At 39.2% G+C, this 288358-nt stretch overlaps 16 protein-coding genes and 2 long non-coding RNA genes across 22 annotated transcripts; 16 read left to right on the top strand and 2 right to left on the bottom strand.

The window, feature by feature from the left end:
• The first annotated feature begins 6909 nt into the window (after window positions 1-6909).
• LOC140607518 (keratin-associated protein 2-3-like) lies at window positions 6910-7612 on the top strand. The gene has a single exon (XM_072782209.1). It carries the CDS (start codon window positions 6959-6961, stop codon window positions 7361-7363), a length of 405 nt encoding a protein of 134 aa, XP_072638310.1. The 5' UTR covers window positions 6910-6958; the 3' UTR covers window positions 7364-7612.
• Window positions 7613-13186: 5574 nt separating this feature from the next.
• On the top strand, window positions 13187-13883 carry LOC140607517 (keratin-associated protein 2-3-like). Its single transcript, XM_072782208.1, has one exon. The coding sequence runs from the start codon at window positions 13234-13236 to the stop codon at window positions 13621-13623; it is 390 nt and encodes a 129-aa protein (XP_072638309.1). The 5' UTR covers window positions 13187-13233; the 3' UTR covers window positions 13624-13883.
• Window positions 13884-17018: 3135 nt separating this feature from the next.
• On the top strand, window positions 17019-17842 carry LOC140606719 (keratin, high-sulfur matrix protein, B2C-like). Its single transcript, XM_072780500.1, has one exon. It carries the CDS (start codon window positions 17091-17093, stop codon window positions 17544-17546), a length of 456 nt encoding a protein of 151 aa, XP_072636601.1. The 5' UTR covers window positions 17019-17090; the 3' UTR covers window positions 17547-17842.
• A 5099-nt stretch (window positions 17843-22941) lies between these two features.
• On the top strand, window positions 22942-23860 carry LOC140606720 (keratin, high-sulfur matrix protein, B2C-like). The gene has a single exon (XM_072780501.1). The coding sequence runs from the start codon at window positions 22975-22977 to the stop codon at window positions 23428-23430; it is 456 nt and encodes a 151-aa protein (XP_072636602.1). The 5' UTR covers window positions 22942-22974; the 3' UTR covers window positions 23431-23860.
• A 6672-nt stretch (window positions 23861-30532) lies between these two features.
• Window positions 30533-31413, top strand: LOC140606718 (keratin, high-sulfur matrix protein, B2A-like). Its single transcript, XM_072780499.1, has one exon. The coding sequence runs from the start codon at window positions 30567-30569 to the stop codon at window positions 31065-31067; it is 501 nt and encodes a 166-aa protein (XP_072636600.1). The 5' UTR covers window positions 30533-30566; the 3' UTR covers window positions 31068-31413.
• A 1987-nt stretch (window positions 31414-33400) lies between these two features.
• Window positions 33401-34550, top strand: LOC140606717 (keratin, high-sulfur matrix protein, B2A-like). Its single transcript, XM_072780498.1, has one exon. The coding sequence runs from the start codon at window positions 33432-33434 to the stop codon at window positions 33930-33932; it is 501 nt and encodes a 166-aa protein (XP_072636599.1). The 5' UTR covers window positions 33401-33431; the 3' UTR covers window positions 33933-34550.
• Window positions 34551-58331: 23781 nt separating this feature from the next.
• On the top strand, window positions 58332-58912 carry KRTAP3-1 (keratin associated protein 3-1). The gene has a single exon (XM_072782207.1). It carries the CDS (start codon window positions 58379-58381, stop codon window positions 58670-58672), a length of 294 nt encoding a protein of 97 aa, XP_072638308.1. The 5' UTR covers window positions 58332-58378; the 3' UTR covers window positions 58673-58912.
• Window positions 58913-75207: 16295 nt separating this feature from the next.
• Window positions 75208-75925, top strand: LOC140607515 (keratin-associated protein 3-3). Its single transcript, XM_072782206.1, has one exon. It carries the CDS (start codon window positions 75259-75261, stop codon window positions 75553-75555), a length of 297 nt encoding a protein of 98 aa, XP_072638307.1. The 5' UTR covers window positions 75208-75258; the 3' UTR covers window positions 75556-75925.
• A 13752-nt stretch (window positions 75926-89677) lies between these two features.
• On the bottom strand, window positions 89678-170349 carry LOC140606716 (uncharacterized). Of its 2 annotated transcripts, XR_012009010.1 has the most exons (11): window positions 170267-170348; window positions 128156-128244; window positions 107320-107535; window positions 95070-95258; window positions 94535-94681; window positions 93163-93275; window positions 92875-93008; window positions 92555-92728; window positions 91572-91818; window positions 91342-91415; window positions 89678-90727 (listed from the first exon to the last, which is right to left on the bottom strand). It is a non-coding gene; the product is annotated as an uncharacterized lncRNA (long non-coding RNA). The 2 variants fall into 2 exon arrangements; XR_012009011.1 differs by having other exon boundaries at window positions 91342-91818; window positions 95094-95258; window positions 170267-170349.
• On the top strand, window positions 90368-95402 carry KRT40 (keratin 40). Its single transcript, XM_072780497.1, has 7 exons — window positions 90368-90847; window positions 91345-91427; window positions 91683-91839; window positions 92645-92806; window positions 92886-93011; window positions 94343-94563; window positions 95110-95402. The coding sequence occupies exons 1-7, from the start codon at window positions 90401-90403 to the stop codon at window positions 95207-95209; spliced, it is 1296 nt and encodes a 431-aa protein (XP_072636598.1). The 5' UTR covers window positions 90368-90400; the 3' UTR covers window positions 95210-95402.
• KRT39 (keratin 39) lies at window positions 102469-117264 on the top strand. Its single transcript, XM_072780494.1, has 8 exons — window positions 102469-102984; window positions 103844-103926; window positions 104698-104854; window positions 105490-105651; window positions 105763-105888; window positions 107419-107639; window positions 109017-109278; window positions 110017-117264. Exons 1-7 carry the CDS (start codon window positions 102535-102537, stop codon window positions 109267-109269), a joined length of 1452 nt encoding a protein of 483 aa, XP_072636595.1. The 5' UTR covers window positions 102469-102534; the 3' UTR covers window positions 109270-109278; window positions 110017-117264.
• On the top strand, window positions 131239-147367 carry KRT23 (keratin 23). Its single transcript, XM_072780490.1, has 8 exons — window positions 131239-131710; window positions 138251-138333; window positions 139673-139829; window positions 141141-141302; window positions 141389-141511; window positions 144314-144534; window positions 145546-145577; window positions 146986-147367. The coding sequence occupies exons 1-8, from the start codon at window positions 131315-131317 to the stop codon at window positions 147069-147071; spliced, it is 1260 nt and encodes a 419-aa protein (XP_072636591.1). The 5' UTR covers window positions 131239-131314; the 3' UTR covers window positions 147072-147367.
• A 17605-nt stretch (window positions 170350-187954) lies between the features above and the next one.
• KRT20 (keratin 20) lies at window positions 187955-197600 on the top strand. Its single transcript, XM_072780495.1, has 8 exons — window positions 187955-188426; window positions 190982-191064; window positions 192364-192520; window positions 192807-192968; window positions 193083-193208; window positions 195052-195275; window positions 196185-196234; window positions 196754-197600. The coding sequence occupies exons 1-8, from the start codon at window positions 188022-188024 to the stop codon at window positions 196849-196851; spliced, it is 1305 nt and encodes a 434-aa protein (XP_072636596.1). The 5' UTR covers window positions 187955-188021; the 3' UTR covers window positions 196852-197600.
• LOC140606715 (uncharacterized) lies at window positions 196081-247386 on the bottom strand. Of its 2 annotated transcripts, none has more exons than XR_012009008.1 (2): window positions 246012-247386; window positions 196081-196480 (listed from the first exon to the last, which is right to left on the bottom strand). It is a non-coding gene; the product is annotated as an uncharacterized lncRNA (long non-coding RNA). The 2 variants fall into 2 exon arrangements; XR_012009009.1 differs by having other exon boundaries at window positions 246034-247386.
• KRT12 (keratin 12) lies at window positions 203457-209041 on the top strand. Its single transcript, XM_072780489.1, has 8 exons — window positions 203457-204101; window positions 204484-204566; window positions 205541-205697; window positions 206589-206750; window positions 206849-206974; window positions 207152-207372; window positions 208059-208129; window positions 208625-209041. The coding sequence occupies exons 1-8, from the start codon at window positions 203490-203492 to the stop codon at window positions 208714-208716; spliced, it is 1524 nt and encodes a 507-aa protein (XP_072636590.1). The 5' UTR covers window positions 203457-203489; the 3' UTR covers window positions 208717-209041.
• KRT10 (keratin 10) lies at window positions 243312-248180 on the top strand. Of its 3 annotated transcripts, none has more exons than XM_072780492.1 (8): window positions 243312-243955; window positions 244750-244832; window positions 245199-245355; window positions 245453-245614; window positions 245703-245828; window positions 246320-246537; window positions 246968-247254; window positions 247808-248180. In XM_072780492.1, exons 1-8 carry the CDS (start codon window positions 243359-243361, stop codon window positions 247912-247914), a joined length of 1737 nt encoding a protein of 578 aa, XP_072636593.1. In that variant the 5' UTR covers window positions 243312-243358; the 3' UTR covers window positions 247915-248180. The 3 variants fall into 3 exon arrangements, with proteins under 3 accessions (XP_072636593.1, XP_072636594.1, XP_072636592.1); XM_072780493.1 differs by having other exon boundaries at window positions 246878-247234; XM_072780491.1 differs by having other exon boundaries at window positions 246878-247254.
• A 7890-nt stretch (window positions 248181-256070) lies between these two features.
• Window positions 256071-266259, top strand: KRT28 (keratin 28). Its single transcript, XM_072782205.1, has 8 exons — window positions 256071-256520; window positions 257165-257247; window positions 257796-257952; window positions 259058-259219; window positions 259298-259423; window positions 262457-262674; window positions 264506-264561; window positions 264838-266259. Exons 1-8 carry the CDS (start codon window positions 256071-256073, stop codon window positions 264978-264980), a joined length of 1395 nt encoding a protein of 464 aa, XP_072638306.1. The 3' UTR covers window positions 264981-266259.
• A 12883-nt stretch (window positions 266260-279142) lies between these two features.
• Window positions 279143-284472, top strand: LOC140606708 (keratin, type I cytoskeletal 27). The gene is made up of 8 exons (XM_072780487.1): window positions 279143-279619; window positions 280095-280177; window positions 280494-280650; window positions 281564-281725; window positions 281820-281945; window positions 283542-283759; window positions 283975-284024; window positions 284150-284472. Exons 1-8 carry the CDS (start codon window positions 279218-279220, stop codon window positions 284290-284292), a joined length of 1341 nt encoding a protein of 446 aa, XP_072636588.1. The 5' UTR covers window positions 279143-279217; the 3' UTR covers window positions 284293-284472.
• The last annotated feature ends 3886 nt before the right edge of the window (window positions 284473-288358 follow it).

Here is a 288358-nt window from a genome sequence, read left to right as displayed (position 1 = left end):
GAAAGAGCAAAGTTTCTGACAGTCTATGATTTCAGGACCCAGAATTTCTTAGTATTCAGTCTTTTCTGTTAGTTAACAAATGCAGTTAGTTTATAGACATCTATCTATTCCTAATATTTGAATTGCTGTATATATTCTAATAAAAAAAACAGTACACTAAACTGTAAATCAAGCAAGTTTCCATTTTATTTCAATAGATGAGAAACTTGATTTGATAACTATGATTACCTGTTCACTAGTCTGAAGTAACTGAGAGTTGGAAAAGTCTAGAGGTCATTCATCGGTGTTTATAGTCAAGAGAAGACCACACTGTCGTCAACTATTTACCATGCTTTTATCTGCATGACTTTAGAGAAATCATTTCACAAATCAAGCCCCTCAGAACCTGTGAAGGACTATTATGGGTCACAAACTCAAAGACCTTCAAGGACCTGGCCTGTGGCAGACGAATGAATGTATATATATGTGGTCATATCAAATAAAACATTTTGTGGAGGCAAATTTGGTCTGAGAGTCAATCAGCAAGACTTGGACAATGTCATCCTTAATCTACCTTCTAACTCTACATTTATTATTTATACTCCCACTTTCTTTAGCTGTGTTTGAGACAGACAAAAGCTATTTTATCAGTCATCAGTACACCTGGTTACCCTTGTTTTCTCTGAAGCCAATTTCGCACTTCATAAGCAACCAAACCCTTAGCCAACAGACTGAAGCATCTACTAGAGAAAGATAATTGATTTCTTTATAAATATTTTCAATATGTTTTGAAGAACTCAGTACAAGTGTTTATGGTCACACCTGTAAAGAAAGAGCAACCTCAATTTCAATTATATTTCTAAGACCATACTCAGGGAGGGGCATTCAAAATGCATAATATGAATAAAGTTTTCACTTAGTTTGACTTTATTGTTCCATGAAAAGCCTTCTCCTTCAATCACTTAATTTACCATTGTCTTGCCATCCTAACATTTGTAATTACCGTGTGATAAGAAACTTCTTAGAACTTAATTTTCTTCCTTTCCCTCTTCACTCCCAAATAATGTGGTGCTGTTTATACAGTAAGAGTCTCAGAAGTGACTGTGATTTATAGGCCAACTATGGTTACTAAAAAATATCACTCCAGCGGCTCTGGTAATTATTTCCTTATAAACAAGGTGAAGCACTATGTTGTTTTCCAGAAGCACTGGGCAATTCTTCCCTTAGCAGTATCAGTACACGTCTCCTTCTATGAGTAATTTTGGCTTTTTTTTTTTTTTTTTTAGAAATTCTTGCTTCATTTCAATGTCATTCAGAAACCAGGCCTGTGACCTCATGAACTTACAATCTCACACTTAGTCATGGATGGTGAACAAGACGAACAAGAGGAAAGTATGATGGTAGCAACACTGGGATCGTCAAACTTTCAACTTGTCATGTGACATGGTCTGGAAGGGCTGGTTATTCCACGAGTAATTTTTTGGATGATATAAATCATCAAGTATTCATTTCAAGGAGGAAGAAAGCAGACAGGCAGAAAGGAAAGCATCCTTCCATGATGTTGGAGTTGCTGCTTCAGCAATTGAATCCACCAATCTAGAGGTCAATGGGCAACCACAACTCCAGGAAATGATCATGTGTCCTGGGGGGGTCATCAGCACCTGGGCAGGATATATAAAGGGCCCAAAGCAGGACAAAGACATTCACACCTGACAACACCCAAATCCTCTCACCAGTCCAAACCTAAACAGCCCCACATATCACCATGTCCGGCTCCTGCTGTGGTTCCATCTGTTCCTCCCAGGGCTGTGGCACAGAATGCTGCCAGCCCTCCTGCTGCCAGCCCTGCTGCTGCCGCGACCCCTGCTGCTGCCGCCCCGTGAGCTGCCAGACCACTGTGTGCCGCCCCGTGACCTGCACCTGCCGCTGCACGCGCCCCATCTGTGAGCCCTGTCGCCGCCCTGTGTGCTGTGACCCCTGCTCCCTGCAGGAGGGCTGCTGCCGCCCCATCAGCTGCTGCCCCACGTCCTGCACTGCAGTGGTCTGCCGCCCCTGCTGCTGGGCCTCCACCTGCTGCCAGCCCATCTCTGTGCAGGCGCCCTGCTGCCGCCCCTCCTGCTGCCAGCCTGCCCCCTGCCGCACCACCTGCAGGACCTCCCCCTGCTGCTGAACCGCCCATTGAGAAATATTCCCAGTGTTCAGAAACATGCAAAAACACTTCCCACCCCAGAGGATCCTATGAGAGATACCTCCTTTGCAACTTACCTGCTCTTCAGTAACTAACTCAACAGTATCTGTCTATCCACTTTCCCACATAATTACCCAGTTAATATCGGCCTCTTCTATAACCTTTAGAAACATCCCAACTTTCATCATTTGAATTCCTGGCTTGAAAAAATGAGTGAACAAAGATCAAAATTCCTCTTGAATGGAGCTCTATCCTGCTGACTCATCATCACATCTCTGCTGTTACATGACGGGACATATTTTGAGGATATCATTATATTTATGCTAGGTTTTTACATGGCAAAATAATAAAAATTTTATTTCTGGTTATCAAAAATGTTTCTCTTTATTGTTTATTAATCTTCAAAAGCTTATTTTTAGTTTATGGTATGATAGGCAGAATCAGAAAAACCAGAGAAAAAAGGATTTTTCAAGGGCCATTTTTTTTTCAAGGGCCATTTTTAAGCTTTAGGAACAAATCAGGTTCAAGGTCTATAATTTTAATGGCAGTCAAATAATGCAAAACATCTCATGTGAGGCACCTCATAGTTCAAGCCATAGGTTTTATGGTAAAGCTGAGGAAATGGAGAGACTACAGCAGGTTTCTCTGAGCATGCACCTGACCCATGAACCATCCCCACACATGTGAAAAGAGGAAAAGCCTAAGTTAGACCCGCGTTTATATCCTGATTTAGAAAACTGTGCTGCGATTAATATAATTGGTACCTGGGAATCCCGAACCACTGAAGGCGTAGGCTGGAAGAACCACTATCATATCTTTTCCATGACTCTCCTCCCCCACCACTGTGGCTGATTCTAATGGAGTCACTGCTGCTGGGAAAAGGAGATTTGTAGTTTGGCTGGAACCATTCTAATTTAGAACCCCAAATGATTATTTTACCATTAAAACAATGCCAATATGTTGAAATAGTAAAACACTAATCCACACTGGATATGATTTTGTGGTTGTTAAACATTTTTAAGCTGACTAGGAAACTAACTACTATTGTTTTCCTGAGAAATATGCATTGAGTTCCCAACATATGCTCTAAAAGAGTTTTTTGGAATGTGCTGCTTGTCTGCTTGGGCATCTACCTACCCAGAGAGAGGAGGCAGGCCAGGTAAGCTTTGTGAAGGGTTGGAACTTGATTGACTTTGTTCACTGCTGGACTCCTACTGATCTGCACCATATTTGGCACATAGGATATAATCAGAATTTGGTGAATGAGGGAATGAATAAGTTCTACAGCATTGGAGGAGAGAGAAACATCTTTATCCCTCACTGATTCTCTCCTCATGCTGGATATGTGCATTCTTACAATAAAATAAATTAGCCACCTCACGATGGAAAGCATTTTTCTTGAAATATGGTAAAAACTTCTCAACAGGAAGTCCATTAGAATCAAAACATTTACATACACAATGGAGTTTTCTCTTTAGTAAGAGTTTAATGGTTTACTGTAGACAGGATGACAAGTCCAGTTTCTTTCTACATATTTTGAACACCATTTTAAAAGTTCTCTAACTACAGTTTTCTCCTCTCAGGATTTTTCCTTGTTAGCCTTCTAGGGAATTCCTTGTCTTAATATTTTCTCAGATGTAGAATTCTTTGTGTACTCCCAAGCTCATTGTTATTTTTGGATTGTGTTTGTTTCCACAGTAAATCCATGCCATGGTGAGCAACAGTGGTTGGTGTGATTCTGAGTAAACCTGCCAGAGGCTATGCAAGCAGAATGATCAGAAAGGAGGCTGACACCACAGTCCTCAGCCACAGATCTAGAACAGACTTAGTTATAAAGCAAAAGGTCAGAACCAGCAAATCCAGAGTCTACAAAATGGCTGTGTGAAATGATTTTCCTACAGTCCCAAACAATTGAGAATCACAATTGGCTCTGTAAGCAGGAATATGCTCAAGCATAGTGCATGGGGAGACACTGGAGCAAGACAGAGGTATGGGCAAAGCAGGCCTGGAGACCACCTTTGGTGGGGATCACTACCTGGGAGCTCTGTTGTGCTGGCAGACTGCAGCCTTCATCTAGATGGCAGTGTAGGGGCGAAGGGCAGGCTGCCCCCAAATGGGCCACCTAGGCATGAACATTTTTTTGAATTAAAAGCATTCAAACCCAGCAGATTCAGGAAATGCTCTTTACCTCTCCCTCAACTACCTGCTTTTACCAGGAAGAAAGCTATTAATAAGATTCCTTTTTATCTAAGACACTTATCTGCATAATAGGGCAACTTGTTTTCCAAACATCTCTTCTTATCTTTCTGCTGATGGTCTCTCTCCCCTCTGTATCCTCAGAAGCCTACCCCTCTCCTTAGCTCATATAAATATCAAGTTGCTTTCACTGTCTTCGGAATTTCCATGGCTTTGTGGATTCCCCATAAGTATGCTATTAAATTTTATTTTCTCCTATTGATCTGTCTCATATCAATTTGCATCTTAGTCCAGCTAGAAGGACCTTGGAGGTAGAGGAAATTCTTTCTTCTCATCAATGGCTTTGTTCATAGTGCCCTGTAACCCTTTAGTGATGTCCAACTTTGATGCTATCTCCTTAGGATATGTTTGGAATTTTAGAAAGCTTTGTGGGAGATAATTATTTGAATTGTTGAGAATATTGGGAAGACAGAGTCCTTTCAGATAGCTCTAAAAATTAGACATTTTATGAATACCAACTATTTTAAAAATATATTCACTGTTAAAATTCCTACATAAAAGACATTCCTTAATGCCAGGGAATACAGTAACCACATTCCATTCTTCAGCAACTTGGCCTTATGAATTATGTTCCCACAGATGTTTTTGCAATAAGTCCTGGCTCCAACACTAGTAGGCATATGACCTTAGACAAAGTCATACATGTGTAAAATGAGGAATCCAATACTTACCTCATAGGATTATTATGAAGAATAAATTAATACATTTATTTCTTTTAGCACAATATTTAGAATACAGTTATTAGAAGTCAATGATACTAGCTATCATGAAGATTAAAAAATGAAATTCACCATGGTTTGGAAAACCACAACTATGGAAAATAATGAGCACATATTTAAGACCAAAAAAAAAAAAACCAAACAAACAAAAAAAACAGCCAAACTCACAGTAACAGAGAGTAGAACAGTGGTTACCAGAGGCTGGGTTTATATTCTACATTCTGAACATAAAGAACCAGATATGACTTGCCTAAAGTCTTACACCGAGTAGTGTTGGAGGCAATATTTATGGGGTATGGGGGGAAAGGAGATAAATAAGAAAAAAAAAACTGCAGTGGTCGTTGCCAGGGGCTGGGGAGAGGGGTTCAATTGGGAGTTAGTGTTTAATGGGCACAGAATTTCAGTGTTGCAAGATGAAGAGTTCTAGGGTTATCTGGGTGGCTAAGTTGGTTGAGCATCTGACTCTTGATTTCATCTCTGATCATGATCTCAGGGTCCTGTATGATCCAGTCAGTCCATACTGACTCATGCTCAGTATGAGTTCACTTGGGTTTCTCTCCCTCAGCCCTCCCCCTGCCACTCTAAATAAACAAACAAATAAAATCTTTTCATTTTAAATTTTTTGTCACCCAAGTCACCCAAGATGAAGAGTTCTAGGGGTATCTGGGTGGCTAAGTTGGTTGAGCATCTGACTCTTGATTTCATCTCTGATCATGATCTCAGGGTCCTGTATGGTCCAGTCAGTCCATACTGACTCATGTTCAGTATGAGTTCACTTGGGTTTCTCTCCCTCAGCCCTCCCCCTGCCACTCTAAATAAACAAACAAATAAAATATTTTCATTTTAAATTTTTTGTATATTTTTTAATTGGAGTTCGATTTGCCAATATATAACACCCAGTGCTCATCCTGTCAAATGCTCCCCTCAGTGCCCGTCACCCAGTCACCCTGTCTCCCCATCCACCTCCCCTTCCACTACCCATTGTTTGTTTCCCAGAGTTAGGAGTCTCTCATGTACTGTCACCATCTCTGATTTTTCCCCCAAAGAGTTCTAGTGATGGATGGTGCTGATGGTTCACAATAATACAAATGTACTTCATACCACTAAACTGTACACTTAAAAATGGCTCAGATAGTAAGTTTTATGTTATGTGTATTTTGCCAAAATAATAATAAAAAAAAAACTGGGGAAAAAATCCCACTGCTGAGAAGATGATAAGGTGCATTCCTGTAGCTCCAAAAAGTACACAGCAAAACTTATTTTCCTGAGAGACCATGACTTTTAAAATAGTCCCTTATTTTTTTTTTTCCTAAACTTAAGCTTAGGGAAAGCTTAAGCTTCCTTCCCTAAGGAGGGAACCTTAGCAGTGGAAACAGATACTCACAACTTGGGGAATTTACTTCCACTATTAGTAAGTAACCCTAAGAGCATGACAGCTACTTTGTGCTATCAAAACATCAATTGGCAAAAACATCACTGAATTATGAAGATAATTGGAAACTTTGAAGTTAGGGTCATTAAATTCATATTTGAACCATAAATAGCAAAATATAATGGGTCTCTATTAAATAAGGAAAGCAAATGGTGTTTCATGAGTAGGTGAGCACCTAAAAAAATGTCGAGGAAATTGGTAGCCTATCTAGTGCCATTTCAGAAAGAATAAACAATAAACAAGGAAGTGATCATGTGTCCATGGGAGACATCATCAGCACCTGGGCAGGGTATATAAAGGGCCCAAAGCAGGACAAAGACATTCACACCTGACAACACCCAAATCCTCTCACCAGTCCAAACCTAAACAGCCCCACATATCACCATGTCAGGCTCCTGCTGTGGTTCCATCTGCTCCTCCCAGGGCTGTGGCACAGAATGCTGCCAGCCCTCCTGCTGCCAGCCCTGCTGCTGCCGCGACCCCTGCTGCTGTCGCCCCGTGAGCTGCCAGACCACCGTGTGCCGCCCCGTGACCTGCACCTGCCGCTGCACGCGCCCCATCTGTGAGCCCTGTCGCCGCCCTGTGTGCTGTGACCCCTGCTCCCTGCAGGAGGGCTGCTGCCGCCCCATCAGCTGCTGCCCCACGTCCTGCACTGCAGTGGTCTGCCGCCCCTGCTGCTGGGCCTCCACCTGCTGCCAGCCCATCTCTGTGCAGGCGCCCTGCTGCCGCCCCTCCTGCTGCCAGCCTGCCCCCTGCCGCACCACCTGTAGGACCTCCCCCTGCTGCTGAGAAGTATATCATCATTGAGGGTCGCTAGTAGATGGTGAAGTCCATCCATCCTGCCCTTCAGGACAGAAAAGCATGACTTTTCCTGAGAAGCCCATTTCCCGTTTCTTCAAACTAACTCAGAGTACGCATTGGGGCCCCCTTTTCAGACCGACTACTGATGGGAGAGTACTCTGTCCTCTCAGGACCCCTGTCTAACTCCTCAATCATGTCTTCTGTTTTCTAATAAACTTAGTATTTCCAGCATAGAAATCGTGGTCTTTGTGATACTTCCTTTAAGTAGGTTTTGTCTCTCTCTTTTTTTGTTCAGACATATTCAAAGCAGGATGCAGAATAATTCTCTCAAATTGTTCACTGAAATAACTTAGGTCTGGGTAATCTCATTGTTCTTGTAAGGAGCATTTATAAGGCACAATATCCAAGTGAGAAAGGTAGGCATAGCTGTATCTTCACCACATATATAGAGTCACATGTGCTCACAATCCAGACATGCCAAACATCTGAGAGATGTCCTTTAACAACACTCGGTAAGGAGGCTGCATCTATTACATCCCTGGGCTCAAGTTTCATTCACTGAATGATACCTGTTAGTACAGCTTAGAAAACCTAGTATGTTAGAGGTGGTAAGACCCTTAGGCAACATCTGGCAAAACAAGTTTATGAAGTTGCAGAGCAATGAGTAATGAAAGATTAAGTAAGTTTCCTATAATATGATTATAATCACTGATGTTCAGAAAAGACCCAGGAGAACGTTAGCCCCCTGACATTAAGCCTTTAAGTCAAACACTTCCTCTTAGTATGGTAGGAGACACGTTTTTCTGCCCAGAGAAATTCTTGGATCTTTTGTGGCCAAGGATAACTGTGGCTTCACATAATTCTCTTCTATATGTTATAGATCTGGTGGTTATTTTGAATGTTATTTTGAGTGTTAACTCTTGAGGGTACTGAGTCCATACTGGCTCTCAAGGGTGCTTACTTTTGTGCCCAGGAACTGGGCAATGATGGCATTTTCCAAGCAAATTAATCAATTACAGGGCACCTGGGTGGCTCAGTCAGTTAGGCATCTGCCTTGGGTTCAAGGTCCTGGGATGGAGGCCCGCATCAGGGTCCATGCTTAGCCAGAGCCTGCTTCTTCCTCTCCCTCTGCCCCTCCCCTCCTTGCGCTCTCTCTCTCAAATAAAATGTTTTTTTTTTAAAAAATGAATTAATCACTGTCAACATACACATGTTTGTTGAGCATCTGCTATGATTAAGACACTGAGTTGACCATCCTGAGGGAATATGAAAGAGCAAAGAGGGCTTCTTCTTCAAAAAGGTTATAATGTATTTAGGGAGATGAGGTATAAATAAGAAAAAAGTTTAAAAAAAAAGTCAAATAGTACATAATGTAAGCAATATAAATATAGAAGATATGCCACAAATACTTTAAAATAGTTGAAGATTGTAAACCTACTAGGAAACATGATGCACTTATATTTATTGCCATATATTTAAATTGCAAATAAACTGTAAAATATTCAACTATTTTGTGAGGAAAAATGTATTGTGCATGTCTTTTTTTTTTAAAGATTTTATTCATTTATTCATGAGAGACCCAGAGAGAGAGGCAGAGACACAGGCAGAGGGAGAAGCAGGCTCCATGCAAGGAACCCTACATGAGACTCAATCCACGGACCCCAGGATCTCACTCTAGGCAAAAGGCAGGTGCCAAATTGCTGAGCCACCAGGGATCTCCGTAGTGTGCATGTCTATATATGTTTATGCCTAAAAATTACCTAAAATATTATGTAACAAAATCTAAGAGTAATTGGAGATAATATTCAGTATCTTCTTTATATTTTTCTTAATTACATAATTTCAATGAACATATATTTTCTTTTTAATTGAATGTACTGTCTAAAACCTCTATCTATTTGGGGAGAAATATTTAAAGTTTTCTCATGATTATGCTCTGCTTTTATTTATTTTAAAGATTTTACTTATTTATTTGACACAAAGAGAGAGAGAGCACAAGGAGAGGGAGAGGCAGAGGAACAGGGAGAAGCAGAGGAGCCTGCCCTCTCAGCACAGATCCTGAGGCGGGGCTCCATCCCAGGACACTGAGCAGAATCATGACCTGAGCCTAAGGCAGATACTTAACTGAAAGAGCCACCCAGGTGCCCCTATGCTATGCTTTTAGAAACCTACCTATCAGAGTCTAAATGGATTTAAAGCAGATAATTAGATAGTAGCTATCTGTACTTTTAAGAAGTACTTTATTATTTTTATTCCCCAAATGAATGAGAACATATAATGTTTGTCCTTCTCCGATTGACTTACTTCACTCAGCATAATACCCTCCAGTTCCATCCACATTGAAGCAAATGGTGGGTATATATTGAAAAGAATACCATTATGTTATGTAGGGTGGACTTTTCTGATATCTTTAAACTGATCAAATTATTAAACAGTCATTCGTATTTTAACTTTTCAAGATCATCTCAGTTGCATAAAATAAGAAGTGCAATTTGATATGTTCCAATTAAGAACTTTTTAAAATTGTTAGCAGTTTCAAATTACAGGTATAATTATTTTTGTCCATTTGTATAGACGACTGAGAATTAAGAACACAAGACAATATTTTCCATGTTAAAATTTGTTCATAATGCTATTGTTGAATGGTAGTGTTAAATAAAGCTCTACCATTAGTAATACAAAATATGTTGCCCATCACCCTCAGGAATCTGCCTGTATTACTTTTAAGTCTTTTTTTAAACGATGTTTTTCTAAGAGTTCACTCTGTGTTTGCATGGACTGTGGGGTTCTCAGTCGGGTTCAAGACACTATCCACAATTCCGACATATATGCTTCTTGTAAATTCTGCAACAATAACCTAACTCCCCTTTCCAGAAACTAGTGTTAAAAAGAGGGAGCTTCATATCTTCCTTCTAGGCATTTTTATTTTATGTCATGCTATTAATGAAACTCTCCAATAGATAATATTATTTAGAATATTTTCTGTGGTGACTGGGCAAACAGCTGGCCATTTGCCATATCAGATATGTTCATCTAATTCTAAACTCAAAATTTAGAGTTTATAAGGCACCCACATAACATGGCTTTTTAAAATATATTAATTTACCTAAGAAACATAAGACAGTTGATAAGCCAGGCACTGTTCTTCATGCTTGACAAATAGCAAAAAAAAAAAAAACAAACAAAAGCAAAAAGCAAAACAAACAAAAAAAAACCAATTTGATTGAAAAATGGGCAAAGGATCTGAATAGACATTTTCCCAAAAAAGACATACAAATGCCAACAAGGTGCTCAATATCAGTAATCATCAAGGAACTGCAAATCAAAACCACAATGAGATATCACCTCACACCTGTTAGAAAGACTAGTATAACAAGATAAGATACAACAAATGCTAGTGAAGATGTAGAGAAAAGGGAACCTTGGTAAGAATGTAGACTGGTATAATCACTGTGGAAAATGGCATGGACACTCCTCAAAAAATTAAAAATAGAACTACCATATGAGCTAGGCAATCCCACTTCTGGGTATATATCTGAAGGAGACAAAATTACGGTGTCAAAGAAGTATCTGCCTTCCCATGTTCATTACAGCATTGTTCACAAAAGCCAAGGCATGAAAGCAATGATAGATGAATAAAGAAAATGGGAAAACATGAGACATATGTATACACACACAGATACATGGCATAAATATATGAATAATATATATGTGGTGTGTGTGTATATTCCAAGAGAAGCCTTGGGATAACTGTGTTTTGTACATGCGTAATGAAGTATTATTCAGCCATAAAAAAAGAATGAAACCTTACCATTTGTAACAACATGGATGGACTTTGAGGGCACTATGCTAAGTGAAGTAAGTCAGAGAAAGACAAATATAATCTCACAGGTAGAATAAAAAACATCAAATTCATAGAAACAGAGCATAAAGGTGGTTGTCAGAGGCTGAGAGGTAGAAGAAATGGGAAGATTTTGGTCAAATGATACAAATTTTCAGTTACGAGTATCAGGGATCTTATGTACAGCATGGTGACTAGTTAACAATACTATATTGTACATTTGAAAGTTGCTATGAGAGTAAAGCTTTAATCTTCTCACCATAAAAACAATAATAACAAAAGATAATTACGTGGGGTACGGTGAAGAATGTGTTGACTAACCTTATTGCAGTAAGCATCTTGCAATATATACATGCACCAAATCATCACAATGTACACTTCAAGCTTACACAATGTTGTATGTCACTTATATCTCAATAAAGCTGGGACAAAGAAAAAGAAGAACAACAAAAAAAGAGCAGAATATACAAGTTTTTATCTTGGTTCTGGTTACTGCTTTTAAAAAAAAGTCATGTGGGTCCCTGGATAAGAGATAGAACATGAAATATGAGAGAGTTGAAGGTCTTCATTGATGAGACCATGCTTCATTTCTCCCTCTTCTGTCTCCTCAGTTATGACTATACACTCAGTCAGTTTACATTCCTTTTAAACTTTTAAAATTATGTTTAAAATTCCATTTGGGGAGCTTTAGTTCCTGGGGCTTGAGGTACATTCTTTTGAATGATGGGAATGATCCTAAAGTGACTCAAAACCCTGCCTGGTGAATAATAAGAGGGAAAAGCTGAAAAGTAACGAGACTTCTTCCCCACCATGCAATTCTCCAAGAGCCTCTGATGACCCTTCCCTAAGAAGCATGTCTACCACACTTCTAGCAGTACTGTCACAGAACAGCTATGCAGTCCCCTACATAAGTTTTCTGATCAATGTATTGTCTACGTCAGCAATGCTGGTTGGAAACCCTCCATCTTGTCAGTCATAGTGCCCATGTCAAATATATTAAGAAAAAATTTCCCATTACATGATTCTTTTTTTTTTTAAAAAAATTTTTTTTTTTATTTATTTATGATAGTCACAGAGAGAGAGAGAGAGAGAGAGAGAGAGGCAGAGACACAGGCAGAGGGAGAAGCAGGCTCCATGCACCGGGAGCCCGACGTGGGACTCGATCCCGGGTCTCCAGGATCGCGCCCTGGGCCAAAGGCAGGTGCCAAACCGTTGCGCCACCCAGGGATCCCCATTACATGATTCTTTATCATATACACAAGAAAGGCAAATATAAAAAAAAATGTCATGTCTCAGAGATAAAAATCAACATTCTGTAGCCAGAAGGACCACAGTTGCTCAAGCCTGAACAGAAGAAAAGAAAAGAAAAACAATGGAGGGCAGCTGTGGATATTTTATTCCAATTCTTAGCTGTTTTACAAAAATAACCTTTTATCTTTCCCAACAAGTTATCTGAGCTGCAGTCTTATTCAAGGTACATGCATTCCATTATCAAGTGATAGGTCAATAAAGTCCTAAGGAATCTACACCCAAGGACATGTCTAATACCTGTCTGATTCACATACAGGTTTCTCAGGGCATCTCCTAAGAGTCAAATACAAGATCCAGTCAGTACTCTAGAAACCCCTATATATTTGATTTATTTTAAAACTTGCAGTTCTTTTAGGATCATTTTCTCCAAGATTCATCAGGTGCTTATCTACCCAAAATATGCATCAAGAGCTGCTCTCACCTAAAATGACTGTGAGTGCTTAGATTTTGATGATGAACAGCATGTATATATCCATATTTAGGAATGCAACAAGAGTTCTTTAATGAGATCATGAGTATGTCACAAGCAATGCAATCATTTAGTCAAAACAAAATCCTACTTAATTGGCCAAAAGATAAATGGGGGGGGGTGTCATCAGCACCTGGGCAGGATATATAAAGGGCCCAAAGCAGGACAAAGACATTCTCACCTGACAACATCCAAATCCTCTCACCAGTCCAAACCTAAACAGCCCCACATATCACCATGTCCGGCTCCTGCTGTGGTTCCATCTGCTCCTCCCAGGGCTGTGGCACAGAATGCTGCCAGCCCTGCTGCTGCCGCGACCCCTGCTGCTGTCGCCCCGTGAGCTGCCAGACCACCGTGTGCCGCCCCGTGACCTGCACCTGCCGCTGCACGCGCCCCATCTGTGAGCCCTGCCGCCGCCCTGTGTGCTGTGACCCCTGCTCCCTGCAGGAGGGCTGCTGCCGCCCCATCAGCTGCTGCCCCACGTCCTGCACTGCCGTGGTCTGCCGCCCCTGCTGCTGGGCCTCCACCTGCTGCCAGCCCATCTCTGTGCAGGCGCCCTGCTGCCGCCCCTCCTGCTGCCAGCCTGCCCCCTGCCGCACCACCTGCAGGACCTCCCCCTGCTGCTAAGAAGTGTACCGACTGTCTAGAACAAGCTATCAACTTTCTGAAAACGTAGTACTCCCATCTCTACCTAACAAACCTCCTGCCCTGAACTATCAAGACCCCAAGTCAACCAGAGGTTGAATGGAAATACAGGCTCACTTATTAAGACTTGGGCTGTTCTCAAGTCTTTGTAACACTATCAACTCCCTTCTTCCCACTGTAGATCTTAGATCTTGTGGCATGCTTCTTTTCTAATAAACTTCTCATCTTTGGCCTAGAAAATACATTTTTGGTTTTACTTGTTCATTCTAATTTTTTTCATTAAGTTTATTTTTTATTTTACTTAAATCAATTTGCCAACATATAAAATATACTGATTGCCTACATCTGCAAGTCACAGGCTAGATGGTATATGATAAAATTAAAATTGAGTTGAAAATGCTCCCCTCTTCAAGAAACTTCTAGGGAGATAAATGAAATTCACAATGATGCAACTAAAAATTATAAAATGAAAAAAAAAAGTACGACATACATTGATGTCAACAGAGAAATCGGTATTGACTAGGGAGGGAGAACAAGGAAAACTGAGAAGGGAGCTAGCATTTTGTATAGGTTAACATTTTGACATGCAGGTATAAAAGATGATAGCATTCTCAACACTGGTAATAATACACATGAAGGTATGGAGAGAGGGACTGTTCAGAGGATAGTTTGGCTGGGAACACTGGATATATGTAGAATGATAGTGGAAAATAAATTTGGAAAATGTGTATGCTTTGAATACTAACCAAAGGAGTATGCCCTTAGTGCAGTAAGTACTAGGGAGCTGTTGAAAGTCTTGGGGCAAGTGAATGGCACAAAGGGTATTCTTATGGTAGCTGCTTATCAAAAATAAGGCCAAAGGCTAGACATATAATAGCTATACAGAAACAATTCAAGAGGCCATTGTACTGGTCCAAGTGATATACAGTAAGAACTGACCTACAATGATAGCCATGGAATAAAGAAGACACAAAGAGTAGGGCAGACATAGAAACTCAGAAGATATATTACCTAATTGTGGGAAACAAATAGTTAAGAATGAAATGTGTTGGAATGCCTAGGTGGCTCAGCAGTTGAGCATCTGCCTTCAGCTGAGGGTGTGATCCTGAGGTCCTGGGATCAAGTCCCTTAACAGTCTCCCTGCAGGGAGCCTGCTTCTCCCTCTGCCTATGTCTCTGTCTCTCTCTCTGTCTCTCATTAATAAATAAATAAAATCTTTTAAAAAATCAAATGTGTTATTGCAGCTTTAGGTAAAACTCTTTTGTGAGAAGACACCTAAAAGAATCTTAACATATTCATGCTTATTTACTGTATGTTTACTACTCCATAGCATTTCTGCCCACTACTAGTATTTCTCTTCTTGAGCTATTCTAAAGTATTTTTTAAAAATAAGGAGACAAAGAGTTTTAATACTTAATTGATCCTGGAAAACAGCATGGTATAAAATAAAATGAATTGATGTAGGAGGGAGAGATAGAAGTTTTATACCCAGCTCTTCTGGCTGTCTATTGTGTGAATTAACCAAGTCACTAATCTCTCCAAAATGCAGCCACTCCTAGACTCAGTAGTATTCTAACATCATCTGATGCCAAGAGGAAATTAAAAGCAGTCTATACCAAAAAATCAGTGTTCCAACTTAAAACTATAAGGATGGATGTTAGTATATTTGAATCTTTTCCTCGATTCATCCCTCCTATCAGTACTACAATGATTTGTACACTAGAGCAAGATATGAGGCAGACAGATTGAACCTCCCTTCTGCACAACCCTTTAGTGCTCTGTGCATAATATGATGATTTAATAAACATTTGATACTTATAAAAACAATGATGTCAGTTTCTTTTAAAAAATGTCAGTTTCTATAACTATACAATCAAATGTTTGGACAAAACAATTTATTGTTTTTGATCTCTGATACTTGATGATTCCTTCAACCACTTTTCAACTTCATACATGTGGTCATGGTTATCATATGACATGAATATCTTTCTTGATACTGGCATGAATCACATTCTAATGTAATTCTATCACTGTTCAAACCAATACTTCCACCTCATAAAAAGCTAACTATGTGCTTCTATTCAAGATTGGAAGGAAAGAATAAACCTACCACAAATAGCAATAATATGCTCTTTTGGCCACCACTTCTTTTTTCATTTCCCCCCATGTAAACACTACACATTCTTCTTTTGACAACATGTTCTTTCTTTTGGTAACCACCAAAACTGTTTCAAATTTATTTTCCTGAATGTATATCCAGCTTTCTGGCTATGTACTGTGTAAATGGAGCAGCTAGTCACTTACCTCTCCAAATTATAGTCATTCCTAGATTCAACAGTATTCTAACATTGGCTGGTGGTGAGGGGAAATTAAAAGTGGTCTATATCAAAAGATCAATCCTTTTCCACTTATACCTATTGAATGATATTTGATCATTCATTTCCTACCCTGCCTTATATGCACTGTAATCCAGAAAGGTTATTTCCTAACTTCTGCTTTTCCTTTTAGTGGTTCCCCTTCATAAATTCAATTGTTGTGCTCTTTGGTCTAATATCCTTTCACAGGACACATGGTGATTACATAAATTGAAAATAAATCCCACTTATGAGAAATAAATACTATCTAGATAATCTATATAGCAGTGATTTTTATCATTCATAGAAAAATATAAATTACACTTACATTTCTGTGTAGTATTTTCCTCATTAATGGCTATGAATTTTAGGCTTTCTTTTAAATTTTGGCTAATAAAATATCCATAGTAAATTGGAATGGAACAGTTTTTGTTCTCTACATCTTCCTGAGTGATGTTTTCTCAAGTCTGAAGTGTGAGATTCAGGAGAGATCATGGAAATTGGGAGAGATTCAATTTCTGGAAAAATCTATGGATTTCTATCAATGTGAAGTTTATCAGAGTTTCTATCTGACTAACTGTAAAGACTATAATCTTAATTATAGTCAATTTCCATGATCTCTCCTGAATCTCACACTTCAGACTTGAGAAAACATCACTCAAAATGTCTTACATAAGAAAGTCAATTGTTACTAATTTTTTCTGGAGACTTGAGTTTGGTGAATATGACCCTAAAATCACATCATCTTATGAGTGAGAGTCACTTTGTCAGGTGATGCAGAATGGAAGCTGAGACTTAAGGAGAAATTACAGCATTGTTTGGAAATGAAACAATAACATTTCTATTAAGGATGAAACATTTAGTGAATATTAGCTGAGCAATAAGGAAAAACCAATCTGAGGATGCATTTAAAATAACTCAATATTTGAACAATCAAAGGACTCTGGAAAAGCTTGTTTAAAGAGTAACAAGATAAAAATGCTGTCCACCACAAACAAAGGAACTGGCCAAGACCTATAAAAGGCCCAAGTGGAATAAGCAGCTCTCACTCAGAAACTCCACTAAGCAACCCAACTCTCAACCCAGCTCCTGACCATGGCCTGCTGCTCCACTAGCTTCTGTGGATTTCCCACCTGCTCCACCAGTGGGAACTGTGGCTCCAGCTGCTGCCAGCCTAGCTGCTGTCAGACCAGTTGCTGCCAGCCAACCAGCTGCCAGACCAGCTGCTGCCAGCCAACTTGCTGTCAGACCAGCTGCTGCCAGCCCAGCTGTGGGACTGGCTGTGGCATTGGTGGTGGCCAGGAGGGTGGCAGTGGAGCTATGAGCTGCCGAGTCAGGTGGTGCCGCCCTGACTGCCGCGTGGAGGACACCTGCCTGCCCCCCTGCTGCGTGGTGAGCTGCACACCCCCAACCTGCTGCCAGCTGCACCATGCCCAGGCCTCCTGCTGCCGCCCATCCTACTGTGGACAGTCCTGCTGCCGCCCAGCCTGCTGCTCCTACTGCTGCCAGCCCACCTGCTGCCAGCCCACCTGCTGCCAGTCTACTTGTTGAAAACCTCATTCTAAAGGAATCCTGAGAAACCGGTACTTCAAAATGAGCCAATGTAGAGTCCCAACAACATCTGAGCTCTAATACTCAAAATCCAGCTTGCAAACTCTTATCACATGGCTACATAATTTTCCTAAGATGTGAATTAATTTATAATCGAAGACCAAAAATATTTCATAAACGTCGATATGAACAGAAGTCCTACAAGTTTAAGAGAAATATGTAAAATTTTACTATAAATGTCTGAAGCAGCTCAACAGCTCTTTGGAGTTGGGATTTAATAAAATTTTTATTCTTCAGTGATGTAGTCATTGTTGGAGCTTTCTTTTCTTTGGAATTTTTTATTGCTATTGGGGTACTTGGATTTTTCAAAATCTCAATAACTATGCTATGACAGTATGGTTTTTCTTAATTTTTGTCCTGTTATAAAGGTCTTTGAAAGATGGTTTTTCTTTGTTTTACCATTAAATAGTCTAATATCTGCAGCCAAAATCTATGATTAAAAGAATCTATCAGAAAAAAAAAAGAATCTATCAGTATTTAAGAATTATTCCCCAAGGTCCTCACATATGCAAACTGATGGGCTAGGTGTTCCAGAAGATCAATTTTACAAAAAGGAATTTTTATGTCATTTAGCTTCTTGAGGTGTTACTAAATCTTTTTATTTCAGTCACATGACTCAGTGTACAATTCTTTCAATTATCAAGGGTATAAAAGGGTAATACATAATTGGAAAGACAGTAAACATAAGATTTCAAATTACTAGCATAAGATGTAAAGGCATCCTGAGTTCTTGTCACTACTTGGTAACTAAGAATCTATGGATTCTTGAGCAAGGCCTTTTGCCTGCCTGGGCACCAGTTGAAAGCCTGGAAAATAAGAGAATTGACTTTCATTGCTTACAACATCCCTCTCAGGCAGAGGATAGATTATTTCCTAAACAGGTAATAATGCACTGACAATTAGTCTCTTCAGATACCCAATAGGGAAAAAGTATTCAGTGGTCAAATAATGTTGCATGCATTTTCACCATTTTAAGGTTTATATAAAGCACAATAGAATATTAAAGAAAGCTCTAAAACTATTATTCCCAAGTTGATTTAATCAGGGAATCTTCCATTTATTTATTATTAACTAACATCCTGTAACACTAGTATTCTTCAAAATATACTTTGGAAAATGATGAAAGGGAATTTCAACTAATGTTTCTCTAACATCTATACAGTTCTTTCATGTATTGTTAAGTAGAAAACAAATATTCATTACAGGAAGGGTTTAAGCAAGCATGATACTGGCATTCACTATGTCCAGTCTTATTCTAATCTCCAGAGAGAGAGGTCTAGAATGAAGCATGGATGAAATAAAAAAACACATAGTAAGACCTTCCATTTTAATGGATAAAATCAAAGTGGTAAATGAGTGGCAGGAGATAAAGGGAAATGGGGAATGATTACTAAAGATTATTAGCTGATGAAAAAGTTTTTAAGCTAGAGAAAGGAATGGCGGTTGCAAAACATTATGGATGCACTAAAAGTCATTCAATTGTACATTTTAAAATGGTTTAGTATACATTATGTGAATTTCACTTCAACTTAAAAAACTAAGTCAAAGGCATGGGGTTTCCACTAACACGACTTACCAGCATTAGAAAAAAAGCACCACCTTTAGGTAGACACAGTCTATAGAATATACAGCTTACTGAGCCTATAGGATCTTTGTGTGAAAAAGGCTCTCCCTCCTCTGAGAGGACAGAGCCTCCCATCAGGGCACAACCTACACATTCATACACAATGTGTCTAAAACATGTTCAACACTCTACGTCCCTCATATACCACTCTCTTAGCTTCCAACAGATTAGGAAGACTTAGGTTGGATGCACCTTTTACTTAGAAGGGCTTCAGCTTGAAGCACCAAAAGAGCCAAGTGGACATGCAGAAGAGAAGAAGATCTTATTACTTGATATAGAATAAAAAATGGGGGATGTTCAACTGGTTGGCATATCAACCATATCTTATCACTCAGGAAAGTAAGGCAGAGGCAACTGAATTAGAGAACTAGTAAAATGGACTTTAAGGAATTGAGAGAAGCCCCAAAATTTACAATAAGAAACTCAGAACCTTGATCTCTTAAAGAAAAATAACTCAATATATAAGTATCTATAAACAGAAGGTAAACATTCAATAATAAAAACATAAGGGAAGGGAGAAGAAATGTGTGGGAAATATCAGAAAGGGAGACAGAACGTAAAGACTGCTAACTCTGGGAAACGAACTAGGGGTGGTAGAAGGGGAGGAGGGCGGGGGGTGGGAGTGAATGGGTGACGGGCACTGGGGGTTATTCTGTATGTTAGTAAATTGAACACCAATAAAAAATAAATTAAAAAAGAAAAAAAAACAGAAAAAAACAAACAAACACATCCTTTCTTCTTTTGGTACTACTGTGTCTGGGCCCCATCACTTAAATGAAGTAATGAAAACCAAAGAGAATAAGCAAAGTAATAAAATAGTTTTAAATGTAAAATGACTGGCATTCTTTTCTCAAAGAAGACCACAGATAGAGATATCCAGCATTTAAACAGGACATAAAATCTACACAGAAACATCATGAATGATTATAACTTCTTACTCTATTTGTATGAGAACCAATCAAGAAGAAATGGATTTAAGCGGTAGGAGAAAATAATTTTATTTTCTTAATTTATTTGGGAAGGTAAGGGAATGTTCAGATTTGTCTGTGGCAGAGGAGTAGAATTCTCAAATTTTAAGTGTCATACCTTATGTGATGGTTAATCTTATGTATCAACTTGACTGGTTTAAAGGAGATATGGTTTAAAAGAGAGCTGGTAAAACATGATTCCTGGGTATGTCTGTGAAGGTGTTCACAGAAGGAATTCACATATGAGTCTGCAGAATGAGTAAAGAAGATTGTCTTCACCAATGTGGGTGGGTATCATCTACTCCATTGAGACCCGGAATAGAACAAAAAGGCAGAGAAAGGGTGAACTGTTCTATAGCTCAAGCTGGGACATCCATTTTCTGCCTTTAGACTTCACTGCTCCTGGTGGGACTTCTCAGGCTCCATATCTGTGTGAGCCAATCCCTCACAATAAATACACACACACACACACACACACACACACACACACACACATCCTATTAGTTCTGTTTCTCTGGAGAACACTTACTAGAACATCTTATTCTTAATAATTCTCTGAAGGCAATTAAAGCCCAGAAACATGAAAACTGAGTTAAGTTTTGCACCAATGTTAGATGCTAAAAACAGTGCCACACCAGAAAAGTACAGAAATAGAGATTTAACCAACAACATTACTATCTCCAGTGCCTTTATCAGGAGGTATTTCAACTCCTCAAACATCTGAATTGTTTGCAAGGGGAGATAAATGTTTTTAGTATCAGAGATTCTACTGAATTTAAATATGAATTAAATAGCTCCTGAGATTGTAATGGTGACAAACCTACATATTCCAAACATCCAAGGTGGAAAAATTAGCTAATCAAAGAATCTGTGATGTAGATTTGCTTAAGGAGAGGAGGCAAAAAATTCACATACCTTTTAACTCAAAATTTGATGTGGGATTTGAAAGTGTCTTAATTTTGACTTGGGAAGAATTATGATCTTAACTCAAAACTGTCATTTCTGGAGAAGCAGGACTGAACACCTGGTATTCTGATTCAACCTGTATAAGTAGCATTTTAAAATTCATTTCCCTATAATAGAATCCATACTCAACAGAGACCAGGTCACCTTTCATTGCACCTGCACAAATTCAATTATATTAGCTTTCAGTGAGTTGGACTAGTTTCTAATATGTACAGTAAACTGCATATTGCAGATCTAACACACATGCTCCAGTGTTAATACACTGAGTGTGATTTTTATGCAGTTAAGGACATTTAAACTATAGGACATTCTAATATCAAAATTTAGATAAAGTCACAAGTCAAATAGGTTAATAACCTTTTTAGCACTTGAGATTTTCTTGAAATGTGCTTATTATATAGTTAAAAAAATAAAATTTTCAGAGAAGCCTCTAATTGTGTTGTTACTTACCCTAAATGCTGCCTTTCTTCCTTTGACTCTAAAAAAAGTTTGAAAGTGGGCCACATTTTTACATCTTTTCTTACCCTTTGATTTTCTCTACAACAATTGCTTACATTTGGAAAACAGAGCATTTTTTAAGATTTTATTTATTTAAGAGAGAGAGTGTGTGCATGTGTGTGAGAGAGAGAGAAAGAGAGAGAGAGAGAGGGAGAGATCACAAGCAGGGAGGAGGGCAGAGACAGAGGGAGAAGCAGACTCTCCACTGAGCAGGGAGTTCAGTGTCCATCCTAGGACACTGGGATCATGACCTGAGCAGAAGGCAGAAACTTAACCGACTGAGCCACCCAGGCACCCTGGAAAAAAGTATTGACTATAGTGGTTGAAAGAGTTTAGTCTGGAGTCAGATGATGTGGGTTCAAATCTCAGATTCAGGGCAGCCCAGGTGGCTCAACGGTTTAGCGCTGCCTTCGGCCCAGGGCATGATCCTGGACACCCGGGATCAAGTCCCACATCGGGCTCCCTGCATGGAGCCTGCTTCTCCTTCTGCCTGTGTCTCTGCCTCTTTCTCTCTCTCTCTGTCTCTCATGAATGAATAAATAAAATCTTTAAAAAAATTCAGATTCACCACTTCTTGCTGTGAAACTAGGCAAGAGATGTAAATCTGTTTGAGGCTCAGTTTCATTACATGGATGATGGGAGTAGCTATAGGCGTGGCTCATGGGATCGCAGTAAAAATTAAATGAACTGATACAGGCAAAGTAGTCAGAACCATTTGGGCACCCAAGTGCTCCAGAAACTGTGATCAGTAACAATTCATCCACATTTCTCAGTCACCCAAAAAGCATCCCTTTCTGGCCAGCTGGATCACTTTGTTTCATGGTCAAATTGAAGATAAGAAAGATAAATGGGCAGTAGTTGACATCAGGGCCATGTTGCTGGGAATTAAACTGTCATGTGAGGCCCAAGAGCTCGATTATTAGGATCAACATTGAGTAATACTGACACTCCTTAAAGATGAGGCATTATTGGTCATTGCCCATTATTCTTAGGGCAATGACCAAATTTTAACAAATATGAGGGACTGTGGGATGTGTAGCCAATGAATGCCAATGATTACTTGACTGTGGTAAAGAATACTAATTGTAGACCAAATAAAATGAACTTTAAAAGCCTTTTAGAGGTTGAAAAATAACTCAGGAACAGGGAAATTATTATTCAGAGACAGATTATTTATACACAGACAAGAAAGAGATTTTGAGAATTATGTAAATCATAGCTAGCCAAGCCTTATAAAAGGCCCAGCATGGAAGTCACTACCAAATCTCAAAAACTTCTCTTAGCAACCCAGCTCTCAACCTAAGTTCTGACCATGGCCTGCTGCTCCACTAGCTTCTGTGGATTTCCCACCTGCTCCACCAGTGGGAACTGTGGCTCCAGCTGCTGCCAGCCTAGCTGCTGTCAGACCAGCTGCTGCCAGCCAACCAGCTGCCAGACCAGCTGCTGCCAGCCAACTTGCTGTCAGACCAGCTGCTGCCAGCCCAGCTGTGGGACTGGCTGTGGCATTGGTGGTGGCCAGGAGGGTGGCAGTGGAGCTATGAGCTGCCGAGTCAGGTGGTGCCGCCCTGACTGCCGCGTGGAGGACACCTGCCTGCCCCCCTGCTGCGTGGTGAGCTGCACACCCCCAACCTGCTGCCAGCTGCACCATGCCCAGGCCTCCTGCTGCCGCCCATCCTACTGTGGACAGTCCTGCTGCCGCCCAGCCTGCTGCTCCTACTGCTGCCAGCCCACCTGCTGCCAGCCCACCTGTTGTGAGCCCACCTGCTAAAAGCCAGGTTGTTGATTTTTGATTTGAAGTTTCAACTTCCAAATCAATTCATGAACTAATTTTCTCTTCCACTAATCATGGACCACTAACAAATTCTTGAACTTTTATTTGGATTTTGTTGTGGGGGATACCACACATTTGGGCCTCACAGATCTATCTGATTCCATTCAATTCTGGAAAGACCTCATTCTCCCCACTGAGGTTGCCAAAATATAAATTTAACTCAAGAAATTGCCTTCAGGACGCATGTGAATTTACTCTCTATGACTCAGTGCCACCGATGCCACAGAAGAACCATCTGTCCTTCTCAGATATGTACACCTCCTCTATGCCACCATTCTGCAAGCTGCAGTTTTTATGAAAGGGAATTAATATACCAAGGTCTATTAAATTTTATTTGGTGCAACAAACATACCTATTCTTCTTCATTGAGTGTGTTCTTTATATGTATTTCATAAAAAGTCACTAAAGATTTTAGTCTGTTTTGGATATCCCACATTGCTGTCTAGGAAATTTAATCAGATCCAATGGATGTTAATCCCCATAGAAAGATAAAGCAAAGGCAGTTATATAGGGCCTCAGAAGTGGCACAGGCTCTATTTCCAAATCTTGACCTCACAAAATGTTTCCATAGAGTTACAGAAATCGGGAACTCTGAATCCAGAGCCAGAATATGATGTATTTTTTTCAAGTCTATTAGAGGAATGCTCTTTCAGGCTATCTTCAAACTGTGGTAACATAAACTAGTATATTACACTCTTCCATTTATATGTAGCCTTGAAGAGTAAAGCAAGAGAGCTATAAGTTAGGGAAGACTCTCTGAGGAAATATACTTTTGGTTAGATAGAAAATTTTACTTTTCTTTTTCCAGTTTCTAAACTGAAAGTGAAGATAATAACGTAACGAATTTGGTTTAAAATTTTCAAAAAATAAAAAATAAAATAAAATTTTCACTTAGAAATACATACATTTATTATACATACACATGCATTTATACATACTACACAACAAATGTAAGTTTAACATACAATGAATGTACACATATTTAAATACAGCATCAGGAAATGCTTAATAAATCTGGGCAGATTTTAGACAATGATTAGGATTAATTTGTGGTTTCTTGAAATTAGAACTGGAGGAAGCCAGGGGCTCCTGGGTGGCTCAGTCAGTTAGGCGACTGACTCTTGGTTTCAGCTCATGTTGTGATCTCTGGGTCAGGGGATCAAGCCCTGCACTGGGCTCTGGGCTTAACTCAGAGTCTGACTGGGACTCTCTCCTTCTCTTTCTGCTCCTCCCTCCTGCTCTGTGTCTGTCTGTCTGTCTGTCTCTCTCCCCCTCTAAAATAAATAAATAAATCCTTTTTTAAAAAGAACTGGAGGGAACTGAAGTTAATTCTTTTCTATTAAAAATACTTTAGTTAAGATTTTTTTAAAATATTTTTTATTGGAATTTGATTTGCCAACATATAGTATAACACCCAGTGCTCATCCTGTCAAGTGCATCCCTCAGTGCCCGTCACCCAGTCATCCTATCCCCCTGCCCACCTCCCCCTCCACTACCCCTTGTTCGTTTCCCAGAGTCAGGAGTCTCTCATGTTCAGTGAAAATTAATAAGACAGGAAACAACAAATGTTGGAGAAGACGTGGAGAAAGAGGAATCCTCTTGCACTGTTGATGGGAATGTGAACTGGTACAAGCCACTCTGGTAATCTGTGTGGAGGTTCCTCAAAGAGTTAAAAATAGCACTGCCCTATGACCCAGCAATTGCACTACTGGGGATTTACCCCAAAGATACAGATGCAGTGAAAAGCTGAGACACCTGCACCCCAATGTTTATAGCAGCAATGTCCACAATAGCCAAACTGTGGAAGGAGCCTCAGTGTCCCTCAAAAGATGAATGGATACTTTGGTTAAGATTACAATGCTTTATTCTTTCAAGGGTTAATGGAAATCAAGTTTGGAAAGCATGAAAAAGGATAACGTGTAATCAGAGAATCAGTTTTCCCAACATTTCCTCTAGAGATCTGATCCAACCCAGAAGACACCCTTTAACAACAGAACAAAAATGGAAATGTTTTGTCTTCTTGTTCCTTTGATTTTAGCTACTGACCATTTTCAGGTAGCACTACCTAAGAGCTCCTTTTGAGAAAAAAGTATAAAGTAAAATGACAAGTGAGTTGGGTAGAATGCAAATTTGGCTGTTTATCACTACAATACACTGCCCATCATTCATTCCTTCCTTGATTCAACAAGCATTTACTGAGTGCTCACATTCAGGATGGTGCAGAAGGCACTACCTAGAATACTAAAATGGATCAGACATGGCAGATCATGCCCTTAAGGAATGAAGGATATGGTAGAGCAATTACACAATTTTAGCCCAGGGGTGTCTGAGAGATCATCTCATTTTGCAGATGAATAAACCAATGTTCAGAGGGATTAAGTGACTTTTCTGAGGTCACAGAATCACTTAATGGTAGAACTAGTTTGAGAAGCCTGCTTAGTTTAATTAGTTCAATTTAGTTCTCATAATCACCTAAAGCTGGACTCCTTTAAAGTCCCCTATTAGCTTAAAATTCTATGATTTTTTTTTATTCAAAAGCACCAACTAAAAACAATTGAGGATTTATCAACAGGGGGATGATTGAATAAAGTGTGGTATGATCATAGTCTGGAATATTGCATAGCTGTTTAAAAGAATGACTAATACATATGAGATATGCAAAAAAAATTAGATAACCTAGATAAAATGGATAAATTCCTAGAATCACATAATCCATCATGAATCATAAAGAAACAGAAAAATCTTAAATCTATCTATGAATCATGAAAAATCTAGAAAAATCTGTACAGATCCGTAACTAACAAGGAGATTAAATTAGTAATAAAAAACCTCCCAACAAATAAAATCCAAGTACCAGAAGCTTCACTGGCAAATACTACCAAATACTTAAAGAAGAGTTACAACCAATCATCCTCCAACTCTCCCAACAAAATAAATAGGAGGGAACACTTCCAGACTCACTCTATGAGGTTAGCATTACCCTGATACCAAAGCCAAAAACACTATGAGAAAACTAGAAACCAGTATCCCTGATGAATATTGATGCAATATTCCTCAACAAAATACTATCAAACAGAATTCAACAGTACAGTAAAAGGATTATATACACCATGACCTAGTGGGATTTTATCTTAGAATGTAAGGATGGTTCAACAGACAAAAATCAATGAATGTAATACATCACATAACAGAACAAAGAGGAGAAAACACATGGTTATCTCAATAGATGGAAAAAAAGGATTTGATGGAATATAACACTTTCATAATAATAATAAAAAAAAAACAGAAAACAAAACCACTCAACAAACTAGGAGTGGAAGGGAACTACATCAGCCTAATAAAAGCCATATATGAAAGCCCACACTAACATCATACTCAGTGGTAAAAGACTAGAAAGCTTTTCCTCTATATCAGGAAAAAGAGGGACACCTGGGTGGCTTAGTGGTCAAGCATCTACCCTCAGTTCAGGGCTTGATCCCAGGGTCTTGGGATCAAATCCCACATCAGGCTCCCCACAGAGAGCCTGCTTCTCCCTCCGCATATGTCTCTGCCTCTCTCTGTGTGTCTCTTATGAATGAATGAATAAAATCTTTTAAAAAAAGATTAGTAAAAAAGAGAAGGGTGCCCACTTTTATTTATTCTATTTATCATAGTACTAGAAGTTCCAGCTAGAGCAATTAGACAAGAAAAAGAGGCAAAAAGCTTCCAAATAAGAAAGAAAAAAGTAAAACTGTCTCTACTTGCAGATGACATGATATGATATATAGAACACCCTAAAGATTCCACCAAAAGAAAAAAATTAGAAGAAAATGATTAGAACTCATCAACAAATTTAGTAGAGTTGCAGGATAAAAAATCAATATACAAAATCAGCTACATTTTTATATACTAACAACAATCTATCAGAAAGAGAAATTAATTAAAAAAATTAAAAAAGAAAAAAAGAAAAAAAGAAAGAGAAATTAAGGGGCCTGGGTGGTTCTGTCAGTTAAGCATCAGACTCCTGATTTCAGCTTAGGTCATGATCTCAGGGTGGTGAGATGGAGCCCCACATTGGGCTCTGCACTAGGCATGGAGCCTGTTAAGATTATCTCTCTCTCCTTCTCCCTCTGCCCCTCCTCCCTGCTCTCTCTCTTGCTCTCTCTCTAAAATAAAAACGTAAAAGTAAATAAAGATAAATTTTTTAAAAAAGAAAGAAATTAAGAAAGCAATTCCATTTATAATAGCATCAAGAAGAATAAAATACTTAGGAATAAATTTAAACAAAGAGATGAAAGATCTGTGTACTGAAGACTAGAAGGCATTGATGAAAGAAATTAAAGAAGGCACAAATATATGGAAAAGTATTCCATATGTATAAGTTAGGAGAATCAGTACTATTAAAATGCCCATACTACTCAAAGCAATTTACAGATTCAATGTGATCTCTATCAAAATTCTAATGGTATTTTTCACAGAAATAGAAAAAAAACATCCTAAAATTTGTATGAAACCATAAAAGGTTCTGAATAGTAAATCAATCTTGAAAAAAAGGAACAGAGCTGGAGGCATAATACTTCCTGATTTCAAATTACATTATACAGCTACATTAATCAAAATAGTATGATACTCACATAAGGCAGTAATATAGACTAGTGAAATAGAAGAAAAGTCCAGAAAGAAACCTCTATATAAGGTCAAATAATTTTTAATGAGAGTATCAAGACCATTCAATAGGGAAGGAGACTCTTTTCAACAAATGATGCTGGGAAAAGCAGATATCCACATGCAAAAGAATGAATGTGGATCCTTACATCATACACAAAAATTAAGTGAAGATGGATAAAAAACCTAGAGTTAGGAGCTAAAACTGTAAAACTCTTAGAAGAAAAAATAAGGGGAAAGCCTCATGACATTAGATTTGGCAGTGATTTCTTGGATATGACACCAAAAGCATATACAACAAAAGTAAAAAACACATAAATTAAACTATATCAAAATTTAAAACTTCTGTGCATCAAAGGATCAATGAACAAAATGAAAATTCAATCTACAGATTAGGAGAAAGATTTGTGAATCATATATATGATAAGAAACCAATATTTAGACTATATAAAAAACTCCTACAACTCAACAGCAATTGAAAATTGGGCAAAGGACATGAATGAATGGACACTTCTCCAAAGAAGATATACAAATAGCCAACAAACATTTGAAAAGACATTTCACGTCACTAGTCATTACAGAAATGCAAATCAAAACCACAACTGATAAACAACCTCATACCCACAAGACTGTATAGTCTCAAAAAAAAAAAGTGCTAGCAAGGATGTGGAGAAATTGGAACCCTTGTGTACTGTTGGTAGAAATGTAAAATAGTGCAGCTACTATGGGAAACAGTATGGCAGTTACCAAAAAAACTAAAAATAAAATTACCATGTAACCCAGCAATTCCACTTCTAAGTATATACCCAAAGAATTTAGAGTATGATCTTGAAGAGTATATTTGTACACCCAAGTTCATGGTTATATTAATCATAACAGCCAAAAGGTTGGAAGCAGCCCAAATGTCCATCAATGGATAAATAGATAAACAAACTGTAGTATATACATCCAATGGAACATTATTCAGACTTAAAAAGGAAGGAAATCCTGATATATTCTATAACATGGGTGAATCTTGAGGACATTATGCTAAGTGAAATAAGCCATTCATAAAAAAGACATATTGTGTATGATTCCACTTATATGAGGCACCTATGTTGGTCAAATTCATCAATACGGAAAGTGAAAAAGTGGTTACCAGAGGCCTAGGGAGAAAAGAATGGAAAAGTTGTTCTTTAATGGACAGTTTCAGTTTTGGAGGTTAAAAAGACTTCTAGAGATTGCACACCAAAGTGAATGTGCTTCAGCCTAGTGAACAGTGCACTTAAATGGTTACTATGTTAAATTTCATATTATATGTATTTTATTATAAGTACAATTTTTTAAAAGATTTTATTTATTTATTCATGAGAAACACAGAGAGGAGAGAGAGAGAGGCAGAGACACAGGCAGAGGGAGAAGCAGGCTCCATGCAGGGAGCCTGAAGTGGGACTCGATCTCGGATCTCCAGGATCACGCCCTGGGCTGAAGGCGGCACTAAACCGCTGAGCCACCCGGGCTGCCCCACTATAAGTACAATTTTTAAAAAATAAGTACATATAGACCCCATTATTTACTTAACTAAATATATTTATGGTTTATGTCTGCAAAAGCAGGGAGAAGTGTCAAAGAATATGCACCAAACTGAATATTTATTATTTCTGAAGTACTAGTTTTGGATCAGATGGATGTTTTGGGAAAGAGAGGAAAAATAATAATTTTTTTATGCACCTGTGTACTGTTTGACTTGTTAAAACACGTATTCATCACTGAATTTTATTTTTAATTTAGTAGAGTCAGAAAACAATCTACTAGCAAAAGTCATTAAAGGTTTCAACTGGGAATATGTACACTGATGGTTGAAGGCAAAAATACTGGTTAGAGCTCTTAGTGTCCTATAACTTGCACAAACAGATCCTAGGAAGGCATAGTTCTTTTGGATGTTGATTAATTTGGATAGTTCATGTTTTGATGACCCTAATATCAGCCATTCCAAATCTGAACAAATTCTTTTTATGAAGTCCTGATCCCTAATTTAATGATCACTTAGGAAGAAAATGTTCAGTTTAGATAAACTCGGTCTCAAGGTTAACAAAGGATAGGTATGATAAAGCAAACCAGGGTTAGCCCAACTCTAGTCTGTCATGTGATTTGCATAAAGAGGTGTTGCTCTGATTGGCTTCCATAATGATCCAGAGAGCAAAGACAAAACATAATGAGATCTAATTGAATAATGACCAAGCAGTCTATTGAAATGCTATTTATAACTTTCTAAACAACTCAAGTATCAGCCAATCAGAGACTTACTTTGCAAATGGTATCAAGGAACAATGCTGAATGTTAGGGAAATAGGCAGCTCTAGGAAATATATAAAAGGCCAGATGTAGAAGGCGCAGCCAAAACTCAAAAACTTCTCTTTAACAACCCAGCTCTTAACCTAAGTTCTGACCATGGCCTGCTGCTCCACTAGCTTCTGTGGATTTCCCACCTGCTCCACCAGTGGGAACTGTGGCTCCAGCTGCTGCCAGCCTAGCTGCTGTCAGACCAGCTGCTGCCAGCCAACCAGCTGCCAGACCAGCTGCTGCCAGCCGAGCTGCTGCCAGCCAACCAGCTGCCAGACCAGCTGCTGCCAGCCAACTTGCTGTCAGACCAGCTGCTGCCAGCCCAGCTGTGGGACTGGCTGTGGCATTGGTGGTGGCCAGGAGGGTGGCAGTGGAGCTATGAGCTGCCGAGTCAGGTGGTGCCGCCCTGACTGCCGCGTGGAGGACACCTGCCTGCCCCCCTGCTGCGTGGTGAGCTGCACACCCCCAACCTGCTGCCAGCTGCACCATGCCCAGGCCTCCTGCTGCCGCCCATCCTACTGTGGACAGTCCTGCTGCCGCCCAGCCTGCTGCTCCTACTGCTGCCAGCCCACCTGCTGCCAGCCCACCTGTTGTGGGCCCACCTGCTAAAAGCAAGGCTGCTGATTAATCAAGAATGAAATGGGAAGCTAAATCAGCTGCTCTGATCTCTGAAGAAGTGTTCAATTTTATTCCCATCATGATGTTTCTAAGCCAATCAGAAATAATGAATCTTAATCAGGCCCCTCTTGGATGTGCTGAATTAGCACAGGGAATACATGTATCAATCAGAGTATCTAGATATCCTGCCTTGTTAGAGAAGGCATCAGGGTAGGGTATTTCTTTATTTCAGTGACATCTCCCGTCTCCTCCCTATCTTTTGATCCCTGCATATTTTTAGATTTGCTTTCTCCTTGAATATACCATTAATTTCAAATAAAATGTTTAAATGTGTAAAGCAAACTGAGTTATTTTCTTTTTTCTACCTCTAAGCTTATCCATCTTTAGTTGGAATTCAAGTTAGTTTAGTTGGATTTGCATTTTGATAATAATCTTAAAGCATAAACAAAATCTAAACTGGAAAGATTAAATATTAATTACATTATGCATGAATCCATCAGTAAGTAAAATGTTCCATGCGTTAAATAATCTTTATAGTTATTCAAATACTTAAAATGCCTGGGTGGCTCAGTGGTTTAGCGCCTGCCTTCAGCCCAGGGAGTCTTGCATCGAGCTCCTGCATGGAGTCTGCTTCCCCCTCTGCCTATGTCTCTGCCTCTCTCTGTGTCTCTCATGAATAAATAAATAAAATCTTTAAAAAAATACTTAAAATGCTCTAACCTATTATGATTAGGTCTAGACAATAGACCTAAAGCCACTTTTGGCTAAAAATTTTAGGTTGCTCAAATCTATGGGATTTCCACCTAGATATACCTCTACCATTTTAATCTCCTTGCAGTTAGTTTATACACCAGATGGTTCTCCTTTATGCATGCCTAATATCTAAAGATTATATTACTTACTAAATAGATTTTAAAATATCTACCAGATACTATCTATTAGATGGCATTTTCCAAGAGCATTTAGGTTTAATTCCTATGTCTTAGCCTATTATATTCTTCCCACTGATCCCCAAATTACTCTTCAAATTTCAACTCCCAACACTCACCTCCATTTACTGTAAGTGTGTATAAAGTGTATCTGATCTAAATGAGGGTAGAACAAAAAGCCAGGGAGATTCTCTGTGAGTTCTACCAACACCAATGGTCAGACACATGCATTAGATATCTCAAACTATATATGTTGCACTTTGTAATCCAATTTGAAAGATGTTCTCTTAGGAAGTTAACACAAATCTAGAACAAAAAATACATTTTACCATTTAATTTTTAATTCCTCATTAAGTATTTTAATGCAACATCCAAAATAAAATAGGACAAAATATAGGACACTTTATGTAAAATATTTTCCAAGTTATTTACAAGATCCCAGCACTTACCTCTATCATTTAATTGGCAGCAATGATAGATCAAATGAATTTCAAAGAATATAATAAATGGCGATGCATTCTTCAAAACATCATAAATCCCAGATGGTTTTCCCTGAGACTTGGTTCAACTATTCAATGTAGAAAAATATTTCAGCACTTCCTAGTCTCTTTTGACAATGACAGGGACTCCTCCATGGACGGCGCTACAGCTTGAAAGTTCTATTAAATCATTTGTAAGTGGTCCATGTGTCCATGAATCATGCCTTTTACTCCACCTATTCAAAATCAGATTCAGTGAGCATTTACTGAAGTTCTACCTGAGGCTTAGCACTCTGCTAGATACCTTTATATAAACTATGTCACTTGGTTCACAAGAAAAGATTTCTCATCTAGAACATGAACAATATTTACATATTTCAAACTGATTGAAATCAAAGAAATTATAACAGTAATTTGATGTGATGTTGGAGTAAACTAGAAGCTTTTAGTTACGTATAACCAAAGGTACTCTTCTATTCAGAGGAAGTCCCAATGTCCTAAACTCAACAGAATTCAGTCTATACAGCCAGAAGGAAAAAAATAATAGTTGAAAATAAAAGCACAATTATCCTTAGCCTTAGAGATATGAATAGAGTGTCACGTGGAATAACCACCTCTACAAAATGAGGGTGTTGACATGGAGTAAAATGGACAGACTCTTTGAACATGGAAAACCACAAATGTATTCCAAAGGGCAAAGGACCAATATGAGGAGTTCAAATGAAACTATAAAACGAAGTAATTTCTAAACTGCTGCTCATAATGGGTCATAAGTATTTCAATGTAAGCCAATCAGAGGACCAATGAGGAACAAATTTAAACAAAAACAAGGAAGATATGTTAAGAATTTTATAAATAGAAGCTGGCTCAGATATATAAAAGGCCTGACATAGACCTTACCACCAAAACACCTCCAAGCAACCCAACTCTCAACCCAGCTCCTGACCATGGCCTGCTGCTCCACTAGCTTCTGTGGATTTCCCACCTGCTCCACCAGTGGGAACTGTGGCTCCAGCTGCTGCCAGCCTAGCTGCTGTCAGACCAGCTGCTGCCAGCCAACCAGCTGCCAGACCAGCTGCTGCCAGCCGAGCTGCTGCCAGCCAACCAGCTGCCAGACCAGCTGCTGCCAGCCAACTTGCTGTCAGACCAGCTGCTGCCAGCCCAGCTGTGGGACTGGCTGTGGCATTGGTGGTGGCCAGGAGGGTGGCAGTGGAGCTATGAGCTGCCGAGTCAGGTGGTGCCGCCCTGACTGCCGCGTGGAGGACACCTGCCTGCCCCCCTGCTGTGTGGTGAGCTGCACACCCCCAACCTGCTGCCAGCTGCACCATGCCCAGGCCTCCTGCTGCCGCCCATCCTACTGTGGACAGTCCTGCTGCCGCCCAGCCTGCTGCTCCTACTGCTGCCAGCCCACCTGCTGCCAGCCCACCTGTTGTGAGCCCACCTGCTAAAAGCCAGGTTGTCATTTCCAATTGCCCAGGACACAATATCTCTGGATAGCAGATCTCCTCAATCACCCTTGGGCCATCAGAAGTTCTTAGACTTCCATTTAGGTTTAAGTTATGGAGTTCTAAGTATATGAGTTTTATCTGATTTCATCCTGCACTGAATACCTTGGCTATCCACTGTGGTCACAGAAAAGCTGCAAACCTACCAGTTGGTTATCAAAATGCTTTGGATATACTATTTCTGATTTTTCTGTAGGGTTGAAAACTATTAATATTCTGTGGAATTAATCTTTGAGAACTATCCACAAGTCTAATTCTTTTCCCTGCTTTATAATCTTTTTTTTTTAGTTCTATTTACCTAACATTTTTTCTAACATCAAAGGCACCAGAGTAGAGTCAAGTGACTTTCCTCAGGTGTCATCAGAAAAAATGGAAGCTCTTCACCCAAAATTCACCTTCTAAGAAGTAGGCTAAACTTTTTCATAATTCAACATCTGATTCCAACCCTTTTTTTGCAGGGGGTGGGGATCATAATGATCTTGCCTGTTGGCTGTTTCAATTACACCTGTGATACAGTGTTTTCTGTCATTTCTTAATAAATATTATAACTGGGCAAATAAACCTTAGTCTGTGTTTCTACTTGTACATAGAATGGGTTAACTGTGATAATTTGTGAGTGCCTACTTGGAATAAATACATTTGTTTCTTTTTAAAAGAAACTGAAATCATATATAGTGCATTCATTTATTCATTCTATAAATATTTATTGACCATCACTTCTAAAGCAAGGACTATGGAGATCAGGAAGATGAAGAATTAATTCTTATCCTTGAGGACTTTGCTATGCATTAAGAAAAAGTATATGTGGGAAAATAGCCACAAAAATGTAACAAGATAAACTATATTCTCCTTAGTTGGTAGAAAAAAATCTCCCTGTCTTAGGGAGATGCTTTTGTGGCCACCAAGCTCTGATGATCCAACTTATAACAGGTACATCACATGTGACATACACATTGGCAAACCCAAAACCCCATGAGAAGGATGTAAATAAGTAGACATAAGACAGAAGGATTTTTTTTTTTACTTCAGAAAGGGAGTGAGGATAATAAAGAAGAGAGGAGAGACCCAGTCAGGAGGTCATGAATATTACCCTATGACTTATCCCCATTAAGTTACCAAACTCACACAATACTTAGAATAGGTCAGCTTCCCTATGAATATCAGTGGAAGAGCTGGATTTCATGTGTGGGTTGCTGCAAAAGGCGTTGGAAACAACCCAGGATGCAGACAGAGCAGGGGGGGATCTATAAGAAAGTAATGCCTCGGGAATGCTCAGAAATTGGAAAGGCTCTGGATGGCCATTGCTGTGGAAAGTAATATCTTGGTTATGTAGACCACAAAGAAGACAGAAGGGCCAGAAACAGGATTTCAAAAAGGAAAAAATCACTTTGGGACTAGCAGGAGCTATGTTGGGAGCAACATCTGGAAAGGCTTCACAAGGGAGGTAATCTTTTGGGGCCCTGATGATTGTTCTAAATGGAAGGAAAAGAGTTTAACCTCCCCACCTATAAGAGTGGCAAAAATCCAAAGCACAGACAACACACAATGGTGGTGAAATGCTGCTGGAGCAAAAAGAATTCTCTCTCAGTGCTGGTGGGAATGCACAATGGTACAACTTTGGAAGACACTTGGGCTGTTTCTTACCAAGCTAAACACAGGCTCATCATACAACCTAGCAATTGGGTGCCCATGTATTTATCCAAATAAGCTGAAAAGTTAAGTCCAGAAGATAGGGGGCAAGATGGCAACTCAACTCCCCTGGTCCCACCAACTCACCTAGATAACTTTCAAATCATCCTGAACACCTACGAATTTGAAGTGAGATTAAAGAGAGGACAGCTGGAACGCTACAGAGAGAAGGATTTTTGCTTCTAGCAAGGTAGGAAGGTGGAAAAAAATAAAATAAAAAAAGAATCAAGTGGGGAAGGGGCACCGCAAGGCACCAGGCTAAACCTGGCATCGAAAACCTTGGGGACAGGAAAGCCCAGCACGGGAGAAGCAGGAACTTTAAAAATCCACACCGGATTCTCCCTGGATGGAAAGTGCTCACCAGGGAAATCGGGCAGAATTGCAGGAGGGGCAATGAGGCCTCCAATTTCTCAGAGTCGCTAAAAGAGGAAGTGCGTGGGGGGAGAGCGCAGCACAAACTGTGAGCGCATCTCGGTAAAGGGCTGGAGCGCGCAGTCTTTGGGGCATCTAGGAGAAGCTGGTGGGTCAGGCGGGGGCTGTGGACAGAGGTGTCTGTGCCCTGCTGCCTTTGGGAGCCGCTACCCACCCCCTCCAGCGTGATTCTAGCACCACAGGGCTCCCGGATCCCAGGGCGCCAGGCAGACACAGCCCATGATCCTGTGCTCCCCCTGAGACAGGCAGAAGCGGGGACGGCACAAGACAGCGAAGACTCTCCTGCCACTGGGAGCCCCAAGATGTGCAGATCAATGCACCTGTGCTGTCCGGAAGCATCTATGCCAGTGCAAACTAGGAGACTGCATTAGTTACTGGTGGAGAGCTGACTCCAGAGCTGGACTTCTGGCCGCCGCCAGTGTTGTTGTTCCTTCTTGTGTCACCTTGTGCCTGGAAAGGTGGGGCTGCCAGGGAACAGAGGACTCACGGGGTAAGCAGCTCCCACTGAGCCCGCAGGGGATGGGGCATCTCCACGCAGGGGATGGGGCATCTCCACTCAGGCACACACACCTGAGAATCAGCACAGCAGCCCCTCCCCCAGAAGACCAGCTGGAAGGACAGGGGAAGAGCAAGTTCTGGACCAAACAGCACTGGAGAGCTCCAGGGGAAGTCGAGGGATTTATAGTATTAGAACTAGAGGGTAACCCCCATCCCCTTTTTCCAGTACAACTCATTTTTATATCAAACTAAAAATTTCCAATATTTTTTCTCTTTTCCCGCCTTAAATTATAATATTTTACCACCTCTTCATTTTTAAGTTTCTTCCTTTTTGACTTTCATATTTCTACAATTACATGTCTTAGATATATTTTCCACTTCTAGATTCCCTTCAACGTACTCAATTTAATTTTGGGAGATATATGAGATATGTTTTTTTGTTTTGTGTTTTTTGTTTTCTCTGCCTCATTTTGTTCTACTATGGCGGAAGTTAATACCTTCTAAAACATGACCAGCATGCAGCCAGAACCAAGTGGTATACCATGCTCATTCATTCTGTAAGATTATATTCTCTCTTCATTCCCATTCTGCCCCCTCTTTTATATCATTTATGTTTTGGTGGTCAGTGGTGGGGCTTTCTATAAGTATTGCTGGTTTATATGAATTTGGGACTAAGCATCTTCTAACATACAGAACTTAATACACTAAGAACCAAGAGGATCACCATCTAGGACTCCTCAGGTAGACTACATTCTCCCTCCACTACAATTTCGTCAACACCACCATCTTCCAGTCCTCCCCTTTGTTTTATCTTTTTTTACTTTTTTCTTTTTTTCCTCTTTACTTTTGTTTTTTTCTATTTTCTTGACTCTGGGATTCTTGGCCTTTTATTTTTTACTACTTTGTTTTAAAATTTGTTTTTCACATTGTTGGTCCTTTTGTTTTATTTTTTTCTGATCTTTGTTTTCATTTTCTTGTCTCTGACCTCGGCAGATTCATCTAGGGTGAAATTTACTTAGGTCGTGGTTGCTATTCTTGACTCAGCCTGCTCATACAGCCACTCTGCACTGAGCAAGATGACTAGAAGGAAGAACTTACCACAAAAGAAAGAATCAGAAACAGTACTCTCTGCCACAGAGTTACAGAATTTGGATTACAATTCGATGTCAGAAAGCCAACTCAGAAGCACAATTATAAAGCTACTGGTCACTCTGGAAAAAAGCATAAAGGATTCAAGAGACTTCATGACTGCAGAATTTAGATCTAATCAGGCCAAAGTTAAAAATCAATTAAATGAGATGCAATCCAAACTGGATGTCCTAACGATGAGCGTTAATGAGGTGGAAGAAAGAGTGAGTGACATAGAAGACAAGTTGATGGCAAGGAAGGAAGCTGAGGAAAAAAGAGAAAAATAATTAAAGATCATGAGGAAAAGTTAAGAGAAATAAATGATAGCCTCAGAAGGAAGAATCTGCACATAATAGGGGTTCCAGAAAAGGCTGAGAGGGACAGAAAGCATATTTGAACAAATCAGAGCTGAGAACTTCCTTAATTTGGGGAGGGAAACAGGCATTCAGATCCAGGAGATAGAGAGGTTCCCGCCCCCAAATCAATAAAGACCATTCAACACCTTGATATTTAATAGTGAAACTTGCAAATTTCAAAGATAAAGAGAAAATCCTTAAAGCAGCAAGAGATAAGAGATCCCTAACTTATATGGGAAGAAATATTAGATTATCACCAGACCTCTGCACAAAGACCTGCCAGGCCAGAAAGGGTTAGTAGGATGTATTCAGGGTACTAAATGAGAAGAACATGCAGCCAAGAATACTTTATCCAGTAAGGCTCTCATTCAGAATTGAAGGAGAGATAAAGAGCTCCCAAGATAGGCAGAAACTGAAAGAATATGTGACCACCAAACCAGCTCTGCAAAAAATATTAAGAGGGGCCAGGTAAAAGAAAAAGAGGAAGCGCAAAGAAATAATCCACAAAAACAGGGATTGAATAGGTATTACAATGACACTAAATTCATATATTTCAATAGTTACTCTGAATGTGAATGGGCTAAATAATCCCATAGAAAGACGCACGGTTTCCGACTGGATAAAAAAGCAAGACCCTTCCATTTGCTGTTTACAAGAGACTCATTTTAGATCTAATGACACTGCCAGCCTGAAAATGAAAGGCTGGAGAACCATTTATCATTCAAATGGTCCTCAAAATAAAACTGGGGTAGCAATCCTCATATCACATAAATTAAAGTTTATCCCAAAAACTGTAGTAAGAGATGAAGAGAGACACTATATCATACTTAAAGGATTTATCTAACAAGAGGACCTAACAGTCATGAATATTTATGCCCCTAATGTGGGAGCTGTCAAGTATATCAATTAATAACCAAAGTAAAGACATACTTATACATGGCACTTTCTGCAAATGACAGATTTTCTAAGCACAACATCACCAAAGAAACAAGGGCTTTAAATGATACACTGGACCAGATGGATTTCACAGATATATACAGAACTTTGCATCCAAACGCAACTGAATACACATTCTTCTCAAGTGCACATGGAACTTTCTCCAGAACAGACCACATACTGGGTCACAAATCAGGTCTCAATACATACCAAAAGATTGGGTTGTCCCCTGCATATTTTCAGACCACAATGCTTTGAAACTAGAACTCAATCACAAGACGAAATTTTTAAGAAACTCAAACACATGGAGGTTAAAGAGTATCCTGCTAAAAGATGAATGGGTCAACCAGGAAATTAGAAAATTAAAAAGATTTATGGAAACTAATGAAAATGAAGATAAAACCATTCAAAATCTTTAGGATACAGCAAAAACAATCCTAAGAGGGAAATAAATCACAATACAAGCATCCCTCAAAAAATTGGAGAAAACTCAAATACACAAGCTAACCTCACACCTAAAGGAATTGGAGAAAGAACAGAAATAAGAAATAAAAACTACACCAAGCAGAAGAAGAGAGATAATAAAGATCTGAGCAGAACTAAATAAAATAAAACCAGAAGAACTGTTATCTATCTATTAAAAATTAATAAGCTAGATAAACCATTAGCCAGCCTTATTAAAAAGAGAAAAGACTCAAATTAATAAAACCATGAATGAAAGAGAAGAGATCACAACCAATACCAAGAAAATACAAACGATTTCAAAAATGTATTATGAGGGCAGCCCCGGTGGCCCAGCGGTTTACACCACCTTCAGCCCAGGTTGTGATCCTGGAGACCCGGGATTGAGTCCCACGTCAGGCTCCCTGCATGGAGCCTGCTTCTCCCTCTGCCTGTGTCTCTACCTCTTTCTCTGTGTCTGTCATGAATAAACAAATAAATAAAAAATAAAAAAATATATTATGAGCAGCTATATGCCAATAAATAAGGCAATCTAGAAGAAATGGATGTATTTCTGGAAAACCACAAATTACCAAAACTGGAACAAGAAGAAATAGAAAACCCAAACAGGCCAATAACCAGGGAGGAAATTGAAGCAGTCATCAAAAACCACCCAAGACACCAAAGTCCAGGGCCAGATGGCTTCCCTGGGGAATTCTATCAAATGTTTAAGAAAGGACCAATTCCTATTATACTAAAGCTGTTCTGAAGGATATAAAAGGATGGAATACTTCCAAACTCGTTTTATAAGGCCAGCATCACCTTAATTCCAAAACCAAAGACCCCACCAAAAAGAAGAATTATAGGCCAATATCCCTGATGAACACAGATGCAAAAATTCTCAATAAGATACAGCCAATGGGGCTCAACAGTACATTAAGAATATTATTCACCATGACCAAGTGGGATGTATCCCCAGGATGCAAGGTTGGTTTACCATTTATTAAACAATCAACGTGATCACATCAACTAGAGAAAGAAACAAGAATCATATGATCTTCTCAATAGATGCAGAGAAAGCATTTGACAAAATACAGCATCCATTCCTGATCAAAACTCTTCAGAAGGTAAGGATAGAGGGAACATTCCTCAGCATCTTAAAAGCCATTTACAAAAAGCCCACAGCAAATATCATTCTCAATGGGGAAACACTGAGAGCCTTTCCCCTAAGATCAGGAATATGACAGGGATATCCACTCTCACCACTGCTATTCAATATAGTACTAGAAGTCCTAGCTCAGCAATCAGGCAACAAAAAGAAATAAAAGGCATTCAAATTGGCAAAGAAGAAGTCAAACTCTCCCTCTTTGCAGATGACATGATACTGTACATAGAAACCCCAAGAGACTCCACCCCAAGATTGCTAGAACTCATACAGCAATTCAGCAATGCGGCAGGATACAAAATCAATGCCCAGAAATCAGTGGCATTTCTATACACTAACAATGAGACTGAAGAAAGAGAAATTAAGGAGTCAATCCCACTTACAATTGTACCCAAAAGCATAAGATACCTAGGAATAAACCTAACCAAAGAGGTAAAGGATCTATACTCTAAAAACTACAGAACACTTCTGAAAGAAATTGAGGAAGACACAAAGAGATGGAAAAATATTCCATGCTCATGGATTGGAAGAATTAATATTATGAAAATGTCCATGCTACCCATGGCAATTCACACATTTAATGCAATCCCTGTTAAAATACCATGGACTTTCTTCAGAGAATTGTAACAAATCATTTCAAGATTTGTGTGGAATCAGAAAAGACCCCCCCAATATTTAGAGGAATATTGAAAAAGAAAACCAGAGCTGGGGGCATCACAATGCCAGATTTCAGGTTGTACTACAAAGCTGTGATCATCATGACAGCATGGTACTGGCACAAAAACAGATACACAGATCAATGGAACAGAATAGAGAATCCAGAAATGGGCCCTCAACTCTATGGTCAACTAATATTTGACAGATCAGGAAAGATTATCCACTGGAAAAAGGATAGTCTCTTCAATAAATGGTTTTGGGAAAATTGGACAGCCACATGCAGCAGAAGAAAACTAGACCACTCTCTTGCACCATACACAAAGATAAACTCAAAATGGATGAAAGATCTAAATGTGAGACAAGAATCCATCAAAATCCTAGAGGAGAACACAGGCAACACCCTTTTTGAACTTGGCCACACCAAGATGCAAGATACATCTATCAAGGCAAGGGAAACAAAAGCAAAAATGAACTATTGGGATTTATTAGGATAAAAAGCTTCTGTACAGCAAAAGAAAGAGTCGACAACACTGAAAAACAACTTACAGAATGGGAGAAGATATTTGCAAATGACATATCAGATAAAGGGCTAGTATCCAAGATCTATAAAGAACTTATTAAACCCAACACCAAAGAAACAAACAATCCAATCATGAAATGGGCAAAAGACATGAACAAAAATCTCACAGAGGAAGACATAGACATGGTCAACAAGCACATGAGAAAATGTTCCGCATCACTTGCCCTCAGGGAAATACCAATCAAAACCACAATGAGATACCACCTCACACCAGTGAGAATGGTGAAAATTAACAAGACAGGAAACAACAAATGTTGGAGGGGATGTGTCGAAAGAGGAACCCTCCTGCCCTGTTGGTGGGAATGTAAACTGGTACAGCCACTCTGGAAATCTGTGTGGAGGTTCCTCAAAGAGTTAAAAATAGAACTACCCTATGACCCAGCAATTGCACTACTGGGGATTTACTCCAAAGATACATATGCAGTGAAAAGCTGAGATACCTGCACCCCGATGTTTCTAGCAGCAATGTCCACAATAGCCAAACTGTGGAAGGAGCCTCGGTGTCCATCAAAAGATGAATGGATAAGGAAGACGTGGTGTATACATATATACAATTGAATATTACTCAGCCATTAGATTCACAGCAAATTTATTTTTTTAAGATTTTATTTATTTATTCATGAGAGACAGAGAGAGAGAGAGAGAGAGGCAGAGACAGAGGGAGAAGCGGGCTCCCCACTAGGAGCCTAATGTAGGACTCAATCCTGATCCTGGGATCAGGACCTGAGCCAAAAGCAGACGCTTAACTGCTGAGCCATCCAGGCGTCCCTACTCAGCCATTAGAAACAACAAATACCCACCGTTTGCTTCAACATGGATAGAACTGGAGGGTATTATGCTGAGTGAAGTAAGTCAATTGGAGAAGGACAAACATTATATGGTTTCACTCATATGGGGAATATAAAAAGTAGTGAAAGGGATTATAGGGGAAAGGAGAGAAAATGAGTGAGAAAAATCAGAGACGGTGACAGAACGTGAGAGTCTCCTAACTCTGGAAAACAAACAAGGGGTAGTGAAAGGGGAGGTGGAAGGGGATATGGGGTGACTTGGTGACGGGCACTGAGGGGGGCACTTTACGGGATGAACACTGGGTGTTTTACCATATGTTGGCAAATCGAACTCCAATGAAATACTATACATATAAAAATAAATAAATAAAATAAACTCTGAAAAAAAACTTACATCCACACAAAAACCTGCGCATGAATGTTTATAGCAGCTTTATTCATAATTACCAAGAATTGGCAGCAACAAAGATGTCCCTCAATAGGTGAATGGAAAAACAAATTGAATTACATTTATGGAATGGAATACTATTCTGTGATAAAAAGAAATGATTTATCAAGGTGTGAAAAGATTAAATGCATATTACTAAATGAAAGAAGCTAATGTGAAAAGGCTACATGCTATATGATTCCAACTGTATAACATGCTGAAAAAGGCAAAAACACAGAAACATTAAAATGTTGCCCAAACGTTCTGCCTACTATGCCGCAGAGATGCCTGTAGTCCAACACTAAAATAACAGGCTTATAAACTAAAAAAATAAAGTTATAGAAATAGACACAGGACTAGCCTGTAAAATCTAAACAGAAGCCAATTATGGGCTTTTAAGAGAGCTTTCTTTTATTGATTAAAGGACCACACACTGTTGGTGCTTCTATTTCCTCTTTGTCCAGACTATTCTTTTCACTTTAAACACAGATACGACTCCTGGAGCTACAGAATACCAAGATAATGGAAGGGACACTGGTCCTGACATAGCTGAGCCTCTGCACCATTGCTAGCAGCTGCCTACCTGTGGGAAGAAGAAGTCCTTTGATCAAGCCAATATCTATTGGCTTTTCCAAAATTAGAAACCTAGAGTGTTCCTAACCACTACACTATGCAGTAGACTGCAGTAAGCTCTCAAAATGGAAACTTCCTATATATGATACCTAAGAGCATTTGAGATGCATAAACAGTTCAGTGATAGGAAAAGCACATTAACTGCAAATTCTAAAGCAAGAATGGGGAGTACTTTTAATTGAGGTTCATTGATCATAATGTGAGTAGATGGATAATAAGAGGGATAGAAGAAAATCAGGGGGGCAGATTAAGGTAAGAAATGGAGAAAAGAATGAAAAGGAAAAGCACAAAACAGAGGAGAAAAGACAGAAGACAGATTGAAGATGACGAGGGGGACACCTGGGTGGCTCAGTGGTTGAGTGTCTACCTTTAGGCTCAGGTCGTGATCCGGGGGTCCTGGGATGGAGTCCCACATCAGATTCCCCTCGGGGAATTTACTTCTCCCTCTGTTTATGTATCTGCCTCTCTCTCTGCATCTCTCATGAATAAGTAAATAAAATCTTTAAAAAAAAAGAGAGAGAGAGACGACTAGGGACTAGAGGCAAAAAAGAAAAGGGGAAAATGACGGGGGAGAGGGGCATGAAGGAGAGAGATGAAAACCAACATGACCTTGTTTAGTGCCAGACACTGTGCCATACGCTAATTATACTTTGCGCGCTTTATCATTTAACACTTACATCAATCCTTGAGATAAATATTATTATCCTGGCTTGTAGATAAGGAAAATAAATCTAAATGAAACTAAATAGCTTGCTTAAGTCACATATTCTTTTAAGTAAACAAAAAACTAAAATCTGAACCCAAAACTAAAATCTGACTCCAAAACTCAGAGAATGAAATTAAGGAATTATATTTGAAGGAGGTATGGGGAGGTTCAGGAGATTTAAGAATGGCTGTTTAGAAGCTGTGGAATAAGTTCCTCTTTTCTCAGTTGTTATTATCTTTCAGCCTACCTGCATAGTCCAGGATAATCTCTGCATTTTAGAGTCACCTGAGTAGTAACTTTAACTACATCTGCAAAGTTCCTTTTGTCCTGTAACATAACATATTCATGGGCATGACACTAGGGCTCAGAGGTCACAGGGCCTCAAATTCTGCCTACCCCAGGGATTATCAGACACTGTGTTGACACTAATTCCTAAAGACCCAAAATATCACTCAGTCCACCGATGAAAGTGGTGGCTTATGGTGGATCATGGTGGCCAGTCTTACCACCCATTTTAATCACAGCAGACCCAGTAGATCTAGAGATCAATTCCTCAATTTGTGAGTCTATAACTGGGATGATCTGACTGACAATTAGCAAAATCCTCACGTTAAGCACTCTGGCTTGAGAAATGAAGCTCATGTGGTAGCAAGAACCAAGTAGAAGCCACTGGAAGTTCCCCTCATTACAAGGGTAGTAAATACAAAATGATACCATATCCCTGGAGGAATTGTGAAGATGAGTGCCATTTTTAGAGACTTGAAAAAAGCCTGAGGGTGATACCTAGCATCTCCCCACTGACTCTCTTGTTTGTCCTATGGAAAAAGCAGGCAAACCTTAGAGTATGAGAAAGTAATTATCTACTATTATGTTTTAAAATTTTATTTATTTATTCATGAGAGACACACACACACACAGAGAGAGAGAGAGAGAGAGGCAGAGACACAGGCAGAGGGAGAAGCAGGCTCCATGCAGGGAGCCCGATGTGGGACTCCATCCCGGGTCTCCAGGATCACGCCCTGGGCTGAAGGCGGCGCTAAACCACTGAGCCACCTGGGCTGCCCTCTACTATTATTTTAAACCAATTTAAGAAATGGCCCCAATTGGAGCTGATGTTCCAGATGGAGTGTCTTTCATAGAACAAATCAACATAGTCCCTGGCAACTGGAAGTATGCAGCTTTTGACATGAAAATACCTTTTCCTCTATTATCAGTTTGCAAGAACAATCAGAAATAGTTTGCTTTTAACTGGTATGACTAACAGTAAATTTACAAGTATTGTCTCAGGGCTGTGTCAACTCTCCTGCTTTCTGTCATAATATACTCAGCAGCGACCTTAATCATCTTGACATTCCACACATCGTATCAGTCCACTACACATTGATGACATCATGCTAATTGTTTCTGATGAGCAGGAAGTAGCGAGTACTTTAGATGTCTTTGTAAACATATGAGAACATCCAGGTTGGAGATAAACCCCACAAAAATTAAGGAGGTCACCACCTCAGTGAAATTTCTTGGAGTCAAATTGTCTAGAACATGTTGAGATCTCTCCAAGGTAAAAGAAAAATTGTTGTCCTTTGAACTATCTTCAGCTAGGAAAAGCACAACCCTTAGTGGACTTTTTTGGATTCTGAATTCAATATACGTTTGAATGTGCTAGTATAATCCACCTACTGACAACGTGAAAGAGACAGGACAACTATGCATTCAAGGTGTTTCAGAAATGAAGATTTAAATCACCCCCTATCAGGTAAAGAACCTCAACCAGCTGAAGTCCTTATTGAGCATAAAAAAAAAAAAAAAAAAAAAAAAAAAAAAAAAAACCCTACCATGAAATGAGTAGTGAAGGAAGAGTTATAAATATCAATTACAGTCTTGTGACCAATTAGAAGGATTATAGAAACCATGTGTATTTCTTCCTTTTTATTTTTCTTCTCCTTTCTCCTTCCCTTGTTTAGTGCCATTTGCTATACCCAGACTGACTAAACTTCAAATGAACCCAATTTCATTTAATATTCCATCAGTTCTGTAAAATCGATACTGTTATCTTGGTTTTGTAAGAAGAGTATCTTAAATTTAAAAGAGCTTAAACAAACTGAAATCAAGATTTCAAAGAGATATGTGTACTCCTATGTTCACTGCAACATTATTCACAATATCCAAGACCTGAAAGCAAAGCAAGTATTCAACAATGAACTATGGATGAAGAAAATGTGGTATTTATATACAATGGAATATTATCCAGCTTTAAAAAAGAAGGAAATAGTGCTACTTGAAACAACATGGATGTACCTGTAGGACATTATGATAACATCAATAAGCCAGACACAGAACAAATCCTATATGACACCACTTATATAAGGATCTAAAATAGTCAAATTCATAGAAGCAGAGAGTAGAATGGTGGTTACTGATGTGGAGAAAAAGGCAAAAAACAAAAAATTTAATTTCCTTATAACTTACATCCCATTGATAAGTACTTGAGACGGGCAGAGTGACCCTCCTCCTGGAACTCAACTGCCTTGATGTTAATACTGTTAATACTAGAAACAAAAGGCAACCTTTGCTTGACATTAGCCAGACCTCCAGGATCCTGTAAAATTCCCTTTGGAAACTTCCTTTATCCTAGATATATGTTAGCAATCATCCTCCAAGCATATGGCCACTGATAATACAACTGAAGGATATCATAATTAAGGTTTTACTAGACAGTAGTAAATGGCCTTTTCCTAACAACTGCTAGTCCCTTGAGGTCCTGGAAATCTTGCTTTCAAATTCCTTAAGTAATGGAATCCCTAACCCCCTCCAATTTGAAAGTATATAGTCAGCCACTCTTCACAACCCCAGTACAGCTCTTTCTGCCCATGGGTCCTGTCCCTGTGCTTTAATAAAGCCACTGTTTTTTGCACCAAAGATGTCTCAAGAATTCTTTCTTGACTGTTTGCTCCCAAACCCCAACATTTCACATCAGTTATAGTTCAGAGTGGGGAGGATTGAGGAGGTAATGGTCAAAGGGTATAAAGCTTCAGTTATATAAGACAAATAAGTCTTAGAGATCTACTATGTACCATAGGGTCTATGGTTAACAATAGTGTATTATATACTTAAAGATTTGTTTAAAAGATATATATTAAGCATTCTTATCACACACAAAAAAAGGAGAGGAAACTTTGGGATTTCATGGCATTGATTGTGCTATTTCACAGGTTTATACTTATCTCCAAATTCACTGAGTTATTATAGCCACATAGCTTATACGTAAAAACCAAAATATGAACCCAACTCAGGCTCCAAAACTCAGAACAAAACAATGAAATTAAGGAACTGGAAATAAAGAATGGTGATTTATTTTTATTTTATTTAAAATAAATTATTAACATAGAGTGTATTAATTTCAGAGGTAGAGGTCAGTGATTCATCAGTTGCATATAACACCCAGTGCTGATCACATCACATACCTTCCTTAATGCCCATGACCCAGTTACCCCATCCCTTTACCCCCTCCCCTCCAGCAACCCTCAGTTTGTTTCCTATAGCTAAAAGTCTTTTATGGTTTGCCTCCCTTTCTGATTTCATGGGTTCAACTGATTTAAAGATGTCTATTTGGGAAGCTGTGGGCTTTCAGAGTAAGCTCCTCTGTGCCAGGTGTTGTTCCTGTCTCCCTTCATACCCTCCCTGCTGTTCAGTTGGGTTAGTGATGCTCTGCAAACCACTCTGTCGGGATTCACCACTAGGGAGTGACAGAGGAAAACTGCAAAGCTGAAGAGGAAGAAGGCTCCTGCTCCTTCCTTTTTGCTTCCTTCTGCTTCATTGGGACTTTTTGTATGCTGGCAATTCCCAGGATTACCTCCTAGTAACACTGTTTGCTCCAGCAGCTGCAGAGCCCATCCAGAGAAGCATCTAAACCCAGCCTGCAGTTTTCTCAACACGTGTAGAACCTGCTTCATTGCACACCCCACTCAGAGTCACCAGCCAACCAGTTTTCCTGAAACATCTGAGTTCAGCTCTACAGGATAACCCCCTCCCTAAATTTCTAAGTGTTAATTCCCTCCCACTTCCCTCAGAAAAAAAAAGTATCATTTCCAAGGGTTTGCTACAGCTCCTACATCTGTAACATCTCAGTATCCCCTTCTAACCCTTTTAGTTATCTAACAACTTAGTTTAAAATTCTCCATATAAAATTCACTTGATTCAAATAATGGGTGTGATTCTTGTTTCCTGAAGGAACCCTTACTGTTATACTCTTGTTGCCTTTAAAAATTCAGATTATTTACTGAACCATTTGTTCAGACTTCCCACTTACTTTGATTAATCTTGGAAACTGACTGAAAAAAAAATTAGTCTCTGAGCTTTGGAAGTGGCAACCAGAGAATTACATTATAGGTCTGACAAGAATCTGATTGAAGAACTGGAAAGATTACTTGGCACCACTTAGCTCTGCAGTTAAGAAAGCTCTACCATTTCTGGGCAGCCCGGTGGCTAGGTGGTTTGGCGCCACCTTCAGCCCAGGGCGTGATCCTGGAGACCCAGAATCGAGTCCCACCTCCGGCTCCCTACATGGAGCCTTTTTCTTCCTCTGCCTGTGTCTCTGCCTCTCTCTCTCTCTCTCTCTCTCTCTCATTCATGAATGAATGAATAAACAAACAAACAAACAAATCTCTATCATTTCTATTAAAAACCTTCTCTGTAAAGTGGGCTGTGCCATGGAGACCTGACAGCAGGTAGCCCTTTGTTAATTACTGACTGACTTATCCCCAAAACCATAACTCTGACTTGAGAAACCTGCTTTCCAACATGATTATTCTATAAATGCTAATAGGCAAACTTAGTTTTAAAAGCCCAAGAATACAAAGGGATTTTGAGAAACTTCAAGGGAGAAAATGTTGAGTCATCACATCAACTGAAGCATGAAAGCCTTAAGTGAGCCTGGGGATTGAGAATTAAGTAATTTTGTTCTAATAAGGTTCGGAGAGACTAATCCAAGCACTAACTATTTGTTCATATTGGGGATTTTCATTTCTTTCTCTTTTTTAAAGATTTATTTATTTATTTTGGGGGGTAGATTTTGTATGAGCAGGGGGAGGGGCACAGGGAGAGGGAGACAGAGAATGCCAAGCAGACTCCATGATGAGCTCAGAGCCTGACACAGGGCTCCATCTCAGGACCCCGAGATTATGACTTGAGCCAAAACCAAGAGCTGGACACTTAACTGACAGAGCCCCCCAGGCACCCTGGGGCTATTCATTTCTAAAAACATTCTTTTTTTCTCTTCTTGATTCCTACATCACAAATACAATACAGAGTAAAAGAATTGATATACTATGTGGGGATCCCTGAGTGGCTCAGCAGTTGAGCATCTGCCTTCAGCGCAGAGCGTGATCCTGGAGTCCCGGGATCAAGTCCACATCGGGTTCCCTGCATGGAGCCTGCTTCTCCCTCTGCCTGTGTCTCTGCCTCTCTCTCTCAGTCTGTGTCTCTCATGAATAAATAAATAAAATCTTAAAAAAAATATATACTACATGACCTCAAAATCAAAAATGCTGGCTTTTACTAGAATAACATTGAAAACACAAAATTTCAAGACTTTTGTCTCTTAGTTTTTCAATATAGTATTGATCTTCAGTGGAAGAGACAAACTAAATCTTTTCCCAAAAGGATGAGAGGAATCTTGGTCTGAAGGGAGCCAGAATAAAGTAAAGATAGTATTGTTTTGTTCAAAAGATAAGATCTGTAAACCTGCAGAAAAGATGCCAGTAGGCTTATAACACTGTGGGATGGAGAAGTGAAGGAACTCAGGATTTTCAGAACCACTGAAGTTGTCAACCATGAGAAAGTTCAAGAAGAGTCAAGATGACAGATGTTTATCTAGAATAACAGCCAGGAAGATCTTGATGCAGGAGAAATTCATGGTTCTCCCCTTAGGGGGCATCCCTGGGGAAACAGGAAACAATACAATGAATCCTGAAGATAGAATTCAGGAAACTCTGAAGTTAGTATTTTGAACCTTCATTCCAATATTTACAGTTTAATTGAACAGAAGAGACAAAAATGAGAGAGAAGTACACAAAGGTTAGGAATAGAAATTAGTATGGACCAGGGGCTGAGACTGGAAGTAAGCCAAACAAATATATTGTTATATTGTATTTGAGTACAGATTGTACACTCTGATCACTTGAAAGACATTTTTTAACTGTAGGAAGGGACAAAAAAAGGAATCAGAAGACCTAAGTGAAAATCCCAAATTTACCCAATTTTATCTTGGGTAAGCACAAAACCCTGTTGACTGTTAGGGGACTAACAATGCCCAGATACACAAGAGTCAGGAATAAAGCTGAGAAAACTAGGAAGAAGGCTGCCCAGGATGATGTTTTACTCCATTTGGGTGGTTGCTCCTTCTTTATCTAACACATCTGCACTCTCAAAAATCAAAACACTCTTAATATTTGTAGGAATTTTTTTCCACATGTGATGTTCCTCACCATTCTGTTCTTTTTCTTTCTTCACATACTTCTTCCCAACCCATCAAGAGCCAAACTCCTGGGGTGCCTTGGTGGCTCAGAGGTTGAGTGTCTGCCTTCAGCTCAGGTCGTGATCCCAGAGTCCTGGGATCAAGTCCCGCATTGGAGCCTGCTTCTCCCTCTGCCTGTGTCTCTGCCTCTCTCTCTGCGTCCCTCATTAATAAATAAATAAAATCTTAAAAAACAAAAACAAGAGACTAAACTACTTGAAAGTACAATTGCTGGGTCGTAGGGCAGGTATATTTTTAACTGTTTGAGGAACCTCCACACAGTTTTCCAGAGTGGCTGCACCAGTTCACATTCCCACCAACAGTGTAAGAGGGTTCCCTTTTCTCCGCATCCTCTCCAACATTTGTTGTTTCCTGCCTTGTGAATTTGCCCCATTCTCACTGGTGTGAGGTGGTATCTCATTGTGGTTTTGATTTGTATTTCCCTGATGGCAAGTGATGCAGAGCATTTTCTCATATGCATGTTGGCCATGTCTATGTCTTCCTCTGTGAGATTTCTGTTCATGTCTTTTGCCCATTTCATGATTGGATTGTTTGTTTCTTTGGTGTTGAGTTTAATAAGTTCTTTATAGATCTTGGAAACTAGCCCTTTATCTGATATGTCATTTGCAAATATGTTCTCATTCATTTGGGGAATATAAATAATAGTGAAAGGGAATATAAGGGAAGGGAGAAGAAATGTGTGGGAAATATCAGAAAGGGAGACAGAACGTAAAGACTGCTAACTCTGGGAAACGAACTAGGGGTGGTAGAAGGGGAGGAGGGCGGGGGGTGGGAGTGAATGGGTGACGGGCACTGGGGGTTATTCTGTATGTTAGTAAATTGAACACCAATAAAAAATAAATTAAAAAAAAAAGACACACACACACACACACACACACACAAAGTACACCTGTGTCCTGCCCATCCCTAAGTCCCCTAAATCCCCTAGTACAGTGCAAAGCAAATAGCAGGGGCTCAACAAAGATTGGCTGAAATAAGCCAAATAATTCAATTATTTGAAATTTGAAAATTTCTAATTTTCTCTTGAAAAATATAATAATCAATAATGGAGTGATTATGGATTAGTATACACTGATTAAGAACACAGACCTTGGAGCCAGAGAGCTGGGGTTCAAATCCCAACTCCACTATTTACCAGTGGCTGGGGTTCAAATCCCACTCCACTATTTACCAGTGGCTGACCCTGAACAACTTATTCTCTCTGTGTCTCAGTTTCCCTCATCTGTAAAACAGAGGATACCTTCAATACCAAGCTTTGGACTGTTGTAAGAATTAAATGACATAATACATGTAAAGCACAGAACCTTATCAATTAAATACTAGTAAGCCTTTGCTGTTATCATAAAATCAGCTGTATGTTATAGTAAACTAACAACTGAAGATATGTTTTAAAGTTATCATGTCAGCTAATATTTAAATACATAAACATTTAATTATCTTAATTTTTAAAAATTTCAACTACTTACAGGAGCTGTTTGGAAATCCAGTAGCTATTTGATTCAATCCAGTAATCAGATTTGTCTAACCAATGGACAAAAATATCTAATTCAAAATAAAATTATAACTATTTGGTAACAATAGTTATTTGGTAACTAATTATTTGGTAACAATGGCTATAATTTTATTTTGAATTAGATGTTTTTGATTTGATAACAAATAATTATTTGTTATCAAATAATTCCAAGGATAAAAAGCCCGACTTTTACTCTAGAATAATTGTATTTAACTATCTCAATCTTCAATTTCACACAATGAAGAGCTGGAAATTTTATTTTCCCAGTGCCTGCATATATTCAAATATATTCAAATTTTACTGGAAATCTATTTCCCAATCAGGTTAATTTTACTTAGCACATATACTTTATACTTTCCTTAACTGTGTATAATATCCTATGACTATCTGCACATTCCATAGCCCACAATAATGAATGAGAATTAACCCCCCGAGAAAAATAGGCAACACTGCCAGCCAGCATAAGCTGGGCTAAGCTTGTGTGTGCCGTGTGCCAGAGTACTGTGAGGGGGCTAGCTGCCCTGGCATGTTGCATTGAGATCATACATGTCCACATGAGATAGAGTGGAAGGGCTCATCCCTTTTAAGTCAGTATCAGCTGTCTTCAAGTCGCAAAACATTACTTCCATTTAAAAGAAACCCAATCAGCACAGGCTAATAAGCTGGCAAGCACTTATCTGTCTTGGCTATAACGACACACTAGAAAATATCTGGAAAAGGCCCCAAAAGTACACCATTTAACCCAAACCCAGAATCCTCTCCCTGCCTGCTCAGCAAAGAATAAAGCGGACATTATACAATGAAAGGACTGATGCCAATAGCAGTCCTGAAGCCAGATACTTTTTTCTTCCAACTGCTATTATTAAGGAGTTCACCAGAAATAGAAAAGATCATGCAATTCAGAAAACAAAGACTGAATGTTTTTACTTACAGGCATTTTTATTAGGATGACAAACTGAAAAGGCTCCTAATACCTGCTTGTGTGAAGGAATGAAGTGCTCCATCAGGCTTAAAGAAAATTGAGTTGCCTCGAAGTGTGAAATCTCCCCACACTGACATTCTTGCTGACTCGGGAGGTGCCGTCATGGGAGGGTTTTCCCAACAGCACCCTAGAAATCCAGGATGTTGGTAAGGCACACAACAAACTGTGACTAACACACATAAAAGTGACCTTTCATCCTAGGCCAGGAACTTAGTAGTAAGCACATTCTGTGTCTGGGTGTTGGAGCCTCCTGTGTCTTCAGCCCTGCTACCTCTCATGGGCTTCAGGCTGCTCATCCTGCAGGTCCTACAATGACCTCACCATCCCCCGCTTCCCACCACTCCAGATGGCAGCTCTGTGGCTCAAGCCCCCTCTTACCTACGAGTAAATCTGAGACCTAAATATGATCCTTTGTTTCTCTCTCCACATGTCTTCTTAATCAGCACAACCTATCATCTCTACTTTCAAAAACATATCCCCAACTCTTCCAACTCTTACTGGTTTATCAATCACTGGCATCACTGTTCATCCTCTCACCTGGACCACTGATTGTTCTGTCTGTTTCCACTTTGACCCTGCTGCATCTCACTTTCTGCAGAACATAACATGTTATCGCCCCCTGCTCCAAAGCATCCAGTGCATTCTCAGTGCCTTTAGAATAAAACCTAAACTCTATTGAGCCTACAAAATCCTACATGGCCCGGCACCTACCTACCTCCATGAACTTCATCTACTTTCACACTCCTCATTTGCCACACTCCAGCCACCTGGCAAGAGAAGTTGCCAACTGCCCTGGCCAATGGAGTGCACTCCCTGCATCACCTCCCACCACTCTGTCACTTCACCATTTTATTTTCTTCTGGCACCTGTTACTTCTCATTGTCATTTCTTTATTTTTTTTTATTGCCTATCTTCCCCTACTAGAATGAATACCCTGACCACAAGGCTCTTATCCGACCTGTTAACTTCTATATGCATAGCACCTACCATGGTGCTGGGTATTTTGCTGAATGAATTAACTAATTTTAAAAAATGAATGAATACAGTTTACAGTTGTGTAAAATTTAATCCCAGAAAAATGCTAATTTTTACTATAAATATGAAGAATTGCTGTTAGACAAGCTGTCATTCACTAGGTGTATGACTTTAAATCATTATTTATTATCCTTACTCTCAGTTTTGTCTTCTGAGAATTAGGTGTATTAATAGTCCTGATCTTATAGGGTTATAAGAAATAAAGAAGAAAATGTGCACAAAACCCCGATGTTTATAGCAGCAATGTCCACAATAGCCAAACTGTGGAAGGAGCCTCAGTGTCCATCGAAAGATGAATGGATAAAGAAGATGTGGTTTATGTATACAATGGAATATTACTCAGCCATTAGAAACAACAAATACCCACCATTTGCTTCGACGTGGATGGAACTGAGGGTATTACACTGAGTGAAATAAGTCAATCGGAAAAGGACAAACATTATATGGTCTTATTCATTTGAGGAATATAAAAAATAGTGAAAGGGAATGAAGGGGAAGGGAGAAAAAATGAGTGGGAAATATCAGAGAGGGAGACAGAACATGAGAGACTCCTAATGCTGGGAAACAAACTAGGGGTGGTGGAAGGGGAGGTGGGCGGGGGGTGGGGGTGACTGGGTGATGGGCACTGAGGGGGCACTTGATGGGATGAGCACTGGGTGTTATTCTATATGTTGGCAAATTGAACACCAATAAAAAATAAATTTATTAAAAAATAATAATAATTTGTAATTGATTATGGAGGATTTAAAATAATAACCAGTAATATATATATTCAATAATAAATTTGGCATTTGCTGGCAAAAAAAAGAAAATGTTCACAAAATACTCAGCACTATGCTTAGCACTTGGTATATGTATTCAATAAATGCTACCTATTAGCAGAGGATAAGATGACCATATTCTAGTCATCTTAAAAACACAAATGAGTTTTATTGTGGAAACTGATGTGCCACCAGTGGTCCCCAAGAAATTGCATAGCGTGATGAGAAATCCCAGATATATCCCTTCTTCTCTAAGACAGAAATCATACCCTCCTCAACACCCCCCATAGAACCACTGTCCCTGCCTTCAAATTATTTCCTTTCTACTGCTAGCATTTTAGTTAAGAAAACAGGCTCTAAAATCAGCTCCCCTTTTATGGTCTCAAGACTTTCAATAACCTGATCCTACCCTTCTACCAACTCATCTTGAGGGTTGTTTTCACTCTAGTCAGAACAGTCCCTCCACCACCATCCCCACCACCACCCTGATACCAAGTAAAAGGGCATAGTATGGCATAAAAGGGCATAGTATGGCATAGTGGTTGAGAGTGCAGAATCTGGAGCCAGACTGCTTGGCTTCAAATGCTAGCTCCATAACTTACTCATTTACTAGTTAGTTTGTCTATGCCCCAGGTTCCTCATCTGTAAAATGGCAAGGATAGCAACATTGCGTACATCATAAGCTTGTGGTAAGAACTATGTAACACACATAAAGCACTCAGCACAAGGCCTAATATTTAGTAAGTAATGATGCAGCTGAGCCTTTACTCAAAAACTAGTTGTCTTTCTAAAAACAAATCCAATCATGTCCCATATCTGTTCAAAACCTTTCATTAATGTTCCTTGCCAAGAGGATGAAGTTCAAAGTCCTGAGTGTAGCATACTAGGCACAGTGCAAATTCTTCCTACTGTGTCACTCACCCACTTTCCAACTCCATCTCCCACTGTTCTCCACAGCCTCCCCAAGTAAGGGAAATCCAGAATCCATGTTTTGTGCTTCTCCCAAGCAATGCTTTTGTCATCCCATGAACGTACTGTGGCATTTTGTTTCCCTGCTTCACCTGTTGAAATTCTCTGACTATTCCTTTCTACCTGCTAAGCTCCTAATCATGGTTCTCTACCTACACAACTGCTACCTTCTCATGAAGTACTTCCCGAACCTTCCAGGTAAAGTCTGTGGTACCTACTTCTAAGCTCCCAATCATCTAGAAAACCTGAATGTACAACCCTGTGTTGTCATTTGCCAGTTCACGTCTCTGTGTCTCTTCTCTACAACCTCCTCAAGGTCAGGCACCTCTTTGCTTCTTTTTTTTGTGTAATGTCTGACTTATAGCAGGTGTTCCATGAATGAGGTTTTGACTGGACTAAGAGATATCTATGGAAGGAATGTGGACAACAAGCAAAATTTTAGCAGAGGAACCAAAACCACAAAATCATTCTAGTAGTGGCTAAAATGGCTAAAATGAAAGCAATTTCATGTTAAGCATGCTTTCTTTTTTTTTCTTTTTCTTTTATTATTTTTTTATTGGAGTTCAATTTGCCAACATATAGCATAACAGTCAATGCTCATCCTGTCAAGTGCCCCACTCAGTTAAGCACCCTTTCGATCCATCTTCTTGTGATTTTGGCTTCTGATTCCTTTTTGTTGCATAATTTTCTACTTATTTTTTAAAGCCTAAGCCATTTTACATGAAAATGGGTCAAGGAAACATATTCTTTAAGATGTTCAAAGTAAAATATTTCTAAAGTTCTACTAGTTTAATGTTTTTCCTACTCTAAAGCAATTCTAAAACATCATAGTAAGTTTTACATCTTTATGTATTTAAATAATTCTATCATTAGGGTTTTAGTAGGGTTTTTTTTTTTTTTGAAGATTTTATTTATTTATTCATGAGAGACACAGAGAGAGAGGCAAAGACATAGGCAGAGAGAGAAGGAGGCGCCCTGCAGGGACCTAATGTGGGACTTGATCCCAGGACCCCGGGATCACACCCTGAGCCAAAGGCAGATGCTCAGCCATTGAGCCACCCAGGTACCCCAGATTTTAGTAGTTTAGATATTAACTTAGTAATCTCCCCACCTGTGCTCTATAGAACACTAATCTATGAAGCTAACCTATGGAAACTAACAAACAAAATGATTCCATGGCCAAGTAATTTTGGAGAAAAATACCTGTTATATCTCTTAATTGGAAAGTCAGAGAGCATTTTAGCATATTAAAGGCTCTGAAAGGTCCACCAATGAAGAACTCTATTTCTCAAATGTATTTACCAGATAACCTTTTAATGTTCCATCAAACAGGTGTTCATGGAACTCATTTTAGGAAATATTGCAGAGTTTAGTCTCTAAATGGCCCCACAAAACTGTTTTCTGGGGTCATCAACAATCTTAATCTATAACATCGTTGGTCTGAGTTTTGAATGGCATCTGCCACTGTCACTGTACAATTCCTGACTCCCATCTACCTGTCCCTGACAAGTTATTGTTTACTGTATGCATGGAGGGAACGGAAAGTAAATGATTTTTACATCTAAGAAAGTGTTTCTTTACACTGGATCAGAATCTCCTTCTCTATAGATCCCATCCATTCATCTTAATTCAGCTTCTTAGGGCCATGAAAAATAAATCTAAGACTTTTAGCACTTTTTCAGCCAGAAGACCTAAATTATCACATAGAATCTTTGGTTGCTGTTAGAATAGCAATCAAAAAGCCTACTTATCTCTTCATCTGAAAAGCAGGCAAAGAAATGTGGAGATGATTTGCAGATACCTGGCATACCAGGCCATCACTAACGATGTATAATGATTAGAGAATAATGACTCGGTGCCTTTGAAGACTGAAATGAAATGTCCTTGAGGTGACAAAGAGCCAACATGAAGAGTCCTAATTTGACAACAAAACAACCTAAACCCCTTTTATGAGGTAAAGAGTGTGTCCCAGGTAATAAACACTTAAGTAATTAGCTGGTTTTAATGGAGATAGCTATAAACTGAAACACAAGGAAAAAAGTCTTGGTAATAGGCTGACACCCAGGGAGGTGGGTATATAAGAGCCAGGGCAGAAGAGAGAAGCATTGAGACACCAACAGACTCCTCTTCTCAACCCAACGAAAACCCAACTCCTGACATCATGGCTTTCTGTGTTCCCTGCTGCTGCAGCGTCCCCACCGGCCCTGCCACCACCATCTGTTCCTCTGACAAATGCTGTCGGTGCGGAGTCTGCCTGCCCAGCACCTGCCCCCATGACATCAGCCTCCTTCAGCCCACCTGCTGCGACACCTGCCCTCCACCCTGCTGTGAGCCTGACACCTATGTGCCAACTTGCTGGCTGCTCAATTCTTCCCACCCAACTCCTGGACTGAGTGGGATCAACCTGACCACCTATGTTCAGTCTGGCTGTCAGAATCCCTGTGAGCCCTGCTAAGCAGCCATGCACAGGTGTGGGATGCTGCTCACCATCTGGCCTTCAACACCCACTACTACCTGTCTCAGGCTCAATCAATCCCAAGCCCCTGGGCCATGTTTTCATGAATTCACCCAACTTCTCCTCTCCTCTTTTGAGTGGAGTTGGAGACCTTCTTTCTGTCTTTTAGGCCATTTTACTGCTCTTTGAGATATAACCATTTTGACTATTCCTTAATAAACTTTATTCTGGCTTAGCAAATTTGGCCTTGTGATGATTTGTTCTCATGTTTCTTCTTGGCGAAAGTGGAATGCCTATCTAAACCTGAATAGCAGGTCATCATATCTAAGATTTATCCCCAGCAGAAGGAGCACATTTGTGGTGGAATCACTGAAAAATTACATACTAGCTCTTTGTGATGGGTTGAAAACTAAAAAATTCACTATGCCATTTTGTAGAATCTTTTTACTCAATAGGTATTTTTTGAAGACAACTACTATGCCAAGCCCTTTGCTGGAACCTGGAGATTAATATAATGTTTTTTAAATGTTTTACTTAATTTAATTTCCATTGTCCCTGAAATTGATTTTTCTTTCTTCCTTACCTGGCTAAACAAATTGATCACTTTGCTGTCATGTAGAAACAATTTTGATTGCTTTAGTTATAATCATTGGTGAAATTCCAAGCTCAAAATGCAAACGTAATTTGGGGAAGAACATATACCCATTACTTGATATATGCTGTCTAGAAAAGTCAATTCCGAAAAAATATTCATATTTATTGGCTATTCCTTGCACCCTCAAATGAGGCTTGTTTTACTTGTAAGAATTATCTTTAGAAGTTTACTAGTCCAGGGACACCTGGGTGACTCAGTGGTTGAGTGTCTGCCTTTGGCTCAGGGCATGATCCTGGGGTCCTAGGATCAAGTACCACATCAGGTTCCCCACAGGGAGCCTGCTTCTCCCTCTGTCTATGTCTCTCTCTGTGTGTCGCTCATTAATAAATAAATAAAATCTTTAAAAGAACAAAGAAGTTTAGTAGTCCAAGTAACATATAGTATCATGGTGTTGAAATAAGCTGAAAATGCCAGGCTATAGCACAGTATTATCCATCCACCAGAAATGGCACACAATTCTGGAAGCAAAAACACAGTTCCTGTTAGAATAGAACTTTTATGATGACCATTAATTCATCTCCTCAGTTGTCCTGGAAAATTCCAAATGTATAAGGTTTTTACAGGAAGTATCCAAAGAACAATCTCATCTATTTTCTTGGACTTGTCTTGGGACTTTGGGCCATTCACTTTTCTCTCAACCTTAGTTTTCTCGTCATCACAGCAGAAATAATACTCCCACCCCTGCCTGTATCCTGGCCTCAGGATTATTGTGAGACTCAGATGACCCAACATGTCAACAGCCCCATTCTAAATGGTGACAGACACTCGCCATTACTGCCACATAATGGTTCCCAGCTTTCGCACCAAAAGGCATCCTCTTATTCTTTGAAAAATATTATTTTTTCCACATACCTTTGTAAAATAACCCATTTCTTCCTTCATGTTTGTTCATAAATACATTCATAAGCATTGGTGAGAATTTTAGGATTAATATGCCCAAGTTTCCTTTTTTTAGTCATAAGCAAAGAATTTTGACATTTTCATATATGTTTGTAAGGGTTAAATATTTAGATTTTATTTTTAATACTGAAAGTAAATCTGAGTGTCCTAGAAATACCACTGTGGACCTTTAGGCACTCAAAGACCCTTGGCACTAATTTAAATGACCCAGATGGAACACAGATGTGTGGCTCTGCTCCTAAGCTGCCTTGTGGCCCTGAGCCAGTCACTTGAGTTCTGTGGGTCTCAGGTCTTAAATCAGTCAAACAGGCTTGTTGACCAGAATTTCTCTAGAGAGACTTTCAGCTTTAACATTCTACGGTCCTAGGTTATCCAGAAGCATTTTAAGTAACAAGTATACTCCATGCCACTAACCAACTGCATCCCACCTGATCACTTTTAGTGCTACTTTCATTCATAATAGCTAACATTTGGTGAATATCTATTGGGTATTCTAATATGTGTTTCATGGGCATTATTTCATTTATTTCTAAAAAAAAAAAAACCACGGACAGATAGCTACCATCAATCTCTCCACCTTACAAGAGAGAAAACTGAGACTTGAAAAAGTTACACAAATAGTAAGTGATTGAGTGGGGATTAAACCTAAAACTGCCTGAATCCAAAAGCTGCTTCTCTTTCCTCTACACCAAAGCACACACTTCCTTTGCAGACAGCAATATGCCCGAGATAAATGGATTACATGTGGCTCTCTTTATCCAGGAGAAAAGTATATGCCACTTAACAGTACATTTTCTTCTGGCCCCCTAAATTGTATATTTGGTTGTATATAGTAACTCACTTTCTCTGGGGTGATTACAGTCTAAGGCAAAATGAGTACATACAAAGAGTCTAGGAAAAGCTCTTTGTGTTTCTAAGGTGAAAACAAATCATCTTTTTTTTTTCAGCCAGACTTTAAAATACTGATTAGCAACCTTCACACAGGTTAATGGGTCATTAACCTTGCGCTGAAATACAAAATGTTTGGCAACTCAAACACATTTTTTAATTTTCTGAGGAGTTTCAATAACCCAGTTCAAAGTGAAAACAAGCTACCTGTAAAGTTAATAATTGTTTTCATTTTTCTTTCAAATATATCCTGGCCTCCAGGCCTTTATTTCCATCTTCACTAACTCTAGCCTAATTTAGCCACTGATCACAGCCTCCTAGGTAACCTTGGTTCAATGATCCCATGCCTCTCCCTTCATCCAAACTATACCTCTGTCAGGCCAAGCTTTTATCCTTCTATAAGCATTGGTTAAATTGAATTGCTCAAAACTCTAGGATAACTTAAGTTTTGTGCTTTTTTGTTTTGTTTTGTTTTGTTTACTGAATAACCTGGTATAGTCATTTCTACCAAATCTTATCTACTACTAACCTTGGGGCAATGTATAGCCTACACTCTTGTCAGAGCAATGCCCCCTATTTGACAGGCAAGAGAGAAGTATCTTGTTTTAAATCATATCTCTGGCACATATTAGCTATGTGTCCTTGGTCATGTCGTTAACTTCTCCTGGCCTCAGGTTCCTCAACTGTCAAATAAGATTAAAAACAGTTTGTACCCTACCCAACCAGTGCACCACAGGACTGTTAGGTCATGAAAAACTAGGAAAGCCTAAGAAAAAAATTGTCACTGACCAGAGGAGACTAAGGCATTGCTATGACTAAATGTAATGTGGGATCTCAGACTGGATCCTGGAACAGAAAGAGGACAGTAGTGGAAAAACTAGTAATATCTGGATAACCCCTGAAATTTAATTAACAGCGATGTACCAATGTTGGTTTCTTAGTTTTGATAGATGTGCAATGGTGTTGTAAGATATTATCATTAAGAGAAATCAAGTGAGGGATAGATAGGAATGCTGTACTATCTTTGCAAGCTTTCTGTAAATCTAAATCTATTCAAAAACAAAAAGCGAATTTTTGAAAAGTATGTATAAATACAGAGAACTGGTGGTTTCCAGAGTGGAGGGAGTAGGGGGATGGGAAAAAGGGGTGAAGGAGAGGGCAACGTAAAGGCTTATAGTTTTGGAATGAACAAATTATGGGGATGAAAGGTACAGCAAAGGGAATACAGTCAGTGGTATTGTAACAGTGCTGTATGGTGACAGACTGTAGCTATACTGTGGTGAGCACAGCTTAATGGACAGATTTGTCTAATCCCTATGCTGTACATCTGAAACTACTGTAACATTGTGCCAGCTACATTTCAATTAAAAAAAAGTATATACCCCCTAAAACTGTAGTGAAGATTAAATTAATTAAAACACGCACAGCCCTTCAAACACTGTGTACTGGCTGTCAACATCTAGGTCCACCTTTTAATATTGTGATGCTGGGGTGAGTTTCTAGTAGATTCCATCAATAGAGGGCGCTAGAAGGAGCCTGCAAGGCCTGAGGAAGAGAAGGTCTTGTTGCCCCAGCGACAGTCCTTTATCCCATAGCCACAGTAGATTCTAGTCTCCAGCTTCCTTCCACACTCCAAAAACAGCATCACTGCACCTCCTTAGAAACACCTGCACCAGCAAGGTGGTGAACCCCTCCCCCCAAGAAGGACACACCTGGCCCCACGGGCCCTCTCCCCTGAGCTTTTGAGGCCAGAGCACCAGCTGGGCAGCCCCTGGGGTCTGTACGCAGCTCAGTAGGGCCCCTCTTCCCAGCATCTGGGTTCAGTTACCCCCAAACTTTACTCTCTCATCCCCATCCTAAAGCTGGTAACCAGCTTTTTGTGTTTGTTACCTCAGTTTTCTTTTTGGCTTTTTCAGTCCCCTGAGCCTATTTAGCCAATACTTGATCTTAAAATTCTCTGTTGAAATACTTTTTGTGAGGGTTTTCTTCTTTGCTTGTTTTCCTGACTAAACTTGGTGCAGAAGCATCTGCAAATGCTAGTTGTCATTATTTTCCAACCTTCTTCCCTCAACCATTCATTCCATGTGTTCCAGCCCTGAGACTCCACCCCATGATCCAGGCCCTATGGCTAGGTACTGCAGAAACCAAGAAAAATAAGACATGGTCTCTGCTTAGAAGGAGATTACATTCTAGTTGAGAACCAACAAGTGTACCAGAACTGCAGCCATTATTTATGGGTAGATAAGGAGTACAATCAAGGCAAAAGAGGGTGTGGCCAACTCTATCAGGGGCAGGGGCAGAGCATAAGAGCGGAATGTAGAAAAAGTCATTGTTTTCTTGACCCAAAGGCACTTACCTCTTTTCTAAACATTGGCTGATCAAAACCCTGCAGGTGTCTCTGATGACAGAGACTTTCCATCATATTTCCTCTTGTAGATATTCTCACAGTGTCCATGGGAGAAACCGGACTGTGCCACACACAAGGCTGATAGATTTGGGGTTTTTTGTTTGTTTTGTTTTAAAGATTTTATTTATTTATTCATGAGAGACACAAAGAGAGAGGCAGAGACATAAGCAGAGGGAGAAGCAGGCTCCCTGTAGGGAGCCTGATGTGGGACTCCACCCAGGGACCCTGGGATCATGCCCTGAGCCAAAGGCAGACATTTAACCACTGGGCCACCCAGGTGCCCCAAGACCAAAGGATTTGTATAAGCAATCCTCATTTAATCTTATTTAACTCTTGCAATAAGACTACGGTTAGTGGTTATTATTTTTCCCAAATTTGTAGAAGCCTAAATAACTCGATCTAGGTCTCACAACACGTAATTTATAATCTGGATTCAAACTTAGTTCCAGAACTCCTCCTTATTACCTTGTCTTGTACTTAATTATACATTGTTTGGATCATATGCAAAGGGATTCCTAGCCTTTTCCATTAGACCTTGTACCCTTGAAGGATAGGCACCATGCCTTCTATTTTTCTATCTCTCCCATACTTTTCAGAATATATGCGAGACTGAATAAATATTTGACTTAAAATTAATGGATTTGCTGACCAGTATCCTTTACTGTATTTATGTATGAGCTTTGACCATGACATATTAACACTATCGCTGAATTAAAGTGGAAGGAATTTTTTAGATGTTTGATAGGAAGTGACTACCAGCTTTGGCAGTCAGCAATTTGGTTATTCTGAAAAGAAAGAACTTTTCATGTTGTTTTGCAAGGAGATGCAAGCCCATTTTTCAGACCATAGACAGTCTTATGAATCTATGTTTTAATATGTTCAGGCTTCTGGTTAAAAAACCAATATCCTTTGAGAGATTATTTAAATATTTATACATAATTGCATACATATATAATGTAGTGGATTGGGACAGAAAATCATCTAACATGTTCTGAGCTTCCCAATAAAGATCATGGTATTGATTTCTGATATTCATTTATTCCCTCAAATCCATAAAAAGGTAGCAAGGTAAATCTGGTAGGAAAAAGTCCCAGAGGTTTTGACTTCCCAAATATATCCAGAGCACACATTTTGAGAAGGACTATTTCTTACTTCTCAGGGAAATCACTTTTGATTCTTTACACTTAGTAGTGATCACTTGTAAGAACAAATTCTGGTTGGTAAAAAAGAGGGAAGCCAGAAAAGACAGTGAAGTATTTACCTGTGATTGAGTAAGTGAAGAACTACACTGATACCATTTTGAAATGGCAGCAGGAAGCACGTTTGAATGTAGCAACACAACCAAATAAAACTGAAGGAGAGCTTATTGCTGATAAATAAGAAGTTAGTGAGTTATTTGTATGGGATTATACAAACAACAACAGGGAAACATTCTGATGGGCAGAAGCCATGGTCCCTGAGACAGCTGGATATAAAAGACTCACAGAGAACAACTTTGTAGACAGCAACAAAATGTCTTACTGTGAGTCTTGTCTCCAAGGCTGCTGCAGGATCCCCACCACCGGCCCCACCACCACCATCTGCTCCTCTGACCTGTGCTGTCAATGTGGAATTGGCCTGCCCAGCACCTGCCCACACCAGCTCAGCCTCCTTCAGCCCACCTGCTGCGACCCCTGCCCCCCACCCTGCTGTGTGCCTGACTCCTATGTGCCATCATGTTGGCTTCTCAACAGCTGCCACCCTATTCCAAACCTGAGTGGGATCTCTATCACCACCTGTGTCCAACCCTGTGCATGTGAAGCACCAGGTGCTAGCCAAAGATATGGCTATGGGAGCTTGCCCACATTGCCCCAAGAGACAACAATAGTCATTAAGGGCTGCTCAGCAAATGGTTTTTAATTAAAAGCTCTGGAAGAAAACGTTCTGACACTGTGCTTTCAGTTTTGCAGAACTGTTCTTTCTGTGTTTTGAATGATGACTTACAGTGAGAAGTCGAATAAACACTGTCATGAGCCTCCTCACCTTAAAACTAAATAAGCACCACTGTGCCCCAAACCATGTACTGTCTCGTGTTTAATGCTATAATTACTGCACAACTCTTAACGCATGTGCACATCATAAACCTATAAATACGTCCAGCAGAATGACATTAACTGATGACATCAACATAAACCACATAAGCAAAAAGAGGCCTCACAAGGTTATGTAAATACTTGAAGAAAATTGCCTGAATGGTCAGATATATTAAGATGTAAGCTTAAAATCATTTTAAATTCCAAGGTCAGCCCCTGCTTTTAATTTTAATGTTTTCCTGTCTCTCTAAGTAAATAACTCACATATGTCTGTTTAAAGATTCTGAGAAACTGACAATCAAATATCAACATACAGAAGAGACCCCGAAGACTGAGCTGACCCATATTTTTTCATTGACTCGTTTAGGTGAAGCTTTGAATGTAAAACTGTTTTGACAAGTGTAAAGCACTTCACAACTGAATTGTTCTGCTTATGTAAATTATTATTATTATTATTATTATTATAAGGGTATATTCTAAAAATAAATACATACCTTTTTTCATTCTAATCTGTAATTTGATCCAATTCAATATACATTTATCAAATGCCTACTATGTTCCAGGCACTGAATGAAGTACTTGAATAGAGACAAAGAAGATGAAGACATAATTCCCATTTTCAGAGAGTTTGCACTGGAGTGAGGAAGACAGATATAAATGATGAACCATAATATATAACAGACTAACACAAGGTCTAAATATAAAGACAGGCAGCACACTTTGTGAAAGCAAAGAATCTAGAAGAACCACCTAAAAGCTACCGTGAAGGAGATATTTGAATTGATGCTTGAGTAATGAGTAGCATTTGAAAAGTAGAGAATCAGGGAAGGACTGCAAGAAACAGTATGATCTTGGGATCCCTGGGTGGCTCAGCGGTTTAGCGCCTGCCTTTGGCCCAGGGCGTGATCCTGGAGTCTCAGGACTGAGTCCCACATCATGCTCCCTGCATGGAGCCTGCTTCTGCCTCTGCCTGTGTCTCTGCTTTTCTGTCTCTCTCTGTATCTCTCATGAATAAATAAATAAAATTCAAAAAAAAAGAAACAGTATGATCACAGTCACAGAGATGTTAAGTACCTAGAAGGCTTTAACCACTTTTATTTGATATGCTTTGTGATACGTATCAATATTTAAGCAAAAATCAAGCCAACTTCATTAACGAGTTCTTCCTCTCGTAAAATGCATGAGGTTTATTTACCAAGGACATTTAATATTTTCCACTGATTTGTTCCAGCTGGGCTTCTTCCCTTTTAATCAGGCCAAGTTGGTTTTCAGTAATGTCTCCTCAGAAACACCCATCCAAAGAATCTGTACTTCATGTTTACTCAACAGCAACTTGCTATCCAACAAATTATGTAATTTAAATTCTACTAACTGAATAGTTTTGTGCTGATCAAGAGGAAGTATGTGAAAATGCTGGAATCTGGATGTTACATATTAGAGATTATTCAGTCCAAGTTCCTCATCTGTCAACCTACAGAATGGCAAATCAAGGCCAACTAAGGTGAAGAATGTTGTATAAGGCATTCCTCAAAAGAATTTACAACCCAATTGAAGATCCAAGGTGTGAAAACATTCACAGTAGGAAGTCAGTGAAAAAAAGGATTTCTATAGCTCTAAATCACATTGGATTGGATCCCCTTCCAGAAGCCACTGTTGTTTTATGAACCTATGACTTCTCTTTTTAGTTCTTGTTTCAATTTATTTTAAATTAAGTATAGCATTCATTTGAAAATGAATAAAGATGAAGTGATTTTCTTTTACTGGTACATTTAACAAAGGTCAGCAACCGGGTGCATCTTTCTTCCCAAAGAATTTACATTTTGACTCACTATGAGATTGGCATAACTTTGAGAATAAAATTCTTAAAAAAAAGTATAAGGGTAATACAACCTTTGGAAACTTGCAATAGATTAAAAATAATGAAAGGGGTTTCATCTTATTCCATTCTGGTTATCACCCCACTTGCTCAATAGAACCTGAATTATATCCTCAATAAATAAGGTAAATATGTCTGAGGTGCATATAGCCATATGTAACATTCATCTGTAAGTAGCCATGTCCTTACTGACTTTATTTAGAGAATGGTCCATTTAACCGCTTGAGTTACATGTACCAAAATTAGTAATTAAAGATGATATCATGTTATGCATACTATTTTAAATTAAGGGGGAGGAAAACAGGGAGAAGAATATAGCCTCTGAAACTATAGCTAAATTTTCTCTCAGACTGATTATCCATAATCAAGTTTGGCATTCCAGACCCTGTGAAGATAAAATGCAACCATCTTATGACAAAAATGACAAGTCAATGAGTCAAAAACATGATTTACCTTAATAAGGGCAGGACTCTCAATGGACAAGTAAATACCAAACTGATTAGAGAATCTTAGTGAAGACAGGTGGGATAAACAAAAATGGGAGGAAGCTTTCTGGTTGGACCAACACCCACCAGGGAGCATATATAAGAGCCTCAAAGCAAGAGGAGACATTTGTATCCCAGAAACCTCATCTTTGCAAGAAACCAGAAGCAAACCAGATTCTCAACACCATGGCTTGCTGTGTTCCCTGCTGCTGCAGCGTACCCACTGGCCCCGCCACCACCATCTGCTCCTCTGACAAATGCTGCCGGTGTGGAGTCTGCCTGCCTAGCACCTGCCCACACACGACTTGGTTACTGGAACCAACCTGCTGTGACAACTGCCCCCCACCCTGCCATATTCCTCAGCCCTGTGTGCCCACCTGCTTCCTGCTCAACTCCAGCCACCCTACCCCAGGCCTGGAGACCCTCAACCTCACAACCTACACTCAGCCCTCCTGTGAGCCCTGCATCTCAAGCTGCTGCTGAATGATGATTGCTTTGCTCCATGGCTGACAATGAAGAACCCAGAAGCTGTCTATTCAGTATTCACTTGCCTGGGCAGTTTATCATTTGTTGAGGTAGACCAGATGGCCCAGATATGGAAAGCCTACCTTTCATTTTAATGGGAAAAAAATTGAGACATTTTTTATGGTTATTCGGCTGAATAATCATTTGGATCATTTGGGCAGGTGAACATCATCTATTATCAAAATACTACTAAAATCTGTCAGAGCTCTGACTATATTTTCTTGGTCATGTTGCTTCTTGGATCCTATTTCTTATACTGGATATTTTCATAGAGAAAAAAATTCTTGATGGGTTTTCCAATAAACTATTTCTCTGGCAAGATATGTTGTTTGTGTACATTCATTTTTTGGTATATTTCTTTAATTTAAAAAAAAGGTAAAGATAAGATGATTATTTTATTTTTTTTAACTGATTAGAAGAATGATTGGAACTAGCTAGCTTCCTAGGCTTCCTAACTTCAAATTGGTTATCTTTTATGTTCTCCCCTTTTCCTCACCCAAATACAATTTGGAGGTGAGACAGTATTTATTTACCTATATTTTGCTGCGTAAATCACATTATTAATTCACATAATCCTTAAAACATCACTCATAGATGAGAAAAATGAAGCTGTAAGAATTGCTCAACATTCTCAAAGTTACTTAGTAAGAAATCCAGAATTCAGGTCTTCATATGTTTGACTTTAAAGCCCAATTCTTTCTACCAAATGACAGAGCCTCCAATACTAAGAGCCAGAAGTTGAGTGAACAGGTAGGACATCAACTTAAGACATGCAAGAAAAAATTTTAAATGTAAGAATCTTTAGCAAAATCATCATATCTGATTGTAATAAAAAAAGGATCTATTGGCTCACAGATTAAAAGTAGCAGATATTGGGCAGCCCAGGTGGCTCAGTGGTTTACCGCCACCTTCAGTCCAGGGCATGACCCTGGAGACCCAGGATCAAGTCCCGCATCAGGCTCCTGGCATGGAGCCTGCTTCTCCCTCTGCCTGTGCCTGTGCCTCTCTCTCTCTCTCTCTCTGTGTGTGTGTGTCTCATGAATAAACAAATAAAATCTTAAAAAAAAAAGTAGCAGATATTCAGTTCTAAGATCTGGGTCATTTAGTGGGCCTACCAATTTTGACTTCACTTTTTGACTTCACTTTCCCTTAAGGAGAATTTAAGTGGAAACTCTAGAATCAGGGCACTAGGAATATATCTCTACTTGCCACCATCCTCTGCACAGAAGTTCAACCTCAGTGATCAACAAAATGCCAAAACTCTTCAGGTCATGAGCTAAGAAGTAGAGCTAGAGTCTTGATTAAACATGATTTAATCTATGCCTTAATTTTACTTATTTTTACCAACCTACTTAATTTTATCTTGAGCAAATTATCCTTTTTCCAACCTTACTTAGAGAATACCTATATAATATATATTTAACACATATCATGATGTATACATGTATAATACATGTATAATGTATATATGTGTCATTCATATACAAAAGCACAAGTCAAAATCTGAAAAACATTGAGCTAAAACTGAAAGAATATATGCAAAAAAAAAAAAAAGTCAGGGCAAGGAAGCAAGGAAGGGACGAAGTAAATGCCTTTCAATAAACATGTTTCTAAATGCCCTTAGTGTGCCTGCCAGTCTCTCCAGAGAGGGATTTCTCAGAGGATCTCACAGGCTTGTTAGTGGTCTGAATGAAGAGAACTTAGCAGCCACAGGGCACATGGAACACAACCTACAATACTGCCAATAAGGGATTTAGTATATCCACTCATTTGTTTGGCCAATATTTCACGAGTGCTTCCCCTATGCCAGGCACCATATCTGTGCTAGAAGTATAAAGATAAAAGAAATGTTATTACCTAGAGTGCTCTCAAGTTTCTTTCATATCTGGTGAGAGACAAGTAAGTTATTTTTTTTAAGATTTATATATTTATTTGGGTGGGGGGCAGAGGGAAAGAACCTTCAAGCACACTCCCTGCTGAGCACAGAGCCCAAAATGGAGCTCAATTTCATGACCCATGAGATCATGGCTTGAGCCAAAACCAAGAGGCTTAACTGACTGACCCAACCAGGAGCCCCAAAACAGATAAGTTGTTATAATCACAACACATGTGTTCTACATACAGTGTATGAATATATTTATAATGCCATGTGGTTCCTGCCGTGACAAGGTGTGAGCAGCAAGGCATGCAAGCACACAGAGGAACTAATCCCAGATTTGGTGATTCAGTGTCAGGGGGAGGGAGAGTTATGGAAAGCCTCTGAGCTCTCCAGGCTAAGCATTGAAAGATGACAAGGCAGGAGAGGTGGTGTGTGTGTGTGGGAGGGTGCTGTTCCAGACACAACAGCAGCTTACTAACTCATGGATTGAGCGCACTGAAAATGGAGAGAAGAGGGTAAGGGGAGGAGGAAAGAAGAAATGCAGAGACCCTAAGGTTGGGGCTCCCTAAGCCAAGGGCTTTAAGACTAAAACCTATAAGCAAAGAGAGATTTGAAGCAAGAAACTAACAATCATATTTTGTTTCTTCTTATTATCAACTTTCAATTTATGTCTTCACTATCACCGATACCCCTGTAGGGCTAAGGGCAAGCCACCCCGAAATGTGTCACATTGGCATACTGATTTTTTATACTGATTATTTTAAATAAAAATTACTTAAGAGACGGCCTATGCAAGGACATCCAACCCCTCTTCTGTCTCAGTGAAAGCAGGAAATAAATCTCCCCATGTGAAAGGTACCCTCCCTGTACGAGGAGGTAAAGACAATCTTCATTATCACCAGTTAGGCAATGTAGAGCTGAGAAGGATGTATAAACAAACCTTGCTACCTTTTACTAATTTACTGCCATAGCCCAGTTTCTGTTTACCATTCCTTACTATTTGAAGCTCCCAAAGTTAAGTTTTCTTTGACCTGTCAATTTCTCACATCTTGTCTCTTTGCTCTCAAAGTATAAAAATTGCCTGCTTTGGGGGGATCCCTGGGTGGTGCAGCGGTTTGGCGCCTGCCTTTGGCCCAGGGCGCGATCCTGGAGACCCGGGATCGAATCCCACGTCGGGCTCCCGGTGCATGGAGCCTGCTTCTCCCTCTGCCTGTGTCTCTGCCTCTCTCTCTCTGTGTGTGTGACTATCATAAGTAAATTTAAAAAAAAATTAAAAAAAATTGCCTGCTTTGGTAATTCTTTTAGGTCTCAATTTCATTATTTGCCTTCCATATGCACACAATAAAACTTTGGTGTTTTCTCCTCCTAATCTGTCTCATGTAAATTTAATTCTTGGGCCAGCTGGAAAACCTTTAATGGTAGAGAAAGAATTTCTCCTTCCCCACACTCCCATTGACTATAGACAGTATAATTAAAACTGGGCAAGTTCTTGTGTGTGTATGTGTATGTAGATTTTCAGCAACTTGAAAATCTACCATCTAATCAAGAATCACCATGCTTTTCCTGCATTCACTTAAAGGAAAAAGGGGCTCTTTGTTTCTAAAAATAAAATGTTTAGTATCTCTGACACATACTTTAAACTTACATGTTAAACCACAAAAAAAGGGTAGCTCAATTTCAATAGGTTCTATATTTATTATATAACAAGTTAGTCACCAGGCCATCTAAGGCAAATTAGCTCACCTCTCTAGGATTCACTGTCTTAATTTACAAACAAAGGAGAGTTATTCCCAGGTCTCTTAGACCATGGCAAAGAGAAGAAATTTTAATAAAGTGTTGCAAATCTTTTCAATAAGAGAGATGTTTATTATCATAAGCTTATTATTTTACAACTGTTTCTAATCTATAACTTTACATATTATTTGTAATTATGGAAACATAACATTCTACACAGAACAGTAACAATTTCTCTAGCCTTATAAGCCTGACTCAAAGTAACACTGCATTCTAAATAAGAGAGCGATTTCTTTCTGCCATGGAATTATGTGAGAATCTGCAAACTCCTCTGTAATGTTTTTCTTAAAATGTCAAAATAATTTCCTTCTGCTTATAATTTTTATACTCTTGAAACTCTTCTACCATAATGTATAACAACAGTAACTTATAATAATATGTGCATAATAAACCTTCCATCAGACTCCAAGTTCCATGACAGCAAGAATGATGTCTATTTTGTTCACTGCTGTGTATCCAACATTTATCACAGTGCTTGGCACGTGGGAACTGCCCAATAAACGTCCATTAAATTATTTTTAAAATACTGAAAATGTTAATCAGTCCTAAGCAAAAGAGTGAGCAATTTGGCAGGTATTCACTCAAAGATAAATCTGGTTGAAATCAAGCAGAGATTACAAATCCTTTCTTCCAAGCAGAGTCATAGAGAACTTTTTTAAAATTTGAAGTTTATTAATTTCTGTGCCACTATTTTATTTAATTGTGGGTATGAACCTTCAGATAAATGTTTCCTATTTTCTATAAGGTTGCTATTTTACTATCTACAGATATATTTTTTCTTCTTTAAACTATTTCTTTCTCCTTTCTCTCACTTTGAATTTGATCTGCAACTTACTTGGATAATGATTATCTTTGTGTAACACTTTATGGTTGTCTATGGACAACAATCTCCTGAGTAGAAGAATGTAGATATTATGATCCTTATTTTGCAGAGGCGAAAGATGAAAATCTAAAATGTGAATGACTTGCCATAACAAGAAAGGCTATCAGCTGGACAGGGACCAGTAAAGAGCTCTTCTGAGGCCTAATATGATCATAATGAATCTATACCCCTTCCAGAAAAACACACAGACATGCTCCTCCATCATGCACAGAGACACAGGTATACTTAAAGTAGGAAGTGGGAAGCAAGTGAGAAGAATCATGACTTGAAGAATGAGTGAATCAATGTTAAGTGTAAATAATGTGAGGGTCAGGATGATCCTGCACAGAAGCCCACTCCATGTTCCCTCTTAAATATTGAACCATGCCTGAAGCCTAAATGATGTATTGGAATGAAAGAGTCCAGGTGTTTCCTACCACAGATACATTTGATTTAGGGAGAAAATGCACTACTTGAAAAAAAACTGAATAAAATCAAATGTAGACAGATTAACTTAGGCCCTTAACTTCGATTTCTATTGGTAGTAATTTCATGTGAATACTAGTAGCATGGTTTTGAATTTTTCTTTTACTTAGGATGCAGATATAAGCTACAAATTCGACTTTCCCACACTTAGCAGTAAGAGAAGGAAACAAAGCAAGCCAGTTCTCAATAGAGAAATAAATGGCTAATGCACATATGAAATAATGTCTCAACCTAACTCATTATAAAAAGAAATACAAATACAACAATAACAAAATTTCATTTTTCACCCAACAAATTGGCAAATAAAATATCCATCAAAAGTACAGGGAAATGGTAATTCTCAAATATAGCTTGTGGGGATACATAAATAGAAAGAGGCAAAGAGAACCATTCTGGAGGGCAGTATGACAATGAATATCAAAGGTCTTAAAATATTGTTAACTAGCATTTGCTCCAATAATTCTATCCAATAATTATTTCTGTTCCTAAGATGATCAGAAATGTGCATAAAGATTTCTATCCATAGTTGTTACTACTGCCACAATTACCACCTTGCAAATAACCTAAATAATTAATCATATAAAATTCTTAAGTAACTTAGAAGTATAACTATATGATGAATGCTAGGAGACATTAAAAATAACATTATCAAATATACTTAAGAATTCAAGATAATGAAAATATATTATGTTTAAGCAAAAAGGCAAGATACAGAATAGTAGGTATAATGATTCCAGCAACATAAAAAAATAATAAAAAAATGTATAGAAAAAAATACTAGAAATATCAGAAAGGGAGACAGAACATGAAAGACTCCTAACTCTGGGAAATGAACTAGGGGTGGTGGAAGGGGAGGTGGGCGGGGGATGGGGGTGACTGGGTGACGGACACTGAGGGGGGCACTTGACAGGATGAGCACTGGGTGTTATTCTATATGTTGGCAAATTGAACACCAATAAAAAATAAATTTATAAAAAAAAGAAAGAAAAATGACTAGAAGAATACATGCAAATATTCATAGAGAATTTCTCTTGATGATAAGATTATGAGTTTTCTTTATACTCTTCTATTTTATTCAAATTTTTAAATAAATACATAATATGTATGGTCAAAAATGGAAAAATAGCTGTCTTTTACAAGTCTGCACATGTTTCTCAAAAGCATGTTAAGATATGATCTTCAAAAGTCCCAACACTTAATACGTTACACGTTGATTATAGCTTAACAAAAAATTAAGTAATATTTTAAAGTCCCAAAGCTAAAAGAAAGTTACTAAACTTAAGTTCAACTTTTTCAAACAAGAATACATCATCAGGCCCACTGATACAGATAAAGGCAAAGAGAATAAACATTAGACCTGCACTAGAGATAAGGCTTACATAGTGCAGGTATACTATTGTGCAATATTCCCCAGAAAGTCTGGTGTTGGAATTATAATAGCAGAAGCTTTTGGTGATATGTCATAAAACTTGTGTTCCAGTCACAAACAACAAGAGTAATCAGTTCAGATTTAGCAAGGAACTCAAATAAATGTTAATTAGGAGAATAGAGACTCTTTACAAGCATCTAAATGTCAAACCAATCAAAGGATAATGGGTACACTAATATAAACAAGAACCAGGAAAGAAGCCTTCTGGTTGGACCAACACCCACTGGGGAGGGTATATAAGAGCCTCAAAGCAAGAGGAAACATGCACATCTTAGAAGCCTCATCTATCGTTACAACCAAATCAATTTAAAACACAGATTCCCACGCCATGGCTTGCTGCGTTCCCTGCTGCTGCAGCGTACCCACTGGCCCCGCCACCACCATCTGCTCCTCTGACAAATGCTGCCGGTGTGGAGTCTGCCTGCCTAGCACCTGCCCACACACGACTTGGTTACTGGAACCAACCTGCTGTGACAACTGCCCCCCACCCTGCCATATTCCTCAGCCCTGTGTGCCCACCTGCTTCCTGCTCAACTCCAGCCACCCTACCCCAGGCCTGGAGACCCTCAACCTCACAACCTACACTCAGCCCTCCTGTGAGCCCTGCATCTCAAGCTGCTGCTGAATGATGGGCTGTTTTGTTCCATGCCTGACAATGAAGAACTCAGAAGCTTTAGTGTCCACCTGTCTCAGTACCTACAACTAATTGACTCTGCTTTCCAAGTTGGAACAAGGATGACATTATCCCTGAAAACCCTCACTCAAAAAGAAACCAAGAGACTTTCAGTGGCCACGTGGTAGATATTAGTGACCAAAGGCAATTTGAATATGTGGATGCTATTGGCTTCCCAAAGTTTTTCATTTCCTTCGTATTAAAGTTTATCTTTCTTTGGTGCTTTGGGGATTGTTTCCAGTGTTGGGTGGTATCTTTCTGGGAACTAAAGATCTTTTTCATGATCATACTAATAAATTTTCCATCTCTGGCATAGCACAAATGTCTATAATTATTTTTGTTTATTCCTATTAATTCATTAAATGTATTCATCAAATGTACTTCTGAACTCTAAAAGTCAACATTTTAAGAAAAACAGAGTATCTGCAAAACCAAAAAAAAAAAAAAAAAGACTGTACAGGCAAATATTTCTTGCTTTTATTGTTCTTATTGTTTTAAGAAAACTAAATGGCCTTGCATATCAGATGGTCCATTATATCAGCACGGTCACAAGTATACTTTCCCTAACTTGTCCTACCAAAAAGTGGTTTAAGGTAAATTGGGAAGCACTGAACATGATATGAAGATATAACATATCAACTTCCAGTGACCTGATGTGTTGTTTATGTAAAAAAAAAATAGTAACTTCATAATGTTATAATTCATTCAGTAAACTTTTATTAAATATCTAATTATGTGCCCTATATTTTATTATCACTGCTCAAAATGAGCAGACTGTCTAGCAGGTCACGTAGATAGAAACATAATACTCATTCATTCCTATGTACAATTAACAATTATTTTTGAATGCTGAGTACTGTATTATAACAAAAAATATAAATGTTCTACTAGTAGTATTAGTAAAGTGCTGTGATACCATAAAATTGAGAACAATTAAGATTGTTGCCACGGTGATAAGCAGGAGAAAGAGCAAAAAAGAGAGTCAAAGACCACTAGAGCTGGTGGCCAAAAAGATTTAAAAGAGAAGAAGGTGTCAAAGAGAGATTAGACAGTGGGGTTATGTCACTAAGTAAGCATAGGAGCAGAGAAGGAAGAGAGAATTTTAAAAAGACATAATGTATTCTGCTCTGAATATGGAGGCACAACTCCGTATCTAAATGGGAATTTAGAGAGCTGGAATTTGCACAAGTGTTCTAGAGAGGAAGAAGACGTATGAAGGAAGGTGTGCAAGTCTGTGTAAAAGTTCTATCAAATACTTGCAAAGGGCTGGGTTGTATGCAGGATAAAATTCCATGAGGCTAACAGACTGGCTGCTGGGGGATAAAGAGCTGAATGGAGATACCAGAAGTCAACCAATATGAACAGATACTGAAGTTCCCAGCACATTCAGAGATGACAAAGCTCTCAGTACCTCTGGCATTCAACTGATGTTCCAGAAGGAAACACCAAAATAATAAAAATCACAACCTAGAGTAAAGAACACAACAAATTATACTTACTCTAGAAAAGTCTAACGACAGGCCTGTGAGGATCAAGAGAATCTTCCAATGATTTAACTTCTTGTGAGAACAAAACTCAACACTCAGCACTCTATCTACAACATATCAAGACTTCCTAAAATATATATGATAAAATATATCATCCAGAATGAACAATATATAATTTAAAACTGCCAGATAGGGTGTGCCTGAATGGTTAAGAGTCAGTTAAGCAACTGACTCTTGGTTTTGGCATGGGTCATGATGTTGGGTTGTAGAATTGAGTCCCATGTGGAGCCCTGCTTGGAGCCCCATTTTTGCGGCTCTGCACTTAGTGGAGAGTCAGCTTCCTCTCCTTATGCCCCTCCTCCCATACACATGTTCTCTCTCTAATAAATAACTAACTCTAAAACAAAACAAAACAAAATTTGCCAGACATATGAAGAAGCAGGAAAATGTCATCCATAATAAATAGAAAAATCAGCCAATAAAAACAGGTCCATAGATACATAGATGTCAGAATTAATAGACAAGAATTTTATAATAGTTATTATTATAAAATTTATTGTAAGTATTTTCATGAGAATAGGGAAAGATGAATATAATGTGAAAGGAAAAGAGAGTACGAGATGAAGAAACTCACCAGAAAAGTGAAATTTTAGATTTTTATTTAATAAATTAATAACAAAATTAAATTTGAATTATTTGAATTAAATAAGAGAGAAGCAAATAAAAACTAGTTTTGGTTTTGGAAACTAAAGAGTGCAATCTGAAATAAAGAATTCAACAGATGGCCTTAATAGCAGATTGTAAATTGCCGAATTGGAGTGAGGTCGGTGAATTAAGCTAACTCAAAGTAATCGTAAGACAGATCAAAATTATAAATACTAAAAGAAAGAAAAATGGAATTGAAAAAAACTGAACAGGGATCCCTGGGTGGCGCAGCGGTTTGGCGCCTGCCTTTGGCCCAGGGCGCGATCATGGAGACCCGGGTTGGAGTCCCACGTCGGGCTCCCGGTGCATGGAGCCTGCTTCTCCCTCTGCCTGTGTCTCTGCCTCTCTCTCTGTGTGTGTGTGACTATCATACAAAACAAAACAAAACAAAACAAAAAACAAAAAACAACAAAAAAAGAAAGAACAGAACCTGAGCAGCCTCCTGTGGAACAGGACCAAGTGACCCAGCAATTACTGGCTAAAACCAATTAAGCACACTTTTAAAAAAATTAAAGGAGTAAATACACATTAAATAGAGGGCAGCAAAGAGAAAAGAACACCAGACTTCTAGTCAGAAAAAATGGAGGTCAGAGGACAATCAAATCTCATTTTAAAGGTCCTGGAGGAAAAAAAAAAAAAAAAAAGGCGAGGGTGGGGTGGAAGCCTGGGTGGTTCAGCGGTTCAGTCTGCTTTCGACTCAGGGTGTGATCCTGGTCTGGGGATGGAGTCCCATATCCCACTCCCAGTGAGGAGCCTGCTTCTCCCTCTGCCCCTGTGTCTACCTCTCTCTGTGTGTCTCTCATGAATAAATAAATAAAATCGAAAGAAGAAAGAAGAAAAGAAAGAAAGAAAGAAAGAAGAAAGAAAGAAAGAAAGAAAGAAAGAAAGAAAGAAAGAAAGAAAGAAAGAAAGAAAGAAAGAAAGAAAGAAAGAAAGAAAGAAAAGAAAGAAAGAAAAGAAAGAAAGAAAGTCCTGGAAACTTTTTTAAAAAGTATTAACCCAGAGTTTTATAGTTGTAAAAACCACTTTCAATGGAAGAAGGGGGATCCCTGGATGGCTCAGCAGTTTAGCACCTGCCTTCGGCCCAGGACATGATCCTGGAGACCTGGGATCAAGTCCCACATCAGGCTCCCTGCATGGAACCTGATTCTTCCTCTGCCTGTGTCTCTGCCTCTCTCTCTCTCTCTCTCTCTCTCTCTGTCTCTCATGAATAAACAAATAGAATTAAAAAACAAAAACAAAAAACAAAATGAAAGGAAAATGAAAATACTTTTAGATAAAGCTGATTTTAAAAAAGTGTCATCTGAAAGATCACTTTTTTTGTATATTTTTATTGGAGTTCGATTTGCCAACATATATAACACCCAGTGTTGATCCCGTCAAGTGCCCCCTTCAGTGCCTGTTACCCAGTCACCCCGTCCCCCCATCCACCTCCCCTTCCACTACCCCATGTTCTGTCACCCTCTCTGATATTTCTCACTCATTTTCTCTCCTTTCCCCTTTAATCCCTTTCACTATTTTTTATATTCCTTGTATGAGTGAAACCATATAATGTTTGTCCTTCTCCGACTGACTTACTTCATTCAACATAATACCCTCCAATTCTATCCACGTAGAAGCAAATGGTGGGTATTTGTCATTTCTAATGGCTGAGTAATATTCCATTGTATACATAGACCACATCTTCTTTATCCATTCATCTTTCGATGGACACCGAGGCTCCTTCCACAGTTTGGCTATTATGGACATTGCTGCTATAAACATTGGAGTGTAGGGGTCTCAGCTTTTCACTGCATCTGTATCTTTGAGGTAGATCCCCAGCAGTGCAATTGCTGGGTCGTAGGGTAGCTCTATTTTTAACTCTTTTTTTTTTATTTATTTTTTATTGGTGTTCAATTTACTAACATACAGAATAACCCCCAGTGCCCGTCACCCATTCACTCCCATCCCCCGCCCTCCTCCCCTTCTACCACCCCTAGTTCGTTTCCCAGAGTTAGCAGTCTTTACGTTCTGTCTCCCTTTCTGATATTTCCCACACATTTCTTCTCCCTTCCCTTATATTCCCTTTCACTATTATTTATATTCCCCAAATGAATGAGAACATAACCACAATGAGATACCACCTCACACCAGTAAGAATGAGAAAAATTAACAAGGCAGGAAACAACAAATGTTGGAGAGGATGCGGAGAAATGGGAACCCTCATACACTGTTGGTGGGAATGTGAACTGGTGCAGCCACTCTGGAAAACTGTGTGGAGGTTCCTCAAACAGTTAAAAATAGACCTGCCCTACGACCCAGCAATTGCACTGTTGGGGATTTACAACAAATGCAATGAAACGCCGGGACACCTGCACCCCGATATTTTTAACTCTTTGAGGAACCTCCACAGTTTTCCAGAGTGGCTGCACCAGTTCACATTCCCACCAAACAGTGCAAGAGGGTTCCCCTTTCTCCACATCCTCTCCAACATTTGTTGTTTCCTGTCTTGTTAATTTTCACCATTCTCACTGGTGTGAGGTGGTATCTCATTGTAGTTTTGATTTATATCTCCCTGATGGCAAGTGATGCGGAGCATTTTCTCATGTGCTTGTTGGCCACATGTATGTCTTCTTTGATGAAATTTCTGTTCATGTCTTTTGCCCATTTCATGATTGGATTGTTTCTTTGCTGTTGAATTTAATAAGTTCTTTATAGATTTTGGATACTAGCCCTTTATCTGATAAGTCATTTGTAAATACCTTCTCCTATTCTGTAAGTTGTCTTTTAGTTTTGTTGACTGTTTCTTTAGCTGTGCAGAAGCTTTTTATCCTGATTAAGTCCCAATAGTTCATTTTTGCTTTTGTTTCCCTTGCCTTGATAGATGTATCTTGCAAGAAGTTGGTGTGGCCAAGTTCAAAAAGGGTGTTGCCTGTGTTCTCCTCTAGGATTTTGATGGATTCTTGTCTCACATTTAGATGAAAGATCACTTTTGAGTTCTTGTTCAAGATGAAGACTGAGAAGCTCCTGAATGCCTTTCCTCCCACAGATACACTGGTCTACAGCTACCTAGGCAGCAACTTCCTCTTACAAAAACTTAATGGCTGGCTGAGTGACACACCAGGCCACGGAAGCAGGCAGGAGAGGCTGGGGCATAGCATCGCCACCCACCCCCACCCTCACCCCTCCACCCCCGCCTGCCCACAGCCTGGGGGTGGGTGTGATCCACAACCAGGAAGGAACAAAAAATCCAGAGCCTCTCTCTGAGTAGTTAAGCATTCAAATTCCACCTCAGGGATCCCAATTTTCAGACACCCACTTGAAAGACAAGCCCCCAAAACATCCAATCACGAAAACCAATGGAAGGGCTTGCATCCCAAGCCCGACATGAGAGCAATCTGAGAAATGGCTCTTAAGGGGCTTGGGCTTGGACTCACCAGTGCAAGGACCAGCTAGAGGCGTCCGATTGTGCCCAGACTTCAAGTGAAGGAGGTGCACCTGCTCATACTAAAGCGTGGGTGGCTGAGGGGCAAGCACTACTTCACACACACCTAGGAGCCTGCAGGGACAGCACTGGCCTGAGACTGGTGAGCACCATCTTGGTGTTCTCCTGCGCATGCTCCACAGCTGGAGTATCTCTCAGGAGGGAGCGTTTATTAGACTTAGCTGGTGCCCGGGTTTTTGCAGCCACTGCTGTCTCTCGGTTGCATCTTGTTCGCCTGGTTCTGGTTCCTGGTCCCTGGTCCCGTGGGACTGTAATAATCTGTGTCACCCAGGAAGGAGCTCAGACCCCTGTCTGGCACCCCAATTTTTGGAACTGCTACCAAGAGACACCTGTTGTGGACAGTGGAGCTTATACTCATGTGTCCCACAGGACTGTAACAAAAGGAAAAAGAATTCTTACTCAGGAGCTTGGTCTTTCCAAGAGGCCTATAGCTAATCATCATGATTGTGCCTGAGAGGCAAGCTTCTAATTAAACAAACACAGAGACCTCAGAGGGTGGGTTCTATTTTTCACCCTCACCCTCTGCAGCACTTCAGAGCATTAGTGTCTCCTGAAAGGGAACTTTACACACGTTTAATGCCCTGGTTTTTGTTTGGTGTGTCTGAATTTGCAGCTGCTGCCCAAGGAACACCCCTTGATTGCAAGGCTATTGGGGAGAGACTGAACTGTTGGGTTCCACAAAACAACGGCAACTGGGGAGACAGTTCTTGGCAGGCTGCCACCCCAAGAAAACTAAATAGACAATGTATACCCCCCAGCCTTTCTGTGAAGAAGAGGCCTCTTGCTTGTCCTGGAGCTTCAGCTGGAGAGGAGGGCTCCAGATTGGGCACACATTTAGTGTTGATCTACTCTCAAGGAACATAGACAATAGATACCATCTTGGTGCTTTCCTTCTACCTTTGCTCCAGCTTAGTGGTATGACCCAGAAAGGGTTTATAAACTCATCTGGAGCCCCTATTTTTGTGACTGCTGATCAGAGGGTACCCCTCCCCCCCAGATCACCTGGCTTTGCTGGCCAGTGCAGCTTATTCTTATGGTCCCATAGGACTATATAGTTTGCATACTTTAAAAAGCTAATGCCTAAGGGTCTGGCTCCCAGTCAGAATAAATCTAGATGCTGGCTAAGATCTTCCCCTTTGGGGCATTGACAAGTCTTGGCACATCCTCAACTGGGATGCTGATAGCTATTAAAAATATAATAGGGTCCTTGGACAAGCACAGAGGTTTGAGACGTGATCAAGAGCCAGGGCAGGGCTGAAAAACAAGGCTCATCTCCTACATAAGGCCATTTCTTCAAGACAGGGAGAGGTGGTTCTTTCATCTACTATACAGAAATCAACATAGAGAGTCAAGCAAGATGAAGAAAAAGAGGAATATCTTCCAAATGAAATAAGATATAACAAAATGGATTAAAGACTGGAATGTAAGACCTGAAACAATAGAACTCCTAGAAGAAAACATAGGCAGTAAGCTCCTGGATATAGATCTTAGCTATGGTTTTTTAAATTTGATCCCCAAAGCAGAAGCAACAAAAGCAAACAAGGGGTACTATATCAAACTAAAAAGCTTCTGGACTGCAAGGAAAATCATCAACAAAATGAAAAGGCAATCTACTGAATGGAAGAAAATATTTACAAATTATGTATCTGATTAGGGCCAAATGTCCAAAATATATAAAGAACACTTACAGCTCCACAGCAAAAACATTATCCAATTTAAAAATGAGAGAAGTTCTGGATAGACATTTTTCCAAAGAAGTCATACAAATGGCCAACAGGTACATGAAAATGTTACATCATTAATCATCAGGGAAATGCAAATAAATACCACAATGAGATACCTTCTCACATTAGTCAGAATGGCTAGTATCAAAAAGATAATAAATAACAAGTGGTGGCAAGATGTGAAGAGGAGCGAACACTTGTGGACTGCTGGTGGGAATGTAAATTGGTGCAGACACCATGGAAAACAGTATGGAGGTTCCTCAAAAAATTAAAAATAGAATTATGACATGATCTAGAAATTCTTCTTCTATGTATTTGAAGAAAATGAAGACACTAATCCAAAAACATATATACATTCCCAGGGGTGCCTGTGTGGCTCAGTCAGTTAAGCGTCTGCTTGCTGCTCAGGTCATGATCTCAGGGTCCTGGGATCAAGCCTCAGGTGGGGCTTTCTGCTCAGTGGGGAGTCTGCTTGTCCCATTCCCTCCACCCCTTCCCCTCCCACTCATGCTCTTACTCTCTCTCTTAAATTAAAATCTTTTTTTAAAAAAGATATATGCACTCCTATTCCTATGTTAATTGCAGCATTATTTACAATAGCCAAGATAAAGAAACAACCTATATACATGTACAGAATATTATTCAGCCATAAAAAAGAATGAAATCTTCCCATTGCAATAACATGGAAGGACCTTGAGGGCATTATGCTAAGTAAAATAAGTCAGACAGAGAAAGATAAATACCATATGATCTCTCATATGTGGAATCAAAAACAAACAAATAAATGAAACCAAGTTGATGGTTGTGGAGAAAAGATTGGTTATCAGAGGCAGGGAAGTAGGGAGTAGGAGAAATGAGCAGACTGTTTTGTTTCTTTACTTTAAGTAAATTGAATTTCAATAATAAATAAATCACTTTATAATATAAACAAAAATAACTATGTGAATACATTTTGAAGCTTATAATCCAGAGCAAAAATTATATTCAACAAAGACAATAAAAAAGCACATATTTTTGTCATGATCTGTCATTAGAAAAACTATCAATAAAAAAAAAACTATCAATAAATTTTACCAATACCATTTTTTCAACTATCTTAGCCTATAATTAGCATGATGCTAACACTGTTAAATGTTTTCTTTTAAAGATTATTTATTTATTTATTCATGAGAGACAGAGAGAGAGAGAGAGAGAGAGGCAGAGACATAGGCAGAAGCAGGCTCCATGCAGGGAGCTCAATGTGGGACTCGATCCCAGGTCTCCAGGATCACGCCCCGGGCCGAAGTTGGCACTAAACCGCTGAGCCACCCAGGCTGCCCTGTTAAATGTTTTCTATAGTAATTCTTAAATACTTTAAATTTCATTTTAATTCAGAAGAATAATATTATTTTATAAAGAGAGAGAAATTGAAGAAAAACAAAGTATTTCCAAAAAAATAAAAACCTTTCATTTATGCAATAGCATGTAATAACCACTTTAGAAAGTTTTCTTTTAATTTTACTTTTTGATAATCTTAAGCAAAACAATGATTTTTATCACCACTTTATTTTGTAGCTCCTGTGCATTTACCCTAATGGTACTTTTATCCACTGAAATAGATTGGCTCGGATTACAAAATGTTATCCCTATGATGTGGGAAACACTAAAGGAAGTCCTTTTGGCTTAAAACAGCAATTTTACCAGATGGAATCTCAGACCACAAGAAGCATGAAAGAACATTAGAAATGGTAAATTTATAGGGACAGTAGAGAATGTGTTGCCAAGGGGCATATACTTTCTCTTGGATAAAAAGACCAAGAAAAATAGGCAAAAGACTTGAATAGTTGCTTCACAAAAGAAGATATTGAAATGGCCAATAAATGCATGAAAAGTTGCTCAACATCAGTCACCAGAGAGATGTAAAAAACTATGAGAGAACACTTTACACTGACTAAACTGTTTATATTAAAATATCTGACAACACCAAATGTTGGTGAGTTAAATCTCAAATGTAGGAGTTAAATCTCTCCTACATTATTGGTAAGATATAAGGTATAATCACTTCAGGAAAAGGTCTGGTGATTTCTTATAAAAGGAAACATATACCTACTCTATGACACAACCATTCTACTCCTAAATATATACCTAAAAGAAATCAAATACATATCCACAAATATATTTGTACAAGAATATCTATGGGAATTTTATTCATAACAGCCTCAAATAAGAAATACTCCAAATGTTCATTCAAAGGAGAATGGACACATTGTAGTATATTCATACAATGAAATACTCCTCAGCAACAGAAAGAAAGAAAGAAAGAAAGAAAGAAAGAAAGAAAGAAAGAAAGAAAAAAGAGAGGGAGGAAAGAAAGAGAGGGAGGAAAGAAAAAGAGGGATGAAAGGAAAAAAGGAAGGGAGAAGGGAGGGAAGGAAGGAAGGAAAGAGTGGGAGGGAGAGAAGGAAAGAAGGAGAAAAGAAAAAGAAAAAGAAAAAAGAAAAAGAAAGAAAGAAAGAAAGAAAGAAGAAAGAAAGAAAGAAAGAAAGAAAGAAGAGAAAGAAGAAAGAAAGAAGAAGAAAGAAAGAAAGAAAGAAAGAAAGAAAGAAAGAAAGAAAGAAAGAAAGAAAGAAAGAAAAAGATAGAAAAAGGAAGGAGGGAAAAAATAGAGGGAGAGAAGGAAGGAAGAAAGAAAGGAGGGGGGAAGGAAGGAAAGAGAGGGAGGGCGAGAAGGAGGAAGGAAGGAGAAAGAAAGAAAAAAGGAAGAAAGAAAGAAAATGCTACTGGTACAATTGACAACATGGATGAAATAAAAACTATGATGTTGAGCCAAATCAGATACAAAAGTATGTATACTGTGTGATTTTACTTATGATACTCACAGATAGGGAATATCAATCTCTGGTAACCAGAATCAGAGTAGTGCTTACCTTTGGGAGGTGGGGGCTGAGTGAAAAAGGGTACACAGGAACATTCTAGTATCGTGGAAATGTTAGATATCTTGACTGGGGTAAGGGTTACATAGGTAATGCAGTCAAAACTGCATTTCAATATATAAGGGTTACATAGGTAATGCAGTCAAAACTGCATTTCAAAACTTCCCTTTTTAAGTTTGGAAGAAAAAAAAGAATATGTACCTGGCAATAAGGGAGTTATTGGGAAGCAAGATGAGAGCTATCCATATGGTTTATGCCTTGACAACTTGATGTAGAAGTGACAGGTTATTATTTTTCCTTACAGCAAGGACTATTTAAGTTCCAAAGGAGTTGCATGACTAGATGAAGACAATATAGCTAGCGAGTTAGTAACAGCACTGGAATGAAAACGTAAACATTATGACCATGAGGACATTGCTCTTTGTCCTCTGCCAATCTTCCTTGTCCCGGCAATGTTCAATTTCTTTCATTGGCAATTATATGTCATATGTCGACTAAGCCAAGCAGTTATATTTTTAGCAAGCATTTATTAAGGGCCTATGTCCCAAGTGCTAAGGATAAGAAAAATATGTCCATCTTAAAAGAGACATTTTCCAAACAAGAAAAAGACCAATAAAGATAAAAATACTAAAAGTTTAAAGAGCTGTGACAACCGCTGTAGTGGAGGTGTATGCAGAGTGCAAGAGGAAAAGCCTCCATCTCAGCATGAGGTTGCTGAATGCCATTCTAGCTGTCTTAACAAGTAGGATCATGCCGGGTGGCAGAAGAGCAATGAATCAAGGCAACGCCATCTACAAAGCTTGAAGGATGACTACAGTCAAGGCTGTACAGTCAAAGATGACTACAGGGTTTGTGAGACAAAGTATCAGGAAATTAGCCTAGAAAAGTAAACTGGCACCAGATTGGAAAAGGTTGTTTTTGTCAAGCCAGAAAGTCTGGATTTCATAGGTGGAAAGTGACCAAAAAATAGATTTGTATTTTGCTAAAGTGAGTCTAGCAGCGGTAAGTGGATTTTCTGAGGTAAGGGCATATTACAAGAAGAAACAATAATGGCATCTTCTCATGACCTTTAATGGCATCTATTCATTTTCTTTATTCCCAGTGTTCCCTCCTTTTGAGGATAATATGCGATAAAAAGGAATCTGGACAATTTCAATATTCTTTTCTTTGTTGTTTTTGTAAAGTAGGCTCCACACCCAGCATGGAGCCCAACATGGACCTGAACTCACAACCCTGAGATCAAGACCTGAGTTGAGATTAAGAGTCAGAACACTTAACCAGTTGAGCTACTCAGGTGCCCCAGTAATTTCAATATTCTAAGATGAGAACTAAAGCTATAGATCGTCATACAATACTATCTAATTAATCAAGCCCAAAATAAATAGTCCTGTGTGTTTGTTCTCTCACTACTTTTCTCTCTCTTTCTCTCTCTCTCTCCATATGTCAACATTTTACAAATAGAAATTAGCTCAAGATAAAAGAAAATATTTCTTATTTTTACCTGCAGTTACTTTAAAATAATGACACAATGCTGCATTTTAATTAGCTGAAACCTATGACAGACAACCAAGACACGGATTCTCATTCAGTTACTGTGGAAATTAGATTTTTTTTTTCAGAGATTTGTAACTTTCAATTTTCAAATATGTTTTTGATTCCTTGAACTCCCATCTATTGCAGAACAGCATTAATATACCATCAGTACTCCAAGAATGTGAAATGGGCAGAAGACATGAACAGGCATTTCTCTAAAGAAGACATACAAATGGCTAACAGACACATTAAAAAATCTTCAACATCCGGCAGCCGGATGGCTCAGCGGTTTAGCGCCACCTTCAGCCCAGGGCATGATCCTGGAGACCTGGGATCGAGTCCCACGTTGGGCTCCCTGCATGGAGCCTGCTTCTCCCTCTGCCTGTGTCTCTGACTCTCTCTCTCTCTCTCTCTCTCCTCTGTGTGTGTGTGTGTGTCTCATGAATAAATAAATAAAATCTTTAAAAAAATCTTCAACATCATGCATCATCAGGGAACTACAAATCAAAACCACAATGAGAAAATAAATTTATAAAAAAAAAACACAATGACATACCAACTCACACTGGTCAGAATGGCTAAAATTAACAACTTGGAAACAACAGATGTTGGTGAGGATGCAGAGAAAGGGAAACCCTCACACACTGTTGGTGGATATGCAAGCTGGTGCAGCCACTCTGGGAAACAGTATAGAAGTTCCTCAAAAAGTTAAAAATAGAACTGCCTTACCACCCAACAGTTGCATTACTAGATATTTACCCAGAGGATACAAAAATAGTGATTCGAAGGGGCACATGCACCCCAATGTTTATAGCAGCACAATCCACAATAGCTAAAACATAGAAAGAGCCCCAATGTCCAACAACTGATGAATGGATAAAGATGTGATATATATATATATATATATATATATATATATATATATATAATATTCCATTACATATAATGAAATATTAATCAGCCATCAGAAAGAATGAAATCTTGCCATTTGCAACAATGGCATGGGTGGTGTTATGCTAAGCAAAATAAGTCAGTCAGAGAAAGACAAATACCATATGATTTCACTCATATGGAATTTAAGAGACAAAACAGATGAACATGGGGAAGGGAGAGGGAAAATAAAATAAGACAAAGACAGAGAGGGAGGCAAACCATAAGAGACTCTTAAACATAGGTAACAAACTGGGGGTTGCTGGAGGGGAAGTGGGTGGGGGGATGAGGTAACTGGGTGATGGGTATTAAGGAGGGCAAGTGATGGTATGAGCACTGGTTGTTGTATGCAACTGATGAATCACTAAATTCTAAATTCTACCCCTGAAACTAATACTACACTATATGTAAACTAACTTGAATTTAAATAAAATCTTGAAAGATAAAAAAAGAACATTTAGCATTAAGTGTTGAAATGTGAAGAGAATCACTAAAATCAAACCCAAGAGTCTACAACCATACCACCCTGAAAGTGTTCCAATCCTATCTGATCTTGGAAGCTAAGCAGGGTCAGGCCCGGTTAGTATTTAGATGGGAGAGTAATACATACTAAGGGACTATTTAAGTCCATCTATTTAAGACCTCTTGGTTTGTTTTTGGTTTTGGTTTTTCCATCATCAGCTACCTAGGAAGTAGTGTTCAGAGTTAGAAAAAAATTTTTAGTTTTTTCTGGATCATGAAAATTTTAACTTTGTCAGAATAGTGGGCCTTTTCCAGTAAAAATCTTAAAGATTCTAGAGGCAATCTGTTCTGCCCACCTTTGAAAATGAAATACATACCACAATTATGCCAAGGAAAGTGAAAGAGATTATGCTACATACATAATAGAGATGAAATTCAAAACAAAATCCAAAAAAGTTATGTCTCAAATCGCTATCCATTTGGTACTGCACCAGGGATTTCATCCAATGGAACTCCTGGTCTGGAACTCAAATTATAAAATTTTATTCCCCAACGCCAGTATTTCACATTTTTATGAAATTGTGACCTTAAAAAAATAAGTAAATAAGAGAAAACAGATTCTATCTCAGAAGAAAAGTCTTTTATAGCTTCCTTGCCCCTATTCTGAACTGTATCCAATGAGGGTTTAGTTTCCCAAGAAACTAAAAGATTGTAACTTAGAAATTGTATTTCACTCTTATTATTAATACAGGTGAAAATAGTATACATAATCTAAAAATGAGGCATAGGTAACATAGAGAAAGCAAGTTTCAGGAAATCAAAGATCACAACTCCAGATCTTGATAACCAGTTTGTATTTTGGCCTGCAGGCCACAGATTATGCCCATCAGTTATTTATAAAGTGACTTTTCAATTTGCACACAGGTAGATGTAGTTCATACACACACACACACACACACACATATGCATGTGCACACACACTTTAAACCCAGTACACACCTCACTCCTCTACCATGTGAGCACAACAAGACCATAAAAAGCATTGCAAAGATGGTTAACTACATGGAACATTTTATGATGGTACACAAACAAATAAATGGCATTTAATGAGATGTAATATGAATTTTAAAAGGATAGATAAACAATTTACAATACAGGAGCAAAATCTGTGATAATATCATTTTTGTTATTTGTAATCAGTTGTATCTGCAATTACTGAGTGCCAAATGTCCTCTGCCTTTCTGTATTCTACCAAAAAGATAATGCATCTCATGAAGATTCTCTGAACCAAGCGTCTTATCCTACTGGCAGATGGAAATATTGCCCTTACTTAGTAACCTGAAGCTATGCCTCTTTTATGAGGCATAAAACTTCCTCAGAAAACAAACAACACTAATGAATGTTCATATGAAAACTGGCACCAACAGTGATAAACAGAACATCCGGTATGTTCTGTAAATACCCATTTGCAGGCTGTATAAAAGTCTCAGGAGGGATGGAGACTCTGGGAACCAGTCAATTGGAGTTTTGCAACTAGTCTTGTTCTTCACTTCTAATAGGATGACTTCTGACTGTTTCCCCACGTGCTGCTCTTCTGAATCCTGTGCCCAGGCTTCCGACTGTGCACTTGCTTCAACCTGTTCCATGGAGGCCACCTGCCTCCCCAGTGCCCCTGCTACATCCAGATGCCAGACCCCTAGCTTCCTATCCAGGTCTCGCTTGCCAACTAGTTGCCTCACACCATGCTACTTTGCTGGGAATTATAATATTCCTTGCTTGGTGGGGAACTGTGCTTGGTGTGAGGATGGGGTGTTCAACAGCAATGAGAAGGAGACGATGCAGTTCCTGAATGACAGACTTGCCAACTATCTAGAGAAGGTCCGTGGCCTGGAAGAGATGAACGCAGAGCTCGAATGCAGGATTCGAGAACAATGTGAAGAGGATATCCCACTGGTGTGCCCTGATTATCAGTGTTACTTTGACACTATTGAAGAGCTTCAGCAAAAGGTCTGGTGTTTCATTGCCCTAATGCTTCACCCTCCCAATCTGTGATTTGCTTTATCTTTATACTAAAAAAAAGGCTGTTCTATGGAAGTTCCCCCCATCCCCAGGGAAAGGGGTTCTCCAGGAGGAAAAGGTGGTGGGCTGAAATTCAGCAAAAATTAGCATGAGCCGTGGGGCTGCCAGTAATCATTGAATGGCCAAAATAAACTCACTCACAACTACCTATGGAGAAAAATCCAAGTTCAACTGCCAAGGAATATTGCAAAATGTTTTAGGCCACTGAAAAACGGACCCTTTTTATTTCTATATTTATTTTATGAATGGTCCTGCTTTTTTCTTCATTGAAGTGACATGCTTAATAAGAAAAATAGGCTTCAAGCTATTTTATACTGTCTTATAAAGACTTTTAAAAGATAAATAATGGTATAGTTGTTAAATGAATAAATATTTAAGTTTCTTTCAAAGAGCCCTCTAGTATATATAACTAACTTACTTACCAGATCTTATGCACGAAGGCAGAAAATTCCAGACTTGCTGTGCAACTTGACAACTGCAAACTGGCTGCTGATGACTTTAGGTCAAAGTAAGTTAAATTTGAATTTGAAAATAATTCATGGCTGTCTCTCTCTCTCTCTCTCTCACACACACACACACACACACACACGTGCACACTACAAATATTCTCTACATAAGCTTTTTTTAAGCTAAGAATGCTCACAAAGCTCACATTAATTGGGATATAGCTTCCTTGAGTCGTTGTGTCATTCATCAGCATGCCCAGCATCTTGCACAGTGTCTAGCAAAATAAGCACCATCTGTATCTCTTTTGCTGTGAAAGGTATGAGTCTGAACTGTCTCTTCGCCAGCTGATAGAGACGGACATTGGTGGCCTGCGTGGGATCCTGGATGAGCTGACTCTGTGCAAAGCTGATCTGGAGGCCCATGTGGAGTCTCTGAAGGAAGATCTCCTTTGCCTTAAGAAAAACCACAAAGAGGTAAGGAAAGTGTAAAATTGCTGAATGAATGTGGAGGTGACAAAGTCAAACTGATAGATTTCGTTTTGTGTATATAAATCAAACTCGGGCAGATATTGCTAAAGCTGGAACAAAATTACTCGAGGCACTAATGTCCAGCCTGATGACTCTGGCATATCTCTGGGTGTATATGTGAAATGGGCCCTGGCTAGTACCACTTGAAAGACCAAATTGTTCACCTGCTATTGCTTTCGTGAAGGAGGTAACTTTACAAATGGCTTTCCTTGGAGGCTTTATGTCACATAACTCTAATCCATAAGCTACAAAAATCAGGCTGATAAACACAGGGCATGAAGGCCATTTCAGAAAGGGGATAACATCTTATGCAATATTTGGACCAATATTTTAAAATATTCTACATCTATAAACTTTCTAAATCATAAAATACGAAGTATATGACTATCTCATGTTGATAAAGCTAAAAAGTGAAAAACTTAATGATGTAAAATGGTATATTTTCCCTTTGAGCATGTGTTGATGATAATAGCATTTATTGAGACCTTCCTATGTGCCAAGGACTTTCATAAGTGCTTTATATGAACATCAACTCATATCTCTCACAATAACTCTCTAGGAAAGGTAAAATTATTATACACCTTTTGTGGATGCAGAGACTGAATGATGAAAAGAGAGTCAACCTAAGCAATCTGAATCTAAATCCCACACTTTTACTCACTTCTCCAGAAATTGGATGCTCTTGGGATGTCAAGGTGAATTCTTCTTCCCCACCACTCTGTGACTTTCTTTACTCCATTTCCTCTTTCAGGAGGTTGACTTGCTTCGTGGACAGTTGGGTGACCGACTCAGTGTAGAGCTGGACACTGCCCCCACCATCGACCTCAACAGGGTCCTGGAAGAGATGCGTTGTCAGTATGAAACCGTGCTGGCCAACAACCGTAGAGACGTGGAAGAATGGTTTGCTGTTCAGGTCAGTACCCAGAGCAAGAAAATGACAAGCTTCCAGACTTCTGCCTTATTTGCATCCTCTAATCATACCTGGTTTACAGACAGAGGAGCTGAATCAGCAGCAGCTGTGCAGCGCAGAGCAGCTGCAAGACTGCCAGACAGAGATCCTGGAACTGAAACGCACAGCCAATGCTCTGGAAATTGAGCTCCAAGCACAGCAAAGCCTGGTATGTAAGGGAAAGACAGCTCTGTTTTTGTCACTGAAGAATTAAGCCCTGAGATGCTAGTCCCTCTTCCATGAACCCAAGGAGAGATCCACAGTTCATGTGGCAGAAAGTCTGAATTTCCAATATGCAAGGATTGTATTCTTTGACTTACCCAAATACTGCTGTTTACTGAGCTAGAAGCAGAAGTGATAGGTCAACAGTCTGTACTGTCCCAACAGGATTCCCTGACCTTCCCTCCTGGGCTTGAGCATGATCCTGCAGCACCTTCCAGAGACAGAAAAAGAACAGGAGGGCAGGAGCAGAATGAGAGTGGAACCTCTGAGCTGAAGGCACTGAAGCATTCCAGTGGGTTTTAATTGTGCTTTGATTTGGGCCAACTTCTCAAACTCAGCATCATATAAAAGAATAATATTCAAACTTTGCATTCTTCCACTACCCTAAGCTTTTCCAGGATCCACACCTCAACTGGACCCTTCACTCCACCCCATTTCACCCAGCAATGAAAATACTATGCACTGGGGAGCCTGGCTGGCTCAGTCAGAGGAGCATGTGACTCTTGATCTCAGGATCATGAGTTCAAGCCCCATGCTGGGCATAGAGGTTATTTTAAAAAAAATTTTTTTTAAAAAGGATACCATGCATTGAAGATCACATTAGCCAGTTCCAGTCAGACACCACTGTCTGTGCCACATTGGGGCCTATAGAGACTATCTGGGTGAATAATAGCTACATATTTATCTTGTGAGAGGCTTAAACGCCTCATAATAACTTGATGGGATAAATCCTTTTACTAAACCCATTATCAGATGAGGAAGACTGAGACTCAGATTAAGTAGCAGGGGTCATGCAGTTGTTTTTTTTTTTTTTTTTTTTTTTTTCATGCAGTTGTTAAGAGGCAAAAGTGGAAGCTGGATCCAGCTGGTTCAATCCCAGAGCCTCTTCTCTGAACCATTCTATATGGCTCTTTCCTGCCCCAAGTCCATACTCAACTTCTCCCCTCAAATGCTGTTGATCTTCCTTAATATATATTACAGGTTGTGATGGGCAAGTGGTGATAGTAATAACTAACCCTTGCACAGTTTTGAAATTTTTTCCAGGCACTGTTCACAGTGTTTTACACATATTAATTCATTCAATCCGCACAACCATCCTATGAAATAAGTACTTTGCATTGGTCATTTTTTATAAAATAAAACAGCCTCAGAGAAGCTAAGTAATTTTCCCAAAGTCACATAGATGCACTAGGGTAGATCAAGGATTTGAAAACCAGCACTCTGGCCCCAAGGACTATGCTACACAGCCCTTCTGAATATACTCTTTTTCTTCTGCAGACAGAGTCTCTGGAATGCACTGTGGCAGAGACGGAGGCCCAGTATAGCACCCAGCTGGCCCAGATGCAGTGCCTGATTGATAACGTGGAGAACCAGCTGGCTGAGATCCGCTGTGACCTGGAGCGGCAGAACCAGGAGTATGAGGTGCTGCTGGACACAAAGGCTCTGCTGGAGGGTGAGATCAACACATACCGAGGTCTCCTTGAGAGTGAAGACAGCAGGCAAGTTCCACACGATTATTCTCAAAATCCCCCAAGTCACAAAGAAGCTCATGCAAGAGAATCTTGCCTCCTCAAGGTCTGCCCAAGGTGAAACCTCCCTCATGTGTTAAATGATCTCCTTACAAGAGTAAAAAGACAAACAAAACAAAACAACAACAACAAAAAAAACAGCTGAGGCTAATCACATGACAGTAGAAGTATTCAAAAGTATTCCAAAGTTCTAAAGCAGAATAAGTATCACATACAAAATTTCATGCTGGGCGTCCCCCTTTGTTCCTGACTTCCACCAAAGAGAAATCAGGAACATGCATAAGATAACATTTGCAAAGTGAAATAAATACACAAAACTGTGTATTCAACTGGCACAGGGGCAGTGAGCATTCCTAGTGGCAATGCTGAATCTAGGCCTGAAATAGGCTTAGGTCAAATGCTACTCTGCAAAGAGTGTTCAGAACATCATTTGCAGGGCAAATTTTGGCACGATCTTTTCTGAGTTGAAATTTTACCTGGATTTCCCTTGTTAAGCTTACTTCAAAATTTCCACAGGCTTCCTTGTAACCCGTGTTCTACAATAAGCACATCAAGCAACACTTGTGAGGCATGCTCAGCGTATCTGATTTGCACGGTCGAAAACTACTGTGCATGAATGTTCAACCCTCGGCGCAGTGGATAGAGGAGTCAAAGCCAGCAGTGTCCTGGAAAGGAGATGGGACTTCAATCAGATGCATCCAAATCTAAAAGTCAAGAAGGGGTTTCTACCCTAAATTTGTCCTCTAAACATCCCCATTATATTTCTGCTTTGTCATTTCCTCTCCTGCCTGCTTATTAGTGATATTCTAGGAGTCTATAAAGCTTTCTTGCTAATCTCCAAATAAAATATGTTTCATTCCTTTAGCATGGTAAATATAGCTTTGTGGCTTATAACTGTGGATATAAGAACCATGTGATGCCTAAACCCATGTCGATAGTTTGATTTTGCACAAACCGAGGCTGAAAATAGTTTTTAACTCCTCAAATACAAAAGTTTAACTAATCCATGCAAAATGTCATACATCTTGGAAGACAGTTGTATGTATCTTTCTAAGAGGAAATTTAAGAATAAATGTCTTATTTGTAATTATAAAAGTACAGGATTCCATTTTTTTCTCAATTTGGCACATGAAAGGGGAAAAAATTAGTTACAATTCCACCCCCAAACACCCGTTATCAGTATTTTGGGAGCTTCCAGCTTTCTTTCATATAATAGGTTTTTCCACATAATGGAAATCATATTTACATATGCACATAGTTGAGTAAACTACTTTTTTCACTATGTCATGTAAGCATTTTCAATCCAAATAAACCTATAAGATTGTCCTGTGACTGTTATTTTAGTGGCTACATAAAATACCATAAGGTTATTGGCCTGTTATTGGACATTTGGGGTATAAGAATAATTATTCATACACATTTAAAAAGCAAAGTGGAGAACTCCACCTCCAAAAAAATGAAATGGATGTACATTTCCTCATTCCTCTTCCTAAGTCTGGCTGAAAACCAGGGAAATTACATATAAAAGAAATATAAGCAGATTCTGAAAGGTGGAAGAAGCCAAACCAACTAGAATCATATTCAAGGAACAGCAAGCAAGTGAGTTCCTTGGGTTTTCTTTTGGCCTCATATATCCCATGTTGGGAGCTGAAGAAACCAACAACCCATAAATACCAGCAGGGGCAGACAGAAAAACAAAATCTCCAAGAGGAGAGTCAAGGGACATGAAGAGAGGTAAGGTTTCTATACTTCATCTGCAGTGATAAGATGTCAACACAAATAAGCATGATAAGGTTTATGTATATATACAAAATATAATATATATAATGTAATATATAATATATATAATGTAATACCTTGAGCATACTTAAGAAACTATGCAAAGAAATACACTTAAAACTTTGATTTATCTATAACTCATAGAATGAGTTTGGAAGTTTTCTTTCCCTTTTCATTTTTTAAAAGAGCTTCAGAAGAACAGGTATTAGATCTTATTTAAATGTTTTGTACAATTCTCTTGGGAAGCCATCTGACCCTGGACTCTTGTTTGTTGGGAAATTTTTGATCACTGCTTTAATTTCATTGCTGGTTATGGGTCTGTTTAGATTTTCTATTTCTTTCCGTTTCAGTTTTGGTAGTTTATAAGTTTCCAGGAATGCAACCACTTCTTCCAGATTGCCTCATTTGTTGGCATAATGTTGCTCATAATATGTTCCTCTTTAAAAAGAAAAAATATTTTATTTATTTGATGAGAGAGAGAGCACAAGCAGGCAGAGCTGCAGGCAGAGTGAGAGGGAGAAGCAGGGTCCCCGCTGAGCAAAGAACCCGATGCAGGGCTCTATCCCAGGACCCTGGGATCATGACCTGAGCCGAACGCAGGCACTCAACAATTTGTCCTTTCTCTTTTCTTTTTGATAAGACTGGCTAGGGGTTTATCAATCTTATTAAGTCTTTCAAAGAACCAGTTCTAGAATCATTGACCTGTTCTCCTGTTCTTTTGGTTTCTATTTTACTGATTTATGCTCTAATCTTTATTATTTCTCTTCTCCTGCTTGTTTTAGGCTCTATTCACTGTTCTTTCTCCAGCTCCTTTAGGTATAAGGTTAGCTTATATATTTGAGACTATGCTACCCAGAGCAGTCTACACTTTCAATTCAATCCCTATCAAAATACCATTGACATTTTTCACAGAGCTGGAACAAACAATCCTAAAATTTGTGTGGAACCAAAAGACTCTGAATAGCCAGAGGAATGTTGAAAAAGAAAACCAAAGCTGGGGGCATCACAATGCCAGACTTCAAGCTATATTACAAAGCTGTAATCATCAAGGCAGTATGGTACTGGCACAAAAACAGACGCACAGATCAGTGGAACAGAACAGAGAACCCAGAAATGGACCCTCAACTCTGAGGTCAACTAATCTTCAACAAAGCAGGGAAGAATATCCAACGGAAAAAGGACAGTCTCTTCAATAAATGGTGCTGAGAAAATTGGACAGCCACATGCAGAAGAATGAAACTGGACCACTTTCTTACACCATTCTCAAAATGGATGAAAGACCTAAACATGAGATAGAAATGTACCAAAATCCTAGAGGAGAAAACAGGCAGCAACCTGTTTGACCTTGGCCACAGCAACTAGATAGATCTCCAAAAGCCAGGGAAACAAAAGCGAACTTGGGACTTATCACGATTAAAAGCTTTTGCATAGTGGAGGAAACAGTCAACTAAACTAAAAGGCAACCTACAGAATGGGAGAAGATATTTGCAAATGAAGTATCAGATAAAGGGCTAGTATCCAAAATCTATAAAGAGCTTATCAAACTCAACACCAATAAAACAAATAAGCCAGTCAAGAAATGGGAAGATGACATGAGCAGGTATTTCTCCAGAGAAGACATACAAATGAGCAATAGACAAAAAAAAATGCTCACATCACTTGGCATCAGGGAAATACAAATCAAAACCACAATGAGATACCACCTCACACCAGTCAGAATAGCTAAAATTAACAACTCAGGAAACAATAAATGTTGGCGAGGATCCAAAGAAAGGCGAACCCTCATACACTGTTGATGGAAATGCAAGCTGGTGCAGCCACTATGGAAAACAGTTGGGAGGTTTTTCAAGAAGTTAAAAATATATAGAATATCATGTCATCAGTGAAGAGGGAGAATTTGACTTCTTCTTTGCCAATTTGAATTCCTTTTATTTCTTTTTGTTTTCTGATTGCTGAGGCTAGAACTTCTAGTTTATGTTGAACAGCAGTGGTGAGAGTGGACATCCCTGTCTTGTTCCTGATCTTAGGGGAAAGGCTCCCAGTGCTTCCCCATTGAGAATGAGATTTGCTGTGGGCTTTTTGTAGATGGCTTTTAAGATGTTGAGGAATGTTCCCTCTATCCCTACACTCTGAAGAGTTTTGATCAGGAATGGATGCTGTATTTTGTCAAATGCTTTCTCTGCATCTATTGAGAGGATCATATGGTTCTTGTTTTTTCTCTTGCTGATATGATGAATCACATTGATTGTTTTACAAGTGTTGAACCAGCCTTGCATCCTGGGGATAAATCCTACTTGGTCATGGTGAATAATCTTCTTAATGTATTGTTGTATCCTATTGGCTAGTATCTTGTTGAGAATTTTTGCATCCATGTTCATCAGAGATATTGGTCTATAATTCTCCTTTTTGGTGGGATCTTTGTCTGGTTTTGGAATTAAGGTGATGCTGGCCTCCTAGAATGAGTTTGGAAATATTCCATCTCTTTTTATCTTTTGGAACAGCTTTAGTAGAATAGGTATGGTTTCTTCTTTAAACATTTGATAGAATTCCCCAGGGAAGCCATCTGGCCCTGGACTTTTACCCCAAAGGTACAGATGCAATGAAACGCCAGAACACCTGCACCCCGATGTTTATAGCAGCAATGTCCACAATAGCCAAACTGTGGAAGGAGCCTCGGTGTCCATTGAAAGATGGATGGATAAAGAAAATGTGGTTTATGTATACAATGGAATATTACTCAGCCATTAGAAATGACAAATACCCACCATTTGCTTCGACATGGGTGGAATTGGAGGGTATTATGCTGAGTGAAATAAGTCAATCGGAGAAGGACAAACATTATATGGTCTCATTCATTTGGAGAATATAAAAAATAGTGAAAGGGAATAAAGGGGAAAGGAGAAAAAATGAGTGGGAAATATCAGAAAGGGAGACAGAACATGAGAGACTCCTAACTCTGGCATGAGGGTTGGCAAATAGATCAGTGAAAAAGAATATGAAAAAAAGAATATGGATTCTAGAAATAGACTCATGTACATGTGGTCAGTTGATTTTTTAAAATTTAGATTCAATTAGCCAACGCATAGGTCATTATTAGTTTTAGATGTAGTGTTCAATAATTCACCAGTTGCATATAACACCCAGTGCTTATCACATCATGTGGCTTCCTTAATGCCCATCTCCAGATTGCCCCATCCCACCACCCCTCCTCTCCAGCAACCCTGTTTGTTTCCTATAGTTAAGAGTGTCTCATGGTTTTTCTCCCTCTCTGATGACTCCCCATTCAGTTTTCCCTCCCTCCCTCTATGATCCTCTGAGCTGTTTCTTATATTCCAGATATGAGTGAAACCATATGATAATTGCCTCTCTGATTGACTTATTTTGCTTAGCATAATACCCTCCAGTTCCATCCATGTTGATGTAAATGGTAAGTATTCATCCTTTCTAGTGTCTGGTTATTTATATATAAATATATATATATATATCTTTTTTAGCCTTTCATGTGTTAGCAGACATCTGGGATCTTTCCATAGTTTGGCTATTGTGGTCATTGCTGCTATGAACATTGGGGTACAGGTGCCCCTTCGAATCACTACATTTGTATCTTTATCTTTAGGGTAAATACTTAGTAATGCAATTGCTGGGTCATAAAGTAGCTCTATTTTTAACTTCTTTTTTTATTCACATTCTATCTTCATTATTTTTTTTATAAATTTATTTTTTATTGGTGTTCAATTTGCCAACATATAGAATAACACCCAGTGCTCATCCCATCAAGTGCCCCCCTCAGTGCCCATCACCCAGTCACCCCACCCCCACCCACCTCCCCTTCCCCCACCCCTAGTTCGTTTCCCAGAGTTAGGAGTCTCTCATGTTCTTTCTCCCTTTCTGATATTTCCCACTCATTTTTCTCCTTTCCCCTTTGTTCCCTTTCACTATTTTTTATATTCCCCAAATAAATGAGACCATATAATGTTTGGTTTCTTTATTTTGGTCCTTTTTAGAAAGGCTTTCTGACTTCAAATTTATAAAAGAACTCTCATATTTATTAGTACAATTATGATTTCCTTTTTTCATATTTGAATCTTTGATCAATTTGTAATTTGTCCTACTGTAAGGCATGAAGTATGATTCCAATATTCCCTGCCCCACCTTCGACCTCAAGTGAAATAGAATTGTCCTCAAATTATATATGATAGCCTATCTTTTCCCCACTGATTTTAAATGTCACACTTATCATATAATAAATCCCAATCTGTTTGGAGGTCTATTTTAGATTTCTTATTCTTTTTTTTAAGATTTTATTTATTTATTCATGAGAGACACAGAGAGAGAGAGGCAGAGATTTAGGCAGAGGGAGAAGCAGGCTCCCTGCAGGGAACCCAATGCAGAACTCGATCCCAGGATCCCAGAATCATGCCCTAAGCCAAGGGCAGACGCTCAACTGCTGAGCCACCCAGGAACCCCTAGACTTCTTATTCTATTCTATTCTATTCTATTCTATTCTATTCTATTCATCTGTCTGGTTATTCAGGCATGAATAGTACAGTATTTTAATTATTGAGGCTTTAAAGTAGGAAGGACTAATATCTCTGGTTTTTATTTTTTAGAATTTTCCTGGCTATTCAAATTTGATTATTTTTTTCTCATAAAACTTCAGAATTATCTTGTCTGGTTGAAAAAAATCACATTTTCGAAGGGTCTCAATAAATTTATTGGAACCTCAGTTAAATTAATGTCAAGATAATTGATATTTTTATAGTGATGAATACAGTATTTCAGCCCAAGACCATGATATATCTTTCTATTTATCCTAGTTTTCTGTTCTTCAGTGTATTTTAATATTTTATTCATGTAGTCCACCTTCCTAAATTTATTCCTGTGTATTTTATGTTTTTTGGTGCTATTATAAATTATTATGTTTTTCCTTATATTATGTGATGTACAGAATAATGGGGCCAAAAGATGTTCATGTCCTAATCCTACAGCCTTTGAATACAGTAGGCTACTTGACAAAGGTGAAATAAGACACTAATCAGCTAACCTTAAAATAGGAAGGTTATCCTACATGATATGCGTGAACCCAGTATAATCATAAGGTCCTTTAGTGTGGAAAAGGGAAGCAGAAGACTCAGTGTCAGAGTGATGCCATGTGAAAAAGATTTGCCACTGCTGGTTTTGAAGATGGAAGAGGCCACAGGCTAAGTAGCATAAACAGCCTCTAGAAGCTGCAAAAGGCAAGGAAATTATTCTCTCCTAGAACCTCCATAAAGGATCAGAAACAAATAACTTTCTTAAGAAAATGATGAGAAAGTATTCCTGAGAAAGTAAACACATGCCTTTCAATAGATCATGTTTAAACAATAAATATAAGCCAACACCATAACACATTTTTAGCTAATGTAATTCCACAAGCAAACACTGAGTGCTAAAAATGTCATAAAATGTGGGCTTTAGAAAACCAAAAGGTAACCAGCCTCTTTCCCAGGAAATTTCGTGTTAGTAACCAGACCCTACCTGGCAAACTGAAACAGGAAACTAGCAACTATATTTAAAAAGATTCTTACTTAAAACTAACATTTTAACCCATACAATGTCTGAACAATGAAAATGGGAAAATCGGTTGGGCGGAACAAAATAAAACACTGGTTTCTAAGTTCACCAATAATTATTAGATATTAATAGTTTCCCTTTTCTAGAGAAGAAAGGAAAAGAAGGATGAACTCATTCCTGATCAAGCTTAATGCCAGTTGGAGAGGTCAACAAGGATTTAATGAACTTAATATACTCACACCTGCTTAATAATGGATGCTGTTAGAAATGTGACGACAGTTCCTTTTGAAGACTTCATGTGAAGCTCTGGGTCCAATGACAAGCAGTAGTGGTGATGGGTAATAACTTAGTAACAGTTTAAATGCACATTTTTATGAGACAAGTAACTCTTCTCAGGCAAGTAAAAAGCAGACTAATGAGATGTTCCTATGGGATTTGATATAAACATTAGAAAGGAAAACATCCTGCCAGCTGTGACTCCACCTAGAGCAAAGGCTATATAAGCACTTCAAAGAGGAAATAACCAAGAAGCTTGGAATTCAAACACAGTCACAGCTGCTTGAGCTTTCCATCAGGACCACAGACTGAAACGAAAACTGGGTGCTCACTATGGATACTAAAGGCTGTACAACGATTTCTTGTTCAACGCCACAGCAACGCTGCTCTCGGATTACAAATTTTCAGACCATTTCTTCTAACGCTAACTGCCAACACAGTGGTCTTGAAGCCAACAGCCGCCAACCAACTGGCCACGTTCTGTGGGCTGCCAGACCCACTCCTTGTTTTTATTTCACACCCATCTGCTTAATAAACAACGTCAATGCCTGTCTACCTCTGGATGACTGCGGCTGGTGTGGTGAAGGCATCAACAGTAATGAGAAAGAGACCATGCAAATCTTGAATGAGCGCCTTGCTAACTACCTGGAGAAGGTACGGACCTTGGAAAAAGAGAATGCTGAACTGGAATGCAAAATCCTGGAGGAGTGTAACAAAGAATTCTGTGTTGTATGTCCTGACTACATGTCCTACTACGCTACCATTGAGGAGCTCCAGCAGAAGGTAAGATTCTTAAGAATGTGTATATCAGGTTGTGTCATGATATTCTCCAAGCAATAGACATTTGCTAAGCCTTAATATACTTAGTTCATTTTATTTTGGAAAAGATATTTTGTAGAATAAGAAAATATCTTGAATGAAATTATCATCTTGAGGCAATATTCAGAGTTTTATACTTATTTGTCTTCCAGGGATACATTCTGCTATGTCAGAAGTGTGTCAACATGTGTCAAAATGTGTCACCTATTGCTGCCATTTCTTTAACAAAAATAAGAAAACAAGGATCTGAGAAAGAGCATTTTGCTCTAATAAGTCCCTTAACAGTTTAGGTTTTATCCATTTTTCAATCATCACCACTCTTTCCCCCTTTTATGCTCATTTCATCATCTCCAAATTGTTTCAATGGTTTTTTTCCAACACCAAGCCTATCTCCTTCCTAATCATAGTGATGTGCTGTTGCTACTGCACATGCCAGATTTATCCCATTTTACTTGTTCAACGACTATTTACTGAACACCACCGACAACACACTAGACATTACTCTAGGCTCTGGGAAAATATTAATGAACTAAAAAGCCCCTGCCCTCATGACGATTACATTCCAGAGGATGCAAATCAAATGCAGATTTTATATTTTAACAGTAATACACATACAGAAGTTTTTATTGGAGTGGCTTTTGCTGATTTTTTTAGGAAAATAACAAAAACTCTGACTTTCCAAAGCTTCCCAAGCTTCCTAAGCATAGCTATGAAAAGCCTAACTGGCCCTTCCCTGTAAACTGCAACACACACAAGCCCTTGGTTTTTAAAGAAGGATATCCTGGTGTTTGTCTCATTTGTGTGTACAATTTCTTAATTCTAGATCTTGTGTACCAAGGCTGAGAATTCCAGACTGGTCTCACAAATTGACAACACCAAACTGGCTGCTGATGACTTGAGAGCCAAGTAAGCCCACCCAGCACTGGCATTCACAACAGATTTCACCCTGCCTCTGACTCTGCACACTGCCATGAAGATTATTCCTAAATCTGCTAAACCTCCTGCTCCATACCATATTAGCACTAGTCCAGAAAAAAACTTTCATATTTGATAAATGATAAAGCTTATAACCACTCACATGTAAATAATCCTTGTAGTTTCTAACATACGAACCCATCTGATTACCTGCACAGTAATTCAGGAAAATAGGTAGGGCCAATCTGTAGTTACCTTGTTTAAGGTGAGAAAACTCTGGTTTAATGGGATTCAGCTATATCCGAAGACATACAACTAGGACAAGACACAGCTAAAACTTGGATGCAAATTTTCTAACTCCTAATCCACTGCTCTTTCCACTTCCACTGCATTGCTTTTGAGGGCAGGAGAAAGAGCATAAATTCCCTTATCTCAAAGACCAGCAATGTGGCCTCATGCTGGCAAACTGATTAAGGAATAAAAATTAAGTGGTTATTTTTATCAAATAATCTCACATCTAAAGAGAATAAAACCCACAACAGAAATATAATAAATGAGAAAATAAAAGAAAATGTGGAAAGGAGTTCTGCTTGGCTTGATTTACACCATCTATATTTTTGTTTTGTTTAATTTAAATTCAATTAGCCAACATATAGTACATCGTTAGTTTCAGATGGAGTGTTCAACAATTCATCAGTTGCATATAACACCCAGTGCACCATTTACATTTTAATGCCTTCTTTTTATGTCTCATTTTTAAAGGTATGAAGCTGAGGTGTCTGTACGCCAGCTGGTGGAGGCTGATGCCAAAGGCCTACAGCAGATTCTGAATGCACTGACCCTGGCCAAGGCTGACCTGGAGGCACAAGTCCAGTCTCTGAGGGAGGAGCTCCTCTTCCTCAAAAACAAGCATGAAGAGGTTAGAGAACCAAGAGAGTCATTACAAGCCTCTAAAAAATAGCAACAATTCCTTTGGGCTGAATTTGGCAAAAGGTGTCTCCAAAAAGTTTTTCAGCCCTGACAATACCTACTGCTACCATCACTGGTTCAATGTGTTTCAAATCCATCACCAAAACACAATATCTGAAGCCTCCTTTGCCCTCTCCAGCTTTTACAAAAGGAAACAACCCAATTTTCCTGTCCTCACAAATGTCCCATCTTTTTGTAGGCATCCCTACACAGACTTCTACCACTATTGTTCGAAGTCCATATTGGCAAAAGCCCATATTTTTGTCTTAGAGACTATGGTCTCTTACTATAAATTCCACCTCTCTGCTGCTTCACCATTACCCATTCCTGGAAATGGTCTAAATTCCTTACGACTCTGATCTTGCTAATTAATTCCTTTTAATGTTTCACGTATTTGAATAGAGTCATATCTGAAATAGCTTTAAGTCATTTTATAGCATCTCAATGGCACCTATAAATCATCTATTCCTTTATTGTGAGCTATATTTCAGATACGATTAAGCTAAATTATTGCTATTAGACAAACAAGAATACAAGAGTGTCATCTGTCCAATAAGTGACTTCACATTCTTTTTCTTTCAATAGGAAATCAACTCCTTACAGAGCCAGCTTGGGGACAGACTCAACATTGAAGTGACTGCTGCCCCTTCTGTTGACCTAAACAGGGTTCTACAAGAAATGAGATGTCAGTATGAGTCCATCATGGAGACAAATCGCAGAGAAGTGGAACAGTGGTTCAACACACAGGTGGGGAGGGTAAAAAGGCCAAAACAAAAAGTTGACATTGCATTTCCAGGTGACCTTTAATCAAAGTCATGTTTTCTTTCATAATATTCATGGTCTTTAACCATGTTTCAGATGGAGGCACTGAACCAGCAGGTGGTGACCAGCTCTCAACAGCAGCAGTGCTGCCTGAAGGAGATCACTGAACTGAGACGTACCATGAATGCTCTGGAGATTGAACTGCAGGCCCAGCACCGAATGGTACCCAGAATGCAATGCCTAACACAGCTGTGATGGCAATAGCCCTTGACAACTGCATGTTGCAATGTTTCCCAAATTGTGTGCCTCCGAAGTTCCTCTGTTTGCTGAAAGGTCAATGCCCAAAAAAGGCCCGTGGTCAAATAAGCCTGGGAAATGCTGGAATAAACATAGGTTAAATGGGGTACCTTCCTATAGGCCTTTAATAAGCTAATATACACTATGGATCTCCAAGAAGGAGATATATGGTATTCAGCATTCCAAACTTATTTGACTGTGGATCCCTTCCTTTAAAAGCATCTCATGGCAATAATGATCCATGGAGTACACTTTGGGAAACAGTAAGAGAGCTTTTTATTACATGCATAATAGTTTTACAAACTATCAAATTTATAAAAATAATCTTATAAAGGAGGTGGCATAATTATTAAGCAAATTTTACAGATGAGGCTCAGGGAGCAAATGTGATTTTCCCACACTAAATCCCAGGTGAGTTCCATCTTGCCTATTTTATAGCAATGGAGACACTGAGGTCCTGAGGCATTAAGTAACTTGTTAAAAGTCACAAAAGAAATGAATCTGAGCCAGAATTCAGGTTCCAAAGTTGGAACCACTTCTGCTTCATTGTACTGTCTCTATAAAGTAGGGAATTATTTAAATGCTCTGATATGAAGAGTATTTGGAAGACCCTGCCCCAAAGCTAGCTTTGTCACCAATTAGTCATATGACCATGGGCAACTCATTTAACCCCTTGAACCTCAGTTTTCTCCTCTCTAAATGTTGGGAAAACCATGCAAATAATAGATTATTCAAGCCAAAGATTCCATTATCCCTAGGCTTATAGAATGATGGAGCAGGAAAGAACTCTAACCATCAAAATTTCAACACTTGTGTCTTAGTTTATTTATTTATTTTTTTTAATATTTTTTTCTTTATTTATGATAGTCACACAGAGAGAGAGAGAGAGAGGCAGAGACATAGGCAGAGGGAGAAGCAGGCTCCATGCACCGGGAGCCCGACGTGGGATTCGATCCCGGGTCTCCAGGATCGCGCCCTGGGCAGGCAGGCGCCAAACCGCTGCGCCACCCAGGGATCCCTTGTGTCTTAGATATAAAGGAATGGATTGAGTAAGAGAATTCTTTATGGCTAAATGCTGCTAACTTCTTCGCTAAGGTACAAATATTCATAGAATGAGATGCCATACTAACAGGTTCTTAAAGCCCAGGTGTGAAATAAGTTGGAATATTTTTTTGTCTCACAGATAGAAGTGTGGTAGCATATTATCAAGTGAATAATAAAGAGAAGTAAATACTTAAAGGGAGGCAAAAATAAATAAAGAGGATAAAAGGAAGTGAGCTTTAGCATAGTAGATAATTTTTGTTTTGGATTTATTTGGTTAGGAAGTAATAAGAGGGTTTGGAGACTCATTAGTACCTGTCACAAAGAAACCATTGTTTAAAATGATTCATTTCACACATGACCTAGGCTCCAAGAGGTCATCATTGTAAGTCATACTTTCCTCCTCCATGGTAGAGAGATTCCCAAGAATGCATCTTGGTGGAGACAGAGGCCCGCTACACAGCTTTACTGGCCCAGATCCAGTGTCTGGTCGATAACATAGAGGCTCAGCTGGCAGAGATACGGTGTGCCCTGGAAAGACAGAACCAAGAATATGAGATTCTGCTGGACGTCAAGTCCCGGCTGGAGTGTGAGATTGCCATATACCGCAGCCTTCTGGAGAGTTCAGAAGTCAAGTAAGTAAAATAAAAACAGCTTCTATGAGAAAATATGTTCACATACATTTATTACTACTGTCACTGGCAACAAGGGGCGTGCACTTTGCTCTTCTTGCCAGTGATGGGAACTTGTGATATATAGTCTCAAGCTGTGCTGTTTGGAGATCAGTTGTAACCTACTCCAAATTTGAGGTCTTAGCTGAGTCATTCTGAAAAGCCAGTGTACCAGGCTAACTCCTTATATGTTGAGTTTTTTTAAGTAGAAGAGGAAAAATGGTTTCCCCAAATATTCAAATATTCCTGGCAACTTATAGATTCTCCCCCACTGAGATGCACTTTTATGAGATCCAATAGACTGACCCTGTTCCCTTTGGAGGAACATTCTGCTCAGGCTGAAATGCCCACACCTATCCAGCCACTTGTTCTTGATGCCAATAGCAGCATGTAGATATGTGTGTTTTAACACCATTTTTTAGAAAAAGAAATTATAGTGTTTTTTCAATGATAAGAAGCCAACCAAATCATAAGGAACTGACCTAGAGAGACCACAAGTTGTTTAGAGGAAAGCAACTCAGTCCAAACTAACACCCTAGGTGCAGACTTAGTTACAGTTGTTACAGAGACCTTCTTCTCCAAAATAAGCAGTGAACTCTGTTCATAGGATTCTTTTAACTGGCACATTTTAACTGCCACATTATACCAGCACAAGATTCACCCCTGCTAGTCACTTTGAGGAGCTACAATATACCAAAGTTGCTTGAATCATCAAAGAAAGATGATGCTTTCTAAAAAGAGTTCTGTTAACTGCTTCCAACTCCAATTCTGTAAAGTTTCATTTAAATACGCCCAGAAGGCACTTTGAAGCTTCCTGAAAAAACCTCGAGGACTCTTCCATAGATGAGGTTCAAGCCATCAGTAGTATTGTGGCTCTCTGATAAGAAAAATATCTGATTAACTTGCTTTCCTCAGATAATAAGCCCCTTAACTTGTCCCTTATCACTGTTGACCATGTACGTTTAGTTCTCACTATACTTATTGTGCAGGTGAAGAACTAAAGCTCAGGAGGACTCACTGATTTATCTTAGGTCACCAGCTGGTGAAGGACAAAGCTACTACACCCTGGTCTTTAACTCCTGGCAGGACGTCCTTCCACCGTGTGTGGTAGCATTCTCCATAATAGCAGCTTACATAACCTAACGCTTCTAAACCTAACTTGCTGCTTTCCCATGGATCTGGTCTCATTCTTTTTCTTCCACTAATGATAGAATAAAATTAATGAATAAGCATTTGGGAGTACTTGTTTCAAGTGATGCATGAAAAACTGCCCACCGCTATTGTTTTCTATCACCACATTACCTTCCCTCAGTCACAGGTAAAATTCTGGTTTTTTTCTAGGCTTCTCTGTAACCCGTGTGCCACCAAATGTGAGCCTTCAAGTAAGGCCAGCGCCATGGAATGCACAGCTCTGGTTTACAATACACCATCCTCAGATTCCCGCAGGACACAGGAGCCTTGCTGTGCCTACAGAGTCCTTCCCCGAATACTGGTTAAAATCTGCACCATCACTCAGGAGATTCAGGATGGCAAAATCATTTCTTCCCATGAGCATGTGCAGCCTTGCTTCCTTATCAGAATTGCCAGAGTTTGACATCCCAAGGTGAAGAAAATATCCCTCGTTCATGAAAGAGAGGTCAATACTTGTTCCTACCAGAAAGGCTTAAAAGTCCCCAGCCCCTTTAAGGTACTTAGTTTCTTATACCACAGTGGGTGTGCACTGCTAAACAGAATACCTTGTATTCTGATCCCTCCCTAAGTTGCAGCTGTCAACGTGATAATAAGATGGATGAAATTTCTCTAGGAGCACATTACCCATTTCTCTGAGAGACAGGCAGTGATTTGTAGGTGCCCAGGAAGGTTCCCTACATTACTTGACTTCACAAGTGATATGCGGTTTCTCTTTTGTTTACTCAGGTCTTGTGTACTTATATTCCTCACTAGAGCCAGTCAGACAAGTTCTAGGATTGCTTTTCGCCATGGTACATGATGTCAAAAGCTGCAACCTTCCCCCTTCTAAAATCCTTCCTTGGCCATGGAAAGAAGCCTCTATTCGAATAGCATGAATAGGGGAAAAGATCATTAATGTTCAGTTTCCTTGAAAAGTCATGAGTCTGTCTCCTGTTGAACTCCGCTGTCTGTTATCCATACTGACATACTTCATGTTCCCCAAGATATTTCTGAAGATGTCTGTGTTCTCCAAAACTTTGAAATGATTGGGCTCTCCAAATATTTTCATCATCAAGAGTCAGGAAGAGTTGTGGAGTGAATCTAGAGCATTTTGAAGGAATAACATGGATCCTTTCACTAAATGTTTGCTATTTCTCTTTCCACTCTTTAGGGAATGGGAGTTGTTTCTGACTATTTAACAAAGAACATGGAGCTGGAACTCTCACACGCTGTTCCTCCATCTCCCTGGGACTGATGACCATGAAAACATAGCTTAGCTTCCTCCTTCAATCTATCCATCAGAGAGAAATGGATTTGATATCACAAACTTTGCAGAAAAGTAATCATTGAGTAATTGCTGCTTGCAAGCACAAGACAGTCCCAAGTGAGAATGGTATGTACATGGTACTGGCCATCATCAGAGCTTCTCACAGCAAGGTCACAAAGAGATTCAGTCAATCCCTACAAAAATTATTCAGTATTTCCAGAAGTTTTAGTAAATAATTACAAATTAAATATAGAATGTGGAGTCAAAGACCTGAAGTCCTAAACTAGTTTCTTGAGACCTTAGACAAAACATCTAGCCTTCATCAAATTTAATTTCCTTATTTGTTAAATGAGAACCTTGGCTACTTGACAGGTTTGTTGTGCAGATCAAATGAAATTGTTCATATCATGCTACTTAGTACACTGAAGAACATGGTGCAAATGTTATTTTTACATAAGCTTTACTTTTAACTACAGCCCTAGACCTGTGTTATTATCTCATGTCAAAATTCTTTCCCCATAAATTTAGTTATCCACTCATGATTTGGGGAGTTTTAATAGTGCTTGGCTTTGAGGGGTGAAAAAAGAACAGAACAAGATCTTCTTGTCATCAAGCCTGCAATTTTACTCAGTAAAGTGTTTCTGAAGTTAGGGTCTATATCAGATATCAGTTGATGGCTGGTGCCCACAGCAAAGACAAAAGTGTCGTTTAACTCATGCTCAGCAGCCACTTCCTCCAGACTAGTAGCAACTTGCACTGAGGGAGTGGAATGCAGAACTCCCAGAGAGATCTCTTTCTTGTCAATAACTTCCTTCCCATCCAAATTCCCAGATTACCCCTGGTAGCACATCACTGCATACCATCTCAGACTGAATGATAGAAATGTGGGAAGAGCAGGGGGCTTGCACTCAGAAGCCATAGGAGAGAGTCTCACCCCATTCTATGTGTATGACCTTGAGTAAAAGGGACATAAAGATGTAGGCCCTAACACACTAGAGGGATTAAATGGAATAATAATAGTGAAAGGGTCCTTTAAGTTATACAAGGCCAGGCAGAAGGGAGGTTTTGTCCCCTGATTGGAAACCAGGCATTTGTCATTTCCTTACATACTTCTTCCTGTGTGTCTGGTTAAGTGATGGTCCCCAGTGGATCACATATGTACTATCAACACTAACTGGAAAACCAGTTAAGGAGAGGCTGGAGTTCTCAGTCTGCCCTAAGTTTTGATTTCAACAGGATTCAGAGTTTAGGAACCTTTCTGGACTCAGGCTAAGCTTGGGCTGCTATGGCATTCTCAGTTTATCCACAAAACAAGATCTCTTCTTCCCACTCCAGGCATGTGCCACACTCGGCCAAATTATAGGTATTTGAAACCAAAAAGACAGGATCCTAGTCCTGTAGGGCAGTTATAACACCAGGTTCCTTTCTCTGAAAGTCTATATAAAGTCCCAGTAAGACAGAATCATAAAAAAGGATTGACTCCATGGAGCAAGATGGCTTTTTGTTTGCTAGAGCCTGTCTCAGAGAGGGAAAGAATATCAAAACCCATTTGGTGGTCCATAATTTTATTTCTAAACAAAGGAGGTTTAGGGATATATTTTCTCTAGATTTCGTCTTTTTTCATGTTGACTCCACCTTAATATGACAGCTGGTTTAAACACTTCCAAATGCTTCTCTCTTCCCCTTCATCTCTCAATCATTAATTGCCTTCCCAACCCCTATACATGACTCACAATCTCTCCATCTTCAGCCTCTAGGATCAATTCCAGCAATTTCTGCTTAGAAGAAGTGGCCTGAAAATTTTCCCTCAAGAGTTCAGTTAGTGGTAACCCCTTACATTACTTGCCACGAGGATTTCTCTAGTTAACCTAGAAACCACTTCTATCCAAGTCCCCTGAGGAACCTATAAAATTCAGATTCTTGGGCCCTACCCTAGACCTCCTACATTAGCATCTCCAGGTGTGGGACCTGGGCATCCAAATTTTACAAAATTTTCAGCCAAAGCATGTACGCCAAATTATAAAAGCCACTGCTTGCTAACTGACAAATGCTTTTTGGTTTAAAGATCTGGATGACTTGCTGCCTTCGGGGATTATCTTTTAAGCTCTGACACTAGCTTGATAGATGACCACGCTCACAGACAATTCCTCCTCTACATATCTATCCATGTGTTTATGAAGGAGGATTAATAAAAAAGCTAAGAAGTAACTCATTTAATAACTAATTCATTTAATCCTTACTACCACGGAAGAGCTACCACTAATATTCCCATTTAACAGATAAAGCAACTAATGGGTAAAGCAATTCAATGTTTTCCCCAGTGTCACACAATAATAAGATTGAATTTTAAGTACTCTGATTTCCTTAAGAAAGTTAAAATAGCACGGGATACATTTCACAGTCTCCAAGAATAGAAGCAATTCACAGTAGCAACAGATTATTTTTCCAACTCTTCAAGGAACTATTCTATAGCCTGCTTGTCAATGATTCCAGTGAGAGACCATCCAAGGAATCTATGATATTAGACTTTGTCATTCTTTTTGTCCAGAAATTCATAGACTGAGTTTTATATTTAACTTCATGTTATTATGGTAAGAATGCTTAACATGAGATGTACTCTTTTAACAGATTTTTAAGTAAACAAGACAGAATTGTTAGCTATAGGCACAATGTTGTCCAGCAGATCTTTAGAACTTATTTTATACCTTTTGATTAGCAACTCTCCCTTTCCCCTTCTCCCCAGGCAATCCCCTTCCCTGGCAACCACCTTTCTATCCTTTGCTTCTATAAGTTTGACTATTTTAGATATATCTCATGTCTCATATAAGTGGAATCATATATCTCATATAAATGGAATCATGCATTATTTATCTTTCTGTGACTGACTTATTTCACTAGTGTAATGTCCTCAAGGTTCATTCATGTTGTCACATATTGCAAGATTTCCTTATTTTTAAAGGCTGAATAATATTCCATTGCATTTGTATGTATGTGTGTTGCATAACATACATACGTATATACCTCACGTTCTTTTTTATCCATTCATCATCAAACAATTCATTTAGATTGTTTCTATCTCTTGGCTATTGTGAATAATGACTCAATGAGCACAGGAATGCTAATATCTCTTTGAAAATTAGAAAGATTTCTGATGACATCTAATAGCTTTTTTTTGTATCAGAGGTGAAGAAATGGGGTCCACAGACAAAGGAGATTGGTCCATGACTCATAGTCAGTAAGAGAATCCAGTGCTCTTTCTTCTACTTCTCATTCCCCACCACATCTGGAGTAGACAGCACTGGAACTGGGTTTGATGGAAAACAAAATTGAACCATCAGGCAGTGACCTTCCATTCTAGTTCTTTTTTTTAAATTTTTTTTTAATTTATTTTTTATTGGTGTTCAATTTACTAACATACAGAATAACCCCCAGTGCCGTCACCCATTCACTCCCACACCCCGCCCTCCTCCCCTTCTACCACCCCTAGTTCGTTTCCCAGAGTTAGCATTCTAGTTCTTAGAAGCATCATTGACTTCTCTGCGCTTAGACCTGGAGATTTTTCTGATCTATTATCTAAATCCCTGATGTTCCTCACCTTATTGTGTCTTGCCTTCTGCAACTGTAAATAGAAAATAGCATCAAAGATAACATCCTCCAATTCCTTCTCTCTCTGAAGTCTTTTTTAAAAAGGCAATCAGATGCTATTGATAAGATCTTTAAGTTTTTTAGAAGCTAATTATTGTATGTTCTTCTTATTGATTTTCATGTATCAAACAATGGATAAAAGTGTATTGCTCATTGCATGAGTAGGTCTACCCTAATTCTGTCCATTTTGATTTAAAATGCAAGTTCTGATGATAAAGAGCATTTTATTTATTTATTTATTTATTTTTGCCTTTTAGGCTTTTTTAATAATAAATTTATTTTTTATTGGTGCTCAATTTGCCAACATACAGAATAATACCCAGTGCTCATTCCATCAAGTGCCCACCTCAGTGCCCACCACCCAGTCACTCTCACCCCCCGCCCTCCTCCCCTTCTACCACCCCTAGTTCGTTTCCCAGAGTTAGGAGTCTTCCATGTTCTGTCTCCCTTTCTGATATTTCCCACTTATTTTTTCTCCTTTCCCCTTTATTCTCTTTCACTATTTTTTATATTCCCCAAATGAATGAGACCATATAATGTTTGTCCTTCTCCAATTGACTTATTTCATTCAGCATAATACCCTCCAGTTCCATCCACGTCGAAGCAAATGGTGGGTATTTGTCGTTTCTGATGGCTGAGTAATATTCCATTGCATACATAGACCACATCTTCTTTATTCATTCATCTTTCGATGGACACTGAGGCTCCTTCCACAGTTTGGCTATTGTGGACATTGCTGCTAGAAATATTGGGGTGCAGGTGTCCCGGCGTTGCATTGCATCTGTATCTTTGGGGTAAATCCCCAGAAGTGCAATTGCTGGGTCGTAGGGAAGATCTATTTTTAACTCTTTGAGGAACCTCCACACAGTTTTCCAGAGTGGCTGCACCAGTTCACATTCCCACCAACAGTGCAAGAGGGTTCCTCTTTCTCCACATCCTCTCCAACATTTGTGGTTTCCTGCCTTGTTAATTTTCCCCATTTTCACTGGTGTGAGGTGGTTTTGATTTGTATTTCCCTGATGGCAAGTGATGCAGAGCATTTTCTCATGTGCTTGTTGGCCATGTCTATGTCTTCCTCTGTGAGATTTCTGTTCATGTCTTTTGCCCATTTCATGATTGGATTGTTTGTTTCTTTGGTGTTGAGTTTAATAAGTTCTTTATAGATCTTGTAAACTAGCCCTTTATCTGATACGTCATTTGAAAATATCTTCTCCCATTCTGTAAGTTGTCTTTTAGTTTTGTTGACGGTATCTGTGCAAAAGCTTCTTATCTTGATGAAGTCCCAATAGTTCATTTTTGCTTTTGTTTCTTTTGCCTTCCTGGATGTATCTTGCAAGAAGTTACTGTGGCCGAGTTCAAAAAGGGTGTTGCCTGTGTTCTCCTCTAGGATTTTGATGGAATCTTGTCCAACATTTAGATCTTTCATCCATTTTGAGTTTATCTTTGTGTATAGTGCAAGAGAGTGGCCTAGTTTCATTCTTCTGCATGTGGATGTCCAATTTTCCCAGCACCATTTGTTGAAGAGACTGTCTTTCTTCCAGTGGATAGTCTTTCCTCCTTTATCATATATTAGTTGACCATAGAGTTGAGGATCCACTTCTGGATCCTCTATTCTGTTCCATTGATCTATGTGTCTGTTTTTGTGCCAGTACCACACTGTCTTGATGACCACAGCTTTGTAGTACAACCTGAAATCTGGCATTGTGATGCCCCCAGCTATGGTTTTCTTTTTTAAAATTCCCCTGGCTATTCAGGGTCTTTTCTGATTCCACACAAATCTTGAAATAATTTGTTCTAACTCTCTGAAGAAAGTCCATGGTATTTTGATAGGGATTGCATTAAACGTGTAAATTGGATAAAGAGCATTTTAAAAGCAAATTTCCTCTCCCAATGAGAAAGAAGGAGAAAGAGATTAAAATTCAAGAGAAACAGAAAGTGTCCCAGATGAGAAAGAAAGAGCACCATCCATGTTAGAAAGAATTTGTAGGCTGAGGCAACCAGCGTCCATGACACAACGCCATGCCTAGTATCAGTGCAAGCAAGCCTGGAATGCACTGTTTCAACACTGTAATCAAATGTCTTTATAGAAAATGAATCTTTTGGCTGGTTGGCTAGCTGGAAATATCTGGCGTGTTTCTGAATGATTCACAAGCTTCATGGGAACAACCCACGCACCTAGTTCAAATGCGAACAACCAATCCTATTTGGCAACATTGGAAAGGTTTATGTAGTCAAATGATCATTTCAGGTTGAGCATTATATTTGGAGGGTTTTCTTATATGATGCTTTTAAGCCACAGGCCACCACTTATATGAACATAAGAAAATATATAATATGCCAATGTTTCTAAATATTCCAGTTCAGGTGTCACCAGTAGCAAAGTTTCTAAGCACACTTTCTTGCTGTTCCCACCACCTCCCTCCCCTCTCCTCTCCCTTCTTCTCTCCTTCCTCTCTGTCTGGGACAACATAAGTGGTGGATATCAAGGTGAACATATTGGTGGTACCTGAAGTAAATATCTGAGATTAAAGTTTATCTTACTATTTCCTAGAAATAAAGCAGGTTTGTGGCTCTCTTCTTTGTGTCTTTCTATAAAGAAAAAAATCAAAAATCCTTCTTCTAAGCCAGGGGTGAACCCTCTGCTTTATAGCTCATTGTGGTAGCCCATTGGGCCCAGCAAGTGCTTGAGAGTTACCCTGCAGAGGACAGTACTTACCTACTTAATACCAACTCTACTAAACCAGAAGAGCTAGGGAGACCACATTTGGGACTGAATTTCTCCAAATCCATATAGTTGATTATAGAGAACTGCCTATCCCCAACTTGTTTGTCAGGATAGAAAGGTCTTCTCTTTGCCCCATAAATGTTTTTCAGCTCATTTGTCACTGACCCATCAGAAAAAAAAAAAAAAACATAAGTGTGCCCTCCTCCATCACTGCCACTCTCTGAGAGACCACCTTCCCCAACACTCAGTATAGCTTTTGTGGGTGCAGAGAGAAGTCTCACAAGGAAAGGCAAATAAAAATCATAGCCCATTTAAGAGAACTCTGTAACTTGAGGGAGAAAAGGAGACTAGCGTGAAAATTCAAGACAAGTGGTGCCTACTAAGGCATTAGAAAAAGCCACAAGAGAACACTGGCCACTTGGGGTCAAGAAGTACAACCACATGCTGATTTGGAACAGATTCATGAAGCCAGACCAGCTGGGTCTGATTCTCAGCCCTGCCACCTACTGTGAGATCTTGGGAAAGTTACTAAACCTCTGTATCTCCACTTCCTCATCTTTAGAATGAGGCTATTGATAATATCTACTTCATAGGGTTGGCATGATTACATTAATGAATGTATGCAGAGCTCTTAGGCATGCCTGGCACCTAGTAACATTGTGAGTATGATTTCATTGTGCTGCTCTAAAACACTTACCTCCAAACAGTCACACTCAAGCTAGTGAAGTATTTCATTGGAACTGATAATGACATTGTCAAGCAAAAGCCATCCCAATAATTTAATAAAAGCACCAGATTAAGGATGGGACCTTTCTTTTTTTATTTTACTATTTATTTTTTAAGGAAAAATTGTATCTATTTAAGATGTTTTGACGTGTGTGTGTGTGTGTGTGTGTGTGTGTGTGTGTGTATGCGCATAGGGAAATGATTATCACATGTAGGCCCAACTTTTCTATTTTCTGGAATGTGATGGAACTCAGTTGAAAAGGACCTCCCCATAATATATCAACCTCATACTCTTTGTCAGCCAATAGTAAGAAGACGGCCCAGGAAGAGGAGGGAAAACAGTGTGAAGTCAGCCCTATGAACAGGATCACTTTTGTGGAGATTGAACATGACAGAGCAGCCCAGATAGGACTGGGGGCCCTTCTCCAAGAACAGATTCTGCTGCCCTTATCTCTCCCAGCCCCAATGTTCCCTGGAGTCAGGTTATGGGCTCAACAGAGAAAGTAGCAGGAAAGTAGCAGTAGTAGGAGGAAGTCTCAAAAAAAAACCTGTCCCAATTAACACAGAACAATCAACACATAATCAAAGCCATGAGACAGAAGCCACAGATCCTCCTATGGTCAACAAGTAGAAAGAGTAATGCTTCTTCTAGCCAACTGAAAATCAGTTGACTATTATGCCTCAGACACTGTGCTCAGTGCTGTACCTGAGTTAGCTTGCTCAATCATCACAACAACCTTACAATGATATTATTATCCCCACTTCACCAATAAGTGAACTAAGGCTTACAGAAGTTAACTACCTTGCTCAGCATCACACAGTAAACAGTCAAGTAAAAATTTGAACAAATTCGTGTCTTCCATTTTCCAAATGCCCTGGTTCTAATCACTCAAATTTGGCAGTATTATATATTTGTAGCCCAATCAAAGGCACAAATAGTTAAAGAAATGTGTTTGTCATGGAGTTCTGAAGAAGGTGAGCTCTAAAAGCAACTCAACAGTGTTTATATCCAGCCCAATCTGGAAAGATGGGACATTGTATCCAAACACATTAGCACATGGAGTCAGGGCAGTTCCTCCTGCCACACTCCTTAAGACCCCACATCTCTCTTCTGGTTCCATTTTTTACCAACCAACTTCCATATCACAGTCTGGTTTCCCTGATACTCAGACACAACACAGGTGGGAATATTGTGGTTGCAGAATGGATCATCTCTCTATGTTAAATTAATAAGTTTGCATTCTGGCTAGTTCATCCGGCACCTAAGAATTAGGTTACTGTGAGTCGGCTCCTGAGAATCCCTTTGTTTCTGGTGCACTAATAAAATGGTACCTTTGAACTCACCAGCCTAAGAAGACACTCAGACCACAGTGACTGCATAAGGGAGTGTCACCATGTGAAGCTCTTTCTCAGAGATCAGACAGTCCAACTAGATAGCACCTCCATCTCATTTCATTCTAAATACAGGAGTTAGGTGGTTCAGTTCATGTGAAGTTTACTATTTCAGGGCTGGCATGGAATGGCACAGTTCTATACTAGACCAAGAGGCCTTATTTGGAGACGCATTAGGAAAGCATAGATCTCATTTTAACCCTGTTCATAGTCATAATGAGCACAAGGTCAAAACAATGGCTGCCAACCATCCATGTTTCCAACAGATAATCTGTAGCTTCAATATCAGTCATGGGCTGCTACTCTGGAAAAATGTGTGGAGGTTCCTCAAAGAGTTAAAAATAGATCTGCCCTATGACCCAGCAATTGCACTGCTGGGGATTTACCTCAAAGATACAGGTGCAGTGAAACGTCGGGACACCTGCACCCGGATGTTTATAGCAGCAATGTCCACAATAGCCAAACTGTGGAAGGAGCCTCGGTGTCCATCGAAAGATGAATGGATAAAGAAGATGTGATCTATGTATACAATGGAATATTACTCAGCCATTAGAAACGACAAATACCCACCATTTGCTTCGACATGGGTGAAACTGGAGGGTATTATGCTGAGTGAAATAAGTCAGTCGGAGAAGGACAAACATTATATGGTCTCATTCATTTGGGGAATATAAAAAGTAGTGAAAGGGAATAAAGGGGAAAGGAGAAAAAAATGAGTGGGAAATATCAGAAAGGGAGACAGAACATGAGAGACTCCTAACTCTGGGAAACGAACAAGGGGTGGTGGAAGGGGAGGTGGGTGGGGGGTGGGGGTGACTGGGTGACGGGCACTGAGGGGGGCACTTGTGGGATGAGCACTGGGTGTTATGCTATATGTTGCCAAATTGAACTTAAATAAATAAATAAATAAATAAATAAATAAATAAATAAATAAATAAATATCATGGGCTGCTGAAGCTGCAGGGGACTTTCTGGTTGTGACCTTAAGATTAACAGGATATAGGAAGAGGGTGATAGGATAGGAAGTCAAATGCCCACTATCATCCCACACACACACACACCAGAATCCCTTTTACTATAGGCTACAAATTATTGGAGGGCAGCAATCAGAAGTGGAATGAAATGTACTAGGTTTAGATGATAAAAGTGGAAGGTATTATGTTTGGCAAATTCAGGGGAGATACTGGGAGATGCAGACAAAATATGACAGAAGAAGGGTGAAAACAGATATTCTCTTATGGCCACAGAGGGAGATAAGACAAGGTCATTTACAACTCACCCAAACAGAACAGAATGTTTGGGGGCAGTGGACTGCAGGAATCATGTTCAGCACCCCAGTTATAGCACCACCTCTTCATATTAATGATATGAAGCCTATGCAGTAAACAGCAATTAGTGATAAACAAACCTGTGGTTCAGGTAGCTCTGAAAGGAAGGTCCACAGAGGTGTTCAGGAGCTGTGGCCAGAGGTAGGAGATGAGATGACAGGGGAGATACCCTTGGGTTATAATTGAAAAACAAATATTCACATCCACCCTAATGATGGTACCCACATATGCCCTGGATCTTCAAGAAAAGCCCTGTTTTTTTGTAATTTTATACCTTTCAATAAAAATCATTTATGAGCTGTTTAAGTAAATATAGTTTAAACTCTTTAATTTTGTAAGATATATAATATATTCTAAATTGCAAATTTAAAAATCTGCCTGTAATTTGGATAGTGTAGAGTTTATGAAATAGTTACTACAATCATCTTTGCTATTATGCTAACAACTAAAAATCCATGATATATGTGAAAATACATGTTTTATAAATGACATTGAAAATATTCTATTCACCTTAATTTTATCTTTAGCAAAAATCCATCACTAGAGTTCCTATTTGTATCTCTCTCTCTCTCTCTCTCTCACACACACACACACACGTGTACTATATTAATCTGCCATTGCCACTGTAACAAATAGCACAGAGTGGCTCAGAACAACACAAATTTATTATCTTATTTCAGAAGTCTGGCAAAGGTCCCACTGAGCTAAAACAAGGTATTGGCTGACCTATGTTCCTTCCTGGAGGTCCCAGAGGAGAACCTGTTTCCTTGCCCATTCCAGCCTCCCACATTCTTTGGCTTAGGTTCCCCTTCTACCTTTGAAGCCAGCAACCTCATCACTACAAATCTGCCTTTACCACATTCCTTCCCTGATGGGGACTCTCTTCTACCTCTCTCTTCCATTTCTTTTTTTTTCCAGATTTTATTTATTTACTCATGAGAGACACAGAGAGAGAGGCAGAGACATAGGCAGAGGGAGAAGCAGACTCCCTGTGTGGAGCCCAGTGTAGGACTTGATTCCAGGACCCCAGGATCATGTTAGCCGAAGGCAGACGCTCAACCACTGTGCTGCCCAGGTGTCCCCTCCCTCTTCCACTTCTAAAGACACAGCCCCACCTGAATCATTCAAGATAATCTCCCCAATTTAAGGCCAGCTTATTAGCAACCTTAACTCTGTCTGCACCATTAACTCCCCCATTGCCATGTGCCACAACATATTCACAGGGTTCCAGATATTAGGGGACAGACATGGTGAGGGGAGGGTGTGATTCTGCCTGTTACACTCTCCTACAACTAAACCAAAAGAAAAATAAGAGAGAGAGAGAGAGAGAGAGAGAGAGAGAGATTTCATGTATTATCTCCATAAAACACCAAGACCCAAACTGGAGCTTGATGCATACAGTGACAAAGTCATGTGTGTTTAAATCTACCAACCAATCACGTTTTCATATTGTACTGCAAGCCTCAGGGAACACAGGTGATGTAAAGATAGTATATACTTAGGCTTATACCTTAACTAATAGTTTGAAGATGTAAACACACTCCATAACCTTCTGGGGGTCACCTTTTTATAGCAACAATAACAGCAATTAACACTTACTGAGCATTTCCAATGTACCAAACAAAGTGTTCAGTGTTCTGATGTGCATTTCCTACGCACCCACTCATCTCTGAGGAGCCTCAGGCAAGAGACATTTATAACTTACCAGAGTTTCATGGAGAGTTAGTGTCAGAGCCAGTATTCAAACCCAGGACTGTGTGACTTCAGATCCTGCACTTTTAACCATCATGCAAAACTGCCTCTTCTTTTTTTTAATCAACATACATTTTTCAATTATTTATTCACTAATTGACTTTTATGGTTTCAGTATTAAGGAAAAAGGACAACTAGCTGGAATGTTCCTGCCCCTCCAGCCAATCTGGCCACTCTCCCCTGACCTCTCCTCTCACTCTGGGAGAGAGTGGAGAGAACAAAGGAGAGAGAAAAGAGTCATGGTCCATGGGAGAAATGAGGGAGACAGAGATGGAAAGAAAGAATGGGAGTAAGATCTAATAAAAGGTGTCTGGGAATGGCTTTCACTTGCTCAAAGGAAACAGGATGCATTCAAGCCATCCTAGGGAGGAACAGTAAGACTGGTTCACTGTGCTTCATGCTACCTTAAACCCCAGTTATTATAACACAACATAACATACAGAATTCTCTGGTAATTTTGTCAGAGTGGAAAATATAAAGTGTCCATCCTAAAGTATAAATAATTTTAAACAGACAATATAGTAGGAGTAAGAATGAAATATACCAAAGAAATTGAGATATAATTAATTGAAAAGTGAGAATTTAAAAGATACCAAGGATACTGAAATAATGTATAAGTTTAGAGCATTCTTTAAAAAATATATAATTTCCCAGCATACTGTATCTGAAGCCAGAAAACAGAGTGATGTGGGCTTATTTTGTCTGACCAGAATAGACAACCATTCTAACACAGAAACGCACACATGTGTTTTAATAAGCATCACTGAGCACTTTTATGTGCAGTGCATCAATTATCTAATTTAATTCCTACAATAACCCCTATCCATCAAAGTGAGTATTAAGCTCAGTTCACATTTGTGGAAATTGAAACCTGTAGAGTTGGGCAGCAGATGGCAGGGTCAAAAATCTGAACTTGAGGCTGGTCACTAGAACATTCATCAGCATAAATGTACACTAACCTTCACATGGACTGCATCTATAAAATGTAAACTCTTGCAATTAATGTTTATTTCTGGGTTCATTTGGGGACAGAAGTATGCTTGTAAGGCGAGGCTTTTTTATCAAGCCCTTGTGATCTCCTGACTACTTCATCGGTCTCCTCTTTCTCAAGACCTGTGGGATCGTGGCTACAGGGCAGACAAGGAGTGTATAACAATCATCACTATCCTCCTCTCTCAACTGTGCACTGAAACTTACGAATTACAAAGCTCATATGAATACATTATATGCCAATTACACAGCTCATGTGTGTACACTGTACAGACTACATAATTTGTCTATACACATAGCATGCAGATTACATAGTTCATGTATATACACTACATACAGATTATAGAGCTCACATATGTACGTTAACTCATTCACTCCCAACAACAGCCCTATTAATTACAGGGAAGACTGTTAGTCTCATTTCAATGATAAGAAAATTGAGACCAAGAGGTTAAGATTGCCCAGTGTGTTAATAGAAGAGCAGGGTCTTTAACCCCCAGGCCAAAGTCCCTTCCGCTAATCCACACTGTAACAAAGATATGGAAAAAGTACAGCAGCATCAGGGTGATTTTTTAAAGGGGCAGGAAATTCTTTGAAGCTAAAAGGGTAGAAAAAGCAATAATTCCTAACCAAAAGAAAGGAGAGAATGGAGAAAGAATAAATCCAGTTTTCCCAAACCAAAAGCCAAGCCATGAATAGTAATAAGGAAATAGGTAAGGAGAATATCACTCACAAATATTAAAAGGAGCAACCAAGAAATAAATCTGCAAAGATACTGTAAACATATATGAAGTCATGGTAAATACATGGGTGAAATTTGAAGCCAGTGGTCAAGTAAGGGATGGGCTCCAAGGCTCCTGTGCCATTGACACTGGACAACTTCAGGCAAATCTAAAATCTTTTTACTATGTAAATTCTTTTATCTGTAACAGAGAGTCCATCATAGTAGTTAATTATTCATAAAACAGGTTAAGAGCCTTGAACAAAAGAATACTTTAGCCAACTATCTGATTAGCCTACTTCCTGCCTAAAAGCAGACTGATTAGGACATGTATCAAACATGTATAGTCTAAAAAAGCATACTCAACACTGTGCTTACGATATAAGTCTGTAGAAAAGGTCAACACAGCTACATACTGTGGATACCATAAGAGTCAGTAATAAGTCGAATTTTATGACATCTTCTTTTTCATGGTAGAAAACTAACATTGTGCTACTCCTCAAATATCCTTGTATATTTCACCAAATTATTCTCCTACAAAAAAATAATGAGTAAACCACCATCATCTCTCTTCTGAGTAGGTGCAGTAGCCTCCCAGCTGACCCACACACATTTACACTTGCTCTCATGCATTTTCCACAAGACAGCCAGGGTTACCTTTTCAGAACACAAATGTGGTCATGGCATGGCACTCTCCCACTTAAAACCTTTCCGTAGAAAACTCTTATGTTTAAGATCAAAATACTCAGAGTTAGGAAAGCATGGAATATCCCAGCACTTGTGTGCATCCAGCTTCTCCCTCCTTGCTGTCTCCGCTCCAATCACTTAGAGTAAGTATTCAATAAATATTTGTTGAAGGAATGGATGAATGAATAAAAAGGAGAACAATACATTAAGTTTTTTTTTTAATAGGAAGCATTATTTTGGTGAACCAAACAAATAAATGGTTGGATTTCAGGCACCAACAACTGTCAAGTGGGAAAGAATCCTGCAGTGCAAAGGCCTTACCACAGTCCTCCATACACTGACCCTGCCACAACATGAACCACACTGGACTAGAGGTAAAAGCTACCAGGACAGACTTCAGCAAACTGCATGACAGGATGTCTCAGCAAACCAACACCACAGATACTTCAAATGTCTCCTTAAATGGCACAAGAAAGTAACGCCCTACGAGCACTGAAGCTAATGTGCAGGTTAATTCAAGGATTATCAATGACAACAACCTTTGTATAAGGGATTTATTTGATTACCTATCATGTTCATCAGATTAAGACGATAAAAAGGAAGAAAAAATGAAATCATTTCAGTCTTGCGCTAGCACTCCCCACCCACCATCTGTTTGTCTTCTGCAGCATCAAATGAACAAAATCACCTCCACAGACCTGGTGGCATGCCAAAGGTAGTGCAAAAGGACACAGGGATCTTTCTAAAGCCAGGCTTAACCCAGATTGTCCTGGCACTCCTTTCAAAGAAGCTATCTGGCTAGAATATCTCTTACCTTCTCAGAAAGGTTCGGTGGCAAGTGGATAAGGAAACTAGGAAAAGGGAGGGGATGAGCCTCCTTTTTTGAAAGTGATAGTAATGAATAAGACTAAATTCCCAGTATCATGGGATAGGCCAATCCATTCTCCCCAAGCTCCACAATGACAGAGTGAATGACAAATGTGTCACTCAAATGAGGATGACTTCATTGCTACCAAGTGAAAAGATCCCAACAACCAGGAAAATGTGACTTTTCTGTTGGTGAAAATGCTAAACTGTCATGTCTCCCTGAGATCTGGCAACTCTGAACTCAAGGTACAAATGGATAAGATCAGTAACTGCTCCTAAGCACCCCCAGCACAGACCCTCACATAATAGGTTGGATCACTTGCAAAGTAGTGACTACAAAACACAAAACAAAATGAAACCATAGACTGAAGGCTGCTTGAAGGCAGGAACTGTGCCTTATCAGTCTAGTCCCAAGCACCTCTAAAGGAAACTCTCAATAAATAAATAATGAAGTTATTTAAATTAGATGATTTTAACCCTAATTATGTGTGATTATGGAGTTTAAGTAGCAGTGGAATCAGAGACAAAATGCATAGTTTAAGGGTGGGAGAAAAAAAGGAATAGAAACATTTTAAACACAGGTGGCTATTTGTAAATGAACAAATGCACGAATTGACATCCTGCAAGTACAAAAATTTTGGTGAATCTGAAACATCAGCTTTATGGTTTTAAAAAATAGTAATAAAATAGAGAGGATAAGGAGGTGTACAACAATGTCATGGAATCCTTCTGTTAGTCCTAGCTCTGCTATTAACTGTCCAAGGGCCCTTGATCAAAGTACTTCCCTTCTTTATTTTCCTATCTATAAAGTGATGGGTATGAGACAGGTGACAAACATGGTTCATTTTGAAGTCCAGTGTTGCATTCCTACAGAACATGAAAATCTTACACCTCTTACTGCTAACTAAAGGCCAATGAGAGAAAGGCCACCTTTAAAAGTTTTACATCTTTGGATTGTAATTTTTTTCAATTTATATGCTCCTTCAACAAGCTGACAAAAGTGTGGCTTCCTCTCAGAAGAGTGAACATATGAATATACAGCGACAAACTTGCACACACTTTCAGAGATGTTATTACCTTCCTAAGTCTATCTATTGAATTCCAAGAAAAAAAATCTCAGTTTAGAACAAGGCACTGTCTTGTTTTTTCACCTGGGAAATGTTCCTCTGGGATACAGAAGCTACAAGAGTCTAAGCACTGATGGTCAAGCAAGGCAAACATAAGGCATTTTGTTATAGCATGAATAAGAAAAACACAACACTCCCCAGAAAGCATTCTTGCCAAAAATGTCGCACATGAATCTAATAAAGCCTACAGATCAAACTACTACCTTACAAGAAACACAGGAGTCAGGGGAATGTGTTAAAAAAAAAAAAAAAGCACCGTGGGGATGTGATCAGCAAAATCTAGAATTTGGGAACTTCTAGGGAATTTGTCTTTCCTTTCCAGCCAATCTTTTTTTGAGATTTTATTTATTTATTCGTGAGAGACACAAAGAGAGAGGCAGAGACATAGGCAGAGGAAGAAGCAGGCTCCCTGTAGGGAGCCCGATATGGAACTCGATCCTAGTACCCTGGGATCATGACCTGAGCCAAAGGCAGATGCTCAACCACTGAGCCACCCAGATGCCTCTCCACCCATTCTTTCTGATTCCATTACCTGGGACCTCTTGCTCCCTCTCAACCATGAGAGTCCCTCAAGTATCCACTCCACTGGAGAGTTTTTTTTAACTACACTCAGCCACCATCATCTTCCTTTTTCTTCTCATTTGTATCTCGTGTAATCTATTCCATGCAATCTATAGAGCAATAGTGGAACTTCCCAAACCAAGGTTAACAAACTATATATGGAGGGCCCACCACAGCCCTCTATAAAGTGAAAATAGTATTGAACACTTAAAGGTGAGCAGGCCAGAGCCTGGCCTTTCAGCTTCCTTACTATTAAGTGCTGGGATAACCAGGCAGTTGCTTGACTTACAGTAAATTCAGCAAACATGTCTTTTGCTTCTTATATGTTCCAAATTCCTCAGAAATATGTTAATATGGAATGAGACCCTAATAAATACTTATGGCCAGATTTTATTGAATTGAAATCTGCTTTCTCTTTCTTTATTCTGCTATCTTCTCTTTAAATTTCCTAACTCTGCTTGCCCATAAGGCCCCAAATGCTCTTTGTTTGAGTTCACTTACAAGGCTCTGTCTACATCTGCATCCTCATCTAATTCTTTCTTGTTTTTCAAAATCAGATAAAGAAGAATTTCCAACACAATTGTCTCATCACCTACCATTTGAGAAAATTTCCTTCTATGATCTTGCAATTCCTTTTGTCTGTGCATGTTTTCATTATTTTTCCTTGTATGTCATTCAATATATATACATATTCTTTGGAAGCAACTTTAGGTTGACTTGCCTTCCCCTTCTAGTCTAGAATACTATATTGAATATTTCATTTAAATCTTCTATCTGTAGGCCCCCTTTTCCCGGAAAAATCAAAATATGAAAAAATGTTTTTATTTGGCCACAGTTTGATAAACTTAGTTATCTATAGAATGTCTGACCTGGCTGCATGGCAGGTGCTGTGTTTTACTTCTATAAATGTCTAATCTTTTTATGTAGCTCCCCGAATCCAAATCATAGTAATTTTGCCTGAAGATCTATTACTCATCTGTTCTGAAATATCATGCAGAGTAAAAATCTATTTGGGGATTGCTCTAGCCGTTCTTTTCTCACTCTAAAGAAAAGGGTGCCTAGGGAATGTCTCAGTGATGGAATGATTGTCTTTAAAAGGCATACAACACTGTACTCCCAGTAAATGACAGTCAATGGCCACCAGGGCTCTCTTCTGATCCCTGATGCACCCACATGCAAACCCCTTTATTCACTCATTGTGCAAGGTCTCCTGCAAAATACTCATCCCCTTTAGCGACTACATCTCAATTTATCAGAAAGATGAACCAAATGTGAAAATTATGAAACTTCTAGCTGTAAAGTTATGCAAAGAAGAATAATTTAGAAACAATTTGAACTCCATAAAGATACAAAAAAATTCATGAAATCAGATCATAGGTGAAATGCTCATTGACCAAAAAGATGAGTAAATGTTGGGCATCTATTAAGAAGGCAATTGAGCCTTTATCCCTTGAGTTCTTAAAAAAAAAAAAAAAAAAAAAAAAAGCTTAAAAATAAGCTCAACAATTTGTAGTTGACCTACCTAGAAGCAGAAAGCTGCAACAAATGACCTGTTCTTGCCCTTCTTTCCAGCTCTGTGATTCCACAAATGTACAGGTCATGTTTTTTCTCCTTAAAAAGTATAAAATTAAAAGAATGTGATTAAAGTTGAAAAGTCCTATACAAAACATGTAACTAAAGTGAAGTCATTTCAGCTTCTTATTTATCAACCAAATTTTTAAAAATCAATTCTTCTAAACTAGAATAAACTGTATAAGCTCATTTTTCTAAAACTATTCTAGTCATCCATATGCCTACCAATATATACAGGTAGAGAGTGTCTGAAACAATGTTCACCGATTTACCAATGGCTGTCTGTGTGATAGAATCTTTTTTCTTATACTTTCATGTATTATTTGAGTATTTTTTTATAATAAGCATGGATAATTTTACCAACCAACCAACAAAAAGAAACAAAAATCCACCATTCCTTTTATAATCCAATGGAGCTCTACAGATTGGGAGCTACGAGGAAAATCTTTGCATAATAGTTCTAGAAGAAGTGACTTCTCTTCAGTCTTCTCAGATGGCACCACCAATTTTTCCCTGCCCTGGTGCTGCTATAATACAAGAAGTATTTTGCTCGAGGTTAACTCCTATAAATCCAAACTCCCACACACTGATATAAAATGACGCATGGGCCAAATTCACAGGGCTAATAGGTCACTGCCACTTCAGACATGCCTGCAAAGCACAGGGAAATGATCACTCCCATCGCCAGTCATTGAGAGGGTGTTTCAGGAGACAGGGCACAGACTGGCCCTTGCACAACCTATGGATGGATGTTGTCATTTGTGAGTCTGAGTCCATGTGAACACAGAGCTGACCCTAACCTTGAGTCAAAACAAATGATCAGACACCATCGATGTCTAGCAGAGCACTGCTTGCCACCACACATTCAAACAAGTCTCTATGCTTCGCTCATTTGCCCTCTTTTTATCTTGTCTCCCTTTTGTCTCTTTCTCATGTTCAAAGGTGTAAGTGACCATAGAACACTTTAAACACTCCCTCTAAGCACCCCCAAAGTTTCCTTTAGTCTTGACTAAATCATTCCATCCTGCCCACAGTGAGATGAAGAAATTCCAGAGGACTTTTGCATGGTTTTGATGCCAGGGTGGACAAGCAGAGCTGATGTGCTTTTGGTAATTTTATTTGTAATTAGGAATGAGGTTGCCTTTATGGCTGGCTAGTTTGCACCTGGAAGAGGCTTTTTCCTACTACCTGGTTTTACAACTCACAATCCCAAAAGGGGCAGGAGGTGATGCTATCAGAGGACCAGAGTTAAAATCCTAATTCTAGAAAGTTCATTACTGAGTTAACACACATTTACGAAATGCCTATTAGAAGCCAGACTCTGGCACTTGATAGATGGAAGACATAATCCTGGTTTTCAAGATGCCTGCAGTCCCAGAGAAGTGTGACAGATACAGAATTATGAGTTACATGATGAGTGAAAGAATGGGGGTGGAGTCAAGAACAGAAGGTAGCTGGGCTCAGTTGGGGCCTCCCAGCTTCCACAGTGGGGTGAGGACTCTCTGCCCCTCCAGAGGGTCCAAGGATCCAGAACAGGTGGTTTCTTCATAGAAAGGGCACCCGGCTTGTACAGAAAAATTCAGCAAATGATCGTGGAAAGAGATAGCCCTTAAACTATGTCTGGAAGCCAAGGGAGCAGGTGTGGGCAGTCAGGCAGTGAGAATCCAAGCAGTGGAAACAGCAGACCAAGGCAGTGACACCTACAAATTCATGTGCTGAATTACATTGCACATGCAAATCAGCTTTAAGTCAGTCACCTCCATGAGCCCTTGATTCTTTATCTGTAAAATGGAGACAATAACCCTTGCATGAATACATCAAGAGTGGCCATGCACATTTAATAAAGACAATCAAAGGGCTGTGTAAACTGGGAGGTCCCATTATCCCATGAGGAAGAGAATCTTTACAGGACTCTGTCAAGATTCAGTGACAGTGCTGTGTGGTGGCAAGAATCCCACCGTGGCTTTGCCTCTAGCTCACAATCTGTCCTCTGCCACACCTCGCCACCCCTCCGCACAGGTCAGTTTTCCACATCTGTAAAATAATTGATTTGGATGGAGGTACACTAAAGTCCCTTCCAATGTTGCCACTTTATTTCAAAGTCCCCTTTAAATCTAATTGCTATAACCAGCACGTGGCTCCCCACCCCCAGACTATTTCTTTATTCATTTCTAACCTTTACCTTGGCAGACGAAGAGTAAGATTCATCAAGCACATTCGACAACCCATAGCACACTTCCTGTTTTTCTCCATCGCCTTACAGGTCACAGACACACAGAAGCCAGCCTTTTCAGGGCTCAGCCAGGACAGGGCTGCTGGCCAGTTACCAAAGGCTGCATTCCTCCCAGGGGCCAAGGAAGTCCTGGTGCAGGCGGGTTGTTTGGTTTTGAGGTGTGCTGGGGATGAAAGGCACCCTGGAAGTGGAAGGCTCGGTCATTCATTAATTAATTATAATTGAGGGTTTGTTCTTAAGAATGATCCTTTGAAATTACTTTCCATCAAACAGTAACTGCCACAAAGGCATCAGATACTCAGAACATTTTCCATTTCCTCAGCATGAGTATTTTTATTCTAGGACCTGAGATTCTGATCTGGTTCTTCCCTTGGGAGTCTCTCCCACCCTAGCTTTAGAGCTAGGGTTTGTTTATTTCGGGCAGGGGAGGGTGTGTGTGTCTGTGTTGTTAACGTCTACTTTTTCAAAGCAAATCTATACTACACCAAATAGCCTTTTTGTAAACTTCAGTCTGATCCTTTTCAAATAAATAGTCAAAGGAAAATTTCCACAGAAAGATTAGAAAGGCACCTGAGACTAATACCTACCTCATGTTGTGGGCCACACCTCCCGGTTACAACTAGAAGGGAGCAGCAAACTGGTATATTGATGTGGTTCTAAACAACAACAATGTGTGTGAAGGCCCAGGGGCACTTCAAGATTGGCCAAGAGGAAACACCTGTTGCACAATGATACGATCTTGTTGGTACAGTTGTCAGAGAAGGAAACTCCCACAGCAAAGGGCATAAAACCATCCAGGGCAGTCTGAGGCGGCTCAGTTGTGCAGTGCCAGGGAGCAGAGCAGAGCCCAGCCCTGCACCAAACACAGATGGGACCATGAACTCCAGCCATAAATTTAGCCAGACCCCCTCAGGCTCCCTCCGTGGCACAGGAGGCAGCTGGGGCCAGCTGGGGAGCTTCCCTCGGGCTCCCAGTGTCCATGGGGGGGCTGGGGGTGTCCGCATCTCCCTTTCCTTCAGCTCACCAAGGTGTCTGCCTCCTGGAGGGCCTTGGGGATCTAGAAAAGGCAATTCCCTCCCGGGTGCAAGTGGGAAGGAAGTGATGCAGAACCTCAATGACCGCCTGGCTTCCTACCTGGACAAGGTACGTGCCCTGGAGGAGGCCAACGAGAAGCTCGAAAGTCGCATCTTGAAGTGGCACGAGCAGAGAGATCCTGGCAGTAAGCAAAATTACTCCCAGTATGAGGAAAACATCAGCCACCTGCAAGAGCAGGTAAGATTGTGGGTGCCCCTGGAACTCAAGAGGGGGCTGCATTTCCAGAGAGCCATGGGAGGAGAAATCAGTACAAAAGACAATTTCCAGGAAAATGTCAAAAGAGCTGAAAGTAATTGTGAACAAAGGTATTTGAGGATATTTTCCTGTTATACCTTTTGGACTCGGGAAAGCCTGGTTTGTGTATTTCATCTTCTATACATAAATTATACAGAGAATCCAAAAAATGTAGGGCAACCAGCTGCTGTCCAGTATCAGTTATGACCCAGTAATGTCATAGTAATGATAAGGGCCGGTATCATGGTATTCATTCCTCATGCTCAGTGCACAAGACACAAGAGGGCATTTACTTTCTCATTACATCAGTTCTGCTCCACCTCAAAAGTCCTGGCGACAGCATGATTACCCACAGAAAGAAAGGCTGAGTTAACTCTCGGAGATCGTACCTAAAAGCTGTCACTCTAGCTTTGGCAGATACATCATTCTGACATCCCCGGATATTTCCTTTTGAGGGCTACTAGAAGCTCTGAGTTCCTCCTGCACCAAGTTCTGAAAGGGCATATTGCTAGAAAAAATAATAAAATGAGCATAATTTTTGGAATCTTATAGTTAGGATGGGTTATGGAGACTTCTTTAAAACATAAAAAAAAAAAAATTTTCACCCAAACGTTAAAAAAAAAAAAAAAAGCTGAGCTCCTATCTTCCGAGACATCTAACAATACTGGAAGTGGAGGGAATCCAGTTAGCTCACAAGTTATTTTTTAAAGCTATGTAACTTTCCTCTTATGTAAAGTGGTCCCAGAAAATTCCCCATAAGATCATGATTTTACCCATCCTAGAAAGGGTTTCCAATATTTATACAGTATTATTTCTCAACCCTCAGTTGTCCTTGCTTGAATGTAGAAAAGACCAATCAAGATAACATAAATCTGTCCTCATAATGAACCCTAATTATTGAATAATCAACCTAATAACTGACTGTGTAATTACCCTAACTATATAGTACATGGTTGTCTTTATGGAAAAAACAAGGTGACTCAACAAACCTCATCATAATTTTTTTTTCATAAATAAAGTTACTTTTGTTTTAGAATGGAGAGAACAGAAGTTTTTTTGCAAATGGACAGCTGAGAACCTAACTTCCAGAATAAACATGAGGTCAAACCTAGTCAAATAATTCACTAACTGACAGGAGAGAGGAGGGAACAGGGAAGAGGGAGGAAAGTATTAATTGGGCTCTTCCTGTATACCATCCTTGATGTTGGATGTTTTAATGCACATATTGACACCATCCAAGAGCTTTTTGCACTGATGGAAACATTCGATGTTACCTTATTCAATTCTTACAATGACCCTGTAAACACCCTGGAGTTCAGAGGTGTGACGTTGCCACCAAAAGCCACCAGCAAGAGGCAGGCATGAGATTCTTTTTATAAATTTATTTTTTTATTGGTGTTCAATTTGCCAACATATAGAATAACACCCAGTGCTCATCCCATCAAGTGCCCACCTCAATGCCCGTCACCCACTAACTCAGATCTGCTTCTAATGGTCTCACAGTTTCCACACTGCATGGTGCTCACTAGCCTATCTTCTACAAAAATAGTGCTGCTTGTTAGTAGAAATAATGCACTGCTAATCCTATGACATACATTTCATACACATTATCTCATTTCTTACCCCCAATTTATAGATGAGGAGACTGAGACTGATTGGTGGCCTAAATTCTTTGAAACAGAATTGAGAAAAGTGAGTGGGGGCTTGCCCCAGGATTCTGGGTTCTGACCTTAAATTCTGGGTTATCAATTAAATTCAGGTTTGAATTCCACTCTTTTCTAGATTTATTTTAATTGCATTTTTTCATGTTTGAAGAAAACAATTCTTTGAAGTTGAGGTTATTCTATCTGTTCTGACCTCCTTGACTCACAGGCAAGAAAACAGAGGCCCAAAGAATATGATAACCCACTACAATATAGGGGTCAACCCCTTCCCAGGCCTGATGAAATGCTATCTGCAGATATAGTATCCTTTTGTCCCACCATAGGAATCCTAAATATTACTCAAAAGATCTATAAGAAAATTAGTTCAAAAATTAATCCAATCCTTTTGAAATATCGAATTAGACATGGTCATAAGGATACATGTATTTTAGAATGCTCTCAATAGTACTATATTTGGCACTGTGGTTCATTATTTAAAAAATCCTATTTTCTTTTTCTTGGAACAAGATTATACACCCTGGAGCAACAATGCTATACTAATACACCAACTCCATTTTTTTTAAAAGAATGAACTCAGAGCCTTAGGGGAGAATCCTCGTGATTAATGACAACACACAATGCAAAACCTATGCTTCACAAATTATGTCTCAATCCATCCTCATAATACATTCATTACTGTGAAGGATGTCCCAGAAAAAGTGACTATATCATAATATTATACCAAGTAAGCCTGAACAGAGGAAATAATTTTGGTTTTTTAAACGTGTTCTAGGGTGCCTGGGTGGCTCAGTCAATTAAGCATCTGCCTTTGGCTAAGGTCATGATCCCAGGGTCCAGCGATCGAGCCCCACATTGGGCTCCCTTCTTGGTGGGGAGCCTGCTTCTCCTTCTCCCCCCATTCGTGCTTTCTCTCTCAAATAAATACAATATTTTTAAATAAATAAATGTGTTCTCTATAGAGTACATTTCAGAACTCACTATTCACGTACACTGAGAAGAATGCTGACTGGGGGGAGTCAGATTCTTGGTGGGTTTTACAACAGATAAATTATCAGTTTAACTCAAAAAAGCCAAATAAGCCCACAGATTGTATTTTTATTTTCTGATCCCATGTTGGGAATACTGTTTGGTTTCCCTGGATGTCAATCAACACCTAAGTGCACAGGGCCCCTGGGCTTTCCTAAATGGAGCTACATATCCTGTGAGTTTAGACAATGGAAGAATAAAGAGCCTGGAAGGAAAAGCATTGGTATGAAAATCCTTAAGCAGCACTGCAGCAGGGAGACAAGGAAATATCTACAGAATCCTTTTTTAGAGCAAAGGAAGTAGTCATAGTACCATTTGGAATACACCAAGAGAAGAAAAAAGTTGGGCAGGGCAGCAGCCTGGTTATCTTCCACTATGAACAGCAGAAGTTTGAAGATACATCTCAATATACAGAACCTGGACTTTATCCTATACAGGCATTGGCTCTCATTACAAAAAGTGCAAGCTTTTTCCTTTTTCCTTTTTCTTATATTCCCTATACTTTTCATCCCCATGCTTTATTTATGTTATAACTGGAAGTTTGCATCTCTTAATCCCATTTACCTATTTCACCCACTCCTCTCTCCACCTCCTCTGGCAACCACCAGTTTGTTCCCTGCATTTATGAGTTTATTTCTATTTGTCCATTTCTTTTGTTTTTTAGATTCCACATACAAGTGAAATCATATAGTATTTGTCTTTCTGACTTAATTATTATTTCTATAGTATTTTACTGTCTAACTTATTTCACCTAGCATATACCCTCTAGGTGCATCCATGTGGTTGCAAAAAGTAAGATTTCATTTTTGTTATGGCTCAGTAGTATTCCATTGCATATATATAGCACATCTTCTGTATCCATTCAGCTATCGATGGACACTTAAGTTGGTTCCATATCCTGGCTCCTACAAATAATGCTGCAATGAACATAAGGGTGCATACATCTTTTCAAATTGTTGAGTTTTTCTTCAGGTAAATATCCAGAAGTGGAATTACTGTATCATATGGCAGTTCTATTTCTAATTTTTTAAGGAACCTCCATACTGTTTTCCACAGTGGCTGCACCATTTTACATTCCCACCAACGGTGCACAGGGGTTCCCTTTTCTCCACATCCTCTCCAACACTTACTATAGCTTGTCTTTCTGATACTAGCCAATTCTGACTGGTGTGAGGTATTACCTTACCATGCTTATGGATTGGCAGAATTAATATTGTGAAAATGTCAATGTTACCCAGGGCAATTTACATTTCTAATGCAATCCCTATCAAAATACCATGGACTTTCTTCAGAGAGTTAGAGCAAATTATTTTAAGATTTGTGTAGAATCAGAAAAGACCCCAAATAGCCAGGGGAATTTTAAAAAAGAAAACTATAGCTGGGGGCATCACAATGCCAGGTTTCAGGCTGTACTACAAAGCTGTGGTCATCAAGACAGTGTGGTACTGGCACAAAAACAGACACATAGATCAATGGAACAGAATAGAGGATCCAGAAGTGGACCCTCAACTCTATGGTCAACTAATATATGATAAAGGAGGAAAGACTATCCACTGGAATAAAGACAGTCTCTTCAATAAATGGTGCTAGGAAAATTGGACATCCACATGCAGAAGAATGAAACTAGACCACTCTCTTGCACCATACACAAAGATAAACTCAAAATGGATGAAAGATCTAAATGTGAGACAAGATTCCATCAAAATCTTATTATGGTTTTCATTTGCATTTCTCTTATGATGAGTGATATTGAGCATCTTTTTGTGTGTCTTTTGGCCATCTGTAGGTCCTCTCAAAAGTTCTTTTATAAAAGAAAATTAAACATTTTACATTTTTCTAAATTAATATATAGTTTCAACTAATTCTTCAGTGTCTACAGTATGCCCAGATTATACTATGTTACAACATTATTGTATTTAATCTCTTCTAATCTAACTCTCATGAACTCTTTGATGAAGTGGCTACTATTATTATCACTATTGCCATTTTATGGATGAAGAAACTGAGATTCAGTAAGGTCACTCTGCTAGTAGGTGGGAGAACAGGACCCCAATCTCTGCCCTTTGAGTTCCAGACACAGTGTTATTATCACCTCTGAATCCTGCTATTGTGCATTCATGATACCAAATTCCAAGTAATCAATGGAGCTTTGAATAAGAGTGGATCCTTAGGGACGCCTGGGTGGCTCAGTGGTTGGGCGTCTGCCTTTGGCTCAGGGCGTGATCTCCGTGTCTGGGATCGAGTGCCTGCGAGGAGCCCGCTTCTCCCTCTGCCTCTCTCTCTCACTGTCTCTCATGAATAAATAAATAAAATCTTAAAAAAAAAAAAAAAAGAGTGGATCCTTAAAAGATGCCTTTGTATTGAGGTATAACTTTGTCCTGAGGAAATCCTTTCTGGGTAGTCCGGGTGGCTCAGCGGTTTAGCGCCGCCTTGGGTCCAGGGCCTGATCCTGGAGACCCGGGATCGAGTCCCACGTCCGGCTCCCTGCACGGAGCCTGCTTCTCCCTCTGCCTGTGTCTGTGCCTTCTCTCTCTCTCTCTCATGAATAAATAAAGCCTTAAAAGAAATCCTTTCTAAATAAAAGAATTATCTCTTCAAATATGATGAGAATGTCACAGGATTCTCTGCCTCCAGCTAAATCACAGAAGTTTAGAGCTAAGATTTTTAGTAGTTTCTACTACGAACTCCTTATTTAACAGATGATGAAATTGAAACCCAGGGAACAGGGTGACTGGCCCAAGTTCACACTAATGGTCAGTAAAGCAAGTAAAAAAGAAAATCTCCAGTTCCTAGTTCAGCACAATATGTGGTACAAAAGTAAGTAGTATTACACTTTTGATGTTCAGACATCTTCCACTCAATTTTCTGAAGAGAGTGACATATATCAAATGTGCACTACTTGTTAAAATTGCCTAGAAGAATTTACAAATCATATACATAAGCACAGTTACCCAAGTAGAAACTTTCAACAGTATTTTTCATTTTAAGGTCCAAAAGTACATAAACACCCAGTACAAGTCTTAACCAAAGGCTTTACCACAGTTAAAGTTTATTAAGCTGCCAAAAAAATATTTCAGTTAATATTTTAATAGCTACAATTAGGGCATTCTCATCATGGAATAATTTATGAACATGTACACCTATCTACAAGTTTTGTGAATGGTTATAGTCACTTTGAACAAAAAATAATTATGGCATGTGATGACTATTATAAAATTCACTCAAAATCAGTTTGACAAGCTAATATCAGTGATATTTTGATACTTTGCTCAGTGTCACTGATCAGAAACATGAATGCTACTGCAACATGAATGCTACTGCAAAGAAGAATTACGTTCATCTAAAATAACTACTGCACTTTAAGGGAGCCAGACTTATAGTCACAATAAAAACAGGATTATAACTTAAAACTTTTTTAACATCGTCAGATGTGGATGAGCTGAAACAAAACACTAAGATGTTTGCAGCACTGGAGAGTCAGAAGGCACTTTGAACAATGTCTTTCCCCCTTCCAATGTCATTCTTCTTAGAATGCACCAATCCTAGTCTGTTAAACTTAGGGTAAAAAAAGACAGTGAAGTGGCTGCGGACCATGTTCGTACTTTAAAAATCATTCTGATGGTTTGTACCTAGTAAGTGCTCAATATTTGTTGATTGCATTACTTGTTTTTCCACTGCCAGAAAAGAACAGCATCTATGCTAACAAGTGTGTACCCAGAAAGTACAGAGCAGAAATGCAGTTCTCCCATGGAAGTGTGTCTGACTTAAATGACTCTTGATGTGTGTTTTACAGATCATGGATGGCAAGCTGACCAACGCTCAGATCATTCTTCTCATTGACAATGCCAGGATGGCAGTGGATGACTTCAGCCTCAAGTAAGTTCCTTCTTCATCATATTGTGGGGAGTTTTCATTTGCTGTTTTTGTTTTGCTTTATTTGGGGGGGTTCCTCTTGTTTTTGTTTTGCTAAAGGAAAACTTATCTCACTGTTAGCCACATGTAACATCTTAATAAAATATAATTAAAAGCATAATAGGAATGAATACTTGACTGAACTCTAAACAACCTAGATATAAAATACACCTTGTAGCATGGGAAAGTTTGAATATGAACCAAGAATTAGATGATATTAAAGAGTTATTATTAGCTCTTTAGGTGTGATAATGTAATTATGCTTATTTAGAAAACTGGGTTTTTTTTTTTTTTTTTTTTTTTAGAAAACTGGGGTTTTTTTCTTATTTTAATTCTAGTATAGTTAACATACAGTGTCATATTCCTTTCAGGTGTAGAATATACTGATTCAACACTTCTATACATCACCCAGTGCTCATCATCACAAGTGCACTCCTTAACTCCCATCACCTGTTTCCCCTACCCATTGCCCCTCAGGTAACCATCAGTTTGTTCTCCATAATTAAGAGTATGCCCATCACTTAGATTTAACAGCTGTTAACATTTGCTTCATTCTTTTTTTTTAAGATTTATTTATTTATTTGAGAGAAATGGAGAGTGTGTGGTAGGGAGGTACAGAGGAAGAGAGAGAATCCCAAGCAGACTCTGCACTGAGCACAGACCCCCAACTCAGGGCTCAATCTCACAACCCTGATATCATGACCAAGGCCAAAACCAAGAGTTAGACACTTAACCAACTGAGCTCTGGGTGCCCCCTTTTGCTTCATTCTTAATGAAAATTCTTGTTTTTAAAAGATATATTCCTAAGTACTTAGGGGTTAAGTGTTGTAATGTCTATAATTCAGTTTAAAATACAAAATAGGGGATCTCTGGGTGGCTCAGTGGTTTATTGCCTGCCTTCAGCCCAGGGCATGATCCTGGAGTCCTGGGATTGAGTCCCGCATCAGGCTCCTGCTTCTCTCTCTTTCTCTCTCTCGAATAAATAAATAAAATTTAAAAAATAAAATAAAATACAAAATAGAGTATAGATGAAGCAAAATGTTAACAGTTAGAGTCTAAGTGATGGGCATAGGACTGTTTATTATTTCATCCTAATTTAAAAAAAACATAACAACATTGTTATTAACAAGTCTTCATCACAGAAAAACCTGCATGAAACAGACATATGAAAGATGTGCAGCATATGTTCATTTGCTCTTATTAAACCTAAAAACTAAGAGATTCACCTCCAGACTGAAGTAAATCCTTACAAGGCCATAGTCTTCCAACAATAGGTGTATTCTTCTCTTCCTTCCAACCAAAGGTATGAAAATGAACACTCCTTCAAGAAAGATCTAGAAATTGAAGTTGAAGGTCTCCGAAAGACCTTGGATGATCTGACCATTGTCACAACAGATTTGGAACAGGAGGTTGAGGGGATGAGGAAAGAGCTTATCCTCATGAAGAAGCGACATGAGCAGGTAGGACTACCCAGGACCTCCTGGTAACTAGCACAGCTTTTAACAGGCACTTTCAGATGATTCAATAGCCCAGAAGCCCAGAAGAAACCATCATCTGAATGCCGGTCCTAGTGTCCTTCAACCTAAGTAATTATAAGGAACCATATAAACATCTAATTTTTCCAGCTTCAGGCTTATCTATTCAGTGTCAAATCCAACAGCCAAAATATAATCATAATTAATGACAAATCAGTCAACAATTTTGCTAATACACAATGTTTACCTCGACTTATTTGTTAATATAGTACTGTAAGAATAAATGCATGAGCTTGAACTTCCTTCGTTGACCCAATGTGCAAAAAACTGGAGGACAGTAGAATAAAGAGAACTTGCCACTAACCAAGGTAAATAAAACTAGTGGCAAAACTGAAGAATCTTAATTTCCATAAGCATTTAAATGACTTTGAAAAAGTTACCATCCATCTGAAGTCCCTGAGACTCTGATGCAATAAGAAAAGCAATCCCCATTTTAGGCAAACAAAATTGCTAATGAACATCAAAGAACCTCAGTTCTGAACAGTTGGTTAGACAATGATTGTAAATTAAACCTGTCCTACGGTTTCTTGATTTTCGTGATATTCTATGGGTGCCAGCCCTACAGAGTCATAATGCATTGACAAGATATTAAAAGGCTTTATACCTTTTGACTTTGGGTTGCTGGAATGCCTCCTGAAAGCCTTAGCCTATAATCTGAAATGTTAAACTGTTGAATTGTGCCATCACTTCACCCATGAACATGTGATGAAGAGTGCTTTACATGCTATGTAAGCATAATTCTTTGTGAAACATTTCCAAACAGGGATTATAAATTTTATTTTATTTTTTATTTATTTATGATAGTCACACACACAGAGAGAGAGAGAGAGAGTCAGAGACACAGGCAGAGGGAGAAGCAGGCTCCATGCACCGGGAGCCTGACGTGGGATTCGATCCCGGGTCTCCAGGATCGCGCCCTGGGCCAAAGGCAGGCGCTAAACCGCTGCGCCACCCAGGGATCCCCCAAACAGGGATTAATTCAATAATCACAGAAGCCATTTGATTACCTATCTAATCTAGTGCTATTTTTTATTTTCTAAGGTTATAATAGAAAAATATACAATGTTTTGCCATTAATGAATAAGATAATAACTAAGAAATCAAACCATACCAGTAAAAGAATAAAAAACCACAAGAGCTGAATTTTTAAAAGACCTGTTAACTGCTGCCAGTCAACACACTTCTGGTCTTCTGATTACCAAAGCCAGTTCATTTTCTTTCTCTATTACTAAACAGGAAATGAAGGAACATCATATGCCAAATGACTTCAAGGTCAATGTGAAGGTGAATACAATTCCAGGAGAAGATCTGATTAAGGTCCTGGAGGATATGAGGCAGGAATATGAATTTATAATAAAGAAGAAGCATCAAGACTTGGACACTTGGTATAAAGAGCAGGTAAAGGAAAGGTGCTCAAACTTCCCAAAGGTTCCATTTCCATGTGGTCCCAATGCCAATGCCTCTGCCCTTTGCTTGTCTCATAGGCAGCAGCCATGGCCCAGGAGGTGGCCAGTCCAGCAACTGTGCAGAGTAGCCAAAGTGACATCCATGAACTGAAGCGCACTTTCCAGGCCCTGGAGATTGACCTGCAGGCACAGCGCAACAGAGTGAGTCTGAGCTAGGGTCAGGTACCACCTCCTCCTTGACTTCTCTTGACTCTCTTGATTTCTTGCCTGGGCCTCTCTCTCCAACTCCCTTGGGACATTTCTTACTTCCCACTTTCCATCCAGATTGTTCAAAATGATAATGGTAATAAGAGCTATCATTTATTGTGGCACAAGGTTTCTACCTTGTGCCACAGTGTATGCCAGGGAGTTCATTATGTTAACTGCCATCAATCCTCACATTAACCTTTCCAGGCAGGTCTTTGTGTTCTCATTTTATAGATGAGGAAACCAAAGCTCCAGATAAATTGTCCAAAGTCATACAAATAGTAAGTGGCCAGTGGTATAACCACCTGGTGTTTGAGGAGAAGTGTGGGGGGTCTAGTACGTCCTCATAATCTCACCAGTACTCTCCCCACTTACAACCAGGATGCCCCCTGAAGCCCTAATACAAAGAAATTCTGGTGTCAACATGAATTGCTGGCAAATCCAGCCCTGTCTGACTCCAAAGTAGTGCTCTGTCCATTATATATATATATATATATATATATATATATATATATATATATATATATATATAGATGTCTTATCATCCAGTAAACTATAAATTCTTATTTCTAAGTCATTTCTATAATTTTCATGGTTTTTAGTAAAATGCTTTGTATGAGTGTCACAAGCACTCAAAATCATTAAATGAAATCTGTCATTTGATTCCCATTTGAATCTTCTAATCATTTATCAATATTATTTCCAAGTGCTACTCTGCCCTTGATCTTGAGGAGAATAATTGGTTCATTCTATTGGAGATACACATGGTAAATTACTGTTATGTTTTAGGAATAAGTGATGGTAAACAGACATTTAAAAGGTACATTGTCAAGGTGATAATAATGAGCACAGAAATAATTACAGTGTTTAATGGCTTTCAAAGCATTTGGACATGCAGTATTTCACAACAACCATGTGAGGTCAGCAAGACATTTGCATTCATTTTTATGCATTCTACTATCTGATACTATTCTAAATACTAAGGATTCTATAATAAGGGAATTTACATTCTAGTTTGGATGACCGATCATAATATATATGTGAGATGGAGAAAAGTGCTACTAAGAAATGAAGCATGGAGTGAGGAGGTCAGGCATGCTGAAATATAGAGCCGCCAATTTAAACAGGGTAGCCAGGAAAGGTTTTACTGTTAAGGTGAACAAAAACCTAGAAGTGGTGAGCAGGTGCATTACATGGCTATGGAGAGAGGGTTCCAGGTGGAGGGAACAGCAAATGCAAAAGCCATGAGGCACAGGTATGTCAGTTGGGTTGGAGGAATAGCAGGAAAGCCAATGTGTCCATAATGAATGAACAAAGGAAAGAACAAAGGAGAGAAGAGGAGGAAAGGGAAGGGGTGACCCTTGGGGTAAAAGTGGGGTCAGACTGTATAGCTTGTCCCTTGGAGGGAAGTCTAAAGGAATTTGGAACAGCAGATACAGAGAAGCTGTACACTTTGAGGAGCTTTGCTATAGGTGAAGGAGAGCAGAGAAATTGAATGACAACTAAATGTAGATATGGATTCAAGAGAGAAAATTTTTAAGGTGGGAGAAATTATTCTATTTGAAAGCCAATGGGAAGAATCTGGTAGAGAGGAAAATATTAATGATACAAGAAAGTGGGCAATTGCTCAAATGACTGGAGCACAGACAGCTCATGCATTGTAACAGGAGAAGAGCAAGAACTTGGACACAGGCTCATGGGTGTGAGTGGAAGTAATGTTGGGAACTTGTTGGGATCCTCTCCTGATGGCTTTCATTTCCTCAAGACAGGAAGCAAGGCCATGGGCTGAAAGAAAGGAGAGGGAGGAGGGGATCTAAGGACAGAGGAGAAGGAATGCAGTAGCCCTCTGGGAGAACAGGAGAGTGATGAGTGCAGGCCAGGCAGCATTAAGTGCCCTGTGAAAGTTAACACCATAAGCAAATGAGATTATCCAGCATAGTTGCGAGTTTCTCCTGAAGATTTAAGTTACACACTCCAGAAAAGTGGGTGGGAAATCCAAAGAGAACAGGGTCTTGATCTCAGTTCTCCGTATCCTAGTGTGGCAACTTCATTGTGCAGCTTTTAGGACTTCCTCAATAATGACAATTCATTATCATTGTCATAATCAATGAGCATTGCTTGGGACTATGGATGCTAGATTGACCAAATTGAAATATAGGCCATCCAGTTAAATTTGAATTTCAAATACAAAGCAAAGGGTGTGGGGGTTTTTTTGTTTTTTTGTTTTTAGTATAAGTATGTCCCGTGCAATATTGAGGCAATTTTTAGGACATACTTGTACTAATAAATTACTCATTGCTCATCTGAAATTCAAATTTAGCTAGGTGCTATTTTATCCAGCATCCCTACTTGAGACCCTTCTCTGAAGATACAAAGAGACAGCTGTCCCAGTTTCTATTTCTCCCGGGAGTTTTCTATATGGCCACAGATAAAATATAAGCATGAGGAGGTAAAGAATAAATCAGAGCAAGGCAGCGTATGCCCAACCCCAAATGAGTAGCATACTCAATAAACACTGCAGGAACATAGCAAAGCTGCCAAGAGCTCCCCAACACAAAGAAATGGGCTTCAAAAATTCTGACTTTCGTGCACTCCTCACTGCCCAAGCCCCAAACCTGTGAGTCAGTCAGGTGCCCACTTTTGCATCCCAGAAGCCACCAGAGTGATCAGTATAATCCAACTACTCAATAAGCCTACATTATTGAAGCAGCCAAGCTATCAGCCAATTAATGGAAGAAACATCATATCCTCTTTCAGAAATCTGCTTTAGAGAACATGTTATCAGAGACCCAGTCTCGGTACTCCTGCCAGCTCCAGGACATGCAACAGATCATCTCCCACTATGAGGATGAATTGAGGCAGCTGCGCCATGACCTGGAGCGTCAGCACAATGAATACAAGGTCCTCCTGGGCATCAAGACCCACCTAGAGAAGGAAATCGCCACCTACCAGCAGCTTCTGGAGGGAGAGAGTGAGGGGTAAGGCAAAGGCTGGCAGGGGAGGAGGACAAAATAACATTGAGTTTTTGTGTGTGCCTTCATATACCTCAGAGTTCTGTTAGCAATCATCACTCCAGAGAAAGAAAAGTTTATGTTGAATTTCTTCTGGATATTTAAATCAGGTTGTATCTCATTAAATAGCAAGTATGAATTAATCAGCTATTCCCAGGGTACTAAGATTTGAAGTCAATTGTTAAAATTAATATGTTAAAATCTCCAAAAAGAAACAACTAGGAAGGCTTGGCTATAGTATTTCCCACTGGGAATGCATACAATTTTGGCTCCAAAAACAAAACAAAACAAAAAGCCCAGAAGGTTGGAAGGATATTTTAGTCTGACAGTATAAGAAGATTCCTAAGAGGTTGAGAAGTCTGGATTCTTCAATGTGGCATTTCTGAGCAACTTGGGAAATGACAATAGTTGTCTGGGTGGAAAAAAGGACACATGCATTCTATGACCCAAGAAAAAAGTTTTAGAATTTTTTTTTAAAAAATACATAGAGGCACTTGGCTGGCTTAGTTAATAGGACATGAGGCTCTTGATTGTGGTGTTGTGACTTGGAGCCCCACATTGGGTGTAGATATTGCTTAAATAAATAAACTTTAAAAAATAAAATTAAATAAAAATACATAAATAAAAGACTATCAGACCAAACTTTGAACAGTCTGAAAAGCCCAAGGGTTCCAGGCTTCAAACCCAGACCCTGAAAAAGATCCCAGTGGAGGCAAAGCCTGCAGCCAGCTGAAAGAATGGAGGTAGTTTGGTAGACTTCCCTTGGTCCTAAGGTCAGTGGGAGGCAGTACTCACTTCCTTCTGGATCCAGGAAGGTTTTCCCATGAACTCATGAACTTGAGACTACAGAACTCAGCCAATTATCCTCATTAAAGAGCTATGAATTTACAAGCAAGCAAAGGAAGTTAGTTCACCTTGAGGAATTTTTATGATTGTTGCTAACACTAGAATGAGCTGTAATTCTTATCATTTTTATAGGACAATGGAGGAATCGAAGTCAAGTGTTAAAGGTAAAAATTTCTTTCATTGTTTGAATCTACTTTTTAAAAAATGAATCAACATGTTTATTCATTCTATAGTACTCATAATCCTTAGTGTACTCCCAAATATCCTGTGTTCGATTTTTATTTTACCCCAGATGGCAAGGAATTTTGAATTAACTCAAATTAGATAAAAAAGAAAAAAGTGAGCTCTCAGTATTGTCTTCAATAATACACATGCAAGTCCTCTGCCAGCAATAAAATAGATAGCAATGATCATTCATATTATTACATCTCTGTTAAGTTATGGGGTCTGTTTAATAAACTGCTAGATTACAAGAAAATTATTTCACATAATTTACCAAACTACATTCTGTTAAACATTAGTGTTCTGTGAGACTTTAATTGTGTATTACAAAAAATGTGTCCCATGACCAGAAATGGTTGAAATGCTAGGTACCACTATCCTCCTCATGAACAGTCATGCATTTCAGTAAGTTAAAGATAGACCAGGCACTCCTGTGAGGGAGAAAAGAAACAGAAAAGAGAAAGAACTATCAAAAGTTTTACTTGCTTAACTTGGTGTTACCAAAAATCCTTGACCTGGGAACCCTACTTTCTCAGATTGCCTTTAATATCTCATGGAAAAGTTCTAAGAAACCATAGTTTGGTACAAGTGGCACTTTTCTGATTAGTTTGTGATAAAAGTGTTCTAAGGCATTAGATTCAGAGAATCAGGGTTTCAGGGACCATCATGGGCAGCTGGTCTAACTGCTACTTCTCTGCAAGATATTGACAAATGGTCTGTTAGCCTACTTACACGTGTCCAGAAACAGGGAACCCATTACTTGATGGAGTGGCCTACTCTACTGTTGGAGAGGTTGATTTAACAAAGTTTTCCCTGTATCTCTATTAATGTTAGATCTTCCCTTTGGTCTGGAATCAGTTTCCTGGTGTGTCAACAAAGCACATATTCAAGTAAATCATAACTTTGAAAACAGTGACCATGATAAGCATCTCTGGCTTCTCAGCCATCTTTCATGCTTTCTAGATCTTTAAATGAGGTGTCCAGAATGGTATTTAGTGCTCTGTTAGCTCATAGAACCTGTGATACAAGTACAACAAAGCATGCAGAAGCCAGAAGGCCTCCCAAAGAGCATATAGTCAGAGCCTAGATTCTGTATCAGACAAACCTAAGATGCAGGTCTTGGCCTCTAGATGATGACACTATTCACACATTCTTGTTTCCTGGAGGGTGGGAGGAAAAAACCTTCTTTGGTGAGATCTCTTTAACCCCAGCAGAACCTGCCATATTGCTGTGTGATCATTTTGGAAGGGACAGGGAAGCTTCAGGTACTGAGAACAGGGAACTACAAATGACTTTTTCAGATGGTAAGAGGAGCATGGCAGTCATCTCTTCATTGCTTTTTTCCCTCAGCAACAAAGATCAAGGCCATCACACAGGAGAGCGTCAATGGAAGAATAATTCTTTCTCAAGTGAATGAGATCGAAAAGTATGCATAAGGCCAATAAAAGTTTTGGCCTATTATAAGAACTACTTTTCCCCAATGGAAATTCTTGCCCAGACAAAGGGGTGAGTCCTAAGAGGTATCCTTGAAGTTATCAAACTCAGAATCTTATTTTTTTCCTCTGTAAGACAATCTCACCAGACATTCCATAATGATCTTAATATATTGCTATACTTTTTGAATCAAAGTATGAGTTTATGAGCTTTTTAAAGCTCTACTTTCCTACTACAATCTTTAGATTGCCATTGCTACATGCTGTTTTGTAGTCAATAAAACTCTATACCAGCTGCATCATGTCTTTGTTTATACCACATCATATTCATGTCATTTTTATATCAAGGTCTCATCCTAAGAAAAGATTCTTAGGGCACTGTCCATGAAAGAAAGGGACCTTAATACTTTGACCATGTCTGCGGCAGCCAAACACTGGGCAGAATTGTTACACTGCAGCCATTCAACCTAGTGACAAGATGTGGCTCATGAGGCTTTCCAGACCTCTGCCAACAGGAAGGGGAAAAACAGAGAAGGAAGGCCTAGAAAGTCTCACTGGGAATGTGAGATGACCAAAAATTATTCTAGCTCACATACATACATACATACAATTAGAGAAGGGAATTCAGGGGGAGAAAACCCTTATTACAAACAGACACTAAGACCCTAAAAGAGGAAGTGACTTGTCCAACATCTAAAATACAAATATTAGGACCCGAGTATTATGGGAGGTGGAGTAGGGGCTGAAGCACAGAGACTTTGCACCTCTGTCCTCTCAAGAAGATGCCTTTCTCTCAAACTATAGCAGCGTAAGCCACTGTTCCAAGACTGGTACAAAGGAGCAATGTTGGAGAAAAGGAAGATGGAAATCCATATATCTGCTAAGGCATCATCAGAATGCTGTACATGGAATTATAGGATATACACAATTTTAAGGGACCACAAGCATAGACTAGTCAAACTCTCCCATTTTACAGACAAATAAACTGAGGCCCAGAATAAGAAATGCATTTAATCAAAGACTCACTGGATTGTTGCTAGGCTACATCCAGCTCTCTCAACTCTGTTAACTGTTGTTAAACTACAAGTGGTAGGATGTAGTTAGTGCCATTATTATCTAACACATTTGCAATGTCCCATGTTTTTTTTGTTTTATGTTTTAATACTTTCTTGGAAAGGATAGCTTTTGATATTTTCTGAACTCGGCATTTGTCAAAACTGAATTGGTCTTCCCTTTAAGGAATTTAAATAGTGTTTCTGACTCCTCATCCCCAAAGAATGGAAAACCATCCCCTAACATCTGAAATTAGGCAAAAGGAACCCGAGATAATCATGTCATTATCACACAATTCAAAAATGTGTTACTGGTTTAACTAAATACACTAATCATCTGGAGTAAATTTGCAAACTTATCATTTAAGATAACCTCAAAAAATAACCATTACACTAATACTTTCAGTGAATTTTCTTTGTGCAGTATTTGTGGAGACTTTTGATGTTTTGGGGAGCAAGAGTGGATCCATATTAGATTTTCTTTTTTTTATTTTTTTTTCTTTTCTATTGGAGCTCAATTTGCCAACATATAGCATAACACCCACTGCTCATCCCATCAAGTGCCCCCCTCAGTGCCCGTCACCCATTCACCCCCACCTCCCGCCCACCTCCTTTTCCACCACCCCTTGTTCGTTTCCCAGAGTTAAGAATCTCTCAGTTCTGTCTCCCTCTCTGATATTTCCCACTCATTTACTCTCCTTTCCCCTTTAATCCCTTTCACTATTTTTTATATTCCCCGAATGAATGAGACCATATGTTTGTCCTCCAATTGACTTACTTCACTCAGCATAATATCCTCCAGTTCTATCCATGTCGAAACAAATGGTGGGTATTTATCATTTCTAATGGCTGAGTAATATTCCATTGTATACATAAACCACATCTTCTTTATCCATTCATCTTTTGATGGACACCAAGGTTCTTTCCACAGTTTGGCTATTGTGGACATTGCTGCTAGAAACATTGGGGTGCAGGTGTCTCAGTCTTTCACTGCATCTGTATCTTTGAGGTAAATCCCCAATAGTTCAATTGCTGGGTGGTAGGGCAGTTCTATTTTTAACTCTTTGAGGAACCTCAGTTCCTCAGTTTTCCAGAGTGGCTGCACCAGTTCACATTCCCACCAACAGTGCAAAAGGGTTCCCCTTTCTCCACATCCTCTCCAACATTTGTTGTTTCCTGCCTTGTTAATTTCCCCTATTCTCACTGGTGTGAGGTGGTATCTCATCGTGGTTTTGATTTGTATTTCCCTGATGGCAAATGATGCGGAGCATTTCCTCATGTGTTTGTTGGCCATGTGTATGTCTTCTTTGGTGAAATTTCTGTTCATGTTTTTTGCCCATTTCATGATTGGATTGTTTGTTTCTTTGCTGTTGAGTTTAATAAGTTCTTTATAGATCTTGGATACTAGCCCTTTATCTGATATATCATTTGCAAATATCTTTTCCCATTAATAGGTTGTCTTTTAGTTTTGTGGACTATTTCTTTTGCTGTGCAGAAGCTTTTTATCCTGATTAAGTCCCAATAGTTCATTTTTGCTTTTGTTTCCCTTGCCATGATAGATGTATCTTGCAAGAAGTTGGTGTGGCCAAGTTCAAAAAGGGTGTTGCCTGTGATCTCCTCTAGGATTTTGATGGATTCTTGTCTCTCATTTAGATCTTTCATCCATTTTGAGTTTATCTTTGTATATGGTGTAAGAGAATGGTCCAGTTTCCTTCTTCTGCATGTGGCTGTCCAATATTCCCAAAACCATTTATTGAAGAGACTGTCCTTTTTACAGCGGATAGTCTTTCCTGCTTTGTCAAATATTAGTTGGCCATAGAGTTGAGGGCCCATTTCTGGGTTCTCTATTCTGTTCCATTGATCTATGTGTCTGTTTTTGTGCCAGTACCACACTGTCTTGATGATCACAGCATTGTAGTACAACTTGAAATCTGGCATTGTGATGCTCCCAGCTCTGGTTTTCTTTTTTAATATTCCCCTGGCTATTTGGGGTCTTTTCTTACCCCCACACAAATCTTAAGATGATTTGTTCCAACTCTCTAAAGAAAGTCCATGGTATTTTGATAGGGATTGCATTTGTGTAAATTGCCCTGGGTAACATTGACATTTTCACAATATTAATTCTTCCAATCCATAAGCATGGAATTTTTTCCCATCTCTTTGTGTCTTCCTCAATTTCTTTAGAAAGTGTTCTATAGTTTTTAGGGTATAGATCCTTTACCTCTTTGGTTAGGTTTATTCCTAGGTATCTTACGCTTTCGGGTGCAATTGTAAATGGGACTGACTCCTTAATTTCTCTTTCTTCAGTTTCATTGTTAGTGTAGAGAAATGCCACTGATTTCTTTCTGTGCATTGATTTTGTATCCTACCGTACTGCCAAATTGCTGTATGAGTTCTAGCAATCTTGGGGTGGAGGCTTTTGGGTTTTCTATGTACAGTATCAGGTCATCTCTGAAGAGGGAGAGTTTGAATTTTTCTTTGCTAATTTGAATGCCTTTTATTTCTTTTTGTTGTCTGATTGCTGAGGCTAGGACTTCTAGTACTATGTTGAATAGCAGTGGTGAGAGTGGACATCCCTGTCTTGTTCCTGATCTTAGGGGAAAGGCTCCCAGTGCTTCCCCATTGAAAATGAGATTTGCTGTGGGCTTTTCGTAGATGGCTTTTTTTTAATTTATTTTTTATTGGTGTTCAATTTACTAACATACAGAATAACCCCCAGTGCCCGTCACCCATTCACTCCCACCCCCCGCCCTCCTCCCCTTCTACCACCCCTAGTTCGTTTCCCAGAGTTAGCAGTCTTTACGTTCTGTCTCCCTTTCTGATATTTCCCACACATTTCTTCTCCCTTCCCTTATATTCCCTTTCACTATTATTTATATTCCCCAAATGAATGAGAACATGTAATGTTTGTCCTTCTCCGATTGACTTACTTCACTCAGCATAATACCCTCCAGTTCCATCCACGTTGAAGCAAATGGTGGGTATTTGTCATTTCTAATAGCTGAGTAATATTCCATTGTATACATAAACCACATTGTAGATGGCTTTTAAGATGTTGAGGAATGTTCCCTCTATCCCTACACTCTGAAGAGTTTTGATCAGGAATGGATGCTGTATTTTGTCACATGCTTTCTCTGCATTTATTGAGAGGATTGTATGGTTCTTGTTTTTTCTCTTGTTGGTATCATCTATCACATTGATTGTTTTACGAGTGTTGAACCACCCTTGCATCCCAGGGATAAATCCCACTTGGTCATGGTGAATAATCTTCTTAATGTACTGTTGGATCCCATTGGCTAGTATCTTCTTGAGAATTTTTGCATCTGTGTTCATCAGGGATATTGGTTTATAATTCTCCTTTTTGGTGGGGTCTTTGATTTTGGAATTAAGATGATGCTGGCATCATAAAAGGAGTTTGGAAGTATTCTGTCCCTTTCTATCTTTTGGAGCAGCTTTAGTAGAATAGGTATTGTTTCTTCTTTAAACGTTTGATAGAACTCCCCTGGGAAGCCATCTGGCTCTGGACTTTAGTGTCTTGGGAGGTTTTTGATGACTGCTTCAATTTCCTCCCTGATTATCGGCCTGTTCAGTTTTTCTATTTCTTCCTGTTCCAGTTTTGGTAGTTTGTGGTTTTCTAGAAATACATCCATTTCTTCTAGATTGCCAAATTTATTGGTGTATAGCTGCTCATAATAAGTTTTTAAAATCGATTGATTTTCCTTGGTATTGGTGGTGACCTCTCCTTTCTCATTCATGATTTTATTAATTTGAGTCTTTTCTCTCTTCTTTTTAATAAGGCTGGCTAATGGTTTATCTATCTTTTTAATTCTTTCAAAGAACCAGCTCCTGGTTTTGTTGATCTGTTCCACAGTTCTTCTGGTCTCTATTTCATTGAGTTCTGGTTGAATCTTTATTAATTCTCTTCTTCTGCTTGGTGTAGGATCTATTTGCTGTTTTTTCTCCAGCTCCTTTAGGTGCAAGGTTAGCTTTTTTATTTGAGTTCTTTCCAGTTGTTGGATGGATGCTGGTATTGTGACGTTTTTTCCCTCTTAGGACTGACTGCTTTTGCTGTATCCCAAATATTTTGAATGGTTGTATCTTCATAATCAGGTCCCAACCCATACCAAAAGATTGGGATTGTCCCCTCCATATTTTCAGACCACAATGCTTTGAAACTAGAACTCAATCACAAGAAGAAATTTGGAAGAATCTCAAACACGTGGAGGTTAAAGAGCATCCTGCTAAAAGATGAAAGGGTCAACCAGGAAGTTAGAGAAAATTAAAAAGATTCATGGAAACTAATGAAAATGGGTCGAATCTTTTTAAGGGGAGGAGGGCAGGGGGTGAGGGTGACTGGTTGGCGGGCACTAATGGGGGCACTTGACGGGATGAGCACTGGGTGTTATTCTGTATGTTGGCAAATTGAACACCAATAAAAAATAAATTTATTATTAAAAAAATAAAGTTCTTGTTTCTTTGGAGATGTTGTGGTTAGAATATCTGTCATTGGCAGAAAGTGCCATGTTGAAGTCTCCCAATATTAGTACATTATTATCTAAGTATGTCTTTGCTTATTAATTGATTAATCTTTAAAAAAAAGAGTGGATCCTTAAAAGATGCCTTTGCATTGAGGTATAACTTTGTCCTAAGGAAATCCTTTCTAAATAAAAGAATTATCTGTTCAAATATGATGGGAATGTCACAGGATTCTCTGCCTCTAGCTAAATCACAGCAGTTTAGAGCTAGGATTTTTAGTAGTTTCTACTACAAACTCCTTATTTAACAGATGATGAAATTGAAACCCAGGGAACAGATGATGAAATTGATTGATATACTTGGCAGCTCCCACATTAGGGGCATAAATATTCATGACTGTTAGGTCCTCTTGTTAGATAGATCCTTTACGTATGATATAGTGTCCTTATTCATCTCTTACTACAGTCTTTGGTATAAACTTTAATTTATCTGATATGAGTGAGGATTGCTACCCCAACTTTCTTTTGAGGACCATTTGAATGGTAAATTGTTCTCCAACCTTTCATTTTCAGGCTGGCAGTGTCCTTAGGTCTAAAATGAGTATGAGTCTCTTGTAGACAGCAAATAGATGGGTCTTGTTTTTTTATCCAGTCTGAAACCCTGCATCTTTCAATGGGATCATTTAGCCCATTCACATTCAGAGTAACTACTGAAAGATATGAATTTAGTGTCATTGTAATATCTATTCAGTCCCTGTTTTGTGGATTATTTCTTTGAGCTTCCCCTTTCTTTTACAGAGTCCCTCTTAATATTTTTTGCAGAGCTGGTTTGGTGGTCACATATTCTTTCAGTTTCTGCCTATCTTGGAAGCTCTTTATCTCTCCTTCTATTCTGAATGAGAGCCTTGTTGGATAGAGTATTCTTGGCTGCCTGTTCTTCTCATTTAGGATCCTGAATATATCCTGCCACCCCTTTCTGGCCTGCCAGGTCTCTGTGGAGAGGTCTGCTGTTAATCTAATATTTCTCCCCATATAAGTTAGGGATCTCTTGTCTCTTGCTGCTTTAAGGATTTTCTCTTTATCTTTGGAATTTGCAAGTTTCCCTATTAAATGTCAGGGTGTTGAATGGTTTTTATCAATTTTTTTTGGGGGGGACTCTCTATCTCCTGAATATGAATGCCTGTTTCCCTCCCCAAATTAGAGAGGCTCTCAGCTATGATTTGTTTAAATATGCTTTCTGGCCCTCTGGCCCTCTGGGTGCTCTCTGGAACCCCAATTATATGTAGTTTTTTCCTTCTGAGGCTATCATTTATTTCCCTCCCCAAATTAGAGAAGCTCTCAGCTATTATTTGTTTAAATATGCTTTTTGGAACTCTAGCCCTCTGGGTGCTCTCTGGAACCCCAATTATATGTAGTTTTTTTTCCTTCTGAGGCTATCATTTATTTCCCTTAACTTTTTCTCATGGTCTTTTAATTGTTTTTCTTTTTTTTCCTCAGCTTCCTTCCTTGCCATCAACTTGTCTTCTGTGTTACTCACTCTTTATTCTACCTCATTAACCCTCGTAGTTAGCCCCCCTCCCCCAGTTTAGATTGTATCTCATTTAATTGATTTTTAATTTTGGGCTGATTAGATCTAAATTCTGCAGTCATGAAGTCTCTTGATTCCTTTATGCTTTTTTTCCAGAGCCACCAGTAGCTTTATAATTGTGCTTCTGAATCAGCTTTCTGACATCAAATTATAATCCAAATTCTGTAACTCTGTGGCAAAGAGTACTGTTTCTGATTCTTTTGTGGTGAGTTCCTCTTTCTAGTCATTTTGCTCAGTGAAGAGTGGTTGTATGAGCAGGCTGAGTCAAGAATATCAGCCACAACCTACGTAAATTTCACCCTAGATGATTCTGCCAAGGTCAGAGACCAAAAATTGAAAACAAAGATCAGAACAAAATAAAACAAAAGGACCACTAAGGTGAAAAACATATTTTAAAACAAAGTAGTAAAAAATAAAAGGCCAAGAATCCCAAAGAAGAAGAGAAAAAGAAAAAAGAAAAAAGAAAAAAGGGAGAAGAAAAAAGGGGGAGGGCTGGAAGATGGTGGTGTTGAAGAAGTTGTAGTGGAGGGAGAATGTAGTCTACCTGAAGGTTCTAGAGGGTGATCCTCTTGGTTCTGAGTATATTAAGTTCTGTATGTTCGAAGATGCTCAGTCCCAAATTTATATAAACTAGAAATACTGTAGAAGGCCCCAATCTTGACCACCAAACATAAATGAGATAAAGGAGGGGGGAAGAATGGGAATGAGGAATCTCACAGAATGAACCAGCATGGTATACCACTTGTTTCTGGGTGCATACTGGTCATGTTTTTGAAGGTATTAACTTCCACCATTGTAGAACAAAATGAGGCAGAGAAAACAAAACACACACACACACACACACACACACACATATCTTGTATATCTCCCAAAATTAAGTTGAGCATGTCGAAGGGAATCTAGAAGTGGAAAAAATATCTAGGACCTGTCATTGTAGAAATACGAAAGTCAAAAAGGAAGAATCTTAAAAATGAAGAGGTGGTAAAATATTGTAGTTAAGGTGGGAAAAGAGAAAAAAATTGGAAATTTACAGTCTGATATAAAAACGAGTTATACTGGAAAAAGGAAGAAAAAGAAATAGGAGGGGTACCCTCTGGTTCTATATACTGTAAATCTCTCGACTTCCCCTGGTGCTTTCCAGCGCTGCTTGGTCCAGAACTTGCTCTTCCCCTGTCCTTCCAGCTGGTCTTCTGGGGCAGGGGCTGCTGTGCTGATTCTCAGGTGTGTGCACCTGAGGGTGCTGCCCTGCCCCCTGTTGACGCCATGTGGCCCCTGTTCCCTGACGGCCCCACCCCTCCCAGGCACAGGGTGACAAAAGGAGGAGCACCACCACTGGCGGCGGCCAGGTCTCCAGCCCTGGAGTCGGCTTCCCGTAGTTACTACTGCATCTCCCAGTCCACACTGGCCCAGGTGCTTCTGGGGCAGGGGTGCTGATCTGCACAGCTTGGGGGCACCTGGCAGCAGGAGAGTCCTTGCTGTCCTGTGCCCTCCCCGCCTCCACCTGTCCCAGGGGCAGCACAGGATTCTGGGCTGTGTCTGCTAAGCGCCCTGGGATCTGGATCTGGAACCTGTGCTGCTGGAATCGCATTCTGGGAGGGGTGAGAGGGTGGCTTCCAAAGGCAGCAGGGTGCAGACCCTCCGCAGGAGCCCCCGCCTACCCACCAGCTTCTCCCCGAGGCCCCGCCAAGCACGCGCTCCAGCCCTTTACCAAGATCAGCCGGCGGTGGGTGGTGCGCCTTCCCCTGGGTGCACTTCCTCTGTTAGTGACCCCGGGAACCTGGAGGCTCCACTGCCCCTCTGGCAAATCTGCCCAATTTCCCTGCTAAGCACCTTTCCGTCCAGGAAGAATCCGGCGGGGATTTTTTAAAGTTCCTGCTTCTTCGGGGCTGGGCTCTCCTGGACCAGAGGCTTTCGCTGGCGGCCTTAGCCCGGCTCCTCTCAGGCCCCTTCCCCCCTTGATTCTTTTTTTTTTTTTTTTTTTTTCGGCCTTCCTACCTTGTTAGAAGCGAAAACCCTTCTCTTTGTGGCATTCTGGCTGTTCTCTCTTTAAATCTCAGGTCAAATTTGTAGGTTTTCAGGATGGTTTGAAAGTTAACTAGGTAAGTTGGTGGGGACAGGTGACTTGGGGACCCTACTCCTCCACCATCTTGCTCCGTCCCCCTCTCTTTTTCTATTTCATCTTACTACAAGAGCTTCCTTATGTTAATAGGGTACTAGAGTCTCAAGGTAGGTTTAAAAATTAAATTTTTGGGGGATCCCTGGGTGGCGCGGCGGTTTGGCGCCTGCCTTTGGCCCAGGGCGCGATCCTGGAGACCCGGGATCAAATCCCACGTCGGGCTCTCGGTGCATGGAGCCTGCTTCTCCCTCTGCCTGTGTCTCTGCCTCTCTCTCTCTCTGTGTGTGACTGTCATAAATAAATAAAAAAAAAAAATAAAGCCTCACTCTTTAAAAAAAAAATAAATAAATTTTTTCCACTTTAGCACCAATTCATTCTGCAACTTTAGACATTACCTTTTTCTTAAAATCTAGAAATTATGCATTAAATATTCTCAAGGTGAAGTTTGAGCATGGCTAGGAAAATTTTTTGAAGTATATTCAAAAAAAAGTGATAAGCTGGAGGGAAAGTTATAATACTAATCCCAGAAAATAATCATTAGTCTTCACTTACCATCATAATTTATATATGATTTAGTAATAGGAAATCATAACATATGAATAATTTTTCATTCAAGGGGCTAAAATATCCTTAAAGTCTTATTAATTTTCACCATATCAATTAAGGTAACCAATTCCCAGTGTGCCCAGGAAACCCCTCAGTCCCAGGCAAACTGAAGTAGTTGGTCACCCTATTAATAAAGAATTAATTTGCTCTTACCTTAATCCATATCACACACTGAGTGGCTTATAAGCAACAGAAACTTATTTCTCACAGCTCTGATGGCTGGGAACTTCAAAAAAATCTAGGCACCAGCTTGGTATTCTGGTAAAGGCCCTTGTCCTGATTCATAGTTTGTGCACTCAAATGGCAGAAGAGGTCAGGGAGATCCTGGGGTCTCTTTTGTAAGAAAACTCATTCATAAGGGCTCTACCCTCATGACCTAAGCACCTCCCAAATGCCTCACCTACTAAAACCATCACCTGTGGGGGGTGGGATTTCAATATATAAATTTTTTTAGGCCATACCATCTCTATTTCACCAAGTAGTGACAAGTAGGAAAATGAAACCATTTGCCTGAATAAAAAGACAATTGTGGGGCACCTTGGTGGCTCAGCTGGATGAGCGTCCAACTCTTGGTTTCAGCACAGGTTATGATCCCAGGATCATGAGATCAAGCCCTGCATCAGGCTCCATACTCAGCAGGGACTCTGCTGGAGATTCTCTCCCTTTTCTTCTTCCTCTACCCCTGCCCCTACTCTGTCTCTCTCTCTCTCAAATAAATAAATAAATAAATAAATAAATAAATAAATAAATATTTTTTAAAAAAGACAATTGTGTGCTAGGCAACATAGAATAACTTCTCCTCTGTATCTAAATCAGCCCAAAAATATTTCAAAATACCCATTACAAATTGATTAGTGCCTGCATGTTTAGATGAGTTACTAACCACAGAAGTTTTCATTTGTATTTGGTTTTGACCAATACACACCCAAACCACATAAAGGACTTGGTAATGAGTTACACTGTTTTCATTCCAGAAACACTCTAAGTAAATGGCACCTATTCCATTACCTAAGACCAAACTAAACACATAGTTGGCTAACCCAGAGAAATGTAAAATATTACTTTGGAATTTAATATTTATGGCAACATATTGTCCAATAGTACCATAACATGGTTGAGTGGATAGATCCCCTTAATATGTGTTCATCCAATCAAATGCATGCCTTTAGTAAATGTTTATTTTTCCATTAATGTTTTTTGACACCTACCCTGTTAATGATGTGTAAAATTGGGAACTAAACTTATAAAAATTCATTATTGAGGAATATAGCAATTGTATGTTGGGGCAGAGATTATAAAGTTGAGAAGGGATAAAGGACTATAGGAAAATATGGTAAGAGAAAGAGGTCCAAGAAAGTTTCTTTAGAGCAGATGTTCTCAAACTTGGCTGCATTTCAGGATCTCCAGGGCAGATTTAAAGATTCTAATGGCCAGGCTGCATTATAGGTCAATTAAATAGTGGTTTTTGAAAGTTGGGACCAGGCATCAATATGTTGAAAGATCCCCAACTTATTACAACATATACCCAAATTTGAGAACCTACCACTTCAGGAGCTTCGGTAAGTACTTCTGTATTTGTTTGTATATTTTCCATATTACTAATAGTTTAATATTCTCATAAGAATTAATGACAGCTAATAGAAAAATAAGAGCTTCCAACCAATGCTTGTAAATAGAGTTCATTTTTACCAGACTAGAGATTTTTTAAAGTTTACATTGTGTCAAATGATATAACATATCATTTCTTTGGGATTAAAAGTAACTCTAAAAATACATTTTATGTACATAAAGCAATTCTGTACCATAGTTGAATATACACTTATCTATCCTTTCACAATAGAAAATGGATACTAATTAATAGCAAAATTTTCTTTCTGTAGTAGATACTGGTAGCCCCAGTGAACCCACACCACCAGGTCTCAAGCCTTTCTGTAGTCTTTCCCACATAGACTCTGAGCTTGACCAAATGACTTGATTTTGCCAACAAAACATCAGCAAGCAAGACACCAGCAGAAGCTTAATAAATGCTTACACACTGGGGCTTATATCTTCTTAGAATGTTCCCTCTAGGAAGCCAGCTGCCATATGAGAAGTTCATTTACTCTGAGCCTACCCTGCTGTGAGGAAGTCTAAGCTAGCCTAACAGAGAGGCCACATGGAAAACTGAGGAATCCAGCCAACAGCCATAACTGAAGTTCCAGACACATGACTCTGTTCTAGCCATTGCAGCCAGTTCCCAGCCATTTAAGCCAAACAGGCTGAGGCCCCAGGCATCATGGAGCAGAGATAAGCCATCCCCGACATTCTGAATCTGAAATTCTGATCCACAAAACTATGAACAAATAAAATAGTGGTTGTTTTAAGCTAGTAAGTTTGGGAATAGTTTTTCATATAACCATGGATAACAAAATAGAGTATTTAAAATAAGAGTCTATTATTTGCTCAGTGACAATAGCTGGTTTAAGCCTATTAAAAAGAAAAGTCTCCCACCAAACCTTTCAACCAGGATTTCAGTCATTTTAACAGTGAAATGGATCTCTGTGGAAGTCCTGGTCCAATAACCATAGATGAAGCACCAAAGTATCCAAGAGAAAAGTCAAGATCCTCACTCTTCAGAGACAGCAGGGAGTAAAGCCATGTATGTTTGTTTAGAGCTCTCCTCCCTGCCTCTTCACAAATGAGGACCAAGCACTATAACTCCAACCCAGAATGGAGAGACATCCCCTGCTCTTCACTCGAGCATGCTGGGATGCCCAGGTAAATTCTCCTTCTTCTTCTCATTGAGTTTTGATTCCTTTTGACTTTTGGTTCCTTTTGTCTTTAAGTTCCTGATTCCAGGGACATTAACAGCTTCTCTATAAATATGCTAACAGTATCACACAGATAAAAAACTTCACTGCTGATCTGTTTTCAATATAGGTAAGTGAAGTTCTCCTTCACCTAGAAACTATAAGGCCTTTTATGGGTTAAAATGATCATAATTATCAGGTAGCTCTTAGTTATAATGTTTAAGTTTTTAAGTCATTAAGACCCTTATATATTGTCCATTTGTTCTAGATATGCTTTACTATGCTATACTCTCATATCAATAAATACTTTCAGGATTTTGGGTGTTTATATATACCCTCTGAAGTGTTCTGTTGGTTATTTGTGTACCATAACAACATCGGTTTCTCTGCCTTACTACATGACTGAGATCATTCCCATGTGGGTGACTCATCCCCATCTCATTTATTCTATCACAACATCTATATGTCACCTTCCTTCTGAAGAGGATTAGAATTTCTAAAATATATTTGCAGTGAGATCATGCAAAAAGGAAAAGATGACAGTGCTTCTGACATACTTCATGATCTAATATAAACAGACTTAGGAGTTTTACTGAAGAACTCTGAGTATATGTGTTTGTGTATGTGTTTGTTATACTGGTACATGGACTGTCCTATGCACCAAAACTTCTATTTAAAATTTAAATTAGAAACCATCTAATAAAATTATGAGTCATTGAATAAAGACTATATGTCAATTTATACTAATTTTTAGGTATGCATACACAATGTAAACTCATGAGTGTGACATATGTACACACATGTATTAGAAGAAATTTTAACAACTATTCTTATTTTAACAATAATAAAAATTGTGACCTTTGCATTCACAATTTCATTTAACACTTGTCACAACCCAGCAAGGTAGTATTAGCCTCATTCTAGGCTGAGGAAATTGGGGCTAAATGAACTAATGGTCATATAGCTAAAAATGGTAGAACCAGAATTTGTACCCAGTGTACTTGATCTTTTTATTGTATCACGCAAAGTCAAAAAATGGTTGCTAAAGAGTTATATAAAACTTTAATGCAGGCAACATGTTTTGATGAACTCTTGCAGATTTTTTTTTTTTTAAGATTTTACTTGGACAGAGAGAGAGAGGCAGAGACACAGGCAGAGGGAGAAGCAGGCTCCATGCAGAAAGCCCGATGTGGGACTTGATCCCGGGTCTCCAAGATCATGCCCTGGGCTTAAGGCAGGTGCCAAACTGCTGGGCCACCCAGAGATCCCCACTGATGTTTTTTATATAAGGTAAGAGTCCAGAATGTACCATGAAATCTGAATGTACATTATACTAGAATACAAAAGAGTCAGAAATACACACTAGAGAGGGATAGACTTTTATGACTAAAAGCTACTCTCCCATTATCCAAACATCAAAGCATTCAATCCTCTGTACATAGAGGTCAATACCAAGAAAGGGCTTATCAAGTTCCAAAACTTAGAGGACCCCACCTCTTAGTCTGTCCAGTTAGATCTTACACTCACTTCTACCAAAGTTATCTCTCCCATACAGTCAGAGACTAAGCAAGAAAAAGGACTAAGAGAAGATGGTAATGATGGATGAGCCATAGTTACACAAAATATGTTCGAGAGTCATTAATTGGAAATATTTTATCTAGAGTGTCATCACAAAAGCATATTGTGAAATTTTCTATTTATCATTTCCAACATTCTGGGAAGCAGTTATTTGGGGTCAACATCTAATCCCAAGTCTTATATGTATATCAGTGCTTCTGAAATTTTAATATGCTTATATATATATATATATATATATATAATTAAAATTGCAGATTCTGGGATGCCTGGGTGGCTCAGCAGTTGAGCATCTGCCTTCAGCTCAGGTCGTGATCCCGGGGTCCTGGGATTTAGACCCACATCAGGCTCTCTTCAGGGAGGCTGTTTCTCCCTCTGTCTGTATCTGTGCCTCTCTCTCTGTGTCTCTCATGAATAAATAAATAAAATCTTTTTTAAAAAAGCCTAAACCAGTTTGAACTGGATGCTTTCATTATTGTTATTAATTTTATCATTCTTTGGATAAAGAAGATGTGGTTTATGTATACAGTGGAATATTACTCAGCCATTAGAAATAACAAATACCCACCATTTGCTTCAACATGGATGGAACTGGAGGGTATTATGCTGAGTGAAATGAGCCAAATCGGAGAAGGACAAACATTATATGTTCTCATTCATTTGGGGAATATAAATAATAGTGAAAGAGAATAGAAGGGAAGAGAGAAGAAATGGGTAGGAAATATCAGAAAGGGAGACAGAACATAAAGACTCCTAACTCTGGGAAACGAACTAGGGGTGGTGGAAGGGGAGGAGAGTGCGGGGGTGGGGGTGAATGGGTGACGGGCAATGAGGGGGGCACTTGACAGGATGAGCACTCGGTGTTATTCTGTATGTTGGCAAATTGAACACCAATAAAAAATAAATTTATTATTAAAAAAATAAAAATTTTTATCATTCTTTGTTTTCAAGAAATTCATGTATGAGCTGGAACTAAGAACCAGTCAGGAAGTATTTATTAAGCTTCTAACATATGTCTACTATGAAACCAGGCACTATTAGGAAGACAAAATAAGGAAGTTCATGAAGTCAGAACTTCTGAGAAGGAAATTAAAATATACAAAACCGTCCCTTTGCCCAACTGTAATTCCTGTCACCCATAATCATAGTAAGTAGTCATAATAATTACACGTTTGCTGCTGTTATGATAAGGAAATTGAGTTGAGAAACAAAAAGAAAGAATGTCTCTCCAGTAAAGCTCTTTCTGTCCTCTTGAAATTTTCTTCCGCACTCAACAAAAACTTCTTAAAATCATCCATGACCCTTCTGCCCATTTCCAACAAGTCAACACCTATGACTGGGCCTCACACCCTTCTCAAGTATCCACATGGCCTTCCTTCATGAGGCCCAGCTTGTTTTTCCAGAGGGCAGCAGTCATTACCTGAATGGCAGGTTTGCAATGCAAGCTGCCTTAATGTAGGGCTTTGTAGACATCACGCCTGGGTTGTCATTAGTGTCCTCTGAAAATAATAATCAGCTGGCAGACCAAAAAAGGGCATTCCAAGAAAACTCATTAATTCAACTGTTTGGGGAAGCCATGGAAAATCTAAATGTATTTCTCTTTCAGTTATTCAAAGAATAGGCTAGCATACACACAAGGATAATGATCACCTAAAAGTTTACAAACTACACTTGCTACAATGCTGAGTTGGGAGGGGTTACATACCTATGGGCTGGCAGCTCTGGGGGAGGAGGTAGCACTTTTAATCATTACTGCATGGACAAGGCGCTGAGCCATGGTATGTAGACATGGGTAATTCCATTTCACACTCTGCCACTCTCTTCTTCCCTCTACAATGTTAGGTGGTTAGAAATTCTGGAAGAAGCCTCTGCACAGGAGACAAGGCATCATCATCTGTCTTCCTCCTTTGCCCCCACCTCTAGTATGAATGCACCTAGGGCCAATAGGCAAGGGAGAGATGACAGCACTCAAGTCTTCCCTCTTCCACCCCAGCCACACTGTTCCTGGGCCAGCCAGAGCTCAGAGTGACTGGGACTAGATTCTGTTCAGACCATACTGAGGCTGTCTTCAAATAGTAGATGTCCAGAGTCTGTTCTCTCCTCCAACATAGGAAGCAGAAATAAGTCCTCCAGGGACAACCACAGGCCTGCTAACTATTTTTACAGCCCACAAAGGGTTAAAACCACAGCCTCCAGAAAGGTGCCTGCAATGTCTTCCAGCAACTGGCAGAAGGAAACTGGGAGCCTGCACCTCTGGGCATGTCAGACACCCATATGGGGCCCAGACAATGGGCAGGTGGGTTGGGAGGAACCCACAGAAGACCTGAAGTGGGGGAATGATGGAGGGTAGGGTCAGGAGCTGAGTTCAAGCCTTTGATACACAAATATGCTGTGCCAGTTTCTTCCTGGTAGTGTTTGGAATTGGGCCCTCCCCCACCTCACCCACCAGAAGCATGTAAGGGGGGGAATTCAGAGCCCATTCCCATAATCCTCTAGAAATAAAACTTTCTAAGTGGCTCTACCACTTAAAGGATCCAAAAGATACCTAGAAAGTGCTCCTGTGCTGGTGTGGATCCCACGAGAGGGGGAAGCTTGGAGGCTTCTCAGATACTCATTTCCTGCCTCCAGCTTTGTGTCAGTGCCTTGAAGTAACCTCTGACATTTATGTATTTACATAAAGTCATCTTGATATAAAAGCTTCTCAGCTCTTCATGCCCTCCAGCTTCCCCTCTGTAGTGGCTCCTGATGAAGGTTTCTTTACAGGGAGGGAGACAGGTAGGTAGCCTCCACTATCTGAAGCCAGGAGGGGCAGGGGGAGCTTAAGCAGAGGTGAAGAGGACTGAGATCCCAGGCAGCAATCCTGTTACCTCTCTACCTCAAACTCGAGAGAGACAGAATCCATTCACAGAAAGAGTACAAGGATGGGTTTGAGATAAGGCAGTAGACCCAAAAGCTCCAGTTCCTAACCTTACAATGATCCCTTCTCTGAGTGCTGGCTCCCTCCGCAAAACAACTTGTCAGAGTTTATTTCCATATTGGCATCGGTGTCCTCAAAGCATCCCAGTAGCTTGTGTATCTTTCAACGGATCAAAAGGCAGAAAGAAAAATGTTCTTGGCTCAACTCCTAGAAAAACCTTAAACCAGATTTTCCTGGGATCTTTCAGGCCAGTTGGTTCCTGTTATTTTATACTGTGGCATCTTTCTTTTTAAAATATGGATTAAATGGTGTGACAGATGAAAAGATTAAGAGTTCATGAATCCAGCATTGCTGGTTTCTAAATTATTGTATTATCTTCTTACAAAATTCTGTGGACTTTTATCACCTTCTCTGCTCTTTGGGGCACTGCCTTGCTTACAGGAAAAACAAATCTAAGCTTTCCAAGTAGAGGGCAATGAACACTGTTCACGAATGTTGTAAGGGGGACCAGGCATCAATTCTAAACAGGAGTAGAACCAGACAGCAGGCATTCGGATTTGATTATTCTCTTGTTCCTGAAACTGATATTACAGTGTATGTTAATGAACTGGAATTTAAATAAAACGTTTTTTTAAAAAAATCCTAATTATTCTCTTGTTCATTAGAAGAGTTTGCACTTAGAAGAATGTAAAATAACAGATATATGAAAGATATGAACTCGTTTTAAAGTATCTATAGATGCCTATAGGTTGGCCAAGTTATAAATAAAGTCTCATTAGTACACAGCCACACCCACTTGTTTACATATTGTATAAGGCTGCTTTGGGGGACAGCAGCAGAGCTGAGTGATTACAACTGAGTTTTTCTCTGGCCCACGAAGCTTAAAATATTTACCATCTGGCCCTTACAGAAGAAAATCTGCCAGCCTCATCTGTAGACATTAGGCCAGGAGAAAATGAGTTGAAATTACAGCAGAAACAGGCCCAACTCTAACAACATATGTCTGCCAGGAAAAGGAGGCAACCTTCCTGACAGTTGAGATCGCTTCTGACCCTTTGCACACTCCTAAACCTGAACACGACTAACTTAAAGAATACCTGAATAATTTAGGGCTGGTGTAATAACTTAAGAGACTGAAAAGCATCTGCTCTTTCCCCCAGGTAATTCATGCTTGCGGCAAAAATAATATCAAAGAAGTCTTTCGTTTTTTACTTTTAAAGTTGTAGTTTCCCAAATGTTTTTCAGGTTGACTGGTCAACTGTTGCTCACCAATGAACAATGCTGTTCTTTGCAAAATGCCAATTTGCACAGAGTGGGAAGGGTGAGAATGGTGACTCACAAGCTTGGGTTCTCCCGCCCTTCCCCCCAGGAGCCTCGGAAAGGGTGCGGTAGCCTTTTTCAGAGCAGTGCAAGTGCGCCCCCTGCTGACCATCGAGGCAACGTAGGCCTGAACATATTCTTTTTTCTGAGCAGGGCTCTCAGGTTGGACAAGGATCAATATTCACACAGCAGAGTCCTGGGATCCAGCTCCACGTAGGGCTCCCTACTCAGCGGGGAACCTGCTTCTCCCTCTGCCTCTCATTTTGCTGTTCCCCCTTCTTGTGTGTTCTCTGTCAAATAAATAAATAAACAAAATCTGTAAAAGATATTTAAAAAAAAAAAATCCTGATCTCAGCATTGCCTCACTCTCTGAGGCTCTACAAGAACAGGAACGTTGGCCAGTAGGTAAAAAAAACCTCCCTGGCCATGACCGTGGGACTGCAGTGGAGACTGTGCCAGGCAGACCCAGAGCAGATGAGGACTTGGACCAGGACAGATGCAGACAGTGCCAAAGACCAACTGTGAATAGGGCAGGGACCTCTGATTTGGGAAAAAAAGAGAATCTGGGAAGCAACATTTAAAAGGTCTGAATAGGGGATCCCTGGGTGGCTCAGCGGTTTGGCGCCTGCCTTTGGCCCAGGGTGCGATCCTGCAGTCCCAGGATCGAGTCCCACATCGGAATCACTGCATGGAGCCTGCTTCTCCCTCTGCCTGTGTCTCTGCCTCTCTCTCTATGTCTATCATGAATAAATAAATAAAATCTTTAAAAAATATATTAAAAATAAAAGTAAATAAAATAAAAGGTCTGAATATTAAGCAAATTAGAACATGGACTCAATATATCTGAGTTTCACAACAGAATCAATGTGGATCTGGATTTCTCAACCACAGCCTAGGCAATCATGCCTGTGGGCCCATTTTTCAGGGCTCTGTTACCTACAAAAACCATAAGAGTTATAAGAAGCAATCTGAGTTATCTGAAGTAAAATAACAGTGAAAGGAGATGGGTAGCACAGCAACTCAGTCACACAATAATCTTTAAAGAACTTGGTAGGATCTTGAAGGCAACTTCCTAATAGACTTATTCAAAGGATCAAGTCAGGAGAAATATGAAACCCATACCCTGAGCTAGCTAGTTCAATATTTTGATACATTCCTTAAAATGTCCCTGATGATTTAAGGCAATGGTCCCTAGAATCATAGCTTCTGGTTTCTCAAATTTGAAAACACTGTAGTTAAATGCCAGCCTCCAGGACAAAACAAAACAAAACAAAACAAAAACACTGAACACAGTAAAATCCTGAATTATATCCTTAGCCTATGACGTCAAGCTCTGTGGAGATGCCAGTGTGCAGCTTAATGACAGGAACCACCGAGTTAAAGGATTTCTAAGGTCTAAGTATAGTTCAATATAAGCTTGGGAATTTTTATTTTTTATTTTTTTATAAATTTATTTTTTATTGGTGTTCAATTTGCCAACATATAGAATAACACCCAGTGCTCATCTCGTCAAGTGCCCACCTCAGTGCCTGTCACCCAGTCACCCCCACCCCCTGCCCACCTCCCCTTCCACCACCCTTAGTTCGTCTCCCAGAGTTAGGAGTCTTTCATGCTCTGTCTCCCTTTCTGATATTTCCCACTCATTTTTTTCTCCTTTCCCCTTTATTTTTTTTATAAATTTATTTTTTATTGGTGTTCAATATGCCAACATATAGAATAACACCCAGTGCTCATCCCGTCAAGTGCCCACCTCAGTGCCCATCACCCAGTTTTAATTCTCCTATTTTGTAGTCTGTACTGTTTTTTTAAATAAAAGAAAAAAAATCTCAGCTACACAATATACTCATTATAAGAGCAAAGCACAAAGCAAATCATCCAGCAGAGGGAGCAAGAGGTAAATAAATACTTCTTTTAAAGTTGCAAGGAGGAGGGCCCCCTGGGTGGTTCAGTTGGTTAAGCAACTGGCTCTGGATTTTTGTTCCGGTCCTGATCTCAAAGTGTTGAGAGTGAGCCTATGTGGGGGCTCGCGGCTCATCAAGGAGTCTGCTTCTCTCCCTGCCCTCCCCCACCCTCACCGCCTCCCTCACCACTCATGCATGCTCGCTTGCTCTCTCTCTCTCTCTCTCTCAAACAAATATATCAATATTTGAGGGGGAAAAAAGTTGCAACTTGGAATTTAAGACTTTGGAGCCCAAATTATTCATATTATCCTCAGTAATACTATTTCCTGAAAAAGTAAAGAAACGTGGTCACAGCAACACAGAGTAAAATCCTGTCTCTTGACTCCAGGTCCTGCGTTCTTTCTCACAACAAAGCTAACATAATGATTGATTGTTTTATGTTCACTTACCTACAGAAACATGCAATTAAAATTCCTTCGTTGAATAAGGAACATAGTAAAATGCATGTTAATTGGTGGTGGACACCATAAAAATAGGAAAGGTTCTTAAAGAAAAATACAAAGAATTGTCTTCCTCTTTAAAACAGATAAATTGGACCCCTTATACTAATTCATTCATTCATTTATTGACTATCAGCTATGTACATACTATTAGAGATTGCATCTAGACCTCACCTATGATCTCTGCATAGCTCTATGTTGAAGTTTGGGATATTTTAGCCTTTTCTTCAGATAGGCCATTTTGTGGGATATAGCACTGGTTATTATTGTGCTGTGTCCTTATGTGACTGTCAGCATCACATTTGCAGCTGCAGGTATCCACTTGTACATTTGTACTCACAGTGGGGAAGACAGACGGGATATTTCTGGAGGAGCATTCCAGAGCCCCTGCACTTTAGACACTTAGCCATTCAAAGCACGTTTGTTGGCAAAGATCCATTCCTCAAACTTCAAGGTTCAGAAATTTTATCAGTCCATTCAAGGTTGATAAGGAGCTCAGGGAATGGAATCACATAAACTCCATTAACAGGAGAAGCTCTGTTCATTTACAATGAGAGTGCTGTTGATGTTTTACCACTATCCTGTGCACCTTGTCTCATGATCAATGTGCCTGCAAACGAAATTAGATATCAGAAAATTGCTTGGTGATCATGGAATAAAGGCAAAGGCTGTGAATAGGCTTGGAAGGCATATTTCGAAGCAATGTGAAAGCTGCTGCTTCAGTACCACATAACAATCTGTTGTGATGAAAATACCATCTCTGCCTGATGGTGCCTGCTGCACAATATTCCACTGTCTGGGCCAGATACCGTCTATGTGCCACTTTCTCCAGGTGCTTCCATATGCATCCACCTGCAAGCCCTAAGCTAGGCGAGAACATGCTTACTCACATTTGTGCCTGGATGACACGAGGCTCTCAGAATTCCTAATGATCAGATGGATGGAAGAAAGGATGGATGGATGGGGTGGGTGCATGAATGAAAGGCAACTCCAGTTACTCAGACTCTGCCTGTGTTATCAGAATGCTAAGATTCTGGCCCCATTTGGGAGGTATTAGGGGTCTTGCTCTGAATCATCACTAGTTTGTTCTGTAGCTTTATTTTCATTTCTTTGCATTCAAATCTGTGTGTGTGTGTTACCACTGATAATACTTTCCCCTCTCAAATGATTGTAAAGAAAAAGTGGCATATGGTCAATTCTGTTCATTTAAAATCAATATTTATAGAGTGAGGTCTATAAGTCTCTTTTTAAAGACAATAGGGTATTACTCCACAGGCAAAGTTCACTGGCTGCCTGTATTACACAGAATAAAAGCCAGAGTCCTTGAAGGACAATGCCTTCCTTGCACACCATAGACATTAACCTCTGGTCTCTGTTCCCATTGGTCTCGACCTTTCCACCTCTTAGCATCAGCTTGGGTTGTGAGGGGCCACTGCTCTACCCACACTGGAAGTTCCCTGCTCCAGATTTCTACACAGTTCTTCCCTCTCACCAAACTTCTCATTTTCATTCAAATGTCATTCACAGTGAGGCCAGTCTTAATTACTCCATACACAAGCACACTCTCTCCAGAACAACCCCAGGCCCCTACATTTGAACCCATAGCACCAGTCATCCTCTGACAGGTTCTCTTCCTTCTGGTCCCTGCCTCTGATTCTAAATACCACAAAATGCTCACAACAGGGGATGGCACACACTTATAATGTTTCTGTAAGTATTTGTGAATGAATGAATGAATGAATGAAACATTAAATTTCTACAAGGCCTATACTAAACAATAGCAGTCTCTGTCTTCCTCACTCCTGAATCTTCCTTTTCAAAATCTTTTAACTATCTCTTTTGGTATTAACCTGTATATTTCTAAAGAACATATTTATACTGCTATTTTTTATGATTTTATTTATTAGAGAGAGAGATGGAGTGAGCATGAGCAGGGGGGAGAGCAGAAGGAGAGGGAGAAGCAGACTTCCTTCTGAGCAGGGAGCCCAATGCGACGCAGGGCTCCATCCCAAGACCCTGAGATCATGACCTGAGCCCAAGGCAGCCGCTTAATCAACTGAACCACTCAAGCGTCCCTATGCTGCTATTTCTTAACAATTGAATTTAAGACATTAAAAATCTAGATTCCTGTTGTGGAAAATGACAATACAGGATTCTTATACCAGCCCACACCCCAAGTTCCCATTTATCCACCTTTCTAATAAATCACATTAACTTATATTGTCTTTGTCTGTATTCCTCTACATACAAGATACAATTGAATGTATCAATACAATTGATTGATGTAATACAATCTATTCAGATACAATTCTACCTAGTATAAAGCTCCATAATAGAAATTTTTGTGTGTTTTGCTTACTGAAGTATCCCTGAGGCCTAGAGCAATGTTGCACATAGTAGGCACTGAAGATGTACACGTAGAATGCTCAGATTTATATGTGACTTATCCGCAAGTCATTCATTATTACATTTTCAGAATGCACTGGCCATCCCCCACATCCCTTCTCCTGGTTGTATGGTTGGTTGAAGGCTGCACTGGCAAGTGATCACCTCCAGGTAAGCTTCGATCCAGTTTCATTTGGGAATCCCTACTTAGCATCCCCACAGTCTTCATTAACACTTAAAGTGATTTATAATTGCTGATGTATTAATCACTTTCTCCAACAAGGCTGCAGCTTCTTTGGCATCATGGAGGTCCTTGGTCATCTCCAGACCCCACTGTCTGTCACAATACCAGACCTATCGTAATAGATTCTCAAGAAGTTCTGAATGAAGAACAAATGGCCCTGCTTATGACTTTGGGGCAAGAGTGAAAGAAATCTTTCCTGTCCTAGGTGAGCCTGAAAGACAAGGCTGTCTAGCTATTTATAGAAATAAAGTGGAAATCAAATGCTTTTCCTTCCACTCCTCACTCCTCTGGGTTCATTAACTCCAGAACATTTCATTCACTTTATGTTTTCGATCATTTCATTTCTTTCTATCCAATTTCCTTGTTCAAATCTCCCTCAAAAATAAAAACAAATTTCAACTAACAGTTAAATAAGTCTCAGAGTATCAAGGTTTCTTTCAAAGTTAGAACTGTTGTGTTGCCTTATGAAACATCTGATTTAACATTGGGATGTCCTTGACAAAACAAAGCATTCAAAACTAAGATGTCCAACCATTTGAAAGGTCTTCCTACATCACTACTACCATTACTTTCTAGCAGTGGTTCTCAAACTTTGCCAGGCATCAGAATCACCTGAAGGATTTAAGAGCCAGATCGCCCAGATGGACCTGAGCACTGATCAAACAGTGAGGATGAATAATAGTAAACTTGGTGGAAACGGTTGGGAGTATCATTTTGTCCATGAAGAGTGAAAGTTTGACTGTTACATGCCAATTTGGATCCCTGTTATTTCTTTTTGTTTTCTGATAGCTAAAGCTAGGACTTCTAGTACTATGCTGGACAATAGTAGTGAGAGTAGGCACCCCTGTCTTGTTCCTGACCTTAGGGGAAGCGCTCTCAGTTTTTCCCAAGACAGGGTCACATTTTTATCAATGATGACACTACCATTGTCATCATAGCTATTCTTTTTGGACATATGTTTTGAGAGGGGGAAAGAGGAGGAAAGGGAGTGAGAGGGTCTGGTTAGTATCCTAATTCATGGGTTTTTAATTATGTCAGAGTCTTTCTGCACAGAGTTGGCTTCATGAGCATATGACCTTAGAAGGATCTGGCACTTTTTAAACTTTTTAATTTAATAATTTAATTTAATTTAATTTAATTTAAACAGAGAGAGAGCGCACACACAAGAGTGCACATGATGGCAGGGTGGGGATGATCAGTGGAAGAGGAAGAATCAGATTCCCTGCTGAGCATGGAGGCTGAAGTGGAGCTCCATCCCAGGACCCTGAGATCATGACCTGAGCTGAAAGCAGATGCTTAACTGACAGACCCACCCAGGTGCTCCTCTCTGGCTCTTGTTTTAATGCTTTGCTGTTGCAGTGTGGAAATTCTTAATAATTTTGAAAAAAAGGTCCCGAATTTTCATTTTACACTGGGCCATATAAATTATGTACCTTGTTCTGTGCTCCCCTAAGTATGTTCTTAGGGGACATAAGAACAGCTGCAGCTGTTAGAGAGTAACACAGCTCTCTAATAGGGTTTGGGAGGAGCTGATGCTCTCTTTCACTTCCCCATCACCACAATCTCTTTATAGCCCAAGAAATAAAAAAAAGAGATAACCCAGGCCTTGAGGGGAACTGGGATCAATAATGCATGACATGATGGTGTTTTAAAACTAGATGTCAATGAAGGCTAAATGCTGTGACTATGTAACAAAATACCATTCACCATGGGACAAAGAGCAAGTTCCTAAATCAACATGTATAAATAGCCCTACCCTCCCAACCATCTCCACCAAGTTTACTATTATTCATCCTCACTGTTTGAACAGTGCTCAGGCCCATCTGGGTGATGCTGGTGAGTCAGCTGGGTCCATCTGTGTTGAAAGTTGTATATGGGTGAAAGTTAAAATGTTGACTTACTTCTATTTTGTCAGAATTTTAGTAATAAAGTATAATAATAAATAAAATGTAAAAGTACATTGGTAGTTTTAGTACTCAGGCCCAAAATCAAATGCTTTGAGCCAACTCAAAGTTTTGAGACCTAAGAAAGTCATTCAGTTTTTAATACTAATCTACTTGGTACAATTTGTAATGCCTTAAACTCAGAGTTTGGTCCATGGATCTGCAACATTGGACTCACCTGGGAGCTGGATATGAAAGACCCACAGCGAATATTATCCTCAACTGGGAAGAACTGAAAGCCTTTTCCCTAGGGTCAGGAACAGGACAGGGATGTCCACTCTCACCACTGTTGTCCAGTATAGTATTAGAAGTTCTAGACTCAGCAATCAGACAACAAAAATAAATAAAAGGCTCAATTTGACAAAGAAGAAGTCAAACTTCCACTCTTGGCAGATGGCATGATACTTTATGTGGAAAACCCAAAGACTCCACCAAAAAATTGCTAGGACTGACACAGCAATTCAGCAATGTCACAGGATATAAAATCAATGCCCAGAAATCAGTTGCATTTCTATACACTGACAATGAAGCAGAAGAAAAAGAAATTAAGGAATTAATCCCATTTACAATTGTACAAAAAAACATAAGATACCTATGAATAAACCTAACCAAAGAGGTAAAGGGTCTGTACTCTGAAAACTATAGAACACTTATGAAATAAATTGAAAAAGACACAAGAAATGGAAAAACATTCCATGCTCATGGATTGGAAGAACAAATATTGTTCAAATGTCTATGCTACCCAAAGCAATATACACATTTGATGCAATCCCTATCAAAATACCATCAACATTTTTCAGAACGCTGGAACAATCAATCCTAAAATTTGTATAGAACCAGAGAAGACCCTGAATAGCCAGAGGAATATTGAAAAAGAAAACCAAATCTGGGAGCATCACAATGCCAGATTTCAAGCTATATTACAAAGCTGTAATGGGACACACAGATCAATGAAACAGAATAGAAAACCCATAAATGGATCCTCAACTCTATGGTCAACTCACTTTTGACAAAGCAGGAAAGACTATCCCATGGAAAAAAAAAGACAGTCTCTTCAATAAATGGTGCTAGGAAAATTGGACACCCACATGCAGAAGAATGAAACTGGACCATTTTCTTACACCATACACAAAAATAAACTCAAAATGAATGAAAGATCTAAACACGAGATAGGAATGTATCAAAATCCTAGAGGAGGGATCCCTGGGTGGCGCAGCGGTTTAGTGCCTGCCTTTGGCCCAGGGCGCGATCCTGGAGACCTGGGATCGAATCCCACGTCGGACTCCTGGTGCATGGAGCCTGCTTCTCCCTCTGCCTGTGTCTCTGCCTCTCTCTCTCTCTCACTGTGTGCCTATCATAAATAAATAAAAAATTAAAAAAAAAAAAACAAAAACAAAATCTTAGAGGAGAAAACAGGCAGCAACCTGTTTGACCTCAGCCACAGCAACTCTTACTAGACAGATCTTCAAAGGCCAGGGAAACAAAAGCAAAAAGTGAACTATTGGGACTTATCAAGATTAAAAGCTTCTGCATAGTGGAGGAAACAGTCAACAACACTAAAAGGCAACCTACAGAATGGAAAAAGATATTTGCAAATGACATATCAGATAAAGAGCTGGTATCCAAAATCTATAAAGAGCTTATCAAACTCAACACTCAAAAAAACAAGACAGTCAAGAAATGGGCAGATGAGATGAAAAGACATTTCTCCAAAAAAGACATACAAATGGCCAACAGACAAATGAAAAAAATGTTCCAAATCACTTAGCATCAGGGAAATACAAATTAAAACCACAATGAGATACTGCCTCACATCGGTCAGAATGGCTAATATTAACAACTCAGAAAACAATAAATGTTGGTGAAGATGCAGAGAAAAGGAACCCTTGTACACTGTTGGTGAGAACACAAGCTGGTGCAGTCACTCCAGAAAACAGTATGGAGGTTCCTCAAGAAGTTAAAAATAGAGCTACCCTATGACCCAGCAATTGCACTACGAGTTATTTACCCCAAAGATACAAATGTAGTGATCTGAAGGGGCCCCTGTACCCCAATGTTCATAGTAGCAATGTCCACAATAGCCAAACTATAGAAAGAGACCAGATGTCCATTGACAGATAAATGGATAAAGAAAATGTGATATAAATGTACAATGGAATATTACACAGCCATTAGAAAGGATGAATACTTACCATTTACATCGCTGTGGATGGAACTGGAGGGTATTATGCTGAGTGAAATAAGTCAATCAGAGAAAGACAATTATCATATGGTTTCACTCATGTGGGATATAATAAATAGTGTAGAGGATAATGGGGGAAGAGAGGGAAAACTGAATAGGAAGAAATCAGGGAGGGAGAAAAACCATGAGACACTCTTAACTCTAGGAAACAAGCTGAGTGTTGAAGGAAGGGAGGTGGGGGGATTAGGTTTTGGGTGATGGGCATTAAGAAGGGCACTTGATATAATGAGCACTGAGTGTTTTATGAAACTGATAAATCATTGGACACCACATCTGAAACTAAGTATGCACTTTATGTTGGCTAATTGAACTTACATTTTAAAAAAAGAAGTATCCTCAGGGGAAAAAAAAAAAAGTAAACTTTATTAAATTAAAAAAAAAACATTGGCCCCATCACATCTTTGGCCCTACCCATCATTTTTCACTAAAATATCTCAATCTTCTGATTTATAAAACCTAATGAGATGCCACTGATTCCAACAAGGGCTAAAATGAACCCTACCTTTGGTCTGGTCATGATAAGATGGCTTACCTAATCCATGATAAGGAAAATGTACAGCAGGAATATGATTAGAGCATGGGTGTGGGTGATCTCAAGTAATCAGCTTTTCAAGTTATGAGGCAGCACATCTCAAGCATCAGTGACTCACCAAGGCTCTTAACATGTAGATTCTGATTCAGGATATAAGTTTAGAACCCAGGGGACATCTTTACTGTAAGGCAGCCTACTGAGGGCTTGTGCAAATGGAGATGTGCTATGAGTTTAAGTGGATGCTACATCTCAAAGACAGTTCAAAAAGGGGGTGCCTGGGTGGCTCAGTTGATTTGCATCTGCCTTTGGCTCCGGTCATGATCCCTGGATCCTGGGATCAAGCCCCACATCAGGTTCCCCACTCAGCAAGGAGTCTGCTTCTCCCTCTCCCTCTGCCCCTCCCCTCCTGCTTGTGCTGTCTCTCAAATAAACAAAATATTTTTTTAAAAAGTACAAAAAAAGTGAAGTATCTCAATAACAATTTTATAGATTATATGTTTTGGGTATATTGGCTTAAACAAAATACATTATTAAAATTAATATCACCTTTATTTTTACCTTTTTAAATGTGGCTCTAGAAAATTTGAACTTGGATATGTCATTGCTGTTGAACAGCACTGTTCTAGGAGCACCACCAGAGCTTCCCTTATCCATCCTCTCCATTTGATTATAAAGTCCCTGGGGTGGGGATTGCCCTGGACATCATCCAAGGAGGGAACAACCTGATAGCTGAGTTTATTCCCCAACTTTTCATCACACTAAGTTTGCTTCTCTGGTTCCCTCCACCCAACACATGCACACACACACACACACACACACACACACACACCAGAGTGGAGCAGACTTGAAGACAGGACCTTGTCTTTTGCATCTTTTTATCCTCAGTGCTCACCACAAGAATATCTGATGTGTTGATATTCTACGTAAATCATTCACAGCTCCTTCTACTTATAATAGTTCTGAGTCACTGTGCATATTTCAAAGTTTTCACATGCTTTCTCAATTACATTTTCATCCAGAAGGTTGTCCTTCAGTTTACCTAGTACTAGCCACAAGGGCTCAGTCAGTATCAATGACACAACGCTACTAGCCTAGTGCACACTGAATGGTAAATGTTACTGGCCCTTTCCTTGTCTCTAATACCAAGTTCACAATTATTGCACCTCTACTAGTAGCTAAAACTCACTGAGTGCTTGCTACACATCAGGTATTGTGCTAAGCATTTCAAATACATCACTTCATTCAAGCTTCATAGTAATGCCATGCTAGGCATCATTAACCATTCTCCACTTTACATAAGAGGAAAGTGAGGCTCAGAGATGTTAAGAACCTTAGCCATATTCACACAGCAAATAAATGGCAGAGAGGATTCAAATACAGAGCCCCAAAGTCTTGTGCTTCCAACCCTTCTTATCTATTAATACTAGTAGCAGGTTCTGGATCAGAAAGTATTAAAAAGGCAAAAGTGATGTTGGATGGTTTTGAATAGTGCTTTTCAATATCTACACCAAGACAAAGATATTCTTTAATTCTTTTACTGAGTCTTTTTTTTTAAATGTATATGTTTCTCAATAAATAAGAAAATAGAAAGTTGGTATCAGCCTTTTATTCCCCCAAATCAGGGAATATGTAAATCTGACATCTCCTTTAGCGCAGAACGTTGTGAGCACATGTGTATACACATTTATGAATTGTGTACGATATGTGTGTGTACATATATGCTGTATTCCAAGTTTTAATATGGGGTATAGAAGAGCAACATTGAGAAAGTAGGCTTATAAGGAAAAAATGCAATAATAACTCAATCAGTTACAATTAATTGTTATATGATGAAGGCATAAGTTCTGGGATGATCTTTGAAAAAAAGATTTAAAATTTTTTAGTCAGTTTCAGATTTGCAGTCATTTTTTTAAATGACTTTATTCTTTCTTCATCAAAAGAGCTAGCTCACCCCAAAAAGCAGATTTTATGATGATAATTTTACCTTGGGGATTATTGCCTGTGTATATAAATACCTTAGTATAATTTTAACGATTTATTTATTTATTTATCTGAGGGAGATAGAGAGAGCACATGCGGAGGGAAAAGAAAAGGAAGAAAGAGTCTCAAGCAGACTCCAGGGTGAGCGTGGAGCCTGACACAGAGGTCAGTCTCATGAGCCTGAGATCATGACCTGAACTGAAACCAAGAGATGGGCGCTTAACCAACTGAGCCAGCCAGGCCCCCCTCTTAGTACAATTTTAAAATTCCAAAGCTATGAAATAATATGCAAACTACCTGCTGAATCTATTTTGACAGAACTGTAGAAAGGACAAAGTCCCTAAAGATTTCTTATAGTTCTACCAAAAGATTTCATCCAAGTATCCACGTTAAGAATGTGGGATAAAATTTCTGCAATACTAAAATTGCAAAACGATGAAGGCAAAATGACTGTAATTATTGTGACAAAGCAGATTAAGGATAGTGGCTCTATCATGAGAGCATGGCAGGCCAGAATAATTGGTTCCCATTTTAATCTATGACTAATTGATCACTGCTTCCAGGGCCAATTTTGCCGTCTGGGTATTTCCATTTTGACAATGCTAAGGCCCTACATTGGTGTGAATCTGAGATGCTAGGGCAGAGGATGAATTAGAGATTAAAAACCTGACCTCTGGCTGAATGTCATACTTATTATGTTCAATAAACATAGCTAGTGACTGAACACTCACCACAGTGAATACCGTGCTTTTAAAAAGCCACCAGGTAAATCTTTAATAAAGCCTCAAATGACTTAGGAACAAAATGAGTCCTGCAGTAGAGAACACAATGAATTATTGCTACAGATCAAATTGTCCAGAAACCTCATGTGTCAACATTAATGTCAGTTTCTCAGAACCAATATATTGCTCCTTAATTACTCCAGGCTTCCAAAACCTGTAGTCCTCCTGACAGCTCATTTCACAGAGATGCATTTATTTTGAAAAAGTGTGTGTAGCTACCAGCCTGTCCACTCTATCAACATAAGACTTGGCCATAAAATCCTGTTATATTTTGCTCTGGGCAGCAATTATTAAGTATCCCTCAACATATGTGTCAAACACATAAGAGATTGCTCCAAGCTTTTCCTGGCTTTTAGTTGCTTAAAAAGTAGAAAACACCAAACAAGGAGGCCTTTGTGGAACACGAGGCATTAAAAATATTAGCAGCGTGTGAGAGCTGAATAATAGCAACTTGCTCTTGAAAAAAATATGAATAAACCAGGTCTGCACTGACACTTAGTAAGTCCCCAGAAAGGTATAAACCCCCTGATTACAAAGCTAGGAACACAACACAGGAACAAAACGCAAAACTGTAAAAAACCTTTAACTATGTGCACTAGTTACTGTCGCTAGTGACTCTTGTTGCAACGATGGTGGTTCTCTCCCTTCACTTGTCTAAATCAGGTTAAATGGGGCTCCTTACAATGGTGTTGTTTCCTCTTGACCCTCTGACACCCAAGCAAGATTAGCTAAGAGTTTATTATCTTAGCATATAGCATATCACACCAACTCGATAATTAACACATAACCTGGACCCCAGAGCCTGAAGGCTGACTTAACTCATTTATCTTCAGGGCCCCTTGGGTCTCAGGGTTCTACTTTCACATCCCACACCAGTTCATCTTTATTATCCACCCACAGTAAAATTAAAATTAAGGAGTACCTTGGTGGCTCCGACTCTGGATTTCCACTCAGGTCATGATCTCAGGGTCCTGGGATTGAACCCTGCATCTTGACTCCATGCTCAGTGGGGAGTCTGCTTGAGGATTCTCTCTCCCTCTCTCTCTGCCCCTCCTCACCCCTCTCTTTCTAAAAATTAATAAATATATCTTTAAAAAATTAAAGTTAAAATTAAAATCCATGTCAGTATTTCCTCTGCTAGAGGCATTCTTTGAGAGCAGTGTCTGACTAACTGATCATTGTTTCTAGGGCCAATTTTGCTGTGTGATACTTCCATTTTGACAATGCTAAGACCCTATGTCTGTGTGGTCCAGTGGGGATGAGGTGGGCAGAAAGGATCTGAATTAGAGATTAAAAACCTGACCTCTAGCCAAATATCATATTTATTATATTCAATAAACATAACCAGAGACTGAATATACCATTCATTTATTCAACAATGAATAAATTATTTGATTGATTTATTTTTCTATTTTTTAAGAAAGATTTTATTTGAGAGAGAAAGAGCATGTGAGAAAGACAAAGAGGGAGCACAAGCAGAAGGAGAGGCAGAGAGATAAGCAGACTCCCCAGTGAGCAGGGAGCCAGACGTGGAGCTGGATCCCAGGACCCTGGACAGACGCTTAACCTACTGAGCCACCCAGGCACCCCAATTTATTTTTCTATTTTTAAAAGCCAGTCTTCATGCTTTACCAATTGCCTAGTTCACAAAATGTTGATCTTTATAGACATTTTCCTAAAACCTGTTTACAACTCCTCCTTTCAAAATTAGATGTTGAAAAACTTATTCTCTTTCAATCTTCCTTTCTTGTTCTCTTTCTTTATCTCTCTTTTTATTTCTTTCTCTCTCCCTCATTTCCAGCTCTATCCTATTCCCCACAACAAATTTTCAATATAAGCGTCTAGAGCTTCTCTTTTAATCAATAATCTGCTTTCTATGGTTTTTAAAACTTAAATGTGTGCACATTAAAAAGTGATGACATACCCCACCAAGCTGAAATGTGAACACATATGCTGTTTGTGTTCCAAAATACTAATTAATAATACATCTCTTCATCTGGTCTGATGTATCCATCCATGTACACTGTGCCTTGTTTGAGTGATATTCTGGTGCCAGTGATCATTGCCACATCATAGAGCATCTACTTCTACTTTGTGCTAATAGGAACAAATGAAGGAAGATATTAAAAGAGCAGGTCTTTAGCCCCAGGGTGGAAACTGAAACATATAGGGCATATAATTTATATTGTTGGCCTTTTAAGCAGTAATTCTACTAGTGAGAGTTCTATTTACTTATCAGGGTACTGTTTGCAATCAGCTTTCCTGGGTCAGGCAAATTTACTGAAAATCAATATAGAGAGCAAACATTATGTTGATTAAGTTGAACAACTTCCTATATTTGCATTGTTGCTATAGGCAACAGATGCCCCAACAAATAATCTCTGAACACCCCCACAGCCTTTTTGTTTGTAAAATGAGAAACATGACCTACATAATTTTCAAAGTTTCTTCCAGACATGAGAGCCTACAGTTCTTTGTTTTTAAAAATAAGCACCATGAAATAAATACTTATTTGAAATAAATAAATAAATAAATACTTAAGTGAAATAAATAAATAAGCACCATGAAAAACAACACACACAGTGTGTAATTGCCACTTGCTTATTCATTTTCAAAAATACTAAGTTTGGGCTGTTCAAATGAAAGGACATTATAAAACTGAACCACTAATCACTTCTTCCCTTAAAATAAAGTTCAAAAGGTTCAGTGCTAATTGGTTATTGCCATTTAGTTGGTAAGTCTAGGCCAGACTTTGGATCATTCACAAACTGCACTTAAGCACAATAATGATTACATTTTTAATTTATGGCAACAAATGAAATGTCCAGTTGTATGGTAATGCAGTAGAGTAGTTCAGAGAATAGAAAGGAAAAACCTTAAGGCAGAAATGAGGTCCATGCAAGGTGGGGCTCCTCCCTGTCACCTGGGGTCTATTTGTACAGAGGCTTGACTAGAGTTTCAAAAAGACCAAGTGAACTAGAGTTACGCTGGTAATTTTTATATAATTTATACATACAATTTATATTATACATACAATTTATATATAGGGATAATGTGAGAACCAACAAGGTGGAGGACACCTTTCCTATGAGTTCATTATTCACCGCCAATCTAATTCTTTCCAGATTAGAGCATTCAACAATCCTCTTCATAGAGGTCTTCTCCATGTACATCTGATAGTGCAGACACCACAGACTTGGCATGTCTACAAATGAACATGTCATGCATTCCTTTGCAACAACCCCTCCCCAAACCCTCTCCCAGCTCTGTCCCAGTGGCCCCCTCTGCAAAGGGCACTATCATGGCCCAGTCACCCAAGTCAGAACCCTGAGAGTCTTCTTATCTCCTACTCCACACATCCACACTCATTCACTCAACAAAGGACTCAGGCCCAGAGGTATGCATGTATACCACAGAGGGACATGCACAAGGGAGATGAACAGTGTGACCAACGGTCCTGGTTTGCCTGCAACTGTCCTGATTTGAACATTCAAAGTCTCACATCCCAGAAAACTTCTCAATCTCAGGCAAACCAAGAGAGCTGGGCACTTGGAAAGTTTGGGAATACAGAGATGTCTTCCTGGAAGGAATGATACCCATGCAGAGGAACAGAGTGGAGGAGTATCAATGGCTTGTGTTACTGAAGTAGAATTGGAGGCACAGGGCGGGTGGGAAGGGGACTCTGCAAAGGTAGGAAGGGGTTAGATCTTAGAGAGCTATGTATTGGACTTGACCAAACTAAGTGCCAAGAATTTTTCAGAGAAGCGAAACAATCAGGTTTGCATTTGTAGGTAGGTATTTTGAGATGGGCCTCTACACTTATGAACCACTGACGGCTAGAAGCAGGAGCTGAGATGTTATTTTTAAATTGTCAGTAAGTTCTTTTTCTTTAAAGATTTTATTTATTTATTCATGAGAGACACACACACACAGATAGAGAGAGAGAGAGAGAGAGAGAGGCAGGCAGAGACACAGGCAGAGGGAGAAGCAGGCTCCATGCAGGGAGCCCGATGTGGGACTCGATCCCGGGTCTCCAGGATCACGCTCTGGGCTGAAGGCGGCACTAAACCGCTGAGCCACCCGGGCTGCCCTGTCAGTAAGTTCTTAAATGTGATTCTAAGGACAGAAACTGGAATTTGCCAGGGGAAAATTATTCCATTTTGGGAGGAATTTGGTTGGTTGACTCTTACTTACTGAAGCTAACATAAAATAAGAACCTATCTGCTATCATGGTATAACATCAAACTTTGGTGAAATAATCCAGACATGGGGCCAATTGCAGGAAGAGGGCCATTCAGCTTATGGCTTCCCATGCAGAGACTTTGGAGGTTAAATTCAAATACGGTGATGCCTGGTTTCAGAGATCACTTCCAGGATTGAAAGAAGACCGTCTCGCCAGTCAAAACTGTCCCAGCACTGGATCACACAGCCTACAATGCACTAAAATAAGTGAGAGTGGGCATTTTTTATAAATCTCATATTGATACCAACATAAGGTAAAGTATCATAATACTTTTGTGTTGAAAATGGTAATGTGTAGAAAATAAAAATAAACATTACCATGTTTTTGGCTACCCTATTTTGGATTCTTTTCATCTGTTTAATATATTAGGAGCCTCAAAAAAATATACATGGTCCAAATGCCCCTCAAACTCTAACAGGGCTTGCAAAGGGGTATGTTTACAGCTTCAGGGCGATTCTGTGACCATTGTTTGTAATCTGCCACTTTATGTATACCCCTTAATCATACATTATTTAATTTTGCCTGTTTTTATAATTCACATCAGTTGAATTGACTTGGCTAAATTATTTTGTGTCATTTCTTTCACTACACACTTTTTTTAAATTAATCCATGTTAAGAATGTATTTCACCCATTTTAATTTTTTTTAAGATTTTATTTATTTATTCATGAGAGACACAGAGAGAGAGAGAGAGAGGCAGAGAGAGACATAGGCAAAGGGAGAAGCAGGCTTCCCGCAGGGAGTCCGATGCAGGACTCAATCCCAGGGCCCTGAGATCATGATGTGAGCCAAAGGCTCAAAGGTTCAACCCCTGAGCCACCCAGGCATCCCTACTTCATCCATTTAAAACTGCTGCATCATATACCATGGTGTGAATATCTGTCAACGTATTTATTCCTTCTACTCTTGATTAGCATTGAGGTTGTTTCAAGAGTGTGTGTATGTGTATTAGTATTACGAACAACACTTCTGTGAATATCCTTGTACAACTTTCTCTGGAATATATTCCTGAGAATGGAATTACTGGATGATAGATATGTGCATGCTCCCCGTTTGGATAACAGATCAAACTGTTTTCCAAAGCAATTGTACCAATTTACCAGCCACTACTAGTGTATATGAATTTCCCTCATCCATTTTTTTAAATTTATTCCAATTGACAGGTGTGAAATGGGCCACCCAGCTTTGCTTTCTGGGCATTCATTCATATTTTTGCCCACCTTCTCACTGGGTTTTTTTTTCTCTTTTATATTTATTTGTAAGTATTCTTTGCATATTCTGGAAACTAATTCCTTGTCAGTTACATGTTTTATAAGTAACTGCTCACTGTTTGGGGACTTTCCCTTTATAATTATGAAGTCCTTTATTGAATAAAAATTGTTAAGTTAAATACCATAGTTTGAACTTTTTGTGTCTGTTTAAGAAATATTCCTTTACCCTGGTTCTTGGAGATATTATTCTGCATTTTTATCTAAACAATGTATTGTTTTTATCTAAAAACATTATATTATCTAAAAACATTAGACATTATCATTAAAAACATTATCTAAAAACATTTTATCTAAACAATGTATTTGTTTTATCTAAAATTGTATTGTTTTTACCTTTTACATTTATATATTTAATAAATCTGGAATTTACTTTTGTATACTAACTATATATTTTGCCTGAACTACAATTTTCATTTTTTAAATATGGAAATACTTTATTCCTTTCCATCTCATTTCATTTGTAACTATTTCATTAAGTACACCAGTTTTTAAACACAGAGGCCATGATTTTTTTTCTTAACTAACTTGTATGGTATCTAGAAGCACAATGCCCACAAACACTCACAGTTCCTATACACCATCCTCCTCAACCAATGAGAGCAACATAATCTGAGATATCTGTTCAAGACAACCCCCATAGCCCACCAGATACTGCAGATTCTATATGTATCCCATTGGGCCTACAGTACTTTGTCCATATTGGGGGTGGGTGGGTGGAGTTGAAAATCCTCTGGATACTGTAGTGCTTGTAATAACTCTCCAAATTCCTGGCCATACTTAATCATTAACACCCTCAGCAGAGTCTGTCTCAGAGGTCAAAATGCACTTCCTATCAGCTATAAGGAAGTGGGAATCTAATAAATATTTATAGATGCTGTCATCCAACAGGCTGGAATAGCAGGGGCTCTAAATTCTAAATGACTTGTGTATGAACAAGAGTCAACAGGATCTGTATCTAGTCCTTGGGTATAATTCAAATTAATTGCTATGAAGTACCAGCCTGGTTTCCTCTGGTCACATTACAAGTTATAATAATCTACCAGAGCATAAAACTCAACGCTGTAGAGCAGCTGGGAAATTCTCTGCCCTGACATAAACATGTGGAAGTCTTCACAGCAGAAATTTTTCCACATTGGATGACTGAACCCCATAATGATAGAATTGTTGAATCACTATGTTGTACACCTGAAACTAACACGACACTGTCTGTTGATTATACTTCAATTAAAAATAATAGCCCTATTGTATCATATTTTAGTTTAAGTTTGAAATCTCAAAAAATCTTCAAATAGTAGCCAAAAATTTCTGGAATAGCTGTTATTTTTCCAAAAAGTTAAAAATGATGTTAATAATTTTAATGAGACTTTAACTTTTTCACTTAATTGTAATTGGGTCCAGTCATAAGGAATAATCGTGCTAAAGAAGAAAATAAAAATTATCATGTTTAATAAGTGCACTGATATTCCTAGCTCTTATAAGGCTAACTCTTGATTTAAATAATTCTTCTACATACCTTGATCATTTGTTAGTGTATTAAACTCTTAGCTGAAACTAACTCACTGCAAAACTTGTGTAATTTAAACAGTACAATCTTCAATGACTTTAATCGAAAGACCCCCCCCTTCTCCATTAAGCAACAACAAAAGACACATTTTGTGAAAACATGCATAAAAGAACACAGTTCATGTTTATAAAGGGTTCTTCGTTGAAGATTTTAGCTGTGACAGCTATTTACAAAGTATTTTAAAGCTTTGTAACAAATGGCAAGGTGCTTATTACATGCTCAGTTACTGGTAGTGAACACTCAGTGAGCATTGGCTGATGTGAATGAGTGGATGAAAATGTAAATAAGAGTTATCCACACATGTATGGTAAAAAGCATGAAGTAAGTTTAACTCTCCCAATTTCTACTTTTATAATGTAACTTAAGCAGAGTCTAACACAAGGTATTATTTTAAAGTATACTGTTTATAAGAGAGAAATTATATAGTCTTACCTTATTTTAGATGTTTGTAAAAAAATATTTTTTAAATAACTAAAAAAACCTCAATCTCAAAAGTAAAAAGCCACTGGTTTTCAGTGGAAGAACAACAGTTTGGGCCACTAAAAAAGTAAATTCCAAATTCCTCAGAAAGAATGTACAAAGATTCTGAGTGAATGTCTTTTTTTTTAGATTTCTTCTGCTTTGGTTGTTTGCTTGCTTGCTTATTTGCTTTTATCATATATAAACCTCAATTAAAGTACCAGAATGAAAATTAATGAGGTGTTTTCTGTAACTTCTCCAATCCTTTGAAATATTTATTCTGATTAAGGAAACGATTCAAATGTTTCAGTGAATTTTTTGGCCAGGGGATTTGAACAATTTGAGGAAGAACAAATGAATAGATTCCATTTGGCTCAATAATGTTTAGCAGAGCCCCACTGGTGAGACCACACCCGGAGTTCACCATGTGTCTGGATGTCTACACACATGCAGAGGCTTCCAGCCCAACCAGCAGAGGCTGGGTGTAGTCCCAGGGCACTACACACACACCCTGACTATACATAGCTCCCCTAATGCTGTGAGCCTGCGGCCCCGTAGGAAAGATGAGGCTTCCATGAAAACCACTGCCAGTGAAATCCATTGGAGATTCTAGCAGGGAGCAGCTGTAGTTTCAGAATGGATGGAGCAAGCAATCTGTCTCACGGTGGGTGCTGAGCTGACCTTATAACAGAGGAGAGAGACTCCATGCACCAGGTCAGGTGCACAGCACTATGCTATTTATTCTGTTTTCAGGGAACAAGATCCAAAGCCCAGGCAGTGACTGAAAACTTTAAATGAATTATCTAGTCTCTAGAACATTAGAATTGGGGGTAAAACTTCAAAATCACCTAAATTCATTTAATTCACTTCCCCAAACTTCATCTCCAAATGTATAAATGTTTCATTCCTGTTTTAAATACTTGAGGTTTTCTGTTTGTACAAAATATTTTAATCGTTTTATAAAATATAACCTCTAAACAGAGATAAACTTAAAAACAAAAACCAAAAAAAAAGGGATGCCTGGGTGCCTCAGCGGTTGGGCGTCTGCCTTTGGTTCAGGGCGTGATCCTAGTCTGGGGATCGAGTCCCGCATCAGGCTCCCTGTGAGGAGCTTGCTTCTCTCTCTGCCTATGTCTCTGCCTCTCTCTGTGTCTCTCATGAATAAATAAAGAAAATCTTTTTTTTTTAAAGCATAAAACAGAGATTCTGAAGAGTGGTTATCCATACTTATAAATCGTTGTTATGCAAATCGAAACCACGATATCACCTCATTGTGTTACAGTGGTCATCATCAAAAACACAAGAGATAACAAATATTGATGAGGATGTGGACAAAAGGGAACCCTTGCACACTACTGGTGGGAATGTAAAATGGTGCAGCCACTATGGAAAATAATACGGAGGTTCCTCAAAAATTAAATATAGAATTACCATATGATCCAGCAAACCCACTTCTAGGTATATATCCAAAGGAGACAAAATCACTATCTCAAAAGTATCTGCACTCCTATGTTCATTGTGGCATTACTCACAACAGCCAAGATATAGAGACAACCTAAGATCCACAAAAGGATGACTGGATAAAATCACACACACACACATACACACACACATTGAAATATTATTCAGTCACAAAAAAGGGGAGAACCCTGCCATTTGCAACAACATAGATAGATCCGGGGGGCATTAGGCTATGTGAAATAAGCCAGACAGAGAAAGACAAATACAGCATGATATCATTGACGTGTGGAATCTAAAGGAAAGAAAAAAAGTCAGACTCGTGGAAACAGTGGTTGCCAGGGCCTGGGGGGGTGTGGGGCATAGAGAAAATAGGGAGAGGTAAAAGGATAAAAACTTTCATCTTTAATATGAATAAGGTCTGAGGATCTAATGTAAAATGTGTGTAGAGTTGATAAGGCTGTACTTAGGAATTTACTAAAAGAATAGAACTTAAATGTTCTCCCCAAAAAGAAAAAGACAAATTTTAAAAGATTCTAAAACATTGTTCTTGATCACCAGTGTAACTTACTATTATGTACCCACATCTGTCTTTTTAGGTACCTAAATTATTCACAATGTTTGCAAATATTCTTCTTGTGTATATTAGGATGAAAAAAAAATCTGTCAAGGCAGGTGCAAAGGCTAAAAGAATACATCTTCCGTTTCCTTTTGTTGCCTCTGTTTAAAAAAACAGGAATCGCCCCTGAGAAAAGCCTCTAAGAAATGCCTCTAGTGATAATTTCTGGAATGAAACTAAACAGATCGCTGTACAAAGGGGAAAAAGAAAAAAACAAAGCAAGGCGCGGTGGACAGTGGTGTCAATCCTAAAGCGAGATGTCAGCAGAAGAGGTCAGCAGAGGAGGCGTTTCTTTCCTACGAACTCTATAAAAGGTCAGCTCATCCACCACTGAGACTCAGACTCTGCTCCAGCCATCCAGAAGCTACAGGTGCTTCCTCCTAGAATCCCCAATGGAATTCAGTCGCAGAAACTTCCACAGAGGCTTGAGTTCCTCCCCACAGACCTCTGCACTCAGCATGAGTGGCTCCATGTATAGGAAGGAGGACATGCAGTACTTTGGGGCTGCACCCAGCGTCTATGGGGGAGCTGGAGGTCAGGGCATCCGCATCTCAACCTCCAGGCATATGAGGGGCTATGGGGGTGATCACACCAAAGGAAACCTGTTTGTTGGTAATGAGAAGACAACCATGCAGAACCTAAATGACCGCCTAGCAAGCTACCTAGCAAAAGTGCAGTCCCTGGAAAAGTCCAACTCCAACCTTGAATCGCTGATCAAGGAGTGGTATAAAACAAACACGCCCAGCGCCAAGGACTACAGTGCATATTACAAACAAATGGAAGAGCTGCAAAATCAGGTAAGGGATGACGCCTGTGTTTTCTACTCCACCTTTGAGCTGCAGGATATATATACCAAAAGGGCATATATGTTAGGTGGGTCCAAATGGATGTTATAAAGCAATTAGGCTGAAATGCTATATCTAAAAAAATGGTGCATTCTATCATCTACTTTTAGTGCTGGGGTAGCTGACTACATAATTGGATGACTGTACATATTTTTTTTCACTTTTTAAAATCTAATTACATAGAATATATGAAAATAAAATCCATATTTTTGTCAGTTTACCAGGACAAGTCTAAGTGAATAGTAAACTTTTTTTTTCTGAGAAGAGCTGAAATTTCAATGATGATAAATCTGTTTTTTCACCCAATTCCCATTAACTTTTGAATTCCCAGTCAACTTAGAGATAATTCTTCCTTTAATTTATGTAAATGCTATAATATAAGTATTAAGATACTGTATCATAAATTTGAATGACAAAGTGATTCAGGGTGGAAATAAGGGGAAGGAATATAGCATTCTTTTTTTTTTTTTTTTTTTAAGATTCTTTTATTGGGATGCCTGGGTGGCTCAGCGGTTGAGCGTTTACCTTTGGTTCAGGGTGTGATCCCCGGTCTGGGGATCGAGTCCCTCATTGGGCTTCCTTGCATGGAGCCTGCTTCTCCCTCTGCCTATATCTCCGCCTCTCTCTCTCTCTCTCTCTCTCTCTCTCTGTCTGTCTCTGTCTCTCATGAATAAATAAATAAAATATCTTTTAAAAAGATGTATTTATTTGAGAGAGACAGAGCAGGGGGATGGGGAGAGGAAAAAGAGAATTTCAAGCAGACTCCCTGGTGAGCACAGAGCCTTATGTGGGGCTCAATCCCAGGACCCTGAGATCATGACCTGAGTAGAAATCAAGAGTCAGCCACTTGACTGAGCCACCCAAGCACCTCAATGACGTCTAGATTTTTAAATGTCCTGCTTAATGATCTCATCATCATCATCACAAGTTCAGAAATCACTTCTACAGGAACAAAATGTTCTATTGCCCCCAATTCAAATTTGTTGCAATACCACAACCTACTCTCACAAAAGATGGAGCTCTGTTTTATCAGTTGTGTGCAATAAAGGATATGGACTTTGCTCCTAATTGAAGGGTTCAGATATGACAGGAGCACTTGCTTTGCTTTCAAAATCTTATCTAACCAAAGGGGGAAAATCCCATTCATTTTCATTTCTATTTTTTTAACATTCATATTCCTTTAAAGCAAAGGCCACCTCCTAACCAGGAAGTCTCTTTTTCTTGTGTTGTATTAGACATCAGTGAAATTTAAACCAGATTCCACTGTAAGTTACTTTGGGGGTTTCAGGAACTACGGGGAGGTGAGGCAAAGGTGTCTAAATTATCTCTCTGCCAACAGGTCATTCTTCTCAGGCTCCCACTAAAAATGGTCAAAATCAGCAAACCTTTCTCCCCTACCTGTCTCATGATTCATGTTTCTGAATCTACTTTGGATCATCCCAAACACATAGACACAGTCATCTGTTCCATTTGGGGGGGGGGGGGAACAGACTCAGTATAGGAAGGAAGGCAGCTCACTCCAGGACTAGATCTGTTGAAAGAGACATGTCACTGGGGCACCGGTTTAGCGCCGCCTTCAGCCCAGGGCAGGATCCTGGAGACCCCGGATGGTGTCCTATGTCAGGCTCCCTGCATGGAGCCTGCTTCTCCCTCTGCCTGTGTCTCTGCCTCTCTCTCTCTCTCTCTCTCTCTCTCTCTCTCTGTCTCTCATGAATAAATAAATAAAATCTTTAAAAAATACATGTCACTATAACATCTTTTAAAAGCAGACGAGATCCTTATGTATCGTAGAGAATTCACCCATTAGGTGAATTCCCCCTTTTTTTTAAATCGAGGGCATACCCATCCTGACAGTTCCAGTGCTTAGCACAACTCTCACATAACAGGTGTCCATTCATTTAGCCAATATTTAGTACACACTAGCTGCTGGGTACCATGCTGGGCATTGAGGAATATCATGGTGAACATACGTGATTTAGGGGGAAACAGGCAGAGACAAAAGGAACATTTATCCCACACCGAGGGATAAATGCTAGCAAGGAGGGCTGGGCAGGGCAGTGAGAACATAGGCAGTTCATCCAGTCCTGCCTTGAGGAAATCACCGAGGCTTCCTTTAAGCAATGATGTCTAAGATGAGATGTGGAAAAGAAGTAGTTCACCAAATGAGGAGGGGTAACAAGAATATTCTAAGCAGGAACAACATCAAATGGCAGGCACTCAGTAAGGTTTGATGGCTCAAGTAGAAAGAATTTTTCCTTTGTAAAACCGTAAGAAAGCTCACCAAATCCTAGGGACAAGAACTATGTTTTATGACTCAATTATGTTAAATGCCCATTTATCATTATTCTTTCTATTTTCATGTGGAAATTCTTTTTTTATATATTAATTTATTTTTTACTGGTGTTCAATTTGCCAGCATCATCTTTGATAGAATAGTGGCTGTATCTGAGGATACACTCATTTTAAACTCCTGTCCAGTTGAAAATGTCATTCTTTCTATTTTCCAGATTAAAAAGGCACAACTGGAAAATGCTCGTTGTGTCCTGCAGATTGATAATGCCAAACTGGCTGCTGAGGACTTCAGGCTGAGGTAGGTTCTAACTCCATGGTAAAACTTCCTGAAAAGGGATTTCTTTTAGTTGTTCTTGATGACACTCAGCTTTCCACGTTCTTGTTGGTAAAGGAGCTACTCCTTAAGTACTTCCAGAAGTAGAAGTAGAATCTATCTAATCTGGCCCAGCACTCAAGGCTACACTTTCCTCTCCCACAGTCTGATCTGGTCACCCAGGGTGTAACTGGGTATAACTAATACTGTTTTCACTGGTTAGCTCCGGTTACTAGAACATTCTTTTCGGGGAACCTCGCATCTACCTTTTCACCCATTGAAACTAATTCTGCCATTTAGAGTAATACCAAAGCAATTTACAACTCTCCTTCTGCAGTGCTGTCCTTCTGTTATCTAAAGCGAGCCATGTGTCTATGTTTAGTGATTCTCTAAATTAGTCATCCATGCTCTTTCTAGTGCTTGCAAATGTATGACCCAAATTCCAGGGGTGACCTTTGATGCATCTAAGTTTGCTAGTGTTTTATAATAGGGTCTGACTAACCAAAGAACTAGGACTATGATTAAACCAACTCAGATAGTGTTCACTCTCTTATAGCCATATCACACTACGTGTAATCACAGCTGTTGCTCACAAATAGCACCTACCCTAGGGCTTTCTCATCCTGAATACGTACACTGCATTGGTACTGAAAGTTCTTTGTGGTTTAGAAGGGTAGCACTTGAATGCTACAAGAGATCAGATAAAAAGAAATGGGAAGGCAGATCTGAAGATTAAAGCAGTAAATATTCATTAATTCCAATTTTACTAAGTCAACACCTGAATATCCCATTGTGTTATCATTTTGTAAAGTTTTGCTAGTTTAATAAAAATGAGAGTATATAAGATTGTAAGGAAGAATCATGAATTCTTTAAGACAATTCCCTTTGGATACATCTGCTTACAAAGTAATAAAAATAAATTGATCAAGTGTATTCATTACATAAATCTAACCATTTAATATCAATAATGAGAATCTTTTGCTGACACATTAATTAAAATATTTTTATTTCTTTTAAAGTATATTCTAGAATTTAAAAACTTTTAGGAGTTATTTCAGATTGTTTTTTTTTTACCAATCACTCCAAATTACAAAGATTACATTATGGAGCAAATTATCTGATTCCTGGGTTCTCATGAACATTTTTGGAATGTATAAAGAGGGACACAATGTATTGAAATTAATCCTCATGTGCTACATAAAAATGTCTCATTATATTAAGACTATCTCTTCTATAATGGCTTCAGAAGGACTCCATTATCTCTGCATACCAATTAATTCACAGGTATGAGACCGAAAGGGGGATCCGCCTAACAGTGGAGAGTGATCTCCAAGGCCTGAATAAGGTCTTGGATGATCTAGCCCTAACTAGAAAAGACTTGGAGATTCAAGTTAAAGAACTGAGTAAAGACCTGGATATCCTCAAAAAAGAACATCAAGAGGTGAGAAAATATTCAGATGTGGTGCTGGGAATGACAGAATGGCTCTAATAATGATAATAAGGGGAGGGGGAGGATGGTAAAAAAAAATGACAATAATAATGATGTGAATGGTCAGGGTTCAATGACAGAGAAGTACCTGGACTGGAATAAGCCCCACCTAAGTTATTGTCTTTCTTTTTTATTCCTCCCCTATGAAAGAAGCCGTAAGAGTTATTATTATATCTTTTCTGCTCAGCCTCAAGTGAGAACGTGCTGTAGACTGTAATCAGGATTTTCACTCTTGTAGGAAGTGGACAGCCTACACAGACACCTGGGCAATACTGTCAGTGTAGAATTGGATGCTGCTCCAGCCCTGAACCTTGGTACCACCATGAATGAAATGAGGCAGAAGTATGAAGTAATTGCCCAAGAGAACCTTCAGAAGGCCAAAGAACAGTTTGAGAAACAGGTAATAGCATAACTCAGAGGGTAAGCCAATGTGTAGAAGTTGTCCTTCCTTTAAAAAAAAGATAACTCTTTTTCTTTCCTTTCTCTCCTTACTCATTTTTTTTTTTAACTTTAGACTGAATCTCTGCAGCAACAAGTCATAGGGAGCAATGAAGAGTTAAAAGAAGCTGAGTTTCAAGTAAAGGAGCTGAGACGCACCTACCAGAACCTGGAGATAGAACTGCAGTCCCTCCTCAGTCTGGTAAAGCACATTTAATTTCCCTCTCTGAATGCAGTGTGTGTTTACTAAGTGCCTGTGTGAGGAACTCTAGAGATGCAGAAACCTCTAGGAAATAACATCTCGTCTCTGCAGAGCTGGCAGGGAAAGAGGCCAAACCACTGATTATAATTAAAACACAGAAAGAAATCCAGGACAAGAGTAATGCACTGCAAGGATGCACAGGAACAAGTAGATCTAGAAGACTTCACACAGAAAGTGGCATTTCAACTAGACCGGAAAACTTGAGATAAATTTGTAGTTGCAGAATAGAGGTAAAGACATTCCAGGCTAAGCAAATCAGTCAGCTCCTGATAAAATTATGCTTGTTAACAACCCCCAAATCACAGTGGCTTATAACAACACTACATCCATCATGGGTTGGCTGCAGTTCCGCTCCGTGACATTTCCACTCCAGGGGTAAGGCTAAGGGAGGAGACTCTAGCCAAGGCATGCCAGTGTTGCAGCAGAAAGAAAAGAGTAATGGCCAGACCATGTGTTAGTTCCTAAAGCTCCTCCTCCACAAAGGCATTTGTCAGTTTCACCTACATTTCCTTAGCCAAAGAAAGTCACATGATCAAGCCTGGCATCCACCAAAACCTACTCCTCCACTTAGGAGGGTCACCACAAATCAGGAGGAGAGGAGGCAAATATTAAGAACAATAATACAATATACCACAGTAAGACACCAGTGAGTGTGGAGCTAAAAACAAACAAAAGACCCCTAGTGGTCCTAGCAGCTGGCTGAGGTTGCCTTAGATGGAAACAGTGGGAGACAAAGCTAGAAATATGAATAATGCCCACAGTGACTAGCTGTCAAAATTCTCAAAAGAAATTAAAATTGAACCACCTCTTAAGTCTTCAACTAACAAAAACATCAGATAAAGGACTAGTATCCAAGCTCTATAAAGAACTTATTAAACTCAACAGCAAAGAAACAAACAATCCAATCATGAAATGGGCAAAAGACATGAACAGAAATTTCACCAAAGACAACATACACATGGCCAACAAGTGGTTGCTCTGCATCACTTGCTATCAGGGAAATATAAATCAAAACTACAATGAGATACCACCTCACACCAGTGAGAATGGGAAAAATTAACAAGGCAGGAAATAACAAATGTTGGAGAGGATGTGGAGAAAGGGGAACCCTCTTGCACTGTTGGTGGGAATGTGAACTGGTGCAGCCACTCTGGAAAACTGTGTGGAGGTTCCTCAAAGAGTTAAAAATAGGTCTGCCCTACGACCCAGCAATTGCACTGCTGGGGATTTACCCCAAAGATATAGATGCAGTGAAACGCTGGGACACCTGCACTCCGATGTTTATAGCAGCAATGTCCACTGCAGCCAAACTGTGGAAGGAGCCTCGGTGTCCATTGAAAGATGAATGGATAAAGATGTGGTCTATGTATACAATGGAATATTACTCAGCCATTAGAAACGACAAATACCCACCATTTGCTTCGATGTGGGTGGGACTGGAGGGTATTATGCTGAGTGAAATAAGTCAATCGGAGAAGGACAAATATTATATGGTCTCATTCATTTGGGGGATATAAAAAATAGTGGAAGGGAATAAAGGGGAAAGGAGAAAAAGTGAGTGGGAAATATCAGAAAGGGAGACAGAACATGAGAGACTCCTAACTCTGGGACACGAACAAGGGGTGGTGGAAAGGGAGGTGGACGGGGGTGGGGGTGACTGGGTGACAGGCACTGAGGGGGGCACTTGATGGGATGAGCACTGGGTGTTATGCTATATGTTGACAAATTGAACTCCAAAAGAAAAAAAAAAGAAAGAAACATCCACTTTTTCTTATGCTTATAGAAAGAAACCTTGGAGCATACACTAGACAACACCAAAGATTGTTACAGTCACAAACTGGCCACCATCCAGACAGTACTGGACAACCTAGAAGTCCAACTGACGCAGATACGGGCCGAGACAGAATACCAGAGCAACGAATACAATATTCTCTTTGACATAAAGACCCGACTTGAGCAGGAAATTGCTACTTACCGCCGCCTTCTGGAAGGGGAAGATGATGGCAGGTAAGTCTGTTAGAATCCAAGGTATGTGCCAGTGTGTCTACCTGCTGTACTATTTAAACATCGATACATTAAACCCTGTCACTCATTCCCCAGCAAGAATGCAATCCCTAGCACAAAAGCAACTGCACACATATCACAAACAACAAAACAAAAATATACAAAAGTACACCCATCCCCCAAATAACCAGGTATGGCCTTTTTACCTGAGGTCATGTGTGGGACTGATACAGATTATGCTTTTGCTCATTTTTATTATTAATACATAATTGAAAGTACAATAACTTTTTTAAAGATTTTATTTATTTTTTCATAAGAGATAGAGAAAGGCAGAAACATAGGTAGGGGGAGAAGCAGGCTTCCTGTGGGGAGCCCAATGTGGGACTCAATCCCAGGACTCCAGGACCACACCCTGAGCCGAAGGCAGACGTTCAACCACTGAGCCACCCAGGTGTGCTGAAAGTACAATAGCTTTGAAAAATTCTCCTTGAAAGGTCATGAAATGAACAACAGGCTGCAGAGGTCTGTGGGACCAGTTTGAGAATCATCAGTGTTGCTATGGCAACTGTCTTCTACTACCAAACTCAAGAAACTCAATAATATAAGATTTAAACTTCCACTGTTACAAAAGCTTCTAATATGGCATAAGCAGGTCAGTTTTGAAGTCGTGTGTGTGTGTGTGTGTGTGTGTGTGTCAAGTTGAAAAGTAAGAAACTCAAGTTCAAAGTAATAAGCATGGTCGAAGGAGAAAAAGTACAGACACAGCATTAAAACGCACACCAAAAAAACAACAACAACAACACACACACACACTATGCAGACTTTATTTTGAAACAAAAAAAAGCAGAACAGGCCTTCATTTTCAAAATGGCAATAACATCTTTTCATGTTTCTTTTTCTTTTCTTTAAAAGATGCAAAATCGCAATTCCAGATGATCAGATACACATTGAAGAGGAGAAAGGTAAGTGTTCTAATTTCACACGTTTCCTGGGAGACTGAATCCTCACTCAGTAGCTTACTACTCATTAAATGCCACTGGTGAAAAGTAAAAAGAGATCAATTCTCGAGAGAGCAGATATTGCCCTAGGGATTCTGAAAATCAGGCATATAACATAAAGAAACCCCCAAAACGGGAAGTTTGTCATACTCCCCCAACCTGGTGATTTTCTTGGCCCAAGATATTGCTGTCCTGAGACATCCTGGGATCCTAAAAAGAAAAAGAAAAAAAAAGATGAAAAGTGCATTTGGCTTAATTCAATATTGTATATTTCTCTTTGGAAGGAAAGTAGAAAATTTGTGAATTTGGGGACAGTGGCACATTTTCTACACTTATTTATAAATTGGACAAGATTAAGAAAAAGGATGGGTTGGGTTTCTTTTAGGAAAAAAATATATAAGATAATAATGATTTAGAGTTGAATATTATACACCAGCAGAGTCATTCTCCTGAGTTAACATTTTATACTTAAATTTAACTCAGATATAAAGAGAACAAGGAAGATTAAGACAGTCGTGGAAGAAGTGGTGAATGGCATGGTTGTGTCAAGTGAAACCAGAGAGGTGGAAGAAAATATGTAAACTGCTACCTGGAGATGCTGCTGAGAGTTTGAAAGAAATGTAGTTATAGTTTTTGCTCCCTGTAAGAAAGCGGCCATCAGAAGACACCATTAGTGCTTTGTGGTAATCCGAGGGGGACAAAAGCCCATTTATCAGTCTCCATAATTGAATATAAGTTGTTTTACTCAGAGGAGCTGCAAATCACCTACAAAAATGAAATCCATTGGGCACTAGGATATTTAAAAACATCACTACCACCATCTTTACTATGAAACACATTAATTATAAGCTAGAGACCACCTACTATCAATTCGTTAATGTTCCTGAAAAATTATAGCACATTTGAATTACTCTAAACCTTATAGAGCAGACGAGTACCTGAAAATCACAAATGAACTGCTCTAACTTTTCCTATTTCTAAATTGCAAAATCTCCTTTCAGGGGCCTTTAGATTCTTAAATGAGCCTATTTCTTGGTTGATTTCATTAGATTTGTAATATTGGTACCATCCTACTAGCTTGGAGTTACACTTGCATTTTTTTCATGGTCTCCACTGCCTTTTAAAAACTCAACTCAGGGGATGCCTGGGTGGGTCAGTGGTTGAGCATCTGCCTTTGGCTCCGGTCATGATCCTGGCTCCAGGATTGAGTCCCGCATCAGGCTCCCTGCAGGGATCCTGCTTCTCCCTCTGCCTATGTCTCTGCCTCTCTCTGTGTGTCTCTCATGAATAAATAAATAAATCTTAAAAAAATAAATAAAATAAAATTCAACTCAGTTCTTCAAGTAATTTGAGTCAGACTCTAATCACAAATGCTGAGCAGAATTTGAATGAAGCACATTATGCTTGTAATGGGAGTAGATTAAACACAAAATTAGTGAAACTCTTCTTAAGGCAGAATGCTTCTCCTTAAGATAATAAACTGCATAAAGCATCAGGTGTTCTCTCTCTTTATGGGGTGAACGTGTGTTATGAAATGTTTCTCACTGTTTTTTTAAAAACAGCTTTAATGAAATATAATTCACACACCATAAAATCCATCCTTGTAAAGTACACAATTCAGTGGTCTTCAATATGTTCACAGGATTGTGCAACTATTGCCACTGTCCAGTTTTAGGACATTTCACCACTGAGAAAAGAAACCCCAATAGGAGTCACCCCCCCCAACCCACCTTCCCCCCAGCCCTGGCAACCACTAATTGACTTCCTCTCTATGAATTTGCCTACTCCAGACATTTCCTACAAATGGAATCATACAGTGTTTTCTTTTGTACAAAAATGTTCATAGCAGCATTATTCATAATAGACCCAAAGTGGAAACAACTCAAATGTCCATCAATTGATCAAAGGATAAAGTGGAGTATGTCCTTACAAAAAAATATTATCTAGCAAGAGAAATAACAAAATACTGATACATAATGCAACAGGGATGAACCTTGAAAACGCTATGCTTACTGAAGGAAGTCAGACACAAAAAAGACTATTCTCTCCCATTTTGCATTTCTGTGAGCAGTAACTGCCTTGCAAATATTTACAGGAAAAATCATTTTGCCCTCTCTCCTTGTATTCTAGTAAATTAATAGCTTGGATTTAAATTTTGATATATAAGTTTATAAGTCAATGGATTTTGAGTGTGATTATATTGAAAATAATAATGTGATTCACTTAAGGATAATAATATCTACCATTTATTGAGCACTTTGAACTAAACAGTATGCTAGGCATTTTATAGGCACTTCTCATTTAATTTTCACAATAATCCCATGAAATAGAAGCTATTACGTTGAATCGTAGGAATTTGTCAATATGTAAAAATAAAATAAAAAATAAATTTAAAAAAAGGAACTTGTCAATATGTAATCATTCTTTTACCTTTAAAAAATAGCAATTTCACATGGTTTGACTTTATTCTATTATCCCTATTTTTCAAATGAGGATTATATATGAAGACATGAAATAGGTACTCTCCCAAAGTCACAGTTATCAAGTAATGGAGCAAGACTGAACCTTCTAAAGTCATGATACCCTTTTAGGCACTAATTACATGACAATTACAGAGTCATACCTGAAATGAGCATTTGCCTCTCCTTAGTTGTTTTGCTGTTTTCTGATTGCCATTTTCACTAGCCAGACACTTAAAACAGCCAAATGTCACAAATGTGGTCCAGCCAGAATCCCACATGACTGGTTTTATCACAACTTTTGTCAGAAAGAATATTATCTTCACTTATTCTCATTCTTTTGCTTTTCAAAGTGAAGAGATTCACTCTCATTTTTTTCTTAATTTCCTTCCAAGTCACTCTGGTTAGGACCTTGCTGTTAAAGATGTTAAGAACTTCTAGAAGTGAATTCTTTGTCTCCTATAAAACACATTCCAGAAGAGTCTGTAACTTCTACATGCAAATACCGGAGGCTGAGTCTGGTTAGTTAAAAACCTGCAGGAGGTGGGTTTAAAATTCACTAGGCATGGCCACTGTCAATATGACAATTACTGCATTTTGCCATAGGCAATAATGACACTTGGTTCCAAAGTAGAATTATTATTTTTAACTGAATTTCCTATCATGAAAAAATGAAAACTAATCCTTGCTTTTGGTCGATCTCTAGTTTCTTCCAAGTAATCTTTCAAAGAAAGTAGATGAGGCAATATATACATGTGGAACTAGATGGTTCTACCAGTAATTACTGTGTGAAAATAAAGTGTTAATCTCCATATCTATACTTCTTATATGAGCTAGGAAACAGAACAGCATGATCCTATATCTGACAGGCTTACAAATCCAGGGAAGATTCATAATCCTTAAATTTGGCTCTCTTTATCACACATAGAATCACCAATAAATTTCATGACTTTATACAAAATCATCAGTGTACAAGTGGACCCATCAAACACAGAAACCTAGAGATGATTCTAGGATGGAGAGAACTACTTTTTCTGGCCTTGGGGAATTACATCTACACAGAGCTTTGTAACTTCTAAAAAGAATGGCATAGAATGACAGAAAATCAAAACTTGACCAGTGAACACCCTCTGCTCTTACCCTCACTAACTTGGGGGCAGTCTCAAATAACAATTCCAACTTACAGCATTGGCTAGTGATTTCTATTTTTAAATTTCCCTTCAAACATTTGTTTTCTCTCCCCTAGACTCACTTCCAAGATTCGCCTTCCCAGGAAAGGGAAGATTCCAAGATTCCTTATCCTTTTTCTCACCTCCCTGCCTTTGAGAACACTGAGCTCTGGAGACCAGAACTCATCCTCAAGCATGACTGCCAAGGGTCTTTTTTCATCCTCATTTCAAAAGCACAGCATACAATATTAGTTACCCAATATTCTTTTACTCACTCACAGGATCTTCAAATGTTATTCAAAGCAAAAGTGAAAGGTGTTAGGGACCAACTCATCAGTGAATTGCAGGAAGTGGAAGGTCTGTCTTTAATGGAAAGAACTCATGTGGAAAATTCTGCAATTAAAGAGCAGGAAACTAACCAATGTGACATGAGAAGATGATCATATGTTTTACTTAATAAATCAAAAGATTTACAAATACCACGTAGATAATTGTCTCTATCTTGAGTATTCCCTAAACTCTACAAAAAGGGAAGCCATGATTCTTTTGAGTAGTTCCCCCTTTCTCATCATTTTCCTCTCTGCCTCAACTTACATAATCACTTTGCCACCAAGCCCAAGATGATTTCTGTTCTCTACACTCCCACCCTCCTATATTTTTACATTTGTCAGAGAAAACTATTTTTACTTCTAAAAACTCTAAAATACAGGCTTTATTATTTAACTTAGCCCTCCTCCCAAAAACACCAATGAAGAAGATATCTCGGGGATCCCTGGATGGCTCAGTGGTTTAGCACCTGCCTTCGGCCCAGGGCGTGATCTTGGAGTCCCTGGATCGAGTCCCACACTGGGCTCCCTGTGTGGATCCTGCTTCTCCCTCTGCCTGTCTCTCTCTCTCTCTCTCATGAATAAATAAAATCTTTTTAAAAAATCTATCTCTCCTCTCACTCTCTGTGTCTCTCATGAATAAATACAATCTTTAAAAAAAATGATATCTCTCTCTTTTCAATTTCTGAAGTTGTTCCCCATTCATAATTGAATTTAAAATAAATCTTAGTCAAAGCATACCAGCAAATTAGACAAAGGCACTCTTAAGTGAAATGAATTTTAAGTGACACATTCAAACACATTAAGGATTAAGTTCTTTCAAGTGAAATAGCTCCAGAAGTGCAAGGATGAAGCTTAGCCAAACACTAGGGTAAGACTCAGGATTTTAAAAAAATGAATTAGACATAGTCCCTACCTGAGAAACTTACAGTCTAGGATGATAAAAAATATGTATAGAAACATGAAGGTATAACATGCAAACGTGATATATAGATACCGAGCAAAATTATTTAAAATTTACATATAGGCATCAGAGATGGAAAATAGACATTTCAGCACAAAATCAGTTCCAAGTTCAAGAATTCAAGTTAATCATATTCCCATATTATATGATCATATCACTAAGCTACAAGTCTGCATTTGGCACATCCTCTCAAGTCTGTAAGCAAGTAATAGTCTGTTTCATGTCTATGGCAATAATGATGGAATCACCCTTGAAGGTGGCGGGGGGGTGCTGCTCATAACTAATAATTAATGACCATAATGTCAAAGTTCCTGTATAGGAAATGCAAGCAGAACTAGTACTTTACATGATCTCTGACAATGTGGTTACATGTCAAAAGTATAACTAAAAGTACACTTGCCCATGTGTTTGCAGGATTTCACATGTGGTGCCATTCTCTGGGTCTCAGCCTGTACGCTGAGAAATGAAATTCAAGGAGAACGCTTTCTTGAAAAGGAAAGAGCTAAAGCTCCTGGGTGATGTGCAGGGCAGAAACCTAGTCTCAAGAGTGACCCTCTGCTCTTTCTGTTTTCACCGTAAGAAGCAGGGTTGTGTTATCTATAAAAGGCACTGCAACCTGAATCCTATCTCTGCCACCTCCTGACTGTGTGGTCTTGAATAAGTCACTTAACATTGTGACCTTCAGATTGCTCATTTGGAAAAATAGGACAAAAGTATCAAACTTAAGAGGTTACCACAAAGGTTTAAAATAATGTCTGCAGTTCACCTAGCCCAGTGTCTGGAACACAGTAAGCACACTCACTACCAACAATTCAAACAAGGACAAGCTCAGAAAAAAAATGCTTGTAATATACATTAAAGGAATCCTTGGTAAAAATCTCCATATGAGGCCAAGGTCCCCGGCATTTCCACTTAACATATTTCCATCCTCTCACGAAATGGAACAAATGGATTATGGCGTCTCTCATCAAGCTGAGTCTGCATTTGATTGCTGCATCCTTTCTATATCTATTGTAAGTAAGAATATGTAGTTTCTGCAAATGTCTTGCTTAAACCCCTTTTATTTAGAAATCTCATTGGCTTGCTCTTTGTGATGGGTATAGGTTAGGGAAAATATGTCCCTTCATATGTGTCCTTCTACAATAAGGTAAAAGGAAGCTGTGATTGGATTTCACCCTGGGTTCATCATTCCTGTCCCTGGGAAAGTAAATGAATAAATAAATAAATAAAAAGCATCATGCAGTCCTTCTGTTTGCCAGAATTGACACTGAGTATTCCCTATAGAGGCCTGACATGGGCTTCAGGTGTTAAGTCCTCTGCATTTGCCCCTATGTCACCAGTGGGCACTGCCGGCTTGAAGAACCTCACTTTTTGGGACGCTACAGTCAAGCAGAGAATATCTGTGGGGACACAGGGGTTGAGGGTGGGAGCAGTGATATAATTTTAATATACAAAAAAATCAATTGCATTTTGATACATTAGCAATGCTGGGGGTTGAGCACTGAATTATCAGACAAAGCTTCTGATTTCTTAGAGTTTACTAAGAAGGTCATTCTTATGTAAAGGAAGAGCTGCTGAGGATACTATAATATTCTAGTCAAAAATAGCATTCTTTCAATGTTTAAGAGGTCCTCTTTCTGAATCAGAAAGAAAGAAACTATGCAAAATCCTGATCCTAATCTGAGGTTTTAAAATCCTTGAGAATTCAAATCCCTGTATCAATCTGGAAAATTTGTTTATTCCTCTCCTTCCATTAATGCATTTCACAACTGCTTCTGAAACTATATTCCACTAGAATATAAACTAGATCATGGTCAGATGGTTTACAGTTCGTTTTCTAAAGGAAACAAGTAGGAAATGTGAGTGAAGAACTTTAAGAAGCTCAAGGCTGAGGAGACGTAAAATTAATTTATCCATTCAACAATCACTCATTGCTTTCCTACAGTGTGTAAGACACTGGGCAGTGCAGAGAATACAAACAATGGAGTAATCTGGAAGAGAAAAATTTCTTGTGACAACTTATCTCTACTCCACCCAGATTTCTTTTTTGTTTAACAAATATGTAATAGGCACAATTATTCAATTATTTCTATGCTAATGAGTTTTCAGTATGCATAAATCTTTTACTGGTTGAGCTGGTCAAAAGGGGGGGGGGCATGATATTTTGGGTGAGAGAGTGAACTTTTCAACTGCAACACCCATTTCATGACCTATAAAAGGCCAACCCTTCTGCCTTGCTGACACTGCTTCCTCTCAGGTTGAGGCTCCCTTCCCTGGGCTGTGGATCTTTCCAGCAATACCATGTCCCTCTCAGTGCGCACCTCTGGGCTGCCCCGGCGGCTGTCTTCCCAGAGTGGGACATCGGGCAGAGCCAGGGGCACGTCTGCTTCCATAGTTGGAAGTAGCTATGGGGGGAGCACCCTTGGCTTTGGAGACAGCTATGGGGGAGGCTTTTCTGCTGCTTCCATGTTAGGTTCTAGTTCTGGCTTTGGTGGTGGCTCTGGAATTTCCTTTGCAGGAGGACTGGGTGCTGCTTATGGGGGAGCCCTGGGAGGTGGCTCTGGAGCCCTGGGAGGTGGCTTTGGAGCCCTGGGAGGTGGCTTTGGAGGCCTAGGAGGTGGCTTTGGAGGCCTGGGAATTGGATTTGGGGGAAGCCCAGGAGGTGGCTCTGCAGGTATTCTCTCTGGCAATGATGGAGGCCTTCTTTCTGGATCAGAGAAGGAAACCATGCAAAATCTTAATGACAGATTGGCTTCCTATCTGGATAAGGTTAGAGCTCTAGAAGAGGCTAATACTGAGCTAGAAAACAAAATTCGAGAATGGTATGAAACACGAGGATCTGGGACTGGAGACCCCGGATCACAGAGTGATTACAGTAAATATTATCCATTGATCGAAGACCTCAGGAATGAGGTAAGAATATGGTTTTTGAGGGGGATTTGGGAACTATTTTTTTATTTTCCTCTTTGGCTATACTAATATTTCACAGTGATAAACCATCTAAAACTTAAGGTACCTTTCAACTTGACTGTATTTGGAGCAATTTCTCATCTCAGGTTATTTAGTTTCATTCTATCATTTATCATAAAGTAACTGTATTTCCACTAACTTTCTGCAAGAAATGTTTCTCAATTTTTAAATAAAATGGTACAAGTATGTCTTCTTTTTAAAAGTTAAACTGCCTTAAACTCTTAATAGCATGTTAATATCACCTAAAAACTCCTTCTCAAAAATATACCCACATAATACTAGTATTTTACAACCCCATTTCATGTGTCTTCCCCTATTTGGCCAGATAATTTCTGCCAGCATTGGAAATGCCCAGCTCATCTTGCAGATTGACAATGCAAGACTGGCTGCCGAAGACTTCAGAATGAAGTGAGTAGAACAAAAGAAAGACTAATGGTAATTGACATGTCTCATCATTTCTTCTTATTCCCTATTTTCCTGCCTTTGTTGATGGCAAATATTTCAAACCCTCTGTAGTTAACACACTCTACACATCTGTTGTTTTGGTAAATTTACGTTGGACATTCTAGGAAGAAAGCTGATTCAAACACAATTCACGTTACATGTCCTTAGGTATACGCTACTTAAACCTAGGGCTATGATCACCACCATGTTTGTAATTTGCTTTTGGCTTATACTGTGACATAGTATTTACACCAATGTCCTAAACCTCAATCTTCCATGTATCAAAATGAATTAATAATGTTTTTGTCTAGAAGTGAGATTATATTTTTCCTGATGACACATACCACTAAAATATTAACCACACACCTATTTTTATATTTCTTCCTCCTCTCCCATATTCCATCCTCCCGCACATAAGGAAGAAACACTAACACTCATTTTGCTCCACAAAATCTCCATGCAGGATGTTGCAGTGGTGATGATCCTCCACCTGTAAAATCTTGGTAAAAGGTATCAGAGAAGTATCAATGTTTTAAATTAAATCATGAATGAAAGTTAAGCAAAAATCTATTTTTTTTTTAAATTTTCAACTGCTTTTAGGATTCCATCAGAAACTCCACCCGGAGAGGGCTACTACTGCCAGGGCAGCCAGCCAAAGGAGAAACTGTTCCCTGGGATGCAGGGCTACTGAGGTTCATGGTAGAGACAGACTGGTAGAAAAGTCTCACCTCACAATTCTTTCACTTCTCTCCAACTGAGTAGTAAATTATTATGAGGAAAAGGAAGGGAAAACGTTAAAAAGGAAACAGAGCATCATATATTACAATGCTGCCACTTTTACGTAATCACACAGGGTGCAAAACAGACCTGAAGATGATGGCAGAGGCCTTATTCAAATGGATGTGTTGACTTCGGAAACTTTTGTGCTTGGTTTTCAGGTACGAGAACGAGCTGGCCCTGCACCAGAGTGTGGAGGCTGACATTAACGGCCTGCGCCGTGTGCTGGACGAACTGACCCTGGCCAGAGCCGACCTGGAAATGCAGATCGAGAACCTAACAGAAGAACTGGCCTACCTGAAGAAGAACCACGAAGAGGTCAGCCAGAAAAGGCAGATTTCTAAGTGGCTTTTTTCCTCCCAAGTTCAAAAATTACAATTTCAAATTTACAAATCCAGAGTTAGAACAGGTATGGATGATACATGATACCCCTGTTAAATTGGCCATTAGTTTTGGATTTCTGAGTGAGTGTATGTGTGGTGGCAGTGGCAGGATTGATAGTGGTTCCCGTTAAAGTTTAACAGATTAGCAGTGCTTTCTGATTTTGTCATTTTGCTCATTAGACAAGGACAACCAGAATTTTAATGGTCCTAACTTAGTGATTTCCAAAAATATAGTATATTTAAAGTTCAAAAACAAGTCTACCAATAATACAAAATGTTATATTTGTGTGAGAAGCTGGTTATGCCCAGTGTAAAACACACAATGAACTCTGGTATGCTGCATAGTATATCAAAAGTTCTGTGTACACAGACATTAATCATGACCCTGGCAATGGGCTTCTCAAGAGCTTTCTACTGGAAGTCAATGACTGATACAAACAGTGTGCAAGCCTTGGCACTGTCTGCAGCCCCAGTTTGGAGGCTGTAGTTGAAGCTCCACTGTACCTTTTCCACTAGGCCTTCTCTTCTTTGTAAAGGCCCTGGATCGCCAAGAAGCAGGGCTAACTCATCCATTTGCCATAGTAGGCACATCCCCTAGGGTCCATGGTAAGTTTAGGGACCCAAGGCAATGCCTTCAGTAGTTTTAAATCAAAAGAAAAGTATGAATTTGTAGATTAAAAAAAGAAGTTTTAATATGTTGTATTATAACAGTACAGCAACGTGGTCATAACATATAACACTTAATGTCTTTTCTGCTGTAAGAGGCCCACCAGAGTTATCAAGGGGCCGGGCGCCTCTCCCTCACTCTCTCGCTCGCTGTTCCCAGGAGCTCCAAAGCTTCCGGGCAGGCGGCCCAGGGGAGATCAGTGTGGAAATGGACGCTGCTCCAGCCGTGGACCTCACCAGGCTCCTCAACAACATGAGGGCGCAGTACGAAGCCATTGCCGAGCAGAACCGTAAGGACGCAGAGGCCTGGTTCATTGAAAAGGTACCACAAGCAAAAACAAAAGGCTTTGACACGTAGGCAGGAAAGACCTGCGGGCGCAGCACGCGCTCACGTCCTTTCGCCCCTCTTTGCCGCGGCAGAGCGGGGAGCTGCGGAAGGAGATCAGCACCAACACGGAGCAGCTGCAGTCCAGCAAGAGCGAGGTCACCGACCTGAGGCGCGCACTTCAGAACCTGGAGATCGAGCTCCAGTCCCAGCTGGCCACGGTAGGGCGCGCACGCGCGGCATCATTTCGACTTCCAAAGAAAACGTGGCACCCACGTTAGTTATAAGGCCACTGGCTGGCCGCCTTCCTCATTGCCATCCCCTCCACTGTTGTGGCCGCCTTCCTCATTGCCATCCCCTCCACTGTTGTATCTGTGCCATCTCCCTCCCACGTGCAGAAGAAATCCCTGGAGGCCTCGCTGGCCGAAGTGGAGGGCGACTACTGCGGCCAGCTGTCCCAGGTGCAGCAGCTCATCGGCAGCCTGGAGGAGCAGCTGCTCCAGGTGCGCGCCGACACCGAGCGCCAGAACGCCGACCACCAGCGGCTGCTGAACGCCAAGGCCCGCCTGGAGATGGAGATCGAGACCTACCGCCGCCTCCTGGACGGCGAGGCCCAAGGGTGAATAGACAGGTTCACGTAGGATGCAAATAACTTCAGTGGCTGACCAGCAGGGGCCGCCTGATGCGCTTGGGGCAACAGAAGGAAGGAGGGTTCTTTCATTGATGGAAAATACCACATCTCCTAACAAGCATACCCTGGATTTCATTTAATGGTCTACACTTTCCAAAGTGGCGTCACCCTTTATCTCGCTTGACAATTCATAAAATGCTGGGATGAATAATGACACCACAGACAGGCATACTGCAAACTGACACTAGAGAAGTCACCCATTAGAGTCCTAGTATCAATGCCCCCATGCTGAGAATGACACCTCACACAACAGCCACCTGAATCACCTCACAACCTACTGCAGTGAACTTTCCAAAAGCAGCAGCAGCCTAGACTAGTGGGAAGACCCCAGGGCTCTAAATCAGGAAATCAAAGTTCTGAGATCAGATCTTCCATTAATTGCCAGTTTGCTTCACTTTGAGAGCCCATTTTAGGCAGAGTTTGAAAATAAAGGTTCACTGCACTAACTGCTTACTCTCAGGGTGCATTATTCAATCACTGTTCATCAAGAAATTTAGAATATCTTCTCTATTTAGCCATAGTGTTATGTAAATTTTTAGCTTAAAGAGCAAACTCTTTATTTCTCCTCCTCCCAGAAAGCATCATGTGGTATCATCCCCCTTGTTTTTTTACAGCGATGGCTTTGATGAGACTTTATATGTGACAGAATCCAAATCTCAAACGCAGTCGATTGATTCCTCTAAAGGTATGCAGACTCCCTAAGAATCACTGAGAATAAGTCAGAATCACACTTATTAATGACTAAAATGATAAGATCTCTTGAATATTGCAGTATTATTAATAATGTAAAATATATTTGCATTCTGGGCCAAGGAAAAATATTTATGTATTCCTGCAGAAAAATGAGTGGATTGTACTGTATGAACATTTCTGGCAACCCAGAAGGAAAACAATCTATTCTACAAAGAAGTGTTATGAGCATCATAGCCACTTTTTAAATTTTTAAAAGGAGAAATATTTTCACTTGTACATAATATGACACTGAATACATTTCACTTTCATTTTCAACAATGCAAAAAGTGCATTGTTTTAGAATGAATGCAAAGTCACTTTTGAAAGTTTAAATTTGGTGGATTATATCTGCCAATATCTAATTTAAAGCTTAAGCTAAACAACAACCAACTTTGGATGAATGTATGAAACACTTACTCTTGCCCCTTTATTCCATTTTTATCTTTAGACCCAACCAAATCCCGGAGAATCAAGACAATTGTGCAGGAAGTGGTGAACGGTGAAGTGGTCTCATCTCAAGTTCAGGAAGAACTAATGTAAAATTTCACAAGATCTGCCCCATGACTGGTTCCTTAGGGATAGGAAATTTACAAGCAGAAATTGTCCCTTTCAGAGTAAGATACCATATTAACTCAATTCTACGTTTGTCTGTTTCATTTTCCTTGGACTCCCTATTCACTTTGAGTCCCTATTGCTCTTCAATTACAAATCACTGTGGCCATGTTGGTCTTTAGAACAAACCAAAATTGCTTTACATCTTTCTGGACCTAGAGTAGCCTTCTAATAAGCTTTCTTTTGGTGACCTGGAACATATTTTAATCACATGATTTTGATCAAGTATTGTTTTAATAAAGTTAAATAAAAGATGAATGGTAATAATATGAAATATGTACCTTCTTAATTCCAACAATGTCAAGAGCATAGAGAGAGGTTTGTAAAACACTAATATAAAGTAGATAAACACTGAGATGAAAATGTCAAGGTTGGAGATTAAGAAGATTCTTTTAGAAGTTCTGCCCTTTTTACATCATCCCATTAAGGTTACAGCAAATTACATTGTCTACTATGGGGATAACAGTTGTCCTGTTCATTTTCTAAGACCTTCTTTGATTCAGTCAAGAAACACTTATGGAATCCTTACAGTATGTAAGAATGGAGACTCAAAGATGAATACGATAGGGTCCTTGCCTAGTGGAGCTCACAATTTAGGGCAGAGATAGACATTTAGTGGGAATGGTGATACAGAGAGGCCACATAGAAGTTAGAAGGACACATGGAGGAAGAACTGAACAATTTGTCAGGGGGCAACTAATTGCTTCATACAACAATCAACCAGGATGGAGCATCTGGGTGCCTTAGAAGGGTTAGCTGTCAGACTCTTGACTTTTCTTTTTTTTTTTTTTTTTTTGGATTCTTGATTTTGATTCAGGTTGTGATCTCAGAGACATGGGACCAAGCCCCACATTGGGCTCTGTGCTGGGAGCAGAGTCTACTTGAGAGTCTCTTTCTCCTTCTCCTTCTGCCCCTCTACCCCCGTATGTGCTCTCGCGCTCTCAAATCAATTAATTAAAAAAAAAAAGAAAGAAAAGAGATCAACCAGGTAGAGAAAAGGAAAAGGGAACAGAGGAACGCATGTGAAAAAAACACAAGGGTATAAACAAACATTGTTTTATGTCCTTTCTCCTATCCAGCACCCGTGAGGCTCAGATTGGGTTTCTATTGGGGTGGATCAGACCCATGAGTCAATAACAGATGTCATGTTCTCGGTTATGGCAGAAGGTGGCCAAAGTCTAGGCTTGAGTAGATGGGGGTTCAATCTGGATTGCCATATTCAAAACTCTAGATGGAAAATAAGAGCAGGATTTAATGATTAAGAGCCTGGGCTCTGAAGCCAGACTGGGTTCAAATATTAGCTCTGTCACTTCATAGCAAGTAACCTACTTGCTGTATGCCTGTTTCCTGATCTTTGAAGTGGGTGGGTTTTGTGGAGATTAAGTGAGGGATTTAAAATACATACATAAAACACTAGGAGCAGTCTCTGGTACATAGCAAGTATTCACTATCTGCATTCTATTATTATGGAGTATATGGAACCAAAATGGGGTGCAGAAGGAAACTGATGAGCAAGGAGTATCAAGAGGAGAAAGGAGAGGGAGGAGTCATGCAAGCCTGGAGGAATTCCTGCACTGAGTGCAAAAGCCCAAAGAAGGTTATTATGCCATTGTAGGTGACTTACTTCAGCATGCAACTTTCTGAAGTGCTCCACTTATCTCCCTATATTATGCATAGCAATTTAACTCTCTGCCTAGCCCTCCCCTTCTAGAATATGTCATAGGAGAACTTTACCTTTTAGGTCCAAAAAGATTATCAAAATCTTTTCCTGAACAAGGTCCATGTAATAAAGGATGCCCCTTTTCTGGTACTCAGAAGTAGTTGCACATAGTTGCTGTTTCAAATAACATCTGTTTTCCTTACAACTATGTCTGACTTGTGTGAGACTCAAAGAAGAAAGGCATTTTGCACAAGGATAAACCCAGCTTATTGGTTCTTAGCTACTATCTTAGTTTTATCAACATTCCTCTTTTTTATCAGCATTTCTCCACTGGGTTCCCTGAGACAATACCTCACTTGCCACATTTTCTCACTCTTTTTTTTTTTTTTCAAACTCTTTTATGACCTCTGAATGTTGGCCCAATCTTCCTGTCCCCTCTCTCTCCACTCATTCCCTAGGTGATCTTAACTAATCCCATGGTTCTAAAATAACCATCTATAACTTATTGTGGTGATCATTTCACAACATATACAAATATTGAGTTATTATGTTGTATACTTGAAACTAATACACATTATTCAACAATTATACCTCAATAAGAAAAAAAAAAAGTAACCTCCTGTGCATTGATTACTTCTTGTGTACCCTCCAACATGGCTCCAGGGATCCCCACATCCTGGTACTCATGCCCCTATGTACAGTCCCCTCCTACAATGAATAGAATAGATCTACTCAAGAAGTGACCCTGTGTGATTTCCTTTTCACAAAAAGCATTTCAATTCTGGGGCACCTGGGTGACTCAGTCAATTAAGCATCTGACTTGATTTCGACTCAGGTCATGATCTCAGGGTCATAAGATCAAGCCCCATGTTGGGCTCTATGCTCACGGTGGAGTCTGCTTGAGATTCTCTTTCTCCCTCTGCCCCTCCTCGCCCTCACCCACACCCATGCTCTCTCTCAAAATAAATAAATAAAATCTTTTTTTTCTAAGGCATTTCAATTCTGGATTGGTTTCTTGGATTGCTCACTTTGAGGGCAGTCATCTGGCCTTAGAGTTACATTACAGGAGAGGAACGCCTGGGTGGCTCAGTGGTTCAGCATCTGCCTTTGACTCAGGGCGTGATCCTGGAGTCCCGGGATCAAGTCCTGCATGGGGATCCCTGTAGGGAGCCTGCCTCTCCCTCTGCCTATATCTAGGCCTCTGTGTGTGTGTGTCTCTTGTGAATAAGTAAATGAATCTTTTAAAATAAATTAAGTTATATTATGGGGGGGGGGGGAACTACCTTTAAAAAATCATTGATATCACAAAATTTCCTATTTAAACTCCAATGGCTAGGATCTAATGGAAGAGCCATCAAACCCAAAATTGCAGTCCTTTCCTAGTAATATCTCAGAATATTCTACAGTCTTCAGTGGGCAAAGGATGCATTAGGTTTATTATATAAGTTCACTTTGCCCTATTCTCACTGCTAAGAAATGCAATTAGCACAACATCCTTATCATGAGATTCCAGCCCTCATTCACTAAACCACAAGCCCTAATTCAACACAGATGTAAAGGGTCTTTCTGGACTCAGGAATTAATGAACTGCAGAAGTGATAGATCTATCTTTAAAGAAAATAACTTATGGGATCCCTGGGTGGCGCAGTGGTTTAGCACCTGCCTTTGGCCCAGGGTGTGATCCTGGAGACCCTGGATCGAATCCCACGTTGGGCTCCTGGTGCATGGAGCCTGCTTCTCCCTCTGCCTGTGTCTCTGTGTGACTATCATAAATAAATAAAAATTTAAAGAAAAAGAAAATAACTTATAAGAAAAAATCCAAGTACAGGATCAGACAATAAAAGACAAGCATATTGTTCATGATTATTTTGAAATCTAAACCTTTACAGATTAAAATGGTTACTTTTTATATGTATTTGTTGTATTTACAGGCTACAGAAAGGTCTGGAAAATATTGTATATACTAAGTTGTTACAGTGGTTATCTCCAGGAAATTACCAAGGACTTTGAAGACTATTCTTCTGTACATTTTCTTCTGTACATTTCTTAAAATGCTTAACAAAGAGCGTGTATGACTCTGATAATTAGGGAAACCATGAATTTTAATTATCCAGAACAAATGGGTTTGCAAGTCGGTCCCTACAGAAGAGAACTATCTAAAAAACAACCCTAGGTTGCCAAATCAGTCACTTCTTTAGGCTTTGTAAGAGTGCCACCTACTGGAATCTCAGAAAGTTAACTTAAAAAAATTAATCCTGCTTTTGAAGCCACTTGTGATATGTTTGAACTAGAAAGTTTACTTTTTTTTTTAGAGTGAGGGAGTGAGGGGGTGGGAGGGGCAGAGGAAAAAGAGAGACAGAACCTCAAGCAGGCTCCATGGCCAGCGTGGAGCCTGACACAGTGTGCAGTCCCACAACCCTGAGATCATGACCTGAGCCAGAATCAAAAGTTGGATGCTTAACCAACCGACTGAGCCACTCAAGCATCCCCTAGAAAGTTCACTTTTTAAAGTTCACTTTTAAAAAAGAGAGAGAGAGAGGTAAGGGCACCTGGGTGGCTCAGTCAGTTAAGCATCTGCTGTCAGCTCAGGTCATGGTCCTAGAGTCCTGGGACCAAGCCCCACATAGACTCCTTGTTCAGCGGGGAGTCTGCTTCTCCCTCTCCCTCTGCCTGCCGCTCCCCCTGCTTATTTTCTCTCTCTCTCTCTCATAAATAAAATCTTTAAAAAATAAAAAATTTAAAAAGAGAGGTAAAGAAAAGACAAAAAAAAAGCAAACTTTTTTACAAGCATCAACTTAATAAATTAACATGTTCTTACTTAAATAATGAGTGGCATTAGTTTCCAAAAAGTCCACCAGTAAGGAGGCAAGTTGTCTTAAGACATAAAGAATAAAGGTTGTGATTATTCAGAGTTTAGAGAACCAGACAATCTGAACTACTCAAGCTTTTAAAAATATACTCAAACATCAACTGAAAAATCTATTCACATAGCTGAGAAAATGACTTTTTATGAGCTAATGTTTCTTTAAAAAAAAAAGATTTATTTATTCACTTTAGAGAGAGAGAACATGAAGAGGGGAGAAGGGGAGGGAGAGAGAAACTTTAGCAGACTCCTTGCTGAGCTTGGAGCCCAATGTAGGGCTTAATCTCAAGACCCTGAGATCATGACCTGAGCTGAAACCAGAGTTGGATGGTGACTGCGCCACCAAGGAGCCCCACTAATAAATGTTTCTTAGGACTTGGAGCTAGACCTAAGATTTAAATGTCATAAACTTAAAATGAAACTAAAAAATATTAGTGTCCTAATTGAACATACCCTCTTCATCCCATGCCACTTCCCTGGCTGAACTTGGCTGGTCAAAATATGTGCATTTTAGTTGTCAGCTTGGAACGCATCTCCTAAAGTTATAAACACATGAAATTTCTGCTAAGATAAGTGTATCCTTTTTGGAATATTTCATTTATTTGTAAATACCATGGGATTTTTTTTAAAAAAAATGATTAAGGCTGCAATTTCATATTTCAAATGAACAGAGCTGCAAATACAACTTTTTTTTAACAAGTTGAAGTGTAATTTTTAATTTTTTAAACAATGATTAGTTGGTATATTTATGTATACATGCAGGGCATCATATATTCATTTATTTGTATATACATTCATTTAACCAATATTTAGCACCAACTATATGTAAGTCTTAATATATTCTATTGAAAATAACCAGTTTTGGGGATCCCTGGGTGGCGCAGCGGTTTAGCGCCTGCCTTTGGCCCAGAACGCGATCCTGGAGACCCGGGATCGAATCCCATGTCGGGCTCCCAGTGCATGGAGCCTGCTTCTCCCTCTCTTTCTGTGTGTGACTATCATAAATAAATAAAAATTAAAGAAAAGAAAATAACCAGTTTTTATGAACTAAAAGTAAATACATGATAAAGTTTCATACATTATTCTCCTTGGTTGCCTCGGTGCAAATAGAATAGGGCGAGTTGTCATCATTTTTAATTGGCAAAAGTGTCATTGCTCCACACACGATAAATGTGATTATTTAACAGAAGTGTGAGGAGGCTTAGTCAATTCCTTTTGGAAGACTGACACCTCTTCATTTATTTTTAGGAGTTTTAGAAGTTTTTAAAAGGAGCAACTCACACTGTTAAACAGGCATTTTCAGGGCAATTTTTTAAGATTTTATTTTTTAAGTAATCTCTATACACAAAACATGGGGCTCGAAGTTACAACCCCAAAATCAAGAGTCACGTGCTCTGCTTACTGAACCAGTCAGGTATCAGGGCATATTTTTAAATTATAATATTCTTAAATATTTAATCACATTTTACGTCACATCTTTCATTATATTAAGGTACTTTCAAGATATTTTAAAATGTTTTCACTGAACACCCATTTTACACAACCTCATGTGCTGATTCTGGAATGACAAAGTAATTTTAATGTTAAACTTTCCTATCTTATCTAATAAGTAACTGAGTAGGTAGATAAATAATAAGGTAAATTTCCATCACTGTTTAAAAAAAAAAAAAAACATGTACAATCAGCATCTCATCCAGAGATGATTCTGAAACCAACACTGCAGAATTAGATCCAGACTAACAAAGAATTCATGTCAGTGTGCTATAGACAACGCAGAATAAAGAGGCCCAGCTTCCCTGTCTCATTAACCAGAGGCTGGGGGTGAAGAAAAGTCGCCCAAGAAGTGAGGAAGGTGAGAGAATCAGACTCAGTTCCCCAGTGGAGTCTTCTGCAGTAGACTCTGGAAGGTGTTTTTACAGCTTGCAGAGCTGGAAGGAGCAAGAACTGAATGCTAACCAGTGGGAAGATGAGTATTGCTCTAGGGGAAGGTAGGTCTTAGCAGGGAGGGGAGCCTGATGAACATTTTAGTCATCATTATCACCATCATCATCTGTCACCTCCAGGGTACACAGCCAACAGCTGCGTGACAGAGATCATTCGAGGAGTTAAAAGGACAATCTAACTTCGCAATTGCCCAGGTACAAAGCTAAAGCGGCAGGTTACACAATTCTTTCCTGATCTATCCAGAGGGAGACTGTTTAGCTGCATTTTCCAAAGCATTGGCATTCTGAAAACCTGCTCATATAAAACCACATTCCAAAATTGCATGCTATGCATCACAAAACACTTGCTATATAAACATATATCCAAATACCTTATGCCATCATAACTTGTCTCTGTGTAAAATGTTTGTGGGTCATTTATGTTTGGGTTTTAGACAAATCACGAAATATGGGTTATTTTATTTTATTTTATTTTATTTTAAAGATTTTATTTATTTATTTATTCATGATAGTCACACAGAGAGAGACAGAGAGGCAGAGACACAGGCAGAGGGAGAAGCAGGCTCCATGCAGGGAGCCTGACGTGGGATTCGATCCCGGGTCTCCAGGATCACACCCTGGGCCAAAGGCAGGCGCCAAACCGCTGCGCCACCCAGGGATCCCGATATGGGTTATTTTAACAAATTTATACATTTCAGTCAAATTGTACTTTGCTTAATCAAGCCAAGGAAAGTTATTTCATCAATATTAGCCAAAAAATCCTTCAACTGTAACTTCTTAACTAGGTCAAGCTCCAGGTCTCCTGAGGCCATCGATTTATATATTCATTCAACAAATATGCTAAGCACATCCTGGCCACATCTGGCATTCTGCCTCCTAAATATCTATGATCCAGTTAGTTTACTCCATCTCCCCAACCTCCCCTCAACTGCCCCCCACCCCTGGTCCAGGTCATGGTTCATCATCACTAGCCTGAAAGTCATGCAGCTTCCACTAGCACCTCCCTCCATTCTGTTCCTCCTGTCACAGCCAGGAAGATATTGTTTTGAAAGACAAATCTGATCCTGCCATCCTATTGCTTAAAACCCTTCAAAGGTTTCCTATAGTCCTTGGAATAAAGACCAAAATCTAGCAAGGTCTGTCCTGGCCCCCTTTCCCCTCTCTCAAATTGTGTGCCTTCACCTGCCTTTCCTCTCTACTTCACCTCTCCTACTGGCCTAGTTCAGCTTTTCTAAAGCCTGCTCCTTCCCACAGGCTTTCCCTCTTTGCCTAGAATGTGCTTCCTCTTCATTTTGGCCTGGATAACTCCTACTTGCCTTGTCAGGTTTGAATTCAGATGTTACTTCCTCTGTAAAGCCTCAACCCGTCTCTGTAAGTCTCTACTCCTCCTCCTTCCTCACCCCCTCCCATGATAACCACATTGGGTTTTCCTATTATACACTCTCATAATACACTGTGGTCTTCTTACGTATTTATTTGCACAACTACTGAATTAGTGCCTGCTTCTCCCACTGTAAGATCTCTAAGCTCTCTACTGTTTTGCCTTCCACTGCAGCCCTGGTGTCCAGCCCAGGATATAAAACAGCACTCTAGCCCACTGTGTAGGAAAAAAATCAGTATTTGCTGAATATGTGTGCATGGAATTGTGTACAAGTGCTAGACTATCCACTCAATAAAAGTTGGAGTAACACTACTGTGCTATCCCCAGGACTTAGCATAGGGTACTACATAAAAGGCACTCAATAAACATTAGTTGCGTTAATACTGAAAAGTGTTCATATATTTCTTCTATTATTTTCTTGAAACAGTCAAGATATTTTTCTCTACTTATTTATTAACTATAACTCTAAAAGTTTCCACCACTTATCTTTAGTAAGACTGAATAAACAAACTCAAATTTATCAATACACAGCAGCTAAGCAGTATCCATTGTACAGGAGGCAGGAAGAAGATGCTTTGCAGGATTACTTAAAATAGCCAAGATATGAAAGCAACCCAAATGTCCATCAACAGATGAATGGATAAAGAAGATGTAGTATACATCTACAATGGAATAGCACTCAGACATTTTTCAAAAATGAATGAATCTTGCAATTTGCAGCATCCCCTCTAAGAAGGACTTAGAGGGCATAATGCTAAATAAAATAAGTCAGTAGAAATAAGCAGAGAAAGGCCAATACCATATGATTTCACTCATAAGTGGAGTTTAAGAAACAAGCAAACAAAGAAAAAAAGAGAGACAAATACAGAGAACAATCTAATGATTACCAGAGGGGAGGTGGATAAGGAGATGGGTGAAATAGATAAAGGGGATTATCTTGATGAGCATTAAGAAATGTACAGAATGCTGAATCATTATACTATATATCTGAAACTAAAAAAAACACCATGTATTAATCATACTTGAATAAATAAATAGGATGCTCTGAATATATTTAATTTGAATCTATTTATTTTCATTATTTTATTTTTTAAAAATGTATAAGTCACACAGAAATAAATTCTACTTACTTTATTTTCCTGAAATCTTAACTTAAAAATTTATGCTGTCAAGGACTAAAACACCATGAAGAAGTTATTTGCATTCTACTGAGAAATTTGATGAATTCAATGAATATTTTCAGAAAACCTTTAGAATACTTGTCACTTTGTGAAGACATAACTTTTTTAATCTAAAATACACAAATTCTCAATTGGTAATTTCACAAGGCCTATTGATATAAATCACATTGCTCAACAGGCAGTATCTGATGACTCAGTAGAAAGTGATCTTCAGTTTCAAAAGCCAGTCTTTACATTAATGATGCTTTTTTTCTTTTTAAAGGAAATTAACTCAAGGACTTTTTCCCATATATCTAAAGAGTCCCAGGAGTTGTTTCCACAAAATACAGTACCTTAGTCTCTATGAAGTCTTCATAAGAAAAAAACAAAACAAAACTAAACTGTATCCATTTAAGTTAACTTATGAAGCAACCCTAGAATCCTCTTATTCATCATTAGAGTATGCTTTGTATACAGGCAATCAACTCTCACTATGGATACAAAACTGAGTTCACTTAAAGCAACTGATCAAAGATATATTGGCTTTCCACAAAAAAATTGAGTCTGAAACCTTAATACTCCTGGCAATCTAAACCAAAATGGGACTTGTTCCTCTTCATTAACCAAGGTGTTCTTTTTTTTTCTTTTAAAGATTTTTTTTATTTATTTATTTGAGAGAGAGAGAGAGCATAAGTAAAAGCAGGAGGAGAGAGAGAAGGACAAGCAGATTCCCTGCTGAACCAGGAACCTGATGTGGAGCTAGATCCCAGGACCCTGGGATCACAACCTGAGCTGAAGGCAGATGCTTAACCGACTGAGCCACCCAGGCACCCTCAGTAACCAAGGTGTGCTATCTAAAATATATTTTTCTCTCAAATATTTACTGGGCATTACAGAAGTAACTGTGATAAAGCATAGACATATGCAAATAACATTATCTTGAGGTATAAAGACATCTGCCTACACCAGAAAGAAAATGCAGGAGAGGTGCTACCGAATTTTGGTGGAGGGAGAGAAGCCATAGGACTGAGACATGAGCACCAGGGTCACTCTTATGGCAAGAAAAGCATTTGAGCAGAATTTGATGGATATATAAAAATCTCAATGTTTGGTGTTAAATGAAAGAGCTGGTAGGCAGGAACAGAACCAAAACGGATCTCCCTTGGAATGCTTTTCCACAAGACTAAGTGGCCTTCTTCTGAGAACCTTATGTTCTTTGACCATGGTGGTCTATCTGAACTTTATTTATAGATGAGTTTTTGTGTCTGATTCCTCTTCAAAGACAGGGCCATGTATTACTGACCATCCAGAAATACATTCCCAGCACTTAATGCAGCATCTGGCACATAGTAGGTATGCCAAACATGTTGGTTGAAGTGATGTTTAGAAACATCACATTCAGTTTACACATTTTCAAAATGATTAAAAAATTCAGGGGAAAAGATTGACTGAAATCCAATGAAAACTATTTGTTAAGCCCAACACTTGTCCCAGTTTAAAATAAAGCATATGTTGACTGAATTTTTCATTTTGGCACCATTATGCTGTCACACAGGTATGGCTCTAGTTATGAGTCACTTAAAATTCTGTAATCTGGGAACAATAATACAGTATATTTTAATCACTGTGTTATAGCAAGTGAGGACACAGGAAAACAAAACCAGCAATACTGCAAAGTGCCCACTGATCAATTTTTGTTAGGAAGAATGTTCTACTCAGCAGTACTACAACAGCAACACCTAAGAGCTGATCAACCCAGAAGAAAAAACATGAATTGTCAGGAAAAGTCTGCTTAGAGTGAAATAAAAATCCAATATGTATTATTAGATTTTGCAATAGCTCATGTTGTAATACAGAAATGTGATTTTAACTGAAGGGGGAAGATAATTATAGCTTAGGAGCCAACTAGCTAATCAACACCACAATCAGAAATGTCTGAGTGACAAGCCTTGGCCTCACACCCAAGAGGGTGAACCCAAAATGAGAGTGAAACAAGTTTCCATTACAAATGTGTTCAAGACACCTGATCCTGAAACCAAGGCAGGGACAGAGGTGGGGGGAGGCAAGGGTATTATGTTACTAATGACTAATTATTAAATTTAAATAATCTCTATATTTAATAGGAAAACAGGAAACTCTGTGCTGTATTCTATCTCTAGGAGTACTATTATGCTGGAGACTGATGCAGTGGAATAAAAACAGCATGCATTCCTTAAAAAAAATATTCCTTGAACACTTAGAGATAGAAAAAAAGAAGTTCGATCAATCCTACAGATTTAGAAGTGATCCAAGTAATGGCAACCCAGATGATAAAGGAAGTGAAAACCATGTCCTCCAAGGAGCAATTGAATGACCTGGTAACCCCTTAGAATAGAAAATAAAAGATTTAGGAGAGTAGAATAACACTCCTTAAATATCCAAAAGACTCCAAAGCTAAGTTCTATGTGGCAGAAAGCACACTATATTCTGTGTGGCAGATTTCAGTTCAATATAACAGAGAGTTTTTAGTAGTTAGAGAAGCTTAGAAATGGAATGCCCAGTAAGATGAGGTTATCTTCACTAGAAATATTCAAGTAGAGATGGGAAATATTTGATCAAGGGAGTTCTGCTTAGTGTTGAATATCATTAACAAGAGAAGAAAGAAGGAATTAACATTTGTGAGTACCAACTATTTGCAAGACACTTTGCATGTTACCTAATTGGTAGTCTTGAACTTATGAATTGGATATCATTACTCAGATGAGGATACTAAGACTCAGAGATGTTAAGTAACTTAACCACACACCCAGTAAGAAGCAGAGCGAGGGGGGCACCTGGGTGGCTCAGTGCTTGAGCATCTGCCTTTGGTCAGGTCATGATCCCAAGGCCCTGGGACTCAGTCCCGTATCAGGCTCCCCAAGGGGAAGCCTGCTTCTCCCTCTGCCTATGTCTCTGCCTCTCTGTCATGAATAAATAAATAAATAAAATCTTTTTTAAAAAAAGAAGAGTGGATCCCTGGGTGGCTCAGCAGTTTAGCCTCTGCCTTCAGCCCAGGGTGTGGTCCTGGAGTCCCAGGATCGAGTCCCACATCGGGCTCCCTGCATGGAGCATGCTTCTCCCTCTGCTTGTGTCTCTGCTAATCTTTCTCTCTCTCTCTCTCTCATGAATAAATAAATAAAATCTTAAAAAAGAAGAAGAAGGAGAAGAAGAAGAAGAAGAAGAAGAAGAAGAAGAAGAAGAAGAAGAAAGAAGAAGAAGAAAGAAGGAAGAAGAAAGAAGAAGAAAGAAGAAGGAAGAAGAAGAAGAAGAAGAAGAAGAAGAAGAAGAAGAAGAAGAAGAAGAAGAAGAAGAAAGAAGAAGAAGAAAGAAAAAGGAAGAAGAAGAAGAAGAAGAAAGAAAGAAGAAGAAAGAAGAAGGAAGAAGAAAAAAGAAGAAGAAGAAGAAGAAGAAGAAGAAGAAGAAGAAGAAGAAGAAGAAGAAGAAGAAGAAGAAGAAAGAAGAAGAACAACAACAACAACAACAACAACAACTAGGATTTAAAATCCGGGAACAATACCTAAGGTCCCTCAAAATTGTGTTCTGGCTGATACCATGACAGTGAATGTGTTAATGACCTAGATAATTCCATTCTGATAATTTCTGTCAATCTATCTAGTCTGGCATTATTTCTGTCAGAATATCTCAGAGACTTTTGGTCAAAGAGCATATTAGCTTTTCCCCATGACCTGAAACTTAAAAGATAAACCATCCTTTAGGTCCTTTCCAGATAAATTCTGTAATTTTGATTACCAGAATCCCTAACAACTCGTCTAAACTAGAAAGAACAACGAGTTTTAGCTCACATGGATCCAATTTAAGTAACTGGGTGTGGCTTCTTGGGTTAAGGTTATTAATAAGCATTCTATAGCTGGTCTAGGTTCAGCAGGAAAGAGTGTCATTATCAATTAGTAATGTCTGCTGTGAGTATAGTGGCAGCAAGAATATTTTGTGTTTGTCATCTCTAATCTACACATTTCCTAAACTATTTTCTATTGTTCATCACCAATTCTTGAATGGACACAAGCTCCACCTTTTTTTACTAACTGTTGAAAGTAATGCTAATGTTGAAAGTAATGCTTCCTGCTATTATTTCTAAAACCACTAATGGAGGGTATAGGAATACATAATAAGGCAGACAGAAGGCAGCCCACAAGACTGAGTATTTCAGTACTGGTTTTTTTTTTAATATAAATTAGAATTTTGGAAACCTTACCTTGGTCCAAAATCTGTTCCTCTCAGCCTTTCATGTGCAGAAACTGGACTTTACCAGTATACTCAGAGGTGATGTGGAACTTCAGGACTTATAATGATCGTATTCATTCAATACTAATGTATAGATTAGAATGCCAGCTAATTAATTAACAATAAGAGACATGTCTTTCTAGGTGTTCAAGGCCACTCAAAACACTCACTTTCATGCTGTAGATGTACTTGACAGGATGAATTAGGAATCAGGAAGTTGCTGCATAAGTACTGAATTTGAGCGGAAGTTAACAGAAAGACTTGAGGGACATTTCCTCCATGTCTCACTGAGACCAGGTAAGATATCTCTGCCACGTTAGGCAATTCTCCTCTACTGGCTGGACTGCCGATGTGCCAAATTCAGCATCTCTCTCCTTAAGAAGAGGCCAAAGGAAACTTACCTGAATCCCCTTTTGATATTCCCTGCTGACCACACTCCTTACCCAGTTGTTGGCCCCAGGAGATAGATTATATTTTGGCTTTATAATCCAGTTATGAAGGCAACTATATTTCCTTTTTTCTGGAGTTCATGGGGATACCTCACAGTCCTATCTATATTTATAGCTGAGACTACCTCTTTCAAGTATCAAAGGGCAGCCTCTTGGTTCACTGTATGTAAAAATGAAATCTTATCATTTTAAAAGTACAAAGGAGAATGATACACACTTTCTAGGCCCCATATACATTTACCACAGTGACTCTTCTAAAATGTAGAATTTTTTCAGTTATTTTTTTAATGATACCATGTGTCTGTTCTTTAAAAGTTCCCTGTGATGAAGCTCAATTTTTTTTTATGAAGCTTAAATTAATCATTCAACAGGTCATTTCCTAGATCATTGAGGCTTCACTGTGTCTTCCGATCACTTTATTACTTTATTAAGGGTTTTTTTTTGTATTTTTTAATTGGAGTTCGCTTTGCCAACATATAGTATAACACCTAGTGCTCATCCTGTCAAGTGCCCCCTCAGTGCCCATCACCCAGTCACCCCATCCCCCCTGCCCACCTCTCCTTCCACTACCCCTTGTTCGTTTCCCAGACTTGTCTCTCATGTTTTGTTACCCTCTCTGGTTTTTCCCACTCATTTTATCTCCTTTTTCCTATAATTCCTTTCACTATTTTTTATATTCCCTGAATGAATGAGACCATATAATGATTGTCCTTCTCCGATTGACTTACTTCACTCAGCATAATACCCTCCAGTTCTATCGAAGACACCTGCACCCCAATGTTTATACTTTATTAAGTTTTAAGCTTTGGGGGCACCTGGGTGGCTCAGTTGGTTAAGCATCTGACTCTTGGTTTTGGCTCAGGTCATGATCTCAGGGTCATGGGATAAAGATCTGTGTTGGGCTCCGTGCTCAGCAGGAAGTCTGCTTGAACATTCTCTCCCTCTGCCCCTCCCCCCACTTTCTCTCTCTCGCTCGAAAATAATTACATCTTTTTAAGAAGTTTTAAATCTTAATTCCAGTATAGTTAACATACAGTGTCATATTAGTTACAGACGTACAATACAGTGATTCAACAGGATCAGTATTGTTTCTGATTCCTCTTTCCATCCAGATACCTGAGTGCTATTTCACTTCTTGGTTCCTTGAGTTTCTCCTTTTCTTGCTTTCCCAGAAGCCCTAAGGAGCTACAGAATTCCCCCTTGCTTCTGTTTTCAGGTGCATTCCACACCCAACAATCTTCACTCCACCCGTGCCTCCCTCCTCACCATTCTTTTGTCTTCTATGTCCATTCAGGATGCTGCAGCAATATAAGACACAGATGGCTTCATTCCATCTCAATCCTTTCTTCCCTAATGACAGATGATCTGGCTTCCATGTCCTAAGTTTTCTGGAAAATTCTGGCTTTCAGCTCTCTTTGGACCTTGTGGCAATATCATGGATGTTGTTCTAGCCCTCATTCTCCCTGATCTCTCTTGCAGAATTGGAAACTCAAGACTTGAAAGAACCTCTGGGAGGTTCTAGAAACCTCAGCAGGTGAATCATTCATGCTTCAATCCGTGCTGTGATTTCTAGTCTTCTAGGTCACTCGCTATTCACTCCCTTCACTAGGTATTTACTTTTCCCTCTGTGCTAAACCAAGTAGTGAGGGTTTCCTCACTACTCAGTCTTAACCTTCTGCTCTTCTCTCCCTTAACAAACTCATTTGTTCTGAAGGCTTCAACTATCACCCTGATATGGATGATACCTAGCCTTATGTGCTCTCCTAAATTCTTCTATTCATTTCCTTTTTAAAAGGAATTAAAATTTTCCTTTAATTTGAGCAAATGGTCACGTTATAGAATTGACAAACTGTAAAGACTGAGAATACGTATGTATTTTAGGTAGTAGCTTTGAAAGAACTTACTCCTCACTCACTTGTATGATGTTTTCAGAATCCAAAACAGCCAAACTGAAAAGTGACTTTGCAGTCCTAATCCTACTTGACATCTCTGAACTACTGAAATCTTCCACATTGTTGACCACTTCACCTTCTTGAAATTCTCCTCTTCCTTGGTTTTTTTGAAACTTCTGTCTTCTAGCTCTTTCCTTTCAATGTTACCTTTCAACCTGTTTTGTTTCTCCTTAAATGTTACAGTTCCTCAAGTTTTTACCCTTTATCCTCATCTCTACCAATTCTCCCTGCAAAATCTCATCCAATCTCACGGTTGCTCTTTGCCAGTAACTTCCAAATCTAGCCACAAATTCTGATTCCCAGACCCACACCGCAACTGCCTTTGGAATATCTATACCTGGACAGTGGCAGGTACTTCACCTCCAATCTTTCCTATCCTGAACTCATTATCTTTCCTACAAAACCGGTTCCTCCTTCACATTCCCACATCACTTAATAGCACTTCTCAAAGTCCAAAACTGGAAATCTCTTGTCATTTAACACTCCTTCCTTCGTTTTCATTAACCCAAAACTAAGCAATAATCAAATACAGCCATTCTTATCTTCTATCTTTCCCTTCTTTCCACCCCCTGCTACTGTCTTGAAGTTCTCATTGCCTCTTCCCCTCCCCCCATATTCTTGCAAATCCTCCTAGCTCATCTCCCTTCCTCCAGTTTCCCTGGGATCCATCCAGTACACCAGCAACAATGTTATCTGTCTAAAAAATTAGGATCATGTTCATCCTCTGCTTAGCAACCTTTATTAGTCCACTCCCTGAGTATAGAACCAAATCCAAATTCCTTAGAATGGTATTAAAGGCCCTTCCCCAACTGGTTCCAACCTATTTTTCTAGTCTTATCTCTTGGAAGTCACTCAAACAAACTTTATGCCCCAGCCAAACCACACTTTTCAGTTCTTCAAGTATGTCATGCATATTTACACCTCCTGTGTACACACTGGTCCCTCTGCCTTAAAAATTTTCCCTCACTCATTTTTTTAAGACATCATTCAAATGGCATCTCCTATGTCCTCCAGAGATTGGTTTCTCTTTTTTGGTGCTTCATATACTAACATAAGTCTGTATTATTAAAATCATCCTATTTTGTAATTATTTGTGTCTTATCCCCTACCCTCTACTCCCAAGATATGGTTTCTTTGAGAGCAAGGAACACATCTTACTTATCTTTTCATCTTCAGAACCCCATAAAGTTTCTGATGCATAATATATCTTCAGTGAGGGATCTGTACAAAAATGGGGAAATCAGAGCCAAAGTGCCTGACCCTTCCCTGAAAAAGGGAAAGGGAAAGGCCTCAAGACAAAAAAAAAGAACACTCTTTACCTTCTTTTCTGCTTCAGCTGATCTGACAGTCAGTTGTACTAACTGAATGAACACAGAGAAGTCCTTCCTGCAAAATTTTTATCACCATGATGCCTGGAATCCCACTTAAGTAAAAGGTACATTTTGTTTAATGTAAATAGTTTTGGTGAACACCTCTCCACCCCTACCAACCTTTGTCAGTAAGTCACACCTTGGATTAATTAGACTAACTAACCAGATGGTTATCCTCCTAGTACGTATTTCCACAGCAGGCTGAAAAGTCTCAAAGAGAAGGAGAAGAAAACAGGAAAATGGAGCACATCTGGGGAGGACCAACTAAACTGGGACATGGCTTTAGGATGCTGGGGGGGTACGTCCAGAGCCTGGGTCACAGGAGAGCTGGAAGGGGAGGGCTGCCAAGAGGAAGAGAGCAGCAAACCAAAAATCCAAATTCAGGGATGGAAACTTTGGTAGGTACTTGTTCTTCTACTCCTCCCTAGAGATGGGGCATACACCCTCTCGCACTCAGCAAAAGCAGCCCCACCTGTGCACGCAGGTTTGGCTCTTCAGGGAAAGAAGTCACCTTCCATTGTTACTTCACTCCTGCCAACTCTTGTAACCTAAGTATTGTTCCCACCTACTGCCCCCCTTATCCTGCCTTTCATCTAGGGAGGAGACAAGGAAGAGAGGGGTGAGCCGGTTTCTACAGTCTCAAGACACAGGCTGCCACAGGGGATTAGATCTCACCTGATTCCATGACCTGAGACCTTGTCTTTCCTCCTACCTTACCTGCAGCATCAAGCAGGGTTTCTGAGTGGAAGACTGTAAGGAAGAAGCCCAGAGTGTTTCCATATAGCAAACGTAACATATATTCAGGAATGTTTTCAGTCCTGTGAAACCTGTGTCAACATACCTTAAAGACACTAAAAGCCAAGACCTGTCTGGGAGGATGCCCAACTCATACTAAATGTGGACTTTTCCCCAATTCCTATCCTACAAGCCCTGTTCTCTGCCTTCCTTTGATTCTAGAAGCTACTGATATTCTTCAAGTGAATCCCTTTGCTTAATGTGACCAGTCTGTATCTGATTGCCATGATTAGCTACACTGTGAAGCCTACCTGAATCCTCCTAGAACCAATGCTCATCTCCATCCTCCATTCCCCATACTCTTTATGGATAAATCTATCATTCCACACTAGTAAGCCCTTGCTCTCTACCTAGAATTATGCTAAGTGTCAGGAAAGAAACATGAATAATATATCGTCTCTACCTTCAAAGAGTCTATAGTTTGATAAGCATGTATTTCACAGTACTGCAATTACTCACTTTTTATTAACCTCTTGGAGGGGAAGGACTTTATATAAGTCCTGCCATACAGTAGAATCCAAGCAGGAAACAGTGGGCCCCTTGAATTAGGAAAAACTAAGGAGAGTCTAATACACAGACGGTTTGCAAAAGTGTGGGTTTGGTGTAGGCAAACCACCAGTAGCTATTATTACCCCCATACCCAAAAAGACAAAGAAAAGTGACTCAAAAAGGGAAAAGCAAATAAAGAGGGTTACCTTGAAAGGGGTTGTAGCTTTTAAATGAAAGGCCACACTCAATTGATAAGAGGCCAGGGAATGAAATACCCCAAACTCATTTTCCTCCCTCTCTTCCTCCCATTTACAGATTGGGTCTCCACTAGGCAAACCTAATGAAAGCCAAGAGAGCAGCTATCTTCCTGGAGCAAGAGGGCAAGAGGAAAAAGATAGAAAGTGGACCTGAAGAAGCAAATGGCTTTGGAGGGTGGGCATTCAGTACATGTTTGCTAAATTAGATTATTACTACTAACATGTATGCAGACAATTTCTAGGTTTACTTTTCTGTAATTAGTTCTCAATTAGCTACATTAGTGTCTTAGTTGACAGTTTTCCTGACACACAAGTTTGATTCTTTTCTTCCTCTCTGCTACAGAAATATATGTACCTACATCAAAAAGACAATTGTCAAAAAAAAAAAGTGCTTTGAATCTAACTTCCCAATAATCCGCACCCACTCTTGAAACCCTGATGAAGGCTCAGGCTCTTCTGTCTTTTCATGCATTTTCACCCCCTCCATTCTGTGCACCTGAGTGTAACAAAATCACAAGGAGACGTAGAGAATGCAGAACAAGCCCCACACTCTGAGGATAAGGTGCAATAGACACAGGTAGAGATCATGGCATAAGACAGAGGGGTGGCACAGAACTGTCACTTACAGACATTTGGGATGCTTAGGACAGACTAGGGATAAGAAAGGAAGAAGCGCTAGAGGAGAGTGACTAACGAGAGTGACTTCCAAAAATTTGGAGCAAACTCCCAGAACAGAACCCTGAGAAAGGTATGGAAGTAGGAAGAGAGATCTGTGCATAGATTAAGAAATAAAGTTTGCACCTTCTCTTCAGTTACTCCCACACACACATCCTGACAGATTAAATCACATTTTTTAAGACTGCCCTTTTAAGTGCAAAACTGTGCTTTCAACAGATTTCTGCCCAAAATAACCTCTCTTCTCCTTACCAAGGACTGAAATTTCTATCATGGAGAACAATCTCATTTCTCAAATGAAGAACAAGCTCAAAATGCAAATGCTTATGTACCTGGAATAGCACAGTGAATAGGCTCTATGTCTGCTTGTGTAAATGAACCTTTTCCTGGACAGAAAAGGGGGTTAAAACACAAGAAAGCCCATGACCTCAGATGAAGGGCAGAGAGATTTCAACCCAAAGAAGAAAGAGTGAAGAAGAGCCAAAGACAAACATTAACAACTCCACAGTTCTGTCCAAAGAAGTGTGAGATATGCATGGATATCTAGAATCAGTACATGCTCAGATGCTGAACTTAGGAGGAACTCTGATCAAGAGGCATGCACAGGCAGATGCCTGGGTGGCTCAGCTGTTTAGCGCCTGCCTTCAGTCCAGGGCCTGGTCCTGGAGTCCCAGGATCGAGTCCTGGGATGGAGTCCCAAGTCAGGCTCCCTGAGTGGAGCCTGCTTCTCCCTCTCCCTCTGCCTATGTCTCTGCCTCTCTCTCTCTCTCTCTCTCAAATAAATAAATAAAATCTTTAAAAAAAAAAAAAAAAGAGGCATGCACAGGGATGCCTGAGTGGCTCAGTGGTTGAGCATCTGCCTTTAGCCCAGGGCGTGATCCTGGAGTCCCAGGATTGAGTCCCACATTGGGCTCCCTGCATGGAGCCTGATTCTCCCTCTGCCTATGTCTCTGCCTCTCTGCTCTCTCTCTCTCTCTCTCTCTCTCTCTCTCTCTCATGAATAAGTAAAATCTTAAAAAAAAAAAAAAGAGGCATGCACAACTGTCAAAAATTGAAACTGTCCCAGGAGGATCCCTGGCACATACTTAAGCATCAATAAGTATGTCATAAGTGAATGTGTGATATAATTCACATCATGAGTTTTAAAGACCACTCCAGATTAAAGTGGGGGAGTAGGGAAGAAAAGAGGGTGAGAGAGAATGAGCACTTATTGAGTGCCCACTATGTACCAGGCATGGTACATAGTTTACTTGTTTCTCATTATCTTTTGGAAGTTGTACAGATGAGGAAACTGAGGCAAACTCATAAGTAACTTTTATCCAGGCTGGAAAACAGTGAACCAGACTCAATCACACATCTGTTTGACTCCAAAATATATATACTACTCCACACAGACTCCCTAGAAAGAGACTGGTAGTTGGCTTGCAAACTACACAAAGAAGAGAGAAAACTGAGCTAGGCTCAAGACCTTGAGAATGATATGAATACAGGGCCAGAAGGAAACAAAGATTTTTTGTGAGAGGCATGCCTGCAAGGTTTCCATAAAAAATGACCAGTCATCATGGTTCAAAACGCAGTCATAAAATGATCTCTGTTTTTCCCACCCGCACTTAGTTTCCTGTCATATATAACCAACACCCTAGGGAGGCATCACTTGTGCATATATGGTCCATCAATATCTAAATTAAGGACTAGAGAGATTAAGCTGACCCCTCAAAACTAGATATTTTTTACAAACTGCTCATTAAAGATGATGTAATGTTACATACATAAAGCTCTACAATGGTCTCCCCAGTGCCCTGACTTTCAGGCTACACTTAGACCTTAGACCTAGAGCTCTACTACATTTGCACACAGTGGCTTATTCCTCTGGGTTCTTGACAGCACAGCAGCGCTGGAAGTGGCTATGGGTCTGTTAAGGCCTTGGAAGAAGCTATAACATTGTAGGGGGCTTAGGGAGTTAGAGAGCAGCAGGCTCTCTGCTCAGCAGGAGGTCTGCTTCTCCTCCTGTGCTCTCTCTCAAATAAATAAATAAAATCTTTTTTTAAAAAAGTATTCATTGTTTAATCTGAAATCTAAATTTACTTGGGCATTCCGTACTTTTATTTACAAAATTATCAGCATTATCAGATTTAGTGATCTCCTGAAAATTTTTTAAAACCTTAACAATGATTTCTAAAATCTACATTTCCAGTTTTATCTTTTTAATATATTCGAATTATTGTATTCCAGATGCAAACACCAAGTAACCTGTGACATTTCAAATCATTTCGTTTTGGACCGGTCCATGAAGGGTACCATGAAAGGTACCTCACGTTGAAGTTAATCTAGGAATCACTGTCCCAGGAGTAGACATGCCTGCCCTGCTGGAAGAGGTGAGGAGGCAGCATGAGGTTTTGGCAGAACAAAGCCACAGATAGGCTGAGTCCTGGTTTATGGAAAGGTAAGCCCATCACCCCGAGAAAAGATCATCCAGAACTAAGCTGGAGTGTTTATATTTTTATTCCACTCTAAGGCTTCAGAGTAAAGAACTGAATGGGCATGCACTGGCTTCTGCTGACAAGTACTAGCAGGAATAAGATGGCTGAGCTGCAGCAAATTCTGCAGACATTGGAATTAAAGCTTCAGGCCCAACTATCTCTACTAAGAATGTTGCAATGTGTTGTTCTCAAAGTCCAAATTGTTCTCCACATATGACAGTTACAAGGCTGGTCACAGATTTCTCAAACTATTTTAGGTCTCTGTAGAATAATCTCTTCACTGTAAAAACTAAAAGTGACTCTGTTTAAAGTTAAACAATAGAGGAACAGTATATCAGAAAAAGAGAGGAAGACATGCACGGTGCCAAGAATAGTTTCTTTAAAATTACGTATCAAGTTCTGTCTAGTAGTAGTTCTAGATTATGTTGTTTTTCTCCATCGCTGTGTTTTCACTGCAATTTTTATCAAATCATCTTTTCATTCGTATTGTGCTCCTGCAGGAACAATCCTTTAAATCCAGTTTGACAGAAACTGAAAGTAACCAACTGCTATAGTCAACTTTCACAAATGCAAGAACTGATGAGCAATCTGGAGGGTCAAGTTCAACAAATCAGGATTCTAGTGGACCTTGACTAGAAACAATTCCTTAGATTTGATCAGTGAATGAGATTGAAAAGTACCATAAACTAATAAATAGAAAATCTGAGTAAGTGATAAAATAATCCACTAAACTCTGGCCCTCTATTAAACACTCAGTTCTTAAATTGCTTGTGTATATGTACTCAAACCTAAAATATCAGGCCAAACAGCACTTGCCATGAAATAATTTTACTATTGTGACTGACCCACTCCTACCTAACCAAATCCATTACCCTCCACACGTATCCACATCACAAGGTATTTGCGTGAAAATAACATTTTAAAATCCTAAACAAAAAGGAATGTTCTTCAAATCTGCTCACTTTTTAAAAATTCCGTTTAGCTCATTTATAAGTAAGAAATGTAAGACCATCCTAAAACAAGCCTGGTTATAATAGAAAGGTCCCCTCTTCACCACTGTAATTCATATTTCTGGGATGGTCTTTGAATCCACAGGGCATCTGACAGTAAAAGATGGTGGTTAAGAGTGTGGGATCTAGATCTAGAGAAGACAGAGCTGGTTTCAATTCTGGCTCAGATACTAATGTAGTAGTTGTACCACCCTGTGCCCAACATGTGTGCACCATATGTTTCAGTTTCCTCCTCCGTTAAAAAGGGGCTAAAACTAGTATCTGCCATACAGGGTTGTTCCATAAGAAAATGTACGTAGAGTTCTTAACAGTGTCTGGCACAGAGTAAATGCTAAATAAATAAATGTTAGTGGTGAAAGTTCTTGGTATTCATAATATTCTTACGCTTGGAGCAACTTGATGGCTATCAGTATAACTATTACAACAGTGATCCCCATAGGGTTACAGAGTCCATGTCACTGGATAGTTCACGTTTGTTTTTTGATTTTATTTTTTAAAGCAATTCTACCAGGGTCATATTTAGATTATAGCATTTATATTCCAAATGTAAAAAAAAAAAAAAAAAAAAAAAAAAACATCTTATACTGCTATAAATATCCACTCACTTATATGTAAGCTCCGGGACTTAAAAATTCTAACCTTAGCTCCACTTTTTAACCAAAATGATCAATATAGGAAATATTAGTAAGTCACCAAAAAATCTGGTAGCTTTTGGATTATGGAAGTTGGGAAATCCCAAAGCAACAGAGCCTCTTCATGGCACAGTGTACTGTCAAATTAATTCAGATAATACACCACTTGTTTCAGACTTAGAGTAAAAAGCAGTTAATCTCCATAATGGGTGTTAGCTCAGTCTAGAAAAGCCAGCATAATAAAAGGATTAGCATTGCAATTATGCATGGTGGCTAATTGCTCTGATTTGTTGTTTTAATGACCGGTCTGGAGTTGAGGACAATCCTGCAGAAGAGTTTAGAACCTCCAGAAACCCAAGAGGAAGGATCCTCAGAAAGTTAAGGCAAAGTCTAGCCAGGATACAGACAAGACCAGCAAGTCCAACCCCTTCAAGAGCAGAATTCTTGCCCCATTAATTATCTTTCTTTTCAAATTAGTCCGTTTTTTCTATCATAAATGAAATTATATTAAAGAAGGCTTATCCAATCTGAGAAAGAAAACAGAATTCCTATGTTCTTGTTAATTTTCTAAGTCATAAGACTGGTAAATACAACTCTAGGCTACTTCCAGAGAGTTCTGAGTTACTCACGGTGTTAAAGCAAAGGCTCTAAAGATAGATCTGTATTCAAATCCCAGCTGAGTCCTTTCATTGAACAATTTGGGGCAAGCTGCTTAATTTTTCTATTAAAATAAAAGCTATCTCATACAATTGCTGTCAGGATTTGATGAGACAAAAATTCAGGTCAAGTGCTTGGCACCGGTTCTGGAACATAGAATAAGTCTCAATAAGCTTTAATTATCTGAGAACTGACTTTGCAAATGTTACTTACGTATTTAATAAGTTTAAATCCAGGAAATTAAAAGTTCTTTGGCATTATCTTTCATCAACTTTGTAGAGGGAGGCCACAGAGTGGTTATGGTAAGTTTTCTCCATTGCTATTATGTGTTACACTTAAATGATTATTTAAATTACTGAATAAATTTAAATTTATTAAATTCCTTACCACACACACACACACACACACACACACACAAAGTGATTTGGACAAAGAGCTATTCTCAATTTGTTATAAAACTGACAGGCTGTTTGATTCTTTAAATTATTTTTTAAATCTCTAAGGAATAAAATTAAGAGATTAACTTCATAAGATTTTTTAAATTTAAGCACATTACATATATTCATTTAAAATTACTAGAGTGGGGGATTCCTGTTTTTATGTATTTTTAACCTCTATGTGGACCATTTTGAATTCAAAATTTATTCTTTCTACATCTGCCCAGATTTCCTAAGTAAAAATTAACAAGATTTTATAATAAAGTTACTTTCTCTCATTACCAGCCATCATGGAGATGATCAATTTTCATGAACCTCCACAAGTAGACCTAAGGGAATTTTATTGGATTTAGGAGTAAGGAAAAAAACAGTCACTATAATTTTGACAGGGTTCAGTTTTAATATCTTAAGACTGGAGCCTGTAGAGAGGTTGGCTGGTTTGTTGATTGGCTTGGCACTTTCATCTTTACTATTTTTATGAAAACCAAAAGGGATATTTAAAAAAAGTGGGGGGGGGGGGGATATTATGTTTCTGTTCTCTGTACTACATCAGTAAATTATCCTCCTAATGCAGGTAATTCATATTGACCAATTGTTTTTCATGGAATGAAGTCAACTCCATCAAAAGGAAGAAACCTAAGTCATGCTAACAAACCATAAAAGTTAAATCAGATAACATTTAATCTTCAAATTACACCAAACCCATGTGCTATCTAACCAGAAAACCAACTAAAATAGCCAATTCTCCTAGTAAAAAGTTTGAAATTTTATAAGTATAAATATATTTTTAGCAGTTTCCCAGTGTCAAGATCATCTCGACAGATCCAAGATCAAAAAATGGATATTTATTTATTTTTTATAAAATTTTTATTTATTTATCTGACAGAGAGAGAGAGAGAGACAGAACACAAGCAGGGGGAGCAGCAGAGGGAGGAGAAGCAGGCTCCCCACTGAGCAGAGGTCCCAAAGCAAGACTCCATCCCAGGACCCTAGGATCATGACCTAAGCTGAAGGCAGATGCTTAACTGACTGAACCACCAAGGTGTCCCCAAAAAGGGAATCTTTAATGAAGAGGAAAAAGTGAAAAGTTTTCTTAATATATATTAAATATAAATATATATATAGTCTAAGATATATATCTTTTTATATTTTTAGGATACCCTAAAATTCCTATGCAGAATATTGGAGTTCTTATCATTCTTATGCAACATTTTCACATCTAAAAGTATTATAAATTACTTTAAAGCATAATTAGTTGTCTTCAACTAGCCTTAATTAAAATGTGAACTTGCACCATTGCCAAAACATATGGAAAGAGTTTAGAGAACAAAATAAAGTCAAAGAAAATAAAGTAGAAAAAGGCACTGAGATGATACAAAAACATTCAGAGAACAGTAGGTACCTGCCAGGTACCAACTGGGTATAAAATATCCTCCCTTCTCTAAAGGGACTTAAATGCCTTATCTCATTGGGAACAATAATAACAAAGCATATTATAGAATACTAGGTTACACACACAGGAAATGAAAGAGACAGACATGACTACATTAATGATGAGAAACCTCCTGAAAGAGAGGGCATTTAAGCCAGAGACTGGAGTTGAAGTAGAATGTTTGAATAAGTGGAAGAAAGACAGTCCAAACCAAGAGCAATAAAGGAAGGCCTTAAATTTATGGATAAAGCTTGGTGTCTGGCCAAGATTAAAAAGAAAGGCTTGCTTATAATTAAAATATTTTTAATGGAAATTCTTTTCAGTGGATCATGGATTATTATACATATATTAATATTTACTAGTATAGGTACCCCCTGCTTTTTCGAAGTCACCTTTATGCAATTTTGCTTTTCTTTTAAAGGTTTTATTTATTTGTTTGTTTGTTTGTTTGTTTGTTTGTTTGTTTTAGAGATAGAAAGAGAAAGCAAGGAGGAGATAGAGCAGAGGGGGAGGGAGAGGAAAAGAGAATATCAAACAGACTGCACTGGGCGCAGAGCCTGACACAGGGCTTGATCTCACAAACCTGAGTCATGACCTGAGAGAAAACCAAGAGTCAGACACTTAACCCACTGACCACCCAGGTGCCTCTATGCGATTTTGCTTTTACAAGAGACCTACATTAGCACCTGTTTTCATTAACTGGAAATAATCGAAGGGGATTTTCACTTTTATGAAAAAAAGGCACAAAGCAAAAATAGCACTGTTTCTAGCAATGAGCCATTACTGTGGTAGCAAGAATGGCCCCACCAAGCTCCTTCCCTAAGAATTCAGCATCTCAGCATCAAGCCACCATAGCTTAGAACTGGGTCTCTGAGCCCCTGTGCTTTATCTCAAACTATTTTCTGTATCCATTAGCAAGATGTGCCCCAGGGTATCAGAAAAGCCTATGAGAGGTTATTTTGGAGAATTGGGAATGCTCAAAATTTTTTTCCATATAAGTGAACAGTAATTGCTTCTTTGCTTCACAGAACACTCTACTCTCCAGTAGCAGGGAAACACCTACATTAATACTCATTTTTATGGGGTAGTAAAATGAGACATGGAGAGGTTGAGTGTCTTGCCCAAGGTCACATAATTACTTCAGGAGAAGCATGCAGCTCTCCTTCCACTCCGCCATCCTCACTCACTGCAGGGAGCACAAAATTGGGCAGAGTTGGACAAGGCTGTTGAGAAGACTTCATCCATCCACAGGAGAAAGCCATCATAGGCGCTTGAGTATGTTGATGAAGCCATGACAATACTTTTTCAAGAACTACATTAATCTTGTGGCAGTAAACAGGAAAGATCCTAAGCGACATAGCATTGAGCCAAGACAACATCATCAGGAGCTGGTGATATGATATCCATGACAGAAGTGCCAAAAGCCTAGATTAGGGTAACGGCAGTGGCACCAGGCAGAAAGAAGCAAACACATTAGCTACAGTAAGAGAACTAGTGACAAAACTGGTGATTTGGTGGATGTAGCAGATAAAGAAAAGAATGAAGTTAAGGACGAAAGCACACATCCTTTAGAGAAAAACAGATGACACAGTTTCTACAACTTTCCACTGGGCTTTGATTCTGTGGTAGTAATCACAAAGGCATATTCAGCAATTCGCACAACGTCACAGATCATTCAAGCAAAATATGTCCAACTTTCAAACTTTATGTGATTAAACAATAGAAAATTCTTTTTTTGTAAATTTTTTTATTGGAGTTCGATTTGCCAACATACAGTATAACACCCAGTGCTTATCCAGTCACCCCATCCCCCCGCCCACCTCCTTTTCTACCACCCCTTGTTCATTTCCCAGAGTTAGGAGTCTTTCATGTTCTGTCACCCTCATTCTTATTTCCTACTCATTTTCTCTCCTTTCCCCTATAATCCCTTTCGCTATTTTTCTATTTCCCGAATGAATGAAACCATATAATGTTTGTCCTTCTCGGACTGGCTTACTTCACTCAGCATAATACCCTCCAGTTCTATCCATGTTGAAGCAAATGGTGGGTATTTGTCATTTCTAATGGCTGAGTAATATTCCATTGTATATATACACCACACCTTCTTTATCCATTCATCTTTCAAAAGACACCGAGGCTCCTTCCACAGTTTGGCTATTGTGGACATTGTTAACAATAAAAAATTCTAAACATTTAGCTCATCAAGCTTGCCATCTTGAACATAATCTGCTTGAGCAGAGTCATCTTTCTGTAACTACCTAAATTATATCTCAATTAATCAGAAAAAGAAACTTGCGAATAGAATTTTCAACTAGAAACTTCAAAAGAGAATTTTACTTGAAGTAAAATAAGGAAGAAACAAGAAAGCTCCAAATCCCAACAGCGAGACAAGTCAAGCTGATAACAAGCCTGAATTAACTACATGGTTCAAGGGCCCCAGCCAAATTAACCCCATGAGAATAGCATTTATACTCACCTTACCAGAGCCCAAATCCAGAAGCAATTAAAAGAGAAATTAACACACTTGACTACATGAAAACAAAATACAACAAAGTGATCAATTCTAATATTGGGTATACATTGTGGATTGCCCCACCAAACTCTACTAAACCACCCCAATGGAAGGATGCCAGTGGTTCCTAACTGCCAAATCAAGTCTTCCTTTAATCTCCTTTCTCCTTGACCTCTCTCTCTCTGGAGATGAGCCCACTTATCTGGGTTCCCTCCTTCTTGATCCTTCCATGATCCTTCTTCCTCTCTCCCCAGTCACAGTTAGCCTCCTTTTCAGTATTATTCTCTAGCTCTTCTTCCCAGCCCCTAAAGTGGCCATCATTTGAAGCTTAGGCTTAAACCTTCCACTTATTTTCTTTCTAAATTCCTTCCCTTAGGTGGCACCCTCTTGCACTGTTGGTGGGAATGTGAACTGATACAGCCACTGTGGAAAACTGTGTGGAGGTTCCTCAGAGTTAAAAATAGAGCTGCCCTATGACCCAGCAATTGCACTGCTGGGGATTTACCACAAAGATACAGATGCAGTGAAAGACCGAGACACCTGCACCCCGATGTTTCTAGCAGCAATGTCCACAACAGCCAAACTGTAGAAGGAGCCTTGGTGTCCATCAAAAGATGAATGGATAAAGAAGATGTGGTTTATGTATACAATGGAATATTACTCAGCCATTAGAAATGACAAATACCCACCATTTGCTTCAACGTGGATGGAACTGGAGGGTATTATGCTGAGTGAAATAAGTCAATCGGAGAAGGACAAACATTATATGGTCTCATTCATTTGGGGAATATAAATAATAGTGAAAGGGAATAGAAGGGAAGAGAGAAGAAATGGGTAGGAAGTGTCATAAAGGGAGACAGAACATGAAGACTCCTAACTCTGGGAAACAAACAAGGGATGGTGGAAGGGGAGGAGGGCGGGGGTTGGGGGTGAATGAGTAATGGGCACTGAGGGGGGCACTTGACGGGATGAGCACTGGATGTTGTTCTGTATGTTGGCAAATTGAACACCAATAAAAAAATAAATTTATTATTAAAAAAAGATGAATGGATAAAGAAGGTGTGGTGTATATATACAATGGAATATTACTCAGCCATTTTTTAAATTTATTTTTTATTGGTGTTCAATTTACCAACATACAGAATAACCCCCATTGCCCGTCACCCATTCACTCCCACCCCCCGCCCTCCTCCCCTTCCACCACCCCTAGTTCGTTAGCAGAGTTAGCAGTCTTTACGTTCTGTCTCCCTTTCTGATATTTCCCACACATTTCTTCTCCCTTCCCTTATACTCCCTTTCACTATTATTTATATTCCCCAAATGAATGAGAACATATAGTGTTTGTCCTTCTCCGACTGACTTACTTCACTCAGCATAATACCCTCCAGTTCCATCCACGTTGAAGCAAATGGTGGGTATTTGTCATTTCTAATAGCTGAGTAATATTCCATTGTATACATAAACCACGTCTTCTTTATCCATTACTCAGCCATTAGAAACGACGAATACCCACCATTTGCTTCAACATGGATAGAACTGGAGGATATTATGCTGAGTGAAGTAAGTCAATCAGAGGACAAACATTATATGGTTTCATTCATTCGGGGAATATAAAAAATAGTGAAAGGGATTATAGGGGAAAGGAGAGAAAATGAGTAGGAAATATCAGAGAGGGTGACAGAACATGAGAGACTCCTAACTCTGGGAAACAAACAAGGGGTAGTGGAAGGGAAATTGGGTGGGGGGATGGGGTGACTGGGTGATGGGCACTGGTGGGGGGAACTTGATGGGATGAGCACTGGGTGTTATACTATATGTTGGCAAATATAACTCCAATATAATATGCAAAAAAATACAAAATCAAAAAAAAATTTAATAATAAATAAATAAATAAATAAATTCCTTCCCTAAGGGATCCCACCTATCCTGAAGTCTTCTCTAATCTCTCTCCTGAACTGTGGTCCTATGAGTCTAACTGTTGAAAAACATTTTACATTAATATCCTGGTATTATTTCAAATTCCCATCTTAAAACTTCTCAAAATTTCACTCTTCTTTCATTGTGACCCCCTACATTGCATCTCTCTCTCTTTCTCTCTCTCTCTCTCACACACACACACACACACACACACACACACCACACACACACTGTTGGAACCCCTCCCTGCACTACTTCAATACCCTGTCCATGCCTCAAGTGTAGCCCAGATTACCCTAGATTGAAATCTCTGACTTGGGTATGTTTGCTTTCCTCTCCAAGTAGAGTGAAAATTCCTTAAGGGGCAGAAATTGTATCTTAGTCACCTGTGTTTCCCCAGGAAATACTGTAGGTGCTCAATAAAATCTGTTAAGAGAAATAAATAAATATAGATGATCTGTTCCAGCCAAACTGGTCCACTGAGAGTCTCCACCTGTTTGGCATGTTCAGAGTGTCCACTCCCCAGAAGAGTCCTCTCTCTGCTGCTGCACACATGGAAAAATCCCACCCATCCTTTACAAGACTCAGCTTAAATTCCACTGGCAAAATGAAATCTTGTCAGATGACCCTATTCCAATAAGACTCCTTGCTCATCAGTCTTAGAGTGACAGTTCAGTGTCATGAAAACAGGATCCATCTTTGAAGCTACATAGGCCTGATTCAAAACCAGACTGTAGTATAAACTACCTCTGCTACTCTGGACAAATTCCTAAAGCCTTCTAAAGCTTTTTTTCTCAGCTATAAAATAAGGTAAATAATACCTATCATAGAGAATCTGGGGGCGGGTGGATTAAAAGAGAGTAAACCATTTACGAACATAGGAGATGTTCGGGAAATGTTAACTTCTTTCCTCATCCCACCTCCCTTTCACTTCATTTACTATCCACACGGCGGTTAAGTTGATCATGTTCTCCTCAATTAGATTGTAAGGATTAGCAAAATCCTTAAGGGCAAGAGCTAAATCTCATTCATCTCTCTGTCTTCTTCTCTTTTTTTTTTTTTTTTAAGATTTTACTTGTTTATTCATGAGAGACACAGAGAGAGAGGCAGAGACACAGGCAGAGAGAGAAGCAGGCTCCCTGCAGGAGCCCAATGTGGGACTTGATCCTGGGACTCCAAGATCACGCCCTGGGCTGAGGGCAGACGCTCAACCGCTGAGCCACCCAGGCACCACCATCTCTCTGTCTTCTAAATGCCTACCAGCATGCCCTACAGGGGCAAAATAAAAATCAAGAACAACAAAATTACAGTTACAGTGGATTATGGCAATCAAGTGTAAATGGTGCCAAGACTAGACTGACAGTCATAAATTTTCATCTAATTTAGTGGTAGAATTGTTACATGGCACTTCTGCAATTTCATTCATGCCAAAGGCAGATCTCAACAAATGACAGTACAAATAAAAACAAATCAGTCTTAGAGAATGTAGGTTAATAAGTAATCTTTGATAATAACCTTAAAGATGGTTTAAATTAAATGTTGCAGTTGGTATTAGAAGAGTCTCTGTGTATTTACCCCCATGTACTTCTATGCAAAGGTTTCCTTTCACATACTCTTTAATATGATTGCAACAGATTTCTTCATACCACTTGTTAAATAACTAAAAATAGATTGATATTTTAGATTTCCCTACCAAGGTTTTTAAAAAAAGTAAAAGCTAATACTGAAGCAAAATTGGTAAGATCAAGATCCAAAATTTGTGATAATTACAGGTAAAATCCATCAAAATCTTTCATTAAAATGGTTTCTTTCTGAATTGCTTTCATTAATATCAAGGCTTCAACATCCTTTCTGAACTTACTGGAATGTTTTGTTTTGTTTTGTTTTCTATCCTGATTTTTACAGCCTTCTTCTACCGCATGCTATCTTCATCAAGGATCAATTCCCATGGTTGGGCTTCATTATTTCTTTTAACCACTGCCCCACTTGCATGTGCTAACAAGTTGGAGGAGCTGCAATGTGCTGGGTAGTAACCTCTAACAATTGGCTCTTCATTAACACTCCCAGCCACATTCCCTTTCCTGAAGAAACTATTTCTACGGTTTTCATAGACTGTGCAACTGTAAATCTAATATGAAAAAGCAATTAGTAAGAGAAGAGTGTGTGCCAAATACTATACCCTTTCAATATTTTCTTGCTTTCAAGTACTTTTTGTACTGTTTTGTTTCTTCCCCATATGGAGAAGTTTATGGTAAGAAATAGAGGCATTCTATTTTATCAGACCAAATCCACCAGAGTAGAAAGTACATAGACACGTTCATAGAGAAGGACAGACCCAAAAGCCAGGGATCAAAAGATCAAGTTTCTAATTTCAGTTCAACCACGTATTTTATACTGTTAGTCAAAACCATAACCTTTCTGAGCTTCAACATCCTCTTTCATATACTAAAGATAATAACACATCCCTATTTCAGCAGCTTGCTTCAGAGATTATAAAATCATAAGATCAAAAATGGCACTGTATAATTATAAAATGTGTGTATGTATAATATATATGAATATATTTCTGAATAATAGTAATGCCATAGCCTATGGGTAGATAAAAAATAATTTTATATCATGTATTAAAGTGCCAATTAGGGATGCCTGGGTGGTTCAGCGGTTGAGCGTCTGCCTTCGGCTCAGGGCTTGATCCCGTGATTTGGGATCGAGTCCCACATAGGGCTCCTTGCAGGGAGCCTGCTTCTCCCTCTGCCTCTGCCTATGTCTCTGCCTCTCTCTGTGTGTGTTTCTCATAAATAAATAATAAAATCTTTAAAAAAATAAAGTCCCAATTAAATTGTTACACCAAATTCTATATACAGTGCGTCCAAGGAATTTTTTTTTTTTTTTTTAAGAAACAGAATCTAACTGGGAAATGTGTTCACAGTCCAGTTAATAATTTTTGGAGCAAGTATCATTCTCTAATCTGATGGGCACTGGGGAGGGCATTTGATGTAATGAGCACTGGGTGGTTTTATTTTTTTAAGATTTTATATATTTATTCTTGAGAGACACAGAGACAGAGGCAGAGGGAGAAGCAGGCTCCCTGAAGAAAGCTGGATGTGGGACTCCATCCCAGGACCCCGGAATCACACCCTGAGCTGAAGGCAGAGGCTCAACCACTGAACCACCCAGGCGTCCCAGCACTGGGTGTTAAGGGCAACTCGTGAATCACTAAACTCTACCCCTGAAACTAATAATATACTATATGTTAAATACATTGAATTTAAATTTTAAAAATTTGGATTTATATTCTTGCAAGCAAATTTTTAATCACAATCATAATATACCTAAACTCTCCCTTTGGGATCAATCAAACTTAGAGTAAAGAAAGTACTGGAGGTTAGTTTTTCATATCTTGTGCTAAGAATTTCTGCATTATAGTTTTCAAATAAGCCTTCACTATGATGAATTTAAAAGTTAAAAAATCCAGAATAACTTCATGATTTTAGATTTTTTTAAGGCTAAAAAGAATAGTACCATTATTTGCAGATTCCCACATCATTACTCACTTCCAACTCACTAAACAAAGTATCAATATACTTTCATTCTCCAAATAAATTAAGACTCCCAATAAATATATACATATATAAACATATTTCCAAATTGTGTTTTAATGTCTATAACTTTTTATATGTGGCAACTTTTGAACACTAAATAAACTGTTTAGCATATGTTTTTTTTCTTTTTGGTTGCTTGCATTCTCTACAAGATTTCCATTAGAACATGATTCTAGTAGACTTTATGTTAACTGCTGTTTCAATTCATAAAAACTGTTTAAAACATGGAATTTGAAATATTTTAACTAGAATTTTGTAGCTAAAATTCTTTTCTAAACTTTGCAAACATTCCACGGAACCTAAATTAGTGCTGAGAAAAAAAATGGATTTAAGTTGCTCAATGTTCTTCAAAAGGTGAAAAAGCACAATGAAACATAAGCTCATCTGAACTACACCCATTTTCAATTTCAACATAGTAAACCTCCTATTTGTTCTTAGGGCAAATTCAAAACCATACATATTGGAATTGGCTATTACTGAAGATAATGTATGCAATCATAAGTAAAGATGCTAAATTGGCAAAAAGAAAACCATGCAAGTAAGCAAACTTTAACACATGTGGGACACACCCTCTCAGTATATAAAGGCTTGTCACTGTCCTTGGTAGCAAGCACTCCCTGAGCTAAACAGCATCACCATGTCTGTTCGATACAGCTCAAGCAAGCAATACTCTTCCTCCCGCAGTGGGGGAGGAGGAGGTGGAGGAGGAGGATCATCCTTCAGAATTTCGAGCAGCAAAGGCTCCATTGGTGGAGGATTTAGCTCAGGGGGGTTCAGTGGTGGCTCCTTTAGTCGCGGGAGCTCTGGTGGAGGCTGCTTTGGGGGATCATCAGGTGGCTATGGAGGATTAGGAGGAGGTTTTGGTGGAGGTAACTTTGGTGGAGGCTATGGAAGCAGTAGCTTTGGTGGGGGCTATGGAGGAGTTAGCTTTGGAGGGGGAAGCTTCGGAGGGGGCAGTTTTGGTGGCGGCGGCTTCAGTGGAGGCAGCTTTGGAGGCTATGGGGGTGGATATGGAGGAGATGGTGGCCTTCTCTCCGGAAATGAAAAAGTAACCATGCAGAATCTGAATGACCGCCTGGCTTCCTACTTGGACAAAGTTCGGGCTCTGGAAGAATCAAACTACGAGCTAGAAGGCAAAATCAAGGAGTGGTATGAAAAGCATGGCAACTCAAGCCAGAGAGCGCCTCGTGACTACAGCAAATACTACCAAACCATCGAAGATCTTAAAAATCAGGTAAGGTTCATTTTTAAAATCCAACTTGAAGCCTATTTTTTATCCATGTAATTCAGAGAGATGAATCTTAACCACAATATAGCTATTCACTGTGTTTGCCTGTGTTACTTTTCTTGCTTCCAAAAAAAATCCAGTCTTATCAAAGGTAAATATTTGTGAGGATATGGTCACTGAAATCTTCAGCATGTGTGTTGTGTATTTTACAGGATGGCAGATTACTGAGAATTTTTTAAGCTCTAATAAGTGTATGAGTCCATAGTTAAAATACCATATCATTTACAAACATAGGAACTTAATCATTAAATGAATCAAAACAAAATATTATTCAGATTGATAACAAAAAAATCTTCATTACCACTTACAAGCAATGTGAATTCTCCAGTATGGAAATGGGATACTGTTTGCTTCTTGAGAATTTGTGAATTGTACCTACTATGTGCCAGTCCAGAGTGTATGCATTTAGAATATATACTTAAAACAACTTAAACCAAAAGGTATGAGTCAGTCAAAAGTTGGCTGAAATACATGGAAATGACCCAGGATAAAAGTGGGCGACACACATGCAGGAACACAGCTATATAACTACAGTTAGTTTTTGGAAAAGGATGAATACAGAAATAGAAAAGTATAGAAATTTCAAGAAAACAAATAACTCAGAATTAGTAGCTGGGTAACCCTGCAATATTTAAGATGAAAATACCCCCAAGATTTTGTAAGAGCACATAAAAATACAGTTTACCTATGCCACCATAAAAGCCATATCTGTATCGGATTTTCTTTGCCTCTCCCTCCAGATCCTCAATCTAACAACTGATAATGCCAATATCCTGCTTCAGATCGACAATGCCAGGCTGGCAGCTGATGACTTCAGATTAAAGTAAGCTAAGTGATCATGGCACAACACTGTCACAGCAAATATAGGAGTTGCTTTTAACAATGACTTCGGATGCCCACATTTACATTTTCTTAACTTCATTCAAAGTTAAACAGTGTTAGAATCATCAGAAAAAATTTCAATTTCAGTATCACCTTTTTGGCAATATTGACAGAAGAAAATGCATTTTAAAGTAGCTGTGCTAAGCTTCTTGGCATTAAACCACTAATATCCCTATGTGAATTAGTATACTAAGAAATGTTGCCATAATGTGAAGTAAACTCTATTATTTGCTTTGTAAAAAGTCTCAGCTTAAGTATACCTCCCATATGTAAGTTATACCCAGTATTTGTACTATGCCTGTTTCAGGTATGAGAACGAGGTAGCCCTGCGCCAGAGTGTGGAGGCTGACATCAACGGCCTGCGCCGGGTGCTGGATGAGCTCACCCTGACCAAGGCTGACCTCGAGATGCAGATCGAGAGCCTGACTGAAGAGCTGGCCTACCTGAAGAAGAATCATGAAGAGGTGATGCAAAAAGTTATACTTCCCCCAGCCAAAAAAAAAAAGGGAGGGTTCATTGTGATCATGGTGTAGTCATTAAACTTTTCTGCTCCTCAAACAGGAAATGAGAGACCTTCAGAATGTGTCCACTGGTGATGTAAATGTAGAAATGAATGCTGCCCCGGGTGTTGATCTGACTGAACTTCTAAATAACATGAGAAACCAATACGAACAACTTGCTGAACAAAACCGAAAAGATGCTGAAGCCTGGTTCAATGAAAAGGTAATTCATCTTCCTTCATATCGAGGCCAATGGATGTTTGGTTATCATTTCAGATTTTTCTCATCTTTTCCTGTTTTTAATACTCTAGAGCAAGGAACTGACTACAGAAATCAACAGTAACATTGAACAAATGTCCAGCCACAAATCTGAGATTACTGAATTGAGACGCACTGTTCAAGGTCTGGAAATCGAACTACAATCCCAACTAGCCCTGGTATGTTAACAACTCTCTTGAAATAACTTCAACTTAACCAAAGTTTCGTGCCTGCATAAGGATATGCAACTCAAGAGAAAAAAGGGGGGGTGGGGGTAAGAATGTAGAAATAAAATTGGAGCTCTTTGTTAACGGGAGAAAGTCAGTGGCACCACTGTACACGGGCTAAAGTTAAAATTTTACCATTAAGCATAAAACGGGGCACCTGGGTGGCTCAGTGGTTAAGCGTCTGCATTTGGGCTCAGGTCCTGGTCCCAGGGTCTTAGGATCAAATTTCGCATTGGGCTCTCCTCCAAGAGCCTGCTTCTCCCTCTGCCTGTGTCTCTGTGTCTCTCATGTGCCAATAAAACCTTTTTCAAAAATACACAAAACACAAATCCTATTCATTTTCTTTAATCTTCTGATGTCTTATTAAATCAGGAAATAACCTTCACTGTATTCAGTCACACAGTGAAGTCACGCAGCCACCCTATATTCTCGGCTCTTTGCAGAAACAATCCCTGGAAGGCTCCTTGGCAGAAACAGAAGGTCGCTACTGCGTGCAGCTCTCACAGATTCAGGCCCAGATCTCCTCTCTGGAGGAACAACTGCAACAGATCCGAGCTGAGACGGAGTGCCAGAATGCCGAGTACCAACAACTCCTGGATATCAAGATCCGATTGGAGAATGAAATTCAAACCTACCGCAGCCTGCTAGAAGGAGAAGGAAGGTGAACTATCAGCTCTCCCAGCTGGTTTTATGCAATGCCCTAAATCTCCAGGCTTTTCCAAAACCCCAAGAAGTGCTGCCAAAGCAGAGCACAGAAAAAAAGGCGTGTGCAACCACAGCTTCAACTGCCCATGAACTGGGATTCCTAGGGTTGTGTGCTTATCAGACCGGCGTTAGCAATGGGTTTTAGAATCTATACTTGGCAGGGTATTTTTCCTTTTCTTTTCTCTTTTTTCCTCTCGAAACACGTTTTGCTTACTTTCAAAGTAACAATAACGTGGAAAGCGACCCACCAGTTCCCAACGTTCAAGCTAACCGAGCATGCCTCTCATTCCTGGTAGTTCCGGCGGCGGCGGCTACGGCGGCGGGCGCGGCGGCGGAAGTTCCGGCGGCGGCTACGGCGGAAGTTCCGGCGGCGGCTACGGCGGAAGTTCCGGCGGCGGCGGCTACGGCGGCGGAAGCTCCGGCGGCGGCGGCCACAGCGGTGGTCACAGTGGTGGTCACAGCGGTAGCTCGGGCGGCGGCTACGGCGGCGGCAGCAGCTCCGGCGGGGGCGGTTACGGCGGGGGCAGTTCCGGAGGCGGCGGCAGCCACGGCGGTAGCTCGGGCGGCGGCTACGGCGGCGGCAGCTCCTCCAGCGGAGGTCACAAGTCTTCGTCTTCCGGGTCGGTTGGCGAGTCCTCTTCTAAGGGACCAAGGTCAGCAGAAACTAGCTGGGGTAATCAGCATTAGTTTTAACTTTCTGTGATGGTTGTGTTGCTTTTTACGCCCTAGTGCTTTTTTAGAAAATCAAAACGTGGGGCGCCTGAGTGACTCAGCGGTTGAGCGTCTGCCTTTGTCTCAGGTCGTGATCCCGGGGTCCTGGGATCGAGTCCCACATCCGGTTCCTCACAGGGAGCCCGCTTCTCCCTCTCCCTCTTTTCTCTGTGTGTTTCATGAATAAATAAATGAAATATTTTTTTAATTAAAATCCCAGAGGGAAGAAAAATAAATAAAGTCCCAGAGAATATTCCCACTTGCTTTTTTTTAGGAAACTATACTTTTGACCGCCATCATGAAGGAAAAAAAAAAGTCATGGTCCAAGATGCTGTCGTTTAAACATTATTCGGATTTTTTTTTTAATGTAGAAAACTAATTTTCTTTTTTTAATGTATTTTTTACTTCTCAGAAATTTTGATTAATTAGTGAGGACCCCCCCACACACACACACACTCACACACAAAACGCCTCGTCTGAATTCTTTTTTCTTTTTTCTCATGATTCATGTACAGATACTAACAAAACCAGAGTAATCAAGACAATTATTGAAGAAGTGACACCTGATGGTAGAGTCCTTTCGTCTATGGTTGAATCAGAAACCAAGAAACACTACTATTAAGCCGCGTCAAGAGGAAAGAGTCTCCCTTCACACAGACCATTATGTACAGATGCATGAACAACAAAATCTCCAAGGAAACACTTCAGTCTTAATGGTCTACGGAAATAGGTTCACTCCTTGAAAATAAGGTGTCTGAAAGGTGTTTTGTGGTTTCTGTATTTCTTCTTTTCACTTTACCAGAAAGTGTTTCTTTCATGGAAAAAAAAAATCTTTTCTATTCTCATTCACTAATGAATTCCAATAAACTTTCTTACTGATGCAAGCTATCCAAGATGGTCAGAATTGTCTTTATTTAATTTAAGTGGTATGTTTAACCTTACAGATGAATGAACTATAGTACTTGAAGGTTGATTTATCTAGAAATTCTGAAGACATAAAAAAAAGGGGGGGGCCACCTGGGTGGCTCAGTGGTGGAGCATCTGCCTTTGGCTCAGGGTGTAAGCCTGGCGTCCTGGGATCGAGTTCCACATCCGGCTCCCCAGGGGGAGCTTGCTTCTTCTGCCTATGTCTCTGTCTCCCATGAGTAAGTTTTTTAAAAACTGAAGACAGAATTATCATTATGATTTCTCTTGAGTAAGTTTTTTAATCTTGTGGGTATGTTGGATCAATGTCAGTAATCTCACCGAGTGAAAAGTCTGAGACCCCAACCTTAACTCTTTATCTTAAAGATGCACAATGTATGGAAAACTCCCAGTGCTCTGGCTTTGAATTATTTCAACCCTGACAATTCTAAAATATCTCAAATAAGACCCCAAAGATCGAGTTATTGGAAATTTCACACTTCTTGATTACTTGGCTTCTCCCATTTGCATACCCTCATTTTCTTCCCCTTCATTTCTGCCCAATTGCTATATACTGTAAGAGATACCATCCACCATTTACCAAGCCAGTAAAATCATATCACCCCAACAAAATTATTTGGTGTCTATCATCAGACAGACAGAAACACTGATCAAGACATGATGATACCAATTGTACCAAAGAGCCAACTCTAGGTCCCAGCTTTCACCGAACTTTCTCTGTCTTGAGACAAATGCTAAAGACCTGGTATTTGTAGGGTCAACCCAATCATATCCTTCAGTCACTCAGAAACCAACTGATATTACTTAGTACTCTGCTAGTATATAGAATAGATGGGTTTATTAAGAGCTGGATTTATTCTTTGTACCTAAGATTACCTTGTGTTCCCTGGTGAGTTCCCAGATGACCCATGTCTACCAAATAGCCTTCTTCTGCACTCATACTGATTTGAGCTTGTTTTCCCCAAGACCTGAGCTCTGGTCCCCAGGTCGTTTACTTGGGACTCATGGTGGGTATACCCTACCCTCTGTACTCCAAACTAATGACCAGAGTCATATTTCAAAATGAATGGACTTCCCTATAGTCAGAGCTCCATGACCTACCCAACACCAAATACCACCATAGTTCAGAAATTCTACTTTAGTTGGCATATCTATTTGCCAGACCCCCTTCTTCAGAGCCAGTCTCCTAAGCTGTTGAAGTCCCAACATGCCACACTGTAAAACCCTAAAACATGTTGCTGGGTAAGAACTCTGAGCTGCCACTGTGTATATAATGACTGCTGTTCAGAAACACTACCTTTTAAAGTCCCTAACAAAGTTAGCCAAGTCCTAGGATTTAGAGTATTATTAAAATCTGAAACAGCCATTCTTACTCTGAAGAAATAAGTGTTTTTATATTCAGTGTCACAAAAAGATAAATACGTTTCTATGAGATCATTGTGTTTGTTATTAGGCTTTGTCTCTTGTACCCATTCCCATCACCACCACCACCTAACCCTCCACCCCAAACCAGGATCTCAGCTGGTCAGAGTACTTCATCTAGTTGGGTGGTGACCCAAACCTTCTTTCCTGAAAGTTCTAAATTGTAGTTCTGTCTTCTTACCTTTTCAGTCTTCCAATACCTTCTTAAACAATTACTTACGTTACATTTTCTCTGATAAAGTAATCATCTCTGATAAAGAACTACTTTTTGAATGTTAACTCATTGTGAAAATTCTTTCACTGTATAGATAAGCCATGCTGTACACTTTAAATAGTGGTATATATCAATTATATCTCAAAACAAAAAAAATTTAAATAGAACTTTCTGAACTGGACAAACTGCACTTTAATAAAGACTGTCTAAACAAAGTTTGATTTTAACAAGGACATTGGTATTTATAGTTCACAAAAATTATTAACTGTACAGATCACTATTGTTAGTTATTACATGGGTTTATCATGTAGCTATTTAAGCAAGACGGTGTCCAGTGAAACCAGCAGAGCCAATTCTGGCACTCATGTGGAATCCTACTAAACATCCAAAGCTTGTCTCTAGAAGGATTTGCATTGTGCTGCTTAAAGCTTTGCATCAGGGGTCTGACATCTGTGACGGCTCAATTTTGCTAGGGCATGGCGAAATAACTTAGTTACGGCCAGTTTCCCCTTAGTTATAGGGGAAATAGCTTGAGTAAGGTAACTAAGGTCCACCCAGTATCCAATCTACATTGCATCAGGAGAGTGAGAATTAGGGAAAAAGATCATCTGTGACTTAAAGCATGCATTTCAAAGTCAGTGGTTCCTTGTCTTCATATTCTGACACTGGCATTTACAAATCATGTAGTTTGGACAAATTACTTCAACCCTTCTGAGTCCCAGTTTTCTTATATATATAATAGAGATAATAACTACTTCATTGAGATTATTGTGGGGATGACTTAATGCCTATAACACCCTTAAAGAATGCCCTCCATGGAGTAGACACTGAAGAAACTATTCTATTTTGCACAGAGAGGAAAACCATCAACAAAATGAAAGGGCAACCTACTGAATGGAAAAGATCTTTGCAAATGATCTATCTAATGGGGGTTAATGTCCAAAATATATAAAGAACTTACACAACTCAAAACACAAAACACACACATGCAAAAACAAAATCCAGCTAAATCTGGGAGAACACATGAGCGGACAGTTCTCCAAAGAAGACATACAAATGGCCAACAGACACATGAGACGATGCTCGACATCACTAATTATCAGGGAAATGCACATCAAAACCATAATGAGATATTACTTTATACCTGTCAGAACAGCTAGAATGAAAAAGAAATAACCAGTTGGCAAGGGGTGGTGAACATTTGTGCGCCGTTTGCAGGAATGTAAATTGGTACAATCACTGTGGAAAACAGTATAGGTTTCCTCAAAAAATAAAAAATAGGAATATAATATGATCCAGTAATTCCACTACTGGAATATTACTCAGTCGTAAAATTAAGGATAAGATATCTTGCCATTTGCAACAGCATTGATGGACCTAGAGGGTATTATGCTAAGTGAAATAAGTCAGACAGAAATACAAGTACCATATGATCTCACTTAAATGAGGAATCCAAAAACAAAACAAACGGCAGAAACAGACTCATAAATACAAAGAACAAACTGATGGTTGCCAGAGGGGAGTGTGGCAAGGAGATGTACACTGAGTGAAGGGGAATAGAAGATACAGGTTTCTAGTTATGGAATGAATAAGTCACAGGGATGAAAGGTACAGCCTAAGGAATATAGTCAATGCTATTGATATAGTGGCTTTGCATGGTGACAGATGGTAGCTACACTTGTAAGCACAGTGTAAGTATTGAGTTATCAAATTGTGATGTTGTACACCTGAAACTAACGTAATATTATGTGACAACTATACTTCAATTAAAAACTAAAAACATTTTGAAAAATATTTTCAAAATATTTTTTAAAAACTGAAAAAAACAATCCTGAAATTTGGTATCTACTATAAGTTTTTAATTCTGTTCCTTTAATGTATCTGCTTTTATTCCTTAGTTATATTTTTAAAGGGTATATAAACAGCCTTTATAATGTGTGCTCCTGGTCATGTATTAAATAAGCCCAAATAAATAAAGGTTTTATAAAGAAAATAAAACCACACACACACCAAACAGTATTCTGTTCATCGTCAGAGAAGTATGTTTATTGGCTATATAATCTAGTTTCTCCAAAGATGGATATGAGCATCACAATAAATTGTCAGAGCAAGTGATCATTAACATAGTCTGCCATGGGGTAGAGATCAAGGTGAGATTGCTGTCCTGGAGCTGCAAAACAAAATTCCAGACAGTAAGAATAGTGGCAAGAGTGTGTCACAGAGAATTAGGACTAATGTAGTCCTGTGAACCTGAGGTCCAATAAAACAGCAAAAGGTTTGTAAAGGTAAGTGGGAAGGACCAGATGACTGTCCCAAAGGTTTGAGATAGTTGACCATCCCTAAAAGCTATAGCTGTGGTCACCCGGATCATGAGGCAAATGACCCACGCTGCATCTTTGAGTGACAAAGAGAAGTTATCACAATAAAAATAAATGCAGTCTGGAGACCAGGTATGAAGCATATTTTTTTAAAAGGATACTTTTTGAACTAGGTTGTCCTACAGAAAGCCATGCCAAAGGATGAAGGACTCTTTGAGTTGTCACATTGCTTTTCAGTGTCTCTTAATAAAAAAACATCATCTCACACCTCAACACTGAATAAGAGATCCTTGCAGCCTAGTGCCAGTTAGAAAGGGAATTACTGTGAATTAGTACAAATATTGGACATTACCTGGGGGAAGAATTTGAGTAATGCTCTGAAAATACTTTTGTCCTTTGGGATTTTAGCAAAGAAAAAAATCACATACTTAAGCTTCTAATTAACCTTTCCTACTCAGAATAAGTTATCTCAAAAGAAATGCTTGAAAAGCATGAATAAATAGGTTCACAGGCTAGCTGAGCCATAACAAAGCTAATGACCTTTTTGGAAGAGAACTCTCATTCAAGTTTTGACCTATAGAGCCTCTGGAAGGTTTTCTAAAGTAAGAAATGTGAAGGGAAGACAAGAAAACAAAATGGCACCAAAATGCACTTCAGTAGATTGAAAATAGTTGTAAAGATAAAAGCAAGTGGGAGATGGCTAATAAATACATAAAAAGATTATGCTCAACATCACTAATCATTAGGGAAATGCAAATGAAAACTACCATGAGATACTACCTCACACCCATTAAGAAACTACCATCAATAGTAATAATAATAATAATAATAATAATAATAATAATAACAGAAAACAGCAAGTTTTGGCAAGATTGTGGAGAAACTTGAATCTTTGTGCCCTCTTGGTGGAAATGTAAAATGGTATGGATGCTGCAGAAGTCAATATGATGACTTCTCAGAAAATTTTTTTAAAAGTACCGTATAAGGGGCACCTGGGCAGCTCAGTGGTTGAGCATCTGCCTTGGGCTCACATCATGATTCCAGGGTCCTGGGATGGAGTCCCGCATCGGACTCCCTGCAGGGAGCCTGCTTCTCCCTCTGCCTATGCCTTTGCCTCTCTCTCTGTCTCTCATGAATGAATAAATAAAAACTTAAAAAAAAAAAAAGTACCATATGATTTTGCAGTTTCACTTCTGGGTCTAAAGCCAAAAGAATTGATATTAAGGTCTTGAAAAGATATTTGTGTGTGCCACATTCACAGCAGCATTATCCACAGTAAGGGCTTGGAAAGCATTTATTTTCTTCCCCTCTGTATGCCCTGCTACTCATATAGTGCCTTATGCATAGTATGTGCTCATTAAATACTTCTTGAATGAACAAAAAATGAATGACTGACACCTGATAGGCAGCATAACTGTAGTCAAAAGTTTCATTTGGCTATTAACTAGATATTCTGGAAAGAATTTTGTAAGAAATATGTTTTATGTTTTTCATTAAAGAGATTTTGGCATCATTTGAGTTACTTTTCCATCTGACTTTAAGATAACTGTACTTAACAGAAGGACCACCACACTGAATCCCAAGGTCTATTCTGGCCTGATTCACCCTGCTTCATGTTGTATGTCCCTAAACAGTCCTTGTCCTCTGTTTTCTCATCGTTAAATCAGAAGGAAATCTCTCTTACTAATTCCCAGATGTTTTGTAAGGTTCAAATAAGATAATGTACAAAAAATCTCTTTGGAAGCTGTAAAGCACCATATAAACATAAGGAAAGCTTGTCTTTATACTCTTCGTACTCTGAACTTTGAGAAGATAAATATTGAGGTTGCTTCTTACCAAGGGTTTAATAATTTCCAGCTGAAGGCTCAAAGGACGCAAGCTGAAGTGTGATTCAGCGCCAAGCAACATCCATTTGCAGGTGAGCGCTGCCCCCTGGTGGAAATAAAAGGTCAGGGACAATTGCTGTGAAAGGTGTGGGATCACCAGGGGTGATGCTAATGAGGGAAGCAAGTTATTTCAACTTAAGCTTTAAAAAAAAAAAAAAAAGCTTCTTTCCCTTTTGTGTCACAAAATGTTCTTTGGAAATTTTTTTTACTCTGAAGGATGCATACACATTACACCAAAAATTTGTTTAACTATTATTTACAGCTAATAATCAGACACTGAAGAGATTTATAATTCTTCGTTTTAATATCCTAATTTTTTAATATTTCAATTTCAATAATTCAGCAACTTAAGAGAATAATTTCACAATTTAATATAACATGTTAAGACTATTGAGGGAATTATATAAAGTAGGTATTTGTATGGGCGTAAATCATTTAGAGAAATTATTTGTATCTTAAAATAGACTCATGATGCCAGACTCTCAGTGCTATCTAGAACATATGCCAAATCTTCCTCTGGCATGTTCCTGGTGACTCTGAACAAATCGTTTAACATTTACAGCTCTCAGCTTGCCCCATCCGACAAAGGGGCTAAATTAGATAATGTCTAAGACCTTCTGCTGCTTTAAAAAATCCTACAATTTTGCCCAGAAAGTGCATTTAAAGGCCATGCCGATGACAGCCACAGTGCTAGCTGACCAGGCTTCAGACTGCTTGTACCAGCACAGTTCCAGGAGACACCCTGACTGTCCTCGAGGCAAAACAGTTTTATGCCTGTCTTCACCACAGAATCTAGAACCATAGAACCAGTCAAGCCCAACCAAATCCCTCCTATCCCTCCTTTTCCTGTCCTCTTCACCTGCTTCACCCCCACCTTCCTGGCAACTGCCTCAAGAGGAGGCTTCTCAGGTCAATTCCTGCTCACTTCTCCTGCCCTCTCAGCTAGACTGCCTCTCCCCTTCCCACACACATACCCAGTCAAACTCTTTGACAGAGAAGGCTAAACACGATCCAGCTTCTGCCTGACATTTCTTTTTTTGTTTTCCAACCATACATTTCTTAGAGACTGTACCCATATCTTTTCCATCTCTGAGTAATTTACCATCATGTCTTCATTTTTTAATTTAGCTTTGAACACCAGATATAGTAGCCATACATGTTAAATAAAGGAATCAGTTTATATCTACATTATTGTTCAAGGTAATAAATAGATGTTATAATCATAGTAAAACCAGAGAAGTTACCAGGATCATATTTTTTAAATGACACATTTATTTTTTGCTATGACAGGATAAAATATGTTTCTTTACATATTTATGGTTATTTTTTATGGTTACAATTAATGGTTCTCTTTTTTTAAGATTTTATTTATTTATTTATTTATTTATTTATTTATTTATTTGAGAGGGAGAAAGCATGAACAGGGGAGGGACAGAGGGAGAGAGAGAAGCAGACTCCTCACTGAGCAGGGAGCCTGACAGGTGGCTCAATCTCAGGACCCTGGGATCATGACCTGAGCTGAAGGCAGACACTTAATCGACTGAGCCACCCAGGTGCCCTTAATGGTTCTTTATATACCACCCTGGTAATTAAGACCCTACTGTAGCTAGTTGGTGGTACCCTATCACAATCAAACTTTTAACTTTATATCTGGTGCCAGGTAATGATGGTATATTCCTAGGGTCTAGATGAAAGTAAAGGATTACTCACCCAAAATTAGAAGTTAAAATAATGAACTTAATATAGACTGAACCCTGTTATATTTAAGATAACAAATATCCTGAAGCAATAGCTAAGGATGTTAGACATCAGATTACAAAAAAAAAAATCTAATTATACATAATTTCATGCTAATCTGGATGATGCCATTTTTCTTCTGGCATGCATAACTTAAATAGAAACACCCAATAATTGTGTATAAAAGCTCAAAGAAACCATCAGCACACAATATTCTGTTCACCTTTGAAGTTACAACTATCTTGTTACAGACAAGGTGAACGTTTCTCTTTCTGTCATGTCTCTCCGATTTTCTAGTGGGTCCAGACATATTTGCTTATGGTCTGGAACTGGATCTGCCAGGCCATCCAGTGGAGGCTCAGGCTTTGCAGGCAGCAATGCATGTGGCAGCTCCTTTGCTGGAAGTGGATTTTCCTGTGCCTTGGGAGGGGGCCTGGGCAGTATTCCTGGGGGGAACCATGCTGGTGGTGTCTTCGGAAGCGCTGCTTGTTCTGGATTTGCTGGAAGTGAAGGGGGACTTCTGTCTGGGAATGAGAAGGTGACCATGCAGAATCTTAATGACCGCTTGGCATCCTACCTGGATAACGTGCGAGCTCTGGAAGAGGCAAATGCTGAACTAGAGAGGAAAATCAAGGGTTGGTATGATAAGTATGGACCAGGATCTTGCCGTGGACTTGATTATGACTATAGCAGATACCATCTAATAATTGAAGATCTTAAGAATAAGGTGAGGAATCACAAATCTGAAAATATTCAAAGTATTTAAAGCTAAGAATTACCTAGCAAAAAGACATAGAACATGAACAGGAAATGCTTCATAACTGTTATCTGTCATTTATATTCATATTTATTTATTATTTATTTTCATAAATAATTCTTCCTATTAGTCAAAAATAAGCACTTTGATGCATGAATTTCAAGTAGCTTAAATGTTACTAGTTTTGAAATATATTCATTGATAAGAAAGTGTTGCATTCTAAAAGTTACATGAGTAGATAAGAGATAATCACATTTGTAATTTTTAGAAATTAAAATTCTAAATATTTTGGTTGTCACTTGAGGAAATGAGATATTTTAAAGATTTTATGTATTTATTCATGAGACACACAGAGACATAGGCAGAGGGAGAAACAGCCTTCCCCCACCCCCACCCCCTCACCCCCACCCCTGTGGGGAGCTCCATGCAGGACTCGATCCCAGAACCCCAGGATCATGACCTGAGCCAAAGGCAGACAATCACTGAGCCACCCAGGTGCCCCAGGAAATAAGATATTTAAGCAAAAGTTCATTGTGTCACATTTTTTATTTCCTGAGATAACAAATTATAAGAGCAGGCTTATTTGTTGTGTCCTCCCTTTTGATTTCTTCTAGATTATCTCTTCCACTACTGCTAATGCTAATGTAATTCTACATATTGACAATGCCAGACTGGCTGCTGATGATTTCCGGCTAAAGTAAGTGATAGAAAACAAACACTCTCTAGAAAAAGTTTCCTGTCTGTTTAATATGTTAAGTAAAATTTCAATTTCATCCCGAGTAAAATAAACTATAAAAGATTAAGGAAAGTAATGCATGTTATAATACAACAACACCCTATGACACAAAGCATGTTATTACAATCAGCTATACTCACAGTTTATACATGTTTATTACATTCTTGGGACAAAACACCACTGTATATGAATAGCGCCAAGCACTATTCCAGGCATAGCTCGTAAATATGCATCAAGCAAGGAAAAATAGTAACGAAAATAAAATTCTAAAATGGCATATTTTTATTTAATCAGGATCTGCTATCAGAATTTGTATCATTAAATAACTGCCAATTTCCTTGCATCGAACTTGATAAAAGGAGTGGAGGAAGGCTTTCACTGTATGCTTTTATGACATTTTGAGTCCCAATTCAATTTCCAATGTGCCGCTGAAAGCAATCAAAGTTTTATTTTATTCTACCTCTTGAAGTAATCTAACTTGTGCTGAAATTCATTGAATGCTCCCCAAGGTACGAGAATGAGCTTGCCCTTCACCAAAACACAGAGGCTGACATCAACGGGCTGCGGAGAGTCCTGGACGAATTGACACTCTGCAGGACTGACCAGGAGCTGCAGTATGAATCCCTGAGTGAAGAGATGAGGTATCTCAAGAAGAACCATGAAGAGGTAGGAGAAACTGTACTTCTAGTCAAATCATGATTCTGTACATTTTAAATACTTTGGGGGGACATTAAATTACAACAGTATTGTTTAAATTATTATAATAGGCTTTTTACTATATGTATTTTTACTATATATGTCATTCATATAATATTAGTTATTATATTAATTATAACTATTAAAATAGTATGCCCATTGTAATAATTTAAACCATGCCAAGGCATATAAAGAATTTCATTTCTCCCACTCTCTAACCTTCTAATCCCATCTCCCAAGGTTATAAATATTAACCATTTGATCTGTACCCTTCCATTTGTTTAGGCTGATATAATATTTTATCATTTTGAAAATGGTGCATTGCTTTTGCATTCATACACCCATCTCTGTTTGCACCAGATTATTTCTTTCATTCATAAATGTCTATCCTGAGGTCAACCTTCTCACAGAAGACCTCTCTGACTATGAATGTCATTGTTTTCTCCACTTAATGAGTCTGGCTTTACTTGAGTGTTGAACTCGCCCAATAATATATTATTATCATTATTATTATTATTATTATTATTATTTATTTTCATCAATAATTATTCCTATTAGTCAAAAATAGGCACTTTGATGCATGAATTTCAAGTATCTTAAATGTTACTGGTTTTGAAATATATTCGTAAATTGTATGTATGTATGTATAGGGTGTATCATTATTTGATACATTATACCAAGCAGCTTCAAACTCCTTTAAAAAAAATGATTATCCCCCAAATAGTCTCCAAAACAATAGATGATTAAGAAGGCACACGATGAGACGAGCACTAGGTGTTATACTATGTTGGCAAATTGAATTTAAAGAAAATTAAAAACAAAAAACAGTAGATGAAAATGTTTCAGAAATCACCCGATGACAGGTTCAAAAAGCCTAAAACCCCAACCCTACTGGCCCCCAAGGAGGTAATTATGGTGGAGGGAAAGGTCAGGAAGCATGAAAAAAGAGGGAGAGGGAAGAGTCACAGGGCAGAGGGCTGGGAAGGCAGGCCGCTGGGCTCCCAGCAGGAGCATGGAAGAGCAGGTGCATGCACTGACCCTACACCCATCGCGTCCTGCACACACTTCCCTGCAGGAAATGAAGGCGCTGCAGTGCGCGGCGGGAGGGAACGTGAACGTGGAGATGAACGCGGCGCCCGGGGTGGACCTCACCGTCCTGCTGAACAACATGCGGGCCGAGTACGAAGCCCTGGCTGAGCAGAACCGCAGGGACGCCGAGGCCTGGTTCAACGAGAAGGTGAGGCCGCCGCCCAGTCCCACGCAGGCCCGCCGGGCAGGTGCAAGCCTGCTCACCCCTCTGCACCCCACCTTCCAGAGCGCCACCCTGCAGCAGCAGATCTCTGACCACGCGGGCGCCGCCACCACGGCCAGGAACGAGTTGACCGACATGAAGCGCACCCTGCAGACCCTGGAGATCGAGCTGCAGTCCGTCCTGGCAACGGTAGGCAGGCGAGAGCGCGGGTCAGCCTGGATTTTGTGACTTGAGCTGAAACCCTCCTCTTCTTCTCTGTTAGAGCTTTCCCTACAAATCCTTAGAGCAGCAGAGAGCAAGGAAGATAGACTCTAAAACACTCAGAAAGAGAGAGAGACTGTCTGTGTTTCTTCCTCCCTGAGATCCCTGAGGATTTCCTGACTGGCCCCTGCTCAGTGCCCCTTTCACAAAAATAGCTCACGTCTTCACACAGCCCCTTCCTCGGCCCCACAAAGCAAGCAGCAGCACTATTACCCCACCTGAAAATTAAGTGTCAGGCCAAGGTCAAGGTGTCCACACAAGGCAGACCTTAGGAGCCTCCCCAGCATCTCCTCATATTGATGCAGGCCGATGAAAGCCACATGGTGCTTTCCATAAGGTAGAGAAGAGGGTACATATCTGAAACCCTATGAGCACTGTCAGCCTCTTCATCCCTGCTCATCTCACAGAGCTGGGCATTCAGCCACCTTGGCACCTACTGCCAATTATTTCAGAGGTTACCATGGAGACAATCCAGGACTAAAACTGGCTTTCCTTCTGGGGTGTGAGCTAGCAGCACCCAAAAAGCTTGATTTTGAGAATTAACGCATATACATGGCCCAAGGGTTCCCATTGTCATAGGGGGTTTCATGCTCCCCAAGGACATGAGATTGTAACCCAAAGAGAAGCACCACTATTATACAAATAAGTGCAGTGAGCAGAAAGGGTAAAGATGACCCAAAACTACAGGAAGACCATTTTGATTTAACCACTCTAAAAAGGTAGAGTGCTCTCTTACCAGATAATGTTTAGATTGGAGACTTGTTTTAACCACGGACTGTCAACTGAACCAGGGTGTGCCCCTCTTGTCCTGACCTTGGTCTCCTCTGCAGGAACCCGACCCTCTCCCTGTCACTTGAGGCCCCTGGAGCCCTGCTCTCTGCCCCGTTCCCTTTGTCCCTGAGACTAGAACCCAGAGGACCTGTGCCTGCTGCTGTATCACTGAGCACAAACTGAGTACAAACCTGCCCTCTCATTTCTGAGATACATTGAAGCAAATAAGCTCCTGAGTTCACAGATCAAAATGTAAGCCCTTTCACATAGGAGGTAATGTTAGAAAGTAGTTAATTCTCTGCAGCCAGGAATACCATAGTTGGGGCTCAGGAAATAATCTACACAAAAAGCCCATGTTAGACAACATAACAGAATTATAGAATAATGATGGTGTAGAACCTAACTTCCATACTTGAGATTCATCATAGATGGATTCTAGGCAAGATCTCTATAGTTTAGTACACAAATCACATGTAAGTTGGGAATTGTCTAAATATATAAACTTTCCCTATGCTTCCCGTAGTATGCAAACTTGTAAGTTTATCCTGTTCTCTTTCCTTATCTACAAGCTAACCTTTACAGTGAAAGGCTGTAGATAGAGATAGGGATACTGTGATCTCTGATTAAGAAGAGTAGTAGCAAACTTAAAAAGGAATACCAGATCTGGGTGGCCCAGTGGGTTAAACATCTGAATCTTGATTTCGGCTCAGGTCATGACTTCAGGATTGTGAGATCGAGCTCTGCTGGGTAGGGAGCCTGCTTAAGATTCTTTCTCTCCCTCCCCCTCTTTCACCATCTCTAAAAAAAAAAAAAAAGAAAGAAAGAAAGAAATACCACATGAGGACACATCATCAGGGAAATTAACGTTTCGAACAGCCGAGCACACACTTCACTGACATCTTTGCCTCCTCCCCATTACCATTCTGTCCACCTTCCACTCCTTTGCTCTGGAGAGGCCAGCACCACCCATGTAATGCACCAGTTGGCCCATTTAGTAAATCAGTGGTTCTTAGCCCCATCCAACCCCATGTCTGCCTGTTATGATGAATATTTTATAACTCCCTCTTTGTCCTAGAATGAAGTCAACAAATGATATACTTAGCAATACAAAAAAAAATGATTTAAAAAACCCCACTATACTGCCATAAAATCATAAAAAAAAATGATTTAAAAAACCCCACTATACTGCCATTGCACTATACTGCAATGAAAAGGAAAACTATAAGTATTTTTAAATAAAATCTAATAAATAAATAAATAAAATCTATTTAACTTGTAAACACTTAGGCCCAAATACCCCAGAACATGTAATGACAGAAACAGAAGCTTACCCTTCCCTTGACAAATAGTTTTATTTTAAATGATGTAATATCAGGAGTGGCTCCATGCAAGAAGAACAGGAAAATGAGAGTGCGAATGGGGGTGGACACTCAGAAAATAACTAATATCAGGAGAAGAAATAACCACCCAGATGTACTTATCTATGGTAAGGGGAGAAGATAATTACTTTGATTGGAGTAGACATCACACGACCAGACAGATGACAGGCTGTCCAAGTGGAAAGGAGGAGGTGTAATATTCGTAAGAGTAGTGTGGAAATAATGACCTGTACTGTGCTATGAATATATCTCTTGTGTCGAAAGCCCACCCCCATTAAGACATTCATTCTTTCTCAAGTACTCTATAAAAGGCCTTTGAATAACAACAGCAAATCCGGAACAAATCAGAAAAGGAAACAGCAGCACACAAGGCCTTGGAGCAGTGGTGGGGTAGGTCTCTAGAGACAGTGGCAGAAAATGATCAAAAAACCAAAACCAACCCCAAAGTAAATATGTAATGTCAATATATAAAATTTCCAATATGATTTCTTATGGCACTATCCCCTCCACCAAAAGAGTTTTTCTCTGCATGATAGGAAATATTACCTAAATATCACAAAAGTCCATCGAAACAGTCAAAAGTCTCATGGGAAAGGGCCATTTATGCCATATCAGGTCATCCAGCATGCCGCCCCTCCACCCCGTAAATGCCTGTGACTTCCCCTTCCTCTGCACCTCCCATGTTGTTGTGATGATCCCCCACAGATTTCCAAAACTCACCTAGAAAGCAGTGCTGCTGTTTGCTGAGAAGTGCTGGTCTGCATAGTCCTCCATGTGGCTTCATCCTTGCTGTGACATCTCTTGTCCTCAGAAACACTCCCTGGAGTGCTCCCTGACTGAGACCGAAGGCAACTACTGCACACAGCTCACCCAGATCCAGGCTCAGATCGGGGCCCTGGAGGAGCAGCTGCACCAGGTCAGAACTGAGACCGAGGGCCAGAAGCTGGAGTATGAGCAGCTGCTTGACATCAAGGTCCACCTGGAAAAGGAAATTGAGACCTATTGCCACCTGATTGATGGAGATGGGAAGTAAGTAACACCATTTGAAAATCCGATATTTTGGGATGCCTGGGTGGCTCAGTGGTTGAACAACTGCCTTTTAGCTTGGGTTGTGATCCCAGGGTCCTGGGGTGGAGATCTGCATCAGGCTCCCTACAGGGAGCCTGCTTCTCCCTCTGCCTAAGTCTCTGCCTCTCTATCTATGTCTCTCATGAATAAATAAAACAGATCATTAAAAAACTGAAAATCCAGTATTTTATCAGATAGGTTTTTACTTATTTTAAACCACAACCATGGGCTGTCCATGTTCCATGCCTCCAATCCTTTTCTTCTTCATTCCATCTGCAGTCATCCCTTCCATATTTTGTACATCACAGCCCCTTCTTCATCTGCTTTGGATGACCCCAGTCATCCCTGCAGAAGACCCTATTCATTATCCATGTTAATCATTCTAGGTTTTGAGATTACTCCCCACCAGGCTTTACCCATCTTTCACTCCCTTCCAAATATCATTGCTGCCCTCAAATAAACATAGTCTGTGCAACCCCCAGGATCTATATGTTAAAAAAATAAAAGGTAGGGATGCCTGGCTGGCTCAGTTGGAGGAGTATGCAATGTTTGATCCTGGGGTTGTGAGTTCAAGTCCCACATGGGTGTAGAGATTACTTAAATTAATAAGGGAGTCAGAGCAAGATGGCAGAAGAGTAGGGTCCCCAAGTCACCTGTCCGCACCAACTTATCTAGATAACTTTCAAATCATCCTGAAAACCTACGAATTCGGCCTGAGATTTAAAGAGAGAACAGCTGGAATGCTACAGTGAGAAGAGTTCGCACTACTTAAATAAATAAAAAACTTAAAAAAAAAAAAAAGGAGTAAGTGCACCTGGGTGGCTTAGGAGGTTAAGCCTCCAACTCTTGATTTTGGCTCAGGTCATAATCTCAAGGTTGTGAAATCCAGCCCTGTGTTTGGCTCTCCACTGGGCAAGGAGTCTGCTTAAGATGCTGTCTCTCCTTCTGCCCCTCTCCCACTTCTCTCCCTCTCTTAAAAAAAAAAAAAAGCATAACTTTCATTAAAAAAGTATATATTTATAAATGTATATATAGACCATGTACGTATATCAATATGCATATATACTCTCCTTAGGTTTAAATTCTTGGGTTAGGGCAGCCCCGGTGGCACAGCGGTTTAGCGCCACCTGCAGCCCAGGGTGTGATCCTGGAGACGAGTCCGGCATCGGGCTCCCTGCATGGAGCCTGCTTCTCCCCCTGCCTATGTCTATGCATCTCTCTCTGTGTCTCTCATGAATAAATAAATAAAATCTGTAAAAATAAATAAATAAATAAATAAATAAATAAATAAATAAATAAATAAATAAATAAATTCTTGGGTTAAAGAAAATCAAATGGAAATAAAGTTGTTTTATGTCCTCTATTTAGAAGACATTTCATTACTTTCACCTCCTACAAATGTTTAATATTTTCCTTTATAGAAAACTAATATCTGTTCTTGGCATACAAAGTTCACTTGAGGGCAGCCCGGGTGGCTCAGCGGTTTAGCGCCGCCTTCAGCCCACGGCCTGATCCTGGGATCGAGACCCACAGGGGCTCCCTGCATGGAGCCTGCTTCTCCCTCTGCCTGCGTCTCTGCCTCTCTCTCTCTCTCTCTCTCTGTGTCTCTCATGAATAAATAAATAAAATATTCAAAAAAAAAAAAACAAAGTTCACTTGAGTTCATGTTCATCATTTGACTCAATGAATATTTAAGTGATAAACTATTGTCACTATTAAATGATATTGAAGAATATAGATATATAGATACAGATATAGATATTTTAAAGAATAAACTGGGATTTTTTTGCAGCTCATGCTCCAAATCAAAGGGCTTTGGATCAGGAGGCTCAGGGAATTCATCCAAAGGTAATAAAATCTAGTTCTATTTCTACTGCAAGTACTTTCATGTTAATGGTAATCATATAGTGTGGCAACATTTGTATTTAAATAATTTTAATTAAAGTACTCGGAAGTTAAAGTATTACTTTAAGTGGATAAAATTATACTAAACTATTATTGTAAATCTACACATACTCTCTCATCAAAGTGTACATAATATGTTATATCACAGCTAGCACTGGAATTCTTCCCCATGTAATCTTTTAGCTGGAATATGTGTATTCACAGGTGTTTTATTTCTAGAGTTATCCAAAACCACACTGGTAAAGACAGTGGTTGAAGAGATAGATCAACGTGGTAAAGTTCTATCATCAAGAGTTCACTCCATTGAAGAAAAGACATCTAAAGTGACCAGTGGCAAAACAGAGCAAAAGGTTCCTTTCTAGCAGCCATAGAGAAGAGAACAGTCTGGGAAAGGATCCTGCACAACTACATTATTCTAAATATCAAGGAAATTTTTTTTTAAAACCAACTTTCTGCCCTTAATAATAAGTTACTTAGCAAAAATACTTTTTTTCTTAGCTAATTTTTACAGGGTTTTGGATGTCTGTTTTCAAATAAATAAAAAAAGTGGATGTGCACTCCTTTCCATTCACTCATAACCAATAAACAATTATTTGAGTTTTTTTTCCTACATCACAATCATGGGTATACATTTATGGAATCTATTTTCATTGCCTTTCACTCTGGTTTTAAATAATAGTGAATATCATGTGGCACTTAAATATTATTATTCACTAGGCATAATCTTTAAATATCTCACCCTTTTGCATGGACAAATAACTAGGAAAAAAAATTAGAAATTCTCCTGTGATTGAAAAGTTCCATCACTAGATGGCGCCTCCTGGTATCTTACCAATGAGCCTATCAAACTTCCTGGGGATCTGGATACTTACCAGGGTACTTGTTCCCCTATAAACAAGATTAACTCTGGGAAGATCCACAGCATTGAGCCTCCTGTGAATGATTTTTTTCCTAGAGCAAACTTTCTGTCGAGCTCCAGATAGCATCTAGCTCAGACTTTGCAGGTCATAAGGTCTCTTTTTTCAACTACTTGGCTAAACCATTGTAGCAGAAAACAGCCATAGACAATCAGTAAATGAATGAACATGACTGTGTTCCAATAAAACTATTTATGGATACTGCAACTCAAATTGCAACTAAGTTTGACATATTATGATATATTATTCTTCTTTTGATTTTTTCCTAACCATTTAAAAATGTAAAAACCATTCTTAGCTCATGAGCTACACAAGAACAGGTGGCAGACCACATTCAACCCACCAACACCTGGTCTAGAACTTAAAATCTCATGAGGGTGATGAACGTTATGGTTATTGCGTCTTTCTATGTTTCCAGATCAAAATGTATGGTAAGGAATCCTAACAAATGTTAAATTCCCTAAAAGGAAAGCAGCTCTCCTATTTCTGTTATGTGGCCTGATTCTAATGAGAAGCTCCAATAAAGGCAGGACTGCTATCCAAAACACAACAGCTTGGGAGTTCAAAGAAGTGACAAAGGATGGGATGTTTACAAAATCTTGAGCCAAAAGGGATCAAATGAAGTTAATACCAGAAATTCATGGGCAAATAATCTCCCAAGTATAGAGTGTACAGGGCTAGCTGCATAATTTGCAGGACTAAGTGCAGGATGAAAATTTGGAGTCCCTTGTTCAAAAATCGGGGGGGGGGGGGGAGTATCATTAAAGGCACTAATATATGATGTTTTCCCTATCTTCTGCAGTCATACAGTCTACTTGTCATGTTTTTTTAAATTTGTCATTTAATATCATTCTAAGTAAATAAAAATTAAAATTTTAAGTTATTGGCATAAATTTTTCCATTCATTTTTATGTTGAGAAATACCCATTTTAAATTCACACACACAAAAAAAAGAACATTTAACTGGAGCACCTGGGTGGCTCAGTTGGTTAAGCATCTGCCTTCAGCTCAGGTCATGGTCCCAGGGTCCTGGGATCCAGCCCCATGTTGGGCTCTTTGCCCAATAGGGAGTCTGCTTCTCCCTCTCCTTCTGTTGTTCCCCCTGCTTTGCAGGCTCGCTCGCTCTCTCTCTCTCAAATAAATAAATAAAATACTTTTTTAATAAAGAGAACATTTAACTTGTTTACAGAATCACTAAAATAACACAATTCATATTTTATAGCTGATACATGTGAAGGGAAGGAAAATTCTTCTTCAACTCTACAAAGTCTTCCATCTCCACTAAGAATTAATTTACAGGAGTCAGATTAACAGAAGAAAAGAAACTAAGTCGTTTATGTGTGCACAGAGACCCACTATTGAATTTGAGACCCAAAGAAATGACCAAAGCTGGCAGTTTTTATACTTTTTAGACAACGAGAAAATTAATCTGTGAGCAATTGACAGAACAGGGAAAACATAGCTTTGGGAGCTTCAATTCATAAGAAATTCTAAACAGAATTCGGGCTGTGGTAGTAAATCAGTAAAAAGTAGCAAGAGTCATTTATACAACCTTCTTGCCTCTAAATTCTCCATCTTCAGTAATAAGGATCTCTCTTTACCTCTTTGTATAGGGAGGGTGAGCTTCACACAGGAAATTTATTTGCTGCTTTCAGGGCAACAGAGGAGGTCTGAGTGTCCTTCTGTACAGGCTATCCCTTCAGTAGCTTTTATTTAAAATAGTCAATATGCCAGGGACACCTGGGTGGCTTAGTCAGTTAAGCATCTGCCTTCAGCTCAGGTCATGATCCCAGGGTCCTGGGATGCAGCCCTGCATCAGGCTCTCTGCTCAGTAGGGAGTCTGCTTCTCTCTCTGGCCCTCCCCCTCATATTCTTTCTCTCTCTCTCTCACTTACTCTCTCTCAATAAATAAAATCTTTAAAAAACATAAAAAATAATATAGTCAATATGCCAAAGTGGCATATTTTGGGGCAGGCTACCCTTGGTTGGCCCTTACACATGGACATGTATTTTGTTCTTACCAAGAGAGGAAACACTGCACCAAACCAACTCAACTAGTTATCTTTCACTCCTTTATCTGCTCCCATTTTACCAACACTAGCCATCATTGGCATAGTGATGAGTAAAAAAAAAAGACAGGAAAAGGAACTGTGGGTTGCCCTATCTTTCTATATCATTGTTTTCAGCATAAGCGGTTGGCTCATAAAGGAATGCAACAGTAAGTGATAGGGTTCCTGAGTAGTTCATGTTCTTTAGAACGCCACTGCCTTCTTTCTACATTTGAAACAAATACCATTTGAATGGAAAAGCTCTTGGGGTTGTCAGAAACCCTGCTTGCTCCTAGACATACTTACCTAGCATGTGCTTTGAGTTTCACCAAACTCCACAGGATGGGTCCACCAGAATGCTGTGCACCTGGGCATTGCATATGCTACATGCTGCTGTAAGGAAAAACTGCAAATAAACATATTTCCATACTCCTCTGCTCAAACTCTTATCCTATTGTCCCAGCAGGCTTCACTTACAAGACACAAGTTCTGAGATAAAATTAAGAATATCAAGACGGCAACAGAAGAACATTAAATCTAGTATGGGGTCCTTATGTCCTACACATGTTTCATGCTGATGAAGCCAGACCCATTTATCAGATGTGCTCATAATACATTGATTTTAAAAACACTCTTCATGGTGATCAGCTTTTCATCGTGTGATATTGTGATTTATAATAAGAAACATATTTTTGTCCCATTCCTGGCACAGAATTACTAAAACCCTTAGAATTTCCAAGGGGTCTAGAGCTATCAAGGTTCTTTTGTGATGTTAATGAGGAGATTTGGGAAGCTAAAAGGAAACTAAAGAAGAAACTGAAGAAACTATCTTTAAGGAAACTAAAGATGGGGGATGCTTGTCAGCCAATCATGTGAGTAGAGAATTGGAATTTTCAGTCCCACCCCCATCCCCACCTCCTAGGAGTGGAGGGGAGGGAGATGGAGTTTGAGTTCAATCGCCAAAGGCCAATGATTTGATCAATCACACCCAAGTCAGGAAGCTTCCATAAAAACCCAAAAGGATGGGGTTTGCAGGGCTTCCAGGTTGATGAACACATGGAGATTTGGGGAGGATGGTGCACCTGGAGGGGGCACAAAAGCTCTGCACCCTTTCCCCATACCATGCTTTCTGCATCTCTTCCATATGACTGTTCCTGAGTTCTATCCTTTTATAATAAACCAGTGATCTAGTGAGTAAAATGTTTCTCTGAGTTCTGTGAACCACTCCAGCAAATTAATCAACCCAAGGAGAGGATCCTGGGAAAACTTTTGATCTATAGCCATTGGGTTAGAAGCACAAGTGATAACCCAGACTTGAGTTTGGGGTCTGAAATAGCTGAAGGTAGAGTGAGCAGTCTTATAGGACTGAACCCTTCATCTATCTCCAGGTAGACAGCATCATAATTGAGTGTGGGAGAATTTTTGCTGGTTTCAAAGCATTGCTTGGTGTGGGGGGAAAAAATCCACACCTGGAACTGGAATCAGAGTTGTACTCCCTCAGTAGTATAGGGAGCACACATTGCCTTTGTGGTACTGGTGCTGTTGATGTGACAAGATTAAAAAGAAAAGCAAATAACTCTAAGTCATCGTTTTTAAAAAAAGAAAGAAAGGAATTACAAGTCATATGCCCCCCACGCAGCAAACCAAGACTTAATTACAGTTTCGACCTCTTCCAGGAATGTGACCTTTTATGAGTCAATCTGAAATTTCCTGATCAGCACTGGTGAGGTCATCTGCATGATTTAAAAAAAAAAAAAAAAAAAACTGCGTTTCCCTTTCCTCAGAAAAGAAGAAGTAACCATCCTTTTCTTTTTTTTCTGTTGCTAATAACCTCTTGCCCCACCCTTCTTCCTAAAAATCCTCCCATTTTGTACAGCTTATCATAGCATCTCGCTATCTGTAACAAGGGATGCTGCCCAATTCATGCATCGCTTAATAAACCAATTCAATCTTCAAATTTACTCAGTTGAATTTCGTTTCTTAACAATTTCTTGCCAAGGGAACCAACCAGAATTCCTTGTGTATCTATTTAGCAAAGGAACAGATGTAAAATTAAATTCTGGGTGTCTCCTTTATATTCTGTTGAGTTCATAGGATTGAAGGAAGTATCCCATCCTTAGAACTTAAGTCTTAAATCTGTCCTTCCCTTCAGGGAGAATAAGAATTCATCATGGCCTCTTGGTCTAGATTTTCCTTTGCTTAGCAGAATTATGGGGCTCCTGAGTTTTTCAGGAGTTCTACTAATAATTAACATATTTTCTCCAAACCTTGAAGGTTGCTTTTTGCTGTGGTGAGTTTCTACACTGAAGGTACCTCCAAGGAATCAGTTGCCATCTGAAGGAGAAGGACTTCAGATACTGTGCTTGGGAGGTTGTTAAAGCAGAAATCACAAACTGATATGCTTTCTTTTAACAAACACCCAAGATCTGTGGACGCTCATTACAAGAGAAGTGAAAACATTATTTGTTATTGGGTGTTGCAAATGCATTGCTATTGTTGTTTCTCTTTTAATTTTTTAATCTTTTTGGTCATCATACAGAATTTTATAATACCTTGTCTCATGTATAGATAAATGTCCATCATAGGTTTAGAGTTTTACATCTGAGAAAGGTCGTTGTCATGCCAGCATGATAAGTAAAATTGCCCATTTTGTTTTAGTACTTTTGAGATGATCATAGGATTTTTGTCATGTGACATTTTATGCATGTAGTATTTGACCATCCTCATTTCCTATAAATAACTCCCTTGGAATAGTATATGCTATTTCATATACTATTGAATTTTATTTGCTAATATTTGGTTTAAGATTGTGTATTTCCCGAATATGTCTTCTCTGAGAACTGGTTCTCATTGCCTGTGTTTGGATCTTATTCAGTGTAAAGATTTTTTTGCTTTTATTTCTAATCCTTTCCTAAGTTATATCTTCTCATTTCTAAGTGTCCTAATTATGGTTTATGTTGCTTGTTTTTTCTTCCATCATTTTTAATGCATTTTAGATCACTTCGAAATGATAAGTTATACCTTAATTTGTTTTGTTGACATGTCTTTCTGGCATACTTTTATTTTCTATAGAGATGTAACGCAGCTCCTAATTTTTTTTGTTTTCGTGTGCTAACATTTTGTGGGATTTTACCTTAATCCTTTTCTTCTCATTTTTCAAGCAATTCATGTTCCTTAACCTCTAGAATGAGTATAGTTCTACAAGGCTTTTCTAACTATACATACCTCCCATTTCTTGTTTTTCATCTAGGGATCAAAAATATATTGGCTTCAGGATCCCTGGGTGGCCCAGTGGTTTAGCACCTGCCTTCGGCCTGGGGCATGATCCTGTAGTCTCAGGATCGAGTCCCACATTGGGCTCCCTGCATAGAGCCTGCTTCTCCCTCTGCCTGTGTCTCTGCCTCTGTGTGTGTGTGTCATGAATAAATAAATAAAATATTTTATATATATATATACACATATATACATATATACATAGGTTTGATTTCAAATTTCTTCTTTTTTCCTCTCCTCCACTATATCTGGACCTTCTCTTCCCTTCATCTCTACTGACCCTATTCTGATCAGTTGAGATTCTTCTTCCTGGGGTTTCTTCTCATGGGAGGGGGGCACTCTCCTGGAAGGGAAACACAGCTGGTTGGTTTTGAGAATTCACAGGGTCTAGACTATTTCCGTCTCAGCTCATGCAAGATTCTTTTCACTCACCTGCTTCTGAATGGGCAAAACTCTCCCAGTTTTGACGGCAGATAGGGTTAGAGGTCTACAGAAAAAGAAAGATGAGTCATAGCTTTCTTAACATAAGAAAAGTCACGTAAGGCCCCCACCCATTCTGTGGTCTGTGCCTGACCAGCCATTTTGTGATCTATGCCTGACCAGCACTACTTGCCCAAACACACTTCTTGCAGGACTTCCTAGGAGGAATGACCCAAAAAATGCAAAAATCTCAGTAGTTAAGGATTTTAAAGGACTAATGAGAATGCAGAAACTAAGTCTCTACCAGGCCTGGAAATAGCCTAACCATATCAGACACAACAAATAAAGGATAAGACTTCCAGTACTGTTTCAAACTAAAGATTGACCTAGTGCACATCCTTGAGTTGTTTTTTTTACAGAATTTAAACCCTTTTGAGCAGTCAAATACCAGACTAACTAGAGCAGAGAATTGGTAATGCTGCCCCCCGCCCCATGACTTCAATCAATTAAAACCTGGACTCTGTCCACTTCGCATGACTTTTGCCCCAATTCTCTACTGAATTCTCCCTCACCAAGCTCCATCCGTGAATACACATGCACCCTTACCTTAAAACTTCCCAATTTTTTAAAAAGATTTTATTTATTTATTCATGAGAATACACAGAGAGGAGAGAGAGAGAGAGGCAGAGACACAGGCAGAGGGAGAAGCAGGCTCCATGTAGGGAGCCCAATGTGGGACTTGATCTCGGATCTCCAGGATCCCGCCCTGGACTGAAGGCGGCGCTAAACCACTGAGCCACCTGGGCTGCCCAAAACTTCCCAATTTTTGTTGTTTGGGGAGACACTGCTTTGGGAAATAGCCATGGTGTTCTCCTGACTTGTTGCAAGTCAAACCCTTTCTTTCTTTTTTTTTTATAATAAATTTATTTTTTATTGGTGTTCAATTTGCTAACATACAGAATAACACCCAGTGCTCATCCTGTCAAGTGCCCCCCTCAATGCCTGTCACCCATTCACCCCCACCCCCTGCCCTCCTCCCCTTCCACCACCCCTAGCTCGTTTCCCAGAGTTAGGAGTCTTTATGTTCTGTCTCCCTTTCTGATATTTCCTACCCATTTCTTCTCCCTTCCCTTCTATTCCCTTTCACTATTATTTATATTCCCCAAATGAGTGAGAACTTATAATAGTTGTCAAACCCTTTCTTTTCCTAGTCTTTGGCTTGGTTGTGTCTTTTGGCTCCACATGCAAAAGAGGCGAACCCAGTTTCAGGTTATAGTTTCACCTGCTCTTCTCAAATTCACCTGCTGTCCTTTTTCAATCGGTTTTCCATAATTCTCCTGTAATCAGACCCTTCAAGTACCTCTGGATATCCTCTTCTTCCCACAGAAGTGCTTCTAACATAAGACTTGCAGGTCTTTGGGCTCCCTGCATGGAGCCTGCTTCTCCCTCTGCCTGTGTCTCTGCCTCTCTCTCTCTCTCTCTCTCTGTGTGTCTCTCATGAATACATACATACATACATACATCTTAAAAAAAAAAAAAAGACCTGCAGGTCTTATGGCAAATGATAATTTGTTCTACCAGCTTACATTTTGGGTTTCATGGTCACCTCAGTTTGTTATAAAAGTTGTACATGGGTATCTGGTTTTGTGATGTAATTGTTCTGTGTAATTTCTATGTGAAGATTCAAAAGTTCTGCCACCATTGCCATGATTTCCCAGACTCTATGCCTTATTCTTGAAAGATAATTTTGCTTGGTGCTCAGTTTTAATGTGATAATTATTTTTTCTTAATATTTTGTGGAAGGGCACCTGGGTGATGCAGTTGGTTAAGTGTCCAACTCTTGTTTTCAGCTCAGGTTGTGATATTATGGAATGGGAGATGGAGCCCTGCATCAGGCTCTGCTCTTAGTACAGAGTCTGCTTGAGTTCCTCTCTCCTCTGCTCCTCCTCTCCCCTCTCAAAAATAAATAAATAAATCTTAAAAAAATATCTTCTGCAGAGATCATTCCAGTGTCTTTGATTTCTATTGTTGCTCATGGAAGCTGCAGACAGTCTAATTATGGTTCCTTTATAGATGATATCTATTTTCTCTGCTGCTTTTCCTTGTCTTTGGTGTTCTTCAGCATCACTATAATGTTACTTGAAGCAGATTCTTAAATTCACTTTACCTTTTAAATTGGAGGGCTGTTTCTATTCTAGAAAACTCTTACCCTCTGCCCCATTAGTATGGTCTCTAAGGAGACTCCACTGAAAAATATGTCAGAGTTTCTCTCCAATCTCCCTCTCTTTCTTTCTCCTTTTCTCCCTCTCTCCCTCTGTCTCATTCTCTTTCATTTAGGATAATAAGGTTTTATTTTTCCTACAATTTATTTATTTCTTCCTTAGTTATGTCATATCTGTTGCTTAATCCTCAGGTAAAATTCTCAATTTTAGTTATTATATTTCCCATTTTATTTTTTTATTGAAGTATAATTAACACACGATGTTATATTATTTGCAGATGTACAATATAGTGATTCAACAGTTCTAGGATGCTCAGTGTTCATCTAGACAAGCACACTCCTAATCCTCTTCATCTAGTTCTTTTGTTTCCATTTCTTTTTAAAATATATCTAGTCATTTTTTATAGTTATTCATTCAGAACACTTCCATTTCTCTCTTTCACTTCCCTAAACACAAAAAACACATTTTTTTTGCATACATTTCCTTGTAATTGCATTATCATTGGTCTTTGACGTCCTATTCTGTAGACTGTAGTTAGTTTTGGCTCTTAGTCATATGTGTTTATTTCTTCATATGTTTATTTTATTTTGAGTTCATATGTGGTTGGAATTTAACTTTGGGAGTCGTGTAGGGCCAGGACTGAGATGATTTCTCCAGGGGAATGTGAAGCAGTACCAACCTGAAAACATCTTTTTAAATTTTTTTTTAATTTTATTTTTAAGTAAGCTCCACACTCAGAGTGGAGCCCAACACAGGCCTTGAACTCACAACTCTGAGATTAAGACCTGACCTGATATCAAGAGTTGGACAACCAAGCAAGCCACTCAGACACCCCAACCTGAAAATATCTTAAATGAATTTCTTGGATTGGGGTTCTCAGATTAAATTTGACCGTATCAGAGTAAGGCTGTGATTATAAGTCATTATCAAATATCAATAATATTCACATTATCAGATTTTTACTTAGTACCATTGGTAACAGAATGACTTGCTGGTTTCTCCATTTCGCCAGCATGGAGACTTTTCTAACTTCATCTTTTCTACTGATGATATAGGCTTTGGGGGCATACAGCTTTAAGTGGGGTCTCAAGTTCAGCTATGACACTTGGTCGGGTCCAAATCTTACTTCTCAGTGGAGTTTTTAACCAAAAAATCTTTCTAATCTAAGCATATTTCTAAGATAACTCAAGCTTCTATGTCTACTCACCATTCATGTTCAGCTCTGTGTGTGTGTTTTTTTTTAAATGTTTTCTTTTATTTTCTTTTGAGCTTAGGTATGAATTTAAAAAACATTTTACAATAATTTATCCAGCACTAGGGTATTTCATCTAGTCTTATTTAACTATTAGACATGGAGATACCATAGTGTCTATTTTAAAACTGGATTTATATCAACTTTATTTGTAAATTTTACAGTGAAATATCCAATGTGCACTTGAGATTTTTTTCTTGATTAGTTTGTAAAAAATTTTCCTTTTTATTCAAGTAATGAATGCATTTTAACAGTTAAATTGTGCTACAAACAAAAACAACAGTGTCTTTTTCTCTCCCTTCTTCTGCCTCAAGCCCTGCTTTCTACAGGCAACCACTTACAACTCTTTTAGCTGTTCCTTGTCATCTTTATCTCTAGATTTTTAAATACTATGTTTTATTCAATATTTCTTGATTTATCAATTTTTCTTATTATATATTGTACTCTTAAAAGAAAGTTGAGAGTTTTTCCTTTGCCACCTTCCTTCTCTTCCTAACATAGCTATACCACAGTATTTGGTTAGATCAATGTTAAGTTACTCATCATTATGGCTAAGTAGATATTGTTCATTGTTGCATTGAGCAGTAGATGCCATGTTTTTTGTGCAACTTTTTGTTTTTCATACAAGCAATATTTTTTTAGCATTTGTACTAACCTAGTTTCCTATATATCTTTATCTCTCATGCCTCTTTCTTACACGAACAAAACCATCCATCTTTTCCATCTACCTCCTGCAGCCCTCACACTCAGAATCCTCCCACCTCATATTTATTTTTCTGACTTGCTACCCAGCTATCTTCAGGGACATTCATTCAGTGCACCTGTACTGGGGCCCTATTTCTCGGATTCTAAGCTTTTTCCTTTTTCTTGTTCATTTTTCGCTCTAGTGATTTCCTGACAAAGTATGTGAGGAAGATAAATATTTTGAGACCTTTCATGTCTGAAGATATTTTTATTCTACCCTCACTCATGATTAATTGTCAGAGGAGAGAATTTTATGTTGTACTTCATTTTCAAGTAGAATTTTGAGGGCATTCTTCACTGGAGTCAGGGCTTCCAGGATTGTTGAGAAGTCCAGAGCCATTCTGATTTCCCCATCACTGGATGTGTGTTGTCTTTTCTTCTGACATTTTAAGTGTTCTCTTTTTCTCCATGGTTCTCTGAAATAAACTGAGCACGTGCTCTGCTGTGATTCCTTTTCATTTATTACAGTCATTGGTGGTCTCTTTCAATTTAGAAGCTCAGTCCTTTAGTTCTGGGTAGTATTATAAAATATGTTTATAAAATAATTCCTTCATCATTTCACCATTCTCTCTTTCTGAAAGATTTACTTAAGGTTGCTCTTCTTGGACTAAACCTCTAATTTTATTTTATTTTTTTTAAGATTTTATTTATTTATTCATGAGAGACACAGAGAGGCAGAGACATAGGCAGAGGGAGACATAGGCGGAGAGTCCACTGGGAGACTCAGTCCCTTGACCTATGGATCATGACCTGAGCTGAAGGCAGGTGCTCAACCACTGAGCCACCCAAGTGCCCCAAACCTCTAATTTTCTAATCTTTTCTCTTATCCATCTTTTGACCTTCGTTCAACTGTTAGGGAGATTTTTTTTTTTTTTTGAAACTTATTTGCCAACCCATCTATTGAAGTTATTTTGGAATTTATTTTTTAATTCTTTAATTCTTAGGGCCCTTTCTTGTGCTCTGCTGTTTAATTTTAATAATACTGTATTCATGTTTCAAATATGTAGTATTTTTCTTACTCCTAAAGGCATTAATGATAGGTAGTTTCATTTTTAAAGTTTTATTCAGGTTCCTTTATTGTTTGTATCCAAGTGCCATTCTTTGATTCTTTCTTTGTGTCTTTGTCTTTCATGTTGGAGTGTTTTTTAATATATGGTGATTATTGAAATTCTGCTCATCCTTAAGTAAGGCCCTAAATACTGTATGTGGTGTGTGTTTATTTCACTCTAGAGTAGGTAGGTAGTAAGCACTCTTCTGTGGGAAACACTCAAGTACCTGCAGGTCTTTTCTCTAGAACTCTTCAGCTACCCCAGAGAAAGACCCAACAACCAGAGATGGCATCTAATCTGCAGAGTCTAGGGCAAAATAAAAATGTCAGATCCCTTGTTCCAAAGTCAGAAAAAAATTCAGTTAGGGTAACTAACACATAAATATTTTTCTTTAAAAATGTTTTATTAAAACATAGAATAGAATAGTAATACATACATAATATAATCTTACAAATTGCAAAATAACATTTTATGTCATAATTTTTTGTAATATAATAAATTATAATGCTTTATTAATATGATTTCTTGGTTGATCAATAGATTTCTCTGACTTGCTTTTCTGTAAATTCACTTATTAGGTCATGAAAATTTATATTTTTAGCAACTTCATTTTCAATCTGTATAATTGAAAGTAATGTCCATTGTTCTTGGCAAATGCAAGATCTCAAATAATCTCAACTGGAAAGAACAACACGAGCAGAGACCAAAAGGAGGGAGGCAAGAACAGTAAAATGAAGGAATGAACAAGTCAGGCTGGTAAAACCTACCACAAGAAGAAACTTACAAGTCAGACAAAGGAGCTTTATCTAGCTTATAGTCCATTGATTTTAAACTGGAGGAAAGTGGGAGAAGGAAAGAAATACTTACTGACTACAGTCATTGACAAGCATAGTTGCTTTACAAATGTAACTACCATTTAACAGCCTCACAAAAACACAAGTCACATCTCCATCTTAGAAATAGAGGCTCAGCAAGAGAGAACTTTGCATTGGTCACACAGAAATTTGCAGAACTGGGATATGAATGCTGATATATTTGATCCAAGAGCTCACATTCTTTCAATTACATGAATGGTGGTGTATTACAGGAATGGTACCTTGACTTACTGCTCTGCCTACTGATCAGGAAGGAAAAGAAAAAGACTTGAGCCAAAAATCCAATTATTAAGCTGGAAAAAAATAATAGAAGAAAAATAGAAAAGAAAAAAAATGCTTCAAGAGACACTGCAGAAGTAGATTCAATTGGACTTAGTGACTTGTTGGATGCAAGCTGGTAGAAGATGACAGAAATTAAAGATTTTTTTAGCAATCATAAACATGACAGGGTAATTCCACCAACAAGTAATGCAAAAAAGATACAAAAGATCAAAGTTTGATGACAAGGTGACTGAGTGTTGAGCTAGAAGTCATCCAAGTAGAAATGTCTAGTGGACATAGTGAGGCGTGGATCTAGAATAGAACACAGACCAGTGCTAAAGATACATATTTAGAAACCATTCACCCATAGCCAAAGTGACAAGAAGGGGTGACAGCACCAAAAGAGAATGTGTAGAAAATAAGAGTGTCAAGCACAAAATTATAAGGAATGACAAATCTAGAGCACAGACATACTAAACGGAAGAAAGAAGAGGAGCAAACAGAAATATTCCATTAGAAGTATTTTCAGAAGGCAGTTGTTCAGAATTCACTAAGCCTGGTGTGGTCAGTATCAAATATGTCCAAGAAGATGTAGGGGAATAAACATGAGAAATAATGACTGAATTGGAGATGTGGGAAAATGAGCAATTTGAGGGTTAATTTCCATAAAGTGCTAGGAACCAAAATTCAGGAGTGAGTAGGAGGGGAGATGTAGAGGAAGTGAATGCAGAAAATTTTTCTAGAAATAATGAAAGAAAGAAATGTAAAAACACAAGAAATCTAGAAATAGAACAGGAATATACAGGCCATAGTCTAGTTCCTATATTTTACAGATAAGAAAACTGGACCCAGAGAAATTAACCAGTGCCTTTATTTATACCTTAGACAAAAGCAGTAAAGATGAAATGATAACTCAGGAGGGATAAGGATCAAGAAGACTTTCTGTCTCCAAGGAAGAGTCCATTTAAAACCTCAGTTTTCATTTAAGACCTGACCTTTTCCCTCCAGTACCATGAGCCCATGGTCTTGAAATTATTTTCAATATATCTGAAAGAAAGATCATATTTTCCATCAAAATGCATGACTATGATGGGCTCTCTTGCTGAAGAAAATGTAATGTCCTTGCTTTGAGCAAGGGGAAGAGAAATCTATCACACTTCGTTATTTATTCTTATAGGAGTTTTGTAGCCCTGAAACCTAGAAGACAGGAAGGATTACTCATACTAAATTTGAAATGCATCACTATAATAATCTTGATCATACCCCTCCCTGTCTCATTTTGGAGATAACAAATAACCCCAAGGTAACTCTCCACCTACAGAAATGGACACAGTAGGGTAAAGGCATTCATTAAAAAAAAAAAAAAACACCCAATTATGAATAATTCATGATGAGCTGGCAAGCACTATTTTGCTATGGGTAGCAAGGTTCATCAAGAAACACCCTGGTAATATGTATATAAAGACAAACTCACCATTTGAGCAGGACATTTGCCATCAGAGCTTCACTCTAGGGACAAGCTCGCTGGTCTGGACATCATGTCTGTGCGCTTTTCTTCTGCATCCAGACGGCTTGGTTCTAGCGGGGGAGCAGGTTTGGGGGCTGGAAATGCATGCGGTGTGCCGGGCATTGGAAGTAGCTTCTCCTGTGCTTTTGGGGGCAGCTCATCTGCAGGAGGCTATGGCGGGGGAAGTGCTTCTTGCGCTGCTTTCACAGGAAATGAGCATGGCCTCCTGTCCGGCAATGAGAAGGTGACCATGCAGAACCTCAACGACCGCTTGGCCTCCTACCTGGAGAATGTGCGAGCACTAGAAGAGGCTAATGCTGACCTGGAGCAGAAGATCAAGGGCTGGTATGAGAAATTTGGGCCTGGTTCTTGCCGTGGTCTTGATCATGACTACAGCAGATACTTCCCAATAATTGATGACCTTAGGAACCAGGTAAGAAGCGCAATGTCATAAGGGTTAAACCCCTAAGAGTATTTAGCCACATAAGCACACACAAACGTGGAAGCTGTCACACACGGCAGGGCTTTGCACTCAGCTTCTGATTTTCTGTAGTTCATTATGAATATTAAAAATAATTTATGTTAAAATTCTAATCTTTGAATATGGCTCACTCAAACCTGGTATGAGGCATGCATGTTTATGCTTTTTGTAATATGAAAATATCAGAAACTGCCCACTCTCTCTTGCTATATTGTTTATAAGTTTTTTCATAGAAAAGGTTATTTTTATGGGTGGGGTAAAGGGTAAAAGAGGCCATACTTGATTTCCCATCTGCGAAAGAATCATCTTATTATTGGAGACAGAATGCCAGAAAGAGTACTATATAATTTTGTAAGTGACTTTCTTTCAAGGAAGTATGACATTTTTAAAGTATTTCCTCACTCCTAACTAACTCTCCATTTATCAGATCATTTCTGCAACTACCAGCAATGCCAATATTATCCTGCAAAATGATAATGCAAGACTAACGGCTGATGACTTCAGGCTAAAGTAAGTAGAGCTGAAGAGAAACCAAAGAAGTTATCTCAGCATTTTCCCCTTTAATCTAAGCTATTGGAGGTCACCTCAATTGTTTGACCTTATTTGTTTTAAACCAAATGCATGTAAGAATGACCAGCCGAATATTATGTTTTACTCTGGAAATATAGGATCCAACACAAATGAATGTCAAGATCATATTGCTTCTTGCATTATGGACAGTCTAATTGCAATTTTGAGTATATTTTAACAGTTTGATCTCAAAGCATGATTGGAAGTTTTTGATGACCTAAAAGGTGATGGGACTAACTGTCAAATATTTTCTAAGGTTTGAAAACGAACAGGCCCTTCACCAGAGTGTTGATGCAGATGTCAGCGGTTTGCGCAGGGTCCTGGATGAGCTGACTCTGTGCAGAACTGACCTGGAGATCCAGCTGGAAACTCTGAGCGAGGAGCTGGCCTACCTCAAGAAGAATCACGAGGAGGTGGGTGCTCTGTCTCTCCTGCCTCCATGATCTGCCTGGCTCCCAAAATTAAAATAATAATAATAATAATTTCAGATGACAAGTATAATAATGTCTGACATAAACATTCCAGAAGGAACTCGTTTCTCCATATGGCTTAGGTTTTTTGCAGTGTTTCTATCCATCTGCCTCCAAAGAATATTTTGGTTTTTTGGGGGGGGGGGCGGGGGGGAGGATGGTCAGGTTTTATTAGGTTTTAGAGATAAATCAACACAGATTAATTGCCTGCTTTGAGAAATTCTTTGATTTCCAAGGCAGGCCATTAGTATCAGAAAAAGATGGAGGGGGCAGCCCCGGTGGCTCAGTGGCTTAGCGCCACCTTCAGTCCCGGGTGTGGTCCTAGAGACCTGGAATCGAGTCCCACGTCAGGCTCCCTGCATGGAATGGAGCCTGCTTCTCCCTCTGCCTGTGTCTGTGCCTCTCTCTCTCTCTCTCTCTCTCTTTCTCTGCCTCTCATGAATAAATAAATAAAATTTAAAAAGAAAAAGAAAAATATGGAGGGAATATGATGTGTGATTAGAGACATCGAATGATCTTTTATATCTTATGAAGATTACAGACTTCACATTTCAATGTAACACCCATTTATTTTTTATTTTTTTAATTTTTAAAAATATTTTATTTAAATTCAACTTGCCAATATATAGTATAACTCCCAGTGCTCATCCCATCAAGTGCCTTCCTTAGTGCCTTAGTCATCCAGTTACCCTAAACCCCCACCCACCTCCCCTTCTGCAACCCTTGGTTTCCCAGAGTTAGCACTCTCATGGTTTGCAACCAACGCTTTTTAAAAAGTTTCTAACGTTATGCATCCTGCTGTCTGGTTCCTTTGAAAATATTCAGCTCCTAACGTGGTCAATCAAATTCCTTTCAGGAAATGAAGGCGCTGCAGTGCGCGGCGGGAGGGAACGTGAACGTGGAGATGAACGCGGCGCCCGGGGTGGACCTCACCGTCCTGCTGAACAACATGCGGGCCGAGTACGAAGCCCTGGCTGAGCAGAACCGCAGGGACGCCGAGGCCTGGTTCAACGAGAAGGTAAAACCCGACCTGGGCGCGCTTACGTGGTCCTGGGCACTGAGGCAAGGCCAGCAGCACCCTAACACCCTAACACCCACCCCCAACCTTTCAGAGCGCTTCCCTGCAGCAGCAGATTTCTGACGATGCTGGTGCCACCACCTCGGCTCGAAATGAACTTACAGAGATGAAACGTACTCTTCAAACCCTGGAGATCGAGCTTCAGTCCCTCTTAGCAATGGTCAGTAAAATGTACTATATATATATGTTTCAGAATTGGAGAAAAAATTTAAAAAGTGTTTCTTCTACATAGTATTACTTATTTTCGTTGTTATCGGTTAATTACCATGCTTGAAATAAGACACATTTGCGTTTTGCACAGCACGATCCTCTTGGCCTGAAAAGTAGACCTAGACACTCATAACTGTGAAACATGAGAAATTAGCAAGCACAAATATTTTGAGGTACTCAAAAAAGAAAATAATTTTTATCCTGAATCTTCTCTCCCAAATCAAAAGATAAAAAAAAAAAAAAAATTCTCCATAGAATGCAAAAATGTGTGTGCACCCCTATCTTCTTCATCTGGCATTCCGTTGGGCAATTTAATTAAGAACACTTACAAGTTCCTTTTTAAGTGGCATAAACAAGAAGCAAAGTGGAGGCATGAATGTTGCCTATAAAGCTAAACAGGCTTGATAATAATAGCAACCTTTTCATTAAGGGTTTGCCTAGCACTTTCTCCCACTGGAGTCCACAATAACCCTGGGGCTTGGGCAGAGCAGAGTTTATAATTCCTGTCATTATTTTCAAAAGAACGATCTGAGATTCAAAGAAGTGAGGCAGTTTTCCCAGTCCCACAGTTGAATACGAAGGAACCTGAACTTCTCTCCAAATTTCTTAACTCCTACATCCATACTTTTTCTGCTAGGGCTAGTATACAAACCTTCAGAGTTTATCCACAAAATAGGGTATGAGTGTATATAAAATTAGGACTTTGCATAAAAATTCTTGCAGCTGAAAGAGTAAGACAGTCTTATCTTCATTCCATGTAGAAGTATAACAAGCATCCCTCTTGAAGAGAAACCCTTTATAAACCCATTTGGATTCACAAACCAATGAGTCAAACCATCTAAAGCTTTAAAAGGTCCTTCTTTTCTTTGGGACATTATGCTTTGGAAAAGTTTGCACAGTTCACTATGGGATTTTTTTTTTAAAGATTTTATTTATCAAAAAAAAAAGATTTTATTTATCTATTCAGGTGAGACACAGAGAGAGGCAGAGACATAGGCAGAGAAAGAGTATGCTCCCCACTGGGAGCCCAGTGTGGGACTGGATCTCAGGACCCTGGGGCCACACCCTGAGCAGAAGGCAGATGTTCAACCACTGAGCCACCCAGGCATCCTTGGGATTGTTTTTTAATAGAAAAGCTACAATCTACATGAGACAAGACTGTCTGGTGATTAGAAACAACGTAGCAAATTGTAGGGTGACCTTTATTCCTAGGGAATGTGGCAAATTGTGCCAGACTCTAGAAGCAGTTTATATTAGTGGGGCAGAGGGATCTTTGGACTGTGCCCTATGAGAAAACAAGTTCGTCTTTGCTAACACTCCTGGACATATGAGTGACATTCACCATCAACTGTGTCATTCTCAAACAGAAAAATAGTATGACATCTAATAAAGGCAATAATGAATATTGAACAAAGGGGACTCTTTGGGGTAAATATGGTTACTTGCATCATGTAAGCATAATTCTTAAATATGTCTTAAGTGCTCTGCCTTATTCTAAAACAACACTGTGACATTTTCTACTAAACTATGTCTTGCTGATCCACAGAAACACTCCCTGGAATGCTCCCTGACCGAGACCGAAGGCAACTACTGCACACAGCTCGCCCAGATCCAGGCTCAGATTGGAGCCCTGGAGGAGCAGCTGCACCAGGTCAGAACCGAGACGGAGGGCCAGAAGCTGGAGTATGAGCAGCTCCTCGACATCAAGGTCCACCTGGAAAAAGAAATTGAGACCTACTGCCGCCTGATTGATGGAGAAGATGGGTAAGTACAGCTTCTATTGAGAATGCACTTTATTTTAAGGTTACTAAAGATTTTTTGAAATCAAGCACAAAGTATTTATGACCCATATCATGTATAAATAAACCTCTTTAGTGTTATTTCAGAATCCAGAGATCTCCCATCTTAAATCCTTGTTTTCCAGGTTCCTCAGCAAAATAGGGTGAAATAATTAATACAAGCTCTCTGTATTTTTACAGCTCTTGTGTTAAATCAAAAGGCTATGGAGGACCAGGAAATCAGATAAAAGGTAAAAAAAAAAAAAAAAAAGCTGTGCTAAGCATTCAAAATGTACTTGTGTCAGTTTCAAATGAGGAGTTAATTATTTTCCTTAATGGATTTAATAAATTATAACACTTCATTGTGTCATTTTAGAGTCATCTAAAACCACCATGGTTAAAACAATTGTTGAAGAAATAGATCCTCGTGGCAAAGTTCTCTCATCCAGAGTTCACACTGTAGAAGAGAAATCCACCAAAGTCAACAACGTGAAGAGTGAACAGAGGGTGCCTTCCTGAACCCCAGAAGAAGGACCCCTAAATTAAAATACCAAATTGAAGCTAGATTCCTGAATAAAAGCCCTCTTATTTTCATGGTTTTCTTCTAATGAATTAAGACAAGCTATTTGTAGAATGGTAACGTTTCTTTGGCTTTCTCTATGGTGGTGTGTCAATAAAAGCTCTTCCTGTTGCAAGTCATCTTCACTGGTTCTGGTCAATCTTTACATTTTAAACATACCCACAAGGGAGTTGAATCTTATTTTTATTTTTATTTTTTTAGTTTTTATTTATTTACTTGAGAGAAAGAGACACAGAGATAGCGAAAGAGAACACAAGCAGAGAGGAGAGGGAGAAGCATCTGCCTCAGCAGGTAGCCCAACTCAGGGCCTGGGATCATGACCTGAGCTGATGGCAGATGCTTAACCCACTGAGCCACCCAGGCACCCCTTATTTTTACTTTTTTACTTTCTTTTGTTTAATTCAGAGGCCTTCACAAGCCAGGAATTTAACAAATAAACTGGTTGGAATCTTTTCCATATCTCTGTAAAATTTTAAATCTTTCTCTTTCCTTCTATAAATACTTGTTAAGCACACTTGCTAAATGCTGGCAACAAGAATAAAACAATGAGAATAAAATCTAATCCCTGAATACAACATGCTCATAGAAGTGGAAATATGAAATTTAAGAATCAAAAACATCCTAAAAATAAAAGGAAAAAATGTAAATGGTGATATTTGAAGGTAGAAGGGAAGGGGGGGAACTAGATACAGCAAGTGGGAAATTCCACAATGCTAGGCCACAAAACACATATTAACAAACTGAATAAGACTTAAATCATGTCACAAGTATCTTTTCTGGCCACAATGTCTGAAACTAGAAATGAGTAACAGGAGGAAGGGGGCAGGGCAAGATGGCGGGGGAGTAGGGTCCCCAAGTCACCTGTCCCCACCAACTTACCTAGATAACTTTCAACTCATCCTGAAAACCTATGAACTCGACCTGAGATTTAAAGAGAGAACAGCTTAGAAGACTACAGAGAGGATTTTGCTCTTCTAACAAGTACAACTCATTTTTAGCCACTCTGCACTGAGCAAAATGACTAAAAAGAAGAACTCACCACAAAAGAATCAGAAACAGTACTCTCTGCCACAGAGTTACAGAATTTGGATTACAATTCAATGTGAGAAATCCAATTCAGAAGCACAATTATAAAGCTACTGGTGGCTCTGGAAAAAAGCATAAAGGAATCAAGAGACTTCATGACTGCAGAATTTAGATCTAATCAAGCCGAAATTAAAAATCAATTAAATGAGATGCAATCCGGGATCCCTGGGTGGCTCAGCGGTTTAGTGCCTGCCTTCGGCCCAGGGTGTGCTCCTGGAGTCCCAGGATCAAGTCCCACATCGGGCTCCCTGCATGGAGCTGCTTCACCCTCTTCCTATGTCTCTGCCTCTCTCTCTCTCTCTCGCTCTGTGTGTGTGTGTGTGTGTGTGTGTGTGTCTGTGTCTGTGTCTCTCATGAATAAATAAAATCTTTAAAAAAAAATGAGATGCAATCCAAACTGGAGGTCCTAACGACCAGGGTTAATGTGGAGGAGAAAGAGTGAGTGACATAGAAGACAAGTTGATGGCAAGGAAGGAAGCTGAGGAAAAAAGAGAAAAACAATTAAAAGATCATTAGGAAAGGTTAAGGGAAATAAATGACAGCCTTGGAAGGAAAAAACTACATATAATTGGGGTTCCAGAGGGTGCCGAGAGGGACAGAGGACCAGAAAGCATATTTGAACAAATCAGAGCTGAGAACTTCCCTAATTTGGGGAGGGAAACAGGCATGCAGATCCAGGAGATAGAGAGGTACCCCCAAAAAAATCAATAAAAACCATTCAATACCTCGACATTTAATAGTGAAACTTGCAAATTCCAAAGATAAAGAGAAAATCCTTAAAGCAGCAAGAAACAAGAGATCCCTAACTTATATGGGGAGAAATATTAGATTAACAGCAGACCTCTCCACAGAGACCTGGCAGGCCAGAAAGGGGTGGCAGGATATATTCAGGGTCCTAAATGAGAAGAACCTGCAGCCAAGAATACTCTAGCCAGCAAGGCTCTCATTCAGATTAGAAGGAGAGATAAAGAGCTTCCAATATAGGCAGAAACTGAAAGAATATGGGACCACCAAACCAGCTCTGCAAGAAATATTAAGGGAGACTCTGTAAAAGAAAGAGGAAGTCCAAGGGAACAATCCACAAAAACAGGGACTGAATAGGTATCATAGTGACACTAAATTCATATCTTTCAATAGTAACTCTGAACGTGAACGGGCTTAATGACCCCATCAAAAGGTGCAGGGTTTCAGACTGGATAAAAAAGCAAGACCCATCTATTTGCTGTCTACAAAAGACTCATTTTAGATATAAGGACACCTACAGCCTGAAAATGAAAGGTTGGAGAACCATTTACCATTCAAATGGTCCTCAAAAGAAAACTGGGGTAGCAATCCTCATATCACATAAAGTTTATCCCAAAGACTATAGTAAGAGATGAATAGGGACACTATACCATATTTAAAGGATATATCCAACAAGAGGACATAACAATCATGAATATTTATGCCCCTAATGTGGGAGCTGCCAAGTATATCAACTAATTAATAACCAAAGTAAAGACATACTTAGATAATAATACACTAATACTGGGAGACTTCAACATGGCACTTTCTGCAAATGACAGATATTCTAACCACAACATCTCCAAAGAAACAAGAGCTTTAAATGACACACCGGACCAGATGGATTTCACAGATATATACAGAACTTTACATCCAAATACAACTGAATATATATTCTTCTCAAGTGCACATGGAACTTTCTCCAGAATAGACCACATACTGGGTCACAAATCAGGTCTCAACCAATACCAAAAGATTGGGATTGTCCCCTCCATATTTTCAGACCATAATGCCTTGAAACTTGAACTCAATCACAAGAAGAAATTTGGAAGAAACTCAAACACGTGGATGTTAAAGAGCATCCTGCTAAAAGATGAAAGGGTCAACCAGGAAATTAGAGAAGAATTAAAAAGATTCATGGAAACTAATGAGAATGAAGATGCAACCGTTCAAAATCTTTGGTGTACAGCAAAAGCAGTCCTAAGAGGAAAATACAGCACAATACAAGCATCCCTCAAAAAATTGGGAAAAACCCAAATACACAAGCTAACCTCGCACCAAAGGAACTGGAGAAAGAACAACAAATAAAACCTACACCCAGGAGAAGAAGAGCAGAACTCAATGAAATAGAGACCATAGAACTGTAGAACAGATCAACAAAACCAAGAGTTGGTTCTTTGAAAGAATTCATAAGATACATAAACCATTAGCCAGCCTTATTAAAAACAAAAGAGAAAAGACTCAAATTAATAAAATCATGAATGAAAAAGGAGAGATCACCACCAATACCAAGGAAATACAAACGATTTTTAAAAACGTATTATGAGCAGCTTTATGCCAATAAATTAAGCAATCTAGAAGAAATGGATGCATTTCTGGAAAACCACAAACTACCAAACTGTAACAGGAAGAAATAGAAAACCTGAACAGGCCAATAACCAGGGAGGAAATTGAAGCAGTCATCAAAAACCTCCCAAGACACAAAAGTCCAGGTCCAGATAGCTTCCCAGGGGAATTCTATCAAATGTTTAAAGAAGAAACAATATCTATTCTACTAAAGCTGTTCCAAAAGATAGAAAGGGACAAAATACTTCCAAACTCGTTCTATGAGGCCAGCATCACCTTGATTCCAAAACCAAAGACTCCACCAAAAAGGAGAATTATAAACCAATATCCCTGATGAACACAGATGCAAAAATTCTCAACAAGATACTAGCCAATAGATTCCAACAATACATTAAGAAGATTATTCACCATGACCAAGTGGGATTTATCCCCAGGATGCAAGGCTGGCTCAACACTTGTAAAGCAGTCAACGTGGTAGATCACATCAACAAGAGAAAAAACAAGAACCATATAATTCTCTCAGTAGATGCAGAGAAAGCATTTGACAAAATACAGCATCCATTCCTGATC

Source organism: Canis lupus, chromosome 16 (genome assembly GCF_048164855.1).
Source record: "Canis lupus baileyi chromosome 16, mCanLup2.hap1, whole genome shotgun sequence".
Taxonomy (NCBI): Eukaryota; Metazoa; Chordata; class Mammalia; order Carnivora; family Canidae; genus Canis; species Canis lupus.
Note: the sequence above shows the minus strand (reverse complement) of the source record. Positions and strands in the feature narration are given on the sequence as shown.

What these genes read in the sequence shown, in the direction of transcription:
- LOC140606717 (XM_072780498.1), top strand. Translation starts at nt 33,432, where the DNA reads ATGGCCTGCTGCTCCACTAGCTTCTGTGGATTTCCCACCTGCTCCACC.
- LOC140606719 (XM_072780500.1), top strand. Translation starts at nt 17,091, where the DNA reads ATGGCCTGCTGCTCCACTAGCTTCTGTGGATTTCCCACCTGCTCCACC.
- KRTAP3-1 (XM_072782207.1), top strand. Translation starts at nt 58,379, where the DNA reads ATGGCTTTCTGTGTTCCCTGCTGCTGCAGCGTCCCCACCGGCCCTGCC.
- LOC140606708 (XM_072780487.1), top strand. Translation starts at nt 279,218, where the DNA reads ATGTCTGTGCGCTTTTCTTCTGCATCCAGACGGCTTGGTTCTAGCGGG. An exon ending in TCAAGAAGAATCACGAGGAG is followed by an intron (nt 280,651 to 281,563) that starts GTGGGTGCTCTG and finishes AATTCCTTTCAG; the next exon opens with GAAATGAAGGCGCTGCAGTG. An exon ending in CTGATTGATGGAGAAGATGG is followed by an intron (nt 283,760 to 283,974) that starts GTAAGTACAGCT and finishes GTATTTTTACAG; the next exon opens with CTCTTGTGTTAAATCAAAAG.
- KRT20 (XM_072780495.1), top strand. Translation starts at nt 188,022, where the DNA reads ATGGAATTCAGTCGCAGAAACTTCCACAGAGGCTTGAGTTCCTCCCCA. An exon ending in GCTGAGGACTTCAGGCTGAG is followed by an intron (nt 191,065 to 192,363) that starts GTAGGTTCTAAC and finishes ATTAATTCACAG; the next exon opens with GTATGAGACCGAAAGGGGGA. An exon ending in AAGAACAGTTTGAGAAACAG is followed by an intron (nt 192,969 to 193,082) that starts GTAATAGCATAA and finishes TTTTAACTTTAG; the next exon opens with ACTGAATCTCTGCAGCAACA.
- KRT23 (XM_072780490.1), top strand. Translation starts at nt 131,315, where the DNA reads ATGAACTCCAGCCATAAATTTAGCCAGACCCCCTCAGGCTCCCTCCGT. An exon ending in TGAAGAAGCGACATGAGCAG is followed by an intron (nt 139,830 to 141,140) that starts GTAGGACTACCC and finishes ATTACTAAACAG; the next exon opens with GAAATGAAGGAACATCATAT. An exon ending in CTGGAGGGAGAGAGTGAGGG is followed by an intron (nt 144,535 to 145,545) that starts GTAAGGCAAAGG and finishes TCATTTTTATAG; the next exon opens with GACAATGGAGGAATCGAAGT.
- KRT40 (XM_072780497.1), top strand. Translation starts at nt 90,401, where the DNA reads ATGACTTCTGACTGTTTCCCCACGTGCTGCTCTTCTGAATCCTGTGCC. An exon ending in TTAAGAAAAACCACAAAGAG is followed by an intron (nt 91,840 to 92,644) that starts GTAAGGAAAGTG and finishes TTCCTCTTTCAG; the next exon opens with GAGGTTGACTTGCTTCGTGG. An exon ending in AAGAATGGTTTGCTGTTCAG is followed by an intron (nt 92,807 to 92,885) that starts GTCAGTACCCAG and finishes CCTGGTTTACAG; the next exon opens with ACAGAGGAGCTGAATCAGCA.
- LOC140607517 (XM_072782208.1), top strand. Translation starts at nt 13,234, where the DNA reads ATGTCCGGCTCCTGCTGTGGTTCCATCTGCTCCTCCCAGGGCTGTGGC.
- LOC140607515 (XM_072782206.1), top strand. Translation starts at nt 75,259, where the DNA reads ATGGCTTGCTGCGTTCCCTGCTGCTGCAGCGTACCCACTGGCCCCGCC.
- KRT28 (XM_072782205.1), top strand. Translation starts at nt 256,071, where the DNA reads ATGTCTCTCCGATTTTCTAGTGGGTCCAGACATATTTGCTTATGGTCT. An exon ending in AGGCCTGGTTCAACGAGAAG is followed by an intron (nt 259,220 to 259,297) that starts GTGAGGCCGCCG and finishes CCCACCTTCCAG; the next exon opens with AGCGCCACCCTGCAGCAGCA. An exon ending in CTCAGGGAATTCATCCAAAG is followed by an intron (nt 264,562 to 264,837) that starts GTAATAAAATCT and finishes TTTTATTTCTAG; the next exon opens with AGTTATCCAAAACCACACTG.
- LOC140607518 (XM_072782209.1), top strand. Translation starts at nt 6,959, where the DNA reads ATGTCAGGCTCCTGCTGTGGTTCCATCTGCTCCTCCCAGGGCTGTGGC.
- LOC140606720 (XM_072780501.1), top strand. Translation starts at nt 22,975, where the DNA reads ATGGCCTGCTGCTCCACTAGCTTCTGTGGATTTCCCACCTGCTCCACC.
- KRT12 (XM_072780489.1), top strand. Translation starts at nt 203,490, where the DNA reads ATGTCCCTCTCAGTGCGCACCTCTGGGCTGCCCCGGCGGCTGTCTTCC. An exon ending in TCGAAGACCTCAGGAATGAG is followed by an intron (nt 204,102 to 204,483) that starts GTAAGAATATGG and finishes CTATTTGGCCAG; the next exon opens with ATAATTTCTGCCAGCATTGG. An exon ending in AGGCCTGGTTCATTGAAAAG is followed by an intron (nt 206,751 to 206,848) that starts GTACCACAAGCA and finishes TTGCCGCGGCAG; the next exon opens with AGCGGGGAGCTGCGGAAGGA.
- LOC140606718 (XM_072780499.1), top strand. Translation starts at nt 30,567, where the DNA reads ATGGCCTGCTGCTCCACTAGCTTCTGTGGATTTCCCACCTGCTCCACC.
- KRT10 (XM_072780491.1), top strand. Translation starts at nt 243,359, where the DNA reads ATGTCTGTTCGATACAGCTCAAGCAAGCAATACTCTTCCTCCCGCAGT. An exon ending in GCTGATGACTTCAGATTAAA is followed by an intron (nt 244,833 to 245,198) that starts GTAAGCTAAGTG and finishes TGCCTGTTTCAG; the next exon opens with GTATGAGAACGAGGTAGCCC. An exon ending in TGAAGAAGAATCATGAAGAG is followed by an intron (nt 245,356 to 245,452) that starts GTGATGCAAAAA and finishes CTCCTCAAACAG; the next exon opens with GAAATGAGAGACCTTCAGAA.
- KRT39 (XM_072780494.1), top strand. Translation starts at nt 102,535, where the DNA reads ATGGATACTAAAGGCTGTACAACGATTTCTTGTTCAACGCCACAGCAA. An exon ending in TCAAAAACAAGCATGAAGAG is followed by an intron (nt 104,855 to 105,489) that starts GTTAGAGAACCA and finishes TTCTTTCAATAG; the next exon opens with GAAATCAACTCCTTACAGAG. An exon ending in CTGGAGAGTTCAGAAGTCAA is followed by an intron (nt 107,640 to 109,016) that starts GTAAGTAAAATA and finishes GTTTTTTTCTAG; the next exon opens with GCTTCTCTGTAACCCGTGTG.